At 48.1% G+C, this 288,358-nt stretch overlaps 2 protein-coding genes and 1 long non-coding RNA gene across 5 annotated transcripts; 1 reads left to right on the top strand and 2 right to left on the bottom strand.

Annotated features, from left to right (window-relative positions):
- Positions 1-13,023: 13,023 nt before the first annotated feature.
- Positions 13,024-38,685, bottom strand: LOC140415823 (fatty acid-binding protein, brain-like). 2 transcript variants are annotated; one of them, XM_072501086.1, is made up of 4 exons: positions 38,581-38,685; positions 37,372-37,544; positions 16,608-16,709; positions 13,024-16,010 (listed from the first exon to the last, which is right to left on the bottom strand). In XM_072501086.1, the coding sequence occupies exons 1-4, from the start codon at positions 38,648-38,650 to the stop codon at positions 15,954-15,956; spliced, it is 402 nt and encodes a 133-aa protein (XP_072357187.1). In that variant the 5' UTR covers positions 38,651-38,685; the 3' UTR covers positions 13,024-15,953. The 2 variants fall into 2 exon arrangements, with proteins under 2 accessions (XP_072357187.1, XP_072357188.1); XM_072501087.1 differs by lacking the exon at positions 38,581-38,685 and adding an exon at positions 38,379-38,499.
- On the top strand, positions 38,179-42,714 carry LOC140415865 (uncharacterized). Of its 2 annotated transcripts, none has more exons than XR_011944770.1 (3): positions 38,179-38,287; positions 40,749-40,824; positions 42,363-42,714. It is a non-coding gene; the product is annotated as an uncharacterized lncRNA (long non-coding RNA). The 2 variants fall into 2 exon arrangements; XR_011944769.1 differs by having other exon boundaries at positions 38,187-38,287; positions 40,674-40,824.
- Positions 42,715-73,332: 30,618 nt separating this feature from the next.
- On the bottom strand, positions 73,333-282,848 carry LOC140415849 (cAMP-dependent protein kinase inhibitor alpha-like). Its single transcript, XM_072501088.1, has 4 exons — positions 282,594-282,848; positions 210,095-210,197; positions 81,489-81,656; positions 73,333-79,198 (listed from the first exon to the last, which is right to left on the bottom strand). The coding sequence occupies exons 3-4, from the start codon at positions 81,631-81,633 to the stop codon at positions 79,116-79,118; spliced, it is 228 nt and encodes a 75-aa protein (XP_072357189.1). The 5' UTR covers positions 81,634-81,656; positions 210,095-210,197; positions 282,594-282,848; the 3' UTR covers positions 73,333-79,115.
- Positions 282,849-288,358: the final 5,510 nt, after the last annotated feature.

The raw sequence follows: 288,358 nt of genomic DNA, 5'->3' as shown, positions 1-288,358 counted from the left end.
CGTCTCAGACGATCAGAAGCAGTGCCTCCTCCAGGCCTGGGTGAGCCATCGAATCTCTGTTCAACTCGAGGAAGCTTCCACCTACGCAGACGCGCTCGCGATGTTGAATCGCCTATATCTAAGGCCAGTGAACGAGGTGTACGCGCGGCATGTCCTCACTACGCGCCGCCAACGCCCCGGGGAATCGCTGGAGGATTACCTACGCGACCTCAAAATCCTTGCGCGAAGTTGCAACTACCAGGCCGTTACGGCCACTCAACATATGGACCTCGCAGTCCGGGACGCCTACGTGGCTACGTGAGACAGCGCCTACTCAAGAAGGGTGCCCTAGACCTGGAAGAGACAGTAAAGCTAGCCTCCTCCCTAGAAGTAGCGTTCCAAAGCCTCAACGCGTTCCCGTCTGATCACGCGATCCCCTCGTGGACACCCGACCAAAGAGTACCCCAGGCCTGGGCCGCACGGCTGCCCGCCCAACACGGGGGGCTACCCTGCTATTTCTGCAGCCAGCAAGAGCACCCCAGGCAGCGCTGCCCAGCCGGAATGCGAACTGCAGCGACTGCGGAAAAAAAGGACATTTTGCTAATGTTTGCCTGGCCATGTCCAAACCCTCAAAATCGCAGGCCTGACCCTCAGACTCACAGGCCCGCTGATCCCGCAGTGTAGCAGCTGGCCTGCCGGCTCCGCCCCCGGATGCGTTATCGGCCTCGTGCTGTCCGTGGGGGCAGCCATCTGCAAGCCCGCACAACATGTGCGACTCACGTGGGCCGCCAACTTGGCCATCCTCGCCCACGCGGCCCGCCACGTGCAACTTGTGGGGGCCGCCATCTTGGATGCCATCTTCCTTGCCGCCCGACAGGTGCGACCGACGGGGACAGCCATCTTGGGACCACCCCAGCACCTCCGACCACACCGGCTACCAGCAACTCAGCGTGGTCACCCCGGACCAGTCGTGACCCAAACACTTCCGGGGCTCCATGATGACCGTCCGGGTAAATGGACACGAAACACCTTGCCTGTTCGACTCCGGGAGCATGGAGAGCTTTATTCACCCAGACATGATAGTGCTCCCAATCTTCCCGGCACAACAAACCATCTCCCTCGCTTCTGGGTCGCACTCAGTGCAGATCCGGGGGTGCACTACCGCAACCCTAGCAATACAGGGCGCCGAGTATGCCGATTTTAAGCTATATGTACTCCCTGACCTCTGCGCTCCTCTCCTGTTGGGACTGGATTTCCAGTGTAACCGCAAAAGCCTGACCCTGAAATTCGGCGGGCCCCTAACCCCACTCACCATATGTAGCCTCGCGACACTAAAAGTCGACCCTCCCCCACTTTTCGCAAACCTCATCGCCGACTGTAAGCCAGTCACCACCAGAAGCAGGCAGTCAAGCATTCAGGAAAGGACTTTTGTCAGGTCTGAGGTCCAACGACTCTTGCGGGAGGGGATCATTGAGGCCAGCAACAGCCACTGGAGAGGTCAGGTGGTGGTCGTCAGGACCGGGGAAAAGAACCGGATGGTTGTAGATTGCAGCTAAACCATAAACCAGTACACGCACCTTGATGCGTACCCCCTTCCCCGGATCGCAGACATGGTTAACCAGATCGCGCACTACCGGGTGTTCTCCATGGTGGATCTGAAGTCTGCGTACCACCAGCTCCCAATCCGCCCGGGGGACTGCCACTACACGGCTTTTGAGGCAGACGGCCGCCTCTTCCACTTCCTCCGGGTCCCCTTCGGCATCACAAACAGGATCTCGGTCTTTCAAAGAACCATGGGCCGAATGGTGGACCAGTACGGGCTGCGGGCCACGTTTCCGTACTTGGACAACGTTACCATCTGCGGCCATGATCAGCAGGACCACGATGCAAACCTCCATGGATTTCTCCAAACCGCCCAAATCCTTAACCTCACTTACAAGGAGAAATGCGTTTTCCGCACAACCAGGCTAGCCATCCTCGGCTACGGCGTGGAAAACGGGGTTCTAGGACTCGACTCTGACCGTATGCGCCCCCTCCTGAAACTTCCCCTTCCCCACTACCCCAAGGCCCTGAAAAGGTGCCTCGGGTTCTTTTCCTATTACGCCCAGTGGGTCCCCAACTATGCGGACAAAGCCCGCCCACTAATCAAGGCCACCACCTTCCCACTGGCGGCCGAGGCCCGCTAAGCCTTCAGCTGCATCAAGGCGGACATCGCCAAAGCCGCAATGCGCATGGTGGACGAGTCCGTCCCCTTCCAGGTGGAGAGCGACGCATCAGAGGTCGCCCTCGCCGCTACCCTCAATCAGGCAGGCAGGCCAGTAGCATTTTTTTCACGCACCCTCATCGCCTCTGAAATTCGACACTCCTCGGTCGAAAAAGAAGCCCAAGCCATCATGGAAGCCGTGCGGCATTGGAGGCACTACCTCGCTGGTAGGAGGTTTACCCTCGTCACCGACCAACGCTCGGTAGCCATCATGTTCGATAATATGCAGCGGGGCAAAATCAAGAACGATAAGATCTTGAGGTGGAAGATCGAACTCTCCACCTATAATTACAAAATAGTATATCGTCCTGGGAAGCTCAACGAGCCCCCAGATGCCCTGTCCCGCGGCACATGCACCAGTACGCAAGAGGACCGACTCCGGGCTATCCACGCTGACCTCTGCCACCCAAGGGTCACCCGGCGTCTCCACTACATCAAGGCCCGCAACCTGCCCTACTCCGCTGAGGAGGTCAGAGCCATGACCAGGGACTGCCCCATCTGCGCGGAGTGCAAGCCGCACTTCTATCTTCCGGATTAGGCCCACCTGGTAAAGGCATCCCGGCCCTTTGAGCGCCTCAGTATCAATTTCAAAGCGCCCCTCCCCTCCACCAACTGCAATACATATTTCCTCAACGTCATTGATGAATTCTCCCGCTTCCCCTTTGCAATCCCCTGCCCCGACATGACCGCCGCCACCGTCATTAAAGCCATACATAGTGTCTTCACCCTGTTTGGTTTCCCCACGTATGTTCACAGTGACCGGGGCTCGTCGTTCATGAGCGCCGAACTGCGTCAATACCTGCTCAGTAAAGGCATCGCCTCGAGCAGGACTACCAGTTATAACCCCCGGGGAAACGGGCAGGTGGAGAGGGAGAATGCGACGGTCTGGAAGACCGTCCTCCTGACCCTACGGTCTAGGAATCTCCCAGTTTCCCACTGGCAGGAGGTCCTCCCCGACGCGCTCCACTCCATTAGGTCCCTACTTTGCACGGCCACAAACGAGACCCCTCATGACCGCCTGTTTGTTTTCCCCAGGAAATGCACCTCCGGGGCCTCGCTTCCATCCTGGCTGAAGACACCGGGGCCCGTCCTACTCTGCAAACATGTCAGGAGCCATAAGTCCGACCCCCTGGTTGAGAGGGTCCAGCTCCTACACACCAACCCCCAGTACGCAGACATAGAACACCCCGACGGCCGACAGGATACGTTTTCCCTCCGGGACCTAGCACCCGCAGGCTCCACTACCACCGCCACCCCAACTTACCCCACCCAACCTACGCTGACCAGCACCCCCACCCCTACATGGTACCTGCACCCCCTCCCTCTTCACCGACCCACAGGAACGAAGCTCCGGAAGACACGTTCCCGGAGTCCACGTCTGTACCCACGCCTGCACGGATGAGTTCGACACCCGGGCCAGCTGCGATACCAGAGCTCCGGCGATCACAACGCACGATCCGGGCGCCGGACAGGCTGAACTTGTGAACCCTTCATCCCCGCCGGACTTCATTTTTTAACAGGGGGTGAATGTGGTGAATATATTGCATTAACCAATCACCATGTATGGAACTGTATCACGCTGTTGCCCATGAGGGCTCCACCTATGGACCATTGTAAGGTATTACCTGTGATGTATCATGTTGGTGCCTTTGTGGGCTCCGCCCCTGGCTCCTCCCCTTGAAGGGAGGTATAAAGAGCAGTAGCCCTGTAGGCGGCTCCCAGTAGCAGAGCAGTCGCAGGCAGGCACTGTTCTAGCTGATTAAAGCCACAGTTTACTTCTACTCCTTGTTTTATGTGAATTGATGGTCGCATCAGCCCCTTAACTCACACTTTACCTTTTCCAACTGCAGGAAGTCGCACAGGTCACCCAACCAAGCCGCTACCTCTGGTGGCGACTCTGACCGCCACTCCAGTAAAATTTGTCGTCGTGGAATCTGAGAGGCGAAGGCCACGACATCGGCCTTCCTCCTCTCCATGAGCTCCGGCTTCTCTGAAACCCAAATATTACCACTCTAGGTTCCGGGACCATCTCCTCCCCCGCTATCCAGGCTAGGACCGTGAATACTCCCGCTTAGAAATTTTCAATTTTTCGCAACCCCAAAATATGAGCACGTGATCTGCTCTCCCCTGCCCACATCTCTCACACTCATCTGCTACCCCCTGAAAGAACCTACTTATTTTCACCAGAGTATATGCACCCTGTGCACTACCTTAAACTGTATTAGGCTCATCTTTGCACAAGAGGAGGTCCCGTTTACCCTGCGCAGTACCTCACTCCATACTCCCCAATTGATCTCCCCTCCCAACTCCGCTTCCCATTTCTCCTTGATCTTCACCACTTGTTCGCCTCCCTGCTCCCCAGACACTTGTATATATCCCCAATTCTTCCCTCCCCTGCCACATCCAGAAGCACCAGTCACTCCAGCAGGGTGTATCCCGACAACCTAGGGAACCTCCTCCAGACCTTTTGCGCAAAGTCCCTAACCTGCAGATACGTGAACTCACTCCTCCTCGGCAGCTCTACCATCTCCCTTAGCTCCTCCAGACTGGCGAACCCTTCCTCCAAATACAGATCGCTCACCTTGAAACACCACTTCCCTCCACCTCGATCCATAGCATACACTATCCATTCCCCCAGCTCAAACCCATGTTTCTTGCACAACAGCATTAACACCGACATCCCTTCCACCCTAAAATGCCTCCTCAACTGATTCCATATCTTCACCGTGGACTGCACCACCGGGCTCCCTGAATACCTACTCGGAGCCATTGGCAATGCTGCCGTCACCATAGTCCTCAAACTAGACCCCTTACAAGATTCCTCCTTCATCCTAACCCAGTCCTTCCCACCATCGCCGCCCAATAATAATGAAGCAGGTTCGGCAACGCCAACCCACCGGCTGCTGGCTGTTGTGAGTTAATCAACAACCGTGAATTAAAAATCCACCCAGGATATTTATAAAAATGATATAAAAACATTACCTTAAACACTGACTCCCAACACTTGCTGATTCCTCAAATTCCTGATAACTGTGAAATATTCCCGTAACAGCCTCCCCGAACAGGCGCCGGAATGTGGCGACTAGGGGCTTCTCACAGTAACTTCATTTGAAGCCTACTTGTGACAATAAGCCATTTTCATTTCATTTCATTCATATGTTGTTTTTCTTCCTGTAAGAGAATCCTGACATTCAATGCCTGGAAAAACAGACTTCTCTGTGAATTTATTTATCACTGATATGCTTTTGTTTAATATGTTTAATATGAACTTACCTCCAAAGAAAATGACTGAATAAAAAAAACTTTAGGCTCCAAACATTTCATTTTGATCTGATTTCCACAATATTTTCAATTCATCCTTTTAACCATAAAACGGATGCAGTTCTGAGCTTCATCCCATTTCTGAAAAGTTATATTGAAAAAACAAACGTGGATGGAGCAGCAAGGTCCAAATTTCCGTACGGACTTAACTTGAATGAACTTTCTGAACAACATTGTCAATATTCTTAATATACACAAATTGAAAGCAATTAACGGCCTTAATTGATAGGAACACGCTCTTACATCTGAGAGTTGGCATATCAATAGTTGAGCGTTTAACTTCAGACCATTCGCAAGACTGGGATCAAGCCAGAACTTACTTTATTTCAAAAGCAGTTGTAGCCAGGGAGTGATTTATCGTAACCAATCTTACTGGTCTAGCTCAGTAGGAAGAACAAGAGGGGTCAGCAATGGGTCAGATCATCGACATTTTAAAAAGTGGATAAACTCTCCAGTAAATTATTTATTAAAATGGAGGAGGACTTTGACCATTGATGGTAATCTTCAATTACATGTACAGCTCTAAGTGACAGAATGGGTAAAGAAAGCATATCAGTGATGAATAAATTCACAGAGAAGTCTGTTTTTCCAGGCATTGAATGTCAGGATTTAAGTTTTGATTTACAATTGTAGTTCATTGTTAAGTTTTAGGTTCATGATATGCTACACTGGGGGAGCTTTTTACTTTTTGGTGTGACATGTATTATTAGCTGGATAGTAGTCAGAGTTAATGCTAAACTTCCCATTAGCGTCCTCCCCATTGACAGTTCTCCAGCTGGGAAAGCAGGGACTTTGTAAGTTTGTTTGTCACTTTTAAAGCACCTTCAAGGGACAGTGTGTTTTGCAATGATGTAGAGTGATAACAATGCTCGGGAGCAGCAGGAAACAAGACAGCAAGTTGTATCAAATTTGCTGACAGTGTAGGGGCTCCTGGACGAGGTGAATAGCAAGAATAACAAGAAGGAAATCCTCTTCCCCTTCAAGGGGTGGCAGTTTCCCAGACAAGTATTTCCAAAGTAATGGATGTTTACAAATCCTCCAAGAATTGTTTCTGGGATCTTTCTGCTGGCCAGGACATCACCCGGATTGCCAGGATAAGAATTTCCTTCATACTTTAGTTGCACTTTCCACATTTTCTTTCATTTTGGGCGGCACGGTAAAATAGTGATTGGCACTGTTGCTTCACAGCTCCAGGGTCTCAGGTTCAATTCCCGGCTTGGGTCACTGTGTGTGTGGATTCTGCACGTTCTCCCTGTGTCTGCATGGGTTTCCTCCGGGTGCTCCAGTTTCCTCCCACAAGTCCCGAAAGACATGTTGTTAGGTAAATCGGACATTCTGAATTCTCCCTCCGTGTACCTGAATAGGTGCCGGAATGTGGTGGCGAGGGGCTTTTCACAGTAACTTCATTGCAGTGTTAATATAAGCCTACTTGTGACAGTAAAGAGTACTAATTATTAATTATATATATGTGGCAATCAGACCAAAACAAATGTTTCCCCAATCGTGAATGTACTCCATGAGTTAGGTGTCACACTGCTTCAGTTGGCATTAGACACATATTAACAGATCTCGGGCTGGATTCTCCGTTCTGGAGACTAAGTGTTGACGCCGTCATGAAAAGTGTGGAGCTTCACGGCAGCGAAATCGCGCCACAGCTGCAGCTATTCAACTGCTCCCAAGGGGCTAGCACAGGCATCACGAGGAACGCCACACTCTGGGACTGGAATGGCGGCCGATTCGCCGGTTCCATGAATGCTGCACAGCTGTGGCTGGACTTAAGAGATTCTCCCCCTCCCACACACAAGCGTTACAGCCAAGATGGCCGCAAAGAGAGCAGCGCTGTGCTTCCGTGACGTGGAACTGGAGACCCGCATTGACTCAGTGGAGGAAAGGAGGCTGGTGCTGTACCCCGGCCCGGGAGGGAGGTCCTCAGGTGCCACCGTTCGCCGTGCCGAGGCGGAGGTGGGAGCCGCCGTCGGCGAGGTGGCCTGGACTGGAGACCAGTGCAGAAAAAAACTGCAAAACCTCCTCAGGGCGGCCAGGGCGAGTACCCAGCGCTATGCCCTTGGCACCAAGCACCCTAGACCCCACACACGTGACCAGGAACCGGCTGGACCCCCACCTTCCTACATGCCAGCACCCATGCCAGTCGCAATGGCCAGTTGCCCTGGCCACTGATGCCATCAACTACCCAACCCCATGTCTGCATGCGCCGGACTGTCTAAGACTGCCGTTTGTGTTTGCCCTCCCCCCCCAGGACAAGGCCACGCACAACCGCCTGGAGCGGGAGAAGACCGGAAGGGGACCACTAGACCTGCGGCTCCTAACCATGGCAGAGCAGAGGGCACAGGCCGTGGTCTGCGGCCCGGAGGTGAGGGAGGTCGCCGAGGCGGAAGTCGGCGGCGTACAAAGAAGTGAGATCCCCTGCCTGGTCGCGGTTCCTCACAACAAATGAGTGCCCACCCCAACCCCCCTCACCCCATACTCCAACCCCTATCACCCCACACCCCAGCACCCCACACCTCAGCCCTCAACACATCACGACTCAGTCCGGCTGTCTAATCATACATGCCGGTGACAGTGTCGGACATGGGTCAGCGGTTGCCTGGCCTGAGGCATTCTGTGCAGGCGGGGGCTGAGGCCCAGGACAGGGCTGCCCTCTCACAGGCAACCATGTGCCGGAGCCAGCTGTAGATTGCAGCAATGCTCCTCAGTGTGGCCCAGTCACAGGTGGCCATTGCTGAGAGCGTCGGCGGCAATGCCCAGGTGCAGGCCGACGTGGCGCAGAGACAGAAGGAGGTGATCGAGTCCCAGAAATAGGTGGCCCATTCACTGGCCGATGTGGCCCACACTCTGAGGGACGTGGCCCACACCATGAGTGACACAGCCCACTCACTGGCTGCTGTGGCACAGACCCTCAGGGTCGTGGCACAGTTGCAAAGTGATGTTTTGCGGTCCCAGATGGAGATGGGCCACTACCTTGCTCCATGGCCGCTAAAGTTCAGACCCTTGTCGACACCAGAGAGGGCCTCCAAGATTGGCAGCGCCAAGTGGCGGGGGAGCCTCGGGGGATGGCTCTGCTCGCACCCACGTCCCATGGTGAAGCCCAGGGGCCATCGGGCATCCCGATGGAGGAGGAGGTGCTGGGGCCCGTGCCGGTGACTCCTGCAGGAGAGGTGTCAGAACACCGCAGCACCTCGGACTCCCCCTCCCCCCCCCCCCCCACCCCGGTGCATCTGGTGGGCATCAGGAAGAACAGGGTGGCACCACGCCACCCAAGGAGCAGCCGAGCCCATGCAGGCCGGGCCACCACAGGAAATGTGCACCAACGGGGACTCTCGACGCAGGGCAGGAGTCACAGCGGTCCGCCTCCACTCCTGCTGTGCAATCTGGGGAACCACAAAGATGTAGTGGTAGGGCCTGTAAGGCAAGAAAGTTAGACACCAGTTAAGTTGGCATGGGTCCAAGGCACACTTAGATATAGGGGCTAGGGCACAGACTCTATATATTTGTTCAAAAGAAACACATGTTCCCACCATTAAAACCAGCCTCTGTGCTCTGTCTGATGGGTGTGGAGTGGTCAGTGATGGCCAATGGGAGTGAGGGGTGGTTGACGAGTGAGGCCCAGTGGGTGGACCGTGTAGCCACTTCCCCCAACCATCCCCATCACCCCTTCCCCAGCTATTCGACAGGACCGTGTGATGGGACTGGCCAGGTCGCATGCAGGGATCACCCAAGTGGAAGGTGCTACTGTGGGCATGAGTCAGACATTGTCTAATGATGTGGAGCATGGAGCACATCGCAGAGCGGACTGTCATCATCATCCATCCCATGGACCAGACCCGCTGTCACTGCCAACCCAATTTCCCCATGCTCATAGGGCCACAGGTATATATAACAGAGGGGTGTGCATGCGGGTGTTTTGGTGGTGTGGGAGGTGTCATGTGAGAGTATCTTTAAGAAATGGGTGTTTAAGAAAGGTACCTTGAAGAAATGTTTGGCTGCTCATGTTACTGCACTGATGTCAGCTCATGTTACTGCAGTGATGTCAGAGTGTGGGTGGAGCTGAGCTCTGGTTCTGCTTTTTAGTTTCACTTTGAGAAAAGCTTGGGTGTGTCTGCCTTTTTGGTTTTGTATTTGAGTGTGTTGCAGCTGAAGTCAGCCAAAACAGCTGTACTGTTGATCTCTCTGCCATGAAGGACGATCTCTTGATCATTTGGTGAATTCAGAAATTTAAATGTTTTCAGTATTGAATGTAAGCCCTGATGTGCTTCTGTTTAAACGTTGTTAAGTCTTTTGGATGTTAAAGGGACAGCTTAAAGGATTACTTAGTGTTGTATACTTTGGGGGTTATCTTTGAATTAATGGTTGCTAAGATATTCACTGTTTGTTTTAAAAAGGTTAACTTGAGTTCATAGAATAAACATTGTTTTGTTTTAAAAAATACTTTTCCATTTCTGCTGTACCACACCTCTATAGTGGGCCGTGTGCTCCCCATACCACAATCTATTAAAAGTTGTGGATCAGGTGAACTCCATGATACTTTTGGGTTCTCTAAACTCTGACCCATAACAGAGATGAGGGTGTTCGATGGTGTGGGAGGTGAGGGTGTTCGATTGTGTTGGAGGTGAAGGGGTGTGATATGGTGGTGTCCGTGCCCCTGGCCAGCGAACCCCCTCCCCCCCCCTAGTCTGTGAAACGTGACTCAATGAGTGTGTCCTGTGCGGGTTGGCTCTGGCGATGGCATTGCGTGCCTGGCCAGCCCTCATGTCCCGCACATTGTCCCCCCTCCCCCTCATCTTCCTTGTCTGACGAGGCCTGCACTTCCTCCTCATCCTCCTCCAGCACATCGCCCCTGTGCTGGGCTATATTGTGGAGGATGCAGCAGACCACCACGATGCGGGCAACCTTCCTTGCCTCGTACTGGAGGGCCTCTCCAGAGCGGTCCAGGCACCTGAAGCGCATTTTCAGGACCCCGAAGCACCTCTTGACAACACCCCTGGTCGCACACTGGGCATCATCGTAACAGTTCTTTGCGTCGGTCTGTGGCCTCCGTATAGGCGTCATCAGCCACGACCGCAACGGGTAACCCTAACCCCTGTCGCCCAGCAACCAGCCCCGCAGCCGGGAGTTGGGGGAGGGGGGCCTCGAACATGCCGGACATCACAGATTGTGCTAACATGAGCGAGTCATGCACACTGCCCGGGAATCGGGCGCAGATGTGCAGGATCCTCAACTGGTGGTCACAGATCACCTGAATGTTCATGGACTGGTACCCCTTCCTGTTGGTGAAGGGTGGCAGTAGGGTGACATGCACCCAATCGATGACCCCCTGCACCCGGGGCATCCCAGCGATGGCAGCGAACCCCACTGCCTGGGCATCCTGATGGTCACAGTTCACAGGGTACTGGATGTACCGATCCACCTGGGCATACAGGGCGTCCGTGACGATGCGGATGCACCTGTGCACCGATGTCTGGAAGATGCCGGACAGGTCCCCACTCGGCAACTGGAAAGACCCCGTCGCGTAAAAGTTCAACCCGACTGTCACCATGCAGATGTGTCTCACTGTCTCCCTGCTCATCTGCAGCCTCCTCTTGCATGCCCAGTCGGGAAGGTCCTCAAAGGACATGCGGTCATGGTAGACACGTGACCTCATCCGGCACCTCCTTGGCACCACCTCCTCCTCCTTGGCCTGTTGGGCGGTCGGCCCTCCAGCCTGAGCGGCTGTCACCTGCCCCTCTGCCGCCCGCTCCTCTGCTGCAGCCTCCGCCTCCTCTCTGAGCCGCTCCCGCTCACGCTGCCACAGGGCTGCATGCAGGGCAGAGACCATCACCACGGCGGCCAACATCGCAGGTTGATGACCGAATGCCGTAATTATCTGCAGGGGGTGGAAGAAAAACATGTAATCATGGCGCATACACCCGTGTCCAAACAGGAACCATGGGCTGAACGGTGGCCCCTGGTAACCACCCACAACCACGCATGCTCCCCAACCCGAGCCCCCGTCCTGGCGCCCGTTCCTGCTGCAAAGGGGCACCGTTAAATGGCACTGCCCTCACCGGGGGCTGCCGTCAGTGAGGCCTGGATAGTCCCCGGTGGGTGTCGCCAGTTGGGTGAGGTGGTCGGGGCGTTTCCTCTGCAGGCACCCAGGGGCCGGGGTGGGTGACCGCCGTAATGGCACTCGGTGCCTGGGCACCGATCTTGTCCTGTCGGGGGCTCCCGGCCTTTCCCCCCGCCTTTCCGCCCCCCTCCCCCTCCCTGGCAGGGCCCTCCCCCCGCAGGAAGCACAGCCAGTGTCCGATCCGGGAGCACACAGTTCCAACATGCCACTTCCTACCTCCTCTCTCAGCCAGCAGGCCAGGTTCACGATTTTTTATTCCACGTTAGAAACACGCCATCTGGAATTCGGCCGATCTGAGGCACAGAATCGCTGAGGCCCCAGAGAATAGGTCGTCACAATGAATAATGAGATGAATACTGTATTTCCGGGCTGGGCGCCACGATTCTGCCATTTTTGGGTGTCCGGAGAATGCCGATTCGGCGGTGTCTAGACAGCGGCCTGCAAGGCAGCCATCTAGCTGCGCAGCCCACTGACCACCCACTGTGGCTCGTGGTTCTTCAGAGTACCACCAGCCGTATTGGTACCCCTACCCTACTCCCGCACATCAGCCCACACTCTCCACCCCTCTACTCCCGCACCCCAGCCCCCACTCTCCACCCCACCACTCCTGCACCCCAGCCCCCACCCCACTACTCCTGCACCCGTCCCCACTCTCCACCCCAGCCCTCACTCTCCACCCCACTATTCACGCACCCAGCCCCCACCAATCCCGCACCCCAACCCCCAGCCCACCACTTGTGCATCCCAGTCCCTACTCTCCACCCAGCCCCGACTCTGCCCCACCACTCCCGCATCCCAGTCCCACCCCGGCCCCCACTCTCCACCCATTACTCCCGCACCCAAATCCCCACCCCAGCCCCCACTCTCCACCTCATCATTCATGCACCCCAGCCCCCACCCCATCATTCATGCACCCCAGCCCCCACCCCATCATTAATGCACCCCAGCCCCCCTCGTCACCCCATCATTCATGCACCCCAGCCCCCACCCCACCACTCCCGCACTCCAGCCCCCACTCTCCACCCCACCACTCCCGCACCCCAGCCCCGTTTAGATCGATACCCCAGACCAAGCATAGAAGATCTATGTGCCAAACTGGCAGGTGATCAAACCTTCACCAAACTAGATAGGAGCCATGCCTACTTCCAGTTAGAACTAGGTGACTCATCCAGGAAGTATGTGACGATTAACACCCATAAGGATTTATACGAATATACACTCTGCTGTTCAGTCTCATCAGCATGTGCCATTTTTCAACATGTAATGGAGAACATTCTCAAGGGCTACTTCAGGAGGCAGTATACTTAGAGGACTTAATAATTACAAGGACCATGTATACATAGAAGAGGTTTTGAGACAATTTATTGATGCAAGTGTCTGTCTCAAACAAGAAAAATGTGTTCCATGTAGGCAAAGTGACCTGCCTCAGGTACTGAGTCAATAAAAGAGGCCTACACCGCAGGGAAAATAAAACTAAGGCCACCAAAGAGGCACCAACTCCGCAAAATACGACAGAATTAATATCTTTTCTAGGCCTCGTAAACTATGAGAAATGTGCCCCAAGCTTGGCCACTTTATTGTTACCCTTGCATGTACTGTTAAATAGAACACCAAAAGTGGCTGTGGCAGGGCCGCAGAATGACACCTTCGCGAAGGTGAAGCAGCAATTACTAGCATCAAACATCCTGGCTCATTCCGACCCCACGAGAGAACTGGTATTAACATGTGATGAAACCCAATATGGAGTAGGAGCAGTACTTTCCAATTGATGAGACGATGACAGAGAGAAACCTATAGCATATGCATCCAGAACCTTGGCTGATGTGGAAAGACGCTATTTTCAGATCGAAAAGGAAGAATTGATTGTTATTTTGGGGTGAAGAAATTCCATCCATGTCTACGGCTGACATTTCACAACAGTGAAGACTATAAACCCTTGCTGGGCCTTTTCAAAGCGGATAAAGTGATTCCCCCTATCGCCCTGCTAGGATCCAATGTTGGGCATTATTGTGAGCAGCCTATGAATACTCTCTCGAGCACCGCCCATGAATACACATTGGCAACACAGATGCAAGGTCACCTCCCGCTGTCCACAAGCTCAGCCCCTCGCTGCCAGTTTTGGAAGTTATGACCTTGAAACTCCTGGGTACCTTGCCAGTATTCGCGAAGCAGAGTCAAGTGTGGACCTGTAAGGACCCCACACTGGCAAAATCGCACCATACGATCCTCAGTGGTGGAATCTGAACACACCCCACAGATGACATGAAGTCCTTTCTCACTAAATGACTAGAGCTGAGTATAGAAGATAGCATCTTCCTGTGGGGAGTGTCTCCCGTCCAGGTCAGTGCCCAATCCTGATGGAATTACACACATCTGAACTGCACCGTAAAATTCATCGTCTAATGGCCTGGCAATTCAAACATTCAAAACTGGAATGAAGAAACAGCCTGCTGGTTCCCTGGATATGAAATTGGCCACTTCATCTTCGATTATAGAATCACACCACACTATATGGGAGTCGCACCAGGGGAATTGTTAATGGGACAACGGCTACGCACCAGGCTCAACCTACTACTTCCCAACTTTGGAGGGGGGGGGGGGGGGGGGGGGGGGCGGAGTTTGAGTCAAAGCAGAAGACCCAACAAAACAATTATGACACTCGAAGACCTGAAAGGACCTCAGGATATGAACTGCCATCTCTGTGCAGAACTTTGGAGATGGTTCCCTATGGATCCAAGGAGTCATGCTGGAAAAGACTGGCCCGGTTTCTTACAAAGTCAAAGGAAAGACCATGAACAAATACCTAGACCACCTAAAAAGCAGGGAATCCACTCCAGCAAAGGCAATTTCAGCAGAGACACGTCCTTGATGCCCGTTGCAACTACCTCTGACTCAGCCTATGGGAAACCCAAGAGTTGTTCCCCTTGACGATGAAGATGCAGAGTCCAAAATGAAGACTGTGGAGATTGATCTACTACTGGGGGTCAGCACCGAAGTCTGTGACCCTTCGGCACTCAACAAGGAAGTGACAATCTCCAGTCCGCTTCACGCCACTAACCGCACCCCGCCCAGATCCGCCTCCATCTGTTCCCGACTCGAGAATGTGTGTCAAGCGACAAAAGGGGCCTCATTGCCAATGAGTGAGGGGGATGATTTGGATTTGAAGGTGGGGGGGGGGGGGGGGGGAAGAGGACCAAGTGGGTTCGCTGACTTTTGAAAAAAATTTCGAGTACCCAATTCATTTTTTCCAGTAAAGGGACAATTTATTGTGGCCAATCCACCTACGCTGCACATCTTTGTGTTGTGGGGGCTAAACCCACAGAAACACAGGGAGAATGTGCAAACCCCACACGGACAGTGACCAAGAGCCGTTATCGAATCTGGAACCTCGGCGCTGTGAGGCAGCAGTGCTAACCACTGTGTGGGTTTCCTCTGGGTGCTCTGGTTTCCTCCCACAGATCAAAGATGTGCAGGTTAGCTGGATTAGCCATGTGAAATTGCCCCTTGGTATCCAAAGATGTGTAGGTTAGGTTCACGGGTTAATGGGATAGGGCAGGTGGGGGGGGGGGGGTTGAGTAGGATGCTGTTATGCATTCAGCCTCATCGTAAGCCTACTGAGTATACACATGGATATTTTAGTCCCATTTTAAAAAATTTATTCAGCACACTTCATGGACTAGGTGGAAATGAAACCCCATCACAGTCAGCCTACAATTGGACTGCAATTTTAAGCATCTTACTTCAAAGGATTTGCTGGAGAAGGTCCTGGGAAAGTAGTATTAATGGTTCTGGGGCTTAAGAATACATTTTACTCATTTTAGGGATGAGGGTATCACTAGTTGAGCCAGCATTATTGTCAATCCCTAATTGCTTTTGAACTGAGTGTAGTTCAGGGGGCATTTTAAGAGTCAACCACACAAATACATTAGAGTCGCATGTAGGCCAGATCAGGTAAGGATGGCAGGTTTCCCTCTCTAAAGGACATTAGTAAATAAATTGGGAGAATACAGGACACAGTGTATAGACTCTGTTAGTGGGAATGTTCAGCTAAATGGCCTGATGTAATTTCATTTTTCATGCCACCAAAACCCGTGATGAAAGTTGCAGTCATGAAAAACAATTTCAGGCTTATCTCATAATTCATAATAAACGATAGTTGGTGCAGTATTTGGACACATATTTTAAGGCAGTCATTTCTTTTTCATGTAAAGTTGTTACACAAGGAGATGTGTCAAATAACATGAGACTCTGAAGAAAGGAACTTCCTCATTTACTTTCCCTCTCGTATGAACGAACAGAGACCACATCATTTAAGACAAGAGTCTAGAAAAGAAAAACAATATGACCTGTCAGAAAACAATAATCGGTGAATTGAGTGTGCACATCAGCTTAAATGCAAAGTTAGATAAAGCGCATTTCTCTCAGCTCAGAAGGAATTCTTGCAAATGAGTTTTGCATGTCAATTCAGTTAAGAGGGCATGAACCAGCAAAACAAAACTGGCCTGAATGGGCTGCAAATTGATAATCCTAATAGAGACAAACCGGATGGATAATGTGGAAATGTTTTATATTTGTGCACTAGGAACTAGATTAACATTTCAGGAACACTGAAATTTAGTAAGGGATGCTTTATTCTAACCGGTCTATACCTGGAGTGCATCATACTAACATCGGGTTCTGCTTCCCAGTGTTCACTTTGATGAGCACAGAATTCATTAAGTGCAAGGTTGTAGTTCAGAGGTTGTTGTTAAAACACATCACTGGGACTGAAAAGAAGGGGCTTCACCCATGGAATTAGGGGCGCTTAGCCCCACCAATCATTCTTGAAATTCATGTCCCAGCTTCATCACGACAGTGAATATAAACCTAATGTAGTAAGTTGCTATTTAAATGCAAAACTTTCTCTTTTCTTAAACGTACCAATATGAGTTTGTCATCCTTGATTTCTCGGGTAAGTGTTGTTTGCTTTCCATCCCACTTCTGAATCTGGACCAATTTTTCACCTTCCAATGATATAACTGTCTGGAACAACAACAGTCAGCATATTATTATTCTGCAGTTGATAAATGGAGGTTTGGTCCTCCACACACCAGAAAGGTTCGCCAACCTCAGTGTCTTAATATTTAAAACTTCAGAATTCTTACCTAATTCAGGACCTAATTCTTACTCACATACAAGTACACTCAAAACTGCACACACAGTAGTTGTGACAGGAATAACTTTTACCTTTATTTACTCAGGTTCTTTCTTTGATCAATAATCAGGCTAGTTTATCGCACAAGTATTTTTAAACAAATGTTCATTGTGATCTAAATTAAATTGAAAAGCAATGACCCCATTCTAATCAAACCGCTTTATCAAGGTATTGCCATGATTTCTGGATTTTTTGCTAAATATTCTCAGTTCAGCAAATCATAAGTTGACCTTGGCTACCCCATGATCAGAGACAAGGGCCGGATTCACCGCCCCGCCATGCCACATTTCTGCCCTGACCAGCCGGCGGACATCTCTGTTACGGCAGCCGGTCAATGGGGTTGCCCATTGTGGGGCAGCCCCACGCTGTCAGGAAACCCCCGGGTGCCGGCATAACGGAGAATCATGCCGGCGGAGAATCCCCGCCAAGGTGGTAAATTTCCCCTTTCTGTATCTACTCTAAGGGTAGAATTTTACGTTGTCAGGGTGGGCCACCTGACCCGGCAGCACAGGAAATCACAGAAGAATACATTAGGCGTGCATCCTGATGCCGCTGCACACTTACAATATTTCGGTCAGCAGGTGTGAGCATGAATCGGATGTGTCCTGACGACAATTAGGAAGTTCATTTCGAGGGTTTAAAGTGTAATTGACCAGAATATTATGTTGCTCGTGCGATTTTTAGGTCAGTGCACAGACAACACGGGCAGGAGGACAAACGGTTTTTGCCATTTGTCATCCAAGGGCAAGATAAAAGGGGGCTGGAGCAATGGCAGGCTTCGTTTGTAGGAGGTATTGAGAGTTTGGTGAGGGTTTAGTTTGGAGTATTGTGAACATTTTGACTGTTTTCTTTGGAGATTTGTGCACCAAGTCTGGAGTTTTCAGGACATCTGACATTTGCAACCCTTTGGCATGGATCAGCCCCATTAGCTTCTCTTCTTATGGTCTTGTCTGCTCAGCAATGATCACGTCCTCCTCCGAGGAAGACAGGGAACAAAGAGAGAGGAGGCTAATTGGGTGCAGACATCACCTCAGAAGACAGGCACTATCACAGGTGCTCTGGGCCAGGAGGAAAGGCAAGGAAGACGTCCCCGCAGAAGATGCCACTATCCAGCTGCCAGTGTGCAGCAGGGCTGCCAGTCTTTTCCAACAGAAATCAGTACACCAGATACCATGGGCGGGATTCTCCCCTACCCGGCGGGGCAGGGGGTCCCGGCGACACCACTCCGGCGTCGGGCCACCCCAAAGGTGCGGAATCCTCCGCACCTTCAGGGGCTAGGCCCGCCCCCAAAGTGGTTTGCGCCCCGCCGGCCGGCGGGAAAGGGGCTTGGCATCACGCCAACCGGCGCCGAAGGGCCTCCGCTGGCCGGCGCGAGTTGGTGCATGTGCGGGAGCGCCAGCGCGTGCTGGCGTCATCCCTGCGCATGCGCAGAGGGCTTAGTTTCCGCACTGGGAATGGCGGACCGGTACAGCCTCCGGTGCAGAAGAGTGCCCCCACGGCACAGACCCGCCCGCGGATTGGTGGGCCCCGATCGCGAGCCAGGCCACCATGGGGGCACCTCCCGGGGCCAGATCCCCCCGCGCCCCCCCAAGAACCCTCCCCGCCCGCGCCGCCAGATCCCGCCAGTAATGGACCTACTCCAATTTACACCGGCGGGACTGGCAAAGGACGGGCGGGACTTCGGCCCATCGTGGGCCAGAGAATTCGGGCAGCCCCGGCGCCCATTGAGTCGCTCCAGACCCCGCCATTCTCCGAGGCATGCGGCGCGACTCACGCCGGGCCGATTTTTGGGGGGCTGGAGAATTAGGACGGCGGGGGCGCTATTCACGACGACCCCCGGCGATTCTCCGACCCGGCGGGGGGTCTTGATTTCACAAATCTAAAACACGAATGGAAAATGCAAATCTAACGCTATTACATAGATGTACATTATCATGAGTGGGTGTTTTCAAATTAGGTTTCAAACATTCAGTAAATCTAATAATGAAAAATTCTATAATACTGCACAGAGAACAATGCAGCATGGTTTAAATTGCCCATTTACGTGTTTTTAAATGATTAAGGATGGATTCCTGATTCCCAGAGAGCACAATGGGACCAACGGCTACCTCCCGAATAACTATCAAACATTTTAAAATTGCATTACTTCACACCATACAATTTTGAATGCTGCAGGCCTTCGATGATGTAGATAGTCTACACGTGTGATTGTGCAGTCAACCCTCAACGTGATTTTTAAAATCCCAATAAAGGGATGTACTGGCACCTTGATGCGGGACCCCGCAAAGGATCACATGCATGCTCTGTATAGGGTGCGGGGGGGGGGAATGAGAGCGCGGGGCCCTCCGCCTTCCAGTAGCAGCTGTCGCCAAGGAAACCAGTTGCTACAGCGAACACTGAACAGCGAACCGTCCAGGGAGGAATGCGTTCATTTGTCAAGTAGCTCCTCTTTCCGTCCTGTCCCCCCGACAAAGCCAGCCAGCCCGTCTCCAATGCTGCAGGGGCTCCAACTTTCAAGCGAAGTCGTCACATCCATATGCCAGATGATTGGGATGGAGGTAGCCTTCGCTTGTTTGAGTGGTCACCCAATGCCCATGGCTCTCAAGGTCACTGATGCACTTAACTTTTATGCCTCCAGATCTTTCCAGGGGTCAATGGGTGATCTTTGCAGAGTCTCCCAGTCAGCTGCATACAACTATGTTAAGCAGGTGATTGACTGTTCGGGTGTGTGAGAACATTCATACATTTCAGGACAGATCATGTTCGCCAGGCTGAGCAGGCCAGAAGTTCTGCTGTAACTGCAGGGTTCCCCCACATCCTGGGTGCCATTGATTGCACCCAGGTGGCCATCAAGGCATCAGCCAGCCAGCTGGGAACCTGTCAATAAGAGGTTTCACTCCATTAATTTGCAAATCGTGTGACCACATGACCTGGATTCTACAGGTCTTTGCAAGGTATCCTCTCACCTCCCACAATGCCAAGGCTGTTCACAGATAATAATATAATCTTTAGTATCACAAGTAGGCTTATATAAACACTGCAATGAAGTTACTGTGAAAAGCCTCTAGTCGCCAAATTCCGGCACCTGTTCGGGTACACAGAGGGAGAATTCAGAATGTCCAATTCACCTAAAAGCACATCTTTTGGGACTTGTAGGAGGAAACCGGAGCACCCGGAGGAAACCCACGCAGACACAGGGAGAATGTGCAGATTCCACATAGACAATGACCCAAGCCGGGAATCGAACTTGGGCGCTGTGAAGCAATAGTGCTGTAGCCATCTGGGATGGCCACTTCCAACTAGGTACAGAGAAACTCGCAAAGCCTGGCGGGTACAATGGACAAGCCAAGACTCAAGCAGGCTCAGAGCCTGAAATGCATATTCGTAAGCAAGAAGTCCAGACGGTATTGAAACTCTGTCCAATTAGCATTTTAATGGGGCCGATTAACATTTGATGGCCCATCTTCACCAAAACAAAGGACTGGTACGCAAGCAACCAGGACAGTCCCAGAGATTTCGGCACCACCCCCTGTTCAAGGGAAACGCAAACAATGGGGACAGTGACCGCTTGGGACACGCCCACTTATTGGCTAAGGAATTGAACAGAGTGATCAGGGATCACCCAATTAGTAAGGCCCAAATCGAAGGACCGCCCAAAAGAGCACGCCCCCCCCCCCCCCCCCCAGAGTATAAGAAGAAGAGTTTGCCATATATTCACTCTCTCTTGGTCCTGGTACCCCGGTCAAGGCTATCGCCAAATGTAGCAACACCAGAAGCAAGTACAAGTTCAACGCTTGCTACCAGATGGATGAACCTAGCTGCGCAGCAGTTACTCCTTCGAACCCGAGAGATCCAGAATTGAACAACGGCCACTGTTTTCTGACCTAAGCCGGGTGCCCGAAGTTAAGTACAGGTTGTCTTAGTCGATAGATGTAGTTAACTAGTAGTGTTTATGTTGCATGATTAATTGTCTGTAAATAAAGTACTCTTGACCTTGAACTAACTAACTGGTGTTTGGCTCTTTGATCGATAGCCGGTTGAAACTTGTGGTGGTATCATTTGATACCTGGCGACTCTAAGCATTAGAACATAGATAACATAGAAAGAAGGGCAAATTCACTGATTGCCATAATTGGAACAGAGCCACAGAAAAGACAAGTAAAAGAAAGCACAACAGTGCTAACCAATGTTCTACCCTTGAAAAGCTAGCTGATGACGCCTCTCAGACACCCAAGCTCAGAGGAAAAAGATACAATCGTTGCCATCCACGGTAGTAGTGGTTAGCACTATTGCTTCATAGCACTAGGGTCCCAGGTTCGATTCCTGGCTTGGATCACTGTCTGTATGGAGTCTACACATTCTCCCTGTGTCTGTGTGGGATTCCTCCAGGTGCTCCGGTTTCCTCCCACAGGTCCAGAAGACATGCCATTAGATAATTTAGACATTCTGAATTCTCCGTCAGTGTACACGAACAGGTGTAGAGTGTGGCGACTATGGGATTTTCACAGTAAATTCATTGCAGTGTTAATGTAAGCCTACTTGTGACAATAATAAAGGATGACTGATGGTGGAGAGGATAATAAGTCTGATAGAAATTAGGTTCCGATGCCAGACCGCTTCAAAGGTGCCCTGTAATATCTGCCACAGCGAGTGTCACTAATAAATGTTGTCTGCTGTGCTCTGCAGAATCTTGCTCTCTCTAGGAGGGAACAACTGGACCAGAAGGACACAGCCTCAAATGAGGAATCCAATGAAGACTCAGATGCAGAGACCGGGCAGGCAGATGGCGAGGGCGAAGTGGCTGAAATGTGGAACCTTCAGGGAGGCAGGGATACCAAGGAGGTCATTGATTCAGTGTTCTTTCAGCTAAGTTGCCAATGCTTGCCTTTCGTCGGAGACGCCTTCCCAAACGTCTTACGCATTTCACAGTAACTTCATTGCAGTGTTAATATAAACCTACTTGTGACAATAGTAAAGGTTACTATTACTTTCATGCCACAAGCCCAATGTGGTGCCCTGTTGGCAAAGGTGACCTTGACACTCATCCTCTGGCTGGCGGGGCTGGAGTAGGCTCTGCTGAGAGCGACATGGCTGAGCACTCTTCAGTCACCATGGACTCTTGAAGATGGCACAGTAATTGGCACAGAGGCAGAGGAGATGCTGCCCTAGCCCTGGGTGTTGCGAGAAGAGCTCACAGACGAAAGGCAGCTCCACTGTGAGGTATGTCTGGACCTCCCTGTTCACCATTGATGTATGGGTACCCATCGGAGAGACTGGGTGCTGCACCCTTCTACCACACTGCCAAGCCCTCACACAGGCTATTGCCTACGAGATGGTTTGGCGATCCAACCCCAAAGCCAAGAACCTCCTTCTGTCCCTGGAGCTGCCTCTCCATGGGGAGTCGCCACTCTCTCAGTGGATGAGGCTATGCGCTTGTATTTCAGGGGCAACACAGTGTTCATGCTCCACAAGGACCCCTCCATGACAGAGACAATGGCATCGCAGACCCTCAGGAATCTCTGCCAGATCGCTCTGCGAACTCCGCTGGTCAGCCAGTATTTGACGCCTGATTGACAACTCCAGAGACTCATCCTGCCTCCACCACTGTTCACATGAGCATAATGTGCCTTCACTGCCATGCACTACCAACTGAGCTGACGCGCTATTGCCGACCAATGTGTCATTATCTGCACTGGTGCTTGATGCTTAGAGAGGATGATTTGTGGAAGCATCTGCCATTGGTGCTTGCTCCTGTGGCAATGGAGAGTCAGCGCTTCCTGGTTCACTCTGGTGTATGGCTCATCTGGAAGATGAAAACAATCGGTCAGTACTGAGTCAATATCCATGATATGAGGCACAGTGTGAGTGATAGCAATGGCATCACAGTGGCTAAGCGATTGGTGCATCACTGAAGTCCTTATGAGGAATAAGACGCTCATACATTATTTTATCTCTCCACCTGTCCCGCTTCAGCCCACGGGCACTTAGGGAGGCCGGCTTCTCTGCAACTGTGGACATTCCTCTTCGCTCACACTCGAGTTCCACAGCTCTCAGCTCATGGCTGATGAGGATTGCCAAGTTATCCGTCCCACCACTAGTGGCAGATGTTGTTCTGGCTACCTTTCTCCTCTAAGGAAGTGCAAATCTCCATTCAGTACTCAACACTCCACTTGCAGCATCATATCCCCTACTCCACTTGACCCTCGCGAGGTATGTGGACAGACTTTCGGCTTTGTGCACCTTACCCCTTGATGGATCCAGGGTTTCAGATCTTCGCTCCAGCCTTAACATGCGCGGGCAATGGTGTGTTCTGGGACTCCTTGAATCTCTACACTGGTCAATGTCAACTCAGAACTCACCCTTGTTGAGCACAGACGATCACTGAACCTTTTGTGGCACTGTATCCAAGTGCGCTGGATTAGGTCATATCCGCTAACCTCAACTGCCACCTCTACCCAGGCCTTATTGGTTAAGTGGGGTGGACTCCTCCTTCCTAATTGCTCTTGTGCAGGTCCACAAAACAGGGCTGGAACGTCATGCACACACATCGCATGCATGATTCCCACCTATAAAATCCTTTTATAACATAAAAAAAAATTGAGTACTTTTGTGAGGGCCATGAAGAATCCAGCACGAGTTTTAAGGATACAAAGTAATAGCATTTATTTTCAATAATATATATATATATATATATAACAGCAGCAACTTCCCTTGCTGCACACTCCTTCCTGCTGTTTCCAAACTGGCCAGCTTTATTTATACATGGAGTTTACTAATGGTTTCTCCACCCCCCTCATTGGGGAAGCTCATACTCCCACAGGATTGTGGGATTGTCATTAGTCCCCAGCCAATGGTAAGTAGGCACGTTATAACATCCCTCCCCCCCAAAGTCCAAGGAACCCACCGAAGACCCTGGCGAAGGAGGGCGTCGGACTCGTTTTGCCGCAGGCCGGACACCATTTGCGTGCGGCGCTGGATCAGGCGGCGTGTAACGAGACGGAGACCGGCGCTTCCGTGATGAACGGCGCAACGGTTGTACATCCACGGCCCGTGGACCCGAGGATTCCCCCTCTGATGCATCCAGTGTCTCCATCTCGGAGTCAGAGTCTGCTGCCTCCGTCATGTCAGCGTCTCTATCTCCATTCGGTTCTGTAACGACCAGCGCAGGCTTCGAGTGAGGCACCAGTGGAAGATTGTGAGGGCTACCTTCCCTTGTCTCTGGTCTCTGCGGCTGTAAAAATGAACTCCGTGGGCGGGGAATCTTTTGAGAGGATAGTCTTCTGGACCGAACGTGGTCTACATGTTTGCGCTGGAGACGACCCTGGGCTTGCACCTGGTAAGATATAGGGCCCGTTTGGCGAAAGATTACACCAGGAACCCACTGGGCACCACCAGCAAAATTCCGAACAAACACTGGGTCACCGGGTGCAAACTGCCGAATCGGCCGATGCCGAGAAAATCCCTGTCCCTGCCGTTCTTGTGTGCGGCGTACTTTTGCGCCAATGTCCGGGAAAACAATACTAAGGCGGGTGCGAAGTCTCCGGCCCATTAGGAGTTCTGTGGGAGCTACTACCCCAGTCACCGCATGGGGGGGGTGGTACTATATGTAAACAAAAAGCGAGCCAGTCTCGTGTCCATTGATCCGGAAGACTGCTTCTTTAGGTCTCTTTTGAATGTCTGCACTGCGCGCTCTGCCAACCCATTTGAAGCCGGGTGGTAAGGGTCAGTGCGGATATGGCGTATGCCGTTCATCTTCGTGAACCTCGCAAACTCCTCACTCGTGAATGGAGTGCCGTTATCCGTGACCGGCACCTCGGGGAGGTCATGCGTACTAAATGACAAACGCATCTTTTCAATTGTTGCGCAGGACGTTGTCCCCTGCATCTTATGCACCTCTAGCCATTTAGACTGGGCGTCAATTAATAGAAGGAACATGGATCCTTGAAAAGGGCCTGCGAAATCTGCATGCAAGCATGCCCAAGGCCATTCCCAGTGATGTAGGGGCGCGGCCAGCGGAAGCTTCTGATGCTCCTGGCAAATGGAGCAGTTTTGGGCCACCTTCTCAATGTCGGTGTCGAGGCCTGGCCACCAGACATAACTCCAGACCAACATTTTCATTTTGGTCACGCCTGGATGCCCATTGTGCAAGTCTGTTAGTATCAGCTCCTGGCCTTTTTCCGGGACAATCACACGCGTTCCCCACAAGAGGATGACGTCTTCCACGCTGAATTCTGACAGCTTGGAGGAAAATGCCCGCAACTCGCCTGGGAGCTGTCTATGCTGCCCACCATACAGGACTATGTGCCGAACCTTTGACAGGACTGGCTCCGTCTGGGTCCACTCACGGATCTGTGATGCCATGACAGGCAAGGTGTCCATAAAATTTAGGGTTGCAACCACCTCACCGGTCGTGGGGGTCGACATGGGGCCGGTCGATAAAGGCAATCGGCTCAGTGCGTCGGCATTTGCTATCTGCGTACCTGGTTTGTGCTCCAGAGAATACTCGTATGCAGCAAGCAACAAAGCCCAGCGCTGGATCCGTGCGGAAGCAATGGGCGGTATTGGCTTATCCTCTCTGAAAAGTCCTAGCAGAGGCTTATGATCAGTCACGATAGTGAAATGGCGGCCGTACACGTACTGGTGGAAGCGTTTCACCGCAAAAACCACTGCCAGGCCCTCCTTCTCGATCTGCGCGTACTTTTTCTCCGCTGCAGGCAATGTGCAGGAGGCAAAAGCTATCGGTCGCTCGGCCCCGTTCTCCATCTTGTGGGACAGGACGGCCCCAATACCATACGGGGATGCATCACATGTGACGAGCAAAGGCATTCAGGATCATAGTGGGTTAGTAACCCAGACGACGACAATTGTTGCTTTACCCGCCGGAAAGCGGTTTCTTGCGGCTGACCCCAAACCCAGATGTGATTTTTCTTTAGTAGAAGGTGCAAAGGGGCCAGCGTAGTTGCCAGATTGGGGAGGAACTTCCCGTAATAGTTTACGAGACCGAGAAAAGAACAAAGATGCAAAGTGTCAGTCGGGGCGGGGCCTGTTGAATTTCACGCACCTTCTCTGTGACGGGGTGCAAACCTTCGCGGTCCACCCGATAACCTAGGTTGACTACTTCCTTTGCCTGAAATACGCACTTTGTGCGACGTAAACGGACTCCAGCCTCCGAAAGGCGTCGAAGGACAGCCTCCAGATTTTCCAAATGTTCCTGCTCCGACATCCCTCTAATCAAAACGTCATCTAAGTAGACAGCAACACGTGGTAAACCTCTCAAAATGCCCTCCATAACATGTTGAAAAATTGCGCAGGCAGAGGATACTCCAAAGGGCAACCATATATATTCATACAGGCCCCGGTGTGTATTAATCGTTACATATGGTCGGGAGGCAGGGTCCAGCTCCAACTGCAGGTAGGCGTGACTCATATCTAATTTTGTGAATGAGAGTCCACCTGCAAGCTTCGCGTAGTGATCCTCTATGCGAGGCATTGGATATCGGTCTAGTCGGGAAGCCGTATTCACTGTAAGTTTATAGTCGCCACACAAGCGAACTGTGGCATCTGGCTTCATTACAGGTACAATTGGTGCTGCCCAGTCAGCAAAACGGACGGGCCTGATAATACCCAAACTCTCCAAACGAGTGAGTTCCCCTTCTACCTTCTCGAACAAGGCGTAAGGCACCGGGCACGCCCGGAAATAGCACGGCATGGCTCCTGGTTCGACTTGGATACGGGCTACGGCCCCTTTTATTTTCCCCAAACCAGGCTGGAATACATCTGGGTATCGTCCTAGCACCTCAGTCAACCCTTCAGAAACTGTTTGGAGGATGTGCTGCCATTGCAACCGCAAATGGCACAACCAGTCCCGACCCAACAGGCTGGGCCCATGGCCGCGCACCACGATAAGTGGGAAACGCCCCTCCTGGCGTCCATAAACAACAGGGGTCATTGTAGTTCCTGCAATGTCCAGTGGTTCCCCCGTGTAGGTGGCCAACCTGGCCTGTGAGTCGGTTAATGTAAGGGTCTGTATACCCTGCTTGATGCGGTCGAATGTCCTCTGGGCGATCACGGAGACCGCTGCGCCAGTGTCCAACTCCATCTCAAGCGGGTGGCCATTGACCCGAACTGTCACCTTAATGGGGGCCACATGGGGAGCTGCCACACAATGCAACTGCAGGCAGTTGTCCTCCGTCTCTACGTCCTCAGGAGTAGCCGCCGCAGGTTCATCCACATGGAAGGTACGGCCCTTGAGCTGGTCCCAGTTATGGCCCCTGGGCTGGTCCCAGTTTCGGTCGGAACGACGGCGCCTCTGGCGCCCCCAGGACCGCCATCCGCGACGGCGCCGGCGCCTACAAGTCTGACATGGACATGGCTCCTCATCCATTGGTTCTGGAGAAGGCTCCCTTCGGGGAGGAATGTCCGCGGCCACTGGCGTCGGTCCGGACGTTGCCTCGCCCAAGGTACCGCAGGAGTGCGGGGAGACGTTTTCGGACGGAAGGGGTTGCGCCCCAAGGCATGTACTTCCATTCCCTGTAGCTCCTGCACTCCTCGTCCTGCGCTCTCTCGGGACAATACTATTTGAATGGCCTGTTGAAAAGTCAATGTTGGCTCAACTAACAACTTTCTCTGGGTGGCCGCATTGTTAATACTGCAAGCCAAACGGTCGCGTAACATTTCTGACAAGGTCTCACCATAGTCACAGTACTCCGCAATCCTGCATAGCCTGGATAAAAAATCGGCAAGGGATTCTCCAGGGGTCCTCTCAGCGGTATTAAACCGGTAACGCTGGACTATCGTGGATGGGGTTGGGTTAAAATGTTGCCCCACTATATTCACAAGTTCATCAAACGTTTTGGTGTCCGGCGCAGCTGGGTACGTAAGGCTCATAATCACCCCAAACGTATGCGGGCCACAGGCGGTGAGCAATATGACCACCTGGCGCTCGTTTTCGGTGATATTGTTTGCCCGGAAATAGTGACGCATCCGTTGTTTGTACTGGTTCCAGCGCAGCATCAAAAACATCCAAACGTCCGTACAGAGGCATGGTATAATAGAAAACAACTTCCAACCTGTATCCAACAAAAATCCAGGGAGGTGGCTTCAACGGTGTAGACAGCAATTCACTTTAACCTTCGTCGCCAGTTTTGTGAGGGCCATGAAGAATCCAGCATGAGTTTTAAGGATACAAAGTAATAGCATTTATTTACAACAACATATATGTATATATATATATGTAACAGCAGCAACTTCCCTTGCTGCACTCCTTCCTGCTGTTTCCAAACTGGCCAGCTTTATTTATACATGGCGTTTACTAATGGTTTCTCTGTCCCCCTCATTGGGGAAGCTCATACTCCCACAGGATTGTGGGATTGTCATTAGTCCCCAGCCAATGGTAAGTAGGCAGGTTATAACAAGTACCCAATTATTTGTTTCCAATTAAGGGGCAATTTTAGTGTGGCCCATTCACTTAACCTGCACATCTTTGGGCTGTGGGGGTGAAACCCACGTAGACACGGGGAGAACATGCAAACTCCACACAGACAGTGACCCGGGGCCGGGATCGAACGCGGGTCCTCAGCGCCGTAGGCAGCAATGCTAACCCCTGCGCCACCATGCCATCCCCTTTTATAATTTTATACATCTCTATTAGATCAGCTCCTCAGCCAAACCTTTCAAGCACAGAAAGATCCATGCTGTTCATCCTTTTCTGAAAGGTACGTCACAGTATTGATATCATACTTATAAGTCTTTTTTGCACCCCTGGAATGCCTCTATATGCAATTTTAAATACGGAGTCCAGAATTATTCGCAGCTCTCCAACTGTGTCCCAACTAAGGTTTGATACAAATTTAGCATAACTTGCTTTTTTTTCAACTTCATCCCTATGTAACTAAACTCTAGTGCTTGATTTGCTCTTTCTTATGTACTTGGGAACCTGAGTCACAATTTTCAGTATTTTGTGTATTAGTACTCCAAGATGCCTTTGTCCCTCTACTCCATTTAATTATTTTATTTTCAAAGTAATATATGTTCCCCTTATTTTTCTTACCAAAATGTAGCACCTTTTACTTACCTCTGATGTAATTTGTCAGTTGTATTCCATTCTGCAAGTTTATTAATGTCTTCTTGTAAATTGTGCAGTCCTCCTCAGTGTGGGACTCTGCTTACCATTTTCTGCCACTGCGAACACCCTTTTATCCCTACTATCTACCTTCTGTCTTGCAGCCAGCTAGTTGCTAAGCTAAGTTGCTACTTGTTTCCTGATTTTGTGCGCTCTGGGCTTATTTGAGTGTATTGTTTGGATCTTTATGGAAATTTCGATATATTACATGTACTGTATTGCCCATGTCTTTCTCTGTTACTATAACAGGTTAAAAATAGAATTTTGAAAAATGTCTTAATTTAAGGCTTGTTAGTAATGGCATAATTTAATTTGTGTGTGTACGAAACAGCACATGTGCACAGACGTGTATCAGTGGTCATCTTGCGTTGGTAAGAAAAACAGTCTTTAAAATACACTGCACTCCCAACCTGCAGTATGGATGCCAGCTTTCAATTGGCTCCACAGCAACTAGTATGGCAATCTCAAGTCATGCCCCTGACTGTTTTGAATAGTCATTCCACAATGTGCAGGTGAGGCAGCCGAGCAGCAAAACAACTCAGAAAACTACTGCTTTAAAAAGTCAAACCAGACTATTGTATTTTTTCCAATATAAAAATATTTGAGCACATTAGCATAAAATAGAGCTTTTATAAGACTTCCAAGCTGCTGAAATAAATTACATAGAATAAATTAAAGTGAAATATGGAAATTGTGTCCCACTAATCCAGTGTTCTTCAAACTTTTTTCCGGGGACCCATTTTTACCAACCGGCCAACCTTCGGGACCCAACCCGGCCGACCTTCGCGACCCACGCCGGCCGACCTTCGCGACCCACGGCGGCCGACCTGTGCAACCCACCATTTTCTCTTACCTTGTTTACTGCTGACAAAAATGGAGGAAATGGTTTTGGGTCCTTTTGGCACTCGCACACGCTCCTCCAATGGAACCTGTTGGATGAAGGTGAAGCCTTCCGGTGTCGGAAAGTATGGAGTTTCCATCTGTCCAAAGTTCTGCATTGTTTTCCTGTTAAATTTTATCAAATAAAACCCCCCCGAACTTGTAAAAAAATAAAAAATAAAACGAATAAAATAAATGAAAAAAATAAAAATTAAATGATTAAATAAATGAATAAAACCCCCCCGAACTTGTAAAACAAAAAGTTGCGACCGTTTAAAAAAAAAAGCGGCCGCACTGCGCATGCGTGCCCGGTCATCGCCGTGCATGCGCAAAACTATGCGCATGCGTGCCAAAGATCTGGCACGCATGCGCAGTGCGGCTGAATTTTTTTTACATGTTTGTGCTCATTTTGAAGGCCGCTTGCCGCCGGCGTTATTAACAGCCGGCTGCTGCGACCCTCCCGACACCCGCCCGCGGATCGCGCCCCCGAGTTTGACAATGCCTGCACTAGTCCATGCATTCGTCATTTCACAAAAGATCATGTTGCATGTCATAGGTCCAGATGAATCAAATGCGTCTTAATTATTTGTGTATCAAGCAAAATAATACAAAATTTTTATTCTTTCATGGGATGTGGACATCGCTGGATAGGTCAGCATTTGTATTGCCCATCTCTAATTGCCCTTGAGAAGGTAATGGTGAGCTGCCTTCTTGAACTGCTGCAGTCCACATGGTATAGGTCAGTGTTTCTCAAACGTTTTTTCCCGGGACCCACTTTTGCCAACCAGCTGACCTTCACGACCCATGCTGGCCGACCTTGTTTCATAATTCTATCACCAACCTACCACGATGCAAGATATGTATCGCTATACTACCCCACTATGTACAGGACCGATGAATAAAGAAAACACGACAGTAGCAAGAAGGGGAAAGAGGTCTCGGGGGAGTTGGAGTTAAGGGGCTAATTCAAATGTGGGCACAAACTGTAACTGATGTGTACAGATTTGTTTATGTTTATTTTTATTGTGCAAAAAAACTCTAATAAAAACATTCTCAAAAAAAAGCTCTCACACACACAAGCTGGGCAATAACTGTCTCTTATGCTCCTATTCCACTGACCCCAGTGTTGGAACCAGTGCATGAATTCCATACAATGGCCAGATTTCAATCTGCAAATCAGCTCAAAAGAGACTACGAAAATAAAAATGATGACAAAAATTTATCATGCAAGTGGATAGAAATAACTACATCTAAATTTCTTAACTCGAAGCTGATTTCCTGTTGAATTTCTGTACATTTGGTTTTTGGAGATGTGGTGAGTGAGATCGGTTTTATAATCTGGAGAAATGTGTGTGTACACAAGGGAAGGCAATTATATCAACCGTTTCAGAATACTTTGGTAACCAACATGACTCACTGGTAACCGGCAGGACTGTCCCAAAAATGACACTGAAACCACTGGCATTTACAGAATCAACATTTGGTTCCACAGGTTATCTCCCAAAAATAGTTAGATGGAGCTTTGAGGGATCAGATCCAGCATCCTTGTTCCAAAACAGAGTCTGGCTTCATTTTGCATCTACATTAACCGTCTTCTGTTTGCTCATGCGATCTTGTTGACTCCGGGAGTCTAATATTCCAATTCCACGTCCTGACACACATGCTTGTGACTTTGACCTCTCATTGCTATTGGGAGTTGGGCTGTTCTCCTGTGATCGATATTCATCTGTATGATCTTCTGGAATATCATAGAACCTTTCCCCATCATTATCTGTTGTAGAGTCTGGGCCATGCTCTTCAGTTGTGCTATGCTTAATGTTAGCTGCCTCTGGCATAAAGTGACAGTTTAGTTCTTTCACTAACACTTGCTTGAACTTCTGATTCTTCCAGCGTCCCATTGGCTAACTCTACCTGATGCTGCAGAACTTTGTCAGGTGTTTCACAGGCAACATGCTGCACAGTCTGGAGGCCCATCTGCCCCTTGCTTTAGCGGTGCCAGGAAACTAACCTCCTCTGGTACATGCTGAATTGATTCTTCATCGCGACTGTCATCTTCTGAACTCAGCATGTGAAAGATCAGTAATTGCTTCAACGCATGAAGGTTTGTTGGTGCAACCTCTGCTCGGGAATAAGGAAGTGATGTGACTGAAGATTGACCCTGGCTTGAACAGTGCAGCTCAGGCCATTTTCAATAAATATGGCAGGAGCGGCCATTGGGCGCTTCTAACATGATCGGGACCAACACGGGAAGGTTGCGACTGATTGCTCCGCAACCCTTCGACACCCGCTCGCAACCCACCCGGGATGCGACTCGCACTTTGAAAAACCCTGGTATAGGTACACCCACAGTGCTGCTGGGGAGGGAGTGCTGAGATTTTGACCCAGCGAGTGAAGAAATTATGATATATTTCCAAGTCAGGATGGTGTGTGGCTTGGATGGGAACTTGCAGATGCTGGCGGTGTTTTCCATACATCCTCTGCCCGTGTCTTTCTAAGTGGTCGAGGTTGTGGGTTTGGAAGGTGCTTTTGAAGGAGCCTTGGTGAGTTGCTGCAGTGCAGCTTGCAGATGTGAATTGGTGGTAGAGGGAGTGAATGTTGAAGGTGGTGGATGGAGGCCGATGAGCAGGCTGCTTTATCCTTGATGGTGTCAAGCTTTTTGAATGTTGTTGGAGCTTCAATTATCCAGGCGAGCAGAGGGTATTCCATCCCATTCCTGACTTAGTTTTGTAGATAGTGGACAGGCTCTGGCGATTCAGGGGGTAGTTACTCTGCAGGTTTTCCAGGTTCTGACATGCTCTTGTAACAACAATGTTTATAGGGCTGATCCAGTTCAGTATCTGGTCAATGGCAACCGCCAGGATTTTGGTCGTGTTTATTACCTGGTACTTGTGTTATTTGCCAGTTGTCAACCAAGCCTGAATGTTCAAAGAACAAAGAAAAGTACAGCACATAGATAAGTCCCCTGGGCCGGATGGGATTTATCCTAGGATTCTCTGGGAAGCTAGGGAGGAGATTGCTGAGCCTTTGATCTTTAAGTCATCTTTGTCTACAGGAATTGTGCCAGAAGACTGGAGGATAGCAAATATTGTCCCCTTGTTCAAGAAGGGGAGTAGAGACAACCCAGGTAACTATAGACCAGTGAGCCTTACTTCTGTTGTGGGCAAAATCTTGGAAAGGTTTATAAGAGATAGGATGTATAATCATCTGGAAAGGAATAATTTGATTAGAGATAGTCAACATGGTTTTGTGAAGGGTAGGTCGTGCCTCACAAACCTTATTGAGTTCTTTGAGAGGGTGACCAAACAGGTGGATGAGGGTAAAGCAGTTGATGTGGTGTATATGGATTTCAGTAAAGCGTTTGATAAGGTTCCCCATGATAGGCTACTGCAGAAAATACGGAGGCATGGGATTCAGGGTGATTTAGTAGTTTGGATCAGAAATTGGCTAACTGGAAGAAGACAAAGGGTGGTGGTTGATGGGAAATGTTCAGACTGGAGTCCAGTTACTAGTGGTGTACCACAAGGATCTGTTTTGGGGCCACTGCTGTTTGTCATTTTTATAAATGACCTGGAGGAGGGCGTAGAAGGATGGGTGAGTAAATTTGTAGATGACACTAAAGTCGGTGGAGTTGTGGACAGTGCGGAAGGATGTTACAAGTTACAGAGGGACATAGATAAGCTGCAGCGCTGGGCTGAGAGGTGTCAAATGGAGTTTAATGCAGAAAAGTGTGAGAAAAGTGCAACTGTATTTGGAGTATTGCGTGCAATTCTGGTCGCCGCATAATAGGAAGGATGTGGAAGCATTGGAAAGGGTGCAGAGGAGATTTACCAGAATGTTGTCTGGTATGGAGGGAAGATCTTATGAGGAAAGGCTGAGGGACTTGAGGCTGTTTTCGTTAGAGAGAAGGTTAAGAGGTGACTTAATTGAGGCATACAAGATGATCAGAGGATTGGATAGGGTGGACAGTGAGAGCCTTTTTCCTCGGATGGTGATGTCTAGCTCGAGGGGACATAGCTTTAAATTGAGGGGAGATAGATATAAGACAGATGTCAGAGGTAGGTTCTTTACTCAGAGAGTAGTAAGGGCGTGGAATGCCCTGCCTGCAAAAGTAGTGGACTTGCCAACATTAAGGGCATTCAAATGGTCATGGGATAGATATATGGACTATAAGGGAATAGTGTGGATGGGCTTTAGAGTGGTTTCACAGGTCGGTGCAACATCGAGGGCCGAAGGGCCTGTACTGCGCTGTAATGTTCTATGAACAGGACCTTCGGCCCTCCAAGCCTGCGCCAACAATGCTGCCCATCTAAACTAAAATCTTCTACACTTCCGCGGTCCGTATCCCTCTATTCCCATCCAATTCATGTATTTGTCAAGGTGCCCCTTAAACGTCACTATCGCCCCTGCTTCCACCACCTCATCCGGTAGCAAGTTCCAGGCACCCACTATCCTCTGTGTAAAAAACTTGCCTCTTACATCTCCTCTAATCTTTGCCCCTCGCACCTTAAAGCTATGCCCCCCTAGTAATTGACCCCTCCACCCTGGGAAAAAGTCTCTGCCCATCTACTCTGTCTATGCCCCTCATAATTTTGTATACCTCTATCAGGTCGCCCCTCAACCTCCGTCGTTCCAATGAGAACAAACAGAGTTTATTCAACCTCTCCAAATAGCTTATGCCCTCCATACCAGGCAACATCCTGGTAAATCTCTTCTGCACCCTCGCTTAAGCCTCCACATCCTTCTGGTAGTGTGGCGACCAGAATTGAACACTACACTCCAAGTGTGGCCTAACTAAGGTTCTATACAGCTGCAACATGACTTGCCAATTTTTATACTCAATGCCCCGGCCAATGAAGGCAAGCATGCCATATGCCTTCTTGACTACCTTCTCCACCTGTGTTGCCCCTTTCAGTGACCTGTGGACCTGTACACCTAGATCTCTCTGACTGTCAATACTCTTGAGGGTTCTACCATTCACTGTATATTCCCTACCTGCATTAGACCTTCCAAAATGCATTACCTCACATTTGTCCGGATTAAACTCCATCTGCCATCTCTCCGCCCAAGTCTCCAAACGATCTAAATCCTGCTGTATCCTCTGACAGTCCTCATCGCGATCCGCAATTCCACCAACACCTTTGTGTCGTCCGCATACTTACTAATCAGACCAGTTACAATTTCCTCCAAATCATTTATATATACTACGAACAGCAAAGGTCCCAGCATTGATCCCTGCGGAACACCACTAGTCACAGCCCTCCAATGAGAAAAGCACCCTTCCATTGCTACTCTCTGCCTTCTATGACCTAGCCAGTTGCTCGTGTTTTCATGTGTATGGGCACAAACTGCTTCAGTATCTGAGGAGTCACAAATGCTGCTGAACATTGTGCAATTATCAGCGAACATCCCCACTTCTGACCTTATATTGGAGGGAAGATCAATGATGAATTAGCTGAAGGCGGCTGGGCCTAGGGCACTAAATTTGAGGAGCTACTGCAGTGATGCCCTAGAGCTGAGATGATTGACCTCCAACAGCCACAACCATCTTCCTTCTGAGCTTCGTATAACTCCAAACAGTGGTTTGCCCGGATTCCCAAAGAGCTCCTAGATATCACGCTTGGTTAAATGCTGCCTTGATGTCAAAGGCAGTTACTCTCACTTCACCTTGAGTTCAGCTCCTTTGTTCATGTTTGGATTAAGGCTGTAATGAGATCAGGCGCTGCGTGGCCCAAACTGAGAATCAGTGATCAGGTTATTGCTGTGTATTGATAGCATTGTTGATTACCCCTTCCATATCTTGCTGATAATTGAGAGCAGACTGGTTAGGAGGTCATTGGTTGGGTTGATCTGTCCTGCTTTTTTTGGACGGGACATAGCTAGGCAATTTTCCCCATTGCTGGGTTGATGCCAGCATTGTAGCTGTACTGGTGCAGCTTGGCTATGGGCACAACTAGCTCTCGAGCACAAGTCTTCACTACTGTTGCTGGAATATTGTCAGCGTTTGCAGTATACAGTACCATCAGTCGTTTCTTGATGTCATGTGGAGTGAATTGAATTGGCTGAAAACTGGCAGACCTCAGGAGGCAGAGATAGAATCAAATGGTTGAATCTCTCCATCAGTCGTTTCTTGATGTCATGTGGAGTGAATTGAATTGGCTGAAAACTGGCAGACCTCAGGAGGCAGAGATAGAATCAAATGGTTGAATCTCTCCAGTGTAGGAGGCCATTCGGCCCATTTGAGTCTGCACCAACCCTTTGAAAGAGCACTCCCATCATTGAGGATGGGGCGATTCATGAAGCCTATTCCTGTTAGTTGTTTAAGTGTCCACAACCATTCACAACTGAATGTGGCAGCAGAGCTTAGATCTGATCGGTTAGCAGTGGGATCGCTTAGCTCTCTATTGCATGCCACTTTCGCTGTTTGGCATGGAAGTAGGACTGTGTTATAGCTTCATGAGGTTGACACCTCATTTTTAAATATGCCTGTTATTCCTGGTATGCCTTCCTGTACTCTTCATTGAACCCAGTGTCAATCCTCTGGTTCGTTGGTAATGGTAGAGTGGAGCATTTACTAGGTATACAAGTCGTATACAAATCTGCTACTACAGATGGCACACAGTGACTCATGGATGCCCAATTTTGCGATGCTAGATTTTCTATCCCATTTAGTATGGTGATAGTGCCACACAACACAATGGGAGGGTATCCTCAGTGTGATGATGGGACTTCATCTCCACAAGGACTGTGCGGTGGTTATGCCTACCAATATGATCATTAACAGATGCATCTGCGGTTTGGGAGGTCAAGGTCGGGTATGTTTTTTTCTCTTGTTGGATCCCTCACGACTTGCCACAGACACAGTCAAGTAGCTATGTCCTTTAGGACTCGGCAGTTCAGTCAGGCTTGGCTAGTCTGTGGGACAGCTCCCCAATTTTGGGACAAGGCCCCTGATGTTAGTAACGAGAATTATGCAAGGTCGGGAGGGCTTGGTTTGCTATCGTCGTTTCCAGTGCCCGGTTCGATGCCAGGTGACCGTCCTGTTTCATTCCTTATGTAGCAGTTTAATACAACTGAGTGACTTGCTAGGCCATTTAATAGACAACCACATTGCCGTGAGTCTGGAATCACATGTAGGCCAGACCAGGTAAGGATAGCAGATGAACCAGATGGGTTTTTACGACAATTGACAATGTTTTCATGGTCACTATTACTGAGACAAGCTTTTTAATTCCATATTCATTACCTGAATTTAAATTTCGCCGTGGTGGTGTCCGCCTGGGCCTCTAGTCCGGTGACATTACCATTATGCCACTGCCTTCCTCCCCAAATGTGCCAAGATTACAACTAAATATTTTACTTTCATGAACTTGATTGAACTACAGCAAGTTTTAAAAAATCTTTGGAAGTGCATAATGTTCATTTTTTGGGCATGAAATGGTACAAGGCGACGGATGGGGAGTAAACAGCATACTCTCCATGGCAAATCTTACCTTGCAGTCTCTATTGTCGGAGGTATGCTCATTGAATGGTTTGTCAAGTTGGAAGATAATTTCTGTGTTTCTGTAGGTGCTCTTGGTTTGTAGAATAACATTATCACCATCTAACTTGATGATTGTGTTGGGTTTAGTGACATTGCCGACTTGTCGGGTTGCGAAGTCCACTCCTGAGGTCAGGAAGCAGATATGCCAATAAATATAGCAATAATGCAACTGGTGCGAAACAGCACTGATAATCCTAAATAAACAGGTATCATAAATATGTGAGAGATTCAAATGCACCACACTATGGGAAAACCATAAGCCATATATGTATGTATCATTTACATAAATATAGCTATAAATAAATAATTGCTGTTAATCAGAAGCTCACAGATAAGTGTTGAGGGCTGAAGCAAGTCCTTATATGCCCTTAAGAAGGGGAGGCCTAAACTGGAGAACCAAATATTGAGGCCTATAAACATAGCAATGATTACATAAATAAACACTTTAACGTGTACTACAATTGGCACTGGACTCAGTGTACATCCTGTACACCCTCTGAATAAAGCTAATACTTCAAAAACTAACCAGTATGTAGCTACTAATGATAGGACATCAGTAAAATAATCATCATTGATCAATTAGCACTAATGGCAGCAGAAATGTTATTTTAAAACGCAAAATATTCACCATGCTATGCAAATGTTACTGGAGAATGTGAATTAAAAGAATGTGTAAAACCTGACACACTTATTATTACCGAGAATGATGGTTATTGATGTTATTGCTGGGCAACAAGGAGGCGAACGGTCTCCCCTCCCCCACTGGAGGCGGCAAACACCAGAGCCGTTGGAGCCGCGCGAGCCACTTACTGGTGGCCGGTCGATGATAACTCCCGTGACAGAGCGAGAGGCATGGCTTAGCTGAGGTAAAACCTGCCATGAATTATTCATTTGTTACTCATGGGTCGTTTTATTTTACATTAGAATAGTTATTTTGGATTGCAGTTTGGGTTTTACCTTTCTGTGATGCAATATTCTTGTTTCTTTTATTTTTGTCCATCTAATCTTTGTTATTCGTGGAATTCGTTTACACATGGTCTGGAGCGTCTAATCTGCTGCATTTTGACCAAGCATGTAATTTATTCCAGTTTGCTTCGTTGCAGTTTCGTCCTCCCTCCCCCCCCCCCCGTAATCTGTTTGATTTTCTGCCGCCACTCACCCAGCTCCCTCATATAATTGTCGTAATTCTGAGTGTCCACCAGCCTCCAGTTGCCCACAAACGGATCCATGATCCCACATCAGAAAATGAGGGGCGGGGTCTGCCTCCTTACTGGAAGAGATTGAAAGAGGGGTGGTCCCCACCATCTACTCAATCAACCAATCATTCTTCCCAAACGCTCATGCCCACCATACGCCATTCTATTTCCCCCACCCCTTGCTTTAACCGTCCGACCCCTTTCCTTAAGCCCTCTTCTGCCGCTCCTCCTCCTTTCAGTACCCTCCTATTCCTCCCCCAACATCTCCCCACACTTTTCCTCCTTCCCCATCCCGTCGTCCCTTTCCTCCCTTCAAGAGCATAGACACAAACAGAATAGATAAATCATCCTTTTAAACTGTGAAGTGCCATCCAGGAAAAGGATCCGAGCTTTGCTGTAAAATAAAACCCATAAGTGATATTAATTGTCAATTACAAATCTTTCTCAGGAAGTGGTGCTTAAACCAATCTTCCTCCAACCTTCCTCACTTTGGCTTTTTTTTAAAGTTAAAAATGATCCTTCATTTTATTGTAATAGAAGTGTGTGAGGTTGCATTACAGATGCTGGTCTAATAGGCAGAAAACCCTGTGGTGAAACCACTGTTGCATTGTGCTGCCACATATTACGTGTTGTACAGTATTGCCACTATATTACATGTTGTACGGTTTTGGCTCTGCCCGTGGCTCCTCCCCCTAGGGTTTGGGTATATAAGCTGTGACCTCTCACACTGCCTCATTCTGGGGCACGCTGCCAGCTCTGTTGTAAGTCAATTAAAGCCACAGTTAATTCACTCTGCGTTCTCTGACTTAATTGATGGCATATCAGACCCAAAACCTCAGGGTTTTCTGTCTAGTAGAAGATCAAATCAGAAACCGCCATATGAATCATTTGGATCATTTAAACTAATGAAAAGAACATGAGATTTTCTGCTAATTGAATACTTTTTGCTCCTAAATATCACACATTTGAGCAACAATGCTATTGCCACTTATAAGTAAAAGTGTAGGTCTTGTTTCTGGGAATTGTGTTAAAATTTATCCAAGCTGATCGAATTTTATGGCCCTGTTGTGGTACAGGGGCATAAAATGTGGCGAGCCATTTATGTCCTTTGACTTTGATGGACCATAAAATCCCACCGTCTTAAAATTCTGCCCTATCTTTGTTTTATGTGAAATGAGTTTAATTGTCTTAAATTAATGACTGCTCATAAAACAGAACTTGCTATAATTTAATAATTATGTATAATTATAATTGCAAGAGAGACCAAAAGAAACTAGTTTGAAAAAAACATTGATGTATCAAGATTTGTCCTTCTGAGGTTAGTGCGAAGTGTTCCCTGCTGTGTGAGAAATTAAATATTTCTCCTAAGATTGAACCTAATGAGGCTGAATATATTAATATGTAAATGTTCAAAAATGATGGGCATGAAAAAGAAACATCTCTTTGTCCCTCAGGCTACATTATCCGGTATTGATACAGATAACAAATCTGCTGAGAAATGGAGTGTAAATAACAATGATAGTGGGTGTAACTGTCTATGAATTGAAGATAACAGCCCCTCATATGGCATGTAATGTAAGAATTATGCTAGATTTTACTGGATGCACTAATTTTAGTTACACAATTGTGATTGAACTGTAATCAGTGTAATATATTTGATTGGAATATCTACACCAGGCATTGTCAAAATCAGGGGCGCGGGTGGGCCGCGGGAGAGTGTCGGGAGGGTTGCGGAGCCGTCCGTCGCTGGGCTCCCGATCGCGCAAATCCACATGCAACAGCCGGCTCTTAATAACGCCGGCTGCAAGCAGCCTTCATAACAGCCGCTAACATATTTTAAAAAGCAGCCGCACTGCGCCGGTAAACTGGCACGCATGAGCAGTGCGGCCATTTTTTAAACGGTCGCAGCTTTTTTTTACAAGTTCGGGGGGGGGGTTTATTCATTTATTTATTTTATTCATTTATTTTATAAATTTTTTTTTCATTTATTTTATTCATTAAAAATGTTTTTTTTAAAATAAGTTCGGGGGGCGTGTTATTTGATAAAACTATACAGGAAAAAAATGCAGAACTTTGGACAGATGGAGACTCCATACTTGTGACACCGGAAGGCTTCACCTTCATCCAACAGGTTCCATTGGAGGAGCGTATACGAGGGCCAAAGGGACTCAGAACCATTTCCTCCATTTTTGTCAGTAGCAAACAAGGTAAGAGAAAATGCTGGGTCATGCAGGTCAGCCGGCGTAGGCTGCAAAGGTCGGCTGGCGTGGGTCGCAAAGGTCGGTCGCTGTGGGCCGCGAAGGTCGGCCGGCGTGGGTCGCGAAGGTCGGCCGCGTTGGGTCCCGAAGGTTGGCCGGTTGGTAAAAATGGGCCCCGGAAAAAAAGTTTGAAAAATACTGATGTATACTAATGAACTATTTAGCTAGAAATACATTTAGGCTGGTTTTTGTGCCCAAAATCATTGACATGCACCTTTTATACAAAGATGGTGAGATGATGTTGCAATATTTCAGAACATAATTGAAAGCAAACTTAATGACATGTAGCTTCTCCAACAAATAGTAGAGTTAACCAATGCATTAAAATAATCTTCAATTGATCAATTTTAAAATTTAATTATATGAACTATATTAGCCTGCCAAAGCAAATGTAATTGTCTCCAGCATTATATAATAATCTAGAAATCTTTTTTTAAAAATCCAGTAATGTTCAGAATCAGCACAGTAGCACAGTGGGTAGCACTGTTGCTTCACAGCGCTAGGATCCCAGGTTCGATTCCCGGCTTGGGTCACTGTCTGTGCGGTGTGTGCACGTTCTCCCCTTGTCTGCGTGGGTTTCCTCCAGATGCTCCGGTTTCCTCCCACAAGTCCCGAAAGACGCGCTGTTATGTGAATTGGACATTCTGAATTCGCCCTCAGTGTACGCAAACAGCACTGGAATGTGCCGACTAGGGGCTTTTCACAATAACTTCATTGCAGTGTTAATGTAAGCCTACTTGTGACAATAAAAATTATTAATTATTAATCCCCTATTAACTTCATGGCAATGGACATTCAAGAGCCTACCATGAATCAAGAAAGATGTAACACACATTTTTCATTGAGGGTAGCACAGACATGCTCTAAGTAGGCAGATGATAATTTGGGGAGTTTTTTGTCAGAGTATTTTGTCAAGTAATCTTCAACTCTGAATTCTATATATGGAATTTGAGTTATTTGTTTGCTCTGTTCACTTTCCCTTAGAGTTATGAAACATTAGACTAACCGCCCAATAGCAAATTCGAGTTAATTGCCAACCAGGATACCTCTGACAATTTCCACATCTTGCTATCCACCCCTGCCTTTTTGAAATCTCCCTACCTTTGCCATCTGCCCGATGAGAGTGGTGGGTCTGTGGAATTCATTGCCACAGAGGGCGGTGGAGGCCGGGACGTTGAGTGTCTTTAAGACAGAAGTTGATAAATTCTTGATTTCTCGAGGAATTAAGGGCTATGGAGAGAGAGCGGGTAAATGGAGTTGAAATCAGCCAATCTTGAATGGTGGAGTGGACTCGATGGGCCGAATGGCCTTACTTCCGCTCCTATGTCTTATGGTATAAACTGTCCTCAAATCTCTCACAGAAACTCTGGCTTCGAGTCCCACCTCATGACTCGATGGCTAAAAAAGGTGTGTTCATTTTCTGGAATGTAACTTTTATTTTAAAAACAGTCTGCTGATTTTTAACAACACTTGTTTGATTTTTGTAGGAACTATCTGGCCAGATTTTCCCGCACCTCCCGTGGAGGGTTTTCCACAAAGGTGGTGACTCGCCATTGGTCACCAGCAGGCTCTTCCAGTTCCGCCGAAGTTCACGGCTTTTTGCATGACTTGCCCGTCCTGCAGCCGGGGAACCCGCGGTATGGTCAACTTCAGCACGACCGGAAAATCCTGTCGACGGGAAGGGATGGAAAATCCCACCCTCTATTTGTATAATTTACAGAATTAAATGCAAGATCCTAAATATTTTTATTTCTACTTAATACTGATTGTATGCTGATTGGTCAGTGCTATATTGATTCATTTTTGATTCATTTCCTCCAATAAATCTTTGAAAATTCACTTCTTGGTGAAGTTTGAGTTAATTAAGGGTAGCCAGCATAGATTTGTTAAAAATAGGTCATGCTACACTAATCTGTAATAGCCTGCACTGGGCCTACAAGGTGGGAATTATCTTTGAGGGCTATACACCTCTGAATTCCCGGAGGCGGACTAGGAGATGAAGCAGTTCCTCGACGACTGGGCATGCCAGTCATGGGGTAAGAAAAGAGACCAGACCTGGAAGCACCACCAGAACTGACAGAAGTCATAGAGAGTATCACCTCCATGCAGACGGGGAATGCGCAGGGATTCCCGGCGGACGTCTACAAAAAATTTGCTTTAGCACTGGCACCACACCTGCAGAAGATATTCACAGACTCACTAGTAAGGGGCACCCTGACAACAACCATGGCCCAAGCCTCAATATCACTGATAACCAAAAAAGACAAAGACCCGATGGAGTGCAGATCCTCCAGGCCCATCTCATTCCCTAACACGGTCGCAAGGATCCTGGCGAAGGCCCTGGCAAGACGGCTGGAGAGCTGCATGGCAGAGGTAGTCGCGGAGGACCAGACGGGCTTTGTCAAGGGTAGGCAGCTAACATCGAACATCAGGCACCTGCTGAACATGATAGTGACCTCCTCTGGGGAGAGAACACCAGAAGTGATCATCTCCCTGGACGCAGAAAAGGCCTTCAACAGGGTCAAATGGAAGTACCTCATAGAGGTATTAGAATGGTTTGAGCCAGGCAGCATGGGAACACAGTGGTTAGCACTGTTGCTTCACACTCCAGGGTCCCAGGTTCGATTCCCGGCTTCGGTCACTGTCTGTGTGGAGCCTGCACTTTCTCCCCATGTCTGTGTGGGTTTCCTCCGGGTACTCCGGTTTCCTCCCACAAGTCCCAAAAGACGTGCTGTTAGGTGAATTGGACATTCTGAATTCTCCCTCCGTGTACTCGAACTGGCGCCGGAATGTGGCAACTAGGGGCTTTTCACGGTAACTTCATTGCAGTGTTTTTTTCAATTTAGAGTACCCAATTCATTTTTTCCAATTGAGGTGCAATTTAGCGTGGCCGATATGGCCAAACCACCTAACCTGCACATATTTGGGTTGTGGGGCGAAACACACGCAAACACGGGGAGAATGTGAAACTCCACATGAACAGTAACCTTGAGCCGGCGTCTGTGTGGAGCCTGCAGGCTCTCCCCAAGTCTGCGTAGGTTTCCTCTGGGTGCTCCGGTTTCCTCCCACAAGTCCCGAAAGACGTGCTGTTAGGTGAATTAGACATTCTGAATTCTCCCTCCGTGTACTGGAACAGGTGCCGGAATGTGGCGACCAGGGGCTTTTCACGGTAACTTCATTGCAGTGGTTTTTTTTTAAGAGTATGTGGCCAATCTATCTAACCTGCACATCTTTGGGTTGTGGGGGCGAAACCCACGCAAACACGGGGAGAATGTGCAAACTCCACATGAACAGTGACCCTGAACCGGGATCGAACCTGGGACATCGGCGCTATGAGGTGGCAGTGCTAACCACTGCGCCACCGTGCTGCCCGACTTCATTGTAGTGTTAATGTAAGCCTACTTGTGACAACAAAGATTTTTAAAGGATTCACCTCCTTCGTGAAACTGCTATACAGTGCTTCCATGGCCAGCTTCTGGACAAACACCAGCTTTAGATATTTCAAGCTGCACAGAGGCACAAGACAGGGGTGCCCACTGTCCCCAGTATTGTTTCCTTTGGCAATCACCCTCAGAGCGGTGAAGGGGTGGAGAGGTATCCAAAGGGGAGGACAGAGAGCAGTAAAGTCTCAGTCTATGCAGATGGCCTGTTCCTGTGCATCTCAAACCCTTGGACCAACACGGAAGGGATAATGAAACTCCTAAAGGAGTTCTGAGCCTTCTCAGTCTACAAGCTTACCCTGAGTAAGAGCGAGATCTTCCATGTGAACCCACAGGGGTGAGGAGCAGAGCTCGAGGTACTGCTTTTTAAATTGGCCCAGACCAAACTCTATTACCTGGGGATCCAAATAGCCCACGACTGGACATGGATCCATAAATGGAATCTGACAAGTTAAAAAGGACCTACAGAGATGGGGCTCACTCCCACTCTCCTCAGGGAGGGTACAGATGATCAAAATGAATGTGCTGCCCAGGTTCCTCTTCCTGTTCAGATCCCTTCCCATCTACATCCCCAAAGCCTTCAACATAGTTGACAATCTAATTTTGGTGTTTGTGTGTGTGTGTGTGTGTGTGGGGGGGGGGGGGGGGCTGAGGATCCAAAAGAAGGTCCTGCAAAGGACTAGAAATACGGGAGATCTGGCCCTTCTGAACCTACAGTTCCACCACTGGGCAGCCACCGCAGAAAGAGTACGGGGATGTGTGAAGGAACCAGGAGCAAAGTGGGTAAGGATGGAGGAGAGTTCCTGTGCAGGGATGTCCCTCCCAGCTCTAGTCACAACCGCACTCCCATCCTCCATCCTCCATCCCCCCCCCCAACCCGTTCCAAATACTCGAGGAGCCCGGTGGTAGTAGTCACTCTCCGAACGTGGTACCAAATGAGGCAACACTTCGGCCTAATTGAAATGTTCACCATGGCCCCCCCATCTGCAACAACCACAGGTTCACTACTGCAATAATGGACGCACCTTTAAAAAGTGGATACAGGATGAGGGGACTCTGACGGTTAGGGACATGTACACGGACAATAGAGTGGTGACCCTGGGGGAACTCATGGAGAGGTTCCAGCTTCCAAGAAGGAACGACCTGAGATACATTCAAGTCAAAAACTTCCCCCGCAAAGAAACAATGACGTACCCCCAGACACCAGAACACTCACTAGTAGTAAGACTGCTGAATGCGGGCGACCTAGGGGAGGAGAACTATGGGGACATTTATGGGCAACTGCAAGAGGAGGTATTCTCCCCCTGGACCAGACAAGGAAAAAATGGGAGGAGGAACTAGGCATAGAGATAGGGAAGGACTCTGTTTCGAAGAACTGCACAGGGCAAACTTCACCTCCACGAGCGCAGAGGTGAGCCTAACGCAGCTAAAGGTGGTGAGCACGGCTAACCAGAACTCTAATGAGCAGGTTCTTCCTGGAGGTGGAGGACAAATGTGAACTGTGCCAGATGAGGCTCGGCCAACTACACCCGCATGTTCTGGGCTTGCTCCAGACTCATCGGGTATTGGACCTCCTTCTTTGAGGCAATGTCCAGGTTTGCGGAAGTGAGGGTGGAGCCCTGCCCAAAAGTGATGGTCTCTGGGGTATCAGATTAGCCAGAGTTTTTCATGGGGAAGGGGGCCAACATCTTAGCCTTTGCCTCCTTGATCACCCGCCGGAAAATCCTGCCCAGCTGGCGATCGGCAGCAGCACCCAAGGCTGTAGACGGGTTGTCCGGCCTGGTGGAATTTCTCAGGCTGAAGAAAATAAAATTTGCCATCCACGGATCGGAAGAAGGCTTCCATAGGATGTGGAAGCCGATCACCAACTTGTTTCAAGACCTGACCGTAGCCGGCAACCAGTAGAGGGGGTGGGGTGGGGGGATGGTGGTGGGGTGAAAGCAAACAAGAAGGAACGCGAGATACAAGCAGCAGGGGCAAAGCTGCAAGGGACTGGTCCAATGACGAGCTCAAGCCCTAATCAAATTGTATACAAATGCCTGTATATAAGTGTCTCGGCCATATTGGGGAATGGAAAATCTGTATGCCAGTTAAAGGGGAATTACGGCCACAGTTGTTGTTATGAAGATGTTCGCTTGTAAATATACGTGTTGGTTTTGCATGTTATTTTTCTGATAATATGTATAATTTATAATTTGTTGGATATAAAATATGAAAACTCAATAAAAAAACATTTTTAAAAGCAACATTTATTTAAATGCTTGCTTTGCATCCTCCTGCTGGCCTGGGGCGGGTAGCATGCTGAGGCCAGCGGCGGGGGATCAGAGTGGAGCAAAACCCCATTTTTCCCTCACCGCTCCATTCTCCGACCATTCGGGAATCCAGATCGCTGCAGTATTGAATGGAGAATCCCGGCCCTTATCTGAATATCTGACTCCTGTCTGGCTGATGACAGCTTGCTTGCTCTCAACGACCAAGATGAATCACGGTAATACAGTGGGTAAAAGTTAACCTCTCCTGATCCTACGGCATTGTACCCTTGAAGACCACAGTGTCACCGGAGGCAGAAACTGATTGGAAGGGTGGGGCCGGCAGCCGCATCTCAAAAAGGCATAGGGAGAATGAATGAACTCTGTGCCACCAGCCTAGTACATTTTGGCAGACATTATAATTCCCATCGAGATATAGGCATGGCTGATGTTCACTCACTGTGAAGAAACACGACCAATATCCTGGGAAGGTTGAAATGAAAATCGTTTGTCACAAGTAGGCTTCAAATGAAGTTACTGTGAAAAGCCCCTAGTCGCCACATTCTGGCGCCTGTTCGGGGAGGCTAGTACAGGAATTGAACCGTGCTGCTGGCCTGCCTTGGTCTGCTTTAAAAGCCAGCTCTCTAGCCCTGTGCTAAACCAGCCCCATAGCAAAGCACAGGGAAGAAGCCCTGGACTGGGAACCCTGCCTTTACCTTGTTCAAGAATCAAGTTTTCACTTCAGACTGAAAAGAATACAGCTCCTCACAACAAGAAGCCATAGAACTTGTGAAATTACTGGGAGCTCATTTAGAGAAGTGAATATCATGTTCAAGTGATTAATACCACTGCCCATACTGTGCAACTACAACTCCTTAACCTTCCTTACCCTGCCGCTATGTCTTAGTGTATCTCCAATATCCACAGGAGGTGGAGGCAGCCTGCTGACTGCTCAGCCGTGTTGTCTGTGATGACCTTGGTGGGTGTCCTTTGGAGGGCCGAGACGTGGGGTGCTTCGGCCTGCACTCGGGGTCCTGTTATGTGGCAGTACCAGCCTCCTTGACCTGTGGAGCTGGAGCTGAAGTCACAGTAAGAGGGGATTCGGATGGGTAGGACCAGAGGTGTGCATCAGCTGATCCTCCTATATATGGGTGCCCGCCGCCCCTGGCTGCCTCCATGAGGGGGAGGGGCAGCTGGAGTGAGCTTGAGAAACCCCACCCTCCCCCGGCATTGACACTGATGGATGCCAGCAAGTACCTCAGCCATCCGTGCAACTCCTGCAGCTGTGCAGGACTGACGTCTTGGATCAACGACTCTCTGGCTGCCGCCATCCCAGCAGTGTTGACCTCGTTGCATTTATCTGCCAGCACTATCACCTCAGTTTGAAGGTGGACAGACTCCTCCATCAAGTCTTGCAATCTGAGGAGTGCAGTATACGAGCAGCAGGGGCCTTCCCTTTGGAACTCCAGAAACTGGAGTTACTGAGTCCAGAGGCTCGTCATCAGAAAAACCCCAGGCATCGTTTCAGGGCCTTGGGGCAGTGGGGGAGGAGGAGTTCCAGGAGGGGACGCATGCGGTCGGGGTCGGGCCCAGAGGACTCCATTTTCCACGACATAGCCAAGGATGGCTAAGCGGTTGGTGCGGAACACGCATTTCTCCTAATTGTATGTGAGATTAAGGAGTTTGGTGGTCTGGAGGAATTTTTGGAGGTTTGCGTCGTGGTCCTGCTGATCATGGCCGCAGATGATGACATTATCTAGGTACAGGAAGGTGGCCTGCAGTCCGTACCGGTCAACCATTCGGTCCATCTCTCGCTGGAAGACCGAGGCCCCATTAGTGACACCGAAAGGAACCCTGAGGAAGTGATAGAGGCGGTCATCTGCTTCAAACGCAGTGTATTGGCGGTCCTCCAGGCGGACGGGGAGCTGGTGGTAGGCGTACTTCAGGTCCACTGTGGAAAAGACTCGATACTGCGCAATCTGATTGACCATGTCAGATATGCGTGGGAGGGGGTATGCGTCGAGCTGCGTGTACCGATTTTTGGTCTGACTGTAGTCAATGATCATCCTGTGCTTCTCCCCAATCATCACTAGTTGAGCTCTCCAAGGGCTGTTGCTGGCCTCAATGATCCCCTCCCGCAGAAGCCGTTGGACCTCCGACCTGATGAAGGTCCTGCCCTGGGCACTGTACCGTCTCTCCTAGTGGCGACAGGTTTGCAATCCGGGGTGAGGTTCGCAAACAGGGAAGGTGGATCGACCTTAAGGGTCGTGAGGTCGCATACGGTGAGCGGGGGTAGGGGTCCGTCAAATTTTAAGGTTAGGCTTTGGAGATGGCACTGAAAGTCCAGGCCGAGTAACAGGGCAGCGCAGAGATGGGGGAGGACACAGAGCCGGAAGTTGCTGAACTCTACGCCCTGGACGACGAGGGTCGCGATGCAGTACCTCCGGATTTCCACGGAATGGGATCCAAAGGCCAGGGAGATTTTCTGGGTGACGGGGTGTACCGGGAGGGAGCAGCGCCTTACCGTAGTGGGGTGGATGAAGCTCTCTGTGCTCCCGGAGTAAGAAGGCAGGTCGTCTCGTGCCCATCGATCTTCACCGTCGTCGTCGCGGTCGCGGGGTTGCGGGGCCGTGTCTGATCCAGGGGCATCGAGGCGAGCTGCGGAAGATGCTGGAGGTCCCGGGCTGGTCAGCGGTGGTGGAGGTAGCGGCAGGCGATGAACGGCCAGACCAGCAGAGGTCCTGATATGCCGTCCAAAATGGCACCAAAGATGGCGGCGCCCACGGGGCGCACATGGCGGGCGACATCAAAGAAGGCGGCGCCACGGGCCGCACGAGGCTTGCGTGAAGAAGATGCCGGCGCCCAAGGGCCGCAAGTGGCTTGCGAAGGGGAAAATGGCGGCGCCCGTGGGGTATGTAGGAACGCCAGGCCTGGAAACAGCGTCAACCGACCGGGCCTGGCAAACAGAAACAAAGTGTCCCTTCTTCCCACAGCCTTTGCAGGTTGCGCTCCGCACCAGGCAGCACTGCCTGGGGTGTTTGTTTTGCCTGCAAAAATAGCACTTGGGCCCCCCAGAGTTGGCTGGCTGCCGCACAGTGCAGGCTTGTGGTGGGCTGGAGTCGGCAGCTGGTGGGGCCCACGATGCCCACAAGAGTGCCGCGCAATCGGGGGCGTAGGACTGGACGTTACGGGAGATTATCGAGCTGCCTAGTTCCCACAAGATCAAGCGTACCCCATTCCAGTAGCCGCTGGCGGACGTACGCAGACTTCATGCCTGCAACGTAAGCGTCTCGAATTAAAAGTTCGGTGTGCTGGACTGCCGAAACTGCCTGGCAGTCACAGTTCCTACCTAGGATGTGCAGGGCACACCAGAAATCATCCAGAGACTCCCCGGGGAGTTGCTGTCTTGTGGCCAGGAGGTGCCTGGCATATACTTGATTGACTGGTCAAACGTAATGTCCCTTCAGGAGCTCCATCGCTTCAGAGTAAGTGGGCACTTCCCGGATGAGAGGAAAAATGTCAGGGCTCACCCGTGAATAGAGGACTTGGAGCTTCTGCGAGTCCGAGGGTTCCTCAGCGGATGTTCGGAGGTAGCTTTCGAAGCATGCTAGCCAGTGGTCAAAGGCGGACGTAGCGTTGGCTGCTTGAGGACTCAGCTGCAGGCGATCATAAGAACATAAGAACTAGGAGCAGGATTAGGCCATCTGGCCCCTCGAGCCTGCTCCACCATTCAATGAGATCATTGCTGATCTTTTGTGGACTCAGCTCCACTTTCCGGCCCGAACACCATAACCCTTAATCCCTTTATTCTTCAAAAAACTATCTATCTTTATCTTAAAAACATTTAATGAGGGGGCCTCTACTGCTTCACTGGGCAAGGAATTCCATAGATTCACAACCCTTCGGGTGAAGAAGTTCCTCCTAAACTCAGTCCTAAATCTACTTCCCCTTATTTTGAGGCTATGCCCCCTAGTTCTGCTTTCACGCCAGTGGAAACAACCTGCCCGCATCTATCCTATCTACTCCCTTCATAATTTTATATGTTTCTATAAAATCCCCCCTCATCCTTCTAAATTCCAACGAGTACAGTCCCAGTCTACTCAACCTCTCCTCGTAATCCAACCCCTTCAGCTCTGGGAGTAACCTAGTGAATCTCCTCTGCACACCCTCCAGTGCCAGTACATCCTTTCTCAAGTAAGGAGACCAAAACTGAACACAATACTCCAGGTGTGGCCTCACTAACACCTTATATAATTGCAGCATAACCTTCCTAGTATTAAACTCCATCCCTCTAGCAATGAATGACAAAAGTCCATTTGCCTTCTTAATCACCTGTTACACCTATAAACCAACGTTTTGCGACTCATGCACTAGCACACCCAGGTCTCTCTGCACAGCAGCATGTTTTAATATTTTATATTTAATAATCCCTTTTGCTGTTATTCCTACCAAAATGGATAATCTCACATTTGTCAACATTGTATTCCATCTGCCAGACCCTAGCCCATTCACTTAGCCTATCCAAATCCCTCTGCAGACTTCCAGTATCCTCTGCACTTTTTGCTTTACCACTTCTCTTAGTGACATCTGCAAACTTGGACACATTGCCCTTGGTCCCCAACTCCAAATCATCTATGTAAATTGTGAACAGTTGTGGGCCCAACACTGATCCCTGAGGGACACCACTAGCTACTGATTGCCAGCCAGAGAAACACCCATTAATCCCCACTCTTTGCTTTCTATTAATTAACCAATCCTCTATCCATGCTACTACTTTCCCCTTAATGCCATGCATCTTTATCTTATGCAGTAACCTTTTGTGTGGCACCTTGTCAAAGGCTTTCTGGAAATCCAGATATACCACATCCATTGGCTCCCCGTTATCTACCGCACTGTTAATGTCCTCAAAAAATTCCACTAAATTAGTTAGGCACGACCTGCCCTTTATGAACCCATGCTGCGTCTGCCCAATGGGACAATTTCCATCCAGATGCCTCGCTATTTCTTCCTTGATGATAGATTCCAACATCTTCCCTACTACCGAAGTTAAGCTCACTGGCCTATAATTACCCGCTTTCTGCCTACCTCCTTTTTTAAACAGTGGTGTCACGTTTGCTAATTTCCAATCCGCCGGGACCATCCCAGAGTCTAGTGAATTTTGGTAAATTATCACTAGTGCATTTGCAATTTCCCTAGCCATCTCTTTTAGCACTCTGGGATGCATTCCATCAGGTCCAGGAGACTTGTCTACCTTTAGCCCCATTAGCTTGCCCATCACTACCTCCTTGGTGATAACAATCCTCTCAAGGTCCTCACCTGTCATAGACTCATTTCCATCAGTCACTGGCATGTTATTTGTGTCTTCCACTGTGAAGACTGACCCAAAAAACCTGTTCAGTTCCTCAGCCATTTCCTCATCTCCCATTATTAAATCTCCCCTCTCATCCTCTAAAGGACCACATTTACCTTAGCCACTCTTTTTTGTTTTATGTATTTGTAGAAACTTTTACTATCAGTTTTTATTTTCTGAGCAAGTTTACTCTCATAATCTATCTTACTCTTCTTTATAGCTTTTTTAGTAGCTTTCTGTTGCCCCCTAAAGATTTCCCTGTCCTCTAATCTCCCACTGATCTTTGCTACTTTGTATGTTTTTTCCTTCAATTTGATACTCTCCCTTATTTCCTTAGATATCCACGGTCGATTTTCCCTCTTTTTACCGTCCTTCCTTTTTGTTGGTATAAACCTTTGCTGAGCACTGTGAAAAATCACTTGGAAGGTTCTCCACTGGTCCTCAACTGTTTCACCATAAAGTCTTTGCTCCCAGTCTACCTTAGCTAGTTCTTCTCTCATCCCATTGTAATCTCTTTGGTTAAGCACAAAACACTAGTGCTTGATTTTACCTTCTCACCCTCCATCTGTATTTTAAATTCCACCATATTGTGATCGCTCCTTCCGAGAGGATCCCTAACTATGAGATCCTGAATCAATCCTGTCTCATTACACAGGACCAGATCTAGGACCGCTTGTTCCCTCGTAGGTTCCATTACATACTGTTCTAGGAAACTATCGCGGATACATTCTATAAACTCCTCCTCAAGGCTGCCTTGACCGACCTGGTTAAACCAATCGACATGTAGATTAAAATCCCCCATGATAACTGCTGTACCATTTCTACATGCATCAGTTATTTCTTTGTTTATTGCCTGTCCCACCATAATGTTACTATTTGGTGGCCTATAGACTACTCCTATCAGTGACTCTTTCGCCTTACTATTCCTGATTTCCACCCAAATGGATTCAACCTTATCCTCCATAGCACCGATGTCATCCCTTACTGTTGCCCGGATGTGATCCTTAAATAACAGAGCTACACCACCTGCCTTACCATCCACTCTGTCCTTCCGAATAGTTTGATATCCTCGGATATTTAACTCTGAGTCGTGTCCATCCTTTAACCATGTTTCAGTAATGGCCACTAAATCATAGTCATTCACGATGATTTGCGCCATCAACTCATTTACCTTATTCCGAATACTACGAGCATTCAGGTAAAGTACACTTATGTTGGCTTTTTTACCTCTGTTCTGAATCTTAACACCTCGATCAGTAACCTCTCCTAAGTTATATTTCCTCTTAACCTTTCTCCTAATTTTCCTTGTCGTTGAACCCATATCTTCATGTAACAACCTGCCGCGTCGCTTACCATTAATGTTTTCACTTCCCGTTTTATTCCTTTTAGTATTCCTGGCCCTATTCACTGAGCTCCCCTCAGTCACTGTACCTTGTACTGTCGTCCTTTTTGTTTTTTGACTATGGCTTCTCTGCCTTACACTTTCCCCCTTACTGCCTTTTTGTTTCTGTCCCTGTTTTACTACCTTCCAACTTCCTGCATCGGTTCCCATCCCCCTGCCACATTAGTTTAAACTCTCCCCAACAGCTCTAGCAAATACCCCTAGGACATCGGTTCCAGTCCTGCCCAGGTGCAGACCGTCCGGTTTGTACTAGTCCCACCTCCCCCAGAACCGGTTCCAATGTCCCAAGAATTTGAATCCCTTCCTCTTGCACCATCTCTCGACCCACGCATTCATCCTATCTATCCTGACATTCCTACTCTGACTAGCTTGTGGCACTGGTAGCAATCCTGAGATTACTACCTTTGAGGCCCTACTTTTTAGTTTAACTCCTAACTCCCTAAATTCAGTTTGTAGGACCTCGTCCCGTTTTTTACCTATATCGTTGGTGCACCTATGTGCACCACGACAGCTGGCTGTTCACCCTCCCCCCCCAGAATGTCCTGCAACCGCTCCGAGACATCCTTGACCCTTGCACCAGGGAGACAACATACCATCCTGGAGTCTCGATTGCGTCCGCAGAACCGCCTGTCTATTCCCCTTACAATTGAGTCCCCTATCACTATAGCCCTGCCATTCTTCTTCCTGCCCAGCTGAGCAGCAGAGCCAGCCATGGTGCCATGAACCTGGCTGCTGCTGCCTTCCCCTGGTGAGCCATCTCCCTCAACAGTATCCAAAGCGGTATATCTGTTTTGCAGGGAGATGACCACAGAGGACACCTGCACTGCCTTCCTACTCTTGTTCTGTCTTTTAGTCACCCATTTTCTATCTCCCTCAGTACCTTTCACCTGCGGTGTGACCAACTCGCTAAACGTGCTATCCACGACGTCCTCAGCATCGCGGATGCTCCAAAGTGAGTCCATCCGCAGCTCCAGAGCCGTCAAGCGGTCGAACAGGAGCTGCAACTGGACACACCTCTTGCACGTGAAGGAGCCAGGGACAGTGGACGTGTCCCTGAGCTCCTACATCGCACACGAGGAGCATGACACGGGTCGGAGATCTCCTGCCATGTCTTAAACCTTCAGTTAACTTCAACAATTACAATTTACCCCAAAATATTAAATAAATAAACAACAAAGAAAAACAATTATCAATATACCAATGAAAAGAAAACAGAAACACTACTTCCCAGTCACTGACCTCGAGCCTTCCTCTTGATCTTCACAGCGGTTGTTTTTTTTTGGTTAGAGGAGGGGGTAGGGAGGGAAACACTGAAGAAGTATTTTGGGTTTAAATGTCACTTGACAACAGCTCATCCACAAACTACCTTCAAATTAGGGTGACCACGACAGAGGTATGCAAATTTCCCTTGCAACACCAATCAGCAGCTCAGGTCTACTGCCCTCTGCTGGATCAGGCTTGATGCGGAGATCTATCGTTTAAAAAAACCTTTGCTCAATAAATTGATGCACTATCAATTACCACAAAGACGAGAGTAGTGGAATAATCGAGGCTTTATTGAGCATAGATGGTGTGCCTTCTGTAGCTGGAACCAGAATGGCTGCAGCACCGGCGAGCACACACATTTATACGCCGCCTATTGGGTGGAGCCAGCAGGCAGGGATTTAACCATGTACTTCTACTATACGGGCAGTGCCGTAATACATGTAATACAACAAGTGGTGACTACCACAAATTTAAAAAGAATCTGCTGGTTCAGCGCGCTGACGTCAGGAGGAGACTGTGCTGGGTTCTGCGTATGTGCACTGATGAGCGGGCACGCATGCATATTGGTCCCGCAATTTTTTAGCTGGTTGCGTCATTATTTTAAAAGCCGCTCACAGCCGGCATTGTTAAAAGCTTGCTGTTGCGTGTGAATTCCCGTGATCGGAAACGCCACAATGGATGGCTCCACGACCCTCCCGATAACCACCCGCTGCAGTCTGAGCAGCTCTCAGAGTTACTGCTTGGCTCCGGGGGGGGTGGTCTTCGGTTGTGGCACTGGTTTGCAGCGGAGGACGCCAGAGAGACCCGCCATCTCCAGGTCCTGTAAGATACAAGACAAGACGCATGATTAGACCATGGGCTGGGAGTGAGTGCGGGTGGTGGGGGGTGAAGGTGAGGGTTGTGTGGGGGTGAGGGTGATGTGGGGTGGTTGACACACGTGCCACGGGGAACCGCAACTCAGCAGAATCTCACTTCCTTGCCCACGGCTGAACTCCACCCCGATGACCTCTCTTTCCTCCAGGCCGCTGACCATGTCCAGAGCTCTCTGCTGTGCCAGGGTGAGATGTCGCAGATCCAGCGGTCCCCCTCTTGTCTTCTCATGCTCCCGGCGGTTATGGGTGGCCTTCTCTTGGGCGTGGGGGAGGGGGCTGTAAACAAAAACATCAGTATTAGACAGTCTGTTGCATGCAGCCCAGGGGGTGCATAGCTGTTGGCCTCGGTGGCCAGGGCACCCGGCCATGGTGGCTGATATTGGCGCCGGCATGTGGTGCAGTTTGGGGGGGGTGGTAGGGTTACGGCTGTGTTGGACAGGGATTAGTGCTGCAGTTTTTTGGGGCACTGCTGTCCAATCCAGACCGCATTACCCATGGCGCTGACCACCTGTGCTACCTGCATCCAGGCACGGCAAATAGCAGCGGCTGGCATCCTCCTTCCCGGGCCAGGCTACAGTGTAATCCACCGCTCCTCCACTGCATCCAGTAGGTTCTCCAGCTCGGCATCTGTGAAGCGTGGGGCTATGCGTCTTGCTGCCACCTTGTTGGCCTGCCAGCACTCACTGGCCTTCTCCCCATATTCATATATTACACCCTTTGCCTGCCTGAACTGCCGAACCGCTATGCCTGTGGACAGAAAGCCAAACCGTGCCTGTAATTCCTTTCCCCTCGCCAGAGGTTCTGGAGTGGGATCCTCCACAGATTTCCCAACTCCAGGATTTCCTCTACCAGCCGCTGCTGCTCCTCTCTTGCCTCCCTGTCCACCTGAGCCTTAAATGAGATGATCTCACCCTTTACCACCGCCTTCAGCGCCTCCCAGACCACTGATGGCAAAACCTCCCCATTCCTAATGAACCCCACATAGTCTTAAATCACCTTTCCCATCTTTACACAAAAATTCAGGTCTGCATGCAGCCCCATGTCGAACCTGCACACTGGCCTCCGTGCCGGCTCCTTCTCCAGGACCACATCCACCAAATGCGGAGCATTATCCAAAATAACAATCGGTGAGTATTCTGCTTTTCTCACGCTTGACAACAATGACTTCCCCATAATAAGGAAGTCGATCCTGGATGACACATTATGCACAAGCGAAAAGAAGGAATACTCTCTACCCCGTGGATGCAGAAACCGCCACAGATCCGTTCCCCTCCCCTCTCATCTTCATAAATGCAACCACTGCCATCTCCCCCCCGAGGGGGTCAGGGAGCGGTGCTTAGACCTATCCACCTTTGGATTCAGCACTGTGTTCTAAATCCCCACCCAGAATTAACTGATGCATATCGAATGGGGGTCACTATGCGAGCAGGCAGGCTCGTTAACGGTGTTGCTGTGGGGAGATGGTCCGTGGAGGGTGTGGTGGAGGAGGGTGGGGAAGATTAGTGTTTTGTTTCTTTGTTTTTGTGGGAGTTGGGGAGGGGGGGATGCTGACATGGGCGGAGTTGGTGTGGCACTGTCGGTTGAGTGGAGATGGCAGCGGACATCTTGGAGAGGCCCAGAAGGTGGGCGAGGCGTGGATCTGGGGAATTAGTTAAAGAGGAGCTATGGCTGATCAGGGTGGGGGGATACCCCCCCGATGTGGTTGATTACGGGGAACGTTCAGGGGTTAATGGGCTGATTAAGAGGTCTCAGATTTTCGCTCATTTGAGGGGTTTGAAGGCGGACGTCATGTTTCTTCAGGAGACACATTTGAAGGTGGGGACCAGACGAGGTTGAGGAAAGGCTGGGTGGGACAGTATTCCATTCGGGGTTGGATATGAGAATGAGGAGGGTGGCAGTGTTGATCAATAAAATGGTGGCTTTTGAGGTGGAAAGTAGAATGACAGATCCTGGGGATAGATTTGTGATGGCAGGTGGTAGGCTGCAGGGAGCATCCATGGTGCTGGTGAATGTATATGCCCCAAATTGGGATGATGTGGAGTTTTTGAGGCGGGTGTTGTCAAAGATTCTAGATCTGGACACAAACCTGAGGGTGTCGACTTTGGCAAAGGAGCTGTTGGGGTTTATGGAGCCGATGGGAGGGGTCGACCTGTGGCGGTTTGAGAGGCCGACAGTGAAGGAACTTTCGTACTTCTCACACGTCCACCGGGTGTACTCCTGGATTGATTTCTTTGGCCTAGACATGGGGCTGCTGACAATTTGGTTGAAACAGAGTATTCGACGACCGGGTATCTGACCACACGCTGCATTGGATGGATTTGTGGGTGGCAAAGGGGAGACCCCAACGGCCGCAGTGGAGGTTGAATGTGGGGTTATTAGTGGATAAGGAGGTTTACGAGAAGATATGGGTGACTGACTAGCTGGAATTTTATGGAGCAGAATAAGATGGGGGAGGTTTCTGCCTCCACATCTTGGGAGGCGCTGAAGCGGTGGTATGCGGGGGGGGGGGGGGGGGGAGCGGGGGGTGTTTATCTCGATCCAGTTGCACAAGGAAGGAGAGAGTGCAATGGACTTGGAAGTTGAGGTTAGTGGAGGCCATTCTGAGGGTTGACCGGAGGTATTCGGTGGCACCTGAGGAGGCATTGTTGTAGAAGAGACAGAAGCTCCAGATGGAGTTTGGGCTTATGTCCACAGGAAAGGCGGTGGGGCATCTGGGCTAGGCCAGGGTGGAATATATGAGTATGAGGAGAAAGCAAGCGGGATGCTTGCGCATCAGTTGAGGAGGCAGTCGCAGTGAAGGAATTTGGGAGAATGAGAGATGGAGGGGATACGGTGGTAACGGAGCCAGAGGAGGTGAATGGGGTGTTTGAAACTTTCTACCAGAAATTGCATAGCTCGGAGCCTCTGGTGGCGGATGAGAGTATGAGGTGGCTTTTGGATGGGCTTGAGTTTCCGAGGGTGACGGAGGCGAAGGTGCAGGGATTGGGGGCTCCGATACAGCCCCGGGTCGGGATGGGTTCCCAGCAGTGTTCTATAAGAAGTTTGGGTTGGAGTTGGGGCCCCTGTTAGTCGAGATGTATTTACATTGTGTACCATGTGATGCCTTGTTATGTATTTTCTTTTTCGTTTATTTTCATGTACTAAATGATCTGTTTGAGCTGCTTGCAGAAAGTATTTTTCACTACCTCGGGACATGTGTCAATAAACAAATCCGATCCAATCTTTTATCAAAGATTTATACATTTTTTTAATAGAATAGAACTTACAGTGCAGAAAGAGGCCATTCGGCCCATCAAGTCTGCACGGTCCTTGGAAAGAACACCCTACCTAAGTCCATACCTCTACCCTATCCCTTCACCTCCGCCCTATCCCCGTAACCCCACCTAACCATTTTTTTGGACACTAAGGGCAATTTAGCGTAGCCAATCCACCTAACTTGGACATCTTGGGACTGTGGGAGGAAACCGGAGCACCCGGAGGAAACCCACGCAGACACGGGGTTCATTAGAACTTTCACCTTTGACAGCATGATTAGTGGAGAAAGACAGAGAAGATTTGATAAGAGTATTCAAAATCATGAAGGACAAAATAGACAAGGAGAAACTGTTCCCATTTGTGAAAGGATCGAGAACAAGGGAGTACAAAGCTAAAGTTATTTGCAAAAGAAGCAAAAGCAATATAAGTCACTGAGTGTCTTTAAGTCAGAGATAGATCGGTTCTTGATTAATAAGGGAATCAGAGGTTATGAGAAGAAGGCAGGAAAGTGGGGATGAGAAACATATCAGTCATGATTGAATGGCGGAGCTGATGTGATGGACCGAATTACCTAATTCTCTCTTGTCTTATGGAGCCTGCTCCGCCATTCATTATGATCATGGCTGATCATCCAACTCAATAGCTTAATCCCACTTTCCCCCCATATCCTTTGATCCTCTTCGCCCTAAGTGCTATATCTAATTGCTTCTTGAAAACGACTTCCTGTGGTAACGAATTCCACAGAACGCGAGGACCAAGCAGGCTCACCTATCGCATTAAAGGTAAGCGGAAATGGTGGGTCACGAACGTTGGCCGGTTGATAAAAGTGGGTCCTGGGAAAATAAAGTTTGAAAAATACTGATCTAGAATGTACTGCGCAAGTGTGGTGGAGGCAGGTTCAATCGAGGCTTTCAAAAGGGAACAAGACTGTTATTTTAAAAGGAACAATGTGCAGGAGTATAGGGAGAAGGCAAAAGAATGAATGAATGCTGCTAAGTAAATTGCTAATTTGGACATGTTGGGCCAAACACCCCCCCCCTCTCACTGCCCATCTGGCAAAGTTGAAAGTCCTGTTGTTTGGCAATTGAAGCAACTAAAGGCAAAACTGTCAATGTTCACTCTCATTATTTCTCTGAAACTGACAGTAACCTGCACTGCACAGTTAAATGTAGAAATCTAGACGTTGCTGCTAGTGACTCTGAGTACCATAAGTTTCTATGATTCTACACTTCCCCCATTGAGTGCCCTGTTCTCCCAGCAGATTGTAATAGAACCCGGAATGTGGCGACTAGGGGCTTTTCACAGTATCTTCATTTAAAGCCTACTTGTGCCAATAAGCAATTTTCATTTTGTTTTAAAAACAGAAATCATTTGTGATAAAAAAATATTTTCACACCATTAATCTTCTGTAAAATTCCTTGAAAAAGTTATTTAAGTTTAATAGTATACCAAGTTCATATTTACTGCTTAGAAACTCCCTTGGCCCTGAAAAACAAAATAATTGTGCATTGTCAAATCTCTCCATTATGATTTTAAGTGAAAGATATTTCAGCTTTATTCCAATCCATGTGCTAGTCACATTTAGTTTGCTCAAATTTACTTGAAAATGAGGATTATCACTTGATTTGCGAATATTTTATTATTGACTCCTTAGCCTCGTCCGCAAACCCCTGCTAGAACCCCTTCAGTTTCGGACATGTCCAAAACATGTGGACATGATTCGCAGGCCTCCCCGCGCACAGCCCACACCTGTCCATTCCCTCAAAGAACCTACTCATCCTAGCCACCATCATATGCGCCCTGTGGACTACTTTAAACTGAGCCATCCACACGATGAGGACGCATTCACCCTCCACAGCTCCTCCTCCCTCTTCCGTTTAATGTCTGGATTACGAGGAGAGGTTGAGTAGACTGGGACTGTACTCGTTGGAATGTAGAAGGATGAGGGGGGATCTTATAGAAACATATAAAATTATGAAGGGAATACATAGGATAGATGCGGGCAGGTTGTTTCCACGGGCGGGTGAAAGCAGAACTAGGGGGCATAGCCTCAAAATAAGGGGAAGTAGATTTAGGACTGAGTTTAGGAGGAACTTCTTCACCCAAAGGGTTGTGAATCTATGGACTTCCTTGCCCAGTGAAGCAGTAGAGGCTCCTTCATTAAAAGTTTTTTAAGATAAAGATAGATAGTTTTTTGAAGACTAAAGGGATTAAGGGTTATGGTGTTTGGGCCGGAAAGTGGAGCTGAGTCCACAGAAGATCAGCAATGATCTTATTGAATGGCGGAGCAGGCTCAAGGGGCCAGATGGCCTACTCCTGCTCCTAGTTCTTATGTTCTTATGTCTCCCATCGGGGGTCCCTCCCCTACCTCCTCCCTCGACAACACCTTTACTTGCAGTCCCAAGCCACCGGGAAAATAAGGCACCTCACAAAGTCCCGGACCTGCAAGTACCTAAAACCATTCCTCCTGGGCAGCTCATATTCCTCCTCCCAGGTCCTCTAATTTTGCAAAGCTGCTGCCTATGAACAAGTCCCCGAATCACTCAATCCTCATCTGCCACCACCCCTGAAACCTTGCATCCAGCCCCCCCGATGCAAACCTATGATTATCACAGATCGGTGCCCATACCGAGGCACTCTCCAGTCTCAAGTACTGCCTCCACATCATCAAGGTGGACACCACCACTGGGCTTGCGGAGTATCTGGTCAACGAGAATGGTAGAAACGCTGTCAACAATGCCCTTCAGTTCGTTCGCCTACAAAACGCCGCCTCCATCCGCCCTCATACCGACTCCTCCCCGACAACCTATTTCCTCACCATAAGCCATATTAGCCGCCCAGTAATAATTCATTATACTCGGCAACACCAAACCACCGCACCCCCCACTGCTCCAAAAACCCTCTTGACCAGCGGGGTCTTCCCTGCCCATACAAACTTTGAGATCAACGCTTTAACCTTCTTAAAGAATGTTTTCTGAACAAAGATCGGGAGGTTCTGAAATATGAACAGGAACGTTGGCAGCACCGTCATATTCACTGTCTGCACCCGTCCCACCAATGACTGGCAGCACGTCCAACCTCATAAAATCCCCCTTCATCTGCTCTACCCACCAAGTCAAATTTAACTTATGTAACTGCACCCAATCCCCCGTCACCTGGATGCCCAAGTACCTGAAACTCGCCTCCACCACCTTAAATGGCAGCTCCCTTAACTTCCTCTCCTGGCCTCACTATTTCCCATGTTCAGCCTGTACCCGGAGAACCAACTGAATTCCTCCAAAATCCTCATAAACCTGCCAATGCCCACAAGGGGTCCGAAATATATCAACAGGCCGTCCACGTACAACAAAATCCTGTGCTTGTCTCCCCTCTGCACAATCCCTTTCCAATCTATCAACGCTCTAAGCACCATAGCTAATGTCTCTATAGCCAAGGCAAAATCAACAGGGTGAGCGGGCACCCCTGCCTTGTCCCACGGTGCAACCCGAAATATCCCAAGCTCACCTAATCCGTTGATACACTTGCAACTGGTGCCTCGTACAGCAACCAAACCAGACCCAGTCCACAAACTCCTACCCAGCACCTCCCACAGATATCCCCACTCCACCCAGTCGAAAGCCTTTTCCGCGTCCATCGCCACTGCCTGCCCCTTCGGGGGCATCAGAATTACGTTAAGCAACCTCCTTGCATTTGCCGACAACTGTCTCCCTTTCACAAATCCCGTTTGATCCTCACCTATCGCCCCTGGGACACAGTCCTCAATTCGCAAAGCCAACACCTTCGCTAACACTTAGCATCCACATTCAGCAACGATATCGGACGGTATGATCCACACTGCTCCAGATCCTCACCTTTTGTCGGTATCAGGACAATGGATGCCTGCAATAGTGAAAGGGTGAGTTCTCCCTTGTCCTTAGCCTCGTTATATGCCCTCACCAGCATGGTGCCTTTATAAAACTCCACTGGGAACCCATCTGGGCATGGGGCCTTCCCTGCCTGCATCGCCCCCATGCTCTCCATCATCTCCCTCAATCAAATAGGAGCCCCCAAACCTTACACCAACTCCTCGTCCACCCTGGGAAGCTCCATCCAGGAACCGCTGCATTCCCCCCCCCCCCCCCCCCCGGGCCAGGGGCTCAGACTCACACAACCTCCTGTAAAATTCTTCAAACACCCCATTCACCTCTTGCTCCCCTCCCCTCCACCCCCGGGTCCAGCACCACCCTTCTTGTCCCATCCTTCACTCTATCAATCTTCCGCACTGCCTCCTGTCTCTTACTTTAGTGGGCCTTCCCCCCATACTCATATATTGCCCCCCTGACCCTCCACAACTGTCCTACTGCCTTCTCCGTGGACAGTAATCCAAACTCCATCTGGAGCCTCGCCCTCACCAACCCTGTCTCCTGCCCTCCCACCAAGTACCTCCTGTCCACCCTCAAAATCTCTTCCACCAGCCTTGCCATCTCTGCAGGTTCCGCCTTCTCCCGATGTGCCCAAATCGAAATAAACTCTCCCCATACCACCACCTTGAGTGCCTCCCTCAACATGGCGGCCGTTGACCCCCCTCCCCCCTGTCGTTCAACTCCACATACGCTTGAATGGCAGCCCTCGCCCGCTTACCCACCTCCTCAGTTAGCAAACGCACATCCAGCCTCCACTGCAGGCGCTACCCCCTCAGTTGACTCGCAAATCCACCCAGTGTGGTGCCTGGTCTGAGACCACGATCGCCGAATACTCCGGGTCGACCACTCCCGCCAAAATTGCCTTGTCCACCACAAAAAAGTCAATCCACGAGTACACCCTGTGCACATGGGAAAAAAAAGAAAGTTCCTTTGCCCTCGGCCTCCCAAACCTCCACGTGTCCAACTCCCCACCCCTTAAACCCCTTCAGCTCATTTGCCACCGCCAACACCTTCCCCGACCTTGGGCTCGACCAGTCCAAACTTGGCTCAATGACAGTGTTAACCCCCCCCCCCCCCCCGCAATGATCAACTGGTACGAGTCCTGGTCAGGAATCTTCCCCAGCACTCGGCTCATAAACTCCACATCATCCCAGTTTAGGGCAACCCCGGCCCGTGTCACGCGATCCTCCAGGCCCACCCTCGGATGTCCACCGTCATCACTCCCTTTCCAGCTGCGCCATACCAGCCACACCCTTGTCAGCACCCCGCTCCACAAACAAAACAACACTCCATCCCCCTCCCCTGCACCAACCACTATCCACCCCCCGCTGTGCTCCCGTTAACTAGCCCGCCCAGCTAGCACGGCCGCCCCTGCCCAAAGCCTCCAAACCTCCTACCCCCCCCCCCCCCACCCCCCATCCGCACACCCTCAAGAAACAAAAAAACAGAAAAAGATGCACTCACACTTGGTAGTCCCCAAGCATCCCACCACCAAACCCAACAAAACATTTCAAAGGAGAAAAAGCTCTCGAAAAATAACCAAAAGAAAGCGCCTCCTCAAAAGTTCTACGTCCTCCTCCTGCCAGTCCATTGTCCCTCAGAAATTCCATTACCTCCTCTGGCGTACCAAAATAATATTCTCGATTCTGGAAAGTCACCCAGAAGCGAGCTGGGTACAGCACTCCAAACATCGCTCCCTTCTTGAAGAGGACAGCCTTGAACCGGTTAAACCCGGCTCTCCTCTTCGCCAGTTCTGCGCCCAGATCTCGGTACACCCGCAATTCGTTCCCCTCCCAGATGCACTTCCTCATCTGCCTCACCCACCGAAGAATCTTCTTTGTACAAGAAGTGGCGCAACCACAGCACCATCGCCCTCAGTGGATCGCCCACCTGTGGCTTCATCAGTGCTCTGTGCACACAGTAGGCCTCCAGAGGCCCTCTTCCCCCATCAGCCTTTCCAGCATTTGGCCACATACATGCCGTCCTCTGCTCCTTCGATGCCTTTGGGCATTCACACGATCCGCAAGTTTTGCCTGCTGGAGAGGTTCTCTAGATCCTCCACCTTCTCCTTCAATTGGGTCTCCCGCATCACCTCCACCTCAGCCATCAACAAGGTGACCTGTTCCTCGCGCTCCCCCGCCTCCTCCATTTTCTGGATCACTTGGCCCTGGGACTCCAATCTCTGCTCCACGCAGTCAATCCCTGCTTTGAGCAACTCTACATTTTGGTGAGGTCCTCCAGGACTTTGCTTCTCTGCTGGTTGAACTTCTCATTTAAGAAGTCTACCAGCTGCTCTGTTGACCACTGGGCAGGCAGACCAGGACATTTGCCCTTCGCCATCTAAACCTGTGGCGCACAAAGACTCTCCTGCTCCACCAGCTCCCTCCAGCTCGACCCACTCCTAGTTCATGGATCCATCCACCAGCCACACCAGAGGAGTTACACTTTATAAATACTCCTGCACCTCTTTCCATCCAAAATTACACCCCTCAGACGGGGAAAGGACTGAAAAATTCCACCTTTAAGGGGAGCAACCAGATGTGCGACCATCCACTCCATGGGCGTGATTCTCCAAAATGGAGACTAAGTGTTCACGCCGTCGTGAACGCCGTCGCATTTCACGACGGCACGAAACAGGCATGGGGACAACCAATTCTGGCCCCCACAGGGGGCAGCAACCAGGGGTGAACAGCGGCGGTGGGACTCTGCCATTTCTGCGCGGCCACTCGGCCCATGTGGGGCAGAGAATCGGCGGCGCGGCCCGCGACCGGCGCTGCCCCAAATGCACCGGCACAAATGGCGCCGATTCTCCGCACTTCGGAGAATCGCGCGCCCGGCGTCGGGGCGGCATGGCGCGGTTGCGGCGATTCTCCGGCCAGGCGTGGCGCTCAGAAAATAGCGCCCCATGGCCGGCATCGGAACAGTTCAAATTCACTTATTATAGTGATACACCATCAATAATAGATGACGAGTGATAAACGTAACTGAGGCTTTAATACACTAAACAGCAAGCCTCCTCCTGCCTCTGGAACAGAACTGGGTCCGGAGGCGGAAACCTGCCACTGTTAGACAGAAGCCCCAAAGGGAGGAGCCACAGGCGGAGCCAACCTGGACAAGCCCAGGCATGTACAACACAGCAGTGAATATAATACAATGAACACAATAACGTGGTTTACCACATTCACCCCGTTTAAAAAAAGCACGGTGGGGGTGAAGTGGTGTTAAAGGTCAAGTCTGTCGGGGGTCTTGATCTTCCGCTGTGACCGCCTCAGTCCGGGCTGTGGTGTTGGCGCCAGCATCGAGGCCTGGGCGTCCGGGAGCGTGTTGTTATCTTCTTCACCCAGATGTTGAGTCGGCGAAGGGTTGCGGTGTATGGGCAGGGGTGGTGGTGCTGGTCCTCGGTGGGCCTGCGGGAGTCAGTTCGTGAGGGAGGTGGGGGGGGGGGGGGGCGGAGACTGTATATGGTGGGGTGTGGTGGTGATTGTCACCAGGGAGCTTGCAGGAGCCAAATCCCGAAGGGAGACCGTGTCCTGCCACCCGTCCTGGTGTGTCACGTAGGCATACTGGGGGGTTCGCATGGAGCAGCAGGACCTCCTCGACGAGGGGGTCGGTTTATTGGCTCCTCGCATGCTTGCGGAGAAGAACGGGCCCCGGAACTGTCAGCCAGGACGGAAGCGAGACCCCGGAGGTTGATTTCCTGGGGAAGGCAAACATACGCTCAAGAGGAGTCTGGTTAGTAGCTGACCGGATGGAGTGGAGCGCATCGGGGAGGACCTCCTGCCAGTGGGAGACTGGGAGACTTTTCAACCATAGGGCCAGGAGGACGGCCTTCCAGACCGTCGTGTTCTCCCTCTCCACCTGTCCGTTTCCCCGGGGGTTAGAGCTGGTCGTCCTGCTGGAGGCGATGCCTTTGCTGAGTAGGAACTGACGCAACTTATCGCTCATAAAGGAGGAGCCCCGATCACTGTGGATATAGGCGGGGAACCCGAACAGGGTGGAAAGACTGTGTAGGGCATGGATAATGGAGGCAGAGGTCATGTCAGAACAGGGGATGGCGAAGGGGAATCTGGAGTACTCATCAATGATATTGAGGAAGTACATGTTACGGTCAGTGGAGGGGAGGGGCCCTTTGAAGTCCATGCTGAGGCGCTCAAAAGGGCGGGAGCCTTTACCAGATGTGCTCTGTCTGGCCGTTATAAGTGCGATTTGCACTCCGTGCAGACCTGGCAGTCCCTGGTCACAGACCTGACCTCCTCGATGGAGTAGGGCAGGTTGCGAGCCTTGATAAAGTGGAAAAAGCGGGTGACCCCCGGGTGACAGAGGTCGTTGTGGAGGGCCCCGAGTCGGTCTACTTGTGCGCTGGCACATGTACCGCGGGAGAGGGCATCTGGGGGCTCATTGAGCTTCCCGGCCGATACAAGTTGTCATAGAGTTAGGTGGAGAGCTCGATCCTCCACCTCAGGATCTTGTCGTTCTTGATCTTGCCCCGCTGTGTATTGTTAAATATGAAGGCAACCGACCGTTGGTCAGTGAGGAGAGTGAATCGCCTGCCGGCCAGGTAATGTCTCCAATGTCTCACAGCTTCTACTTGGCTTGGGCCTCTTTTTCGACAGAGGAGTGTCGAATTTCAGAGGCATGGAGGGTACGGGAGAAGGAAGCCACGGGCCTGCCCGCCTGGTTGAGTGTAGCGGCCAGAGCAAAGTCCGACGCATCTCTCTCCACTTGGAAAGGGATGGACTCGTCCACAGCGTGCATTGGCGATGTCTGCTTTGATGCGATCGAAGGCCAGTCGGGCCTCAAGTCGTCAGGGGAAACGTGGTGGACTTGATCAGTGGGCGGGCCTTATCCGCGTAGTTGGGGACCCACTGGGCATAGTAAGAGAAAAACCCCAGACATCTCTTCAGGGCCTTGGGGCAGTGGGGAAGGGGGAGTTCCAGGAGGGGGCGCATGCGGTCGGGGTCGGGCCCTCGGACTCCGTGTTCCACGACGTAGCCGAGGATGGCCAGGCGGGTTGTGCGAAAGACGCATTTCTCTCTATTATAAGTGAGGTTCAGGAGTTTCGCGGTGTGGAGGAAGCGCCGGAGGTTCTTGTCATGGTCCTGGTCACGGCCGCAGATGGTGACGTTATCTAGGTTCGGGAACGTGGCCCGCAGCCCGTACTTGTCAACCATTCGGTCCATTTCCCTTTGGAAGACCGAGACCCGGTTGGTGACGCCGAAGGGAACCCTGAGGAAGTGATAGAGGCAGCCGTCTGCCTCAAAGGCAGTGTATTGGCGGTCCTCCGGGCGGATGGGGAGCTGGTGGCAAGCAGACTTTAAGTCGACTGTAGTGAAGACTCGATACAGCGCAATCGGATTGACCATGTCAGATATGCGGGGGAGGGGGTACGCATCGAGCTGATGTACCGGTAGATGATCTGGTTATAATTGATGACCATCCGGTGCTTCTCCCCAGTCTTGACGACCACCACTTGGGCTCTCCAGGGCTGTTACTAGCCTCAATGATCCCCTCTCGCAGGAGACCTCTAACCTGATGAAGGCCCTGTCCTGAGCACTGTAGCGTCTGCTTCTGGTAGCGACGGGCTTACAGTCCGGGGTGAGGTTTTCAAAGAGGGAGGATGGGGCGACCTTAAGGGTCACGAGGCTACAGACGGTGAGGGGGGGCAGGGGTCCGTTGAACTTTAGGGTAAGGCTCTGGAGGTGGCACTGGAAGTCGAGCCCCAGTAATAGGGCAGCGCAGCGATGGGGGAGGGCATAGAGCCTAAAGTTGGTGTACTCTACGCCTTGCACAGTAAGGGTCACGACACAGTACCCCCAGATCTCCCCTGCATGGGATCCGGAAGCCAGGGGGAATTTCTGGGTCGCGGGTAGGATGGGGAGGGAGCAGCTCCTTACCGTATCTGGGTGTATGAAGCTGTCGTGCTCCCGGAGTTGATAAGGCTGTTGATCCGGACGGTCATTGTAGACTTCGCGAGGTGGTGCAGCCGGGACTGGTCCAGTATGACGGAGGCGGGTGTCGGAAGATGGTCGGCGGTAGCGGCGGCCAGCGTACGGACGGGCGAGCTGGGTTCCCGGGAGGCAGCGGAGGGGTCCCAAGATTGCGGCCCCCATGAATCGCACATGGCGGGCGGTCGGAGGTGTAGGCCCTCATGTTGTGGGAGGCCACCTCCAGTGAGTTGGAGAGCTGGATTGTCTCTGGGAGGCAGAGTGTCTCCCCTTCTAATAAACGCTGGCGGATATAATTTTGAGTGTATGCCCTGATCAGCAGCTCCGCGTGCTGGGTAGCCGATATCGCCCGGCAGTCACAGTTTTGACAGAGAATGCGCAAGGCGCACAGGAATTCCGCGAGTGATTCCCCAGGGCGTTGGCGTCTCGTGGTGAGAAGGTGCCTAGCATATACCTGGTTAACGGATTTCCCATAATGTCCTCTTAGCAGCGTTATTGCCTCTGCGTACGAGGGGGTGTCCCTGATGAGGTTAAAGACTCTTGGGCTCACCCATGCGTGGAGAACCTGCTTCTTCTGGAGGTCCGTGAAGTCTTTGTTGAAAGATGCGAGGTAGGCCTCGAAGCAGCTTAGCCAGTGTTCAAAAGTCTCTGTAGCGTCAGCTGCTTGTGGGTCCAGGTGCACGCGATCAGGCTTGAGTGAGGAGGTCATCTTGAGTGAAGAGTCCATCTTTAGAAGTTTAGTGTATTAAATTGATACACCATCAATAATAGACGACGAGTGATAAACGTAACTGAGGCTTTAATACACTAAACAGCAAGCCTCCTTCCTCTGGAACCGAACTGGGTCCGGAGGCGGAGACCTGCCACTGTTATACAGAAGCCCCGAGGGGAGGAGCCACAGGGGGGGACAGTCTGGACAAGCCCAGGCACGTACAACACAGCACAATGAACACAATAACGTGGTTTACCACATATAGCTTGCAGAATTTCCAGCAACTTATTTTTGCCTGATCATGCCCCTTATCCTGCCCTAATGGCCCAGCAAAATTAGCAAGAAAATAACTATCATAAATGTAGCACACAAATCCCATATTTACAGAAAAGGTCAAATTGATTAATTGCAGGGCTATAAATACACAGGTATCAGTGAGACCAGCAAAGGTTTTTTAAATTTTAGAAAACAAATCTCTTTCTCAGCAATGGGTTGCATCACAAGTAGATGAGGTATGGTGGCACAGTGGTTAGCACTGCTGCCTCAGAGTGTCGGGGACCCGGGTTCGATTCCCACCTTGGGTGACTGTGTGGAGTTTGCACTTTCTCCCCATGTCTGCGTGGGTTTCCTCCGGATGGGTTTCCCACAGTCCAAAGATGTGCAGGTTAGATTGATTGGACATGCTAAATTGCCCCTCAGGGTGAGGTTACAAGGTGGGGGACGGGGCCTAGGTAGGGTGGTCTTTCAAAGGGTTGGTGCAGACGCGATGGGCTGAATGGCCCGTTTCTGTACCGTAGGGATTCCATATTTTGAGAGTCAGAAATAACTAAAGGAGTAATTAACTATGGTCTTCTGTTATTAGAATAGCATCTAATTGATACATTTTGTTAAATCAGTACTTTTGTGTGCCAAAGTAAACTCAAGACACATGTGCACCAGATATTACTTTCCAAAAAACTAAGCTAGAGTCACAGACAGACTCTCGGCGGTTGTGGCAAGGACTAAACAACATAACGGGCTACAAAGCAAAGCCAAACAGTATCTCTGGCAGCAGCGCACCCCTCCCCGATGAACTCAATGCATTCTATGCTCGGTTCGAGCAGGTAATCAACAATCCGCCGGCGAGTGCCCCAGCAGCCCATAATTCACCCATACCCACCATCACAGCTTCCAAAGTCAGATTGGCCTTCCTGAAAGTGAACCCTCGGAAGGCCACGGGCCCAGACGGGATCCCTGGTCGTGCACTCAGAGCCTGCGCGGAACAGCCGGCAGAGGTATTCACGGACATCTTTAACCTGTCCCTACGCCACTCCGAGGTCCCCACCTGCTTCAAGAAGACCACCATCATACCGGTACCAAAGAACCAGGCAACGTGCCTCAATGACTACCGACCAGTGGCCCTGACTTCAGTCGTAATGAAGAGGTTGATCATGAAGCGCATCACCTCCATACTCCCAGAATGCCTTGATCCACTGCAATTCGCATACCGCTGCAACCGGTCCACATCAGACACCATTTCCCTAGCCCTACATTCATCCCTAGAGCATCTCGAAAACAAGGACTCCTACATTAGACTCCTATTTATTGACTACAGCTCGGCCTTCAACACCATAATCCCAGCCAAGCTCATATCAAAGCTCCAAAACCTAGGACATGGCTCCCCACTCTGCAACTGGATCCTCGATTTTCTGACCAACAGACCACAATCAGTAAGAATGAACAACACATCCTCCACAATAGTCCTCAATACCGGGCCCCGCAAGGCTGCGTACTTAGCCCCCTACTCTACTCCCTGTACACACACGACTGCGTGGCAAAACTTGGTTCCAACTCCATCTACAAGTTTGCTGACGATACGACCATAGTGGTCCGGATCTCGAATAACGATGAGTCCGAATACAGGAGGGAGATAGAGAACCTAGTGGAGTGGTGTAGCGACAACAATCTCTCCCTCAATGCCAGCAAAACTAAAGAGCTGGTAATTGACTTCAGGAAGCAAAGTACTGTACACACCCGTTAGCATCAACGGGGCCGAGGTGGAGATGGTTAGCAGTTTCAAATTCCTAGGGGTGCACATCTCCAAAAATCTGTCCTGGTCCACCCACGTCGACGCTACCACCAAGAAAGCACAATAGCGCCTATACTTCCTCAGGAAATTCGGCATGTCCACATTGACTCTTACCAGCTTTTACAGATGCACCATAGAAAGCATCCTATCAGGCTGCATCACAGCCTGGTATGACAACTGCTCGGCCCAGGACCGCAAGAAACTTCAGAGAGTCGTGAACACCGCCCAGTCCATCACATGAACCTGCCTCCCATCCATTGACTCCATCTACACCTCCCGCTGCCTGGGGAAAGCGGGCAGTATAATCGAAGATCCCTCCCACCCGGCTTACTCACTCTTCCAACTTCTTCCATCGGGCAGGAGATACAGAAGTCTGAGAACACGCACGAACAGACTCAAAAACAGCTTCTTCCCCACTGTTACCAGACTCCTAAATGACCCTCTTATGGACTGACTTCATTAACACTACACCCTGTATGCTTCATCCGATGCCAGTGCTTATGTAGTTACATTGTATATGTTGTGTTGCCCTATTATGTATTTTCTTTTATTCCCTTTTCTTCTCATGTACTTAATGATCTGTTGAGCTGCTCGCAGAAAAATACTTTTCGCTGTACCTCGGTACACGTGACAATAAACAAATCCAATCCAATCCAAAAGTAAACTAATTTAAAAAAAAAATAGATTTAGATTACCCAATTATTTTTTTTTCAATTAAGCGACAATTTAGCATGGCCAATCCACCTACCCTGCACATCTTTAGGTTGTGGGGGTGAAAGCCACGCAGACACGGGGAGAATATGCAAACTCCACACGGACAGTGACCCAAGGCCGGGATTCAAACCCCGGTCCTCAGCGCTGTAGTCCCAGTGCTAACCACTGTGCCACCCGTAAACTAATTTTTATAGGAAGTTCCATTCACTTAGCAAACTGCACCAATACTTTATATTGCTTCCCCTTCCCATCCCATTACAAATAACTCTTAATTATAATCCGGAGATACATTTTATAAAACAACAACCATTCACAATTTGTGTAAATAAAAAACATATTAAAAGTCAACTAAAAAGATAAATTACAAATTAACTGCATACACATTGTTGCCAAGATTTTAAAAATGTGTATTAGGAACAAGTACTATAAATCGATTCGAATTAATCAATCCAAGTAGTCAGCAATCATTTCACCAGCAGAGGTCACCATCTACCGTAAGAAATACAGCTTGGTTTTCATAGAAAAGAGATGATGAATTCTGAAGCACATTCAAACAAGTCGATCAGCAAGTGTTGCAGTTGATGTTTCTCAAAGGCAACTTGGGGTGGGGGTGGAGTGTCATGGATACCCTTAATGGCTTTCCCAGTTGCCATTGGTCTCCAAAGACTAACCCGATTTTGTCTGAAAGATTGAGCAGGCAAGTTGATTTACATATTGCACCAAATATAGACTTTGCATGCCATTGTGCATGTGGAGTCAAAATCAAGCATACACTTCAGTGACAAAGTTAGTGAGAGGATGTGCAGAACTGCAGACATAATTCTGTCTCTATTCTAAGGCATACAATCTGTTGTTTTTATATTTGCATTGTAAATCCCTATGCTCACTTTTTTAGTGAAACTGTCCAAGTAATCTTATCATACTGTAATTATTCCCTCAAACCAATAGTGGTGCAAGAGTCAAGTGAGCTGGTTGGAGGTGGAGGAAGAACTTAGGGGAGATCCCATTTACACCCGTGGCTACATTCAAAAATCCAAGAGAGCACTAGGGTACTTCCTCCTCTCACTGGCTGTGTTACGGTTGGAGGCAATACTGAGAGGATGTATTTTGTTACGAATAGAAGGATTAATTTAGAAGAGCCCTGATTTCTCCACTTTCTACCTGTCCATAAATCAGGTTTATTTTTAATTTCCCCCTTTTATAAGTGCTGCGGTGTTTTCCTCAACCCTCGGGTTTTGGAGGAACCCAAATCTCTGTTAATAACACTACAGCAAATTCGAGATAAGGTAAAAACAGAGGGTTGGTTTATTTTACAGACACTCAAAATGTGGGAAGGGGTTTTGCAATATTCGCCCCTTTTTGCATTCAAACAATAAAAGAGGGAAGAAAAAGGATTTGGGACAACGGCCACTATAAAAAGTTATTATTTCATGTGAGTCCAGAATGTCAATGTCCATTGAAGGTTCTTTCGGTGACCATGTCTGGCAGAATTCCTGGTCTTGGTCGTAGGAACGCGGTTGAAAGTTGAGTACATTGAAGATGCACCAAAGTATTCTTGTTTCCTGGAAATTAATTCACTCTAGGTTAAATATATGGTTCTTTCTGGAGATTAGGCTTTGAGAAAGCCAGAGGTCGAAGTCAGGCTGCTAGAATTCAAAAGCTGTGTAATTGAAGAAATTCAAACAGTTCGTTTTGGTCATGTGACAGGTTTGTTTTGGGCTGAGCTATTCCGCTAACATGGCCCCTTGTTAAAACACTTTTGAGCAGGAAACTGCAGAACCATGAGCACAACATTGGAGATGAGTCACAAATAACTTTGCCTTTGGCCATTGCTGGCTGATGCAGACGTCTCATCTACTATCCTTTGTGTTGGCTTGGGTGGAACGTTTATACAATGCAAGGAGTGTTACATTCCAGGTGTGTTAGCCTTTGTCCATTTTTAAACTGCTCAGAAACCTCCAAAACTACCATCATGTGGTTGGCGGCAGCCATTTTGTCAGTCCAGCCATTTGTGCATACTTTAATAATCTGGAGGTTCCTCTCCAAATCACTGTCCACCCGGACTTAGAAATATATCGCCGTTCCTTTACTGTCGCTGGGGCAACACCCTAGAACTCCCTCCCTGACAGCACAGTGGATGTACCTACACTACAGCAGCACGGTAGCACAAGTGATTAGCACTGTGGCTTCACAGCGCCAGGGTCCCAGGTTCGATTCCCCGCTGGGTCACTGTCTGTGCGGAGTTTGCACGTTCTCCCCGTGTCCGCGTGGGTTTCCTCCGGGTGCTCCGGTTTCCTCCCACAGTCCAAAGACGTGCAGGTTAGGTGGATTGGCCATGATAAATTACCCGTAGTGTCCATAAGGGTTGGGAGGGGTTATTGGGTTGCGGGGATAAGGTGGAAGTGAGGGATTAATGTGGGTCGGTGCAGACTCGATGGGCCGAATGGCCTCCTTCTGCACTGTATGTTCTATGTAATACAAGGATTGCAGCGGTTCAAGAAGGCAACACCACCACCTTCTGAAGGGCAACTAGGGATGGCCGATAAATACTGGCCGAAGCAGCGGCACTCACATCCCGTTAAAGAATAAAATAAATAAAATAATTTTGTAAAGTAGCCAGGATGATATAGACATATATAATATATATATTGTATATATACACACATTTGCTTTCTTTCATGATTTTGGATTACAAAGATTTTCGGATGAAAAGTTCCTCCAGTTTCACTCAGTGTACAATAGAGCCTGCAAGGTGACTCAGTAAAATGCAGAAGAGTATCAGTGCAATTGTATCAAGAATGCAAGAATTCAGTCACGTAGATAGACGAGAGAAGCTTAGATTGCTGTCTGCAGGCACAGAAGGATAAGAGGAGATTTGAAAGAAGTGTTCAAAATGGTTAAGATAAACTGTTTCCTTTAGTAGAAGGGTCAGAAACCATAGGTCACAGATTTAAGGCGAAAGGCAGAGGAATCATTGGTGTCAACGACTTCATTTTTTAAATGCAGCCCGTTGTGTTATGAAATGCTCTGCCTGAAAGGGTGGAAGGAGTAACTTTCAAAGTGCAACTCGATTCAAACGAAAAGGGAACAGGGCTATGAAGAGGGAGTTAGATAGTGGCACTAATTGGATACCTCTTTTAGAGACCTGGCATAGGTCAAATAGGTCAGCAATTTCTGTGCTGTTATCCTTTTATGATTTAATGCTATTACCCTGAAATACTAATTCCCAGCAATGAAGTGTAATGATGAGGGGTGATTACCTGCCCTTGCTCTATGCTGGACACTTATGAAGCAGCGCAAAGACTCGGGTGCCTGTCTCTTTTCAGAAAACAGCCCTCACCGTGAGATTGGGAGAGATTGAATGCAGGGCAGACTGCCAGGCAGAGGAGCAATTCAGTTCTTTCTTTTTAATCATTCATGGGCTTTGGGAATTGCTGGTTAGGCCAGCATTTATTACCCATCCCTAATTGCCCTGTGGTGAGCTGCCTTGAACTGCTGCAATCCTGGTGTAGGTACATCCACAATGCTGTTTGGGAGGGAGCTCCAGGATTTTGAATGAACGTTATATTTCCAAGTCAGGATGGCGAGTGGCTTAGAGGGGAAATTTCAGTTGTTTGTGTTCCAATGTGTCTGCTGCCCTTTAAACAAAGGATGGCAAGGATATTTATATATATATTTTAAATTTTTTTATATTATTGAAAATGTCATATGTATGTTTTATTGATTACATCCATATTGGGGTATATTTTCATCTTCACTACCTCGGCAGTAATCCGGCAGCGGGTACTATCCATCCAATTTTAATTTACTTATATCAGTGAAATTTCTGTGAAGGCCACATAATGCACTCCACCCATTTACCGCTCCGACATCAAATTCCAGAGACTGAAATTAGTCTTTTATAAAATAATACACAAGAGAATCAGTAAAGTATGTTAAATTATTTTCAAATGATGAACCAGAATTAATGTTCAGCTCTAATACTCCAACTATACGTAGAGAGAAAGATGGAAATACAAGAGGAGTAATGACACAAAATAAACTTCCTGGGTGCCTCAAATGTCCTCTGAAATCACGATGGAGTTATTACTTAATCACCCCCATTTACATTACTTTTGGATTTCTGTCCACAACGTCTGTCAATCTCCACCTATCTCTGCCACCCTATCCAGCCCCACCGCTCCATCCCTCGTCCCTGCCCCACAATAGTATAAATCTGAACTCATTTCCAGTTCTCTCCAAACTTGACAAAGTCATCCAGACTTGAAACATTAGTTCCCTTCTCTCTCCAGAGATGCTATCAGACCTGCTGTTATTTATATTCATTGAAATTTGTGCTCCAATGCCTAGAACAAGGTAGAGATGACAGGCTTCAACAAATAAAAATGCATGTCACTCCACTCCATTCCAATGTAAAGTTTTGCTGATTTGACCATATAGCCATCATACTTTAAAATACATTCCAGTTGGTAAAGGACATATTATATCTTCCAAATTGGCTTCGTAGGCATTCTCTGATTTTGGTTCCAACATCAGTTAACTGCTTTTCTATTCTAATACCTACAGGAAGTAAGTAGGATGAACATAAATACAAGTTAAATGCTTTGCAACATAGAAGTAGACCAATGTAAACATTCCAGTATTACATTAATCCACCATATGATTAAAGATAAGGAGACTATTAAAAAGATGGGCATCTTGTTTCATCCATGATTTAAATATCACCCAGCCCTAAAGTCTCACCACTGCAGTAGTGAATTGTTCAAGCTTGGGGGAGCCTACCGTTCCTTGCTGCTTTTACCATGACAAGATCTCGGCTAGAGTTGACTAACCAAACAATTAATACTTTTTTCTCCTGTAACATAAATTGTTGTGATAATTTGAAATTTGGCATTTTTGCGTTTGTCCTGATGAATGCAAGATAAAAAGTTTGGGCAACGTCTTTCTTTTCAGAAATATTAAAGAATGTCGGCCTTATTTGGGGTGCAATTGGTTAGCAATGCCCCTCGCTACTGCCAAGTCTGTGAAACTGAAATAAGTGTTGAGGTTTATTAATTGAAGGAAGTTCCAGCATGTTTTAAACTCATGAATGTACCCCTTAGTTCAGTATAACTTGGTCCAAGTATGCCACACCCACATTCTTTGGCAATTTAACCATTCACACTCATTCACTCACTTCTTGAGACAAATTTACAGAGCCTAGGTACACTTTTTACAACATACCACAGTACACCGATCAGGTATCATATGAAGTTATATGCAATTTCATGATTCATATACAATTTGTACAATATATATTCATCATTCATACACATTTCAGATACGAGACAGATGATTAAAGCACCGACAGTACTTAACACAGGTTGTTCTACTCTAAACTATCAGCTCCCTGTTATTATTATAGGCACAAACCTAGCCAATTAACAACGTACAAGAGTTGACACTGAAAGTGCACTGGCTACACAGTATGATTTATCTTCTACTTAGTGTGTTTATAGTTCGCTTCTCAGCCAAACCCATTCTTATAGGATCTTACAAGAGTTCACAATTAAATCCCTAATGCACAGGAGTTTCAACCTATTTTGGGAGGGGTTACTCCTCTCGGTATAAACATCAAAACAAGAGCATTTTAAAACTGGATATATTTGAGAGAGAAGAGGTCAAAATCCCTACTGTAATGCCCCCAGAACCTTTAGATACACCTAACTGGGATATTTTCCATGAAATCCAATTATTGCGAACCTATGCGTGTATACCACAATACTTCAACATGTACAGCTGAATATCATGACATCACTTCACATTCCAACATGCTTTCCAAGAGGAAAGAATGATCTGGAAATGGCAGAAAGCTAACCCAGTCAGCTGAGTTTCAGCTCATTTTAGTGACAATGCCACCCACAATTTTAAAGTAATTCCTAGCCAGATTCAGAGCTGTGAAAAGCGGAGTTATGAAGCTTAACTAAAGTTCCCATGGCCAATTTTATTCTCAGGGCAGTATACATATATGCAACTTAGAAAAACAAACTTAACTCTCACTTCAACACAATTCATTCTTTTAGTTTGGAAATTGAGCCTATTTTGATGTATTTCACGCCTAAAAAATAAACATAGCTCATGTGTTTAAATTATTTTATGATCCATCTCACTTCTTTTGATCATAAATTTCACTGCCAACATTTTCCACAACGTTGGTAGCTCTAAGATTTATTATACCCTCAAATACTGAGCTGAAAGATATTTTTAATTATTGACAGAGGGAAGTAGAACTGATTAAACAATAGGGTGGTGTGATACCACAAACGACAGGCAATGTGGGGGAGGGGGGGCTGTTTAAACTGCAGTATTTAGCTAACGAGCAACAAAATAATACGGAAATGGGTTATAATCAAGCAGTAGTTTCAACCCCAGATAGTGTTAGAAGCATTTTATACAGTTAGCACAATTTTGCCTCAATGAAATTGTTGCTCCAATATTGAATGCCTCAAATGTTTCAAGATAAATAAAGCATAGGCATACAAAATGGACCATTTTAAAGATCAAGGCAAAATGTTAACCAAGTCAGATGTGGTCTTCAAAATATGTTCATGGCTTAAAGTCAGTAAATTCATAAATTGGATTTAGTGATTTTAAAACAGGTTGCTACCCAAATAACCAATGCTTCCGTTTTGTATAATCTGTCAATGCAACGAAGATAAAGGTTTACATTGAGGGAGAAAAGAATTGCACCAGAGCATCAAAGAAACTGTTCACTGTCAAATAATTGTGAATCCATCTTTCTCATCTTCCAGGGCTTAATCCAGGTGATAGTTCTTTAAACAGCAGGCTTGAAGATTAACCTCTGAATTTCATTTCCATTGTAAGGTTTTCCAGGTTTCCTTTCCGAGTCGTAATGTTGATCTATTTTATGTAGTTCATTAAATTTTCTCCACACCCTGCCTTCCCTTTGACTCACCAGATTCAGAGATGAACTTGACACAGTCAAGGAATCCTGAAGTTTTTCAGGTCATTTGATTTAAAGCTTTATTGACACAGTTTTTAGTATAAATGTTCTTCCTTGACACATTATGATGCATCTTTCAGTTCTGGACTCTCTGTTGGTTCAGGTGATATCTCTGTTGATGGTGTCTGAGTTCCTTCTGCTCCTTCTTTATTCAAAACAAAACAAGAAGAAAAATTAATAGTACTTTTCAGAGTCTACTAACTGAAATTTAGACCTTAAGAATTAACTCATTTATTGTCGATCCCTTCTAGAACAGACTCAGTGACAACATAGATGTTAAAAGCTATCATTACTTTATTTCCGTGATTGTTTCACATTCTTAGTTGGCACGATGGCATCAAGGGTCAAACATATTCAATCACATAAATTTTATGGGCATGAGATATTCACAAACATTTCTAAGCTGTGAACTACAGCACTTCTACATTTTTAGCCTCTTATTTCTCAGTCTGTAACTTTTGTGATGCCTTGTAACATTTTCAAAAGACATTGCCACTTCAATTTTCATCATTCTCGTCATTCTTTTCTTCAGGTACAGACTTACTAGTTCAATTGTACAGGCACCAGGTGCTGATCAGTACCTCATCAAGAAATTCTAGGTTATGTGAGCCTCAACATTGTGTGTTATCTGGCTATTCATTACCTTATAGATCTTTAATTTATCCAAATGTAAACAAATGTTAACCCTTGCAGCAAACATTACTGGACAGTGACGAGGAACAGCAACCCTGGTTGACATCTTCCTCAGCCTAGGAGTGTAGCTCAAGTCAGGCTTGTTGAACTCAATACTATTTGCCATTATTAACTGACCCATCATGAAAGCTGCCTTATAATTCAAGCAAAGAAAACAAATATAGACTATAAAAAGGCCAACTGGAAAAATGTGAATCTGTATGGGCTGGCTTATCAAGTGCCTATACTACTGACTTGAAGAACAAATCTCTCTCTGAACTGTGACATTTATGAAAACAAAATAAGAATCAAGGATATTCATTTCTAATGAAGTGACATTTGTAATGAAATATCAGATATAAAAGTGGATTGATTTTTAAAATCGGCCGGCGAATCCCTGTTCACGACCTAACCATGCGAGATGCCGCTTTTGCGATGCTCTGCCCCCTCCAAAGCAACGAACTCTGAGAGTACGCCACGTGCCGTATTGACAGCCTCAGGACATTGCCTGAGGCCCATTCCCCCGATGCTCCGCCCCCGACTAGCTGAGTTCCCGACACCTCGGTCGTGTGTGGTCTCATCCAGCGGGAAATCGGCATAGCGGCTGCGGGCTCAGTCGAGTGCCACCACAGTCGAGGGATTGCCGGGGCGCACGAGCCGGCCAAAGGGGGAGCACTATTTTGCAGGCCGGGTCAGTGAACAGTCGGTGCCATGTTGCAACGGCCACTGCCGTGAGCACGCGCGGCCACGGACCCGGCAATTTTCCGGGCCGTATTGGCAACTACAGCCGGGTGCTCTAAGCTACCTTGATGCTAGCCCCAGCCAAACAGAGGATCGGTGGCCATTTTACGCCATTTTTTCTGTCTTAAAACGCCGCCGTTCCCACGCCGGCGTGGGTACATGGCCTCAAAAGCGGAGAATCCAGCCCATGATCAGGAAAGGCCACTGAAGCAAACAAAGGGGGTCAGAAACAATTAGGGATCAACGGATATGATGAAAACTTGGATAATCTTAAAGTCAGGCAAATTGACTTTTGCTGTTCATTTATCGATCACCATCATCTTGCATGAAAGCAACATGTTTAAAATTGTGAATCTGCATTTAAGCCATTTTGTACTGCGGTAGCCATTTTGTACTGCGGTAAACATTTTGTACTACGGTAACAAAAACCTGAGGTTGTCTGATAAATTGATCTCAACTAGGGACAGTTGTTTAGAGAATGCAATTGAAGGAGGGTAAAAATTCACCAAGATACTCAATTTAGTGACCCCTGCAGGAATCTATTGAGGACAGAAGTTTATAATACTACCTTAATTCATTTGTGAAGAATAGGTAGCTCATCAGAAGGCACCGACTGTCCATGAAACTATACACTGCAAATTTCAGTACTATCAGGAGAGACGGGGGGGGGGGGGGGGGGGGGGGGGGGGAATTAGAATACTGTAAAAGTTATAACACCATCTTCAAATCGCTTAGGTGCACTGTAGCTAAAGATGAGATGTTGAAGAACAAACATCTTATTTTTAAAAATAGGAAATTAATGTCTTAGAAAAAAAATTTCACACTAGCAAACTTAGTTTGCTGCTCTTTGCTCATTTGAATTAGGAACTTTTGCTTTTCATTTGGAAATAAATACCACAATAACAAAAGGTAATACACAAAAAAATCTTGAACATATGTAGAATAGCAACTGTCTGTGCCTATAGTTACTCAAATTCCTCTCAAAAGGCACACACAATGACTGGACACAAAACAGATCATACCTGCATTAATAGAAAGTTCTGCCAGTTTCATGGGAAGTTCTGATGGACTGACTCCCGCAGGCGAACCTAGGATATCAGGCAACGCATTCCTTCGTCCCGTCCGTCCTGATGTAGCGAAGTCCAGCACAGGCTCCACTTCAGTCATTGTACCAATTTGGTTTTTAGCACCTGAAAATACATGGCAAAAAAATGAGGAAGTCAACAACTTGCACTTATTTAAGGTCTTCAACATCATAAAGCATTCCAAAACATAGAAGCAAAAATAACCAAAAACTGAGATGTAATTGTAGAAATATTAAAAATAAATCAAAGAAATAAGTTTTTAGAAGGCTTTTGAAGTTGGGAAAAGGATTAGTCAAATGGAAGGGATTATTGCCGAAGACTCTGCCGTTGTGGTGGAACAGAGGGAAGGAAGATACAAAAGGAGACCAGAATCAGAGGAGGTGGAGGCACACACTACACTGAAACAAAATTGAATCACAAATCTAAGCCTAGTGCTGTTCGACAGCCACAGGATATTAGATGCACCATCTGTTCAACAAGTACAATGGATTCACATTAAATCCACAGTCCCAATATTAGCAACAGTAAAACTGGATTCAACCACAATCTGGAATCTCACAGCCTGCATACCCCTCACTCTGCTATCATTAGGTCAGGAGATCAATTCTTGTTCAATGAGTAGACAACAGCATACCAGGGCTAGTTCTAGGCATATGTAACAATGAGGTACCAACCTCATGAATCTGCAACACAGAAGATGACATGCATTCTAAAAAGTGAAAGCAACATGTTAAAGACAGAACTAAGTGACCCCACAAAGGATCAATTCAAAGCTTTACATGCTTCATCCAGACATGAATGGATGACATAACTAACCGGAGGAGGTGGCGCCATAAGTATCCCCATCCTCAATGATGGTGGAGCCACCACGCGAGTACAAAGGACCAGGCTGAAGCACATAAATACGCCGATTGGTGATCGATCTCGGCCCCTTCCCGAGGTTTCCAGTGTCACAGGTGCAGGTCCTCAATCTGTGATAAAGAAACTGCAGAAGGCCCTGGCAACATCCTGTATTGATGATGTGTGCTACAAAAAGGGGCATAAAACCTCCCCAGCAGTGACTTTAAAGGTGGGGCATTTAATCAGGCCGAAATAGGAAGGTGGCAGGGTCCCCATCCTGCACCCTCTGCCCGAATAAGTTCAGGGTGAGAAGGCTGATGGATGCCTTCCCAACTGGTTGCTAATTGAAGCCTTAAGTTCAAAATGAATGGTACTGATTATATTACAATAGAAAATTAGAGCATTTTACTTTTTACTGATATTAAAAAGAATCTTAACAGGTTATAAATTACAAACTAAAAGATCCCATTTAAAGACAGCTTGGACCACTTCCATAGTTTATTTCAGTCTAGTTACAGCTTGGAGTAAGAAACCCATGAAAATTATGTCCGTCTTTTTCTTCCTTTTTAAATTCTTTTTCCAATTAAGGGGCAATTTAGCATGGTCAATCGTGCACATATTTGGGTTGTGGGGGTGAGGCCCACTCAGACACAGGGAGAATGTGCAAACTCCACACGGAGGGTGACCCGGGGCCGGGATCAAACTAGGGTCCTCGGTGCTGTGAGGCAGCAGCGCTAACAACTGGGCCACCGTGCAGTCTTAATTATATCTATCTTTAGTCCAGATTTTGAACATCTGAATTACACTGTAGTCTGGCACTATCAGAGTATAAGGTAATTAATATAAGCTATTTATCATCGATGGCTGTTAATCGTTTAGAGTGCTAAGTTTAAAGGCAGCCTTTGGTCATCATGACTGATAGCTGGACTTATGAAAATAATCAATCGTACAATTTGCTGGTTACAATGTAAAACAGCAACATCCATGTCAATAAGAATATGTCTCATCTTTAATCTGCTTCAGTGGATTCTTCCCGTAACAGCCTCCCCGAACAGGCGCCGGAATGTGGCGACTAGGGGCTTTTCACAGTAACTTCATTTGAAGCCTACTTGTGACAATAAGCGATTTTCATTTCATTTCATTTCATTTCAACACTCTGCCAGCATTTGTTAAACCTAGATATGATGCCTCCAATTTTACAGGCATATATCATCAAAGAATCATAAAATTCCTGCACTGCAGGAGGATATTCGGCCCATTGAGTCTGCCCCAACCCTCCAAAAGAGCACCCTACCTAGGCCCACTCCCCCACCCTATCCCCGTAACCCCACCCAGCGTTTGGAAAGTAAGGGGTAATTTATCATGGCCAATCCAGCTACATTCAACCTGCACATATTTGGACTGTGGGAGGAAACCAGAGGCACCTGGAGGAAACCCAGTAGCCCACAGTTGGAATCGAACCCAGATCCCTGATGCTGTAAGGCAGCAATGCTAACCACTGTGCCCATCATTCAGCTGAAAAGATTAATTTTTAAAAAAAAGTATATTTATTGAAATTTTTCATTTAGGAGTAAAACTCAAAAGTTTAAAAATAATATATCCCCAAGAATGGGAAGAAGAAAATAGCTTAATACACAAGAGTACAGGATGGAACAAGAGAACAAAATCACAATCAGCTTTATACAATCATTAAATAGGATTATATATCCCGATAGTCCCACCAGAGATTGACGGATAAGCAGGATAAAGTCATAAAACATGACAAAACGGTCCCCATCCACAGAGGCTCACAATCACCATTAAAACACACGATGGCTCTCCTGCGCCACGGTCAGGTGTGTACCAACGCTAATCCCCCTCAACTCTGGCAGCACCAAAGGCACTACAGACCCATCAAGGCTGACCCATTGGCACTCATATGGAAGCCAAGAGGGAATTCATCCCAATAAAAGAAAAGAAACACACAAAACCCTAGTGCCAAGGGGGTTACATACATGTCACACAACTAAGCCCCAGTCCAGGCCCTAGGCAGAACCAAAATCATTCCATACAAATGTAAAGAAAGGACTGGCAGCAACATGGAAGGAACCCAGTTCTTCCCAAGGTAAATAAATCTACCCAGGCCAAAGGATAAAGACATGGATTCTTAAATTCGATAACAAAGAAAGAAAATAAATAATACGAAAAAGAAACCCAAACTAGATTAGCTCAATCTTGGGGGGGGGGGTACTATCCTCAATCTAAGTGAAGGCTGCAATTGCCCAACCATCCACTCCCACCCCCACCCTGGCCCCACTCATCCTCCCCAATAGCAAAAAAGAGTAACACTGCACAAATAACATTCCTCATAATTGACCCAATTTGACTTTGCTAGATCAGGATACAGGCCACCATGCTAATTTTTCACACTCCCCTGCAGGAGAAGGGACAACAAAAATTCAGCAACATGATCAACAGGAAGCAACGATAACTCACAAAGAAAAGTACAGCACAGGAACAGGCCCTTCGGCCCTCCAAGTTGCCCGTCGAAACTAAAATCTTCTACACTTCCAGAGACCGTATCCCTCTATTCCCATCCTATTCATGTATTTGTCAAGATGCCCCTTAAACATCACTATCGTCTCTGCTTCCACCACCACCTCCGGTAGAGAGTTCCAGGCATCCACTACCCTCTGTGTAAAAAAACCTTGTACATCTCCACTAAACCTTGCCCCTCGCACCTTAAACCTATGCCCCCTAGTAATTGACCCCTCTACCCTGGGAAAAAGTCTCTGACCATCCACTTTGTTTATGCCCCTCATAATTTTGTAGACCTCCATCAGGTCACCCCTCATGCCCTCCATACCAGGCAACATCCTGGTAAATCTCTTCTGCACCCTCTCCAAAGCCTCCACATCCTTCTGGTAGTGTGGCGACCAGAATTGAACACTATACTCCAAGTGTGGCCTAACTAAGGTTCTATACAGCTGCAACATGACTTGCCAATTCTTATACTCAATGCCCCGGCCAATGAAGGCAAGCATGCCGTATGCCTTCTTGACTACCTTCTCCACCTGTGTTGCCCCTTTCAGTGACCTATGGACCTGTACACCTAGATCTCTCTGACTGTCAATACTCGAGGGTTCTACCATTCACTGTATATTCCCTACCTGTATTAGACCTTCCAAAATGCATTACGTCACATTTGTCCGGATTAAACTCCATCTGCCATCTCTCCGCCCAAGTCTCCAAACGATCTAAATCCTGCTGTATGATCTGACAGCCCTCATCGCGATCCGCAATTCCAACAACCTTTGTGTCGTCCGCAAACTTCCTAATCAGACCAGTTACAATTTCCTCCAAATCATTTATATACGAACCTCCCGCTTCTTGCTGGGGACGAGGCTCAGGGACCTCACCCAGCCCCCCTCTCCCAAACCAGACAGATGGGCGACATACCCTGCAACAGGATTTTGACAACACGAAGGTGGGCCATCACCTGGGAAAGTGCTCTTTCGATAATAAGAAACTTCTCGTGCACCTCCACCACTCTCATAAAATACTCAATAATTCTTCAAAGTGAGCTTTAATGACATGCACCACAAAGCCAAGAACCTCAGCCTAGACATCGTCAATGGTGTCATCACCCAGGCACGAGCCCGATCAGCAGAAACTGCACCACAGCAAGTTAGGCCCTACCCTGGCCCAGTCCAACAGCCACGAGCAATTGAGGATTTAAACATTTTATCTTGGCTCTTCCTCACAGAAACACCAGTCAGGAACTTCCAAGAGACCCAGCACATGCCATGGAATCCAGAAAAAGACGAATTATGGAGTCGGCACCAGGATAAAATGACGGATTAAAGGATGGGCAAAGCCAGTGCTCACAGAAACGCTATCGCTCACATGGTCACATCACATGGGACCCCCCCTTTTAAATTTTTACAGTGTCAATGTACAGGCTCTCCACGAATATGCATCCCATTTTCTCATATGAACATGAAAATTGAAAAAAAACGATCTTTTAAATGAGTCTGCCTTCAGGTGGGCATAAAGTTTCACATAACATGTGAAAATTAGAAGAGTTCTCCCAGTGTCCTGCCAAGGCTTAACCCTCAATGAAGTCCAGAAATATAGATAATTTTGTCATTTATCTCATTGTGGGACCTTGCTGTGTGAAAATAATTGTAGTATTTGCCCATGTTACAAGTGATTCAACTTCCAAGTACATAAATGCTATGAAGTGCTTTGGGACATGCCAAGAATGTGAAAAGGTGCAATATTTAATTTAAACTCACCACAAGCAAGTGTCGCTAACAAAGTATAAAAATTGCAACTGCTTTAAATCTTGAAATTGTATTTCCTCAGCCAATGCAAGACATTTAGAATTTGTATCACAATTAGATTACACCAATGGCTGTTTAATTATTCATTCTGAAACATAATGAAAATGAATAACGCTGCATACAAGTTTCCCATTTTGAATTATCCAGTTCCATGCACCACCCACATCATCCAGTAATGATTACATATCTTCCAAAAATTTACCCTTTGAGCTGAATTAATTTCAAACTCAATCAAGTTGGGTTTCCCAAAATTGAAATGTTTAAAACAGATCAAGTCATTACATCCAGCAGATAGAATATGGTCAGATCTTTCAAGATGTTGCTAATGATACTTGTAGCAAAGTGCTATGTCATGTCATGCAGTAAATATTTATTAATTTGCTCACATAGATCTATGTTGACCTTGTGTATTTCAAATCAGGAAATTTAGTTGTCCTTTGGAGTCCATGTAATCTAATTGCTGGATATGCAGAAGTCAATTAAAAGGTTATCTGCTGTTGTAGAAAAGTTCACTGATGAGCAATTGCAACCTTAGTTAGATTTAAAAGGAAAAGGCCAGGCAGATCCCAGTGCTCCTTTGCAGGAGGACAATATATACATGTTTTATGGCAATACATACACATGTACATTTTTGGTCCATGTCAGATGTTCTGAATTAATTTCTGGCTATCTGTCAACATTTATTTGTGATTTTTTGGTTGTCATGGTAACTGTGGCAACCTACACCACAGAATGTAACCCTTGTATAAATAACGTGCTTTGTGGGTTAATGTGTGGATTGCATTTGTTACTTTGCTGATTTCATGTGCACATGTCACCACAATTCAGAAAATAACAGGAACCAGCTTGGAATCCTACACCACCTTTGCACTCCCATCCGTGGTGTTTTCCTGTATCTTCCCACATCCGTCCAGAGCCACAGCCTTGTTTTCAGCCAGCTGACTATGATGTGTCTGATCGAGTGAATTGATACTGGAAGCTGCCTCATTAGATGTCATTTAACAGGAGCATTAGAAGTGTGCAAGAGCTGTGGCAGGCATGTGTTCCGGAACAATGAAAGGTGGGATTTTTCTAAGATACAGGAACACAAATCTATGACTCAAAATATTCCCATTAGCAACTGAAAATATATGGGCAGCACAATGGCACAGTTTTTAGCACTGCTGCCTCACGGTGCCGAAGACCTGGGTTCAAACCCAGCTCTGGGTTACTGTCTGTGTGGAGTTTGCGCATTCTCCCCATGACTGTGTGGGTCTCACCCCCACAACCCAAAGATGTGCAGGGTAGGTGGATTGTCCACGCTAAATTGCCCCTTAATTGGAAAGTAACTGAAGTAACTGAAAATGCAAGTTTAATTAACTTGAATTTGCAACTTGGAATACGCTATAGTCAATGTAAATATCATATTAATATTGCAACTATCATAGAATTTTTTTTCCCCAAACAGTGCAGGAAGCTATTCGGCCCATCGTGTTTGCACCGGCCATTGGATAGAGCACCCTACCTAAGCCCACACCTCAACCCTATCCCCACAACCCAGCAACCCCAACCAACCTTTCATTTGGACTCTAAGGGCAATTTAGCATGGCCAATCCACCTAACCTGCACATCTTTGGACTGTAGGAGGAAACCGGAGCACCCGGAGGAAACCCACGCAGATACGGGAGTGATGCACGATCAATGACCACTAAAGCGAGGTTGTAGTCCAACTGTAGGCTTTAATAAGCTAAATGTTTCCCCCAGCAGCTCACGTACAGAATGAAGGCTGCTGGGGCGGCACTGGTTCTTATACCCCGCCTAGCAGGGCGGAGCTATCATACATTCTAACCAATAGAAAGCATACAGTTTCCACCAATGGTGCTTTAGCCTATCAGGTACCGTAATACCTATAATACCACAGGGAGAAAGTGCAAACTCCGCACAGACAGTGACCCAAGCCGGGAATGAAACTTGGGACCCTGGAGCGGTGAAGCAACTGTGCTAACCGCTGTGCTATCGTGCCCCCCTATGCATCCCAAACTTTGATTTAAGTCAAGAGAGCAAAATTTCAAGTCTCTTCAGGTACCAAAGCCAAGCGGGCATTGGCGACCATGGAGCTCCATGTTAATCTTGCTCTGTTGGTGATGCATTCGTCCACCTTGCTTGATTCTTTCAAAAAAGCTTATTCTGTGATGATAAAAGAGATAGGTTGACAATCTTTCACATCATGACTATATATTAGGTGTCCAAAAAATTCTAACTGTCTTTTCCTGTTCTTGGCCACGGAGTTATTTTAGCCTCAGATTTTACCAGCACCTCTTCATTGGTAATGTGACCTGTCCAAGATATCTTCACTATTCGCCTCAAAAACCACAACTCTGCAGCTTCAAATCTTCTCTACATTGCTTCACTGAACGTCTCAACACTCAATTCTGTATGTCAAAATTGGTGTGATGCAGCACACTGAGATTTTCAGATTTGTTTTCATTACTAATTTTGAGTCGATCATCATCCATTTCATTTTTTGAAATGCATCATTGGCCATCCCTCTCTTATTTCTTAGTCTCACATTCTGTGCTATGTCAACATACATTAGGTAACAAAAGGTGTCTGCCTGTTTGATCGTTCCATTCTTCAGTGATCTGACATTCTGGCATGATTTTCTTTTTGAACACTACTAGACATCTATTTTCTTACAATTTATGCTCAGCGTGTTCTTCTCACTTTCACTCAGCAATCAGAAGTATCTTGGTGTGCGTGTTATATTATCTTGGTGTGCGTGTTATATTATCTTGGTGTGCGTGTTATAATATCTTGGTGTGCGTGTTATATTATCTTGGTGTGCGTGTTATATTATTTTGGTGTGCGTGTTATATTATTACGATTGTAACCTCCAACTAATAATCCAGCAGGGTTTTAAATTACTCAAGGAATATTTTCACTGGACAAACAGAATAAATCTGGGAGGAAAACATACCTCTGTCTGACCCCCTCTTTTAACCTTCACATTGTCCATTGGCAAGAGTGGCTCAGTAGCACCACTAATGGCCACTGCCATGTCCTAAAGGATATAGCTGCTACACTGGATCTGTGATAGGGGGTGAGGGAACCAAGAAGGAAAACTATACTTGATCTCATTAACTACCTGTCACAGATGCATCTGTCCATGACAGTATCAGTGGAAGTGATCACCGCACTGACTTGTGGAGACAAAGTCCCATCTTCATATTGAGGAAACCCTCCATCGTGTTGTGTGGCACTACCACTGTGCTAAATGTGATAGACTCTGAACAGATCTAGCAACTCAAGACTGGGTGGTGCTGTGAGGCATCAGCAGCAGCAGAATTCTATACAACCACAATCTGTAACCTCATGGCCTGGCATATCCCCCACTCTACCATTACCACCAAGCCAATGCATCAACCCTGGTTCAAAGAAGTGTGTGGGAGAGCATGCCAGGAGCAACAACAGACATACCTAAAAATGAGGTGTCAATATATGAAGCAACAACATAGTATAATTCGTAATGCTGCAAAATAATAATAGTTTTGGGATTCACAAAAAACTTCTTTATACTATTCGTGATGCAACTGTCTGCCTAATAGAAGTATTGTTGTTGCCATGGGTGGTATACAATGTCATTCATTATTTGATGCCAAGATGTGGGAGAGATAGCCAAAGTGGAATGAAGGGGAACATCTTTCATTTTTCCGTTCATAGATTTCTGCATGATAAAATTGACAGAACGGTGACCAATCATAGGAACAAGCTCAAATCAATCCTCGTCAGTGCACAAACTCCATGATCCAATGTCATCTGAGTCACAATCAATAGAGGAATTATTTTTACATCATTTCTGCAAAATGGGGCTCAGCTACACACAAGATTGGAAAATGTATGCCAACTATAGCTCAATTAAATGAAAATGCCCAATCATTAATTATGTTCTAATTCAGTAAAGCCTTGATGTTCCCAGAAGAACTTTGACAGAGGCTTTGTTTTGGTTATCAAATCAGTCATTAGAAATTGACACCCACACACATGATTTAAAACCAAAGGCTGGGAGGGGAGTTATTTGAGTCAGTACATTGGATAAATCAGCAACTTGGGACCAAAAAGCGATTCACGGTTGGCCTTTTGAAAATGCATGTAAATTGCAAACTTTGAACAGCAATCTCAATATATTTTGACAGCTTTTTAAGCTAGCCCAGCAAGATGAGGAAAATATTGTAAACCATCCCTGGGGTAAACAGCTCTTGTTTCCAATATCAAAATATTCAGTAAAAAGGCTACAAATCACAAGATTTGAATGCATTACTGTTTGCCTCTATTTCTTATATATATATAAAGCATGGTAGCACAAGTGGATAGCACTGTGGCTTCACAGCGCCAGGGTCCCAGATTCGATTCCCCACTGGGTCAGTCTGCACGTTCTCCCCGTGTATGCGTGTGTTTCCTCCGGGTGCTCCGGTTTCCTCCCACAGTCCAAAGACGTGCAGGTTAGGTGAATTGGCCTTGATAAATTGCCCTTAGTGACCAAAAAGGTTAGGAGAGGTTATTGGGTTGCGGGGATAGTGTGGAAGTGTGTCGGTGCAGACTCGATGGGCCGAATGGCCTCCTTCTGTGTATATATAATATAGATTCACCACCTTAAAAATGCAGTTTAAAGCAGATAGTCACCAGTGCAGAAACAGATGAACAAAGCTACTGTCACAGATAATGAACAAATACTTAAGGGATAATTTTATGAGCTTGTATGATGGCTTTGGGTGTAGTCTACGGGTAATGCAAAATGAAAATCCAGGCACATATTGCCCCCAGTTTTACCAAACATTTAAATGGATAGTTGGCAAATTGTGAACAGCAAATACCAAAATTTTGAACATGTCTGATAGAAAATTAGGCTTGCAACACTCTAAATTGTGGCATTTAACCTACTGCTTCATTCCCACCGTCATTATATCATCATTGGGCGACTGAAGAACCCATCTGACTGGCAGTAGGTGATTTTAATGTGCAAATCAGAATCCTATGTTATCCAAGATAATGCCCACCAACCTTTAGGTATCAGCGCCAAAGTTGGTCTACACATCAGCTGCGAGAAGACCTAGACAAAAATGACTAATGGCAACAATCACCATCGGGCAACATAACATCAAGAGTGTCAACCACTTCCTCAACATATCTGTCTGGACTGTACGCAGAACAATACTTTTCACTGTACCTTGGTACACGTGACAATAAAACAAATCCAATCAGACACAAATCAGCAAAGCAATATCAGGATCTTCCAACAGCTGCACACGGTCTGGACATCCAACACCATTAACACAGCCATAAAGCTGTGATTAAACATGTCCACAGTAGTACTAACTGCAATCTGCCAGCAAGTCATAAATGAGGACAGCAAAGGTGTCATAAGTTGGATGTCTTTCATCAGTGTTGCCTATGTATAATCCTGGGCAACACGTGGAGAAGTATCATGACAGACAGATGATAGATGACAGAGACTGGCAGGACACATTTCTTGTCCTGGATGTACCGGCAGTGAAATGTACACCTCCAGATGGAAAAAGATGGAGCCAGCCAAAGATGATCTTGCGAAGTACATTTAAGGAGCGGTATGCCACCTGGGCTGGAACAAAATAAATTGCGATGGACTGGCACAGTCTTGTTACCCATTGTGCCACACAGGAGCAGAGGAACTTAGTTTAGGTCACTTCCTGCTCACCCAAAAGTTTATGGCCAAAACTATTGTATTTGTTTTCCCCCACCTCCATTATGTTTTACATGGATAAACACTAAATTTTGTCTTGGGGAGCAAAAAGCTAAGGAGTATTGAACATTTGAACATTTCATTGGTGGAATAGGAAAATGGATTGAATGTGAACAGAGATGTATGCTCAACATGTTGTTTTTAATGTAAGAAGCTTAGGTTAACAAATCCCATGAAGTGCAGAGCCCAACAAAGTTTTAATGCGAAGCACCAGTAAATCATGAGAAATAGACAAAAAAACCCAGAACATTTTTCACAGCTGGGGGTAAAAATAAACGCTGGGAATATATGGCAGATCCATCAGTGTCTGGAAGCTGAAAGATAGATCCAGCTTTTCAATTTAGAACCTGGTCAGCTCTTATAACGGAAGTCTCCTATCAGTCTAAAAGACGCTGATAGTTTTGCTGCATAAAGCAAGAAGTAGTGTTTGGTGACACCCAGCTTGAGCTTCGAAAACCTGATCGCAGAAGACGCCTGGTGATTCACTTATATTCATTATAATTTAGATGTCATTTGGTAAAAAAAATCTCAAAGTGAAAAAACAGTGGATCAAAACAAAATTTAGAATCTAAATAATGGCACTATTAAATAATGGCTATATTAAAAAGACATTAGATTAACACGTGACATGGTATCCACAAGACAACACCAGTTCATGGTTTTGCTCTTGAAAAGAGAGTTCAATAAAAAAACAATGACATATTCTCTACAGTCTGATGCAGAATTTAATATTTGTATTGAATTTGATCTAAGTTGGGTGTACAATTCATTATGTGTTTCTGTGCTACATAAAAAAGGACACAGTCAACATGCTGTCAGTTTAAACATAAGGTGGTTATTATTTACTGGTCCGAGAAAGATACTGGGGATGTAGTAAATCTGAAATAAAAACAGAAAACACCGGAGCTAATCCGGAGGTCAGGCAGAATATGTGAAGAAACAGACTTAGATCTATGACCTTCTGATGAAAAGGTAATAGACCTGAAATATTAACGGAAAGGTTTCTAAATGTCATTTGTGATGGGTTTTGATGGGAGATTCTCTCTGACTCCCACCGCTATCAAAACACCAATCACTGTTTTGGGGCCCTGGGGAGTTTCTCTCCGGTCAAGCCCACACTTGGAATTATTTTCATCACTGGGAAGTATGTTATTCTCCAAGTCTGAATAAAGACTGTAGACTTCCAGTTCACACAAATACTTTATTCAATGGGTTCATTCTGTTTCCAGAGCTTAACTAAATATAATACAGTCAAGAGGTATGCCCAGTGAAGCTAAGGTAAACTGCCTATGTTGAGCTGTCTCTGTCTGCTGCTGCTCACTAGCCCTGTGCTTCTGAAAGAGGTGGATCCTCCCTTGGGCTGGACCCTTTATACCCGTCTCTGATGCTGCCCTCTAGTGATAGTGTGGCTGTTACATCTGTCTGTAGTCCCTGGTGTATGTACAGATGTACAGATCACTACACCCCCCCCCATTTATTGGACATATTTTCTAGACTGGCCTCAAGAAAACTGTACATAACAAGTGGTGAGACTATGCAAATCTGCACACTGTGAAAATGATAAAAGTAATACAAAAACAATTAACTGTGTTGTGAGTCCATCGTGAGAAATGACCATATTAGTCTTGTGCATGTGTTGAAGTATCGTTACAAATCTAGCCGGTCGGGTGCCTTACAGCTTCTGCTGGAGCGTCTTAATGGTGGTAGTAGGGATGATGGTTTGATGTCATCAAGAGTACTATCTGGCATTGTGTGGCGAGGAATGTCCGGTGGACAAATGGACTCGGTCAAGTCCAGTGTGGGAAATACTGGCGTTGTAGGCCGAATCTCTAATAGATCCCGGCAGTTAAGGCGAAAAAGTACTCCCGCAGACGACTTGACAATGTAGGACCGCGGTGCCTCCTGCCTGATCACCGTGGCTGACTCAGACCATCCGCCTTCTGGGTCCCTGACTCTGATGGTGTCACCTATTGTCAGTGGCTTGAGTGGGATTGCATGTTGATCATAGTATAGTTTTTGTTTGGAGCATAGTGCCTGCATGTCGTCGAGAACCGGTGCGCTGCCGAGGTCTCGGAATTGCTTTGCCGGTAGGGTTGTCCGGGTGTCTCTGCCGAAGAGCATTTGCACTGGCGACAGTCCTGAGCTCAATGGGGTTGCTCGGTACGATAACAGGGCTAGGTTGATGTCGGAACGTGACTCGGCTGCTTTGCTGATGAGTTGTTTTAATGATGTGGACACATTTTCCCATGTTCCATTTGATTGCGGGTAGCGATTCTATGTCGCACCGTTGTCTGATCTCGACTTTTTCCTGTGTTTGTGGTATTGATTCTGTATGTCATAGTTCATGAAAGCTGTTTTGATTGTTTGTTCTGGAGCAGATGTGAATTCGTGAGATTCTTTATCATGCCATGGCATGTTTGTAGTCTTGTCATTGTTTCGCAGTGTGCTGTGGCATTGTCCTTCACGTGCAGAGTTGTACAATGTTGTACAGGTTGTTGTTTCATTGTTGTTGTTTCTGTCTTTGTTGTTTTCGTTGTCGTTCTTGTTGTTGTTTCTGTCGTTTGTCTTGGTTGTTTTTGTTGGCGTTCTTGTTGTTGTCGTTCTTGTTGTTCTTTTTGTCGCGCTTGTTGATTCTGTTTTAGTTGTTTTCGCTTTTATTCTTGTTCTTTTTCTTGTCATGCTTGTTGTTTCTGGGATGCTTCTGGTTGCTTTTGTCGTTCTTGTTGCGCTGCATGTTGTTTTTGTTGTTGCTGTTGTTGTTCTTGTTTCTGCTGTGCTTCTTGCGGTTTTTGTTGTTCTTGTTGCGCTCAATGAGTGTGCCATGTGGATGATTTGAGCCATTGTCACAGTTATTGGTGTCAGTGTCCTTTGTGGTATCTGCTACATTGAGCGTTTCTTCTTGAGAATTGTGAGAATGATCTGATGTTGCATTGATGTTGGTGACATCAGTCATTTGTGGTGGATTCGATTCCTCTTCTTTGCTTACTTGGTACTCCTCTTCCAGAGTCATTTCTGGTTCACTTGAATAATCATTGATTTCTTGGTGCTCCTCTTTTGGAGTAATTTCAGGTTCATTTGAATCATTTGTGATCTTTGTGATCTTTGTGATCCTTTTCTGGAGTCAAAATCTTCACAATTTCATTTTGTTATGGGTTGTGGTGCTCCTTTTCTGGATCAAAATCTTCAGGATTTCTATTGACGTGGTCTCTCTGGACTCTTGGTGCTCCTCTTCTGGAGTCAAAATCTTCAAGATTTCAATTGACATGGCCTCTCTGGACTCATGGGTAGCCGTCCTCTGATTATTGAGTGCTTCTGTGCAGATGAGCTGAGATAGGTCAGTCTCGCTGTGATCCTGCACATCCTGTATGGGAATTGTGATTTCTTTGTTGTCTCACATACAGTGGGTAGACATTCAGTGTCTTCTTCTGGTGGCTCAAATAAGCTTGATAGATCTTCATGGTCTTGTACATGCATGGCGTTCGCTATGGAGTATTTGCTTGCTTCCATTTTTGAGTCTGTCACCGAGCTGTCTGTGGAGGCTTGCGTCACTCTTTGTGGAGTCCTTCTTCGCTCTCTCTGTGGAGTCTGTCATCGCGCTCTCTGTGGAGTCTGTCATCGCTCTCTCTGTGGAGTAGTGAAGTGTTCTCGCTGTAGAGTCGATCTATGCTCTCTCAACGGAGTCGTTCTGTGCTCTCTCAACGGAGTCGTCTTCGTCTTGGGTATTGCTGTCATCCAGTGTACTGACGATCTGCCATGGCACCATGGTATTGGATTCATCTACCATGAGAAGAGTCGTATTGAGCTTTTCAACTGTGTTGCTGATGCTGTGATCAGGATCTCTGAATAACTCAGCCATGTCTGAGCAGTATTGTGTGTATTGTTTGTTGGACAAATCATCGCTTTTTGTTTCGGAGTTGTGATCGTTCTCTTCATGTTCAATGCACAAATCATCTTCTTGTGTGGAGGCTGGGACCCTTCGTGGTGCGTGGACGTCTGTTTCTTGGCGTCAGGCCGCAGCATAATCCTGCACTCACAATTCGGGATGTCATATATGCTGGGCTGAAGATTCCCCATTCTGAAGAACTCATCGTCGGGGTCTTCACGGTACAACACCTCTAGTTGCGGTTCGGATTTGGTACTGGGGTAGCCATCTCCCAAGATGAAATCTTCGTCTGAGTCGTAGTCTACAAGGACCATATCATCTTCTAGGGCGGTGCTAACTGCTTGTTCAGAGTGTTGTGAAAGTTATTTTCAACAGCTGGTGTAAGTTCGGGCATTGTTCTGTCTTTTGAGGCAAGAAAATTGGGTTTTGCAGCTTTAAATTACTTTTTGTTCATTTTTGTGCATTTCCCTTTTAAGTGGGCGTGGTCTTGGTCCTCTGACGTCATGACGCTCATGACACCATGCATAGGACTTGATTGCCCATGCACCCACCGAGTTTCCTATAACGTGCCCTCTTTTTGCAACTGAGCATGTGCGGCTCCTTTCTCAAGATGGCTGCCGCTCAGAACCTCCGTCTTTCTCCGATTCAACCCTGCCTCCGCCATTTTTACCGATTTTGTTTTCTAAATGATGATTCTGGGTTTGTAGAGACTCAAAGTACTGATTTTGTTTTTGTTCATAAGCAAGGCATTTTTGTATCGCAATTTCTAGAGTTAGATGCTTATTTTGTGAAAGTTCTTCCCTCCAATTTTTATTAGATAGTCCCAAAATTAATTGCTGCATTATCGCAGTGTCTGAAATCAGCATAATCACAGACTTGTGGTATTAACTTGAGATTTGTAATAAAATCAGCGATGGGCCCTCCGTTTCTCTGACAAGAGTTAAATCTTTCCAGCATCTCACTGGACTGACTGTTACAGGGTTCAGCAAATTCTTTTGAGTATAACGTCTACTTTGATGTTGTCCTCACCTTCTAAGTAATTAAAGCAATTATAGATTTCTCTAGCTTCATGTCCTCCTGTTGAGAGTAGTAGGGCTATTTTCGTTGCGTCAAAGGCAGTGCTTAAATCATTAGCTGTGATAAATATTTGGAACAGCTGTCCAAACATTTTCCAGTTATAACTTAAATTACTGGTTGTTTCCAGCTGCCATGGAGTTCCAACAAGTTCCATCGAATCAGTTAGTCGTCGAGGATCCATTTGCTGCGAAGTCTTCCAAAGTCGAATATCCGGTTTAAGTTTTTCTTCTCTTGCTGGTGTCTAACTAGCTCTCTGAAATCACTCCTGGTATCATATGTTATTCTCCAAGTCTGAATAAAGATTGTAGACTTCCAGTTAACACAAATACGTCATTCAATGGGTGTGTTCTGTTTCCAGAGCTTAACTAAATATAATACATTCAAGAGGTATGACCAGTGAAGCTAAGGTAAGCTGCCTATGCTGAGCTGTCTTGGTCTGCTGCTGCTGCTCACTAGCCCTGTGCTTCTGAAAGAGGCAGATCCTGCCTTGGACTGGACCCTTTATACCCGACTCTGATGCTGCCCTCGAGTGATGCTGTGGCTGTTACATCTGTCTGTCGTCCCTGGTGTACGTGCAGATGTATGTACAAATGTACAGATGACGACAGGAAGCTGAATTCGCTGGCCAGACCAGCTCCTCAGAGATCGGGCCACCATTTTGAAAGGGTGTCGCGATCTCTAAGTGGGCTAGTTTGTCCCCCACACCCATGGGCAATGTCACCCCCCACATGCATGGGCATTACCCCACACCCCTCCCCCAAGTGATGACGCCCCGCTATGGGGTCACTGAGGGCTGCCCTTTTCAGGGCTTACCACAAACCCTTTCGAGCATCCCCCCCTCCCCCCCCCCCCCCACTCTCCCTTCCAGGACTCCCACCATTCAACTCCCAACCTTCCAGAGGCCCTTCATACCCACCCTGCACCCCCACATCCTTCATAATCTCCCTCCCTCCTCCTTTCATGGGCATGGCCCTCCTCGGGCCCTGATCCTTGGCAGTGCCACCCTGGCAGTGTTCCTATTGGCCAGGGCAGCAGTGCCAAGGTGCCTGCATTCCAGGGTGCCACTCTGCCCTGACCACCCGATTGTCTGGGAGGCCCCATGGGTGCAATTCCACCTGGTCCGTGTTTGTGTGGACCAGTACTGAACGGCGCCTGGCTGAGGTCTCCGAGGAGGCTGTTAGATGCCGGGAGCCTGATAGATCCTGTGTAATCACGCCTAAGTAGGTTTAAAACCCACTGAGGCTTTGTCTCGCGCATTGTGGGCGGGAGTTTGATCATGACACCTCGCGGGATGAGACTTACTGGCTGTCGGGAAGACCGCGCGAGGCCTCTCCTACCAGCCTTGTCGCACTCCCGTTTGGGCATAACACAGCCAGTACATCATGCCCTCTGTCTCTTCACCTACACTGCCAGATCTACTGAGAATTCATTCCAACATTTTCTGTTTTTAATTATGCACTGGTGTTGATGTATTCTTTTCTTTAAAATGTGTTTAAATCGCAACAATTGAGGAGCTCTTACTTTCTGTCCAGACATAATTAGAAACCTGCAGAATGGGAGTCCTGCTGGGAAGTCAGCATAACCAAAGGTTTTTAGTCAATGTTTGACATTACAATTAATGAAAACACAATTCTTTGACCCTTAAAAAGTCTCTGTGAAACCATGTTGAAGGAAAGATCATTGGATTATTAAATGGTGCATGCAAGAAAGAAATTCAAGGTTAACTCCTGCAGTGTTGTCTGAAAGGAAGGAAGGAGCAGAAAATAGCATTCTGGCTTGGAGAACTACTTGTATTGGCCTTTGGCATACCAGTGCACAGTTTCCCAGAATGTGTTTGAATGATTTTGCTTCCCCACAGAAAGTGTTCCAAGTCTTGGCTTTGCTGACAGATTGTGCGCTCAACTGAGGCAAAGCAGATCAAACAAAAATGTCCAATCTGCATGTTTTCAAACCCCAAGCTTCCAATCATCTAAGTAAGCACCAATTTTTGATATTTCTTGTTTTCTCTTTTCAACCATGACATTGTCCTATACTTTAGGTTTAGACCCTTCATCCACATTACAGAATTTAAAAATGAAGATAGGATCACTGGAGGATGTATCAATTGCAGTTAGCGTAGCTTACTTGCCAGCAACTAGCTCAGAGACTATAATTAGCATAGGCCTGAGAGCAAGAGGGTTGCTCAAGATTCTTGGTTAAAATATGCATGCTATGAGGAAAATTCAAACCAAAACATAGAACAAGAGAAAAACAGGAACTCATGATTTAAAGACTGGAAATAGCTGATGCAAATTTTTAAGTGATAAAAGACTTGAATACCAGAAAACAATTACTAATTGCAAGTTCAGATTAGGAGGGGCATGCAAGAGCGGTGTAATAAACAATCACCCAAGAAGCGTTATCAAGTATATAGTATAAATGGTTTAAAAACTGCCAAATAGAAGACATTTAAATAATTGAAGAGATATTGATAGTTCCAAGATTAATCTAAAATAAATGGCAATTTTGGACTGAATAGCCTTTGCTACTCCTTAAAGAATTATTGTTTTTAAGCAAGCAGCGTGTTCTGAAACACCAAAGATAGCATGAAAACTAATAATTTTTCCAAATCATGTCTTCAAAGATTTCCAACAGTATGAAAAGGAAACAACTTGGACATGAGCAGAAAAGTAGCTCGCTGGGGCACAGCATGGCCGATGAAAGCATGGAGACCTCGCTCCAGGGATCTACCCAGCTCGCCATGCCTCACGCGATCCAACGTGATAGAACATACAGTGCAGAAGGAAGCCATTCAGCCCATCGAGTCTGCACCAAGCCACTTAAGCCCTCACTTCCACCCTATCCCCGTAACCCAACAACCCCATCTGACCTTTTTGGACACTAAGGGCAATTTAGCGTGGCCAATCCACCTAATCTGCACGTCTTTGGACTGTGGGAGGAAACCGGAGCACCAGGAGGAAACCCACGCAGACACAGGGAGAACGTGCAGACTCCACACAGACAGTGACCCAGCGGGGCATCGAACCTGGGACCCTGGCGCTGTGAAGCCACAGTGCTATCCACTTGTGCTAATGTGCTGGCCATCTCGTGAGGCGTTGCGACGTCGGCATCGTTTTTTTGGCAAAGCTGCATATTAGAGCCAGACAATTAGCTTCACTCTATGCGCAGATTCCCACGGTACCCCAGACTTTGGGATTCATCCCCTTCGCCTCGGATACCTCGGGTGAGTGCCATTCAGCACTGGTGCCCAAAAACGAGGACCAGACGGTACAGCACTCGTGGAGGTCTCCCAGGAGATCGGAGGCCACAGCTGCATGCCCTTTGGGCTGGGCGGTGCCTTGGCACTGCTGGTACCACCTGGGTACCCCTGTAGTGCTGCCTAGATGCTAGTCTGGCATGCCGGTGCCTAGGTGTCACTTCCAGTTGGCATGAGCACTGCCATGGTGCCAAGTTGGAATTTTTTTGCACACGCGCAATCGAGCCGGTGGTGCCCGGCATGGGTGGTTTTGGGGGGGGGGGGGCAAAGAAGGGATCGTTTTGGGGGCCTCCCGAGATCAGGATTCAATTTTCTCTCTACACTGGAGAGTTCTGGCGAGCTGAGCTCCCCACTGTACCCAATGTGGTGTGTGGCCTTGGCCGCGCGTTCCCCGTTCTGGCCCCTTGAGTCCATTGAATAGCCATGTGTTTCTTGGCACTACAAGTGCCGTGAAACACCCAGCTAAATGCGCGCTTGGGGATTTTGTTTCCTTTTGGGAGAAAAACGTCCAAAATCCTTTCTTAAAATAAAACATATTTCCTCTTGAAATCTTCTTGTTTTTGGAGTGCCAAATCGGTAAAAAAGTAATTTCCTCATGAATGAAACAAACCTGAAGTTCACCATTGTTTTCAGCATTTGGATTCCCAAGGTCACTAATGCAATACAGGTGTTTCTGGACCCAATTTTCAGCCAGAAACATTTTGCATTTATAAAGCATCTTCTACGTAGAAAGACACTTCAAAGGCAAACAATAAAACTGAAGGTGCAATTTTACGGCCATGTTGCGCTTGAGCGAGAGCACCTTGTGGCTATTAGATTGCGTGGAAAAGGCCAAAATCGGGAACCACGTCTGGCAGTTTGCAAGCTCACCAGCCCCGCTCCCGTTCGCGAAATCAGGATCCTACTGTGGATTGGCGAGAAACCAATAATCACCACTAAGCCAATCTCCATGCAATTAATGGGAACAACTCCCTTTCTAATGACCTCCCATAATCTAAGCACTTCCCCAGCAAGTGATCGCACGGGCACTGATTAGTCTTTTCAAAAACATGATGTTGGTGGAATGGCTGCCGTGGGGATCCGAGGACCTGAGTAGCCATCTCCACTCCCGGACAATGAGCCTAGGGGTACAGGGGTTGGTGCCTAGGCTGGCAGGAGGGCGGGGGGGTCTCAGCGCCCACGCATCCACCATGCCACCCCATGGATCATGTGTATGTGCACCGGGGAGGGGACCAGTGCCCGGTAACGTTATGTGCAGGTGTTTGGGGTACAGCTGTGACCAGAGGCGCTTGCTGCGGCTGGGTGTGTATGGGCAGGGTGTACCGTTTGGCAGGGGATGTGGGGGAGGAGTCGATAATGGGGGATTGGAGGGTCCCGGGATGGAAGACACTGCTGGTTGTCAGTCTCCTCCAAACAAGTTTCAAATTGAAATATGGAGTTGGCGCAACAAGATCCAACCCAAATTTCACCCATCCAGATAACATCCCTCCTCCCCAGTGGCGTGGCTGGGACATTTTGGTATCATTGGTCCTTAAGTGAAGGGAAAAGAAACTCTTGGGTGACACGTCACCTCAAATCCTTGAATGTACTATTCACTACTATTGCACATTACATGTTTTTAGTATCAACTCCACAAAAGGCCAGCCGGATCTTCCGGTTCCACTGTGGCGAGTTCCCTGGCAGCACGGGCAGCAAGCAATGCCATGTCAGCAGCCAATGGTGAGCCGCCTCTGCCACTGAAAAACCCGGCACAGGATGTTCGGAAAATCGTGGCCAGAGTATTGACAGCACTAGGAAAGCCTCTTGAAGGGCCCAACTCTGATCAAGCAGGAACCATTCATCTTCTTCCCATGAAACATCAAACAGGAGGCGGTTAGGTCTGGTGAGGCAAGCACATCTCTATACCACATAATGTATCAATTCATCATGTTTTCAGATGGGCAATATTGCTTTTAACTCCATTTTTGAAAGACTGTATGATTTAAGTATTTTTTCTTCTGGAGTTCTAGTATTTCTAACTGGGCTGGTGCTACATGAATCTTAAAGCACTCTGGTCTGCAATGAAATTAGCAATTCATTATTTTCCTCACATACTTAATGCCTCCACCACCTTAATTACTTATTTGAGAATTTATAGTTTTCCAATTTTCTCTTTCATTCCTATTAGTTTTTTTCCATCTCCGTTAGGTCACTAAAGAGCAAGTATAATGCAAATTCAATTAAAATTGAAGATGATTTGAAACCTCAATGACAAACATGCTGATATTTCTCAAAATTATGATGTTTTCTAGATTGTTAATTGCAACAACTATAGATTGGCACATAATTGTGGACTGAATTTCCTGTTCTTGCATAGCAGTTAGAGGAATAAGCAGTCATGTTATTATAATGATAATACCTTCAGTTTACTTACTGTACAAAATATAAGGCACCAAGGGATTTCGTAAACACATTGTGGGTTTATTTATTAAGACTAGGCACAAGAGAACAGTAATACATGGGTATAAAGTTTCAACACAAAGGCTGTGTTTGTGTTCTCTGCTCAGCAAAAGTGAAACAAAGACTGGATCACATGACAGGTTTCCCTGATGTCCCTTCAAGGCATAATTACAGCATAAGCAACCATTACTCAAAGCTTACTTCAACTTCTGGGGCGGGATGCTCCGCCCCGCCGCGCCACATTTCTGCCTCACCACATCGGTGGGATGCTCCGGAAAGGATTCACAGCCCACAAGAGTCTTTGTCATACCTCAATTTGTTATTTAAACATTGTTATTGGTCCCACCACATTCATGAATAATGGTACTTAAAAGTTGGACTGATAACTCTCAACACTTTTTCCGCCATTTAATATACAAGAAAACTACAAATGCATGGCAGTATCTGACCAAAGGAAAACTATGTAACTTTTGCCTTTAGGATCTTGAAGTGATTTCGTAAATATCCAAGAGTTCAAAATTTCCACAATGCACTAACAAGTTAACACCATTTGTAAATTGTTCCAAAGCATGGGCTATGGCTTTGGAATCAACATTGGTTAGCACTGCAGCCTCAGCACCAGGGACAAGGGTTCAATTCCAGCCTTGGGCGACTGTTTACACATTCTCCAAGCGTTTGCGTGGGTTTCCTCCTGGGGCTCCGGTTTCCTCTCCTAGTCCAAACAAGTGCAAGTTAGGTGGATTGGCCATGATAAATTACCTTTGGTGTCTCGGGATGTATAGATTAGGTGGGGTTACGGGGATAGGGTGGGAGAAGTAGGCCTGGGTACAGTGCTCTTTCAGAGGGTCAGTGCAGACGTGATGGACTGAATGGCCTCCTCCTGCACGGTCAGGATTCTATCTAAGCATTAATTCTGAGATATCCAATTTAAAGTGGTCATGGAGCAATGCATTGTCCTTACTATGTCATTTGTTGCAACAAATAAAACAGGGTTGTTTTGATTTGCATGTTTCAGATTGAATACAAATCTTGCCATAAGGCTACGTTTCGTATCTCCCTTTACTTGGAGTAGCAGGGATCAAAATGATAGTCATCATGAGCAAGCATATTTCCCAACAATGAAATCTGAGAAGTATCAAGACACCCATGCCACAGCTTTAAGTAATTTGTGATTAGGACTGGAGTCGGTCAGATGCAAACAAACAAGCAAAACAGTCTCAGGAATGAGATAACATTTAGCCAGCCAATCACATTCTCGTGTTGCGATAAGCATAGAAAGAATCAGAGTCATATCCAAATAGAACATAGAACAGTGCAGCACAGAACAGGCCTGTATCACACTCTCATCCTCAAAAACATAGCCCCTCTCCTAGGTGAACACTGAAGAAAAGTATTCATTCAACGCCTCTCCTATCTCTTCAACTCCATGCACAAGTTCCCACTACTGTCGTTGACCGGCCCTAACCTCACCCTGGTCATTTTTTTATTTCTCACATAAGAATAAAAAGCCTTGGGGTTTTCCTTGATCCGACCCACCAAGGACTTCTCATCCCCCCTCCAACTCTCCCAAGCCCTTTTTTTTTAAGCTAATTCCTTGCTACCTTGTAACCCTCAAGCGACCCAACTGAACCTTGTTTTCACATCCTTACATATGCTTCCTTTTTCCTCTTGACAAGACATTCAACCTCTGTTGTGAACCACGGTTCCCTCACACAGCCCTTTCCTCCCTGCCTGACAGGGACATACCTATCAAGGACACGCAGGGCGGGATTCTCCGACCCCCCCACTGGGTCGGAGAATCACCAGGGGGGTCGGCGTGAATCCCGCCCCCGCCGAATTCTCCGGCACCGAAAATTCCAGCCCCCGCCAGCCCCCCACCCCCCCCCCACCCCCCGCCGGTTCTCCGGCCCACGATGGGCCGAAGTCCCGCTGCTGTCATGCCAGTCCCGCCAGCGTGAATCAAACCACCTACCTTACTGGCGGCGCGGGCGGGCTCCGGGGTCGCGGGACGATCTGGCCCCAGGGGGTGCCCGCGAGCGGGGCCCACCGATCCGCGGGCGGGCCTGTGCCAGGGGGGCACTCTTTTCCTTCCACCTCAGCCAGAGCATACGCGGACTTCCGCCAACCGGCGAGGCCCCGACTGGCGTGGCGCCAAAGGCCTTTCCCACCAGCTGGCGGCACGCCAACCACTCACCGGTGCGTTGCTAGTCCCTCAAGGTGAGGGCTTGGCCCCTAAAGGTACAGAGAAATCCGCACCTTTGGGGCGGCCCGACGCTGGAGTGGTTCACGCCACTCCATCCCGCCAGGACCCCCCGCCCCGCTGGGTAGGTGAGAATCCCGCCCGCAGTATTTGTTCCTTGAACAAGCTCCACTTTTCATTTGTGCCTTTCCCTGACAGTTTCTGTTCTCATCTTATGCTCCCTAATTCTTGCCTAATCGCATCATAATTACTCCTCCCCCAATTATAAACCTTGTCCTGCCATATGGCCCTATCCCTCTCCATTGCAATAGTGAAAGACACCAAATTGTGGTCACTATCTCCAAAGTGCTCCCCCACAAACAAATCTAACACTTCGCCGGTTCATTACCCAGTACCAAATCCAGTGTGGCCCCACCTCTTGTCGACCGACCCACATATCGTGCCAGGAAATTCTCAGGGGACCAGGGAAGGGGGATAGACGAGCTTTCACTGAAGTGAGGGGAAAGGAGTTTTCAGTACTTAGGGATCCAGGCGGCCAGGAGCTGGGGGACCCTACACAAGTTCAACTTGACGAGGCTGGTGGAGCAGATGGAGGAGGAGTTTAAAAGGTGGGATATGCTGCCACTCTCCCTGGTGGGTAGGGTACAGTCGGTGAAGATGACGGTGCTCCCGAGGTTCCTTTTTATATTCCAGTGCCTCCCCATCCTGATCCCAAGGCCTTTTTTTAAGCGGGTCAGTAGGAGCATCATGGGATTCGTGTGGGCGAGAAAGATCCCGAGGGTGAGAATGGTGTTTCTGGAACGGAGTAGGGACAGAGGAGGGTTAGCGTTACCTAATCTGTGTGGGTATTACTGGGCTGCCAATGTGGCGATGATACGCAAGCGGGTAATGGAGGGGGAGGGGGCGACCAATGTGGCAATGATATGCAAGTGGATAATGGAGGGGGAGGGGGCGGTGTGCAAGAGGCTGGAGATGGCGTCCTGTGTGGGCACGAGTCTGGGACGCTGGTGACAGCACCGCTGCCGCTCCCGCTGACTAGGTACGCCACGAGTCCGGTGGTGGCGGCGACTTTGAAAATTTGGGGGCCGTGGAGACGCCACAGGGGTAAGGTAGAAGCTTCGGATTGGTCCCCGATCCGGGAGAATCAGCGGTTCGTCCCGGGGAGAATGGATAGCGGGTTCCTGAACTGACACAGGGCAGGAATTAGAAGGATGGGGGACCTGTTTTTAAGATGGGACATTTGCGAGCCTTGGGGCATGTGAGGAAAAATTTGGGCTTCCCCCCCGGAAATGCCTTCAGGTACATGCAGGCAAGGGCGTTTGTAAGACGGCATGTGAGGTAGTTCCCGCTGCTTCCAGCACTCAGGATCCAGCATAGGGTGCTCTCGGGGGTGTGGGTTGGAGGGGGCAGGGTCTCGGCGATCTACCAGGAGATGCAGGAGGAAGAGGAGGAGGAGACCTTGGTGGAGGAGCTAAAGGGTAAATGGGAAGAGGAGCTTGGGGAGGAGATAGACGAGGGTACGTGGGCGGACGCCCTGGGTAGGGTTAATTCTTCCTCCTCTTGCGCCAGGCTTAGCCTGATACAATTTAAGGCTCTTCACAGAACGCATATGACAGGGGCAAGGCTGAGCAGGTTCCTTGGGGTGGAAGACAGGTGTGGGAGGTGCTTGGGGAGCCCAGCAAATCACACCTACATGTTCCGGGCATGTCCGGCGTTGGATGGGTTCTGGAGGGGTTTTGAGAGGACGGTGTCCAAGGTGGTGAACACCCAGGTTAAGCCGAGCTGGGAGTTAGCATATTTGGGGTATCGGACGAGCCGGGAGTGCAGGAAGCGAAAGAGGCCGGTATTCTGGCTTTTGCGTCCCTGGTAGCCCGGCGGAGGATTCTGCTACAGTGGAAGGATGCGAGGCCCCCGAGTGTGGAAGCCTGGATCAGCGACATGGCAGGATTCATTAAAATTGGAGGGGGTAAAATTTGCCTTGAGAGGGTCTGTGCAAGGGTTCTTCAGGCGGTGGCAACCGTTCCTAGACTTTATAGCGGAGCGTTAGGAGCTGGTCAGCAGCAACCCGAGGGGGGGGGGGGGGGGGGGGGGTGTTGTGTACTTTGTGTTTTCTACGGTGTTTATTATTGCTTAATGGGGGGTTTGCATATTGGGGGAATTTGTGAGGTAGTTTTAAGATGTTTATTTAAGTGTTCTTTGTTTTTCTTTTTTCTGTGGGGGGGGGGGGGTTATTTGTTGAAAATATGTAAAAATTTGAATAAAAATATTTCTTAAAAAAAAACAACTGCCCCGTCTGAACTGTTCGGCCTATAGAGGTTCCAATCAATATTTGGAAAGTTAAAGTCACCCATGACAACTACCCGGAGACCTCCACACCTATCCATAATCTGCTTTGCAATTTCTTCCTCCACATCTCTATTACTATTTGGGGGCCTATAGAAAACTCCTAACAACGTGACGGATCCTTTCCTATTTCTAACTTCAGTACTCTGAACACTGGCTTCTGAACTACAGCTCGTTTTCCCATCCCCCTGACAAATTAGTTTAAACCCCTCCCCCCCCCCCTCCCCGAAGAGCCGCAGCAAATTTTCCTCCCAGGATATTGGTGCCCCTCTGGTTCAGGTGCAAACCGTCCTGTTTGTACAGGTCCCACCTTCCCCAAAATGTGCTCCAATTATCCACGTAAATGAAACCCTCCCTCCTACACCATCCCTGCAGCCACGTGTTTATCTGCACTCTCTCCCTGTTCCTCACCTCACTAGCACATGGCACCGGCAACAAACCAGAGATGACAACATGGGTTTGTCCTGGCTCGCAGCTTCCACCCTAGCTCCCTAAATTCCTGTTTTAAATCCCCGTCCCTACTCTTACCCATGTCGTTGGTACTGATGTGTACCACGACTTGTGACTGTTCTCCCTCCCCCTTCAGGATTCTGAAAACACGGTCCGAGACGTCACGGACCCTGGCACCCGGGAGGCAACATACCACCCGTGAGTCTCTTTCGTTGCCACAGAACCGTCTATCTGTCCCTCTAACTATTGAGTCCCCAATAACTATTGCTCTCCTGCTCTCTCCCCTTCCCTTTTGAGCCACAGGGACGGATTCAGTGCTGGAGATCCGGTCACCGTGGCTTACCCCTGGTAAGTCCCCCCCCCCCCCCCCCCCCCCACCCACCAGTATCCAAAGCAGTATACTTGTTTCTAAGGGGAACGACCACAGGGGATCCCTGTACTGACTGCTTCCTCCCAGCCCCTCTCACCATCACCCATCTATCTTCATTCTTCGGAGTAACTACATCCCTGAAGCTACTATCTATGACCACCTCTGCCTCCCGAATGATCCGAAGTTCATCCAGCTTGAGCTCCAGTTCCCTAGCGCGGTTTCTGAGGAGCTGGAGAGGGGTGCACTTCCCACAGGTGAAATCAGCAGGGACACTGACGGCGTCCCTCACCTCAAACATTCTGCAGGAGGAACATTGCACTGCCTTCCCCCCTAGATGACTTGCGGTAAAAACAAGAAAAAGAAAGAGCTTACCTGATATTTACTCACCCCCTCAGGCTAGAGGAGGTGGTAGGGTGGGGGATACTAGTGTAGTGTTTCGAGTTTAGCAACTTCCCAACTTAAATACAGGTAAAAATAAAACACAAAACCATCAACCACTGCGTCTCCAGGCTGTCTCTCCTCTCGCGTTGTTTTCACTCTCCAAATGTCAAATAGATGGAAAATACAGAGAGGGAACTGTACGAGGGATACCAAGATTCCTCACAGCAGTGGCTTGTGACCCAGAACATCCTTTGGCACACAACCAAATTAATTTTTGTATTAAATAGCATTATATAAAATAGTCAAGTGGAAAAGAGATTCAGTCATTAAATGAGGGCATGTGGTGTGTACAGAAAGTGACCAATGTGGACAAAAGTAATAGGAGGTAAAATATAAATTGTGCTCCTGGTTAAAATAGTTATACTTATTTAACTTTCAAATTAATTTACCCTTATAGTTTCAATCAAGAAAGCACCAAAATAAACATAATACAACAACAAATTACTCAAAAATAAAATTAAAATGCAGCAAATTCAAATTAGGTTGCTCTGATACTTTGTCACTTACCAAAGCTGATTTTTCAGTTCACTTGTATGATAAAGTGGTGTCTCTGATTTAAGCAGTCATTAGACTTGATCTGCAGCAAGTAATTTATCAGACTAATTGGAGACATTTATGAGATTAATTTCAGACATCTGCATTATTCCAAGCTGCACTTCATCATCTTTAACACACAAAGTGCAACTTGTGCAAGATTGATTCGAACTTATTTTAAAAAAATATATATATTTTATTCAAGATTTTTTGGCCAAACATAACAATACGTAGTGTTTCTTTTACACAACAATCAAGCAATATAAATAACAGTGGCCAGTTTTAAGCAAATAAATAAATAATATATAAACAATAACAAAAACAAAACTAAATGGCAACTGCCTAGTCCAAAATAAATACTCTCCAAAAATACAATCCAACAATCCAATATACAATTACCTACAACAAATACCTATACATATACAATAACATCCCTGAGTCCATCCGATTCCTCCCCCCCCCCCCCCTTCCCGCTGTTGTCTACTTCTTTTCCATTCCCTCTATCTTTCTGTGAGGTAATCGACGAACGGTTGCCACCGCCTGGTGAACCCCTGAGCCGAACCCCTTAACACGAACTTAATCCGTTCTAACTTTATAAACCCTGCCATGTCGTTTATCCAGGTCTCCACACCCGGGGGTTTGGCTTCCTTCCACATTAACAATATCCTGCGCCGGGCTACTAGGGACGCAAAGGCCAAAACATCAGCCACTCTCGCCTCCTGCACTCCCGGCTCTTCTGCAACCCCAAATATAGCCAACCCCCAGCTTGGTTCGACCCGGACCCCCAACACCTTCGAAAGCACCATCCCCACCCAGAACCCCTGTAGTACCGGGCATGACCAGAACATGTGGGTGTGATTCGCTGGGCCTCTCGAGCATCTCGCACACCCATCCTCTACCCCCAAAAATTTATTAAGCCGTGCTCCAGTCATATGCGCCCTGTGTAACACCTTAAATTGTATCAGGCTTAGCCTGGCACACGAGGACGATGAGTTTACCCTACGAAGGGCATCAGCCCACAGCCCCTCCTCAATCTCCTCCCCCAGTTCTTCTTCCCATTTCCCCTTCAGCTCCTCTGCCATGATCTCCCCCTCGTCCCTCATTTCCCTGTATATGTCCGACACCTTACCCTCCCCCACCCATGTCTCTGAGATCACTCTATCCTGCACCTCCTGTGTCGGGAGCTGCGGGAATTCCCTCACCTGTTGCCTCGCAAAAGCCCTCAATTGCATGTACCGAAATGCATTCCCTTGGGGCAACTCATATTTTTCCGTCAGCGCTCCCAGACTCGCAAACGTCCCATCTACAAACAGATCTCTCAGTTGTACTACCCCAGCTCTTTGCCATGCTCCAAATCCCCCATCCATTCTCCCCGGAACGAACCTATGATTGTTTCTTATCGGGGACCGCACCGATGCTCCCGTCCTTCCCCTATGCCGTCTCCACTGCCCTCAAATTTTCAATGTAGCCACCACCACCGGGCTTGTGGTGTATTTCTTTGGTGAGAACGGCAACGGCGCCGTCACCATTGCTTGTAGGCTAGTCCCCCTGCAGGACGCCCTCTCCAATCTCTTCCACGCCGCTCCCTCCCCTTCTCCCATCCACTTACACACCATTAAAACATTGGCGGCCCAGTAGTACTCACTCAGGCTCGGTAGTGCCAGCCCCCCCCCCCCCGTCCCTACTACGCTGCAAAAATCCCCCTCTCGGGGTCTTCCCAGCCCACACAAAACTCATAATACTCTTCTCGATTCTTTCGAAAAAAGCCTTTGTGATCACCACCGGGAGGCACTGAAACACAAAAAGGAATCTCGGGAGGACCACCATTTTAACCGCCTGCACCCTACCTGCCAATGACAAGGACACCATGTCCCATCTCTTAAAGTTCTCCTCCATCTGTTCCACCAACCGCGTTAAATTAAGCCTGTGTAATGTACCCCAATTCTTGGCTATCTGGATCCCCAAGTACCGGAAGTCCCTTGTTACCTTCCTCAACGGTAAATCCTCTATCTCTCTGCTCTGCTCCCCTGGATGCACCACAAACAACTCACTTTTCCCCATGTTCAGTTTATACCCTGAAAAATCCCCAAACTCCCCAAGTATCCTCATTATCTCTGGCATCCCCTCCGCCGGATCCGCCACATATAGCAACAAATCATCCGCGTACAGAGATACCCGGTGTTCTTCTCCCCCCGAGTACTCCCCTCCACTTCCTGGAACCCCTCAATGCTATGGCCAGGGGTTCAATCGCCAGTGCAAACAATAACGGGGACAGAGGACATCCCTGCCTCGTTCCTCGATGGAGCCGAAAATAGTCAGACCCTCGTCCATTCGTGACCACGCTCGCCATCGGGGCCCTATACAGCAACTGTACCCACCTGATATACCCATCCCCAAAGCCAAATCTCCTCAGCACCTTCCACAAATAATCCCACTCCACTCAATCAAATGCTTTCTCGGCATCCATCGCCACCACTATCTCCGCTTCCCCCTCTGGTGGGGGCATCATCATCACCCCTAGCAGCCTCCATATATTTGTATTCAGCTGTCTCCCGTTCACAAACCCAGTTTGGTCCTCATGAACCACCCCCGGGACACAATCCTCTATCCTCATTGCCATTACCTTGGCCAGAATCTTAGCGTCTACATTCAGGAGGGAAATGGGCCTGTAGGACCCGCATTGCAGCGGGTCTTTTTTCTTCTTTAGGAGGAGCGATATCGTTGCCTCTGACATAGTCGGGGGCAGCTGTCCCCTTTCCCTCGCCTCATTAAAGGTTCTCATCAGTAGCGGGGCCAGCAAGTCCATATATTTCCTATAGAATTCAACTGGGAATCCGTCCGGTCCCGGGGCCTTCCCCGCCTGCATGCTCCCAATCCCTTTCACTACTTCCTCCGTCTCAATCTGTGCTCCCAGTCCCACCCTCTCCTGCTCCTCCACCTTAGGAAATTCCAGCTGATCCAGAAAGCACATCATTCTCTCCTTCCCATCCGGGGGCTGAGCTTCATATAATCTTTCGTAAAATGCCTTGAACACTCCATTCACTCTCTCCGCTCCCCGCTCCATCTCTCCCTCCTCATCTCTCACCCCCCTATCTCCCTCGCTGCTCCCCTTTTCCTCAGTTGGTGGGCCAGCAACCTGCTTGCCTTCACCTCGTATTTGTACTGTACACCCTGTGCCTTCCTCCATTGTGCCTCTGCATTACCCGTAGTCAACAAGTCAAATTCTACATGTAGCCTTTGCCTTTCCCTGTACAGTCCCTCCTCCGGTGCCTCCGCATATTGTCTGTCCACCCTCAGAAGTTCTTTCAACAACCGCTCCCTTTCCCTACCCTCCTGCTTTCCTTTATGTGCCCTAATAGATATCAGCTCCCCTCTAACCACTGCCTTCAGCGCCTCCCAGACCACTCACACCTGTACATCCCCATTATCATTGAGTTCCAAGTACCTTTCAATACACCCCCTCACCCTTAAACACCCCCCCTCATCTGCCAATAATCCCATGTCCATTCTCCATGGTGGACGCTGTTGTTTTTCTTCCCCTATCTCCAGGTCCACCCAATGTGGAGCATGATCCGAAATGGCTATAGCCGTGTACTCTGTCCCCGTCACCTTTGGGATCAGTGCCCTTCCCAAAACAAAAAAATCTATTCGTGAATAAACTTTGTGGACATAGGAGAAAAACGAAAACTCCTTACTCCTAGGTCTACTAAATCTCCAGCGGTCTACTCCTCCCATCTGCTCCATAAAGTCCTTAAGCACCCTAGCTGCAGCCAGCCTCCTTTCGGTCCTGGACCTCAATCTGTCCAGCCCTGGGTCCAGCACCGTATTAAAATCTCCACCCATTACCAACTTCCCCACTTCTAGGTCCGGGATTCGTCCTAACATACGCCTCATAGAATTGGCATCATCCCAGTTCGGGGCATACACGTTCACTAATACCACCGCCTCCCCTTGCAATTTGCCACTCACCATCAAGTATATGCCCCCACTATCCGCCACTATAGTCTTTGCCTCAAACATTACCCGCTTCCCCACTAGTATGGCCACCCCCCTGTTTTTTGCGTCTAGCCCCGAATGAAACACCTGCCCCACCCATCCTTTGCGTAGTCTGACCTGATCTATCAGCTTCAGATGCGTCTCCTGAAGCATAACCACATCTGCCTTAAGTTTCTTTAGGTGTGCGAGTACCCGTGCCCTCTTAATCGGCCCGTTTAGCCCTCTCACATTCCACGTGATCAACCGGGTTGGAGGGGCTCTTTACCCCTACCCCCCCCCCCGACGACTAGCCATCTCCTTTTTCAATCCAGCTCCTCACCCGGTTCCCGCATCGCCGTATCTCCCCCAAGCGGCGCCCCCCCCCGCCCCGGCCACCCCCCCCCCCCCCCCCATACCAGCTCCCCCTTCTCCCCAGCAGCAGCAACCCAGTTAACACCCCCCCCCCACCCCCGCTAGATCCCAAACTAGCGTAATTGCACCCCCCCATGTTGCTCCCAGAAGTTAGCAAACTCTGGTCGACCTCGGCTCACCCTGTGTGAGGCCCCCTCCTTCCTGCTTCCCTGTTCCCGCCGTGATTACCATAGCGCAGGAACAAAGCCCGCGCTTCCCTTTTGGCCCCGCCCCAATGGCCGGCGCCCTCAGCTCCTCATCCTCCCTCCCCCCCTCCCCCACGACATGGGGAAAAGAGAAAAGTTACAGGGTCGCAGGATTAACAACTTGGGCAGTCATCTCTTCCCCCTTTTTCCCCCCCTTCATCCCACATATTCACCCCCCCCACTTTGTCCCAAACGTTCTTTTTCTGGCCCGCTCACTCAAGTTTCTCCTCGACAATAAATGTCCACGCCTCATCTGCCGTTTCGAAGTAATGGTGCTTCCCTTGATGTGTGACCCACAGTCTTGCCGGTTGCAGCATTCCAAATTTAATCTTCCTTTTGTGCAGCACCGCCTTGGCCCGATTAAAGCTTGCCCTCCTTCTCGCCACCTCCGCACTCCAATCTTGATATACGCGGATCACCGCGTTCTCCCACCTACTGCTCCGAGTTTTCTTTGCCCATCTGAGGACCATCTCTCTGTCCTTATATCGGAGAAATCTCACCACTATGGCTCGAGGAATTTCTCCAGCCCTCGGTCTTCGCGCCATAACTCGATAGGCTCCCTCCACCTCCAGCGGACCCGTCGAGGCCTCCGATCCCATTAACGAGTGCAGCATCGTGCTCACATATGCCCCGACGTCCGCCCCTTCTACACCTTCGGGAAGCCCAAGATTCCTTAAATTCTTCCTCCTCGCATTATTCTCCAGCACCTCCAGCCTTTCCTCACACCTTTTGTGTTGTGCCTCGTGCATCTCCGTTTTCACCACCAAGCCCTGTATGTCGTCCTCATTCTCAGCAGCCTTTGCCTTCACGACCCAAAGCTCCTGTTCCTGGGTCTTTTGCTCCTCCTTTAGCCCCTCAATCGCTTGTAATATCGGGGCCAACAGCTCCTTCTTCATCTCCTTTTTGAGTTCTTCCACGCAGCGCCGCAGGAACTCGTTGGTCAGGGCCCCATATTAAACTGCCTCCTTCCGACGCCATCTTGCTTTGTGCTTGCCTTCCTTGCCGCTGCTCTAGAGGATCCACCGCAATCCGGCCACTTTCCTCTCTTTTTTCCATCCGTGTCCAGGGGGGATTCCCTTCTGGAATACAGCAGTGTTTTTTGCCGTTAAAATTGCCGTTGGGGCTCCTATCAAGAGCCCAAAAAGTCTGTTCCACTGGGAGCTGCCGAAACGTGCGACTTAGCTGGTCATCGCCGCACCCGGAAGTCTCGATTCGAACTTATTTTTACAGTCATCCTGTCATCAACTGCTGTTCGTTCTGAAAATATATACACTAAAATATGGGGCGGGATTCTCCGCTCCCGGGACTAAGTGCCCGCGCCGTCGTGAACGCCGTCACGTTTCACGACGGCGTGAACAGGGCCCGAGCACGACCTATTACAGGGGGCCAGCACGGCGTTGGAACAGTTCACGCCGCTCCAGCCTCCTTACCGCCGCGCCAACCCGCACATGCGCAGTTGGGGACAGCTCAATCCTGCGCCTGCGCAGTTGGGCCGTGCCATCCTGCGCATGCGCGGGGAACCTTACGCGCGCCGGCCCCTCACCAACATGGCGCCGGGGTTCTGGGGCCAGCTGCGGAAGGAGGTAGGCCGGGGGGGGGGGGGGGGGGAAAGAAAGGAGAGGCTGGCCCGCTGGGCCCCGATTGCGGGCCAGACCCCATCGGAGGCCCTCCCGGTGAAGGAGCCCCCCCCCCCCCCCCCCCGAGCATTCCCGCACAGTTCCCGCCGGCAGCGACCAGGGATGAACGGCACCGGCGGGACTGTCATTTTTTTCGCCGGCCGCTCGGCCCATGCGGGCCGGAGAATCGCCGCTCGCCGTTTGCGGCGATTCTCCGAGCGGCCTGGCGCGATTATCGCGGCGCTGGTTTCGGTGGGGTGGGAGAATTGCGTGTGGGTGTCGGGGCGGCATGGCGCGACTCGAGCGGCGCCCCGTTGATCCTCCCACCCGGCGTGGGGGGGGGGGGGCGGGGAGATTACCGCCCATGAACTTTCCACATTTATGTATAGTATTTTGTACATTGAGTGTTTGCTTACTGATTGGAATGTAGCCTAATTACAGTAAAAGCTGGTGCAAAATTAAATTACCAATTATCAAACTGTGGGAGACAAGCTCAAACCTTCCCGAAGGCCAAAACTCATGCAGGGGCTTTGGCTAAATTGTGTGACTTTCAATCAGTCTCAGTTGGATTTTTTGAGGAGGAAGAGAAAATTAACAAAGCTTAATTAATGTTCATGACTCAAGTAGGAGTTGCTGGTGGACTCCGTGGAGATGCGTGCAGGCTAGGCTTCTATCACAAACAATGGCAAAAACATCATACGTTATTCAAATAAATGGAATATCTCAGCACCCTGTACAATTGAGCATCAACTGATACTATGAGGAACACAAAAGCCAAAAGGTTGCGACATCAAATTTAAGGACAGCAAATCTAGAGACCCTTTGGATGGCTTTGCCTATAAGCACACATCCCAATGCTCTTCTGGTTTGCTGGTCTGTGTCCCAAACACCACAGCATGGGAACATAGCAAAATCCATGTGACTTTTGATGTGTTAAGTAAGTTGGTTCAACGTTGACTGCAACTGGATGCAGTGAAACTAGAAACAGGCTTCTGACACAGGAGATGGTCCAACACTGTTTTATTGAACTTCCTGATTGTTGTACATAGTCTGCTGTGAGTTGACACTCTATCAATCTAACTGATAACCTCCCACTGGCTTGACCAGACTAACTCTCTACCTCATGGTGATAGTGCTCACTGGCTTGTGCACTCTTACTATCTCAGTAGCGGTGTCCTGGAGAGAGAGGGAGAGTCTTAATGCCCTGTGCTTTATAGTGGTGGTGCCCTGTCTGGTGATTGGTTGTTGTGTCGTGTGTGTTCATTGGTTATCCTGTGTGTCAATCACTGCCTGTCTGCATCTCATTATATACATGAGTGGATATTATGACAATTTTATTCTCAGCTCTTGCTATTTTGTTAACATTTCAGAGTTGTGACAGAAATTCTTTATGTGTAGCCCACAGAGTAGGTAGGTTCTGCTTCGCATTGAAATTAGAGCAATTTTTATACCCATTCCATCCTGTGGATTCAAAGAAATATACAGCAACGGGTAGATGCCTAGCTTCAGTACACATCAGTCAGTTAGCATTTTGATCAAGTAATGGTCACTTGAAATAGTTAACACTTTACAATATTTCATCAATATCCTGGGGTTACTGTTAACCAGAATCTCAACTGGACCAGTCACAAATAGTGATGAGAAATTCTTCAATGAGTAACTCAATTCCTGACTCCCAAAGGATGTCAACAATTTCAAATTCACTCAAGAATTTCAAAACCATCTAGAACAAAAGCAAACAAATTGACCTGCACCCCTATCTGCAACTGACACACACTGGCTCAAACGGTTTTCATTAGAACGACGGAGGTGGAGGGGTGACCTGATAGAGGTCTACAAGATTAGGAGGGGCATGGATAAAGTGGATAGGCAGGCACTCTTTCCCAGGGTGGGGCGGTCAGTCACCAGGGAGCATAGATTTAAGGTCCATGGGGCAAAGTTTAGAGGAAATGTGCGAGGCAGGTTTTTATTTACACAGAGGGTGGCGAGTGCCCAGAACGAGTTGCCAGGGGAGATGGTGTTCGCAGGTACATTAACGGCGTTCAAAAGGCATCTCGACAAATACATGGATATTTTGGGTATAGAGGGATACAGCAAAAGTGCTGAGGGTTTTGGCCAAGGGTGGCTTCACAGCACCACAATTCCCGGCTTGGGTCACTGTCTGTGCGGAGACTGCAAGTTCTCCCCGTGTCTGCGTGGGTTTCCTCCCGATGCTCCGGTTTCCTCCCACGAGTCCCGAAAGACTTGCTATTAGGTGAATTGGACATTCTGAATACTCCCTCTGTGTACCCGAACAGGTGGTGGAGTGTGGCGACTAGGGGATTTTCACAGTAATTTCATTGCAGTGTTAATGTAAGCCTACTTGTGACATAATAAAGATTATCATAACCGGTACAGGCTTGGATGGCTGAAGGGCTGTTCCTGTGCTGTATTTTTCTTTGATAGAAAACATGTACAAGCTGCACTGCAGTAACTCAGATTCCTTTGACAGCATCTTTTCAACCCTTGATATCTACTATCACAAGAGCAAGGTTAGGACTTCCGGTGGTGGCATGTAGGTGGAAATCACACGTTGGGTGGCTCCTGCTAGAGGTTTGGTCCCAGGGGTGGTTTTTGGGAGAGCAGGTACAGGAAAACATAAGGGAGGAGGAGATTGTCGAGAACCAGAAAAAAGCCATTGGGAAGAAAGGGACAAGCGAAGGCTCACCATTGAGCGAGCGGGTCAGCCAGACAGCAGAAAAGATGGTGGCGGTTGGGTCGCTGGGTGGAGGTTGGGTCACTGGGTGGGGCCACGTCCTTCATAGTGGAGAAGATGACCAAGGTGATGGTCGGGGTGTTTGAAAAGCAGTTTGCCAAGTGCATACAGGTGATGAGGAAAGAAATTATGGCAGTTATGAAGCTATGGGTGGAGGAGACAATAGCCCTGGTGAAGGCAGCAGGGTCGAAGACATCAGCCGAGGTGCAGGAGCAAGGAGAGAAGTTGAAGGCGGTGGAAGAAGCTCTGTCGTAGCAGAGCAACCAGTTCACCTCGATGGGTGAGGAACTGCAGAGGATGGTGGAGGCCAACACTGGACTGAGAGCCAAGTTGGAGGACCTGGAGAATTAGGTCTAGGTGGCAGAGCTTAAGAATTGTGGGTCTACCCGAGGAGGTGGATGGGCCAAGACCGACTGAGTACTTCACTAAGATGTTGGTGGAGTTGCTGGGCGAGGGGTGGGGTAGAACCCTGCCGGTATGAACTAGTCAGGGCTCATCGGTCGCTGAGGCCCAAACCGAAGACAAATGAGCCACCACAAAGGGCAGTAAAGATTTGCTTTCACAGGTATCACTTGAGAAGGTCATGAGTTGGGTGCATGAGGTGCAGTGGGCAGGAGCTGGGTATACGTGTATACCAGGACTTAACAATGGAGCTGGCAAGAAGGCAGGCGGCTTTCAGTCGGGTGAAGACTGCACTCTACACTAATAGCGTGACCAAAAATTCAAAGGATTTCTACTTTGAGGCGGCGGAGGCTTTCATGAAGGCTGAAGGACTGGGGCTAAAATGAGAAATGGGGTTTGGTACTGGGCTAAGTGGGGGGAGGGGGTGGGTGAATTGTTATATATAGTTTTGTTTCTTATTAATGGTTTATGGATTTAAGTTACTAGAGTTGGGATTTTCCGTGATGGCGATTTCCTGGGGCGCGGTATTTTGCACCGGGTTTGATGGTTTTTATTTTATGGTTATTTTTCAGGGACTGGGCAGGAGCCTCTACACTAGCAAGCATAGTTGGCTAGTGAATGGGATTGTGGTTGTAGGGAGGGGCCACGGTCATTGGAGCCTGCTCGACGAGGTTCCGATGGACCTGGAAGGTGGGGCATGGAATCGATACTGGGAGAAGTCTTTTCAAGAGGAATTGGATGGGGGGGGAAATCGATGACAACAAAGGGACAAGGCAGGCGAGGTCCAGTGGGCAGGGCCCGGAGTTATGATGATCGCGGATAGGAGGGGCGGAGAGGGGGGTTGAGACCCGCCCGGTAAGAATAGCAATATGAAAAGTGAGGGGTCTGGGGCAACTGGTGAAAAGGTCAAGAGTGTTTGTGCACCTAAAAAGCTTAAAGGCCGATGTAACAATGTTGCAGGAGACCTACCTGAGGGTGAAGGACAAGGTGAGGCTCAGAAAGGGTTGGGTGAGTCAGGTATTCCACTCGGGGTTTGATAGTAGGGCTCAGGGGTGTAGCCACCTAATTTGGCCAGCTCCCGATTTAAAATGGCGAACGGCAAAGGCTGATGGGAAAGTCAGCCAACATAGACAGAAACCAGCAGGTGCAGGTTTGCTGTGTATTTAACTCTGCAAAAGGCCAGACAACATCAATACCAGCGACCATCAGCATAACAATGTAGCAGCCATCTGCATACTGATGAGCAATCCCCGGGAACAATAAGTAACATTTTGGACACACAAAGCAAAGCCAGACTCCCCGGCGCCAGCAGGAGCCAACACAAAGGAGGTGAACGAACACCTCAAGACCGCCCATCGATCAGGGAACCGCTCCAGTATTGGAGAAATCAAACCAAGCGATTGGAACAAAGTCCAATCACTTGGGACCAGGTACAGGGTCCGCCCCGAAAGGTTGAAAGCCCCTGGGGACTATAAGAGTTAAGCCCCAAGTTCAAATCGCTCTCTCTCTCTTCGTCCTGCCCGGGTCATCCAGCAACGCGACCCAAACTTGACCGTGACCGGTGCAGTGAACACCGAAAGAACTAAGCCTTAATTCAACGCTCGCTACAAGATAGGCGCTCCTAGCTACCAATCTGTACCAACTTCGAATCCCGCAGACTCAGAACCCAAACGAAAAGCCATTTGTTCCCCTGACCTGGTGGGCCAGTCCGAAGTTAAGTATAGGCCTGTTAGTTGTAGAAGTAGCTTAGACGTAGAATTTGTGCATGAGTAGCGATTACGGTATATAATAAATGTGCTTTGATTTGAATCTTACTAATCGGTGTATTGAGTTATTGATCATTACTTGGACTTGAACCTCGTGGCGGTATCATAAAGATACCTGGCAACTCGAGAGCAAAGGTAATAAAACAGAGCAATTGAACCAACCGGAAAGTTAGCAACAGGGGGTAGTGGTGTTGGTGGGCAAGAGGGTGAGATTCCAGTTGGGGAAGTGATTCCAGTTGGGGAAGGTGATAGCAGACCAGGGGGGTAGATATGCGATTGTAACAGGGGCATTAGAGGAGAGGTTGGTGGCACAGGTGAGTGTATATGGCCCCAGCAGGGTTGGCGAAGAGGGTGCTGGGAGCCATCCCGGACTTGGACACACGAGCGAATAGTAGCAAGGGATTGGAATATCATACAAGAGCCGAGGACGGACACGTCGCAGCCGAGCTGATTTCCCAATCGGGAGGGGACAAGGCGCTGACCGGGCTTATAAGAGAGATGGGAGGGGTGGACCCATGGAGGTTTTTGCATCCGAGGGAGCAGGAGTATTCATTTTTTCCCCGGTGCACAAAGTGTATCCGGGGATTGATGACTGAGTAGTAGGAGAGGTGTTAGTGGCTGGAGTCAAGGGATCAGAGTATTCTGCGATAGCGATCTTGGACCATGCGCCACATTGGGTGGATGTGGTCTTGGAGAGGGGGGTAGCCCAGAGGCTGGCACGGAGAATGGATGCGGGTTGTTGGGGGACCAAAGTTTCTGCATTAAGATCGGGAAGTTGACTGAGGAGTATGTGGGATTTAATCATACAGGGAAATGTTGCAGGCAGTGGTGTGGGAGGCTCTGAAGGCAGTAGTGAGGGGAGAGGTAATCTCGTTTAAGGCCAAGTTAGACAAATAGGCGAGGTAGAAGTGCCAAAAGTTGATAGAGGAGATGTTGGAGGTGGACAGGAGGTACGCGGGAGATGCAGATCCGATCCTTTTAGGCAAGAGGAAGGAGCTTCAAGCCAAGTTTGACCGGTTGTCTTCGGGGAAGGCGGTGCGCCAACTGAGGCGGGCGAGAGGAGCAGTCATAAATATGGGGAGAAGGCTGGCCAGCTCCGGAGAGAGGCGGCAGCGAGCGAGATAGTTTAGATGCGGGATAGGAAGGGGAAATTGGTAGGGACTCCGGAGCAGATCAATAACATTTTTGAAGAGTTTTATGAGAACCTGCATAGGTCAGAGCCACTCTCCTCGCGAGTTCCTGGACGGGTTGGAGTACCCAAGGTTGGGGGAGGAGGATAGGGCAGGGTTGGAGGGGCCGGTGAGGGAATAAGAGGTAAAGGAGGCAATCAGGAGGATGCAATTGGGGAAGACAGGGCCAGATGGGTTCCCAGTGGAGTATTACAAGAAGTTTCAAGATAAGTTGGCGCCGCTGATGGTGGGGATGTTTGAGGAGGCAATGCCACAAACAATGGGACAGGCTTCGATTTCCCTACTGTTCAAAAAAAAGACAAGGACCTGACAGGGTGTGGATCATATAGGCCCATATCCTTGTTGAAGTGGATGCCAAGATATTGGCAAAGGTGCTGGCGGCAAGGCTGGCAGGGTGCCTCCCGAAGGTGATAGGAGAAGATCAGATAGGGTTTGTGAAAGGAGGGTTAGAAGGTTGCTAAATGTGATCCTGACGCTAGCCGAGGGTCTGCAGTGGATCCCCTGTTACTGTGGATGTAAGCGGGGAAGCCGAACAGCGCAAAGTTTGTGTTGAGGGCTTTGATGACGGTGGCAGACGTCATATTGGGGCATGGGATGGCGAAGGGGAATCTGGAGTATTCATCGACCACACTGAGGTAATACGTGTTACGGTCGGTGGAGGGGTGGGGCCCTTTGAAATCCACGCTGAGGCGTTCAAAGGGGCGGGAGGCCTTCACCAGGCGCGTGCGGTCCGGCTGGAAGTGCGGTTTGCACTCCGCACAGACCTGGCAGTCCCTGATGATTGCCCTGACTTCCTCGAGATGGTACAACCGTGTGACTCCCGGGTGACAAAGGTTTTCGTGCACGGTCCGGAGTTCGGCCACCTGTGCGCTGGCACAAGTACCTCGGGATAGGGCATCTGGGGGCTCGTTGAGCTTGCCGACGCGATACAAAATCTCTTAGCTGTAGGTGGAGAGCTCGATCCTCCACCTCAAGATTTTATCATTTTTGATCTTACGCCGCTGTGTGTTATTGAACATTAAGGGTACCGACCGTTGGTCAGTGAGGAAAGTGAATCTCCTACCAGCCAGATAATGCCTCCAATGCCGCACAGCTTCAACGATGGCTTGGGCCTCTTTTTCGACAGAGGAGTTCCGAATTTCGGAGGCATGAAGGGTGTGGGAAAAGAATGGCATGGGCCTGCCTGCCTGATTGAGCGTGGCGGCTAGGGCGACGTCTGATGTGTCGCTCTCCACTTGAAAGGGCAGCGTCTCGTCTACCGCATGCATCGCGGCCTTGGCGATATCGGCTCTAATACGGTTGAAGGCATGTTGAGCCTCGGCCGTCAGGGGGAAAAGGGTGGACTGGATGAGTGGGCGGGCCTTGTCTGCGTAGTTTGGTACATACTGGGCATAGTATGAAAAGAACCCCAGGCAGCGTTTGAGGGCCTTGGGGCAGTGGAGAAGGGGGGGGGCTCCATGAGGGGGCGCATGCGGTCGGGATCGGGCCCCAGAACTCCGTTCTGGACCACATAGCCGAGGATGGCTAAGCGGTTCGTGCTGAATACGCACTTCTCCTTGTTAAGGTGAGGTTTAGGAGAGTGGCGGTGTGGAGAAATTTGGCAAGGTTGGCATCGTGATCCTGCTGATCGTGGCCGCAGATGGTGAAATTGTCTAGGTACAGGAAGGTGGCCCGCAACCCGTACTGGTCGACCATTCGGCCCATCTCCCTTTGGAAGACCGAGACCCTGTTGGTGACGCCGAAGGGAACCCTGAGAAAATGGTAGAGGCGGCCATCTGTCTCGAAGGCAGCGTATGGGCGGTCCGCCTTACGGATGGGGAGCTGGTGGTAGGCGGATTTCAGGTCTACAGTTGAGAAGACCCGGTATGTGTAATCTGATTAACCATATCAAATATGCGTGGGAGGGGGTACGCGTCGAGCTGCGTGTACCTATTGATGGTCTGACTGTAGTCCACGACCATTCTGTGTTTCTCCCCAGTTTTCACCACTACCACTTGCGCTCTCCAGGGGCTGTTGCTGGCCTCGATGATGACTCCCCAAAGCAGCCGCTGGACCTCGGACCTGATGAAGGTCCTGTCCTGGGTGCTGTACCGTCTGCTCCTGGTGGCGACAGGTTTGCAATCCGGGGTTAGATTTGCGAATAGGGAAGGTGGGTCGATCTTTAGGGTCACGAGGCCGCACACAGTAGGGGCCCACCGAATTTCAAGATTAGGCTCTGGAGGTTGCACTGGAAGTCCAGTCCCAGTAGTAGGGCAGTGCAGATGTTGGGGAGGATTGTAACAGGGGCATTAGAGGAGAGGTTGGTGGCACAGGTGAGTGTATATTGGCCCCAGCAGGGTTGGCGAAGAGGGTGCTGGGAGCCATCCCGGACTTGGACACACGAGCGAATAGTGTCCAATTCTACGCCCTGGACCGTGAGTGTGATCGTACAGTACCCCCGGATTGCACCGAGTGGGATCCGGAGGCCAGGGAGATTCTTTGATTGGCGGGGTGTACCGCAAGAGAGCAGCGCCTTACCGTATGTGGATGGATGAAGCTTTTGGTGCTCCCGGAGTCCAGCAGGCAAGAGGTCTCGTGTCCATCGATCTTCACGCTTGTCGAGGCGGTGGCTAGATTGTGCGGGCGAGACTAGTCGATCGTGACCGAAGCGAGTCGTTGCTGGCCATCGCTGGTGTCGAACGATGGGGTTCCGGGGGGGGGGCGCGCGTGTCCTGGAACAATGGTGGTGCCCATGTGCCGTGAGGAAGACAAGATGGCGGCGCCTGATGATCTTGGGTTGGACAAGATGGCGGCGCCCACGGGCCGCACGTGGCTGAGGGTTGAAAAAGATGGCGACACCCATGGGTCGCACGTGGTCCGAGAAGGGGAAAATGGCGGCGCCCACATGGCCGCAGGCGTGGTTCGGGGAGGTGAAGATGGCGCCGGCTAATTGTCCGTACGCGAGGGGGGTCAGGGCAATAGCGGCGACTGGGGCGGGTCTGGCACACCGCAGCGAAGTGCCCCTTCTTGCCGCAGGCCTTGCAAAGGGCGTGTGCGGGCCGGGCAAGCGTTGGCGGGGGTGTTTCTATTGCTCGCAGAAGTAATCATCGGGGGCCCCCGGAGTTGGCTGGGCTGGCACGTGGCACAGGCTTATTGACTGGGTGAGGCCCCCGGTGTGGCGGCCGTCTGCGGAGGTCCACAATGTGTAGGAGGGGTGGGCCACGCGGCTGGGGGTGTAGGCCTGAATATTGCGCGAGGCGACAGTCATCGATAACGCCAGTTTTTTGTTGCTGCGAGGCCGAGCTTGGTACCCTCTAAAAACTCGCTGGCATAGAGGTCTGACCCTATCCCCATAACAAAGGCGTCCCGCATGAAGAGGTTAGAATGCTCCATGGCCATGACGGCCTGACAGTCAAAGTCTCTGACCATAGGAATTAAAGCACGGCAGAAATCATCTACAGTCTCACCAGGGAGTTGACTGCGAGTAGAGAGTACGTGTCTGGCGAAGAGCGTGTTCGTCTGTTGGGCGTAATTCTCTTTCTGTAGCGCCATGGCTTTGTCGTAGTTCGGCGCGTCCTGGATAAGAGGAAAGACGTTGGAGCTCAGCCGCGAGTAGAGTATCTGGATCTTCTGAGCTTCCGGGATTGGGGTCTTGTGCAGACCTGATGTAAGCTTCGAAACAAGCTAGCCAGTGTTGAAAGTCCTTTTTGGCGTCGCTTGATTACGGATCCAGCTGCAGGCGATCCGGCTTGATGCGGAGGTCCATCTTTTGAAAATCTTAGAGTAATAAATTGATGCACGATCAATGGCACAGAGACGAGAGTTGAATACAACTGAGGCTTTATTACTCTGAGATGTGTGGCCTCCTACGGCAGCTGGCGAAATGGCTGCTGTATAGGGAGCACACATATTTATACTCCGCCTACTGGGCGGAGCCAGCAGGCAGGGACTACACCCGTACCTGTGGTACAGGCCTTACCACACATCTCCTAATATGTACAACAGTGGTGATTACCACAAAAACATAGCCTCATTATTGGAGAATCCAGCCCCGGGTATCCTTGTATACAGATGATTCACTGCTGTATATCAGAGCCAAGCAGGTCGGTGAGGAATATATTGGGGCTGCTCCAAAGATTTGGGTCGTTCTCAGGGTATAAATTAAATTTAGAGAAAAGCAAGTACTTTATGGTGTTCCAGCCAGGAGTAGTTGGTGGGGCTGCCATTTCGTAGGACAGCAATCCACTTCAGGTATTTGGGGGTGCAGGTGGCGCAGGACTGAGGGCTCCGCAGGTATAAATTTTACTAGCTTGGTGGAGAGGGTGAAGGCCGACTTGGCAAGGTGAGGCAATCTCCCTCTGTCGTTGGTGGGCCAGGTGCAGGCAGTTAAAATGAATGTGCTAACTACCATAATTTTCTTTTTGTTTCAGTGCTTGTCGGTCTTTTTACCCAAGTCATTTTTTAAGAATGTGAACAAGGTGGTCACCTTGTTAATTGAGGGGGGCAGCCTTGGGTTAGGAAGGTGGTCCTGCAGAAAGGGCGACAGGCAGGTGGGATGGGGCCTTCCAAATAGAACAAGGAACAAAGCAAATTACATCACAGAATAGATCCTTTGGCCCTCCAAGCCTACGCCAACCATGCTGCCTGACTGAACTAAACCCCCTTCCCTTCCGGGGACCACATCCCTCTATTCCCATCCCATTCATGTATTTGTTAAGAAGCCCCTTAAAAGTCACTATCGTATCTGCTTCCACTACCTCCTCCGGCAGCGAGTTCCAGGCTCCATTCGCCGTGTGTAAAAAAACCTGCCTCGTACATCTCCTTTAAAACCTTGCCCTTGCACCTTAAACCTATGCCCCCGAGTAATTGACTCTATATTACTGGGCAGCGAATACTGAGAAGGTGCAGGGCTGAGGTGGGGTGTCTTGGTGGATCAAGATGGAGGAAGGCTCCTGCAGGGGATCGGTGTTGAGGGCGCTGGCAACAGCACCGCTCCCGATGACTCCAAGCAAGAACTCTGGGAGCCCATTGGTGGTGGCAACGTTGATGACAGTTGATGGCAGTTAAGACAGCAGTTTAAGTTGGGGTCTGGGTCAGGCGGGATGTCGATTAGGGGGAATCACAGGTTTGAGCCGGGAAGGCTGGATGGGAGGTTTCAGAGATGGGAGGAGAGGGGGATTAAATTAATAAAAGTTTTGCTCCTGGGGGATGGTTTGTGAGATAGGAGGAGCTGAGGGAGAAGTACGGATTGGCGCAAGAGGAAGGGTTTAGGTACCTGCAAGTCTGAGACTTTGTAAGGAAGGAGTTTCCGAGCTTCCCGATAGCCCCGCCCCCCTCGCTGTTGGAGGTGGTATTGTTGGCAGGGGGGTAGGAGAAAGGGGGTGAAGTTGGCGATTTATGGGAATATTTTGGAAGAGGACGAGGTGTCCACAGAAGGGATTAAGGCCAAGTGTGAAGAAGAGTTGGAGGACGTAATGGAATTAGGTTTGTAGTGTGAGGTTCTACGAAGGGCAAAAGCCTCAATCTCATGCGCGAGGTTGAGGCTGGTACAATTAAAGATTGTGTATAGGGCGCACCTCAAAAAGGAGAGGATGAGCCGGTTCTTTGAGGGGGTGGAGGATGTCTGTGAGCGGTGTGGGAAGGGCCCCCGCAAACCATGTACATATGTTTTGGTCCTGCCGAAGCCAGAGAGGTATTGGAGGGAGGTTTTTGACATCATCTTGGGGTGTTACATGTGGACTTAGAGCCGGGTCCCCTAGAGACCATTTTCGGGGTGTCGGACCGGCCTGAGCTGCAGGCAGGTGTGGGGCAGATGTTTTAGCCTTCACCTTGCTGATTGCTCGGAGGCAGGTTCTGCTGAGGTGGAGGTCAGCTTCTCCACCCTATGCCCCGGGGTGTGGTGGGGAGAAACCTGCTGGAATTCTTGACCCTGGATAAGGCGAAATTTGAGCTGGCGTGTGGGGGGTGGGGGGGGGGAAAGAGAGCGAAGGAGGGGTTCTACAATTCATGGGGTTTGTTTATCATGCACTTTTGGGAACTTGTTGCCATTTGAACACTTGGGGGGGGGGGGGGGGGGGGGGGGGGGGGGGGGTTGTTTTTTTCTGTTCATTTTAAATTATTTTTATAATTTGCAAGCCGATGTTTCGGACTGTATATTGACGGGCCATTTTTGCGGTTGTTTTTGTTTTCTTTTGTTGTTTGTATGATGAAAATGTGGTGAATAAAAATATTTTTAAAAAAGCAAGAGCAAGGCTATAGGCCAAGTGTTTGTAAGTAGGATTAGGTGGGCAGGTTAGGGCCTTTCATGCGTTGGTGGAAACTCGATGGGCCAAAGTGCCTCTTTTGCACTGTAGTATTCTGTGATTCTGTTAGTAGACATATGGGAACACCATCACCTGCAAGTTTCCCTCCTTGCCACATACCACCCAGACTTGAAATTATATCACCATCCATTCAGCATCGCTACTCTAAAATCCTGGAACTCCCTCCCCAACAGCGCTGTAAATGTACTACATCACATGGACTTCAATGGTTCAAGGCAGCACCTCACCACTGCCTTAAGAGGGTAAATAGAGATTGCCAATAAATGTTGACCTTGCCAGCAAAGTTCACATCTCATGAACAAACAAAGACTCCTCCCCCTAGCACAAGAACCTATCCTCTTTAGAGGGAGGTGTATTCATGACTTTAGTGGAGAGACTGATGTTTCAAAGACATTGGCTACTTACAGTTGAAGAACAAAGACTCGAAATAAAAAACTCAAATGAAATTAAAAAGTACTTGTTACTAGCTTCAGTGTTATTCACTCTTTGCACTGTAGTATAAATACTGGCACATGAAAGTTCAGTTCTATATCACTTGTATTTTATAGTAAGAATTTGTGTTCTCCAAGTATATTGTAAAACCACCATTCTGGGGATGGTAAATTAAATGCATGTATCAAAATGGGTTACAGCAAATAAACACCCCGGGAAACACTTCCCAACAATCAACTATACAGTCTGCACAGATTTTCCCCTTTTTCACCCTCTTTCCCCCCCCCCCCCCCCCCCCCCCCCCTCCTCCCAAGACGACCACCTCCTCAAACACGGTCACAAACATCCCCACCTTTTCTCAAACCCCGCCCCCCTGCTGAGCCCATTAACTCATACTTTATCTTCTCTAACCGCAGGAAGTCGTACAGGTCACCCATCCAAGCCGCTACCCCTGGTGACGATGCCGACTGCCACTCCAGCAAAATCCGCCGCCGTGCAACCAGAGAGGCGAAGGCCACGACATCGGCCTTCCTCCTCTCCATGAACTCTGGCTTCTCACCAAACACCAAATATCACCACCAAAAGGGTCAGAGTCCACCTCCTCCTCCACTACCCTGGCTGAGACCACGAACACTCCCGCCCAAAAACTGCGTGTGATTCACTGGCCCCAGCCCACACCTCTCACACTCGTCTGCTACCACCTCAAAGAACCCGCTCATTTGTTCATTCTCACCCAAGTCTTATGCACCCTGTGCACCACCTTAAACTGTATCCCGTTTACCCTACACAGTGCTTCACTCCATACTTCCCAATTGATCTTCCCTCCCAACTCCGCTTCTCATTTTTCCTTGATCTTCACCACCCGCTCACCTCCCTGCTCCCCCAGCCACTTGTACATATCCCCAATTCTTCCTTCCCCTTCCACATCCCCAATTCTTCCCTCCCCTTCCACATCCGGAAGCAGCAGTTGCTCCAGCAGGGTGTATCCCAGCAACCTACGGAACCCCCTCCAGACCTCTCGTACAAAGTCCCTATCCTGCAGATACCTGAACTCACACCCCGTTGGCATTTCTACCCTCGCTCCCTTAGCTCCTCGAGACTGGCGAACCCTTCCACCAAATACAAATCCCTCACCTTGACCAGCCCCACTGCCCTCCAACTCCTGTATACAATATTGTATACCCTGTTTTCTGTTTGAACTTTCAGTCAATACTTTATTTTTTTTTAAACCACAATAAGTTACAAAGGTTGCCTGCCGGAGGATCACCTGACTTCCTGCGAATTGAAAAACTATCCTGACTCGAGGAAACTAAAGGATCTTTCCAGACTGAAGTTGACTTAATGACTTATCCTGAAACAATTCAAAAGAGTAGTTTCAATGCGTCATTCAGATCTATGGTGTTGACAGTCTCAAATTCCCAAGATGTAAAAATCATCACACAGGATGTGTTGTTAATCTAGCCACCCACCTTATTTAGAAATGGACTCTGAACTTATTACAGTATATGATTTAAATGGATAGAGATTACCATACTCAGCAGTAGAGAGAGATACGGATGTCCTGGTATATGAATCACAAAAAGTTAGTTTGCAGGTACAGTAGGCGATTAGGAAAGCAAACTGAAGGTTGGCATTTATGGAAGAGAATAGATTATAAAAGTATGGAAGTTTTACTAAAGCTGTACAGAGGAAAGTGCAAGCTGGGGTTTGCACAGACTCGTGGATCAGCCTTGAGTTGGCTCATTTCCCACTCCTGGAAAAAGGTGAGCAGCAACCAGGTAATAGGGTCATCTTGAAAGCATTAATCAAAGAATGGATTCAATTCTGTGAAATACACAAGACATTAGAGGCCAATAAAAGAGTACATGAGACTGATATAAAAAATATCAGAGGCATCTGGTACTGGATTGGGAACAGACCAGCAGAAAACTAGACAAGTCTAGTACGAAATCGGAGAAATGGCAATCCCACGTTGGCCTCCCATTTTACCTTAGAAATTGAGCCAATCTAAGCCTCTGCTGCCCATATCCTTCACTCATTACCCTCTTTGCTCCCTGACCTACATCGACTCCCAGTCCAGCAATGTCTTGATTTTAAACAACTAATGCTTATAGAAAACATAATAAAATGTCCCAAGATGTTTCACAGAGGCATAATGTAGCAAAACTGGGCATTGGATCGCATATGGCAATCCTAGAGCAGCTGACCAAAAAGGAAAAAGCTTTAAGGAGCATTTTAAAGGAAGATAGAGAGACAGAGGGTTGGAAAGGTTTGGGAAAGGAATTACAGAGGTTAGAGCTTAGATTGATGAAAGCATGCCATCAATGAAGGATCAATTAAGATCAGGGTGCTGAAGGGACTAAAATTAGATATCACTGTTGGGGAGCTGAAGGACATTACAGAGCTAGGGAGGGGTGAAATCATGGGAGATTTGAAAACAGGGGTGTGAATTTTGAAAGCAATGCATTAGTTCACCTGGAGCTGCATTTTTCATTTTAAAATTCATCCATGGCTTTGTCCCTCCTCATCCCTCTGAAATCTCAGCACTCTTCCAATCCTAGTCTCTTGTGCATCCAATTCTCAAATCCCCCCCACCCCCTCGGAAATCACAGCACTCCTTCAATCCTAGTCTCTTGTGCATCCAATTCTCAAATCCCCCCCCACCCCCACCATTGGTAGTTGTGCCATTAGCTGCCAAGTCCCAAATTCTTGAATTTCCTCTACACTTTTAAGGAGTGTTTTAAAACTTACTGCTTTGACCAAGCTTTTCATCACCTGTTGCAACCAAGGTGCCTTTTTCTGCCACTGAATGTTGTATTATGGGTCCTTTGCATGTCTCAATAAGGAAAGCTTCAGACTTGCAAATTTAAACATGAATCTTTATTGCTAGTTGTTATTTATAGTTCCAAGTTATGGTCATGCCTGGTGCTACTACTGCCATGCTTATTTTGAGAGAACAGTCTCGAGCAACACCTCGTCTATTACCATGTGACTCTAATGCATCATACTTTGGGTAGTTCTAGACTTCAGTCCCACATTAACCCTTGCTCTGCCGAGCACCTTTAACTTAGCATACAGGCACACACACACCACATCACGTCTCCAAATATCTCATGTGATGAAATGTAAAATTTTGCACCCCTTGAAGCACCATGGGATGTTCTTTGTGTTAAAGACAATATATAAATACAAGTTGTTGTTGTTTACACCTTATATTGCGCTGCGGAAAATGTTATTCAAATAAGTTTTTTTAAATTATGCATTCAGTTACAGCAATGAAATACATATTCTGACCCTAAAGTTACACAGTGGTCACCACTGTTGCTTCACAGTGCCAGGGACCCGGATTCAATTCCTGGCTTGGGTCACTATCTATGTGGAGTCTGCATGTTCTCCCAGTGTCTGCTTGGGATTCCTCCGGTTACTTGGGTTTCCTCCCACAACTCCCGAAAGAGGTGCTCGTTAGGCATTCTGAATTCTCCCTCAGGTGTACTGAACAGGTGCTGTAGTATGGCGACTAGGGGCTTTTCACAGTAATTTCATTGCAGTGTTAATGTAAGCCTACTTGTGACACTAATAAATATTATTACGTTTCGCTTGTTTTTTGAAATTATATTTGTCTTGCTTTTTGCATCAATAACCAGTCTTCAAAACATATACAGTGACATAATCTTGTTCCCAGACAATACTCCTTCTTCTCCTCAACATCATGTATAGTTGCCTTACTGCTATACCTTGCATTAACTCGGACTTTGAATAACCCCAGATTGCTGGTGAACAAAACTCAGGCCATAATTATTTAAGGCGTGTTCTTGTGATCTGAAACACAAAGACGATAATTGTTGCCTTTACTGTCCAATAAAAGCAAAGTTAATCATTTGCCAGTATATTCTGATTGGCCCAATCAAAATCTAAATTTCATAAACCAAGCCAGACTGACAAAACAATGGCTTCAGTGATACAAAATCAAAATGACTCCTTCCAAGCTGCTGCTGGTCTAGATTGCTTTTATACAAAATGTAAAGTGTCTCGACACTCCTTGTAATTCTAGTGCTGAATTGTAGCAGTTGCGGCGATAGTATTCTTCAAGCTGGGAATGGTGTGAATTGACTTTGCCAAATACGTCTTCCAGCAAATGCTTTTTGCTGGTTCAACAGATGAATGAACTTATCAAATTGAGAAGAATATCCTAATTCTGGTTGCTAGTAGAAGGGATGTCAGGCTTTTTAAAGGAAACGTATTCTTATTATTCCATGAGTCCACTGTTCTTGAAAGTACCCAACACCTTCTCATTTCCCACTGAACAATAAGCCAGTTCAGTCTTCGTAAATATTTAGGCATCTGGAGTGTGTCAACGTTGTCATGCGAGAGTGCCTTTAAGAACTGGATGTTTAAGCAATGCACCTTTAAGAAAACAGTGATGTCATAGAGTGGGTGGAGCTCAGCTCAGTTCAGCTATTTTGCAGGATTTTCGTTTCAGTTTAAAAAGGAGTGGGCGTGTGTCTGTGTGTGTCCAGAGAGCTGCAAGAAGAAAGCAAGGCGCTGGAGCTGAAATAAACCAAGCTAATATATCTCTGCCATTCTACAGAAAAAAAAAAAATATATCCTTTCACCTGATGTGATTTTGTTTATTGGTGTCAAGTCTCTTGGAAGTTTGAAGGAACATTTTAAGGAATTATTTACTGTTGCAATATTTTTTGAGTTATCTTTGAAGTAAGGGGTGTTGAGAGAACCAATGTTTATTTAAGATGTTAAGTTGAGTTCATGGAATAAACAGTGTTTTGTGTTTAAAAACCCACGTGTCCATAATTGTAATCCCACACCTAGGGAAAAAGCCGTGTGCTAGGAAAAGCAACAGATCCATTAAAGGGAGAGGTTGGTTGAACTCCATGATACATTTTGGGGTTCTGAAAACACCTCGCCTGTAACAACATCAAAGTGTAAGCAACCCTCAAAATGCACTAATCATATTGAGACTTCAAGATGAGTCCAATGCAACTTTCTCATTCCTTCCAGGATAATAAAAATTGAAGTTACGGATGGCTGAGTAACTGAACAAAGAGCAACATTGGATAAATTAAGTGGGGAAACAAATGCTCAATGTCCATTGTTCTTTACTGGTACACTGAATGTGCACTGTTAGATTCAGGATCGAACCTGGGTCCTCTGCGCCATGAGGCAGCAGTGCTAACCACTGTGACACCCTGGTATAAAATTGAAACTATCCTTAAATAATATCTTTTTGCATAAATCTTGCAAGGCAGTACATTGGAGGTCCAGTCCAATTCACCAGATGCGGGACGATCATGCACTGGGCTCATCTTGACGGTTTCAACTGGTGTCCCTTAACAAGTCTATGTATCATTGCAGCAACATAATCAGAATGAAATATCGAACATGCAAATTGATTTTTGAATATGAGAATGCCACGCTTCACTAATTCCTGATGCACTCTGCTCAATTCTGTTTCAGATCTTTTGTAAAGAGGATTTAAACGCATACAGCTGGTGCAACAGTACACATCTGCATGCCCAACTCCTAGAAACTTAACTCAATAGAGCTTATCAAATGTAATGCATTAATTTTTTTAGATGCTAATCATCCTGTGAGGTTGGAAACATATGCATAAAGTAAAATACTCAACAGTTTCATCTGTTCTCCAGGAATATATGTCAAAATCTGAAATTGATACCCTACTGCTAACATACTAATATAATTAGCACCTCAAGTTGGAACAGGTCTGACACAAAGGGTTAAGGTGCACTAAGGCTTCTTTGACTGTGTTGTGTTGGGTGTTCCGCTATACAGACGAAACAACACGGTTGCAGATGGTACAACTCTGTTTTATTACGATCAATAACAACATCTGTCAACTTATGATTGTGGTTCGTTCTTTACCCTTTAATCTGTGGACCCAGCCCTTACACTATCTTAGCGAGGCACCCAGCACGTGGTGTATGGCTGAGTGGCTTGCTGTGAGCTCTGTGCCCTGAGCTGTCTCCTGCTGGAATGAGCGGGAACTGTGGTGTTCCCCGTTTTATAGTGCGTGTGTTTTCATAGAATTTACAGTGCAGAAGGAGACCATTTGGCCCATCGAGTCTGCACCGGCTCTTGGAAAGAGCACCTTACCCAAGCCCACACCTCCACCCTATCCCCACAACCTAGTAACCTCACCCAACACTAAGGGCAATTTTGGACACTAAGGGCAATTTATCATGGCCAATCCACCTAACCTGCATATCTTTGGACTGTGGGAGGAAACCGGAGCACCCGGAGGAAACCCACGCGCACACGGGGAGAACGTGCAGACTCCGCACAGACAGTGACCCAAGCCAGGAATCGAACCTGGGACCCTGAAGCTGTGAAGCAATTATGCTAACCACTATGCTACCGTGCTGCCCAATAGATACATAATGGACTAATTAGATAGCTAATTCAAAGAACTGTCCTGGACGTGATTGGCCCTGCAATTTTGTCTCTTCAGCTGTTTATCCATTTCCCTTTTTTAAAATAAATTTAGAGTACCCAATTCATTTTTTCCAATTAAGGGGCAATTTAGCGTGTTCAATCCACCTACCTTGCACATCTTTGGGCTGTGGGGGCGAAACCCACGCAAACACGGGAGAATGTGCAAACTCCACACGGATAGTGACCCAGAGCCGGGATTGAACCTGGGACCTTGGCGCCATGAGACTGCAGTGCTACCACTGCGCCACCTTGTTGCCCTAATGCCTAGTGTGCTCTTGCTTGTGATTGGCTGTGATGTTGCGTGTGTGTTGATTGGTCCGTTGATCTGTCCATCAGTGTGTATGTGTGTTTGCAACATGATGTTTATCTGAATATCATGACATCCCCCCCTTTTTTTTTTACAAGAATATGTGCCTATGTGGTAATAAATATAGATGTGTACTGAGTGCAGCTGAATATGTGTGCGCAATATCTACAACATGTACATGAGGCTAAACTATATCCTTAGGAAGGTGTCAGGTGCAACATAGCAACGAGGTTGTACCATAAACAAAACAAGTGTAATCATCAAACATCAAAAACGAACTCCTGTAACGACAAAAAAAGAGGCACATATTAACATTGGACTCACTAAAGTGTTATGCCACAATGTTCAAACAGGCTCATAAGTCCAGCCTAGCAGGAACGAGCGGGGAGCCACGCGTCGGAGAACTTCGGCAGTTGCCGACCAACCACCCTCCAGTAGGTGGATGCAGACGTCGTCTCCAGGCGCCAAGTCAGGAAGATCAGTTGCCCGAGTGTTATGTGCCACCTTCTGCTGAGCACGCTGCTGTCGCATCCTTTGCAGTACTGGAGCATAGTCGGGTGTAGGAACAAGAATGGATGGCACAGTGGTTCTGAGGGCGCAACCCATCAACAGCTGGGCTGATGAGAGGCCAGTGGATAGTGGGGCCGAGCGATGGGCCAGCAGGACTAAGCAGAAATCCGATCCGGCATCAGCAGGCTTGCAGAGGAGCCACTTGACGATATGGACGCCCTTTTCCGCCTAGCCATTTGACTGGGGATGCAGAGGGCTGGACGTACGTGTGTGAAGCCATACGAAGCGGCAAAAGAAGACCATTCTTGGCTCGCAAAACAGGGCCCATTGTCTGACATGACGGGAAGCGGAATGCCATGGCGAGCGAAGGTTTCCTTGCATGCTCTGATTGCAGCTGATGTCAAATCTTGCAGGCATATGACCTCCGGATAATTTGAAAAATAGTCAATTACGATGACGTAGTCCCTGCCGAGCGCATGAAAAAGGTCCACACCCACCTTCGCCCAGGGGGACGTTACCAACTGATGGGGCTGAAGCGTCTCAGGGGGTTGTGCCTGCTGAAACCTTTGGCAGGTGGAGCAGTTGAGCACCATGTTGGCAATGTCATCGCTGATGCCCGGCCAGTATACTGCTTCTCGGGCCCTCCGCCTGCACTTCTCAACCCCGAGATGGCCTTTGTGTAATTGTTCGAGGACCAGCCTGTGCATGCTGTGTGGAAACATAACCCGGTCCAACTTTAGGAGGACACTGTCAATGACGGCCAAGTTGTCCCGGACATTGTAGAATTGTGGGCACTGTCCTTTGAGCCACCCTCCCGTCATGTGGCGCATCACACGTTGCAGAAGGGGGTCAGCCGCAGTCTCCCGGCGAATACGGGCCAGACTCGAATCATTAACTGGCAGATTGGCTGATGTGAAAGCCACATGCGCTTCGACCTGACATACGAACCCCTCCAAATCGGGCGGTGTACTCACTGCTCTGGACAGGGCATCCGCGATGATGAGGTCCTTTCCTGGGGTGTAGACCAGTTGGAAGTCGTACCTCCGGAGCTTGAGCAGAATGCGCTGGAGGCGAGGGGTCATCTCATTCAGGTCCTTTTGTATCATGCTGACCAGGGGGCGATGGTCGGTTTCCACGGTAAACTGAGGGAGACCATACACATAGTCGTGGAACTTATCAATGCCGGTTAACAAACCCAGGCACTCCTTCTCGATCTGCGCATAGCGCTGTTCTGTGGGGGTCATGGCCCACGAGGCATAGGCGACCGGGGCCCATGATGCAGTGTCGTCCCGTTGCAGGAGTATCGCCCCAATGCCGGACTGGCTGGCAGCAGTCGAGATCTTCGTATCTCGAGAGGTGTCGAAGAACGCCAATACCGGGGCTGTGGTGAGCTTAATCTTGAGCTCCTCCCATTCCTTCTGGTGTGCGGGCAGCCACTGGAACTCCGTGATCTTCTTGACCAGGTGGCGAAGAGCCGTTGTGTGGGAGGCAAGGTTGGGAATGAACTTCCCCAGGAAGTTGACCATCCCGAGAAATCGTAGCACTGCCTTCTTGTCTGCCGGCTGCGGCATGGCTGTAATAGCTGTCACTTTGTCTGCATCCGGACGCACCCCTGACCGGGATATGTGGTCCCCCAGAAACTTTAGCTCAGTTTGGCCAAAAGAACACTTGACTCGGTTGAGGCGCAGGCCGTGTTCTCGTATCTGAGCAAAGACACGCTGGAGACGACTGATGTGCTCCTGTGGTGTGGTGGACCAGATGATGACGTCATCAACATAGACACGCACCCCTTCGATGCCCTCCATCATCTGTTCCATGATTCTATGAAATACCTCGGATGCCGAGATGATGCCAAACGGCATTCTATTGTAGCAGTACCTGCCAAAGGGAGTGTTGAAGGTGCACAGCTTCCTGCTGAACTGATCCAGTTGAATCTGCCAAAAACCCTTTGAGGCTTCCAAGCTTTGAAAAAATTTTAGCCCGGGCCATTTCGCTCGTGATCTCTTTCTGTTTAGGTATGGGGTAGTGTTCCCTCATGATGTTGTTGTTCAGGTCTTGCGGGTCGATGCAGATCCTATGTTCGCCAGAGGGCTTTTTAACGCACACCATGGAGCTGACCCATGGCGTGGGCTCCATGACCCGGGAAAGCACTCCTTGGTCCTGGAGATCCTGCAGCTGCTGCTTGAGGCGGTCTTTGAGTGGTGCTGGGACTCTACGAGATGCATGAATGACCGGGGTGGCGTCCGGTTTGAGCCGTATTCTGTAAGTGTAGGGCAGTGTGCCCATGCCCTCGAAAGCCTCCTGGTTGTGGGCGAGGAGCGAGTGGAGCTGTGCCCTAAATTCTGCATCCGGGAAGTCGGACGTGCCTTCTCGAGACAGAGTGTGTACCCGCTGAACGAGGTGGAGAACCTTGCACGCCTGTGCGCCTAGCAGGGAGTTCTTTGATGATCCAACTATCTCAAAGGACAGTGTGGCTGTGTATGCATTGTGTGTGACCTCGAGCTGGCAGGATCCCATGGCCGGGATAACATTTTCGCTGTAATCGACCATCTGACAGCGGGATGGCCGAATTGGTGGTCTGACCTTCAAGGCGTAGAAGGCTGACCATGCTATGAAATTGAAAACAGCGCGGGAGCTGAGTGAGCCGGGACACTGAAAACAGCGCGGTAGACTTAAAAAGCGCAGGTGCTGCGAGTCAGAGCGGAGATTTTAAAAGATCGCGGCCCAGTTTCGGGAGCCGTTCGGAGGAGGAGGAGCAGTCTGTCAGGGAGAGAACCTGAGAACATCTAAGACACTCAGAAGGTAAGAAGGTAAGTAAGTGATTTTTACTCATTTTTACTTTTATACCTTTTTCAAATTGTGTGTGTCGGGGGGAAACTGAAGTGACATCACAGAAAAGCTGTGACCTGAGTGGCTGGTTGGGAATCTACACTAAATTTAAAAAATTAAGCATTGGTAACTAATTAAACATAATTACTTAATTATAATTTAGAGGGGTATCTAAGCCAGAGATCGGAGAGTACTATATTTAGCTTTCGCATTTATATTAGAAATATAGCGCTAGGAAACAGATAGTTAACAGTAACTTTGAAAAAATTTAAAAAAGATATAAAACTTTTTTTAAAAAAACTTTTAATTTTAATTAATTGACGCAATGTCAGTTAGAGGGGTGCAGTGCTCTGACTGTGAGGTGTGGCAGGTCCGGGAGGCTTCCAGCGCCCGGATGGCTTCATCTGCAGAAAATGCACCCAACTGGAGCTCCTCACAGACCGCATGGTTCGGTTGGAGCAGCAATTGGATGCACTTAGGAGCATGCAGGTGGCGGAAAGCGTCATAGATCGCAGTTATATAAATGTGGTCACACCCAAGGTGCAGGCAGAGAAATGGGTGACCACCAGAAAGGGCAGGCAGTCAGTGCAGGAATCCCCTGTGGTTGTCCCCCTCTCGAACAGGTATACCCCTTTGGATACTGTCGGGGGGGATAGCCTATCAGGGGAAAACAGCAGCAGCCAGAGCAGTGGCACCACGGCTGGCTCTGATGTTCAGAAGGGAGGGTCAAAGCGCAGAAGAGCAATAGTAATAGGGGGCTCTATAGTCAGGAGCACAGATAGGTGCTTCTGTGGACGTGAAAGAGACTCCAGGATGGTATGTTGCCTCCCTGGTGCCAGGGTCAAGGATGTCTCCGAACGGGTAGAGGGCATCCTGAAGGGGGAGGGCAAACAGACAGAGGTCGTTGTACATATTTGTACTAACGACATAGGCAGGAAGGGGCATGAGGTCCTGCAGCAGGAGTTCAGGGAGCTAGGCAGAAAGTTAAAAGACAGGACCTCTAGGGTTGTAATCTCGGGATTACTCCCTGTGCCACGTGCCAGTGAGGCTAGAAATAGGAAAATAGAGCAGCTAAACACGTGGCTAAACAGCTGGTGTAGGAGGGAACGTTTCCGTTATCTGGACCACTGGGAGCTTCCAGGGCAGGTGTGACCTATAAAAGAAGGACGAGTTGCATCTAAACCGGAGAGGCATAAATATCCTGGCCGCGAGGTTCGCTCGTGTCACACGGGAGGGTTTAAACTAGTATGGCAGGGGGGTGGGGACGGGAGCAATAGGTCAGAAGGTGAGAGCATTGAGGGAGAACTAGGGAATAGGGACAGTGGGGCTCGGAGGCAGAGCAGGCAGGGAGAAGTTGCTGAACACAGCGGGTCTGGTGGCCTGAAGTGCATATGTTTTAATGCAAGAAGTATTACGGGTAAGGCAGATGAACTTAAGAGCTTGGATTAGTACTTGGAACTATGATGTTGTTGCCATTACAGAGACCTGGTTGAGGGAAGGGCAGGATTGGCAGCTAAACGTTCCAGGATTTAGATGTTTCAGGTGGGATAGAGGGGGATGTAAAAGGGGAGGTGGAGTTGCGCTAGGGAGAATTAGCTGGTTAGGGAGAATATCACAGCTGTACTGCGGGAGGACACCTCAGAGGGCAGTGAGGCTATATGGGTAGAGATCAGGAATAAGAAGGGTGCAGTCACAATGTTGGGGGTTTACTACAGGCCTCCCAACAGCCAGCGGGAGATAGAGGAGCAGATAGGTAGACAGATTTTGGAAAAGAGTAAAAACAACAGGGTTGTGGTGATGGGAGACTTTAACTTCCCCATTATTGACTGGGACTCACTTAGTGCCAGGGGCTTAGACGGGGCGGAGTTTGTAAGGAGCATCCAGGAGGGCTTCTTAAAACAATATGTAGACAGTCCAACTAGGGAAGGGGCGGAACTGGACCTGGTATTGGGGAATGAGACCGGCCAGGTGGTAGATGTTTCAGTAGGGGAGCATTTCGGTAACAGTGACCACAATTCAGTAAGTTTTAAAGTACTGGTGGACAAGGATAAGAGTGGTCCTAGGATGAATGTGCTAAATTGGGGGAAGGCTAATTATAACAATATTAGGCGGGAACTGAAGAACATAGATTGGGGGCGGATGTTTGAGGGCAAATCAACATCTGACATGTGGGAGGCTTTCAAGTGTCAGTTGAAAGGAATTCAGGACCGGCGTGTTCCTGTGAGGAAGAAGGATAAATACGGCAATTTTCGGGAACCTTGGATAACGAGAGATATTGTAGGCCTCGTCAAAAAGAAAAAGGAGGCATTTGTCAGGGCTAAAAGGCTGGGAACAGACGGAGCCTGCGTGGAATATAAGGAAAGTAGGAAGGAACTTAAGCAAGGAGTCAGGAGGGCTAGAAGGGGTCACGAAAAGTCATTGGCAAATAGGGTTAAGGAAAATCCCAAGGCTTTTTACACGTACATAAAAAGCAAGAGGGTAGCCAGGGAAAGGGTTGGCCCACTGAAGGATAGGCAAGGGAATCTATGTGTGGAGCCAGAGGAAATGGGCGAGGTACTAAATGAATACTTTGCATTAGTATTCACCAAAGAGAAGAAATTGGTAGATGTTGAGTCTGGAGAAGGGTGTGTAGATAGCCTGGGTCACATTGAGATCCAAAAAGACGAGGTGTTGGGTGTCTTAAAAAATATTAAGGTAGATAAGTCCCCAGGGCCTGATGGGATCTACCCCAGAATACTGAAGGAGGCTGGAGAGGAAATTGCTGAGGCCTTGACTGAAATCTTTGGATCCTCACTGTCTTCAGAGGATGTCCCGGAGGACTGGAGAATAGCCAATGTTGTTCCTCTGTTTAAGAAGGGTAGCAAGGATAATCCAAGGAACTACAGGCCGGTGGGCCTTACTTCAGTGGTAGGGAAATTACTGGAGAGAATTCTTTGAGACAGGATCTACTCCCATTTGGAAGCAAATGGACGTATTAGTGAGAGGCAGCATGGTTTTGTGAAGGGGAGGTCGTGTCTCACTAACTTGATAGAGTTTTTCGAGGAGGTCACTAAGATGATTGATGCAGGTAGGGCAGTGGATGTTGTCTATATGGACTTCAGTAAGGCCTTTGACAAGGTCCCTCATGGTAGACTAGTACAAAAGGTGAAGTCACACGGGATCAGGGGTGAGCTGGCAAGGTGGATACAGAACTGGCTAGGTCATAGAAGGCAGAGAGTAGCAATGGAAGGATGCTTTTCTAATTGGAGGGCTGTGACCAGTGGTGTTCCACAGGGATCAGTGCTGGGACCTTTGCTGTTTGTATATATAAATGATTTGGAGGAAAATGTAACTGGTCTGATTAGTAAGTTTGCAGACGACACATAGGTTGGTGGAATTGCGTATAGCGATGAGGACTGTCAGAGGATACAGCAGGATTTAGATTGTTTGGAAACTTGGGCGGAGAGATGGCAGATGGAGTTTAATCCGGACAAATGCGAGGTAATGCATTTTGGAAGGTCAAATGCAGGTAGGGAATATAGAGTGAATGGTAGAACCCTCAAGAGTATTGAAAGTCAAAGAGATCTAGGAGTACAGGTCCACAGGTCACTGAAAGGGGCAACACAGGTGGAGAAGGTAGTCAAGAACGCTATTCACTGGCATCGGCTGGTGGGTCCTGCTTGAGGACATCCGGTTCCTGTCAATGACCGTGACGGGCAGAGAGCGAGCGAGCGAGGCGGGCAGAGGGCGAGCGAAACGGGCAGAGAGCGAGCGAGCGAGACGGGCAGAGAGCGAGCGAGCGAGACGGGCAGAGAGCGAGCGAGCGAGACGGGCAGAGAGCGAGCGAGCGAGACGGGCAGAGAGCGAGCGAGCGAGACGGGCAGAGAGCGAGCGAGCGAGACGGGCAGAGAGCGAGCGAGCGAGACGGGCAGAGAGCGAGCGAGCGAGACGGGCAGAGAGCGAGCGAGCGAGACGGGCAGAGAGCGAGCGAGACAGGCGCAGAGAGCGAGCGAGACAGGCGCAGAGAGCGAGCGAGACAGGCGCAGAGAGCGAGCGAGACAGGCGCAGAGAGCGAGCGAGACAGGCGCAGAGAGCGAGCGAGACAGGCGCAGAGAGCGAGCGAGACAGGCGCAGAGAGCGAGCGAGACAGGCGCAGAGAGCGAGCGAGACAGGCGCAGGGAGCGAGCGAGACAGGCGCAGGGAGCGAGCGAGACAGGCGCAGGGAGCGAGCGAGACAGGCGCAGGGAGCGAGCGAGACAGGCGCAGGGAGCGAGCGAGACAGGCGCAGGGAGCGAGCGAGACAGGCGCAGGGAGCGAGCGAGACAGGCGCAGGGAGCGAGCGAGACAGGCGCAGGGAGCGAGCGAGACAGGCGCAGGGAGCGAGCGAGACGGGCAGAGAGCGAGCGAGACGGGCAGAGAGCGAGCGAGACGGGCAGAGAGCGAGCGAGACGGGCAGAGAGCGAGCGAGCGAGACGGGCAGAGAGCGAGCGAGCGAGACGGGCAGAGAGCGAGCGAGACAGGCAGAGAGCGAGCGAGACAGGCAGAGAGCGAGCGAGACAGGCAGAGAGCGAGCGATACAGGCAGAGAGCGTGCGAGACAGGCGCAGAGAGCGTGCGAGACAGGCGCAGAGAGCGTGCGAGACAGGCGCAGAGAGCGTGCGAGACAGGCGCAGAGAGCGAGCGAGACAGGCGCAGGGAGCGAGCGAGACAGGCGCAGAGAGCGAGCGAGACAGGCGCAGGGAGCGAGCGAGACAGGCGCAGGGAGCGAGCGAGACAGGCGCAGGGAGCGAGCGAGACGGGCAGAGAGCGAGCGAGACGGGCAGAGAGCGAGCGAGACGGGCAGAGAGCGAGCGAGACGGGCAGAGAGCGAGCGAGCGAGACGGGCAGAGAGCGAGCGAGCGAGACGGGCAGAGAGCGAGCGAGCGAGACGGGCAGAGAGCGAGCGAGACAGGCAGAGAGCGAGCGAGACAGGCAGAGAGCGAGCGAGACAGGCAGAGAGCGAGCGATACAGGCAGAGAGCGTGCGAGACAGGCGCAGAGAGCGTGCGAGACAGGCGCAGAGAGCGTGCGAGACAGGCGCAGAGAGCGTGCGAGACAGGCGCAGAGAGCGAGCGAGACAGGCGCAGGGAGCGAGCGAGACAGGCGCAGAGAGCGAGCGAGACAGGCGCAGGGAGCGAGCGAGACAGGCGCAGGGAGCGAGCGAGACAGGCGCAGGGAGCGAGCGAGACAGGCGCAGGGAGCGAGCGAGACAGGCGCAGGGAGCGAGCGAGACAGGCGCAGGGAGCGAGCGAGACAGGCGCAGGGAGCGAGCGAGACAGGCGCAGGGAGCGAGCGAGACAGGCGCAGGGAGCGAGCGAGACAGGCGCAGGGAGCGAGCGAGACGGGCAGAGAGCGAGCGGGACGGGCAGAGAGCGAGCGAGACGGGCAGAGAGCGAGCGAGACGGGCAGAGAGCGAGCGAGCGAGACGGGCAGAGAGCGAGCGAGCGAGACGGGCAGAGAGCGAGCGAGCGAGACGGGCAGAGAGCGAGCGAGACAGGCAGAGAGCGAGCGAGACAGGCAGAGAGCGAGCGAGACAGGCAGAGAGCGAGCGATACAGGCAGAGAGCGTGCGAGACAGGCGCAGAGAGCGTGCGAGACAGGCGCAGAGAGCGTGCGAGACAGGCGCAGAGAGCGTGCGAGACAGGCGCAGAGAGCGAGCGAGACAGGCGCAGAGAGCGAGCGAGACAGGCGCAGAGAGCGAGCGAGACAGGCGCAGAGAGCGAGCGAGACAGGCGCAGGGAGCGAGCGAGACAGGCGCAGGGTGCGAGCGAGACAGGCGCAGGGTGCGAGCGAGACAGGCGCAGGGTGCGAGCGAGACAGGCGCAGGGAGCGAGCGAGACAGGCGCAGGGAGCGAGCGAGACAGGCGCAGGGAGCGAGCGAGACAGGCGCAGGGAGCGAGCGAGACAGGCAGAGAGCGAGCGAGACAGGCAGAGAGCGAGCGAGACAGGCAGAGAGCGAGCGAGACAGGCAGAGAGCGAGCGAGACAGGCAGAGAGCGAGCGAGACAGGCAGAGAGCGAGCGAGACAGGCAGAGAGCGAGCGAGACAGGCAGAGAGTGAGCAAGACAGGCAGAGAGTGAGCGAGACAGGCAGAGAGCGAGCGAGACAGGCAGAGAGCGAGCGAGACAGGCAGAGAGCGAGCAAGGGGGGGAACGCGCGCAGATACCACAGGGACGTGCACAGTCACCACAGGGACACAAGAGAGATGCAAAAGTTTGGCAGGGGACTGCTGTCTTTCCTCCTGTGTCACACGCTGATACACACACCAGATGACACTGACCAGGTTTTGCAGCTGGCTTTTATCCCAGTCGTTTTATATTCCTGGTAGGCAAAAATCCACAAACATTGCTCACAGGATATCATTCCTGCCGAGGTGATAGTCACTCCCACTATCTCCCCAGGAGACGGCGATTAGTTTCTGTATTACTTTTGTGCGTTTGAGGTGTCCTCCTCTGGAAACAGTGTGATTTCTTGTTTCTCACTTGGTGTCACTTCAGCAATTCAGCTATTGACTGAATTACATCTTAAGCCATCTTTGACTTGTGTGTCCATTTTTAAAACCACAGGTCTTATTTAAAAGTTCAATATGTCTATACATAGTTTGGGGTATTCCTCCATCATCATGACCACTTTCCTGCCGCTGGATTATCTGTCACAGTTTTCTAGCAAGGAACTCAGTACTAGGTATCAAGGTGGCCAACTGTTTTTTTCAAGGCATTGTCCCTTATTTTGATTGTTTGTCTTGTGTCCTTTTAAGAGATGCCCTTTGTCCCGAATTACTAGGACAGATTGTAGGAGACTTAGCCTTTTTTATTGCGAGCGTGCACAATGTGGCCATAGGCTACCAGGGAAAGTCATAGTCACTGGCAATGCGTCTCTCTCTCTCTCTCTCGCTCTACCACCCCCCCCCCCCACCCCCCCCCACCACCACCCTCCGCTTTTATGGTCACTAGCATCCACCCCCTCACCTGGCCCCACAGTTGAAGTTTGAAGTGTGCCATATTTTATTTAAAAAGAATTGGTCACCCTATGGCACCAGAGAACCACATCTGACATCTGCAGTTGAATTCAGTGATGTCAAATCACAGTTACGAGAACTATTTTGCACAGCCAAACAATAATAGGGGTTTAAATAGAAAAGTTGCAAACGTTAGCCTGGTCCAGTATTCAGAAGTGACTTTCCCCAGTATGTGTACACCAGCCCTGAAGAGTTTTGTCTCGAGTATTAACCCACATTCCTTGCAAATTTCTTGCAAGACGTGCTTGTTAGGTGAATTGGGGCATTCTGAATTCTCCCTCGGTGTACCCAAAGAGGCGCCGGAATGTGGTGACGAGGGGATTTTCACAGTAACGTCATTGCAGTGTTAATATAAGCCTACTCGTGACAATAAAAGATTATTATATTGATCAACCTGATGTACATTTTCAGGCTTTGGGTCTATTGGCATTGCTTGCAGGATAAGTTTCATGACAAAGGCTCTTTCTTCCTCTCACTGCACTCTGTTCTGCAAGTCGCTTGCATCGCTCTCCAATTAAATGAAATGAAATGAAAATCGCTTATTGTCACAAGTAGGCTTCAAATGAAGTTACTGTGAAAAGCCCCTAGTCGCCACATTCCGGCGCCTGTTCGGGGAGGCTGGTACAGGAATTGAACCGTGCTGCTGGCCTGCCTTGGCCTGCTTTCAAAGCCAGCGATTTAGCAAATGTTATTTGTGAGGAAGATGTTAAGCGGCTTTAAGGTGATTTAGACAAGTTGAGTGACTGGGCAAATGCATGGCTAATGCAGTATAACATGGATAAATGTGAAGTCGTGCACTTCAGACCGAGAAACTGAATGGTGATTATTTAAATGGTGATAGATTGGGAAATGTTGATCCCAAGGAGACCTGGATGTCCTTATAACCAGTCACTGAAAGCAAGCATGTTGGAATAGCAAGCAGTTAAGAGGCCTTCATAGAATCCCTACAGTACAGGAGGCCATTCAGCCCATCGAATCTGCATCAACCATTCGAAGCGCACGCTCCCTAGACGCACAACCCGCCCTATCCCCGTAACACCACCGAACCTTTGGACACTAATGGACAATTTAGAATAACCGACCCACCTAATCTGCACATCTTTGGACCTTGGGAGGAAACCGGAGTACCTGGAGGAAACGTATGCAAGCACGGGGAAAACGTGTGGACTTCACAAAGTCAGCCAAGTTCAGATCCAACCTGGTTCCCTGGCGCTGCAAGACATCAGTGCTAACTACTGTGCCACCCCATACAAAAAGGATGAGTACATGAGCAAGGATGTCTTACTGCAGCTGGCGAGACAACACCAGTAGTGTGTACAGCTTTGGTCTCCTTACCCAAGAAAGGATATATCTGCAATAGGGGTAGTGTAGCAAAAGGTTCACCAGACTGATTCCTGGATTGGCTGATTGTCGTACAAGGAGGGATTGGGCTAACTGGCCTGTATTCACTGGAATTTAGAAGGATGAGAAGGGATCTCATTGCAACAATTAAAATTGTGACAGGGCTGGACAAACTAGATGCAGGGATGTTGTTTCCTCTGGCTGCGTGGGAGTGGGGCGTGTGTGTGTGTGTGTGGGGGGGGGGGGGTCTAGAACAAAGGGTCTCAGGATACAGGGTAGGCAATTTAAGACTGAGATGAGGAGTGTGATGAACCTCTGTAATTCTTGACCACAGAAAGCCTTTGAGGTCAGGTCACTGAATATATTTAAGAAGGAAATAGATACATTTCTAGACTTGTCAAGGGGTATGGTGAGAGCGCGGGAGTATGATGTTGAGATAGAGGACCAGCCAGGATGACAGAGCAGGCTCGAAGGGCCAAATAGCCTACTCCTCCTATTGTCTATGTTTTATGTTTCTATGTACCTGGCTCTCTGTAGAACATTTTCTTTCTCTGCCCCTCTATTATTCCTTTCCCTCTCCTGCCGTTTCTCTTCTTCTCAAAGTAGTTTTTTTCTTTACGGCTTATCTTCAATCCTCTGTTTCCTCGAACTGTGAAAGATCCCGGTACAGACTTGGATTAGGATATAAATGATGGGGGAAAGAGATGAAAATGAGGAGCAGTAATTGGATGGGACTTAATGAGATAAGATGGAGTGACTATTAATAGGGAGAATTAATTTAGGATGGTCTTGTTGAGAGCAAGGAAATACAGCCGGACAGCAAGAATCTTTGGTTGGTTGGCTAGCTGGGGGTGCGGGGTTGGAAAGTAGGGGGATAGGGGGGAATAGGGTTAAAACCTAGGACCATACAACAATTGCACAGTATTTGATATCGCCCTGGATTTCTCTCTTCCAGCTGCCTAGTGGAACAACAAATAGGAACAGGCCACCTACCCATTATGTCAGGTACCTGCTTATTTTGGCATCATTATAAATTAATGCACTTGCTCGAAAGTGGGCAGGCATGTTTAAGTAAGATAGAAATAACATCGAGCCATTATACATCCCATCTTATTGCTGATGCAAATCACACCTACACAAAAGTTGGTGGCCAGTGTTGCTCGGCTGGAGCAAAGGATTCAGTGACTTATCAAAGAATGCATAGAAAATCTATTTCTTAGCCAAAAACAATAATTTATCTTTTTTTTCCTTATTGCTTTATGATCTGCTTTCCTAATTCTCAAGGTTACCATTGGGAATTGTCCTTTACCCTTTTTAAGGAACAAGAGGAGGAAGAGCAACAAAGGCAAATAAAATTGGGGTTTCAAGCTCCACTTTGGGACGTGACCACATTAGGCTGATACTTCAAAACAGTACACGAGTGGGTGCCACACAGTTGGGGATACAGTTTGTTGGAGATGTTAAACCAAGCTCTATTCAGAAGAAGTAAGAAATCCCATGGTAGCCATCAAGAAGCAGATGAGCTTCTAAGTGACCTTTATTTGTATTGCTGGATGTTAGAAATAAGGTACAGATGTAAGTGGGTTTAATTTATAATAATAATAATAATAATAATAATCTTTATTGTCACAAGTAGGCTTACATTAACACTGCAATGAAGTTACTGTGAAAATCCCCGAATCATCATACTCCGGCGCCTATTCGGGTACACTGAGGGAGAATTCAGAATGTCCAATTCACCCAACAAGCACGTCTTTTGGAATTTGTGGGAGGAAACCGGAGCAGTTGTGTAGGAGAGGATATAATTCTTGCTTGATTCATGTTAGGCAAAGGTGTTTGCATGCATGGGGTCTTTTGGTTTCAGTCCAAACCGTGTTTCTATTGTGCTGAGAGTTTACAAAGGGAAAAGTAAACACAAACTTGGAGAAAGGTGAGCTGTTGCTTAGCAACCAAGGGCCACCTTCAAGAAATAATATTTTTGAGTGTGAACTGAACTCAAAGGCAGTTGGAGCAAGGAGGCTAGAGAGTAAATAGTTCTCAACTCTGCTAGAAGCAGGGAAGCCATGCCATGGAGTAATGGACCAGAAAAAAGGCCCAGAGAAACTAAAGGACCATTAGCTCTAGAAACTAGAGAATGAAGATAAGTTTCCAGGAAGATTGAAATACAGAAGAACAAAGGGGACTGCAATGGAACAGGGTGCTGTTTCTTGAAGTTCAAGTCAAACCTGGGAAGAGCAGAGCTGATGAGGTTGGCTAGAGAAAAGCAACATAACCGAAGCAATCGGAATATTTGTTGTCCTTATTTCCAGTCTTTGAAACAATATTAATTTGCTGGGGATGGAGTACCTGAGAGTTTGTGTAGAAATTTGGATGCATGTGGCAATTCAAGACAAAGGAATACTGAAAGGAGACTTGGAAAACTTGGAGGATGATCCTTGCTAAAACAACTGAAAGAAATCATGGTTTTAAAGGATAGCTGTAAAACTTGGAACTGGTCTTTGCTAAAACAACTGAGGGAAAGCGTTGTTTGAAAGAAGATTTTAATTTAAAATGTGTATTTTTGAGAGGGGTGTTTGAAAACACACGTGTGACAATCATCGGTGGAGAATTTTAGGAGAAATTTTAGAACATCGATTGAATGGCATCTGCCACTGGGAGTGTTAGCTGACCACAGCTTGTTGGATTACAGGGACGATGTGTTAATTGAGAACATTATAGCACAAAATATATCATTTAATCGGTGTTATCCTTATGTGCATCTGTGAAGATAAGGGGGGGATGCGAAGGGGTATTGTATTATCGTCAAACTTTTCATAGTTAAATAAATATAATAAATATGTTTTCTTGTTGGCAAAGCTAATTGGCAATACTGTGACTGTTCTTTCACGTTTTCTAAAAATGTTAGTCATTTGAGCCAGGGTTCCATTCTGGGACCTTCCCGTCCAGTAGCATCACCAACTGGGATCGTAACCTAGCTGATTTGAGGCATTCTGGAAAGACTTTGATATGGCTTCTACAAAAAAAAACGTATATGACCCTTTTCGCATGACACTAAATGCAACAGGCATTTCATTCCTTTAGAAAAAGGTACTGGGGAAAGCTCAGAGGAATGTGACAATATTAATAACTCTTTAGATCACTAGGAAGGGGTGATGGGCCAAATGACTTCCTTCAGTGTTGGTAAATTTAACAATTCTGTAATTCGAGCAAGCTGCCATTTCCTATCCTCAAACAGAGGGGGCAGAATTCTCATCAGTCAGGACTCTCTGTTTTGTCGGCAGCCCGGTGGTATCCTGATGGCGTGGGGCTGCCCACAATGGGAAACCCCATTGACCAGCCGGCGAAACGGACATCAGCAGGATCATGTATAGCAGACCAGATATTCTGTCCTCTAGGGTGGGTATAAAAGATCCCAAACAGATTTCTGGTGCGGCGGGACGGAGAAACCGGCCTAGAAGCTTCAAAACTGGTGTTATGTCCGCATGGACCATGACTATTGGGCTGACTCTAGGAATTTTGACAGGGTCAGCACTGAGGCAGTTGGGTGGGAAGAAATCCCTACCACACTACCTGGTCACATTTGTACCAACGATAGAACTGAAAAGATAAACGTAGTTGAAGTCACAAGACATTAACTGAACTGGATAGATCGGCAGGCAGACAAAGGGCAGAAATAGGACACAAACAAAGATGGAAGGATTTAATCAGCTTGAATCTAGTCCACTTAGAATCCATGTGGCACACTTTAAAGATCTGTTTGGAGAATCCTTAAAACATTAACTCTCATAATTCTGTCTGAAGCTGCAAGACGTATCTACTTCGATTGAGGAAGCACCCGAGCAGTTTGTTTTAAAAACAAAGAAAAAAATTAAAGCACAACTTTGCCCCAGACTCAGATTACCTACACTATGGAACGGAAAATAACAATTTAAAAAAGATGCAATATTATTTTTAAACAAGGATAAAAATCATCGCGATCAACAGCACTAAATATTGGCTGCATGCAGTAGCATTTGAAACTGCAGCACCCATTCACTAGAAAGTAGTTTTACTAAAACCATTCCACTTTCAGAACATCATTGCTCTCCCAACATACATTTATAAACTTGAGGACGCCGTCAGGGAAAATGCATTTAACATCGGACTTGAAAAAACAGCAGCTCTCTACAGTTTATTTACTTCCTCCTAAAATATACAGTTCAAGCATGGCGTCGGTTTTTGAAATGGCAGCCAAAATGGTTGCCAGATCAAATGGAAGAAACAGCCAGCTTTTAGGGTCAGATCGTAGTCTAATAATTGTTCAAAAGATGAATTCCCACTTGAAATATTCTGAAGCACTTAAAGATGCAAATGTAATTAGGACACTTGGTGTTCATTTCATCAAACCCACAGTACTGCTGCTATTATCTCATATAGACACCTGCCAATATCAGCAGGATCATGTAAAGCAGACCAGATACTCTGTCCTCTAGAGTGGGTATAAAAGATCCCATGATACCTGAAGAGCTAGGGAGCTCTCCACAGTTTCTTAATCAACATTTACCCATGAAATATCATCACAAGGTAGCAGATTATCTAGTTACTTATTGCTGTTTGTGACATGTACATGCTGCCATGTACCATATTGTAATAGTGGCTGTACTTCAAGTGCATTTAGATGTTCTGGGGTAATGCAAGGCGATACATAAATGAAAGTCCTTACTTTGGCAGATGGTGACAGCAACCTGGAAACAGGTCACCTACTTGTCCACAAAAAGAAAATGAAATAAACATTAGCAATTTGTGCCAGAAAATTACTTTTGTTAATACTATCAGAGTTAATCGATACATAGATCAAAGTAATTTTCCAAAGCACCCAATTGACTGAATTTAAATTGGTTGGGTCACATTATATGCCTGCAAAGCATATTGGGACATGGACATTTTACTTTAAAAATGCAAAATCAAAGATGGACACTGTACCCACACAAAACGGATACCAGAAAGTCAGGTGATTTTTTTCTGAGGTTTCCATACATATATATGGATATATCTCTGTGAAGGAACTTAAAATGTAAATGGCTTTTCCAGGTGCTGATTGATTACCTTTCACCATTTCAATAAAAGAGATTTAAGGATCTGTACAAAATTCCAGCTTGGGCTGATAAATGACGAGCAGCATATATGCCAAACAAGTGCTGGGCAATGACGATCAAACAAGAGAGTGTCTCCCCTGGACATTCATCATTCCATCGCTGAATCTCCCACCATCAACATCCTGAGGGTGACCATTGACCAGAAATTAAACTGGACCAGCCATATAAATAATGTGGCTACAAGAGAACAGTTCCCAGGCTAAGGATTTCTGCAGCGAGTAACTCTCCTCCTGAATCCCCAAAGCCTGTCCACCTCTGCTAGGCACTAGCCAGGCATGTGATGCAATAGTCTACCCTTGCCTGGATGAGTGCAGCCCCAACAAAACTCAGAAAGGTTTACATTACCAAGGGAAAAGCTGCCTATATGATTGGCACCACTCCACCATCTTAAACATTCACTCCCTCCATCACCAACACACAAAGCATACACCATCTACAAAATGCACTGCAGCCACTCACCATGGCTCCTTTGACAACACCTAACAAACCTATGACCTCTATCAAGGACAAGGGCAGCAGACATATGGGACCATCACCACCTCCATGTTTTCCTTCAAGCCACACATCATCCTGACTTGGAACTATATCACCATTCCTTCACTGTCACTGTATCAAAATCCTGCAACTCTATTCCGAACAACACTGCGAGTGTATCTATATCACATGGACTGTAGCAGTTCAAGACCATGGCTCACCACCACCTTTCCAAGGGAAATTAGGAGTGGGCAATTAATGTTGGCCTAGCCAACGGTGCTCACATCCCTTCAGAATAATTGAAAGAACAAAAAATGACAATGGCTGCTAGACATGCTGGCCCCGTGAAGATTAAGTTAGTCAGTCAGGATGATTATAATTGGAATTTTGATGGAATATCAACAGTCCCTCAACATTCAAGGACCATTTGAAAAGACAAGTTATCTCAGGCAGTGAAGAGGGCCAATTCATTTTACCTGCAAGATTATAGATAGAGGAGCTCAGCAACAATATTTTCTGAAACAGCCAGAAACATCTGATCTCCATATGTCTTCAAGGAACAAAGAAGGAAACCTTCAGGTCTATAACATTTTCAACCACTTTAAGGATTGGAAAATAATGACCTATTTATTTTTTACCCTTTTAATAACCCAAGTGTATATTACATCTTTGAAAATCTCGTTTCTGGGGTATATGTCTGGAAAGTGGGTGTTTGTGGCACTTACATTTCAGGTGTATTTATCCTTCTTTTACAGTGCTCAAGGGGTTTAAACAATCCTCCTCTAAAAATATCTCTTGTCTCAGTCAGTCAAGAGATTAGAAAAGGGGAGGAAATTATCCCACATCTCTCTCCACATGTAACAAATAGCAGAAAAGCATAATTTAAATGTAAACTGTTGCATACGAGAGTCAAAACTATATTTCAAAGTGAAAACGGGAGGGATTGGTTCTTAGTAACAGACTATGGTGTAGTGTCACAACCACAAAACAGCCTACAACCGGATGCTATAAACATAAAGCTTAGTTAAGATTTGTCCTAGAAGTAGGTGGCTACATCCAACTACCAAGACTTCTTGACTGTTGAGTATAATTTTTGAGTTTCCAAGTTAACTGCATCAAAACGTTGCGGCGTTCCGTGAAGTTATATCGTCACTCGAGTAAGAACGTCACTCAAATGTGGAACAGTCACAAATTAAGCGTTCTGATGAAGAGTCATATTAGACTAGAAATGTTAACTCTGTTTCTCTTTCCACAGAGGCTGCCAGACCTGCTGAGTTTTATATTTGTATTGCAAATTAAACTGGTCCTTTCCTCCTTCCCTGGAACATCCCTTGGGATAATCCTGCATGATATCAAAAGGCAGAGAGAGAATCACATACCTGATGCCCCCCCCCGAAAAAGTGTCTTATTCAAGCATGAACCTTGATTAACACAAGCAATTTTGCTTAAATCATTTTCACTCAATCATCTTTTGATATCACTATTTGTTTTCTAACCATGTTTGCTCAATGACAAATTTTCATTCCGGTGACCAGCACAATAAAGCAGTCATTGGTCGTTATTCACAAAGCTTTTCTTATAAAGCATTTATACCCGAGATAAGTGAGTTTCCTGACAGAATAATGATGAATGAATGAGGAAGTTCCAAATAAAGAACAAAAAAAAAACAGCCAACACAGCCACTCTTTCCTCATATACAAAACCTCTAAACCACTTTGCTCAGAGAAATGAGGACGTCAACACAAAATTATTTAAATTACAGGGGGGGGGGGGGCGATTCTCCGAGCCCAGCGCCGGGCCGGAGAATCGCCGCAACTGCGCCGCGACGCTGCCGCGCAATTTTCCGAGGTGCGGAGAATCGGCGCCATTTGCGCCGGCGCGATTGGCCTGGCTGGCACCAGCCGCGGGCCGCCGATTCTCCGGCCCGGATGGGCCGAGCGGATATGACAGTCCCACCGGCGCCGTTCAACCCTAGTCGCTGCCGGCGGGAACTCTACTCGAACGGTCGGGGGGCGGCCTGTGTGTGTGTCGGGGAGGGGGGGCTCCGATGGGATCTGGCCCACAATCGGGGCCCACCAATCGGCGGGCTGGCCTCTCCACCCCCTCCCCTGGCCTACTTCCCTGCGCGGCCGGCCCCTGAACACCGACGCCATGTTGAGTCGGGGCCGGCGCGCTAAAGAAGTCCCCCGTGCGTGCACAGGTTAGCACGGCCCATTTGCCGCCAGGAAATGAGGCTGGAATGGCGTGAACCCCTGTGGGGGACAGAATAGGTCGCACCCGGGCCCGCTTCGCACCGTCGTGAAACGCGACGGCATTCACGGGCGAACACTTGGGCTCCATTTGGGAGAATCGCCCCCAGGATTCTTGGTTAAATAGGCTGCACGGCAGCACAGTGGTTAGCACTGTTGCTTCACAGCACCAGAGACCCGGGTTCGATTCCCAGCTTGGGCCACTGTCTGTGCGGAGTCTGCATGCTCTCCCCATGTCTGCGTGGGTATCCGGGTACCGGTTTCGTCCCACAAGTCCCGAAACGTGCTTGTTAGGTGAATTGGACATTTTAAATTCTCCCTCAGTGTATCCGAACAGGTGCCGTAGTGTGGCGACTGGGGAATTTTCACAGTAACTTCATTTCAGTGTTAATGTAAGCCTACTTGTGACACTAATAAAGTTTATTATTATTCTTGCAGATATCCTTCCACCGATAAACACACAAGTAATCGGGTGAAATGTAATAAAAAAGGTCAAATGAAATGCCAATGAAGTTCATTAATCCAACTCAAACAAATAAAACATTGCAAAGATCCCAGAGCTGTCTACCACATTGCCACCAAATCACAGGTTGCAAGGCATGGCTCACAGAATTTAATTAAACATCACATTTTTTTTTATTCTTTCACAGAATGTGGGGATCACTGCCAAGGCCAGGATTTATTACCCATTCCTAATTGGGCTTGAGAAAGTGGTGGTGAGCCAACTTCTTGAACTGTTGAGGTCCATGTGGTGTAGGTGCACCCACAGTGCTGTTCAGAAGCTCTAAGCAGTGGAGATGGATTTTCAGTTTCCAGGAGGTTCCAAAGGGTCAGAAACAAGTAAATCTCAAAATAGAGACACATGGAGGGATATCAGTAGTGTTATGATCAGGAGTGGCACGGTGGTGCAATGGTAAGCACTGCTGCCTCATGGCGCCGAGGGTCCGGGTTCAATCCTGGCTCACTGTCCGTGTGGAGTTTGCACATTCTCCCCGTGTCTGCGTGGGTCTCACCCCCACAACCCAAAGATGTGCAGAGTAGGTGGATTGGCCACGCTAAATTGCCCCATAATTGAAAAAAAAGAGTATTGGGTACTTTAAAATTTTTAAAAGGTGTGATCACCTTTGAGCTGAAAACAATTGCTATCACTGTAGGTCAGTGGTCAAGTGACATAGCAGAATCAAACTTATTAACTGCTATTGCATTAGAGTTGAATAAGAGTATGAAAATTAGTAAAGAAAACGTACTGGAGAAATTAATGTGACTAAAATCCAACAAATTCCTGGCTTACATCTTGAGGTTCTAAAATCAGCAGCTGCAGAGATAGAGGATGTGTGGCTGCGATCTTTCAAAATGCCTTAGATTCTGGATGGTCCCAGTTTATTGTGAAAGGTAGCAAATTTAACATTTACATTCAATGAATGAAGGAAAGAGATAGAGAGAAAACAGGAGACTATAGGCCAGTTTTCTGACATTAGTTGTTGGGAAAGTATTGAAATACACTATTAAAGAAATGGTAACAGTGCACTTGGAAATATCACGATTAGGCAATCAACATGATTTACATGCAAGGGAAATCATATTGGACAAATCAACACAGACTATTTTGAGGATATAGCAAGTAGGATAAATTAGAGGCAAAATTGATAGATGCAGTATATTTTCATTTTTCAAAGGGAGTTGATAAGATGCCATATCCACGGTTACTGCACAACATAAGGGCTCATGGTGTTGGCATAATATTAGTATGGATAGAGGATTGACTAAAGGACAGAAAATAGGTAATTTTCAGATTGATATGTTGTTACTAGTGGGGTGCCACAAAGATCAGCGTTCAGGCCTCAACTATATAAATTATTTTGCTGGGATTTTCCATCCTAGTTCATGGCAGGCATTATGGTGGGTGGGAGAGGAAATACGAGAAGGCCAAAAATCAATCTCACATTGTCGTAAGTTTCTGATTACCCTTTCCACCCATCAATGGCGGGCCGCATTTACAACTGCAACACGTCGGGAAAGTCATTTTAATGCATTTGCATCTCATTATACACCCTGCTCACCAGAATCATTTCCCCATGCAGGATCATCAGGATGAGCATGCAATTAAAATAATGTGTTTCACAATAGTGCATAAATGATCTGTACGTCGCTCCTCACTTGGATTAGTTTGCCTAACTTGCATCGTGCAGAATTTACAAGAATCAGTATCAGGCTTCGCAGGCAGCACACTTCACGTTCAGGGCTATTTACCAAACCAGCAGTAAGGCAGGGGTGGCTTCTCGTGGCCTGCAGGGCTAGGTCTGCACTGGGAAGTGCCTGGCCAAAGCAATGTCATAGCAGTCAATCTATTGGAGGCGACCTTGATATGTACCTGCTCTGGCCATCATTTCAGGTGAGAACTCTGATGCAGGAACCAAGCCCCTGAACCTTAGCTGACAAGTCATTGGCAGAAAGAGGACCTTTGAAGACTCATGCCAATACTTTTCTATTTCTCACCGATACTGCAGAGAGGAGACCATCAGGAAGATGGAGGCTAGATTTATCTCTGCCTGCATTACTGCTTACAAACAGGAGAGGAAGAGAAGATCACGCCAAAGGATCCAGGATTGCCAACAGGAGGAACAATACCTTGAAGACCAAGGGCCAGGAAGGCCTCTTCCAGATTTTATCATAGAATTTACAGTGCAGAAGGAGGCCATTCGGCCCATCGAGTCTGCACCGGCTCTTGGAAAGAGCACCCTACCCAAGGTCAACACCTCCACCCCATCCCCATAACCCAGTAACTCCACCCAACACTATGGGCAATTTTGGACACGAAGGGCAATTTATCATGGCCAATCCACCTAGCCTGCACATCTTTGGATTGTGGGAGGAAACCAGAACACCCGGAGGAAACCCACGCACACACGGGGAGGATGTGCAGACTCCGCACCGACAGTGACCCAAGCCGGAATCGAACCTGGGACCCTGGAGCTGTGAAGCAATTGTGCTATCCACAATGCTACTGTGCATTGCAGGATATGAAGGTCGCCTCCAATAGATGCAGGATATGAAGCTCGTGGAGACGTCATGCATAGATGGCTCAAAAAACCTAACATCCTGTCTGCAGCTGGGCAACAACTGGTGTTGCTGATGACTGCATGTCCAGGGTTCTAGTTACTCACATTTGCCATATTCTGCAGGAATTGATGCTACAGTGAGGGCATCCATTGCTGATGGCTGTGAAAGTAACAGCCGCTCTGAACTTTTACCTTGTGGCTCCTTCTAGGGCTCCACTGGGGACCTCTGGAAGTAACCATGCACAAATGCATTTTGAGGTAACAGACACCCTTTTTGCCAAGGCCCACAATTATGTCATTGTCAACAGAGATCAAGTAAGCCAAAAGGTGGTGGTGAGCTGACTGCATGGCTGGAAAATAACATTAATTATTGTCACAAGTAGGCTTACATTTACACTGCAATGAAGTTACTGTGAAATCAGAGGTCAAACGCCCAAAATCTGTTTTGTTTACTGTGCATGCATAATTGAGGTGGTGTAAGTGCAAAAACCACACCATTGCCACTGGCTCGAAACATTATATTTTTCATACCTGCTCTTGCACTTGATGCCATATGGGGAAAATCCCACCCTATATCAATGACTTGGATGAGGGGACTGAATGTAATGCATCCAAATTTGCAAAGCTAATTTTGTGGAGGACACAAAGAGGCTGCAAATGGACATAATCAGGTTAAGTGAATGGACAAAAGATTGGCAGATGGCATGAATATATCGCCGTTTCTTCACTGCCAATAGATCAAAATTCTGGAACTACCTCCCCAACAGCTTTGTAGGTGTGCCTACACCACATGGACTGCAACAGTTCAAGCAGGCAGCTCACCACCACCTTCTCAAGTACAGTTAGGAATGGGAAATAAATGCTGGCCTTGCCAGCAATGTCCATATCCCACGCACAAATGTTAAAAAGCTAAGTCTGGGAAATGGGGGGGGGGGTCATTCAATTCAGTAGTAGGATAGAAAAACAGATTGATTTTACTATTGATGTGTTGGTGTTCAGAGGGATTTGGGTGTTCTTGTCCACAAAACACACTTGTAGATACAGGAAGCTGAGGAAGGTAAATTGCATGTTGGCCTTTATTGCAAGGGGCTATGCACAAGACTAAGGAAGGCATGCTACAATGGTATGGGCTTTGACGACACCAAATAATAATCTTTATTAGTGTCACAAATAGGTTTACATTAACACTGCAATGATGTTACTGTGAAAATCCCCTCGTCGCCATACTGCGGTGACTCTTTGTGTACACCGAGGGAGAATTCAGAATGTCCAATTCACCTAACAAGCACATCTTTCATGAGTTGTGGGAGGAAACCGGAGCACCCAGAGGAAACCCATGCAGATACAGGGGGAACGTGCAGACTCCACACAGACAGTGACCCAAGTCGGGAATCGAAACCAGGTCCGCAGCGCTGTGAAGCAACAGTGCTAACCACTGTGCTACCATAATGAAGTACTGTGTACGGTTTCAGTTTCCATACTCAAGCAAGGAAGTAGTTGTGTTAGGGAGAGTGCACTGAACATTGAGTAGAATCATTCCCGAGATGAAAGGATTATCTGAAGATGAGTGATTGAGCGGAATTGGTCTACTCTCTAGAGAATGAAAGGTGGTCGTATTGAAACATACAAGATTCTGAAAGGGTTTGCCTGGCTACAAGCAGCGATGTTGCTCCCCCAGCTGAAACGTCTAGAAATGGGGTCATGGATGTCCAAATTTATTTTCCATTCAGAGGGCTGTGAATCTTTGGAACTCTGTAATGCAGCTGTGGATCTTGCTCATTCAAGATTAAGATCATTAGATTTTTGGTCAAAAAGGGAACAAGGATATGGGGACAGGGTCGAAGCAAGTTCAACCATGATCTTATTGAATTGTGCACTCAAGGGTCTGTATGATCTATGCCTATTTCTTATGTTGCACCTATACTCATCCAGGCAACTGAAGAGAAACAGCTTCTATTTGATTCACCCAAGCGCATTTGGTCAAGTGTTCAAAATTGTATAGTGCAGACCCAAGGTGATAACGATTTTCAATAAATTAATTATTTGCAGCATGCAGCTTTAGCTTGTTTGGGCTGGCCTTCAAAGTTTATTGCTTTTATTCCAATATGATTAAAAAGGAAGCCAGCCTTGTGGAAATTGCTTTTGTGGCACAATGTTATTTTGTTACTGACTTGGCCATTGATCGCTCACTGATGTTTAACTGCAACAGGTTAGATCTTTGCAAGGTTTGAAAACAACTGACCACCATGGTCTTGCACCTTTAGGCAACTAATAATCCCCTCTACTAACACGATCACCATTTGTTAACAAATGCTGTTCCTTAAAATGGCTTTTTATTGCAAGACTGAACAATCTTGAAGCACTGAGCAGATTGCTCCAAGTATCATTTGTGTTCGAACAAGCTGAATGCAAAATACCCATGTACCCTTGCTGTAATTTTCTTTTAAAAAGTGGTTTTCACAGTTCTCACAATCCATGGGTCACATCAACGCAAACCGAAATGCCCCAATGAAAGTGAATAGACTTGGGCTGCAAAAGGGCTTGTGTAATGGATTAAATATTGGCATCGTACCTCTGGCATCTGTATTTAAATCCATTTAGATTAATTGATGGGATAGTACTGGTTCCATTTTTTGCCTGATGGGAGTCTTTTGTGAAATGACGTGGGCAGTCCCAATTCAGTTTCACAACACAAAACAGGTTCTGATTTGATGGAAACATGCACAGTATTAACCGCTGGAGTAGGAGTGCTCGTGACTGGCAAGAGGAACATTGTTGAGGCAAAGCTGAAATGTATTTATTGGTTGCATTTTTAATGCAGAGACTGGGAATCTGAAATTTAATGCTTCCCTTACCTTACTTCAAGCACCAACCTCACCTTAAAAAAAGAGAAAATAGGTGTCTGACTGCTGCAAAAACAGATCTTTTAAAACGTGGATCGTGACTTATGGCTACAAGTACAGGAATCATTTTTACTTTTCAAACGCTTGCTGCTCTTTCTTTCAACAGGACTCAATATGAATCAACTGCACAAATATTATTGGAATTAAGTGTTCAAAAAGTTTTTGAGATGTGGTGTTAAAGAGGAAGTGCACATTTCTAAATTGCCACATAGTCCTACATGCTCTACAGAGGGCCACGAGTTCTTCAGCATGCGCTGTTACTCAATAATGCTTTCAAACCATTTGGAACTCAGATGGCAGCATGAGTGGAGACTGCACAGCTAATTGTTTCAAGCAAAATAGGTGGAGACTGCCCAGCATTTGCTTTACATGGTGCCACAGTGCCAAATCTGTTGCAATTGTTTTTTTTATCTTAACCATTTCAATCTAGGTGTATTGGTAACATTGTCCTTCATAATGTTGACCTGATCCAATCCCTTAGAAAATTTTTGGATGACAGAGCAGGTTACCCAAGCAAATTCAGAAGTTTTCCATAAAATCAGTGCACACTAGTTAATTTCAAGTCCTCCCAATGCTTTAGTTATTAAATATACTGAAAAATTGAAATTATTTGACAGTGGGTTATTCGAGTACACTCATCAGATCATCAAGTCTCCAACACTATTTTTGGGGGTTATTCGGGAGGCACAACAGAAATTCATCCCAAGGAGAAGGAAACATGCCAAGAGGAGGACGAGGCATCCATGGCTGGTGAGGGAAGTCAATGACAGCATAAAAGCAAAAGAAAAAGCATACAAAGTGGCAAGATTTAGTGGGAAGCCAGAGAATTGGGAGACCTTCAAAAGCGAGCAGAGGACAACTAAAAAAACAATAATGGGGAGGAGATAAAATATGAGAGCAAGCTAGCTAGTAATATAAAAGAAGATAGGAAGAGTTTTCTTCAATGTATAAACGGTAAGAGAGACGCAAAAATAGGCATTGGACCACTGTATAATTTGACTGCAGAGGTAGTAATAGGAAACAAAGAAATGGCAGAGGAACTGAATAGTTACTTTACATCGGTCTTCATGGTGAAAGACACCAGTGGGATGCCAGAGCTCTAGGAGAATCAGGGGGCAGAGGTGAGGTGATCTGGAACAAGGAACTGAAGGCACTGTTGCTAAGTTTTGCAGATGATACAAAGGTTTGTAGAGAGACAGGTAGTATTGAGGAAGCAGGGGGGCTGCAGAAGGACTTCACAGGCTCGGAGAGTGGGCAAAGAAGTAGCAGATGGAATACAATGTGGAAAAGTGTGAGGTTATGCACTTTGGAAGGAGAAATGGAGGCATAGACTATTTTCTAAATGGGGAGATGCTTGGGAAATCAGAAGCACAAAGGGACTTGGGAGTCCTTGTTCACGATTCTCGTTAACGTGCAGGTTCAGTCGGCTGTTAGGAAGACAGATGCAATGTTAGTATTCATGTCGAGAGGGCTAGAATACAAGAGGAGGGATGTACTTCTGAGGCTGTATAAGGCTCTGGTCAGACCCCATTTGGAGCATTGTGAGCGGTTTTGGGCCCTGTATCTAAGGAATTATGTGCTGGCCTTGGAAAAGATCCAGAGGAGGTTCACGAGAATGATCCCTGGAATGAACAGCTTGTCCTATGTTTTATAGTTTGCATTTTTGCAGTAATATTAAAACTTAGGTTAAAATGCTTACAGACAGTACGTCAGCTAGAGGTGTGATTAAAAGTGAGGTAATCCGTGATTTTATCAGGGAAGTGTTTGTTAATAGATATTAAAAGCCATTTTATCTGTTTGCAGGTAGAGAGCTATTATAATGTTGCAACAGCTTGAGCCTGGCTAAACAAATCAAGGCACATCTTGTAACAAGAGACAAAAAATGCGGCGTGTTTCGAGTACAGATAGTGGAGCTAATGGGAGGAGTCAGGTACCTGAAAAAATGAGTTATTTCCAGGGCTCTAAGTCGAGAAGGTTTTCAGCTTGGTCCTAAAAAGGTTTCTCTCTTCAAGGACTCTGCACCAAGATAAGCAAGTGAAACTCGGCTATTAACTTTATACGCAAGTAGCATTTGAAATAGATGGGTTGCTTAATTGGAATAAAGGGGCAGATTTCAGGAAGCCAGTTAAGATGTTGTGATGTGCTTAATTTGGTAATTTGAAGTTTATTTTTTAAACATACAAACTGTCTATTGGTCATGTTTATTGCACCTGTGGTGCAGTAACATTTCCTCAGTTCTAACCAAATGCAAATAGTTGGTCTCTCACCAAAATTGGGGTTCTGGACCAGACCCATAAAACCATGCATTTTGATATCATTAATGGGATTCCTGCTTTATTATTCCCCCACATTAGTATTTTCCCCCTCACATCAGTAGGGTTTACTATAGCTTTTGAAAAACGGGGACCTGGCAAATAGCCCCTGCTTGGTGTGCACAGGGAAGTACAACTCCCAGTGGGCAAAGGGTCATGACCAGGCAGTACCCCATAGGGGGAAGCGCCAGGGAGGCCGAGCCTCAATTGGGGCGATCCATTGGTAGGTGGGGTGCCTGATCTCTGGAAGGTCGAGGTTTCTTGTGGGATGCCCCAGCCATTGTGAGTGATGTCGTGGGACACCTGCTTACAGAATAATTTTTTTAAAATGTTTTTAAGGTTCAAAAGAAATTCTACACACTTTGTTAATCAATGTGCCGCCCTTTTTAAAAATAAAAATACAATACATGTACCAAGATCCTGCTCTTGCAGCAGTCAATAATGGTAACTACAATATCCACAACTCTCTGTATTTCAAAAGTACTCATCCATTTATTGGCTAGACTGAACATACCCCAAGGCAGCATACATTCTGGGTCTGTTGCAGCACTGTCCTTTGTTCAAATTTGTCGTCTGCCTGGCCGAGATCATGAATCAACCACAAACTTTGCAAAATTCCGGTTTATAATTTGCATAGCAGTTTGAAACAAATTGATCTTCTACTCAATTACACACGAGGTAGGTTAATAAGATTCAGTGAAGATATCTTGGACATGTGCCTGGAGGTTTGATCACATGGCATCTGATTACATATACCTGAAAGCCAAAGGAGAGGCTGCAATGATGACCCACAATGGATACTCAGTGCCCTACCACTCAAACCAATCCATCACGCGCGAGGGCACGAGCCAGCTCTGGGATGTCAATGGGAGGATTGACACCACATCAGGAAGGCACCAGGCCAGTTTCAAATTTTTCTTCCACCTTGTTCACAGTGCCTGGGAAATCAATCCTTAGTTCCAAATGGCTTCCCATCCATCCAGGAAGATTGGCAGCGAAATGCAGGGATATAATGGGTGGTTGGACACTACAATGAAAATTATTGAGCATTTGCAATGAATATTGCCTATCAAGCACTTTATTTATAGCATTAAAATCTAGTGGTCACCGAAAGGTCAGGCAGTAAATCAAGTTCACAGCAAGTAATTAACAAGGCTCTGCACTGATGGTTCTTATTTGATAGTAACATGGTTATTCCTAATGCCCAATTTCTCTGAAAGAGGATAGCTGAAGAGATCCATCTCCTGACACAGAGGTGTCAGCCATGGCTCACCTGGTAGCACACAAGCGGTGTGATGGCACCTGTGGACATCCTAGATGACTATAGTCATGATATTGAAACATACATCATAACACATACATAATGATAGACAGACCAACAGACCAATTAGCACACATAACACGACAGCCAACCACAGACAAGAGCAGACACAGTATAAGACAAGAAACACAACATTTCCTGGGCAGTCCATCTGGAGACAACACAGGGCCAGGACCTCATAGCAAGACACTCACAGTCACAACGTGCTGAGTACCAAGTCGGATGTATAAATAGTTAGATGGAATAAAACTGCGTTGTACCAATCGCAACCGTGTTGGTTCATCTGTACCTCAGAGCACCCAACACCTCATGATACCAGGAGTGAATCGATACCTACCGGCAAATCTGCCATCCTGAGCCATGGACACCCACAACAAACCGCAGCCGCTGGGAACCTGGGCACAAATTGGAAGCTCTTCAAGCAGCGCTTCGAACTCTTCATGCAAGCCAATGAAAAACAGGGCGCCTCGGACGAAACAAAGATTGCCATGCTCCTCACTAACGCAGGTCAGCACGCCATCGATGTATACAACGCCTTGCTGTTCGCGGAAGGCAAGAACAAAGCTAAGTATGACACGGTCCTCCTCAAGCTCGACAAGCACTTCAACGTTGAGGTCAACGAAAGCTTTGAGAGGTATGTCTTTCAGCAGCGCCTGCAAGGTAAGGATGAGCTCTTTCAATCCTTCCTGACGCACCTCCGCATACTCGCGCAGTCCTGCGGTTACGACACCACCTCAGACTCCATGATCCGGGACCAGATCATTTTTGGCATTGCCTCCAGTGGCCTATGCCAGCAGCTTCTTAAAATTAAAGGCTTGACCTTAGCATCTGCAGTTGAAGCCGGTGTCCTGCATGAGAATGCAACTAGCCGATATGCCCAATTTCAGGCGACCGAATCGGCACGGAGGGGGTCCCATGCGATCGAATCGGCAAGCCAGGCCACCCACGAGGCTGAACGCGTCCAAGCAATCGAGTTTCTCCCGGCCCGTGGCCCAGACTAGGGCGGCCGTTTCGCGTGCTTTTTAAGGCCTCCCGCGTTTGTGCGCGGCAAAACCTACGGCAACACTGAGGGACGTGCTGCGCAGGCGCGCCCGACGCAAGACCGAACTGCGCATGCGCAGTGGCGTAACGAACGCCATGACGCCATGACGTGCGGCAACTGTGGAGCTGCGCATTTAAAAGGGCAATGTCCTGCAAAAACCCGACAATGCCTACGCTGCCTACTGTTGAGCTTCTCAACCTGTTGAACTTCCACATCTCAGACAACCTCGCAGGAACGTGCGGACCATTCAGCCTCCACATCACGACATCCAAACCGACGACACAGATGACCAAGACGCCTTCCGGGTTGCGGTCATTGATGCGAACCGGGTCAACACCATCAATCCGGGCGATGAATGGAGTGCCACCCTAACGGTCAACCGATCGCCGATCACCTTCCGCCTGGACACTGGCGCCTCCGCCAACCTCATAGCATGGTCAGCCTTCTACGCCATAAAGGTCAGACCACCAATCCAGCCATCACCGGTGCAAGATGGTCGACTACAATGGGAACGTTATCCCGGCCATGGGATCCTGCCAGCTCCAAGTGACACACAACACACACACGGCCACACTCTCGTTCGAGATAGTTGGCTCATCGAAGGACTCCTGCTGGGCGCACAGGCATGCAAGGCTCTCCACCTTGTGCAACAAATTCTCTCTCTCTCTACAGACGGCACGCCTGACTTCCCGGATGCAGAGTTCTACGCACAGCTCCAATCGCTCCTCGCCCACAACCAGGAGGCATTCGAAGGCATGGGAACACTGTCATACACCTACCGAATTCACCTCAAACCGGACGCCATCCCAGTCGTTCACGCACCTCGCAGGGTTCCTGCGCCACTCAAAGACCGCCTCAAGCAGCAGCTGCAGGATCTCCAGGACCAAGGGGTCCTATCCAGGGTCATGGAGCCCACGCCATGGGTCAGCTCCATGGTGTGTGTCAAGAAGCCCTCTGGCGAGCTCCGAATCTGTATTGACCCCAAAGACCTCAATAATAATATTATGAGGGAACAAAGACCGCCTCAAGCAGCAGCTGCAAGATCTCCAGGATAAAGGGGTCCTATCCAGGGTCATGGAGCCCACGCCATGGGTCAGCTCCATGGTGTGTGTCAAGAAGCCCTCTGGCGAGCTCCGAATCTGTATTGACCCCAAAGACCTCAATAATAATATTATGAGGGAACATTATCCCATACCCAAATGGGAGGAGATCACCAGTGAAATGGCCCAGGCGAAGATATTCACGAACCTGGATGCTTCTAAAGGATTTTGGCAGATCCAACTGGACCCATCCAGCTGAAAGCTATGTACCTTCAACACCCCTTTCGGCAGGTTCTGCTGCAACCGGATGCCATTTGGCATCATCTCGGCATCCGAGGTCTTCCATAGAATCATGGAGCAGATGATGGAAGGCATCGAAGGGGTGCGCGTATATGTGGACGATGTCATCATCTGGTCCACCACACCGCAGGAGCACATATATCGTCTCCAACGCGTTTTTGCCCGCATACGGGAAAACGGCCTGCGCCTCAACCGAGCCAAGTGCTCCTTTGGCCAGACCGAGTTGAAGTTCCTGGAGGACCATATCTCCCGGTCAGGGGTCCGTCCGGATGCAGACAAGGTGAGCGCCATCACAGCCATGCCACAGCCAGCCGACAAGAAGGCTGTCCTACGCTTCCTTGGCATGGTCAACTTCCTGGGGAAGTTCATTCTCAACCTTGCCTCCCACACGACGACTCTGCGCCACCTCGTCAGAAAATCCACAGAGTTCCAGTGGCAACACACACACCAGCTGGAATGGGAGGAGCTCAAACGCAAACTCACTACGGCACCAGTGTTGGCGTTTTTTGACACGTCTCGTGCCACCAAAATCTCAACTGATACCAGCCAATCCGGCATTGGAGCAGTGCTCCTGCAGAGGGATGACACGGCATCATGGGCCCCAGTGGCCTATGCATCGCGGGCCATGACCCCCACAGAGCAGCGCTACGCGCAAATCGAAAAAGAATGCCTGGGCTTGCTAACCGGTTTAGACAAGTTCCACGATTACGTCTATGGTCTTCCACGGTTCACGGTCGAAACTGACCACCGCCCCCTGGTCAGCATAATAAACAAGGACCTGAACGAGATGACCCCTCGCCTCCAGCTCATCCTACTTAAACTCAGGAGGTACGACTTCCAACTGGTCCACACTCCAGGGAAGGATCTCATTGTGGCGGATGCCCTATCCAGAGCAGTGAGCACGCCGCCAGTTGCGGAGGGGTTCGTATGTCAGGTCGAGGCACAGGTGGCTTTCACATCGGCCAATCTGCCAGCTACTGATGCACGTCTGTCCCACATTCGCCATGAGACTGTGGCTGACCCCCTTCTACAACGTGTGATGCGCCACATGACGGAAGGGTGGCTCAAGGGACAGTGCCCATAATTCTACAATGTACGAGACGACCTAGCCATCATTGATGGTGTCCTTCTAAAGCTGGACCGGATTGTGATTCCGCACAGCATGCGCCAGCTGGTTCTCGACCAACTACATGAAGGCCACTTGGGGGTCGAGAAGTGCAGACGGAGGGCTCGAGGGGCGGTATACTGGCCGGGCATCAGTGACGATATTGCCAACATGGTGCTCAACTGTACAACCTGCCAAAGGTTTCAGCCGGCGCAACCTCCTGAGACGCTTCTGCCCCATGAGCTGGTGACGTCCCCCTGGGCGAAGGTGGGTGTCGACCTATTTCACGCGCTCGGCATGGACTATGTCATCATAGTTGACTACTTCTCAAACTACCCAGAAGTCATACGCCTGAACGATTTGACGTTGTCTGCTATCATCAGGGCCTGCAAAGACACCTTTGCTCGCCACGGCATTCCGATGACTGTCATGTCGGACAATGGGCCCTGTTTTGCCAGCCATGAATGGTCGTCCTTTGCTGCGTCGTATGGCTTCACACACGTGACGTCCAGCCCTCTGCATCCCCAGTCCAATGGAAAGGCGGAGAAGGGCGTTCACATTGCCAAGCGGCTCCTCTGCAAGGCGGCTGCTGCCGGGTCGGACTTCTACCTCGCCCTGCTGGCCTATCGCTTGGCCCCACTAGCCACTGGTCTCTCACCAGCACAGCTGCTGATGGGTCGCGCCCTCAGAACCACTGTGCCTTCCATCCTGGCACCAACAATAGACCATGCTTCGGTACTGCATAGGATGCAACTGCAGCGCGATCGCCAGAAGAGATCGTACGACATACGGGCAACTGATCTTCCCTCCCTGGCCCCTGGAGACAACGTCCCCATCCACCTACCAGACGGTGGCTGGTCAGCACCTGCCGAAGTTCTCCGACGCGTGGATCCCCGCTCGTTCCTGGTACACATGCCGGATGGATACGTGCGTAGGCGCAATCGCCGAGCCCTTCGCTTACTTCCACGCTCGCAACGGGACCCTACACAGACGCGGTGTCCTCCACTGGTTCCTGATAGCGACTTCGTGGAGCTGCCATATACCATGCCCCTTCTGTCGCCGCCCTTGGCCAGGCTCGCACCTCAGCCGGTGGTTCTCGACCCACCCTTGAGGCGGTCAACCCGAATTCGTCGCCCACCTACTAGACTGGACTTATGAGACTGTTCACACATCAAACTTTTGCAACCACTGTTTTATAACATGTCACTGTTTTATCATTACAGGCCTCGTTTGATCGTTCCAAATTTCCACGTTGTTCTTCTTTTGTTATGGTACAACCTCGTTAGCATGTCACACCTGACATCACCCCTTGTATATAGTTAAGCCCCATGTACATGATGTAAACATTACGCGCACACACACACACCTTTAGCTGCACTCAGGACACATTTATATTTATAACCACGTAGGCACATAATCTTGTAAAAAAAAGGGGGGGATGTCACGATATTCAAACATACATCATAACACATACATAATGATAGACAGACCAACGGACCAATTAGCACACATAACACGACAGCCAATCACAGACAAGAGCAGACACAGTATAAGACAAGAAACACGACACTTCCTGGACAGTCCATCTGGAGACAGCACAGGGCCAGGACCTCATAGCAAGACACTCACACAGTCACAATGTGCAGAGTACCAAGTCTGATGTATAAATAGTTAGAGGGAATAAAACTGCGTTGTACCAATCGCAACCGTGTTGGTTCGTCTGTACCTCAGAGCACCCAACACCTCAACTATCACAAAGGTAAACCATCTCTTCTCCCCCTGCCTGCAACAGATGTTCTTGTGTTAATGAAAAACAATGTGAGCTGAAGTTCCATTTAAGATGCCAAAAAAAAACCCATATGTCTTATGGTACGTTTATTGTAATCATGACGACAATTCTTCAATTTTGTCCCGTTAGCTCAGATGTTGACTATTTCTAATGTGAAATTCATATCCCCTCTCCCCAACCGATGTCTCATAATGGTATCACTTCATGCTCTGGCATCCAGTCTCTGCATAGTCCAGTTACACAAGCTATCTTATACCTCTCATAATTAAGGAATGATATTCAGGACTGATTTGAGTTAGGAGTACAAATTAGTCATCCACTCTAGTTGCTTCCTCTTGGTTTAAAATTTAACTCATACCTGTTAATGTTGGAATTGTGTTGCAATATAGAATATGCTTTTAAGAGCAGCTGTCCCCAATTGGGGCTTTATTACAAGAGTATAACAAATGCTCACAGTGGGTATTTTGGGACGGGGGGGGGGGGGGGGGGGGGTGAAATAGTCTGTGTATTTACAGTCTTGGAAATAAACCTATCTGAAAATACAGGCTGGCTTCAGACACATTCTTTTCTCAAGCATACAAGTTGTGGCATTAACATGGTGGCAAAGGATGAACATTGAGCTCTGGTGATTAATTGTTAAATAAGAGGTCTTCTGAAGGAAAAAAAACATACTATTCCTGGCAGCCTCAAGTACAGAATGGCAGAACACAAGAGGCAAAATTGTAAGCTTTGACTGTCTACCAGCTGTTTTGGAGTCTGATCCATATCAGCAACGGAAAAATAAGGTGGATATGTGAACAATGATTACCTCTTTATCCTGGAAGAAGCACAGTACAACTTTTGCCTCGTTATCACCAGAAAAAAATATGATTAGTAGTGAAGTATTTCAAAAATGAATGTGTAAAACATGGATACATAGAGGGATTAGCTCATCCAGTACAATTTTTGGATAAATTCTACAAAAACGTTGAGTTGCTGGAAGCATGCACGGCATGGTCAACGTTTGATAGTTCCATGAAGACGCAACGCTCAGTCCATGGAAGTACATTATGAATCAGAGACTGACAAAGTTTAACCTTGAAATCCCAGAGTCTGTATTGGCTTTCAAGTTACTGGACTGTGCATATATTTCTCATGTCAATACACTTTTGAGTTTAACGGAGTCCTATTTAATGGCAAAGACTCTTGTTGGACCAAATGCCTATTGCCCTAAAAAGCTTTTTGGAAAGCACTCATTCTCAGTTGCTTTCCCATCAATAACATACAACTCTGCTATAAAGAGGGCAGCACGGTGGCACAGTGGTTATCATTGCTGCCTCATGCCGCTGAGGTCCCAGGTTCGATCCCGGCTCTGGGTCACTTTTCTGCACATTTTCCCAGTGTTTGCGTGGGTTTCGCCCCCACAAAGCAAAGATGTGTAGGGTAGGTGGATTGGCCACGCTAAATTGCCCCTTAATTGGAAAAAATGAATTGGGTACTCTAAATTCTTTTTTAAACTCTGCTATAAAGCTGCATAGGATGGAGATCTCCAAGATTGCCCAAAGTTTGAGATTGCCAAAATATTAAAAAAACGATTTCAGTACAAAGACACGGTTATTGATATGTGCTTTGTGGGCACTTTTAGACAATTTGAGATTCAAGACAAAAAGCAGGTCTGGGACAGTGACCGTAGGTGCACGAACCAGAGAAACGCGGAGGGAATAGTTAATCAGTGTGAATCAAAATATCATTACACAGTCAACTGCCCTCTGTGAAAGAACTGTGTTTTTGAAGTAATGGACGGAACACATAATTCAGATGCTGACACTGATGAACGTAACTGCCATGAAGAAATCATTTTGGTCACAAGGACCACTAATAGATGACAAAGCACCTTATGCTTCATACCGGCATGTTTTGTGGGGCAGAGCAAGGAGGACAAGGTACAATAAATGACGGGTTAAATACAGATAGAAAATTTGATTGTGATGAACATGGAGCTATTTTGTTCCAAGATAAGTTGCCCTAAATGGGTTCCACAGTATCCTACCGTCCAGAAGGATCGGATAACCAAATTGACGCAACAATCATGGGATGGGCAGAAAATCCTACCAGGAATATTTAAGAATTGGCTGAATGTCCAGGATGATGGACAAGCAGCGAAAAGCCATGGACTGGGTGAACAGATTGGAGAATAAGAAAGCAAAGCCCAAAGTTACAGCAATATGTTGTGATGAACAGTGGGTGAGGACATGTTCATGTATGGGCAGGTAAGGCCTCAGATAGGGTATGTGGGTCCTGATGAATCCCAGGTGAGGACAGGTTCATCTACAGTGGATAGGGTCTCAGGCAGGTTCTATAGGAGATCTAGAAGTAGGCACCTGGAAAGACTGCCACAGGCAAGCAGCCTGGGAAATAGTGGAGTGGTGAATGCTGAACCATGATGATATTGAAAGAGCAGAAGTTTTTGGGGTGGCTAATAAGTTAGGGGATAAAGATACAGGAAGAGTGGGATCGATGGAAGGAGTTTGGTAGTTTTAGGGGTCCCAAGTGGAGATCAGCCAGCATTATCACGAAATGTTATGGCCAGACGATTATTTTAAACCAGCAATCGTGTTTGGAGAATGTTAGCCCCACCAGTCAGGCAGTCTAGGCCCTCCGAAAGAAACAGATGGTTTCAGGGATGGGAGGGAACAGCTGCAAAGTCTGATTTAGACAGTTGGATTCACTGGGCATATAAACAAAGCTGAATGCAAGTCTTTTATGTTCTTGGACGGAGTACGAGAATGCAACATTCCAAGGTCCAGGACATATTACAGGCGAACAAAAAATTAAAAAATGGAGAAATGTAGACTGAAATTTCCACCTTGAGGTGAGCCTAGAATACAAAATTGATTATGTTCAGTGACGCCGCTGATGCAAATCTTTGGGTTTTCAAGAGTAGCAGGTTTCATAGTATTTCTCATAGGAGGAACAAGAAATTGCAAAGCTCCAATGGGTTTATGCAAGCCATCAGTTATCAGATTGTTTCAACAATAGGTTCACTTGTAGTAAAATAAAACGAGGGTATTAGAAGGACAAAGATGAGAGTTTTGAAAATGAGATTTCTTTCTGTGTATTTACTCTGCAGTCTTGGAAATAAACCTGTCTGAAGGTGCAGGCTGGCTTCAAACTCATTCTTTCCTCAAACATACAAGTAGTGGAATTAACAATACTAATCTGAGAATGTATTTCTTACCAGTCACCAATCTGACATTTGGAAATGATCAGGTTCGTACCAAGTATGAAGCACCAGGAATTAAGTGCAGGCAAAACAAAGAATATGATGATCTGACTGATGTGTTGGGTGCTCTGGATCCGTGGAACACATACAGGCCACCAACACTTAAAATAGTGCAACACTATTTTATTAAGTTAGAAACTGTCAGAACATACTTTCACTGTGGGTTAACACAATGTTAGATTAAACTAAAGACCTATGCCTGTCCGAACCAGTCTATGCACTCAGCACATGGTGAGGATCTGTGCTGTAAGCTCTGTCCTTGTAGGAGGCTGCATCCCGAATGAGCGGGAACTCTGATGCCCCCTGTCTTTATAGTGAGTGTGCTCTAATTGGTGATTGGCTGCGGTATTGTGTGTAGATTGGTCTTGCTGTGTGTCCATCAGTGTGTGTGTATCTGCACCATGGTATACTGGTGTATATCATGACATCCTCCCTTTTATAAAAGAATGTTTGTGTGGGGCAATAAATAATGTATGGCGAGAATGTTCCTAACTACGTGTGGGGTGTGAAGACATATTTACAGGACTGCGTACATGAGAACTAAGCTATTTACATGGGAAGGTGCCTGGTGCAGAGAAGCAGTATGCAACAAGAGTAACGAGATCAACACTATATACAAACCAGGGAAGTCCGCAAAGTTCATAAATTAAGTCTCTGAGGTGGGCGACGAATTCTGGTTGACCGCCTCAAGGGTGGGTCGACAGCCGCCATTTCAGGAGCGGGTTGGACTGCGTCAGAGTCAGGGGGAGGCAGAGTGACAGGGAGCTCGGCATAGTCCGTGGCAGGGTCAGCAGGAGGGCGAGGCGACAGTGGAGGATCACGTGGCGAGCGTGGAACAAGACGAAGGGCGCGTCGATTGCGGCGCAGGGTAGAGCCATCCAGTAAACGAACCAGGTACGAGCGGGGCACACCTGCTGAAGGACAACAGAGGTTGCAGACCAGCCCCCATCTGGAAGATGGACGCGGACGTTGTCATCTGGAGCCAGAGCAGGGAGATCAGCTGCACGGGAGTCATAAGCCGCCTTGTGCTGTGCACGAGACAACTGCATCCGGCGAAGGACCAGAACGTGGTTGAGGTCTGGGACATGGATGGACGGCACCGTTGTCCTCGGGGTACGACCCAACTGGGCTGGCGACAGGCCAGTGGACAGCTGGGCGGAGCGATAGGCCAGCAAGGCAAGGTGGAAATCAGACCCAGCATCGGCAGCCTTGCAGAGGAGCTGTTTGACTATATGTACTCCCTTCTCCGCTTTGCCGTTGGATTGGGGGTACAGGGGACTGGATGTCACATGGGCAAAATTGTGCCGCCTGGCAAAGTTGGACCATTCCTGGCTGGCGAAGCAGGGGCCATTGTCCGACATAACCGTGAGCGGGATGCCGTGTCGAGCAAATGTTTCTTTACATGCACGAATGACTGCAGACGAGGTGATGTCGTGTAACCGTATCACCTCTGGGTAATTCAAAAAGTAGTCCACGATCAGGACATAGTCTCTCCCCAGCGCGTGGAACAGGTCGATGCCCACCTTGGTCCAAGGTGACGTGACCAACTCATGGGGCTGCCGGGTCTCACGTGGTTGGGCCGGCTGGAAGAGCTGACAAATGGGGCAGTTGAGCACTGTGTTGGCGATGTCTTCATTAATGCCGGGCCAGTACACTGCCCCTCGGTCCCATCGGCGGCACTTTTCCATGCCAAGGTGGCCTTCGTGTAGTTGTTCCAGGACAAGTTGGCGCATGCTATGTGGGATGACAATGCGGTCCAGTGTTAGAAGAACCCCGTCTACTACCACCAGATCATCTCTGACATTATAGAATTGAGGGCATTGGCCCTTGAGCCACCCGTCCGTTAGGTGGCGCATAACACGCTGTAGCAAGGGGTCAGCCGCCATCTCGCGGCGAATTTGGTTCAGGCGTTCATCCGTGGCAGGTAGATTGGAGGCCGCGAATGCTACATAGGCGTCAACCTGGCAGACAAATCCCGCTGGGTCACGTGGAGTGCTGACTGCCCTGGAGAGAGCGTCAGCAATGAGGAGGTCTTTGCCTGGGGTGTATACCAGCTGGAAGTCATATCGCCGGAGCTTGAGAAGAATACGCTGGAGGCGGGCGATGGTCGGTCTCGACGGTGAATTGAGGAAGTCCGTAGACATAATCGTGAAACTTAACCACACCGGTCAGAAGGCCCAGGTACTCCTTTTCTTGGGAATTGGATAATGCTCCCTCATGATATTGCGATTTAGATCCTTGGGATCAATGCAAATTCTCAATTCGCCGGAGGGCTTTTTTACACATACCATGGAACTGACCCAGTCGGTCGGTTCCGTGACTTTGGAAATCACTCCTTGGTTCTGGAGGTCCTGCAGCTACTGCTTGAGGCAGTCCTTAAGGGGTGCTGGGACCCTGCGAGGTGCGTGCACCACAGGCGTGGCATTCGGTTTTAATAAAATCTTGTAGGTGTACAGGAGCATGCCCATGCCCTCGAAGACTTTGCGGTACTGGTTGATAATGGCGTCGAGCTGCGCCCTGAAGTCGGTGTCCTGAAAGGCAGACGCGTCAGCAGGAGAGAGAGAGAGAGAGAGAGAGAGAGAGAGAGAGAGAGTGAACTCTCTGAACTAGGTTCAACAGCTTGCATGCATGCGCGCCAAGCAGGGAGGCTTTCGAGGAGCCCACGATTTCAAAGGGAAGGATGGCTTTGCGTGACTTGTGCGGCACTTCGAGCTGACACGAGCCGCTGGCAGCAATGGCATTGCCATCATAATTTAATAGCTGGCAGGCTGATGGGAGGATGGCTGGTTTGACACGAAGGCTTTGGAGATCAGACCTCGCAATGAGATTGGCGTAGGCACAAGTGTCCAGGCGGAATCGTATTTGGGACCGATTGACCATAAAAGGGTGGCACACCACTCATCGTCTGGATCGATGCTGTATACCGATAGAGGCTGGAGTCTTTGCTTCGGAGATACCCTGTGTTTTGTACCGATACCAATTCGAAAAGCTGCCTTCGGGTCCTCGGTGTCAATATCGGGTAGTAGGTCCGCATTGGACTCGGTGACCGTGGGTTGAATGGCCCAGACATCCCTGCGAGGCTGGCCGGAGTGATACGAATTGGCAGGCCGGACTGATCTGCATAAAGCAGCATAGTGGCCAAGTTTGCCACATCTCAGGCAGTGTCGGGATTTGGCAGGGCATTGCCGCTTTAAGTGGGTGGAGCCACAGCTGCCGCACGTTGTAGCGTCAGTACGTTCGCTGCGCCACCGCGCATGCACGGTGCGGTCGTACGTGGTGCGCGCCTGCGCAGTACGTTCGTCGACGTCCCCTCGTTCGGTGCGCACAAGCACGGGAGTCCGCGAAAAGCTCGCAAAATGGCCACCCTCATCCAGGCCGAGGCCCTGGAGTTGCTCGATTGCTTGGACCCGTTCTGCCCCGTGGGGACCTTACCGCGCCGTTTCAGCCGCTTGGATGTGGGAATACAGACTAGTGGTGTTTTCATGTAGCACGCAGGTCTCGATGGCGGTCGCTAGGGTGAGCTGCTTTACCTCGAGGAGCTGCTGGCGTAGGGGGTCCGACTGAACACCGAAAACGATCTGGTCGCGTATCATGGAGTCGGAGGTGGGCCCGTAATTACAGGACTGCGCAAGGATGCGGAGGTGGGTGAGAAAGGACTGGAAAGGTTCATCCTTACCCTGCAAACGCTATTGGAATACATAGCGCTCTAAACTTTCATTCACCTCGATGCCGCAGTGACTGTCAAACTTAAGGATGACCGTCTTGAATTTTGATTTATCGTCATCATCAGAAAAGGTGAGATAATTGAAAATGTGGATGGCATGTTCCCCGACCGTGGATAGGAAGAGACCGATCTTCTTGGTGTCCGAGGCATCTTCCCGGTCTGTGGCTTCCAGGTAGAGCTGGTAGCGTTGTTTGAATATCTTCCAGTTGGCCCCCAGGTTACCGGTGATGCGGAGCGGCGGCGGTGGGCGGACGCTGTCCATTTTGCAGGATGACTGTATACTGGTGGAAGGCAGATCACTTGCAGATAGGTCTAAGAAGTTCTAATATCCCTCAACTCCTGGTACCATGATGTGTTGGGTGCTCTGGATCCGTGGAACTCATACAGGCCACCAACACTTAATAAAATAGTGTTGCACTATTTTATTAAGTTAGAAACTGTTGAACATACTTTCACTGTGGGTTAACACAATGTTAGATTAAACTAAAGACCTATGCCTGTCCGAACCAGTCTATGCACTCAGCACATGGTGAGGATCTGTGCTGTAAGCTGTGTCCTTGTAGGAGGTTGCATCCCGAATGAGCGGGAACTCTGATGCCCCCTGTCTTTATAGTGAGTGTGCTCTAACTGGTGATTGGCTGCGGTGTTGTGAGTGTTGATTGGTCTTGCTGTGTGCCCAGTGTGTGTGTATCTGCACCATGATATACTGGTGTATATTATGACACTGACAGGGTACAATCGCCATGGCTATTTACTGACTGAATATTAACTGCCATTGGCAAGTAAGACATTTTTCCCCCCTCAATGGCCCAAGTGTAGAGCAGTGAGTGGTTTCTCTAAGAAGGGTAGAAGTCCTAAAGTGCTGTTAGCTGGTCTCATTTGGGGTGTGAAAAGTGAGGACAAGATTCTTAGCTCTGATGCCCTCTGGAATTGAATAACCTGCTGGCACAAACTGCCAACTCTCAAGCATGACCAGTTGCTCAAATGTACCAGAACAAACTGGCACCTGGATTGGAGGAAGTTAGCGGCTTCAGGCTTGCAGCTGGAGGAACATAAGAAAACCTGCTGAGGTCACTTTTTAAATTAGCACTGTTGGGGACGGACTCGGTTTACAGAAACCACTGTACTTTCCTTTCCAACCTAACCTGCACTTTAGTTTTAGTCCCAATTACCCACCCATTGTTTCCTGTATTAAAACAGTAACATGTCAAAAAAGTACTTCAATGGCTATTAAGGTGCTTTGAGATGTTCGATAGTCATGAAAAGCACTATATAAATGCAAGTCTTTTTTCTTTATATCTCACGTTGCTATCGTTTTTTTCTTTGGGGGGGGGGGGGGGGTGACATTGGATCTTATTGTAGCACCTTTTTAAAAGTTACTTTCAATTTCTGCAGTCACTGGTTAACTGAATTGCAAATTACTACCCAAAGTTGGAAACAGTGCCTGAAATTATTTGATAAGTAACCAAACAAGCTCCAATCTGTAATTAATTTGTACAAGTTCACTTCAGTAAAAATTAAAGACTTTTGCCCAAATCAGTCAATAAAATGCCACATAGCAGTTGGCAACTACACCGGAGGAACAGCCAGCTCTTCCAGAGGGTATTTACTCTAGCAGTTGACAATTCACTGCTATTTGCTTTATGCAGCAGGGAAATTTGCTAAAATTGTAACCAAATAGAAAACTGCGTTCTACTTTGATTGGGACTATTGCAGCCAGATATAGAGCTGCATGTTAATATATTTATAAAATATATTCATGGGATGTAGGCATCGCTGGCTAGGCCAGCATTAATTGCCGTCAAGAAGGTGGTGGTGAGCTGCCTTCTTGAACCACTGCAATCCATGTAGTGTAGGTACACCCACACAGTGCTATTAGGGAGGGACTTCCCCAGGATTTTTGATAGTGCCGTTGAATATGGCCATTGAATATGATGGAGTGATAATTAGATTTTCTCTTGTTGGAGATAGTCATCGCCTGTCACTTGTGGGCCCAAATGTTACTCGTCAGCCCAAGCCTGGATATTGTCCAGGTCTTGCCACTTTTGGCATGCACTGCTTTAGCATCAGAGAGTCGCAAATGGTGCTAAACATCTTGTAATCATCAGCAAATAGCCCCACTTCTGACCTTATGTTAGAAGGAAAGTAATTGATGAAGCTGTTGAAGATGGTTGAGCCTAGGACGCTACCCTGAGGAATTTCTGCAATGATGTCGTGGAAAAGAGATAGTTGGCCTCCAACAATCCTGTGTGCTAGGTATGGCTCCAACCAGCACAGAGTTTCTCCAGCTCCCCACCCCCCACCAGTTCCCATTGACTTCAGTTTTGCTAAGGCTTCTTGATGCTATACTCAGTCATGACACACTCATCTCAGTCATTCAACTCTTTTATCCGTGAGGTCAAGATTTGGGTGATCCTGAGGAGTGTCAGTGAGCAGGTTGAATGCTGCTTGATAGCATCGTTCATAACCCCCCTCCATCAGTTTACTGATGATCGAGAGCAGACTGATGGAGCGGTAATTGGCCGGATTGGATTTCTCCTGCTTTTTGTGTTCAAGTCCTACCTGGAAATTATTCACATTGACAGGTAGATGCCAGAAGCTATACTGGAACAGCTGGGCTAGGGGTGCATAGTTCCTTATAATATTGATTGCATTATAAGAGGGTCATAAACTCCTTGCTAAGAGACCCTGGGTGCTATTTAACAGAAAAGTTTCCAAGTGTCATTTGTGGTGGGTTTTGCTGGGAGTTTCCCCACTGGCTCTGCCGGCGGGTTCCCCATTGCTATCCAACGACAGGTCATTTTTTTGGGTCCTGGGAGTTTCTCACCGGTTTAGTCCACACTTAGAAATTTTTACGGAGAATCATGCCCCAAGATGCTAGCGAGCAGGAATTGTCGTGTGTTTCCCGGAGCCCGGCCCAGAGAGGCCGGTAACATTATTAAACGTTAGTTGGTCCACTTAACGAAGCCTCACGGGCTTCTTGCCCCGGATGCCAGTTTGTCAGCTGATTCGCCAGGACCGCGCTCACAAGCCCCCCGCTAAATAACGCCGAGGATACCCCCAAGATTTGGGGATGCTGACCTGGGGAGGCTCCTGGATGTGGTGGATGGCAGGAGGGGTGACCTGTTTCCCGGAGGGTGAGCCACAAGGAAGCCAGTGCCACCTGGGATGAGGTGGCAGCAGAAGTCAGCTCGGGCAGTGTGACCAGGAGGACTGGCCTCCAGTGTCGGAAGCAGGTCAACGACCGACACCGGGCAGCATATCGGAGTAGACACCCCACTTCCAAAAGGAACATCCTCCCAGGCAACCCCGGATCTTCCCTTCACCCCCATCCCCCTTCAGCATTTCCTCCACCCCTTCAACCCTGCCTTAAACCCCCCCCACAACTGTGAACCACGTGTGTGGCTAACGATGCCCTCTCTGTCTCCTCAGGAAAAGCTCTCCCATAATCAGCGGGAGAGGGCCCAGACTGGCGGTGGGGTGCCGGACTTGAGAATCCTCCCCTTCGAGTAGCCCCTACTGGTCTTGGAGGTGACTGGCATGGCCGAGGACAGGACAGTCACCCACGCGGAGGCTGGCGGACACCGCAAGGGGTGAGGAACCACCGGGTTCCACGAGGAAGACCTGTCAAATGTGACTGGTGACTGCCTTACTGACTGACTCATCCCTCCCACTGACCACATGTCCATTCTCCCGCAGGTCCACCAGCCGACGGCGAAGGCCCATCTCCAGGCAGCCCCCTCTCCTAACTCCAAGGAGAACACCTCGGAGGATAGCTCAGAGGATGCACTGTTATAATCGCGACCTAGCTGTTATCCCCACCCTCCACCAGTGTAGATGCACACACCTTGGTGGGAAATGTTAGTGATCAGGCTTCTGGGGCACAATCTGGTGAGCACCACACTGCTGATGATGCACATCTGGTGGAAGCAGGAACGCCCAGGCGAGACAGTAGTCAGAGGTCTGTTGGATCCCAGGATCCAGCTGGGTCCCAGCCTATTACAATGCCTCTGGATCAGGGTTACCCAGAGCTGATGAAGAAGATAGGGATTGGCCAGGACATTCAGTGGGAGATGTCAGCATCACTCCAGCAGATCCATAGGCTACAGGCGCATGAGATGGCGCCGGCAATGAGTGGCACAGAGGCCAACATTGCTAGGGTGGCGACTACATTGGAGTGCCTGGCGCATGACGTCAGCACTATTTGTGAAGGTGTCCAAGGCGGCATGCAGTCGGTGACGGCCATGGCTAAGAGTCTCAGGAGTATGTCGGCCTCGCCCAATACTAAGCCGACCTTGATGAGGTTCCGCGGGACATGTCTGGCTCTCAGATGGATATGGGCAAGGCACTGCGGAGCTTGCCCAGTCACTGAGGAGCATCGCCGAGGATGTCGACACGATAGTGCGGACCATGAGGAACCGCCAGGACCGGCAGAGTCAGATGATGTAGGGGCAGCCAGGGCTTGAACCAGCTTCCCCTCCATCATAAGGTGAACCCCAGGGCCCTATGGACACCGACCAGGGGGAGGGGATGCTGAGTGCCAACCCGGACCCGTCCCATGTGGCGGCGACGGTTGCCACCAGCTCTCGCAAGTTTCACCCTGATTAGGCCGCATCTCGGGGTCAGCACATGGGACCGGGTGGCACGGCTGTGCACGCTGTCGATAAGTGAGCCGGGGCCCTCCTGCCCCAAAGCCCCCAGAGGATACCCGCCGGGGCATCAAAGGCCACAGGACGAGGTAAGCAGCTGGCTGCCTCCACCTCAAATGCGCATCCTAGGGAGCCACGTAAATGTAGTGGTAGAGCTAGGAGGGCAAAGCACATCGAGGATCATTGAGGGAGTGGGGACAGGATAGGTAGTCGGTGAGGGGGGTGGGGGGGGACCTATATGACCAATAAACACTCTGGTGCACAACCAGTTGGAAGCCTCTGCTACTTTCTTCCGCAATGCATCACTGCATGCAGGTGATGGGTGTGAGCGAGCACTCAGCAGACAGGCAGGAGTCAGACTTTGGCATAGATTGAGGAGCACCAGAGCTCAGCTCTTTGCGGGTTATCACACCCCTGCCCTCGACAGTGACCCACTGACAGTGCCGACACAGTCCCAACACCCCGGAGCGATGTGCCACATGCCCTGGGAGTGTGGGAATGGGTGGATAAGGTTGCGACGATGGATCAGGCCACGTCCTAAGTGAAACGTGAGAGTACGAGGGCCTCTCTGGTCCTCCGGGCTTGCCGCCCTCGCCACTGCCACTTGTCCTGCAGCCTCCGGCTGGGTCTCCGGTTCCTCCGTGCCCTCGACCTCCAGCCCATACTGGTCCAGAGCCATCTCATTATCCTCGTCCCCTTCTCCCTACTCCTCGGAGGTGGCCACATATTGCTCGTCAGCAACCTCCGGCACATCGCCCCGCTGCTGTGTGAGGTTGTGGAGTACACAGCAGACCACAACAAAGCAGGTGACCCTCCGGGCGGTGTACTGGAGTGCACCACTGGAGCGGTCAAGGGATCGGATCCGCACCTTGAGGAGTAGGATGCACCACTCAATGACAGCCTGGGTGGCTGCATGGACCTCATTCCAGTGGGTCTCCGCTTCGGTCTCCAGCCTCTGTACTGGCATCATTAGCCAGGTCCTCAGCGGATATTCTTCCTCCCCCCCCCCCCCCCCCAAAAGAGCCAACCGACCATCCTGGGGTGGTCCTCAAAGAGGGCAGGGATGATCGATTACCCTAGGATGCAGCTGTCATGCACACTCCCCAGGAAGCTTGCATTATCTTCATCTGTTGGCCGCAGATGAGCTGGATGGTGAGGGAATGGAACCCCTTTCGTGTTAACATAGGGCATCCCCAGATGGCCCGGTGAGCGCAGGGTGACATGCGTAACATGTATGACCCCTTGGTTCTGGGGCATCCCGGCAATGCGGAGAAGCCTGCTGCCTGGGTATCCTGTTGGGCCTGGTCCATGTCAAAGTGGGTGTAGTCTTCCGCTTGGGCATACAGGCCATTCATGACCTGCCAGAAGTACCTGTGGGCTGTGGCCTGTGAGATACCACAGGTCCCCACTCGAGCTTTGGAATGAGCCCATGGCATAAACGTCCAGGCTGCAGTGACCTGGACCTGGACAGCCACCGGAAGTGGTGTCCTCCTCCTCTTCCACGTGGTGCCACGTCCGGGAGGACGTGGCACAGATGCCACACTGTTTCCTTGTTGAAACGGAGCCTTCTGTGGCACACGCTGTCAAGTCATCTGTTCAACATGGGCTGCCGCTTCGAGCAGCTGCAGACGTTGCTCCTGCCACCTTCTCTGGTGACTGGCCACATCGCGTAGCACCAGCACCACTGGGGCAAACTCTGCATCCAACATCCATTCCAGAGCGTTAAATATTAGTAAAGAATTGGGGGAGGATATTAGACTGACAAACAGCGGTGGCTCCCATGCCGGACCCTCCATTCCCTCACTGCATCTTGGTCTGTTTGGGAAGCCAGGTAATGACTTCCACATGCTACATGGTCCACTTGGGTTGTGTGAAGTGCTCACTTACCACTATTGCAATTCCCTAGAGGCTATAGCCTTCAGCTGCCTAGCCCAAGGCCTCAGCAGTCGGTGTGGGTTATGGGTGGCCGGTGGGGCAGACGGGCAGGGACAAAGGCTGCCCTGGGAATGGGTACAAACAATCCAGGGGTTGGCACGATGGTGAAGTGAGCGGTTGACCCCCCGGTTGCACTCTGTGCCCCCCCCCCCACCCATCCTCCCATGGCAGCCCACCCCTGCGAAGGGTCTATCCACCCCAACCGAGGATCTCCTATGCCCCACCGAGAACGTGGGCAGCAAGCCCAGCACCCCCGGGTTCTTTGCCCGTGAGCAAAGGTGGCTACCCACCTCCTCGGCTCCCCACAGATGCCCTTCCGCCAGGTTGGCGATTTTAAAAAGGAGTACTAATCGGCACCAGCGTGAGCACTTGCTGGGGAGGCTGCTGAATGACGGAGGCCGTTGGATAAGGGGTGGCGCTCATTAATCATATGCAAGTGGTGATAACTGGTTTCTTGCCACGCCAGGACGGGACTCCGATTTTGCCTACCGGAGCAGGCCGGATGCATCGCAAACTGCCGCCTGGCGCAGCTCTCGTTTTTTGCCTCTCCCCGCTATTCACCGGCCTCATTACGCTCGAGCGCAAGTGTAACGAGGCCGGGTGATCGCGCCCTTTGAATGTTTTTCATTACTGGGGAGCTGAACTCCGATCGGGCTGCCATTGTGAAAGGTTGCCCTGATCTCCAAGTGAGCTAGTGGGTCCCAAAGCCCATAGGCAATGCCACCTCCCCCCGCCCCCACGCACGGGCATTACCCCCCTTCCCGCAAGTTAGAATACCCTGCCATGGGGTCCCTAGTGTGGAGGGGGGGGGGGGGGCTCTTCAGGTCGCACCCCCTTCCAGGACCCCAACTGTAACCCCCCTATCTCCCAGAGCCTTTCTTGCACATGGCCCTCAGGCCCTGTCCCTTGGCAATGCCACCCTGGCACACTTGCACTGCCACCATGGCATTGTTCCTGCCAGCTTGGTAGTGGCACCTGGGCAACTTGGCATTGTCTGCACTATCCCTGGACATCCAGGGCCTCCAAAGGCCACCACCCCCCCCCCCCCCCCCCAGGTGCTGTTCCGTCTGGTCCGTGTTTGCGTGAACCAGTATTGAACGGCGCCCAGCCTCCCAGGGGAGGCCGGTAGATCCAGTGAGGCTGGCAGATACTGGGTAAGCTTACCCATTTAGTTTTAAAGCCTATTTAGTTGCGCATCGTTCGGTCACGCTGATTTTGGATGGATTTCTGATTCTGACGCCTCATGAGGTGGGTTGCCCGCAGGAGGCCTCTCCCAGGATCTACAGGCTGTGCCGCGCTCTCACTCGAATGCAGTGCGGCCGGTAGATCACACCCCTTGTTGGCTTTGCCTCAAAATAATTTAAAGGGCAAAGCCCTCCAAGTAAATGTACTATCTGGTACGACACAAAGTTATTGACCATGAAACGTTTTGAGTTAGCTGCTAGAATACTGAAACTGGTGACTATATTCTCATTCTTTCATGGGATGTGGATATCATCAGTGCTTCATTTTTGCACATGTTTGATGGAATGTGCAGTCCATATGGTGTTGGTTTACCCATATTGTTGTCGAACCCGAGATGGCCCTTTCAGAGAATAGCAATCAACATACTGGGGGCTTGGAATCACATATAAGCCAGGTGAATAAGGACAGCAGATTTCCTTCCCTGAGGGATACAAAGTTTCACTGTTTCACTACAACAATTCAGGAGTTTCTTTGACAATTCAGCAGTTTCATGGTTACCATTACTGTCCAAGATGCTTTTAATATCAAAGTTAATTCATTTGCTGACCTTGTATTCCTTCACCTTCTGTAGGAGAGATTTGAACTTTTATCTCCCGATCATGAGCCAAGACCTCTGGATTATTGGTCCAGCAACATAATTAGCATGTTACTTACTATACCTTCAACGATGGGAAGAGGCAGGGTGGAGAAACTATCGTTTCTCATCTTGGTCAGTGGGCACAGCATGGACATTGCTCAAGAACTGGTGGTTTGGGTTGAGCTTTGATGCTCTCCAGGGTGAAAAATCTAACGTAACTCACTCTTGTGGCTGAGTGAAATTCAGTACTTTTATGATAGGATAAAATTAGGGAGGGGATTTTCAAATTTTTTTTTTTTTTTGCAGAATTAATTATTAGGCTACATAGTCAGCTTATGCACTGTACTCAAAACCTTTGTCCTGAATTTTACCACTGAGCAGATGAAAACACCCAAGACAGAACAGTTTAGTGCCATACATGGGATACCGATGACACTGTACTGGAGGATGTTCCCAACAGTTAATATGGGGAGTTCCTGAAAAATTCATTTTAAGGATGTTGATATCGCTGGCTAGACCAGCAGTTATTGGCCATCATATTTTCAGAGGAAAACATTTCTCACCACTGTGTCTTTATACCATTTTATTAAGTGACTCTACTCCTTGAAAGGGCTGGTTTAGCACAGTGGGCTAAACAGCTGGCTTGGAATGCAGAACAAGGCAGCAGCGCGGGTTCAATTCCCGTACCGGCCTCCCCGAACAGACGCCGGAATGTGGCGACTAGGGGCTTTTCACAGTAACTCCATTGAAGCCTACTTGTGACAATAAGCCATTATTATTAAATAAATTTCTTGCAAGGTATGGAAATTTATTGATATTTTTGTAAATAAGTAGCAGGTAAGGAAGCATCAGAGACGGTTCAGGTGAAATACAATTTTCCAATTTCAATTTAAATGATGCATTTGTCATGAGAATTCAGATGTGTGGAAAGACAAACTAATCAGCAAAGGCTAAAAAAAGAAATCTGCCATGAGAACGGACAGGGAACTGAAATGGTGAGAACAGCAACCTGTAGGATACTGGGTCATTGTCTGCACATTTGTCTTCTGCATCTGTGGCAGAAAACAGCAAGGAGAGAATCTCACGAGACACTTTCAGAGAGGGAAGCAAAAAAGGAAGTGACAGTTGGAACAGGACACTTGAACTGCTATGAAAGCTGTGAAATTGATATTTGTATACCAGTATGTACAAAAGTCAAGAACGAATTCGACCTCAACTCAATAACACAAGTTCAGAGAACTGGCATTCTATTGCCAAAGTTTATTCTTCCAAGTGCCCAGTTATTCTTCCAACACCACCTTCTCCCATTTAGCTTCTATCAACAATGAAGATTTTTCAGAGAGGTACCCATACTCCATAATATCACACACCTGAAATTCTACCACAGATTCTACAGGAAAAAAACATGATTGGCCGAGGATGAATTTTAGATTGGCCGAGGATGAATTTTAGATTGGCCGAGGATGAATTTTAGATAATCAGAATTCGATTCTCTTTGACATCAAAGGGCAAATTCAATCCATCAATCTAAAATCAGATTTCACAAATGGCAACTCAACAGCCACAACGTAGTATATAGTTTAAAAGCTTCACCAAAAAGAGACGGCATGGCATTAAATGAGCATTACGGAATTAAGATTAGTGCTTAACTGCAGGATAAACACCAGCATGGTCCAGCTATGTCAAATGGCACATTTTCGAACTGTTAACTCTTTGGGTGCGATTTTACTAGATGGGAACAATGTCCAATAGCGAACACGTTTCGCTGCATGTTACACGGCGCTTGCAACGCCAAGAAACAAGGCTAGAAAATGATACACGCGTTTGATAAAAGGGCCTCATTGGGGAACGCTCGGCCGAAGCTTTGTACACGGAGGAGCTCCACTCGCCAGAACTCCTCAGTGTAGCGAGATCGGGGCATCATTATTAAATGGCATCCCAATCGAGACCCCCAACTCCCCCCAAAGCAAAATGGGAGGGTTCCTGCATCCCCTCCCAACACCCAGGGGTGCCCTGCCCTCATTAGGTGGTGTGGGGGGGGGGGGGGGGGGGGCTCGATGACACCCTTAGGGTTAGTTGGAGCATTGGAGGGGTCAGAGGGTTTTGTTGAGGGACCTCTTCCGGCACTGATGAGCAGAGCTCCTCAGTGCAGCCTCGGTGGGGTGTTCCCCACTGAGGCCCCAAAATGAAACAGAGTTCCATTAGATAGCAGGGTCTTTCTCTGCACTGCCAGCACCAGGAAACACCCAGCTAAATGCGCTCTTCACGGGACTCTTGTTTCATTTTGTTAAATCATGCCCTTAACTTGAGAATCAGGTTGAGTCGCTATTAAAGCAGATTAATCAGCATGGCATTGTTCTTTATAATAGGGGAACAAAACAAAAAAGGTTTATCTTTTCTTTAGGTTGAGATTTTGCCTCTGCTGTGCCACAATTATAATAATATACTAATGAAGAGGTCTTTAGCTTGCCCCTAAATGTTCAATATTGGCTTTAAAATTTTGATGTAAGTGCCATCAATCATATCAATGGGTATTGGTTCTCAGAACTGAGCAGCTGACATTTGAACAGTCTGATTAATGATAATGAAGGAGGATAAAGAAGGATAATGAAGACGAGCAAGGAGGGGACATGAGAAGTATTTGGCAGGTAGGATCAAGGAAAGCCCAAAAGCTTTCTATAGGTATATCAGGAATAAAAGAATGACTAGGGTAAGAGTAGGGCCAGTCAAGGACAGGGATGGGAAATTGTGTGTGGAGTCTGAAGAGATAGGCGAGATACTAAATGAATATTTTTCGTCAGTATTCACTCAGGAAAAAGATAATGTTGTGGAGGAGAATGCTGAGCTCCAGGTAAATAGATTAGATGGCATTGAGGTACGTAGGGAAGAGGTGTTGGCAATTCTGGACAGGCTGAAAATAGATAAGTCCCTGGGGCCTGATGGGATTTATCCTAGGATTCTCTGGGAAGCCAGGGAAGAGATTGCTGAGCCTTTGGCTTTGATTTTTATGTCATCATTGGCTACAGGAATAGTGCCAGAGGACTGGAGGATAGCAAATGTGGTCCCTTTGTTCAAGAAGGGGAGTAGAGACAACCCCGGCAACTATAGACCGGTGAGCCTCACGTCTGTAGTGGGTAAAGTCTTGGAGGGGATTATAAGAGACAAGATTTATAAACATCTAGATAGGAATAATATGATTGGGGATAGTCAGCATGGCTTTGTGAAGGGTAGGTCATGCCTCACAAACCTTATCGAGTTCTTTGAGAAGGTGACTGAACAGGTAGACGAGGGTAGAGCAGTTGATGTGGTGTATATGGATTTCAGTAAAGCGTTTGATAAGGTTCCCCACGGTAGGCTATTGCAGAAAATACGGAGGCTGGGGATTGAGGGCGATTTAGAGATGTGGATCAGAAATTGGCTAGCTGAAAGAAGACAGTGGTGGTTGATGGGAAATGTTCAGAATGGAGTTCAGTTACAAGTGGCGTACCACAAGGATCTGTTCTGGGGCCGTTGCGGTTTGTCATTTTTATAAATAACCTAGAGGAGGGCGCAGAAGGGTGGGTGAGTAAATTTGCAACGACACTAAAGTTGGTGGTGTTGTCGACAGTGCGGAAGGATGTAGCAGGTTACAGAGGGATATAGATAAGCTGCAGAGCTGGACTGAGAGGTGGCAAATGGAGTTTAATGTAGAGAAGTGTGAGGTGATTCACTTTGGAAGGAATAACAGGAATGCGGAATATTTGGCTAATGGTAAAATTCTTGGAAGTGTGCATGAGCAGAGGGATCTCGGTGTCCATGTACATAGATCCCTGAAAGTTGCCACCCAGGTTGATAGGGTTGTGAAGAAGGCCTATGGTGTGTTGGCCTTTATTGGTAGAGGGATTGAGTTCCGGAGTCATGAGGTCATGTTGCAGCTGTACAAAACTCTGGTACGGCCGCATTTGGAGTATTGCGTACAGTTCTGGTCACCTCATTATAGGAAGGACGTAGAAGCTTTGGAACGGGTGCAGAGGAGATTTACCAGGATGTTGCCTGGTATGGAGGGAAAATCTTATGAGGAAAGGCTGATGGACTTGAGGTTGTTTTCGTTAGAGTGAAGAAGGTTAAGAGGAGACTTAATAGAGGCATACAAAATGATCAGAGGGTTAGATAGGGTGGACAGTGAGAGCCTTCTCCCGTGGATGGATATGGCTAGCACGAGGGGACATAGCCTTAAACTGAGGGGTAATAGATATAGGACAGAGGTCAGAGGTAGGTTCTTTACGCAAAGAGTGGCGAGGCCGTGGAATGCCCTACCTGCAATAGTAGTGAACTCGCAAACATAGAGGGCATTTAAAAGTTTATTGGATAAGCATATGGATGATAATGGCACAGTGTAGGTTAGATGGCTTTTGTTTTTTGACTTCCCATGTCGGTGCAACATCGTGGGCCGAAGGGCCTGTACTGCGCTGTATCGTTCTATGTTCTATGTTCTCCCCATTTACACACATGTACCACAAGCGATACGGAAAGAATAATACAGCAATATGTGACGTCAACCCAAGAGGTTCATGAGAGTAAGTTCCTCCCTAATGAAATTTTCTGGGCATTTTCTAACCTTTAGGTACTCAACAGCACAAAACAAAAAAATCTTACAGGAAGTGGGTTGACAAGCTAGTAATAAAACTTTGCAACATCAATTCAAATATAGCTGCTGGGGCGAAATGGGACAAAAATGCTCAGACATAGTTTTGGTGCAAGGGTATGTCACATTTCAGTAAAATATTCGGATTTCTGCCCCTTTCAAGAACAAAATCACCATGGCCATTTTCCAGCATAGACTGCCACATGCCACACATCAGATATAATTCTGTTCATTAAGACCATAAGCCACATAAAGCAATTCATTTCTAATCAACTTAATTCATTCTGTGCAACGAAAAAAAAAGGACACCAAGAAAATTTTTAGATTGAGAACAAAATTGTAAAAGCAGATAGGAGTGTGATAATAGAATTTTATAAGGAATTCACAACGGACATGGCACCACATCAGTTGGTAGCATTTAATGAAGCACTGAAGGGAGAGTTGCCAGAGACGATGACGCAGGCAGTAATCACACTAATCCCCAAACAAGGGAAGGATCCGGTGGAATGTGGATCATATAGACCCACATCACTATTGAACATGGATGTGAAAGTATTGGCTAAGTTGTTGGCGAGGAGGATGTAGGACTGCACCCCGGAGGTGGTTGCAGAAGATCAGGCAGGCTTCGTGAAGGGCAGGCAGCTCGCGAGTAATATAAGACGGCTGTTGAATGTGATAATTAATCAGTCAGGAAATCTGGTACTGGAAGTGGTGGTGTCCATGGACGCGGGGAAGACATTTGATCGGGTGGAGTGGCGGTACTTGTTCGAAGTTTTGGGAAGGTTTGGGTTTGGGCCGAGATTTGTGGCATGGGTGTTGTTCCTGTATGTGGCACCAAGGGCAAAGGTGAGGACAAATGATATGAGCTCACAAAGCTTTGACTTACGCAAGGTACGAGGCAGGGGTGCCCGCTGTCGCCGTTGCTGTTTGCAATGGCCATAGAGCAGTTGACGATGGCTCTCAGGGGGTCGGTGGAGTGGTGGGTGATTATCAGGGGACAGAGGGAACATCGGGTGTCGCTCTATGCAGATGACCTCTTGCTGTGTGTTTCGGATCTGGTGGAGTATGGGAAGGATTATGGGCCTGCTGGGAGGTTTGGAGGGTTCTCGGGATACAAACTGAATGTAGGGAAAAGCGAGGTATTCCCGGTGAATGAGCTGGGACAGCAGGCTAATTTAGGGGGGCTGCCATTAACAGTAGTGAGTGATAGGTTTAGGTATTTGGGGATTCAGATAGCGAGGGAACAAATGGGGCTCCATAAGTGGAACTTAACGAAGCTAGTGGAGGAGGCCCGGGAGGATCTTAGGAGGTGGGATACACTGCACTTAACATTGGCGGGGAGGGTCCAAGTGGTGAAAATGAATATTCTGCCGACGTTCTTGTTTATCTTTCAGGCTCTCCCGATCTTTAAGTCAAAGGCTTTTTTTCGGAGAGTGGACATGATAATTTCAGACATTGTATGGTTGGGGGGGGGGGAAGCTGCCAGGTGTGGGGAGGATCCTGCTACAGAGGCAGAGGCAGTAGGGGGGGTTGGCATTGCCGAACTTGCTTCATTATTATTGGGCAGCAAATGTGGACAAGGTGCAGCGGTGGTGGGAGGAGATGGGGTAGAGTGGGTTAGGATGGAGGAAGAATCTTGTTAGGGGTCTACTTTGAGGACTATGGTGAAGGCAGCCAATGGCTCCGAGTAGGTATTCAGGGAGTCAAGTGGTTCAGTCCACGGTGAAGATATGGAATCAGCCAAGGAGGCATTTTAGGATGGAAGGGATGTCGGTGCTAACGCCACTGTGTGGGAATCATGGGTTTGAGCCGGGGGGGGGGGTTTGGATAGTGTATACAGGAGGTGGAGAGAAGTGGGGCTCGTCAAGTTGAGGGATTTGTATTTGGAGGAAAGGTTCACCAGTCTAGAGGAGCTAAGGGAGAGAGGGTAGAGCTGCCGAGGGGGAGCGAGTTCAGGTATCTGCAGGTTCGAGACGCATCGTGAAAGGTCTGGAGGGGGTTCCCTAGGTTGCCGGGATACACACTGCTGGAGCGACTGCTGCTTCTGGATGTGGAAGGGGAGGGAAGAATTGGGGACTTTTACGAGTGGCTGGGGGAGCAGGGAGGTGAGCAGGTGTTGAAGATCAAGGAGAAACGGGAAGCGGAGTTGGGAGTGGAGATCAATTGGGGAATATGGAGTGAGGCATTGCGAAGGGTAAACAGGACTTCTTCCTGTGCAAGGATGAGCGTGATACAGTTTAAGGTGGTGCACAGGATGCATATGACTCGGGCGAGAATGAATGGCTTCTTTCATAGGGTAGCTGATGAGTGTGAAAGGTGAGGGTGGGGGCCAGCGAATCACACGCACATGTTTTGGAGTTACGAAAAATTGGGAAGATCCTGAGCGGGAGTGTTCACAGTCTTAGCCAGGGTAGTGGAGGAAGAGGTGGACCCGGACCCTTTGGTGGTGATATTTGGGGTTTCAGAGAAGCCGGAGCTCATGGAGAGGAGGAAGGCCAATGTTGTGGCCTTCGCCTCTCTGATTGCACGGCGGCAAATTTTGCTGGAGTGGCGGTTGGCATAGTCACCGGGGGTAGCGGCTTGGTTGAGTGACCTGTACAACTTCCTGCGGTTGGAGAAGATAAAGTATGAGTTAAGGGGCCCAGCAGGGGGGTTTGAGAAAAGGTGGGGGATGTTTGTGACCTTGTTTGAGGAGCTGTTCACCAGAGGGGGTGGGGGGGGGGGGGGGGGGTGAAAAAGGGGAAAAATCCATACAGACTATATAGTCGATTGTTGGGAAGTATGTTTCCCGGGGTGTTTATTTGCTGTAACCTGCTTTGATACATGTTTGTACTAAAATACATTTTTTTTTTTTAAAAAGGAGTGTGATGATAGGATACAAAGCACACCTGCTGTGAAATTAGGCTTCAAAAGAACAAATTAAGAAAGTATGTTAAGTAATATATGGTCAAACTACCAATATTCCTACAAAAGCACCATTGCAGAGAGCACACTGGAATTCATACAAAAAAACAAAAAGAAATTCAGTGTGGTTATTACACAGAAAATGAACAGTTAATCTGGCAAATGTTCTACTTTTCCCCCATCAATTTCTATTTTCCAATCATTCCAATGGGATACCCTTTCTACTTACCAATTATTAATGGCAAGGTAGCAATTCTAATCTTTGCTTTTCCTGGGTATAGGTAATGTATACCTTTAGCCTTATCAATTGAAAACGGTGTTAAATAAAGTTGGTTTCTTTCAGCACCCACCCAGGAGCCTTTCCATGCATCTGAGCTGGTTGTGAACTCAGTAACGAAAGATAAAAAGCTAGGATCTAAGCCAATGCAAAAGACTCCTTGAGATTCCAAGACAACAGTGCAGCCAAGGTCGATGAATTCTAAAAATACTGCACTTTCAAGTGTAGTGGATACATTGCAAAATAAATACTTGGCTGCTGAGTTGCAAAGAAGCAAATTTTATTTCAAATAGAATTTAATAAAACCCACCTTTGCTGCTCAAATTCTGATAGGATGTTGGTTCGGCATAATTTAGTTTGTCAGAATGCAAATTAAAAGTTTAGCTGCTGGTTTTCCACTTGGGAGGTAATGCTTAATGTCTACAATTACCGAATGCCAAATCTAAATTAATAGCAATAAAACCCCAAGTACATTCAATGGCCAAATTCATTTTAAGCCGAGCACAAACCCATGTATAATTCCACAAAATGTTGACAAACCAAAATATCACATCCACTTTATTCTCGGCCCTCAATTAACTGCACCAAGTATCTCAGATTTTTACCTGTTTAAGTCCTAACACATGAATGAGAAAGTCAAATAACCCAACCAAACTCCCCTCACTCATACCCAAACTACTTACACTTTTGATTTCTTTTTAATATTCCTAATGCATTTTCCTCCATTACCCACTAGTATTGGAGGTGCACATTAGGACGTTGACGTATTCAAAGCAGTTTCAGCAAGTAATTAACCTTAAGTGTGCAATCCGCGAAGCTCAGATACCAGGACACTTGAGGTTTCAAGCCAAAATCCGAATAGTTTTTAGGCACTGCAGAGCAGAGGAAAATGGCCAGGGATATAGTTGAAGTTAGAATACAATTTCATTTGTGTAAAATTATCCAGTCTACTGGAATAGAGATTTGGTGATATACAGTCAATTTCCAGAAGTATCCCCTGCGGTCGTATTTTGTAGAACAGTCTCTCGGTAAAAAAAAGACTATTCAGAAATAGTACTTTGCATCACTGCATGTCACTTCTGTTTCACAACAGTACAGTATAATACTGTGAAATCTGTGAAATGAGAGAAGTGCCTATTTGCAAGTTCACCATGTTCTAAGGAGCTTAAACACCACCTAGAATTTAAATAGTTGACGATCTCTCTCTCAACTGATAACACTATAATTTTATGACACTTAATATATGTGATCATAGGAAGCAAGACTATAATTTACTTCAGCATCAAGTATTTTTAAACAAGATTATTAACATGTACAGTTATGCACTATAATCCACTTTATTCTTCCATCTCCAATTCTACTTTCCTTGCATCAGTAGAACAGTGCCAGACAGGAGAAAACAAGAGCGTGGGTTGCTCACAGCTCCTTGGTTGCAGTCAATACCACTTCTATGATCAACCCACACTCAATACATTTGGAATTGATATACTTTCTAGTTTCTGTTCCCTCCTAGCCCCCGCCCCCTCCAAGCTAGTACAAACTGCCATTGTACACTAGCCCATTTAGTGGGGCAACCAAGAAGTGACGTGCAGGTGGATTGGAGGGACCTGGTCATTTTCTTAAGCAGCAACTATCTCAATTGCATGCTGTCACCTGTGCCATCTATTGCAGCAGTGCCCTTTCTGAAAATAGCTGCACAGCTTGGATAACTATCGTATTGTTATAGATTTTCAGCCCAAGAGGTTGTCCATTGACCCATGTTTTGTGCCAACTCCCCGGTCTTTTAAAAAAATTATTTCATGGGATGCGAGAGTCACTGGCAAGACCTGCATTTGTTGCCCACCCTTAATTGCCCTTGAATTGTGTGGCTTGCTAGGCTTTTTCAGAAGACTGTTGAGAGTCAACCACATTTCTATGGATCTGCCATTTTGCTATTAAACAACAGGAAAAAATCCCTTCGAAATATCCTCCGAATATTGAGCAAATTTTATATCCTCTGAATCATCTCTGCTTTAACAAGAAGAACACAAGTTCCTTTAGTTATGTATCCTTACCTTCATCTTGCCAACTCTCTTTTGCTCCTCTACATTGTATTTTAGAAATGATGCAAAAGCCATGGTCAATATTCAACCTGAAATTGTTCTCGTTTCCTTCTATCTTATTATTTTATCCTTTCCCACACTGAGTGCCAATCCCTCTTCGTTGAGACAAATAGAATATTTTGATATCCTGCATCCAACAACTCAGGAGCTTCAAGCTCAACAGCAATTTAACAGCAGAGCTGTAATTATCTCCCTCTTTGTGCACTGTGCCCACTAAAATATAGCTGCAATCCAGTGTACATCCAAGTCTCAAACTGCATGAATTTTTTAAAATGTTAGCACTGGGTCCACACTCTTCTGTCTCTCTCTAAAAAGCCAACCTCCACCCACTTATCAAAATTCAAACATGCCAACATACAAAGTAGGAGAAGTAGGCCATCCAGCCCCTCAAGCCCGCTCTGCCATTCAATAAGATCATGGCTGATCTTGTGTTTCGAGTTTCACATTCCCATCTTCCCAATCACCTTTGATTCTCTTGCCTAACAAGAATCTATCTATCTCCACCTTAAAGATATTCAATTACCTCTCCTCCACCACATTCTGAGGCAGGGAGTTCCAAAATCACACACCTGCAAGAATATATCCTCACTTCTGTCCTAAAAGGGTGACTCCCAATTTTAAACCTGGTTCTGGACTTCAGGAAACATCCTCTCTATGTCCTCCTTGTTGAGGCCGACCTTATATACTTCATTCAAGTCACCCCTCTCTTCTAAACTCCTGCAGAAACAAGACCAGTCTATCCAAAGTATCCTTTTAAGACAACCCACTCAGTCCAGGTGTTACTCTAATAAACCTTCTCTGAACTGTCTCAAACACATTCTTCCTGAAATAAAGAGACCAAAACTGCACGCAATACTCAAGATATGGTCTCACCAATGTAAACAGAAAGCATTTCAATATGAGTCAAAGCTTCACACAGCATAGTTTCCAGTGATATTTTTAAAACAGTATGCAGTCTGGCGTTCGGAAAGAATTGAAAGTCAGGTTTAACATTTGTCACAGCAACTGCAAAGTTAAGTACCCTCTTTGCTGTATAATGACAAGATTTATGACAGCAGTCATGTTTTAAGTATAGAGGTTGGTTGAAGTTACTACAGAGAACACCAACATTTCCAGACATTAGAGATAGCTTTCTGTGGTGAAAGCTTTCTGTGGTGAAAGCAATAGCACAAATCGCAGCTGTAAACTAATCTTCAAAAATCCGAAATCAAAACAAGTGGAGACAAATTAATGCATTTCACATGGTTTGGGTTTTGGTAGGTAGCCCCTCCTTTAAGAGGGGGGGGGGGGGAAATCACACTGTGCTCTGTTTTGCAACTTATGAATACATTGTGAAATGGTGCGATTAGTAAGTGACGGAAGTCAGATTTTCGTTGTGTCTTGCTGTGGAGTTCCCCATGTCACTAAGTACAAGGAGAAACAAAGCTGCTCGTTCATCAAATTCCACCACAAAAACGAAGTAAATTAATAAATCACATGATTTCAATCAGTTCAATGGAAGCAAGCATTATGCCAGGTTTCTTGGTTTCTGGCATTTTGCATATCCATTGATAATTAAACTAATGGAGAAATCTGGCCTAAACAGTCAACCGGGTGTCCACACAGTATGAAACCATTTGAACAAAACAAACTTCAAAAAGTCTTCTAAAAAATGTATTAAAAATATTGATTCATATTCAAGAATTCATCATTCCAAGACCCTTGGCAAACTGTTCAAAAACAGAATCCATCCATCATAGAACATACAGTGAAGGAGGCCATTCAGCCCATCGAGTCTGCACCGACCCACTTAAGCCCTCACTTCCACCATATCCCCGTAACCCAATAACCCCATCTAACCTTTTTGGTCACTAAGGGCAATTTAGCATGGCCAATCCACCTAACCTGCACGTCTTTGGACTGTGGGAGGAAACCAGAGTACCCGGAGGAAACCCACGCAGACACGGGGAGAACGTGCAGACTCCGCACAGACGTTGACCCAGCGGAGAATCGAATATGGGACCCTGGCGCTGTGAAGCTACAGTGCTAGCCACTTGTGCTACCATCCTTGACTGTAAAGATTTTAGCTTGAAGTGTACAGGAGTGTCAACTTGCCTTTTCTGTAACCTATATTTATTTTGAAAATATCATAGAAAGCCGAAGCTTAAGAAGGTTATTTCTTTCAAACACAACATTCAATTTTGCATTCAGACATCAGATGTCAACATTTTCAAAATATTTTCTCAGTGCATCTCAATGCTGACTAGAGTATAATAAACCTCCTCTGCTGTTCAACATTTTCATTTATTTTCAATAGGGGCAGCACGGTAGCCTTGTGGATAGCACAATTGCTTCACAGCTCCAGGGTCCCAGGTTCGATTCCAGCTTGGGTCACTGTCTGTGCGGAGTCTGCACATCCTCCCCGTGTGTGCGTGGGTTTCCTCCGGGTGCTCCGGTTTCCTCCCACAGTCCAAAGATGTGCAGGTTAGGTGGATTGGCCATGATAAATTGCCCTTAGTGTCCAAAATTGCCCTTAGTGTTGGGTGGGTTTACTGGGTTATGGGGATGGGGTGGCGGTGTTGACCTTGGGTAGGGTGCTCTTTCCAAGAGCCGGTGCAGACTCGATGGGCCGAATGGCCTCCTTCTGCACTGTAAATTCTATGAAACTCCAGACCAATCCCAGAGTACTTCACTGCGATGCACACCTCATGCTCACAGAAAACTATGCTTCAAGTCATTTTGTTTTACTCTCAAAAAAGTATTATAAAAGGACGACTTTCATTGCCTTTGCTATATGCCAAACTAAGCACTGCTGTTCAACATCCAATAATGTTTATTTGGAAAATGCTTTAGACTGTGGCATTAGGTATCCTATTAATGTGCGGTACAAAGTTCACCATGGCCGCTACTATATTCCATGCTTCAAAGATAGAAGTAGTTTGGGAAAAATAACAGGATAGACAGATGGTTAAATTTTCAAGTGATAATCATATTTCAAATTCATCTGTCTTTGATCGGAGAGTTTTATTTTAACTATAATAGAGTCAAAAGGCAAAGATATAGGTGACTTAAAGTGTGAGCGACAGCCCTCTCTCTACTTCACCACCTTGCCTGATCAGGACGATGGACTTCGGTGAGCTTTCTTCCCCTATCCCATAAACAATCACAATACATTGACCTTTCCCCACTATACTTTCTTACCCGACATTCTCGTAAGTGTTGAGATCTAGACTGATCAAACTACTTTTTCCTCATTCTTCTAGGATGTCAGAGTTGTAGAACCTCAACTCCCTCAATGCCTTTCTCCTACAATCTTTTAAGAATTTAAAATTCATGGTTCAGCATTACCCAACATTGACTTCCTGATCTACTTTGTTTTGTTTTATCATGGTGGTGTTCTAGACTAGACAAATTCATCTAGGTTTCTTCGTAAAAATGTATACACAACCAGAGAAATGCTCATAATGCAAGTAGAGTTTCACCAGCAAGTCTGAATACAAGTGTTCATCATAACCATAGTTTTGTCTTTTCCATGAACCTAAATGTTGCAATCTAGAGTTGTTGCCTTGTTGAAATAATGTTTTCTAGAAATGTGGGTTTGGCTTCAATTCAAGAATGATCAGGGAGCAGTTAGGAATTTGATGAAGAGCACTTGGGAGAAATGTTCTAGTTATTGAAACTATTGCACAGCATACGCATGATGTAGTTACTTCATGTAAACTACTATGTTACATTAATTCTAATCTACATTGTGAATTATTTCCAAACTGTCACACCTGACATTTATCGGGCAGCAAGGTGGTGGAGTGGTTAGCACTGCTGCTTCACGCTGCCGAGGTCCCAGGTTCAGTCGTGGCCCTGGGTCATTGTCTGTGGAGTTTGCACATTCTCCCTGTGTTTGTGTGGGTTTCACCCCCACAACCCAAAGATGTGCAGGGTAGGTGAATTGGCCACACTAAATTGCCCCTTAATTGGAAAAAATGAATTGGGTACTCTAAATTAAAAAAAAAAACTGATATTTATATCGTACCCTTCATGCAATTACATTTTCCTGGGGCATTATAAAACAAAATATATCAAGATACATAAAATGATATCAGGGCAGATAACCAAAAAACTTGAGTCAAAGAAGAGATTTAACCAGTAGCTGCATAGGAGGAGAAAAGAAGATATACTGAGGGGTTTAGAAAGGGAATTCCAAAGTTCAGGGTCCAAGTTGCTGGACCCTGCCATAACAATGGTGGAGCGATTTGAAAAAACAGGATAATCATCAGGAAACCAGAATTAAAAAGCAGATATCTGAGCTTTGTGGGACTGGAGACAATTTCAAAGAAAGGGCTGCATGAGGCTATGGAAGGATTTGAAAATGAAGATGAGAATTTTGAGATGTTTGAACAGGATTCGGTGTGTTAGGACACGAACAGTACAGTTTTGAGAACATCAAGCACACAGATGGCAGAATGGCAAGGCAAGGCGCGGATTGGAATAGTCAAGTTTACACGGTAACAAAGGCACGGACGAGGATTTCAGCAGTAGCTGAACCAATGGAAATGGACCATCTGATGTGGTCAGAGACATGATCTTGGGACCAAATTAGACACCAAAGCTGTGACTAACTTGGATCAGCCTCAGACTGTTGCCGCAAGAGGGAATCAGCAGACAGACAGCAGAGTTTGTGATGAGAAACAACAGTCTTCCCAACATTTAATTGCAGCAAATTATTGCTCATTCAGTACTGGATGCCAGCCAAATCACCTGGCAATTTAGAGATAAAGTAGGATTGAGAGAGGTGGTTGCAAGGTAGGACCAGCTGCTACAGTGTACATATGGAAAATGACGTTTTTTCAAACAATGTCACCAAAGGGCAGCATATAGATGAGAAGAGGAACAGGACCCAACATAGATCCTTCAGGGACACTAAAGGTTGTGTGGACGCACAAAATGCCTCTTGCAGAGTAAGGAGGAATTTACATTTAACAAACTTCAGACATCGCATTGTGCCTTACAGCTAATTAAGTACTTTTTGTAATGCAGCCACTTTTGGTTGTACAACGGTGGTGTTTCAGCTAAGCAGACTTCAGATGTCAGAAAGAGTTAGGAGACATTGACAATAAGGAAGGATCCCAAATATCACTTGGAAATCATTTTGTTTTAAATGTATATTTAAAGAAGTCTGGTCACACTCCAATTCACGGCTATTGAAACACAAAACAACTTTTCACAAAAGGCCAGTTATTTCTTTCTAATTTTCCCTGACCTTAAAAGAACAGCCACAAAATTACAACCAGCTGCCAACCTACAGAGCAATCAACATATAAATCAAACTCACAATTTGCCCATTTACAACAATTAGATCCTGTGACCTTAAAGATATCCAACATATATGCTGCAAGCTATAGTGTTCCCTCCTTTATCACAAGTGTCCAATTTACCATGAAGAAATCCAATGTGAATCTGTCAGTTCACTATTATTTTAGTATATTCAAAAGAAAATTATATTTGATTTTTAAGACAATTTTCTTCTCTTCTCACTCGTATTTATCATCCATCCGGAAATAGAAATTACAGCAGAAAAAGGAGAAATTGAATACAAATTGAAGTAACAAAGAAACAATTGTACACATTCAATATACTCAATGTCACTGTTGGAAAATTCCCAAATTCTAGCCTTCCAAGGGAGGAAATTGAAATAACTGGGTCTGATGTTGCATTTTAGACCTGCAACTACCCACTAATTTTTATTAACTGCACTAAGCAGGGTGTTAGCCTTGGTTACTTATGCTGCTGTTTTTGTGAAGTTCTCTTTGTAAGGCCTGCATATATATTGACACTCTAGATCCTAGGATACCTCAAAATTGCCTTTTAATCCTCAAATGAAATTAAGTGAACTGCTATGACCAAGAGTTGTGTTCATTACAGTTTGTGCTAATGCCAAATGTGATTAAGGTTGTAACAATTATCCAATGAGCAAAGACATTTCAGCCTGACTGATTGGCAATGAGCTATTTTAGGTGTTGATTTCTTCAAATTATGAATGATTAAGGAAGGCAGCAATACAGTCACCTCCTACATTCAGGAGAGAAAACCTTCTGGTGAAGTAATATCTGTGGGAACGATTTTGAATAATTTCCCTGGCCAATGCCGTGAAAAAACACTACGGGGGCGATTCTCCAATATGGAGCCCAAGCGTTCGCGCTGTCATGAACGCCGTCGCGTTTCATGACGGCGCAAACCGGGCCCGGGGACGACCGATCCTGGTCCCTATAGGGCGTCAGTGTTCAGGGGCCGGCCACACCAGAATGTAGGCCCGGGGGGGGGGGGGGGGGGGGCAAGGAGGCCGTCCCGCCGATCGGTGGGCCCTGATCACGGGCCAGACTCCATCGGAGGCCCCCCCCCCCCCCCCCCCCGGTGAAGGAGACCCCTCCCCCCCACAGGCCGCTCCCCGACCGTTCGCGCAGAGTTCCCGCCGGCAGCGACCAGGGGTGAACGGCGCCAGCGGGACTCTGTCGTATAGGCGCAGTCGCTCGGCCCATCCAGGCCGGAGAATCAGCGGCCCCACCGATTCCAGCGGCCCGCGGCAGGTACCGCGCCAGCGCAAATGGCAGCGATTCTCCGGCCCAGCGCGTGGCTCGGCGAATTGCCCCCTACATTTCTACAAATCCATTACTCACCAGGTTTTAAATTGTCAATGTAACATTTTCAGTTCTATTCTGAGAATTAAAGGAACACCTTCTAAGTCTTGCCCACTCTATTGTGCTGTCTAAATCAGTGATGAGGATGAAAAATGGAAGCAAGAGCAAACATGCATTAGGGACTCATTGAAAAATGCCTACATTTGTCCAATACGACACATCATAAAAACAATCCATGCTCTTTTTGGGATGCTTAATGTCGAACTTATCGGGCGGGATTTACTGGCTGTTCACAGCAGCGGGAAATCCCAGTCCCACGCTAGCGGACGGGTTTCCCAGCGATGAGGGGTGCTAATCCTGTTGACAACAGCGGGACCGGTAGTTCCCGCTGGCAGGCTGCCTCTGCTGCCAAAAACACACAGCTGGTGGGAAGAAAATCATTTATCATAGAATTTACAATTTACAGTGCAGAAGGAGGCCATTTAGCCCATCGGGTATGCCCTTGGAAAGAGCACCCTACTTAAGCCCACGTCTCTACTCTAACCCCATATCCCCATCTAACCTTTTGGACACTAAGGGGCAATTTATCATCAGTGGGGTGCAGGGCTCACTCATACCTGACAGTGTGTCGCCCCTCACCCCCTCTGGGGACTCCCAGAATCTGGCACATCATAACTGAAGGTTCTTTTGTTTTTCTGCCTCCGTAGATAGTTCAGGCTGTGTCCTATTGACCCCCTCCACCAACACCCCGAATCCCTCTCTCCCCACCACACACCCTTCCTTTCCCTTCTGTTGGTACAGAAGCGAGGGTATCGGATCTCTCCAGCACAAGGTTTAGTGCTTGTACCGTTTGTTTTTTGTACAACTGCGTTGTGAACGGTTTTAATAATCAGAGAATAATAATAATAATCTTTTATTGTCACAAGTATGAAGTTACTGCGAAAAGCCCCTAGTCACCACATTCCAGCACCTGTTCAGGTAAGCTGGTATGGGAATTGAACCCGCGCTGCTGGCCTTGTTCTGCATTACAAACCAGCTGTGTAGCCCACAGAGCTAAATCAGCCCATCCTACACCCCTTCCCTGTACGTTGGTACTGAGGGAAGGGTACCTGTTTCTCCAACACAAAATTAGTGTTTGTACTGTTTGGCCTTGTATATATTTTTTACTGTTTTAATAAAAGGATATGGCCAATCCACCTAACCTGCACATCTTTGGACGGTGGGAGAAAACCAGAGCACCCGGAGGAAACCCACGCAGACACAGGGAGAAAGCGTAAACTCCACATAGACAGTCACCCGAGGTCAGAATTGAACCCGGGTCCCTGGAGCTGAGGCAGCAACGCCAACCATTGTGCCACCCCTGATTTCTAGATATATAATTATGCTATGCGGTATAGGCAGACTAAAGCACTATTCCTTTCATATTTGTCTCCCCTTTTTAAAATGGGTAATAATACTTGGAGAAGTAATGGTCCTTTTTAATGTTTCTATTCACCTTTGTGGTACAATCTTCTGGACAGCATGAAACCTCTTGTACACTTAGTTGCCATTCTTCACCTAACTGCGTGTTATTCAGCATGAGAACCATTATTGCTCATCCTATTCCTGTTCATACCAATGTTAATTGAATAGCAATCAGGTGCAATTACTTTGATTTTCCCCTATCCTAAGCCAGGGAGGAATTGAATCAATTTGCAGCATCACTAAGGCCATTGTCTGAAAGTTAAGTATAGACCAGAAAACAAACCTAATATTTTTGTGCACCTACCCCATCAAATCCCTTGATAGGATTGAATGCATCAATTAGAACTGAATGCATCAATTAGAACAGTGTTTTTCAAACTCCCCACTCCCCCCACCCCCAAGACTTCTACCAGCCGTCCAAACTTTATGACCCACCATTTTCACTTACCTTTAACGCGACAGGTGAGCCTGCTTGGTCCTCACAATCTCACTTGCTTTGTCATTCAATATTACATTTCTGCTAAAGGCTTCAGCTGATGATTTGGGTTCTCGCTGCATCCTTTGTAAAAAATCAAGTGGCTTGTCCTCTAACTCGCCATGCTTGGACATCAGTTGCCTTTGAAATGTTTAGGGTTTTAAACTTTATTTTCCAGTACTTCCCAGCATATAACACACATGGGCTTTGCATCAGCACAATTAACGAAGCCATACCTCAAGAAATCAGCTTTGTACTGCTTTGTTCCCAATTTCAGTTTCTTCTTAATGGGTTGTTCACCAGAGGCCCTAGAGCTCCGTCTTCAGTTCACACTAGCATTGCTTTGTTCTGCTGTGGACTATCCTGAGCTGCTCACGCCAGCATGGTTTCATCTTGCCATAGGCTCTCCTGAGCAGCTCTCCAGCAAATTCAGTTGTGAGATTCTGGCCTGTTTGTGTTTCTGGCCCTCTCTTCCTCATTACAAAATTACCATCTTCAGTTCTTCACAGTCCTGTTGTTTTCTGGCAGCTACAAAATTGAGGATATCTCCTCCATGATTTCACACCGAAGCACAAATGTTAGGGCACATGACGTCAGTGTACGTGCCGGGCACGTGACCTGCTCTCTGCCGCCACTTCTGACTCCATTGTTCATGTTTGAAGGCTGGTTGCAGCCAGCATTCTTAAAAACCGATCGCGACTTAGGCACTTCTCCTACGATCTGGAACACCACGACCGTTTGTCCCGTGATTCTCCTGACATCTGCCCACGGGTCACGACCTGCAGTTTGAAAACCCCCCAAATTAGATCACCCTCAATTGAGCCTCAAATTAAGCCCTAGTTTTTGTTGAATCTCAACCATAGAACAATTTGCATGGGCTTGATCACCTGCAATGGAAAAGGACGACAATTTAAATCACCTTATCAAAGCAATGTCAAGCTTGTGATTGAATTGTCAAATCTGAAGGGTGCATTTGTTTTGGTTGTACAAATATTCATTGGAGCTTTTGAACTGTAGCCAAGACAGCTATTTAGCACCTGGTTGCACACATGACCCCAGGAACATAAACTGCAAAAATTTGCCAAGTGTTGCTTGATAGCTGGTTGTTTCTAAAAATATACTCATTTAGAAGCAACACAATCATCCCTGCACACAAACACACGGAGATAATCCTTATGGCTGTAAAGATAGCCAGATGTCATGTCATTTCAGAAAACACTCTGGGAGATGGGGGGAGATGCTGCAGCGATTTACAATGCCAAAGCACACGAGCAGTACAATCACCTTGGTAACAACAGAAAAGTGAACATAAAGCCAAAACGTTTCTAATCCAATGTATTTCAATATTACCCGCTCATTTTCACAAACATAATAAATCCACCTATTTATTCTGCTGTTAGACCCAGCCCAAAGGATGCTTGGGTTTGTGGAGAGCAATTCAAATCCAACCGTTGAAAATTACAGGAGTAGAAATTGGACCTGATTGGGTGCAAGACTACCCAATTGAGGACCATCATCCACAGCGCACCCCCCCCTCCCCCTCCCACCCCCACACACAAAGAAACCTGATAAAAAAGGTTCAAAATTGGATTGGATCAATTTTTAGATATCCCTGGCAGCCACCGAAAATAACGTACCATTTTAGAGCCCACTGACTAAAATGGACCTGCAATAAGCAAAGTAGGAGTCAAGCATGGTTACACCCAATTATTCAGAATACGGCAAGAGGGCTGCTGCAGTCCCCTCATCTCCAGAGGACTGCTTCCAGTGACATCCTTTCTTACAGAGATGGAGGAATTTGTCCCAACTTGTCTGTGCCAGTATTTATGCTCCATGCGATCGGAGTTTCAAATCAACATAACGGCATGATGCCGGTGGAGATATGGGCAGCACGGTAGCATAGTGGCTAGCAGAGTTGCTGCATAGCTCCAGGGACACAGGTTCGATTCCCGACTTGGGTCACTGTTTGTGCGGAGTCTGCACGTTCTCCCTGTGTCTGCGTGGGTTTCCTCCGGGTGCTACGTTTTCCTCCCACAGTCCAAAAATGTGCAGGTTAGGTGGATTGGCCATGCTGAATTGTCCTTAGTGTTAAAAAAGGTTGGGTGGAAGTGTGGGCTTGGGTAGGGTGCCCTTTTCAAAGGGCGGGTGCAGACTCGATGGGCCGAATGGCCTCCTTCTGCACTGTGAATTCTACGATTCTATGATTCAATGACAGGTGCCAGCACTTTGCTCCAGTTCACATCCAATTTGGGTCAGGCTTAGGGCCTCCAAGTTCAGGCATGTTTTGCAGCTGAATTTCAAACCCAAATTGGATTGGATTTGTTCATTGTCATGTGCACCGAGGCACAGTGAAAAGTATTGTTCTGCGTACATTCCAGACAGATCATTCCATACATGAAACAAAACATAGGGCATACATAGACATTGGCGTCGGGTGAAGCATATAGGAGTGTAGTGCTACTCAGTAGAGAAGAGGTGTGGAGAGATCAGATCAGTCCACAAGAGGGTCAGTTAAGAATCTGGTAACAGTGGGAAAGAAGCCGTTTTTGAATCGGTTAGTGCGTGTTCTTAAGACTTTTGTATCTCCTACCCGAAGGAGGAAGTTGGAAGAGTGAATAACCCGGTTGGGAGGGGTCTTTGATTATGCTGCCCACTTTCCCAAGCGAATGGTGTAAACAGAGTCAATGGATGGGAGGCAGGAAACATGCATCCATCATATTGCCACTATTGTTTCTTCAAGGAAAATTCAAACTATTTCACCCAACAACTCAAATCAGTTGCCCTTTGCTGTAATGTACATCTTCATCATTGTATAGCCCCAAACAGGTCAGCAACTGCTCAGCACACCCAAGGCACTTTTAGCTTGACTGCATTAAATGTCATCTGTCATTTTCTTGGCATCTTACATACTTTAATTAAAATTAGTGAAGAGTAGTAAAGTTACTTTTGTAACATTTAAAGCAAGTCATATTGTGACCCATATTCTATTAGATTTTGATCGAAGATTCCCTGTACGACATTTCTGCCCCAGCCAAAAGGGAGGGGCTTGCAAACTTTGCCTTTCCCCACTGTCAGGGTCAGGTGCTATGAAGTGCATGGGAGTCATTTCTCTTCATCCTGAGAGGTTACATCAATTAGGAAAGATTGAACAGGTTGGGGCTTTCTTTTCTAGAAGAAATAGGCAGGCCAAAGGGTGACCCAATAGAGGTCATTAGATATTTTTTTAGTCAACTAAACTTATGACTTCGGGTCCTCATATCCCCTTGCAATGCACATGTACAACATGCAATGCAAATGTACAACATTTCCACTGATGTTAAAAAGTAAACTTGGAGCAATAAATACAAGGGGCGGGATTCTGTGATCCTGAGGCCAAGTGTTGACGCCGTCAAAAACGCCGTTTCGTTTCTCGATGGCGCCAACACGGCCTCAGGATCAGCAATTCTGGCCCCTATAGGGGGCCAGCATGGTACTGGAGCGGTTCAGCCCACTCCAGCTGCTAATCGCGGCATCAACTGGGAGCCGCGGGTTCCAGGCATGCAGAGTGGCCCCAGCGCCAACGCGCGCATGCGCAGTGGCTCCCTTCAACTCACCGACCCCGCGCAACATGGCGCAGGGCTACAGGGGCCGGCACGGATGAAAGGAGGCCCCCAGCCAGAGAGGCCGGCCAACCGATCGGTGGGCCCCGATCGCAGGCCAGGCCACATCAGAGGCCCCCCCCGGATCGGACCCCCCCCATTACCCCCCACAGGCCGCCCCTCCGACCCTTCCATGCCGAGTTCCCGCCGGCTGAGAGCAGGTGCGGACGGCGCCGGCGGGACTCAGCTTTTTTACGACGGCCACTCAGCCCATCCCGGGCCGAGAATTGGTGGGGGGGACCAGCACCGCGCCAACCACGCCAGCACCAATGGCGCTGATTCTCCACTCTGCGGAGAATCGTGTGCCGGCATCGGGGCGGTGTGGTGCGATTTGCGGCAGTAGCAGGGATTCTCCGGCCCAGCCCCCGGGCTGAGAGAATCCCGCCCAGGATATGTGGGGCGGGATTCTCCATTCCCACGGCAGAGTGTCCACACCGTCATAAACGCCGTCGCGTTTTACGACGGCGTGAACGGGCCGCTCCCATGACTAATTCTGGCACCTCCAGGGGGCCAGCACGGCGCTGGAGCGGTTCGCGCTGCACCAGCTGCAGATCCCGGCGCGAACTGTGCGCCGCGGGATCCGCGCATGCGCAGTTGCACCGGCGCCAACGAGGACATGCGCAATGGCACCGGCGCCAACATGCGCAGTGGCCTCCTTCAACGCACCGGCCCCGACGCAACATGACGCAGGACTACAGCGGCCGACACGTAGGAAAGGAGGCCCCCAGCCACAGAGGCCGGCCCGCCGATCGGTGGGCCCCGATCGAGGGCCAGGCCACATCGGAGGCCCCCCCAGGGTCGGACCCCCCTCTCCCCTCCAAAGGCCGCCACCCGACCCTTACACGTTGACTCCCGCCGGCCCAGAACAGGATAGAACGGCGCCAGCGGGACTCTGCTCTTTTCTTACAGCTGCTCGGCCCAGAGAATGGGTGGGCCGGTGAATCGGTGGGCCGGCTGCATCGTGCGGCCCGCGACCGGCGCCGCGCCAACCACACCGTCGGGGCAGCGTGGCGAATTAGTGTAGCCCGCCAGCGATTCTCCGACCCGGCCTGCAGTCGGAGAATCCCGCCCCACTAATTAGATAGCGAGTTCAGGAAAAACGACTTTAACCAGAGTGGTTCAAATGGTGAACTTGCTGCCTCAAGAATAGTTGAAAAGTATAGGTGCGTTAAGGGAAGCTAGATAAAGACAACGGAGAATGGAATAGAGGGTTATGCTGATGGACTGAATGAAATGGAGAAGAAAACTTGGATGGAGCGTAAACACTGGCATATACAAATTGGGGCAAATCCTATGTAAATATTTAATATTCCTCCATCTCTAAGAAACTAAGTCAATTAAAACATTGTGTGGAGAAATCAGGAGGTTAGGATCTGTTTCCTACCACTGTGGGCACAGCATTGCCAACAACAACTGGTCCAAACAATACTTCATAGTAACAACATAAATGGGGAGTGGCGGGAAAAAGGGGGCAGGAATTTATTGTTGTGGTTACCATGGAACATATTTAGAATGTTAATGCACTCTTCATCCAGAGAAATACTTCCCCCATAATGATTTTGGAAATTTGGCCTAATGAAGGACTAACAAAAGCAAGCAATTGAAGAATGATAAAAATACTTAATTTACAATCTAACACTGATGCATCTCAAAAGGGAAGATTTGAAAACTCTCAAGCACTGCATTACACAGCAGTAAGGAAATAAAAAAAACACTTGGAAAGCAGATTAATGATTAACAACACTGGGAAGGTTGTGCATGTGCATAGAGGGGTTAGGAGGACTGGAGAGCATAAATTTAAATTTATAAAAAAATAATTTAGCACAGGTCGCAGGACTTTAAAAATTTTTTTAACGGAATAGAAAAATGGCTGTTCAAATAATTTTCTGGTACACAAGATGATGGAGGCATTCAGCAAGTTCAAAATGCATTTTGATGCTATCCTGGGAGATTAGAGTTGATTTTATACTGCCCTTAAAGCGCAAGCTTCCATAACATAGGCATTGCGAAACCATAACCTTGATATCAAGTGTCCTGACTCACGCCAAGCCCTATTCACACATCACCCTGGGCTCACTGACCCATCAGCTTCCAGTTAGACAACACCTCTATTTTAAAATTCTCATCCTTATTTTCAAATGCCATCTCTGTAATCTCATCCAACCCTACAACCCTCCAAGATATATGCATCCTTCAAATTCTGACTCTTCAGCATTCCGGAATTTAATTTCTCCACCATTGGTGGAGATGCCTTCAAACACAGACGACAGTGGGATAGTGATTTTGTTGCTGGACTCACAATTCAGGAATGCTCAGTAATTCTGTACAAACCCGAGTTCAAATCTCCCCATGGCAGATGGTGAAATTTGAATTCAGTAAATATCTGGGGCTGGATTCTCCGTCCCGCCACGCCACATGTCTATTTCACCCCGCCGGCGGATGCTCTGTTAGACCGGCTGGTCAATGGGGTTTCCCATTGTGGGGCAGCCCCACGCCGTCGTGAAACCCATGGGATGTCAGCAAAACGGAACATCCAGCCGGCCGATAATCCAGCCCCTGGACATGTCTTCAGTTGCCTTGGCCCCAAGTTGTGGACCTTGTATTCTTCAAGACATCTTAAAATCTACCTATTTGACACAACTTTTCACTATCTACCCAACTATCACATATGACTTGGGTGTAAAAAGGTTTGATCTGGCTCCTATTAAGTGTCAAATACAAGTTGATGTTATTAAAAGGCTACTGTTTGAACAGTCTCAGCTTAATTGCCCATTCAGTGAAACTAAAAATGTAATAGTATTAGTTTTTGTCTCTTCATCCTCCTCTTCCTTTGCTCCAAATGTATCTTTGCGGATTCCTCCGTGCAGCCTACCTTCTCACAGAATCACGATTCAGCACTCTCCAAAATGACTCTGTCCCAATCTGTTATGCTCCAAGATTAGACCCTTTCCATCTTTATATTGACTGCTCCCAATCTGTGAAAGATGTTGGAAAGAAAGATTGTTAGTGGAACATAGAAGTGACTCCACATTTTCTTCTTGTTCAGTTCTGCTCCATTCACTAAATTGTTACCCCTTGCCAAGTACCATTTTCTAGTCACCATGAGCATTCTAATGCCTCACTGTCAGTGTCCTATCTGTTGATTCCCTTATTTCCCCTTTCTTATTTTGGCCATTATCACTTTTAATCCATGGATGCCTAAATATTTTTTAAGTCAAGCAACAGAGAAAATGAGGAATTCAAGAAGTTGCAACGTAGCATTTGATGCTAGTGTTCGAACAGGAGAACGCAAAGACTTTGTGGCACCAGAGAGATGTGCTGAGATTCGGTTTGATTGGTTGGCTGGTGGCCAATGAATAGGACAAAATGCTGCATTCTGCCCAGTAACAGATGGTGATTGGGTCCTGCTTGAGTGGCCTGATTTTCGGAGAGCCGGGGAGGTTCAGTTTGAATCCTGGACACTCCAGGGAAAGGACCTACTATCTCTCTTGTTTTTGTTCTCCATAAAAGCTGCTGTCTGAATGAATCTACAATGAAAACCATTACAGACTGGAAAGCAGAAATTTCAAACTGAGAGCTTGGTTTGGAGGAAAGTGTGCTAGAAGCAACCATCTAAAACAAAGACTCGCATCTTTTACTTATTATTTTCACCCGTGTTGATTTGTCTTGCGTGTCTATGTATAGTGGGTGGGGGGTATTGGGGGGGGGGGGTGGGGGGAAGTTAAAGTGGGGGATTAGGAATTAGGTGACAGTTAACCAATTGTATTTGCTGCATATCTCATTATAGTTCCTGCTATTAATAAAAACTAATTGTGTTTAAACTTACAAACCTGGTGAATGTAAGCATTGGGCAGCCAAGGGCCAAACACGGGTATTTTTCTAAGAATTATTTGTTAATTCAATTGTGTCGCAACTCCAGGTCAGGGGGGGGGGGGGCTGGAATTGACCCAAACCAGCCCAGGGTGTTGTTACAGTATTTTTACTTTGTGTGTGAGCAGAGGTCAGAATTTTCAGGCAGTTCTCAAGTGTGCAACGAAAGTACAGACATTATTTCGAGATTTTTCTTTTATAAAGTGCGCAACAATTGTATGAAAAATCCACATAGGTTTACTGCTGCACTGATACCATGCTGTGATAACAGCACATCTATAGTCTCAAGTGATGGGCATATTGGCTCTTGCATCAATTGTGAAATGATCAAGACAAATCTGTAAATTTATAAAGGATACTACAGTCAAATCTCTGCAGCAGCTAGTTGTTGGCTTGTGATTGTGTTAATCTGCAAATCCCCACCAGATTTGCACACTGCTTCAAGTAATATAACTGCAATTTACAGGGATGCAGCAGATCTGAATTTTAAAATGTTTGCATTGCACATATCCAGTCGGATCAAAATGGCAACCATTAAGGAATACATTTCAGCCCCGATGATGGGGATGTGGTGGCACAATGGTATTGTCATTGGACTAGTAATCCCAAGACCCAGGGAAATGCTCTAGGAACCTGGATTTGAATCCCACAATAGCAGATGGTGGAATTTGAATTCAATACTAAAAATTGTCAATCGGCATAAATTCACTCATCTGCCGTCCTTGCCTGGTCTGGCCTACATGCAACTCCAGAACCACAGAAATGCGGTTGACTGAAATGGCCTAAGCAGTCCACTCAGGGCAATTAGGGCGGTAATAAATGCTGACCCAGCCAGTGACGCCCACATCCCATTAATTATTTTTTCTTTTGAAATTAACTCCTTGAACTATTCTGAAGAATTAGAAGAGGCTACCAAAAAACAATCCCAAATGCTACAGTATGGATTAATGTGCAGTGCCATTACAAAGTTCCTAACAAATATTTTTCCCATCAGTGATTTCTTCAAATAATAATGTCATTTTCAAAATCTCATTCCCATTTTGCTCCTTTGATCTTCTTGTGAATCTCACTCTTGGTTTGTTCCTTTCGTTGATTTCAATCCTCATTTTTGAGCTATTATTATCACTATTTCTGTTTGTCTCTCTCGGTCTTTCTGGTTTCTGTATTTCTTGATCTGGCTTCATCTCAATCTTCGGTCTTTCAATAGGTCCCAGGTTCGATTCCTGGTTTGGGTCACTGTCCGGGTGGAGTCTGCACGTTCTCTCTTGTATCTGCGTGGGTTTCCTCCAGGTGCTCCAGTTTCCTCCCACAAGTCCTGTTAAGTGAATTGGACATTCTGAATTCTCCCTGTGTACGCGAGCAGGCGGCGGAATGTGACGGCTAGGGGCTTTTCACAGTAACTTCATTGCAGTGCCAATATAATCCGACTTGTGACAAGAGATTTTTTTTTTTTTTTTTTAAACCTTTCCTGGTATATACCTTTTCCTCTGTGTACCTGCACTCTTTTTATTTCCTGGTATAAATTAATCCCTTCCTGATTACAGTTGCCCGATAGGGTCTTGTCATGTAAGTGCTAATTAGCAGATTGACCATGGCTTTGGTTATGGGTAATAGAGGACCTATGATGGCTGGTGGAGCAGCTAGAGAGCAATGGTGAACATGGAACATTAAAGAACATTTTAAAAGAGGAATGGAGGCAGAAACTGGACTATGATGTAATAATACCCTCAGGATCTGATAAAACACAAACTCACGATGCAGGAACATGGTGGAAAATGAAACATATGGTGACACTAAATCTAATAACTGAGATCGACAGAGATGCCAGCAAAGAGGACAGTAAAGTAATAAAAAAAAATCTAGAGCGCTTTAGGTCAGTTGTCCCAAATTGCATTGACTGTTGTAATTATTATGCATTATATTCAGTTGTATTTATATTTCTCACCTTATCTTTGTGAATGCACTTTATTATATCACTATTTAAAAAGGACCAAGGCAGCAGTTGTCTCTCATTCAGAAGCTCATGTTTCCTACAGTACAGTGCCTATACTTCCAAAGTGTAAAGTGCTTTGGAACATCCAGAGGTTGTGAAAGATGCTACATAAATACACATCTTTCCAGCTGTTGGAGTACTGGTGTGTTCTGAGCTTGGAACCAAGTGAGGCCAAGCACAGAAGACAGGTGACGCCACGAGGACAACAACACCAGGCAGATGCTCTTAATCGCTCCTCCTAGGGTTGGCTCATACTCAGCTGCTGTAGTCATCACAAATAATTGATTTCCATAGTTTCTTTTCAAGGTCGGTTATGAAAAATAAACACAGCAGCTCAGTGGTTGGAGCCGAGTTCTCTCCATTCCCCTCCTTGCAACCCAGCGATTTGACATTCTAAGTCCCAGAGCACTTGCAGGAGGTCGTAAAGCCAGAGTATTCAAGGTCAGCGTGGTGAGAGCGGAAGTTCAACACTTGGGAGTTGATAGTGGGAGGGAAGGATTGAGCAGAAGGTCACAGCTGGAAGTAACTTGCTGTCAAGAATGCGCAAGCTGCATTCCTTTACTTTAAGTTCATGCCAGGTGAATTGAGCAAAGTGCTGAATTTAACATTTTTAATGAGAACAAAACAATTCTTTATTGAGCAGGAGTTCAGAGAGGGCAAGACCCACAGCCGAGGAGGATACCTGAAGCCCTGACAGATGACACTGCGATGGCAGGAGTGCTGGAAAGAGATGAAGAATTAGGAGTAATCACCATTACCGGAACAACATAGAATCAGTGAGTACCCAGGATTGCATGGTTCCCACGGATAAATTAGATCACTGGAAGGCAAAGTGGATTGAACAGTGTGCTGGATGACAAGAATACAAGTTAAATAATAGATGTTGTTTTAAGCTTTGGCTATGAGGGATTTATATATGTAGTTCCAAGAAAATGACAAAATAAGTTGTTTTAGATCACTGTACAAGTAGGGTAGAAGGTGCCGGACTTTGTGCTCAACTCAAAAAAATGACGTTTTTCTGAACACTACCTACATAAGATGGTCAGACGTTGGATTAATGCCATCAGTACTCAAATGAAGCAAATGTTGGAGAAAACTAGTTGAACTGGATGTTTCCTATAATTTCATTCTCAAAATAGAGTTTTTAAAAATACACCCCGTTAACGTTTTATGCATTAGGGGCAGGATTCTGTGATCCTGAGGCTAAGTGTTGACGCCGTGGGAAACACCGTCGCGTTTCTCGACGGCGTCAACATGACCCCAGGATCAGCAATTCCGGCCCCTACAGGAGGCCAGCATGGCACTGGAGCGGTTCACGCCGCTCCAGCTGCTGATCCCGGCACCAACTGTGCGCCGCGGGATCCGCGCATGCGCAGTGGCTTCCTTCAATGCATTGGCCCCGACGCAACATGGCGCAGGGTTACAGGGGCCAGTGCGGAAGAAAGGAGGCCCCCAGCCAGAGAGGCCGGTCCACAGGCTGCCCCCCGACCCTTCCACGCCGCGTTCCCGTGTGGACGGCGCCAGCGGGACTCTGCTTTTTGACGTCGGCCGCTCGGCCCATCCAGGGTCAAGAATCTGCAGGCCGGCCGCGAAGATCAGCCCCCGACCGGCACCGTGCCGACCACGCCAGCGCCAATGGCGCCGATTCTCCACTCTGTGTCCTACCCCACCTCTTAACAATTCCTCTCCGCTTATTTGAAGTCCTCAGAACAATTGCTAATGGTTCAAACGCCAATGTGAACAAGAGGGGAGACATAGGACACCCCTGCCTCGTCACCCAATGCAGTCGTAACAACCGCAAAACTCATGGTGTCGGTACGCATGCTAGCGAAAAGAGCCTCGCACAGCAACCACCCCCATGACACAAACCCAGGGCCCAGCCCAAACCTCTCCCAACATCGCAAAGAGGTACCTCCACTCAAACCTATCGAACGCTTTTCTGCACCCAGCGACATGATTATTTCCAGTTCCGGCCCAGCTGCTGGGGTGAAAACCACAACTTGGGGTCCTTCACAAATCCCATCTGGTCAGGACACAGCTCCAAGATCTTGGTCAAAAGCTTCACGTCTACATCGAGCAGTGAAATTAATGCTATGAACCACATTTTGTAGGATTCTTATTATTTTTCAGGTGAAGGAGATTGATTTAGCATCTCCGGGAGAGAACCCTGCTGCCGTGAACCATTAAACATCCCCATCAAGAACGGAACCAAATCGATTTGCAAACTTCTTCTAAAATTCTATTGTGAACCCCTCCGACCCCAGTATCGCCCCGTCTGTATCTTTCCCAAGGCTGTTTGAACCTCCCTCAATCCTAGCAGCTCCTCCAGTTTTCCCCAGCCTACCACAATCCACCCTCCCCTCCCCAAAAACCCGGCTCCCTCATCTGCATAATCTCCTTAGCAGCCTCTATCACCTTAACTGGTGTGCCAAGAAACAGCTGGCCTTCTCCCGATACTCCTTCACCAGGCCCTTCAAATACCTCAGCTTGTGCACTGCCCTGTCCATAGACAGCAAGTTAAACTGCGTTTGCAGCTTTTTCCTGTGCGCCAATAGTTCTGGAGTCGAGTCGCTCGCAAAGCCAACATCTGCTCCCAGGATCTCATCCACCAACTTCTGTCGTTCCTTCTTGGCCTCCCCATCCATTTGTGCCTTGTACAATAATAATAACTAATCACGGTCATGATATTCAAACATACATCATAACACATACATAATGATAGACAGACCAATTAGCACACATAACACGACAGCCAATCACAGACAAGAGCAGACACAGTATAAGACAAGAAACACGACACCTCCTGGCCAGTGCATCTGGAGACAGCACAGGGTCAGGACCTCATTAGCAAGACACTCACACAGTCACAACGTGCTGAGTACCAAGTCAGATGTGTAAATAGTTAGTTGGAATAAAACTGCGTTGTACCAATCGCAACCGTGTTGGTTTGTCTGTACCTCAGAGCACCCAACACCTCAATCACTGCATTCAACACCTCCTACAGAGTAGAGGGGGAAAGACTGTCACGTTCTCATTAAACTCCACTTTTTCCTTCATGGCTCTAGAGACCTACCCGCAGAACCCCAATATGTGATAAAAACCCTACATCCAACCTCCATCCCATGCGCTGCATCCGGCCTGCCTCCAACATCAGATCTACCAAATGCGAAGCTTGATCTGAAATAACCACTACAGAATATTCCGCCTTTTTCGCCATGGGGAGGAGAGTCCTACCCATGACAAAGAAATCTATCCCCGAGTGCACCGGGGAGAAAAGAAATGAGAACTCCTCACCCACAGGGTGCATAAACCGCCACAGGTCTGTACCTCCTCGCTCTTCGATGAATGCAGCTAACACCCTCGCCATCCCCGAAGGAGCCAGCGGCTTTGGCCTGGAGCGATACAGCTTCAGGTCCAGCACACAGTTGTATTCCGACCCCCAAAAATCATTTGGTGCATGTCTAAATCCGGTATTGTGGCAAGAAACTGCCTTATAAGATTTACATTGTCCCAATTGACCCAACCCCTCCCCGATCAGCCAGAACATCTCCCGCCTGAAAATGGACGAATAGAAAAGTTACAGCACAGACGGGGGCCATTCGGCCCGTCTTGTCCATGCCAGCCCGAGGACACCCAGATACCCTTTCTAATCCCACCTTCCAGGACCTGGTCCATAGCTCTGCAGTTTGCAGCACTTAAGGTGCAGGTCCACATACTTTTAAAAAAGAGTTTAGGGTCTCTGCCTCCACCACCAACTCCGGCAGCGAATTCCACCCACCCACTACCCTCTGCATTTAAAAATTATTCCTCATATCCCCTTTAAATCTTGTGCCACTGATCGTGAATTTATGTCCTCTGGTTCTAGAATTCTCCACCAAGTGAAACAATTTTATCCTGTCCACTATCTCTTCCCCTCATAATTTAGTACACCTCACTCAAGTCAGCCCTCAGCCTTATTTGTTCTCAGGAAAATAACCCCAATCTATCAAATCTCTCCTCGTAGCTACACTTTTCTAGCCCTGGCAACATTTTTGTAAACCTGCTCTGCACTTTCTCCCGAGCAATTACATCCTTCCTGTAATGTCTTTGCAAAAATAGGCTGTCTGCCCATCAAAGCTTTAATACAAAACCTGGCACACCCAGACCTTCAGCAGCCTAGTCTGGTCCTGCACCTGCAAGTGAGTCTCCTGCAAGAACATCACATCGGCCCCCAAACCCAAACTCTTACCCAAATTTTCATCGCCCCCGCCCCCCCCCTCAGGCCCTGCACTTTCCTGGTGAGTAACCCTTGTTGGGGGTCTCTCACCCCCGAGTCAGCCATTACCACTGTAATAGATCATCCCTTCCTTACAAATTCCTGGGTCCCAGACCCACCCAAGATGGTTACTAGCCTCACCCCAAGGATGAGACAAAGAAAATCCCCTTGTCACTCTTAGCGCTCCCCTTCGACCCCACACCCCTCCAGTATCCTCTCCCCTCCACCCCCGAACCACCCGCAGGCTTGCAGACTCACCTGCCACCTTAGCTAACCCCAGCCTCCCCCAGGCAGAGGCCTTCATTAGAGAGCCCCTTCTCTCTAATGAAAGGCTCTGCCTGCTCCAGTGTATCAAAGAAATGATCTTTCAAGTCCCTTGTCACACCGGGTACACCACCCAGAACTGCACTCCTTTGCTGTAGAAATTTGCCTTGTTGAAGACCGCACACCTCTTTGTCAGCTTAGTCCCACTGTCCTGATAGATGCGTACTACTCTGGAAAGTGGATAATCACCACCTGCAGTGGCTCATTCGGCCGTGGCTTCTGCTGGAGTGCCCGCTGGGCTTTATCCAACTCCAGAGTGAAAATCTTCTCCCACTCCCCAGCCGAGAGAACATCTCAGAGAAGTACTCAGTTGACCTCAAGCCCTCCGCTCCCTACGGCAGCCCCCCCATCCTTAGGTTCAGCCACCTCAACCTGTTCTCCAGATCTTCCACATTTGCCCTCAGGCCCTTGTTACTCTCCGCCATGAGCATCAACTCCGCTTTCACCGAGGCAAACCACCCCTCATGCTGCGACAAGGCCTCCTCCCTGCACTTCAGTGTCTCGCCTTGCTCTTTCACAGCCTTCAAGGTCTTACCCAGCTTCTCTCTAACTGGGCCCAATGCTTCCTCGATGGGGCTTTGAAGGCGTCCTTTATCTTTTTACCCTGCTGCTCAAACTGCCTGTCCATCTGCTTCCCAAATGTTTCCAGTTCGTGCACAATCACCATAGTTAGCGTGTCCATTGTAATGGGCGCGGCAGCCTCTGCCATCTTCTCTCCTTCAGACTCTCTTGCCAAGCTATCAGCCTGGGCTTTTTGTGTTGAAACTTTCAACATAAACTCCATCGAGTAAAATGTTCCCAGATCACCTAACTGGGTTTGGACACAAACATTCCCCCAAAATCGGGCAAAAGGAATTAAAAAACAAAGACCCTGTCGGGAGCCACCTTTCGTGCAACTTGCTCTCACATGACGTCACCGGAAGTTCCTCAACAATACGATAGCCAAGCACAGCAATTACCTTCACAATCTCGACAGAACAGTTCCTCCCATGAAAGGCGTTTTTCATTCTGGCTGTCGAACTGTGCAAAGTGCAGTGATGATCTCCTCGTAGAATTCTATACTTATACTCCATATGCAGATCCCTTCAAATATCTTTGGGTATCATCTGCTTAAGTACATGCAGCTGGCAGTATAAGGGTATATCATAACAAAACGTACATCTGGCTGGAGGCTTCCTTCGGTTGTCAACTTCGGAGGTTTCATTACATGACCTTCACCCTCTAATTTCCCACTCCTCGTGTTGACCTTCTGACCATGAATGCTTTACTCCCACCCACAAGTGCTCCAAATCACTGGGGAGAAAGTTGGCCTGGGATGGAGTGGTGAAAACTCGATCCCGATCAGTGGTGGTGCATCCAGCATATCCATCCTTGCAATATACACCTTTCCCATGCCAACTAGAACACAAACATCCTCTAATTAGCCCATTGATGATGCTTGGCTATTAACCTTTCTTTGACTACACATCCTCTTTTTTTTGTTACCCCACAAATTTTTCTCCCATCTTGGATGGAGATCTACCTTCAATTCACAGAGACTCCCGGGGCAATCCTAGAGGGTTGTAATCCTAACATTACATTGATCCTATCCCTTCTTCAAAATCTGCAAATACAACAGGATGCCCAGGGGGGTAACCACATTGATAGCGTATTTAAATAGTCCAAGAGAAAAAGGCATAGCTAGAGGTTGGAGTATAGTTTAAAAGAAGCCGACTATAATGTTGCTTCTTGGCAAAGCAGCCAACAAGCAAAATAGCAATGCAATTGGTAGAAAAATACACACAGCAGCAAATACAAAGGAACCAGGTTACATGAAGAGACGTGGCTCCCAACACGGAGAGTCAAGTTTCTTTAACATCCATTTCACATGGGTTGTGTATCTGGAGTACGTCTCAGGTGTTCCAACTGTACTATGGGGCCAGGCCTAACTTACATATTTCTCAGGATGTTACTGAGTCTTCAAGAACTAAGATGATTCATCTCCAGAGCACGACTGTTCAAGAGGTTTTTTTTTTCCACTTGTTATAAAAATGCTTGTCATAGAAAACAGGGTGTATGACTGACAGTTAAGAATCATCCTATTTGCTTTCCAATTGAAATGGGAAAATGTGTGTTGTCCTGTGAATGGACAAGTTGGCAACCAATGGCAGGAGAGTGGATGGGACAGTTGGGAGGCAGGTGGTCACACAATGACATCTTGACAACCCTATGCTACAAGCACCTGTGGGTTTAGCAGTGCTGCCTCACAGCGCCAGGGATCTGGGTTTGATTCCAGCCTTGGGTGACTGTGTGGATTTTGCACGTTCTCTCAGTGTCTGGGTGGGTTTCCTCCCACAGTCCAAAGATGTGTAGGTTAGATGGACTTGCCATGCTTACTTGCCCCTCAAGTGTCCCAAAATCTGCAGGCTGGTTGGAGTTATGGGGATAGGGTGGGTGAGTGGGCCTAGCTATCATGCTCCTTAGGCATATATATATAGAAATATTATCTATAAAATACATGAGTATTTGTGCATGAAGATTCAAGAAGCAAACTTGAATTTAAATGGACTGACTTCAGGGTGAGAGCAGGAGCTAAAAGAGGAAATCCAGAGATGGTGATCCAGAAAATACAGTTGCGAGAAATCACGTAATTATTTAATCCTGGCACTTGCTCCTACTGCTTAGTAAGACAGATCAAAGAGCCAACACTATAAAATGCCAGTACACTCATTCTTGGAGTTGTTTGCAAGATATATATCTAACAAACCCTGTGTTAAATCATAAATGTATTTACCGAGAGAGGCAAGAAACAGATTTCTGAACATTACAGAATAAGCAATTTTTATGTTCTCATTCCCCCACCCCCAACCCCCGCAGTCGATGGATTCCGATAATAATAGAACTAAAGTGAACAGCAGGTCAATGGACATCTTAGAGAAAAGAGAATTTAACATTTCAGTAATATATCAGGCTCGATTTAACCACGGCGGCACGCCTGGCGCAGATCTGGATGAGACGGTTAAATAAGAGGAGATTGAGATCCAGACCGAGTGTAAATCAGTTTGCCATCTAACCGGCCAGCTCCCGATGGCGAATTCTGGATCTCACCCAAATATGGAGGGCATATCATTGACCCCAATTAGCACCAAGTTCCATTTCATTAGCGAGATTAAAGTCGAATGTAACAGCCTCCCGGGAATTAATCGACTCTCCAGCAAGAAATCACGCAGGCGTCGTTTAGTACTCCTTTTTTAAAAATATGAAGCTGGTGCAATGGCAGCTGAGGGAAACAGAGGAGGTGAGTAGCCATTTCCAGCATGTAGCTCTCGGGCACTGCTGTTGCCCCAATGCCTTGGGAGTGGGGAGAGGAGACCGGGTGCTTGGTCAGGGAGCCAATGCGTTCCAGGTTGGGGGTGGGGGGGGTTCTCATCCGTGAGGTCTTCAAGCCACCTTTCAATGTGTGGATATCCATAACAGAGGCAACTGCAGCTACTGTCTATCCTACCAAACATTTCCAGGACAGAGCCCTGTTCTTGGTTCTATGCTGAAGGTCACTTTAACTCCTTTTGACTGTGAGAAGCAAGAAGACTGATGCACGACAATGTTTCAAATGAGCCACTTGCTAACGCCATTGAAGAAATGCTGTCACAGATTGCTGGCGTGGGGAGTGCTGCATGGAACGGGCACGTCACCACAGGTTAAACATGCTGGAAGTCAATGATGATGAACGGCACCTTGAGCGCTAGTGGAATATGTGGATGTCAGGATTTTATTCCGGTGAAATTTGGGAGGATCTGCACAGCTGCGCCTTCTGGACGGAGAATGGCACTGATACGTGGAACAAGTCACATATTGATGGACAGATCATTTCTATGACAAAGTTCTGGGCATGATAACACAGTCACATGCTTATCCTCTGTTTCTGTTGAGGAACCTGCCGAGGGGTGATACTGTGGGTTTGCTTTTCTTGTGAAAAAGAGACGATATAGCTTTGTATTTTGTACCAAAATGGAACAGTGATGTTTCCTTGTTGATTAGTGGTTAGCATGTTATGTGGAACGTTGGAGAAAGGAAAAGGAGGAAGGAGAGAAGACCTGCTGCTTGGGATGGAGACGGGAGAAGGGAAGCTCTTACTCTCTTCTGGCTTGCTTTGGGCCAGAGCACGTCTCCACTGCTGAGAGAGCGAGCGAGGCAAGTCTAGTCTGCAGGTGAGTCCCTGGGCCTGGGCTTGAGCCTGGGCCAGCTTAATACTGACTGCACATCAGCAACACCTGCAGCCTACAGCAGAGGGAGGAAGGAAGGGGGAGACTGGGACTCTTTAGCTGCCTGATCAGCTGCAAGGGCCTAGAGTCTGAAGCATGGAGGCCTCGCAGCGGGCTACAGGAGGCTGTTGCAACATCTAGCCAGATAAGAAGAATGGTGGGAGGTTGGTGAACTTGGTTACTCCCATCCATCGGTTGTGCCGAGACAGGCCTGGAACACGTATTTGTAAGCTGGGACCCTCCTGGGCTGAAGATGATGTTGTGTCGTGTCCTTCCAGCCACCGATTGAGTAAGAGGGAGGCTGATGCATTAGTAGGACAGTGTGATAAGGTGTAACTGGGACATAGAAAACGCCGTGGACTGTTTAGTTGGGCCGCTCATAACTGCACCGAAGACCTTTTGAAGACCAACCCCGCCTCTCCATCAATTCAGGGGTACCGCCCATCCTTTTGTATCCTACCCTCCTATATCTCCCTCCCATCTGTGTCTCGCTCTCGCCCCCAGATGATGGGTGGAGGCATGGGGAAGGGGGAAGAGAGTACTACTAACACTTCGCTCTCCTCCTCCCTATCATTCCATTACCCATACCACACAGGGGTGGGTGCAGCACTGTCCAAGTAAATGGCAACTCCATCTTCGCCATTAGCCCTCTAGGGCCACCTATGCGGGCGAGGTGGCTTCCAAGGCCCCCACTGCTCCGTGGGCCCGTCACCTTCTCGATTGCTCCACCCACCCTACCATGATCACTGTAGCATGCAATGGCATGCATCGTCACCCCTCAACCATTGTCGTAACCTCACAAAGCTGTATTTTTCCTGATGGCCGAGCAGGCGGTCCATCCCACCTTGGGAAAGGGGCTCATGGTGGGTGGAACCTACCTGGCGGTGGACACATTGGTGGCCATCGCAGAGGGAGTAATACTCCCAAATGTCCTGCCTTTCATCTCTGTGGAGCACCACCTCCCCCCACACCTCCATGCACTCGAACTTCCCTGACAGGACAACTACTCCTCTGCAACAGGAGGCCAGGCGGGAGGCTAATGACACCTCGGCTACCAGAAGGGAGAGCATTCACAGGGCCGGAAAGGGCCAAACAGGTATGCATCGCCAAGACCCCCAAGCCTGAAAACCAGATGCCTTTGACCACCAGCTCCGTTACCCCAAGTCGCCCTACAAAATCCCAGGCCCATTGATGTCTCAGCCCCTGGTGATGTGCGTAACATCGTCTTAGCACCAGGCCCCAATGGTGACAGCTGCAGAATGCACGACTTCATGCCGGTGGTAGTCTTACACAAGCCACGTCTCCGTCAGCAGACAGTCGAGGGAAGGGGGGGGGGGTGGGGGTAATGCCGGGGAGTCACCAGAGTTGGGGGGGGGCCCCTTGTGCAAGCAATCCCCTGAAAGACACGCCACTTCTTTCAGTGGGGGGTGAGAAAAACACCACCATTCCACCCCCACCCCACCCCGTGAGGGAGAGACACCACCACCACCACCCCACCCCCACCGTGCAATTTTGATCCACCTGATGCAATTTTGCACCCGTGGCTTTCATTTTTATAACGCCAGGTGGGATGGCTGACCCTACATCACTGGGTGGCGGTGGCAAGGAGGGCCTCCCCTCTCCATCCCAACACTCGGCGTAGCACCTCACTTCCGGAACTTTTTAATGGAGATTTTCGTAACCTGGTGTCAGAGCGAGGATCTGAGCCACCACCTACCTCTCGCCCAATACCCCAAGAGGAGCCCGAGGGAAACCCGTCTGTCATTCTCCCAGGGGTGGGATCGAGGCAGATTTGGGGCTAGTTGCTGGGTCTGGGCCGTCCGTCAAAATATGGCGGAGGACCTAGACAGCAACTGATCGGAGGACAGCGGCCCATGGTGGGCACAGGGGAGGAGTTGGAGTCAACCTGCAGTAAGGAAGTGGATGCCCTCGTGCCCTACATTGAGTCGGCATTCACCTCCTGGGGAACGCAAGGATTTTCTTCAACCAAACCGCGGTCGTTGAGACAGAATGCAACTAACTCTTGACTGCTGGGTGGACTCTGTGCTTCACGTGCTTCTGCCAAAGGGAAACTAAAAATAAACCGGAACAAGTGGCGCCAGCTTAATGGCTACCTTGCCGCTTCAGCAAGTCTGACACTTCTTAGCACTATCGACGCGGGCGAGTGCATCATCCTTACGGGGGGGGGGGGGGGGGGGGCCTGGAGTTAACCACACCTTCAGGACATGGGACGGCCTTGATGGCCAGTGCAGTTAAGTAACCTGGTCGGGTCCCTTGACTTGGTAGCCATCTACCAAACTCTCCATCGAGACTCCAGTGGTTCATTTTTGTGAGGTCTGGAGTTGGGGCATTCAGATTCAACAATCTCTATATTTAAAGGGCGTACCAGCCCTGTGTTCCAACCCTTCAACGATACCTCTACGTTGGGCCTCCCCCACAATGTTGTGCCCTGGCAATGTATTTCTTCTGCCAGGTGCGCACCCTGAACTATGATATGTTCATAGGCCTGAGGGGACTTAGGGGACTTAGTTACTCCCTGCGGGCACTGCCTATCTTTTACCAGGCAGGACTTTCCCAAAGATTGGAACATGATCGCCTCACGTTGCAGCTTTCCCCCATCAGGAGTAGTGACTTGTCGTCAGGGAGCCGCTACTCGGGGATCCACACCCCACCAGCACTATTTAGAGTGGCTGGAGGAATGGACAGCTGTGGTTGCCGCAGTGACCAGGGTCGGTGGTAGCGGAGTAGGCTGGTGACATCCCGCGAATTGGCACATCAAGTGGCAGCTGGTGTCCAGCTCGCAGCCGATGCCATCCGTGACCTCAAAACAGATGTGCTCAGACATAACAGCACTCGCAGTCTCACGTTGTGGTGGACTCCCGTCTGAGCGATACCCTGCTCGGACAGAATTCCACATTGGCCCCAAGCCCCGTAACCTTCTGCTGCTACTGCACAACTTCCACCTGCTTGTCCTTCTCCCGGACACACCTTGGCAAGCCTGGTTGCCGTTCGGTGGCAGAGATCCCCATTGGTGGTCCTGATATGAAGGAATCCTTCCTCTCAATCTGGGGTGAAGGGTGTTGCAAGCAGCAGTGCCATGCAGCCATCCTTGCCACCGGTTCACAGACTCCCAGATGCCTGCCTTTTGTGGAGTCCATGAACCATGTCTAGTTACATGTTTTAGGCTGCACCGCTTTTACATTTTAATCAATTTTTTTAAATTAAAGTTTTGTTTGAACTTCAGCCCCAAGCTCAATATCGACAGGGACGCAGTGAGAAGAGGGGTGGGGAAGGAGGAGGAGAACCTCCTCGTAAACCTGCTCCCGGGGCTGGAGAAACTTTCCATTAACAGGTCCGGGCAGCGGGCGATCGACTGGGTCATTCAGCCCGACTGTCTGCCCCATTTGTGCAGCTTCATTTGCAGCCAGGTGTCCCTGGGCCCTTAATTTAATAGAATCACAGAATCCCTACAGTGCTGAAGGAGGCCCATCAAGTCTGCACCAACCCTCGCCCTATCTAGGGCCCAATCTGCGGTAGCATAGTGTTTAGCACTATGCCTCCACAGCACCAGGGGCCCTGTATCTGCGTGGGTTTCCTCCAGGTGCTCCGGTTTCCTCCCACAAGCCCCGAAAGATGTGCTATTAGGTCATTTGGACATTCGGAGTTCTCCCTCTGTGTATCCGAACAGGCACCAGAATGTGGCGACTAATAATAATAATAACAATAATCACATTGTCACAAGTAGGCTTCAATGAAAAGGGGATTTTCGCAGTAACTTCATTGCAGTGTTGATGCAAGCCTACTTGTTACAATAAAGATTATTATCCCCCAGCCTATCCCTGTAACACCACCTAGGGTCAATTTATCATGGCCAATCCACCTAAACTTGCACATCTTTGGACAGAGGGGAAACCGGAGCACCCGGAGGAAACCTAGGCAGACACAGGGAGAACGTGCAAATTCCACATAGACAGTCACCCAAGGTCGGAATCAAAACCGGGTCCCTGGCGCAGTGCGGCAGCAGTGCTAACCACTGTGGGAATTTGTTTACCTTTGTTTAATTGGTTGGACTTCAAACAGCTCAAGTGCATTCTTCCGGGTAAAAGTGCCATGTTGCAGATGATGATTATTGCATCGCATTTCAATCCTGAAGGATCAGCACCATAGAGGCAGCAGCCAACAATCTAATGAGATCATAATAATCTAATAACAACCCATGAGATCACGGATGTCCTGTATGACCTGGTAGCTGACTATATTAACTTTGTGGAGGATCATTCGGCTCCCGGCGGGGGAAAGAGAGCAGTCACGAGTAGAAGAGCCCCTGAAGGGGGAACACAGTTGCGTCCCGTTCCCCGTGAAGAACTTGCGCCTAAGAGCACAAACATGGCCGACTGGGCCCCCGCACAGCAAGAGAGGGCGGAAGACGAGGAGTGACCCGGACTTTGAAACAGAGCAAAGTCGGAGACCTGAGCTCGCAGGAGCAGAGCGAGTGACAAAGACAAAGAGAGAGCCCCCCGGGAGAATGAGAAAAGGCCACAAGGGACCGGAACGGTAAGCTGCGGCCCGGTGGAGGATAGGTGTGCGAGAGGAGCCGGGGCCGGAGACCAGGAAGCGGCCGGAGAGAGTCGCGTGCCCGCCCCCGTAGAACGTGGGCGCCGAGGAGAAACAGCACAGGAGCGGGGACCGTGAAGCAGCGCAGGAGCGGGGCCCGAGAAGCAGCACAGGAGCGGGGACCGTGAAGCAGCACAGGAGCGGGGACCGTGAAGCAGCACAGGAGCGGGGACCGAGAAGCAGCACAGGAGCGGGGACCGAGAAGCAGCACAGGAGCGGGGACCGAGAAGCAGCACAGGAGCGGGGACCGAGAAGCAGCACAGGAGCGGGGACCGAGAAGCAGCACAGGAGCGGGGCCCGAGAAGCAGCACAGGAGCGGGGCCCGAGAAGCAGCACAGGAGCGGGGACCGTGAAGCAGCACATGAGCGGGGACCGAGAAGCAGCGCAGGAGCGGGGCCCGAGAAGCAGCACAGGAGCGGGGACCGTGAAGCAGCGCAGGAGCGGGGACCGTGAAGCAGCGCAGGAGCGGGGACCGTGAAGCAGCACAGGAGCGGGGACCGTGAAGCAGCACATGAGCGGGGACCGAGAAGCAGCGCAGGAGCGGGGCCCGAGAAGCAGCACAGGAGCGGGGACCGTGAAGCAGCGCAGGAGCGGGGACCGTGAAGCAGCGCAGGAGCGGGGACCGTGAAGCAGCGCAGGAGCGGGGACCGAGAAGCAGCACAGGAGCGGGGACCGTGAAGCAGCACAGGAGCGGGGACCGAGAAGCAGCACAGGAGCGGGGACCATGAAGCAGCACAGGAGCGGGGACCGAGAAGCAGCACAGGAGCGGGGACCGAGAGGCAGCACAGGAGCGGGGCCCGAGAAGCAGCACAGGAGCGGGGACCATGAAGCAGCACAGGAGTGGGGACCGTGAAGCAGCGCAGGAGCGGGGACCGTGAAGCAGCGCAGGAGCGGGGACCGAGAAGCAGCACAGGAGCGGGGACCGAGAAGCAGCACAGGAGCGGGGACCGAGAAGCAGCGCAGGAGCGGGGACCGAGAAGCAGCGCAGGAGCGGGGACCGAGAAGCAGCGCAGGAGCGGGGACCGAGAAGCAGCGCAGGAGCGGGGACCGAGAAGCAGCGCAGGAGCGGGGACCGAGAAGCAGCGCAGGAGCGGGGACCGAGAAGCAGCACCGGAGCGGGGACCGAGAAGCAGCACCGGAGCGGGGACCGAGAAGCAGCACCGGAGCGGGGACCGAGAAGCAGCACCGGAGCGGGGCCCGAGAAGCAGCGCAGGAGCGGGGCCCGAGAAGCAGCGCAGGAGCGGGGCCCGAGAAGCAGCGCAGGAGCGGGGCCCGAGAAGCAGCGCAGGAGCGGGGCCCGAGAAGCAGCGCAGGAGCGGGGCCCGAGAAGCAGCGCAGGAGCGGGGACCGAGAAGCAGCGCAGGAGCGGGGACCGAGAAGCAGCACAGGAGCGGGGACCGAGAAGCAGCACAGGAGCGGGGACCGAGAAGCAGCACAGGAGCGGGGACCGAGAAGCAGCACCGGAGCGGGGACCGAGAAGCAGCACCGGAGCGGGGACCGAGAAGCAGCACCGGAGCGGGGACCGAGAAGCAGCACCGGAGCGGGGACCGAGAAGCAGCACAGGAGCGGGGACAGAGAGGCAGCACAGGAGCGGGGCCCGAGAAGCAGCACAGGAGCGGGGACCATGAAGCAGCACAGGAGCGGGGACCGAGAAGCAGCGCAGGAGCGGGGCCCGAGAAGCAGCGCAGGAGCGGGGCCCGAGAAGCAGCGCAGGAGCGGGGCCCGAGAAGCAGCGCAGGAGCGGGGCCCGAGAAGCAGCGCAGGAGCGATGCCCGAGAAGCAGCGCAGGAGCGGGGACCGAGAAGCAGCGCAGGAGCGGGGACCGAGAAGCAGCGCAGGAGCGGGGACCGAGAAGCAGCGCAGGAGCGGGGACCGAGAAGCAGCGCAGGAGCGGGGACCGAGAAGCAGCGCAGGAGCGGGGACCGAGAAGCAGCGCAGGAGCGGGGACCGAGAAGCAGCGCAGGAGCGGGGACCGAGAAGCAGCGCAGGAGCGGGGACCGAGAAGCAGCGCAGGAGCGGGGACCGAGAAGCAGCGCAGGAGCGGGGACCGAGAAGCAGCGCAGGAGCGGGGACCGAGAAGCAGCGCAGGAGCGGGGACCGAGAAGCAGCGCAGGAGCGGGGACCGTGAAGCAGCGCAGGAGCGGGGACCGTGAAGCAGCTCAGGAGCACCCCCGCGCGCGCATGTGCGCGCGTCAGCATGGCGCGGGGCAGGAGGAGCAGTGGCCCAATCCAAAGCAGGGACCGAGCCAGCAACGAGGCGGCAACCACCACGAGGCAGGCAGCAGAACAAAGGGGGACTCCCAGCCCGACAAGAAGCCTTTCTCTCTCTCTGGTCCCAGGGTGAGCGTGGAGGAGAAAAAGAAAACAAGAATTTCCTCGTTTTGGGGGAAACTTAGAAAAGAAAACTATTAAAGGGACAGAAAATTCCCTCTTTCCACGTTTCTCAAAAAAGAAAACCAAACTTTCCTGAAAAGAGTCTTTTTAGAAAGGAGATGGGAGGGGAAAGAGGAAAATAAAAGGGGGGGGTAACGGGAAAAAAGGGAGGGGTGAAAAGGGGGGGGGGAAAAAGGGGAGGGGGGAAAGAAAAGGGGGGAAAAAAGCCAGAAGGGAGCCAAAGCAGAGGGAGAAAGGGCACCAAAAGCAAATGGGGCAATGCACGAGCCCATCGGCGCACGAAGCGGCGGAATGGAAGCCTCGCCACAACAAAAAGAACTGGACAGACAGGAGCATTTTCCCCCTGGGCCAGAGTGGAACTGGAAGTCAGCCTTTGCCGAGACGCTGAGGGAACACCAGCAGGAAAGCAAGGCAGGGACCAAAGCAATGGCCAAGGCCCTGGCCGAGGTGCAGCTCGCCCTGGGGAGAGCAGAGAAGAAACTGGAAGCCCAAGAGGAGAAACTGGAAACCCAAAAGGCGAACATCAAAGAGCGACCGGATCACAGCCCTGGTGAAAGAGGTGGCGAGACTGGGCACAGCGCAGGGGAGCCTGAAGGGCAGAGTGGATGAGCAGGAAAACCGCTCAAGAAGACAAAATGTCAGGATAGTGGGCCTACCAGAGGGGATCAAGGTTAGAAACCACACGGCATACATGGCCGAGATGCTGGGCAACTCAGTGGGGAGAGAAACTTTCCCCAACCCACCAGAAATGGACAGAGCACACCAGTTGCTGCGCCCGAAGCCCAGGGCAGGGGAACGCCCAAGGACAGTTATAGCTAAACTGCACCAGTACCAAGACAGGGAAACAATCCTGCGCTGGGCCATGCAAAACAGAACCTGCAAATGGGAAGGACAATTCATTAGAGTTTACAAGGACATTGGGGCAGACCTCACCAGGAGATGGGCCGAATTCAATAGAGCAAAAGCAGCTCTTCACAAGAACAATGTGCGCTTTGGTATGCTGCACCCAGCGAAACTCTGGGTCACATACCAAGAGAGAGAGCCTTTCTTTACAGCCCCCGCCGACGCAAACAAGTTTATCGAGGATCACGAGCTGAAAAACCAACAGCGAGGGTAGAAATACGGGGCCCCTGGCAAGGGGCAACAACACAGCAACAGGAGGGGGGGGGGGGGGGTTGAGGCAACAGCAGGCCCCCCCGCCCCCACCCCCACCATGGCGAGCGCACCCTGAACAAAAACCAAACCGCTACCCAACGAACCGCCACAGGTGGGAAACCAGGCCCCAGCATGAGGGAGGGCACGAGAGTAGCGGAGAAGGGAGAGCAAACGGGGGGAGCGCAGAGTAGGGCGGGGGAAGAGCAGGCAGAAAAACACAGACTGCGCGGGGGAGAAGCGAGACAGTAACTCCCTAGAAGGGGGTTACTGCACCAGCAAGAAAGGTAGCACCAGGGACATGCAAAAAAGCAGGGCCGCAGCGTGCTCCCAACAGGGGGGGACAGCGCCAGGCGGGGGGGGGGGGGGGCACTCAACAGAGGCGGGAGAGCAAACGGGGATAGGAGCAGGGGAAAGAGGGACAAAGTAGGGATATACGGGAGAGGGGGAGAAAGGGGGAGGAAAGGGAGAGACTTGTGGGGGGGGGGGGGGGGGGGCACCGGGGCGGAGGGACAAACAAGGCTAAAAAAGGAACAGCATTAGGGCTACAGAGTGCCACAACCAAGGGCTCGGAACAAGGAATCGCTACAAGCATCCACCCAGTACGGCCTCTGGGCGAAGGGAGACCCCAGAGTGCAGGGGACTACCCGCATGGAGGCCGCACAGCGGGTGACCATGCCGGGAGTCCCCTGGACGGAGGGAAACCCCGGAGCGCAGGGGCCGACCGCATGGAGAGAGCAGTGACAGCGGCCATCCTGGACGGCCCCCTAACAAGAGGGAACCCCGGAGGGCAGGGGCATGTCCACCAGGTAAGTATGGTTAATCCCACAGGAGTGAGGGGACAGAAGCCCCCCACAAGGATAGTCACCTGGAACGCAAGGGGACTCAACCGCCCAGTGAAAAGATCCAGAGTCCTCAACCACCTAAGAAACATGAAGGCAGACATACTCTTCCTTCAAGAGACGCACCTGAGAGAGCAGGACCGACTGCGGGTAAGAAAGGGCTGGGTGGGACAGACCTACCATTCCTGTTACGGGATGAGGGCCAGGGGGGGTGGCAATACTGACCAGCAAATGGACGATGTTTAGGGCGACAAAGACGGTTAAGGACCCATGGCGACAGTACGTCATGGTTAGCGGGACACTGGATGGGGCACCGGTAGTACTAGTTAATGTGTACGCGCCCAACTGGGACGACACGAGCTTCATCAAGAAGACCATGGCAGAGATCCCTGACATAGCGATGCACCGGCTAATCATGGTGGGGGGGTTGGGAGGGGGGGGGGTCTTCAACTGAGTACAGGACCCAACGACCGACTGATCAAACTACAAGACGGGGGAAACCTCAAACATGGCAAGGGAACTCGGTCACTTTGTGGAACAGATGGGAGCGGTGGACCCCTGGAGGTTCACCCACGCAGGGGAGAAGGAGTTTTCCTTCTTCTCCCCAGTACACAACTGATACACGATCAATGACCACTAAAGCGAGGTTGTAGTCCAACTGAAAGCTTTAATAAGCTAGATGTTTCCCCCAGCAGCTCAGGTACAGACTGGGGCGGCACGGGTTCTTATACCCCACCTATCAGGGCGGAGCTATCATACACTCTAACCAATAGGCGGCACCCATCCCTCCAACGTGGCGTCCGTGGAACAAGATGGCGGTGCCCGGGGTCCGCACGTGGCCCTGGGACATGGAGGTGGCGGCGACCGCTGCCCGCACGGGGCCCGTGGAGACGTCTGTGGTTGCGGTCCGCACTCACTGCTGGAGACCGCGGCCACCGCTCGGGCCCGGCATACCCCCACGAAATGGCCCTTTTTGCCACATCCCTTGCAGGTGGATGCGCGGGCCGGGCAGCGCTGGCGGGGGTGATTGGCCTGCCTGCAAAAGTAGCAGCGAGGCCCCCCGGGGTTGGCAGGACGCCTTGCAGCGTAGGCCTGTGGGGGAATGGGGGAAGTCTCGGGGTCGGCCGCGGAGGGGTTCCACGCTGCCCAGGGGGCTGCCACGCGGTCGGGAACGTAAGCACGGGCGTTCCTGGAGGCCACGTCCAGGGAGCCTGCAAGGGCCCGTGCCTCCTTGAGACCCAGGGTGTCCTTTTCTAACAAGCGCTGGCGGATTTGTGACAATAGCATACCTGCCACGAAAGCCGAAATCGTCCCGGATCAAGAGTTCCGTGTGTTCGCTCGCCGAAACTTGCTGGCAGCCGCAGCTTCTGCCCAACACCAGGAGTGCACGGTAGAATTCCTCCAGCGATTCCCCAGGAGCCTTGTTGCAAGCAGGTGCCGGGCGTAGACCTGGTTTACCGGGCGAATATAGTGTCCTTTTAGCAGCTCTATTGCTGCATCAAAGTCTTCCGCTTCCTCGATGAGGGTGTAAATCTCCGGGCTCACCCTTGAGTGCAGGACGTGCAGTTTCTGCTCTCCCTTGGCGGCGTTTTCGGCCGTCTCGAGATACCCTTTAAAGCACGCCAGCCAGTGCTTAAAGATTGCCGTTGAGTTCGCCGCGTAGGGGCTGAGTTGCATACACTCCGGCTTGATTCGGAGCTCCATCCTTTCTTCTTAAAAAATCTAGCTTATTAAATTGATGCACGATCAGTGACCACTAAAGCGAGGTTGTAGTCCAATTGAAGGCTTTAATAAGCTAGATGTTTCCCCCAGCAGCTCAGGTCCAGAATGGGGGCTGCTGGGGCGGCACGGGTTCTTATACCCCACCTATCAGGACAGAGCTATCATACACTCGAACCAATAGAAAGCAGACAGTTTCCACCAATGGTGCTTTAGCCTATCAGGTACCGTAATACCTATAATACCACAACAATGTATACACCAGAATTGACTTCTTTGTGGTGGGGTAAACGGTGCTTCCGGGGATAGACAAAGTGGAATACTCCGCAATTGTGATATCAGACCACGCTCCACACTACATGGACGTGAGGCTGGAGACGGGCAGGGTCCAACCCCCCCACATGGAGGTTGGACGTTGCCCTACTAGCTGACAAGGCCTTCATCGAAAAGATATCATGGGCCATAGCAGAGTACACGGAGAACAATCAGAACGGGGAGGTCTCACTCTCCACGTTTTGGGAAGCGCTGAAGGCCATACTGCGAGGGAAAATCATCGCTTTCAAAGCGCGAAGAGATAGGGAGCAAAGGGTGGCTAGGCAGCAGCTGGTCGACTCCATACTGGAGGTAGACCGTAAATACTCCGAGGCCCCAACCATAGAGCTCGTGGCGGAAAGGAAAGAGTTCCAAAGGAACTTTGACCTGCTCTCCACCAGGAAAGCAGTGCTTCAACTCTGCCAAGCACGTGGGACCCTATACGAACACGGAGACAAAGCCAGCCGCCTGCTGGCACACCAGCTGAGAAAGCGGGCAGCAACCAGAGAAATTGCACAAATCAGGGATACTAGAAACACATTAGAAGCAGAGCCAGAAAAGATTAACAAAGCCTTCAGGAGCTTTTACCAAGGGCTGTACACCTCAGAGCCCCCAATGGGGGAGGCCGGGATGAAACAGTTCCTTGATGGACTGGACATACCAGTCGTGGGGGAGGGCAGAAAATGGGGCCTTAAAGCACCACTAGCACTGGGAGCGATCATGGACAGCATTAGCTCCATGCAGGCAGGGAAGGCGCCAGGACCCGACGGATTCCCAGCGGACGTCTACAAAAAATTTGCAACGCACTGGCCCCGCACCTGGGGGAGATATTCACAGACTCGCTGGCTAAGGGCACACTGCCACCCATGCTAGCACAGGCCTCAATCTCACTGTTACCTAAGAAAGATAAAGACCCAACGGAATGTGGGTCATACAGACCCATCTCACTGCTGAACGCAGATGCCAAAATACTGGCCAAAATCCTAGCCAAAAGGTGTGGCCACCTAAATTGGCCAACTCCCGATTTAAAATGGCGAATGGCAAAGGCTGATGGGAAAGTCAGCCAACAAGACAGAAACCCGCAGCTGCAGGTTTGCTGTGTATTTACCTCTGCAAAGGCCAGACAACATCGATACCAGCGACCATCAGCATAACAATGTAGCAGCCATCTGCATACTGATGAGCAATCCCCGGGAACAATAAGTAACATTTTGGACACACACAGCAAAGCCAGTCTCCTCGGCGCCAGCAGGAGCCAACACAAAGGAGGTGAGCGAGCACCTCAAGGCCGCCCATCGATCAGGGAACCGCTCCAGTATTGGAAAAAAATCGAACCAAGCGATTGGGACAAAGTCCAATCACCTGGGACCAGGTACAGGGTCCGCCCCGAAAGGCGGGAAGCCTCTGGGGACTATAAGAGTTGAGCCCCAAGTTCAAATCGCTCTCTCTTCTTCCTGCCCGGGCCACCCAGCAACACGAACCAACATTGACCATGACCAGTGCAGTGATCGTCGACTGACGCAAGTCTTAATTCAATGCTCGCTACGAGATAGGCACTCCTAGCTACCAATCCGTACCAACTTCGAATCCCGCAGACTCAGAACCCGAACAAAAGGCCATTTGTTCCCCTGACCTGGTGGGCCAGTCCGAAGTTAAGTTTAGGCCTGTTAGATATAGAAGTAGCTTTGATGTAGAATTTGTGCATGAGTAGCGATTACTGTGTATAATAAATGTGCTTTGATTTAAATCTTACTAATCGGTGTATTGGGTTATTGATCATTACTCAGACTTGAACCTCGTGGCGATATAAAGATACCTGGCGACTCGAGAGCAAAGGTAATAAAACAGAGCAATTGAACCAAGGAGAAAATCAGCAACAAAGGCTAGAAGACTGCATGCCAGAGGTGGTCGCAGAGGACCAGACGGGCTTTGTCAAAGGTAGACAGCTTACCTCCAATATCAGGCGCCTGCTGAACGTGATAATGACCCCCTCCAGGGAGAGAACACCGGAGGTGATTGTCTCCCTAGACGCAGAAAAGGCCTAAGACAGAATCGAATGGAAATACTTCATAGAGGTACTGGTGGTTCGGGCTTGGAACAGGGTTCACCTCCTGGGTAAAAGTCCTATACAACGCTCCCATGGCGAGCGTACGGACAAACAACACCAACTCCCGATACTTCCAGCTGCACAGGGGCACCAGACAAGGATGCCCACTGTCCCCGCTGCTGTTCGCCCTAGCGATCGAGCCACTAGCAATCGCGCTCAGAGCAGCAAAAAGCTGGAGGGGGATCCTAAGGGGCAGCAGAGAGCACAGAGTCTCACTCTATGCAGATGACCTGCTCCTCTACATTTCGGACCCACAAAGCAGCATGGATGGAATCATTCTTTCCTCCCCCCCCCCATTACGAACGTCATGATTAGTTTGTCTAATGCTTTGAAAAAGGCCTTTCATCGAGCTCCTGAAAGAGTTCGGCGCCTTCCCAGGCTACAAACTCAACATGAGCAAAAGCGAAATCTTCCCGGTACGCCCACAAGTAGGTGGGGCAGCACTAACGGGACTGCCGTTTAAACAAGCCCGACACAAATTCCACAACCTGGGGATCCAAATAGCCCATAACTGGAAAGGAATCCACAAATGGAACAGCACCTGTCTGACGGAGGAAGTAAAAAAGGACCTGCAAATATGGAACACACTCCCACTCTCCCTCGCGGGGAGAGTCCAGACGATCAAAATGAACGTACTGCCCAGGTACCTCTTCCTATTCAGATCCATCCCGATCTACATCCCCAAGGCCTTTTTCAAAGCATTAGACAAACTAATCATGCCGTTCGTATGGGGGGGGGGGGGTTCAAGGAGCCAGAGACCGAGTGGGTGCGCGCGGAGGAGGCCTCCTGTAAGGGGACCTCCCTCCGAAGGCCCTCGCCATGGCGGCACTCCCATCCCCACCCAAAAAACACTCCAGCAGCCCGGTGGTGATAGCCACCCTCCAGTCCTGGAACCAACTACAGCAGCAATTTGGCCTGACCAAAATGTCGGACAAAGCTCCCATCTGCAACAACCATAGGTTCACACCAGCACTGACTGACGCCACCTTCAAAAGGTGGGGTCAGGACGGAGGGACACTGACAGTCAGGGACCTATACACCGACGGCAGGGTCGCAACACTGGACGAACTGACAGAGAAATTCCAGCTAGCGAGGGGGATCGAGCTAAGGTACGTGCAACTCAAAAACTTCCTACGAAAGGAGACATGGACTTACCCACAACTGCCACAACAGACATTACTGGAAGAGTTACTGGACGCAAGCATATTAGAGAAAGGAAACTGTAGCGACATGTATGACCGACTGGTAGAAGAGGCCGACACCGTACTGGACGCAACAAGAATGAAATGGGAGGAGGACCTGGGGATTGAAATAGGGTGGGGACTCTGGAGCGAAGCACTGCAAAGGTGGTACATAGAGCTCACTTAATAAGAACCTGTATGAGTCAGTTATTCGCGGAGGATAGATGTGAACGGTGCCAAGGAGGCCCGGTCAACCACGCCCACATGTTCTGGTCTTGCCCCAGACTGGTGGAGTACTGGACTGCCTTCTTCGAGGCAATGTCCAAAGTGGTAGGGGTGAAGGTGGAGCCATGCCCGAAAGTGGTGGTGTTCAGGGTTTCAGACCAGCAGGATCTATTCCTGGGGAGGAGGGCAGACGCCCTTGCCTTTGCCTCCCTGATCGCCCGCCGTAGAATCCTGTTCGGCTGGCGGTCAGCAGCACCACCCAAAGCTGCAGACTGGCTGTCCGACCTCTCAGAGTCTCTCCAAATGGAGAAAATCAAATTCGCCATCCGAGGGTCAGACGGCGACTTCCACAGAATGTGGGAGCCATTTACCTAATTGTTCCGGGACCTGTTTGTGGCCAACAAACAAGCAGAAGAATAGCCAGGTAGCCGGGAACCAGGGGAAAGCAGCCAAAGCATGAGAGGGAGAGATAGACCAACCACCGGGGGGGGGGGGGGGGGGCGAAACAGCGGTGAAATCCTTCTGGGAGAAGCAAGGGGCAACAACGGCACCAGACCCATTCGAGGAGTGCCCACCGGACATCAGGGACTGCCCTTCATTAACAAGATGATGTTCCACTCCCTGAAATGTTCAACTCGTGTGTGACCATCACCTCAGGATTATGTACATGTTTGTGCACGCTTCCCAGGGAGACGCCCATGACAGTCACATCTTGGGACAATCAGAGCCTCGGCTTCTTTGAGGACCACCCCAGGATGATGGGCCTGTGTCGGCACAGACAATGGGTCAAGATAAAAGGCAGGAAAATGATGATCACTCACTGCGAGGTAAGCTCTGGTGCTCCTCAGTTATGCCAAAGTCTGACTCCTGTCTTTCTGCTGACAGTGCACTCACACCCATCCTCTGAACGGGGGTCTGCATCGGGGGGCATTTGATCTTGGGTGCTGACACGCCCGCTGTGAAGATTAATGCGACAGAGGAACTGGAGACCGCCATATTCGCCCTGATCCAGGCCCTGGTTGGCCTCCAGAACTTCCTCTTCCCTGATGGTGCCCATAAGGCCCTGGAGGTCTCCATGGGATGGAGAGGCAGCTGGACGGAGCTCCAGAAGCCTCTACATTAACCGGCTCTGCTGGTCCTGGCGCTTCCCCATCACCTGGCTGTTGATGCCCTCGGCGATGTTCCTCTGTGACTCGGCCACGCTCTAGAGTGCCTCAGAAATATCCATCTGCATCTGGGACCTGTCCCTCAGCGACTGGGACATGCTCTGGGGCGCCTCCGCAATGTCTACCCACTGTGACATGTCCCTCATCGATGTGGACATGATTTCAAGGCCCTCTGCCATGGTCGACACTGACTGAGCCATGCCTTGCACACCATTCAAGACGCTGACGTCATGCTGCCGACCTTCCACTGCGGCCGCAACCCTAGCAGTGTTGGTCTTGGTATCACGCATTGTCAGCATCATCTCCTCTGGAACCTCTCCATTCGGCTATGCACCCACCTAGGAGTCACTGATATCCCCTCCTGAATCTCTCAGCTGTGCGCTTGCATCCACATTAGCTCTGGGATAACCATGTCCAGAGGCTCGGCATCTGACTGGAACTCGGCAGGGTCCTGGGACCCAGCAGATTCGACTGCTGACTCACTTGGATGTTTGTGCCCCAGAAGCCTGGCTACTAATGTCACCCATCTCCCCTGCTAATGTTGCCCACCGAGGTGTGTCTCTGCGCTGGTGGAAGATGGGGGTGATAGCTGTGACACCTCGCTGGTGGGCTCCTTGGAGCCCTCCTCTGAGGTGGTACCTTGGGTTGCCGGCGACTCTGCATGACCCGGCCTCATCAGATGGATATCCTGCAAGAGAATGAAGATGTGGTCAGTGAGAGGGAAAGATCATTTTGGACGACACAAACTCACTTGAGACAGTCATCTGGGTGGAGGGCAAGTGGATCCTCAACTGTTGGTGACTGCTCTCTCCAAGGCCAACCCTATAATCTCCAGGGCCCGTTCCTCACTCGAGGATCCTGATGTCTGAAACTCTGCTGCCCGTCTTGGCTCTTTGGCACCTATTATGGGCGAACCTCTCCTGCGGGGCAAAGAGAGCCGCATGCTGAATGTATCAGGAGAGGGGGTGGAGGGGTCTACGGCAGGTGGCATGTGTGGGCACCATGACTGGACATGAAGGGGTTGTGCTGATGGGTGCCTGGGGTACAGAGGAACAAGCATTGAGACTAGTTATGGGGAGGGGGCGAGGTGTCAGCCAGTGATGGGTGTGTGTGTGTGTGTGTGTGTGTGGGGGGGGGGGGGGGGGGGGGGGGGGGTGGAATTGATGCCAGGAGCGAGGTGGTAACTTACCCTTGCAGCTCAGTGGAAATCGTTGGTCTTTTTCCGACACTGAGCGGCACGGTAGCACAGTGGTTAACACTGTTGCTTCACAGCTCCAGGGTCCCAGGTTTGATTCCTGGCTCAGCTTAGTGTGTGTGTGTGTGTGTGTGTGAGAAGTCTGCACATTCTCCCAGTGTCTGCATGGGTTTTTCCCGAAAGACGCGCTGTTCGGTAATTTGGTCATTCTGAATTCTCCCTCTGTGTACCCGAACAGGCGCCGGAATGTGACGACTAGGGGCTTTTCACAGTAACTTCATTGCAATGTTAATGTAAGCCTGCTTGTGACAATAAAGATTATTACATTGTAGGGCAGTCCTCCTGGTCATGCTGCCACCGCCAAGGCAGTATGGCAGCCCTGCCGCTGGCCCTCCGGCCCCTTTGAGGGAGACAGAACGTCCCGTCTCACATCCACTGCATCCAGAAGCCTGGCCAGGTCAGCATTGCCAAAGCGAGGAGCAGACATGCGTGCTGCTATGCTTGCGTGTTGACTGGGAATGAGTGGTGTGAGAGCATTTAAAAGCAGTTCCCTTGAGTTAGCAGTGAGTACTGAAGCAAGGGTCTGGCAAATCAGACAGAGAGACAGCCAGTAATGGCGAGAAACTCATGGGGGCTCATTTCCGGCACTAAGTGTCAATAAGTATAGGCCGCAGTCTCCCCAACGTGGCAGTCGGGAAACACTCCGCCAATCGCATCCAAAATTACACTTGGAACATTTTCCATTAAATTGTGTCCATCCTTCCCAAAATTCATATCCAACATTTTGAGTTCTTGTTTTGAATGTCAACCACTTATTGGTACAAGAAACAGTTATGTATCAGAACGATTTCTTTCACAGATTCAACACCACAAAATGTTACCTCTGTTTCTCTCTGCACAGTTGTTAGACGATTAGCTGCTGTTGTATAAAAAGAGCCAACGGTTCTGCTCCTTTTCCACAAACACCTTTAATTTACTTCAACAGACTCTGCACAAAACTCTAACATCACATCACCTGACACAAAGGCCACCTGAACACCTTTACATATCAGTGTCAATTGAAATGAAATGAACTGAAAATCGCTTATTGTCACAAGTAGGCTTCAAATGAAGTTACTGTGAAAAGCCCCTAGTCGCCACATTCCGGCGTCTGTTCGGGGAGGCTGGTATGGGAATTGAACCGTGCTGCTGGCCTGCCTTGGTCTGCTTTAAAAGCCAGCTATTCAGCCCAATGTGCTAAACCAGCCCCTGAATTATTGGATACTTAACATAAAGACGACAACTAATTGGAATGTCTCTTAACCCATTACTTAACAGTCTCCCCTTCCTTGGAGAAAAAAATAATTAGGTGAAAACAAAATGAGAAGAAACTCAAAAACACACATGCAATTTCCCCCCTTCTTTTATTTTTCATTTTTGGAAGAAACAAAAAGTCACAGAAACAATATCCAAATGTTTCTATGAACTCGCCCCTCTTTGTAAAACAGTCTGACAATTGATAGCTACTGTCAACCCATTTAATTTTTGCTATTTCCCCTCTGTCCAACATCTGCTTCAAACGTGCGATGTCTATCCTTCACCTTTTTTCATTTACACTTTTTGTAGAGTGCACATTTTCCCACAGAGATTTATTGTCAATGTGACATTCAATAGGTATATTACCCAAATCCCCTAATCTCAAAATTTCTGTCAATATCGGAGATATTAAAAGGCCATATCCACCGCCTCTACAAGGCTTAACGTCTCAGCAGCCAAAGTGCTTTTGACCACTCTCCTTATTTTCTTTGTTTCCCACACAAGAGGGCAACATTTACCATTGTTCCCCAAGAAGAAAATTGTAAAACCTCCTGTGCTGGAAACCCCATCACATAAGTTTGCATAGAACGCATCACTATAAACTATGAGTTTCAAGTGCCTACGGTCACCTAAAACCGGGAACCTCAAAACATACTCCTGCATTTTTAGTTTGACCAACGCTTTATTTGCTCTTATTAGGTCTTCCACTTTGGGATCATTCATTTTTGTACTCAACTCTGACATCAAAGAGGAGCTGGGGGAAGAGATTGAGGAGGGGCTGTGGGCAGATGCCCCAAGTAGGGTAAATTCCTCGTCCTCGTGTGCCAGGCTTAGCCTGATTCAATTTAAGGTTCTACACAGAGCGCATATGACGGGAGCAAGACTGAGCAGGTTTTTTGGGGTGGAGGACAGGTGTGGGAGGTGCTCGGGAAGCTCGGCGAACCACACTCACATGTTCTGGTCGTGTCCGGCACTGCATGAGTTCTGGGAAAGTGTGGCAAGAGTGATCTCAAAAGGTGGTGGGGGTCCGGGTCAAACCAAGCTGGGGGTTGGCTATATTTGGGGTTGCAGAAGAACCGGGAGTGCAGGAGGCGAAAGAGGCCGATGTCTTGGCCTTTGCGTCCCTAGTAGCCCGGCGAAGGATTCTACTTATGTGGAAAGAAGCGAAGCCCCCGGGCGTGGAGGCCTGGATAAACAACATGGCAGGGTTCATAAGACTGGAACGAATAAAATATGCGTTAAGAGGATCGGCTCAGGGGTTCACCAGGCGGTGGCAACCGTTCCTTGACTATCTCGCGGAACGATAATGGAAAAACAGAAAAGACAGCAGCAGCAACCCAGGGGGAGGGGGGGGAGGGAGGATTATTCCGTGTTCTTGTTTTTTTTTCTTAGTTAGTTGTTGATATTGGCTTTTTGTTCATTTCTTTTTCCATCTGTTGTTAGTTTAATATATTATTTAAATAACGTTTAATGTATATTCCTTTATTAAGTTGTAAAAACGGAAAATCTTTGTTTGAAAAACTTCAATAAAATATATATTTTTTAAAAATCTCTGACATCAAAACTCACGTCCGGTCTAGTCGATCTACCTAAGCAATTCAGTTGCCCAATTAAACTTCGCAGTTGCTCTTTTTCCATCTTTTAAACCATTAAATCTTTTTGTGAAACCCAGCCACGGCTAATTGCTATTGGGCTGATGCTCTCCAAATAAGATTGCTGACGCAAAGTTGCCCCTAACTTAGTCTGTCCGATTTCCAGTCCAATATATTTAAATGCATCGGAAGCCTGACTTCCAACCCTGAATTCTTTCCTCAAACCAGAGATTACAATAGCTTCGAAATCACTAGTTCCACCCCACAAAAAATCATCGACATGCATCATAAAGATGCCAGAAAGATTTCCTTTATAGTGCCAGTAAAACATTGCCGGATCTGTTTTCAACTGGCAACAGCCTAACTTTACTTTAACAAAACTGACCTTACGGAAAAATGCCAGACTCTAGATGCATCATTTAATCCATATACACATTTGTTCAACTTCCAAAGTACCCCTTCTGTGTTAGCTGCCTCTTTAGGAGGACGGAGAAAAAGGTCTCTCTGGAGCGGATGCCCCTGCAAGAAGGCAGCTTTTATACCTATAGATTTGCATTCCCATGCCTTTGTGGCTAATAGAGCGAAGGTGATCTTTAAAATAACCTTTCCTGCTTTAAGTGAATCTACCCTTAAATCCTGATCTTAAGTTTTCTTCAAATCCCCTCGCCACAAGCCTGGCCTTTGCCTTACAAGTTCCATCCAGAAGAACCTTTTCCATGCAAATCCATCTGTGGGATAGAGTTCTTTGTCCCCTAACCGGTACTTCCGTGTATACCCCAAATTCACTCCAACAATGCAGTTCTTGCTGTTTGGCATCTTTGATAACTTTTTCATCTAACTTATTGGAAGCCACCAAAATCTCACGTGCATGTGGGCTTCTACTCCTATTAGTATTTGTAGTCTTACTCATGTTCCGAGATCTTGATAAACTATGTCCCCTCTCCCGCCTGGTATCTTGTTCTGTACTGCTACTGCTTGATCTTTCCCTTCTGCTATGGGATGTCCTTTCAATAGTTCTCGACCTTTTCCTGCGGACCTGTTCACTATCCGATGTACTATCTGAACTGGCACTGCGTTTCTGTGCCCTCCATTTTTTGAACTTCGTGTTCACAATCCATTGTGTTCACAATCCATTGTCTTAACTCCCTCCCCTGAATGCTGTACATTCAACCAATGTTTATACTTTCCAGTGGCCTTCCCTGCTCTACTAATAACAGTTGCATCCTGCCATTGACTAGACCCTTCAGGCAAGTATGTCAGTATGTCACTTTTGTACCAACCTTTGGCAGTTGTCCATTTTGGAAAAATGACCTGTTCTTAATCATCAGAAGTGTTGTGTTCCTCTACTGAAACTGGTCCTCATAGTTCTGTAACACGTGTGTACCAGATTACCTTGGTTCCTCGTCATATCTGTCTGCTCTGTCTAAATTTGAAAATTTGTAATCTGTACCCATTATCCTTGATGAATTTGATTGACCTAACAGTTTGATTGCCATGTTGCAAAATAATTGTTTTGCCATCTATGCCTATGGTCTTCCCTGGGCCTTTCCATTCATTAGAATTGTCTCTTTTATAGCATACTATGCCTCCTTGCTGAAAAACGGTATTTGATGGCAGTACATTATGCCTCAAAAGCTCTGCGAATTCTTTCAGAGACTTCTGCTTCCAAAAAAGCTTTTCTACTGCTATGTAATGCAATTAAATGCTCAGCAAAGGCAGAGCTAATTCTAGTCCCTTGCCAAGCTGGAAGCTGGTCATCCAAAATGGATGGAATTTTAGGATTTCTACCAAAAATAATTGATAGGGACTATAGTCCCCAACCATTCTTTGCATGTATCGCCCATGCTAAAGCTGAATTTAGCTTGCAGTTTGCTCTATCTGCCAAAATTTTCCAGAACATGTCATCGATGACCGCATGGTTTCTTTCACACACACCTTTACTAAATGGGCTTTCTGCAGCCATATTCAGAACTGTGATATTCATGTTTTCACACATATCCCTAAACTCATCATTAGCAAATTCTCCCCCACTGTCCGTAAGGTATTTTGCCGGTGGGCCCATTCCTGTCCCTATCCGTTTTTCCACTATTTGATCCAGAATTACTCTCTTTTCTTTACTTCGTACAATCGTTGATTGACTAAATCTGGTTGCTAAATCTACAAAATGCAAAATAAATATATTATTGGCTTTATCCCAGATCTTAAGGTCCATGGCCACAATGTCGTTAAAATCCCTAGCCATAGGTAGGGTTACTATCGGTCATGCTGGTGTCCTTCTGTACTTCCTACAAACTTCACAGCGATTACTAACCTGTTCTATTAGCTTAGTATAGTCTTCATCCCTTACCTTTGCATCCTTTAATAAATTTTTCAGCCTCCGAGGAAAGGGATGCGCAAATTGCTTATGCAGTTTTAATACAACAAGCTTTTTCATCAGCTCTAGTCCCATTTTCAACTGCCATTAACACATCCTTAACAACTGTACTTGAATATGGACTGGTCCATATTTAAGAACTCAGCGACCAACTTAAATGAGTATGCCACCACCGTCACAGACTTCATCAGCAAATGTGTGCGACTGCGTGCCAAAGAAAGCAGTACGTGCGTTCCCCAACCGGAAACCATGGCTCAATCGCGAGATTGACTCCCTACCGAAGGACAGATCTGAGGCATTCAAGGCAGACGACCCTGACCTATACAAGAAATCCAGGTAAGACCTCCGCAAAGCCATCCAGAATGCCAAGAGAGAATATCAAACCAAGCTAGAGTCACAGACAGACTCTCGGCGGTTGTGACAAGGACTAAACAACATAACGGGCTACAAAGCGAAGCCGAACAGTATCTCTGGCAGCAGCGCACCACTCCCCGATGAACTCAATGCATTCTATGCTCGGTTCAAGCAGGTAACCAACAATCCGCTGGCGAGTGCCCCAGCAGCCCATAATTCACCCATACCCACCATCACAGCTTCCGAAGTCAGATTGGCCTTCCTGAAAGTGAACCCTCGGAAGGCGACGGGCCCAGACGGGATCCCTGGTCGTGCACTCAGAGCCTGCGCGGACCAGCTGGCAGAGGTATTCACGGACATCTTTAACCTGTCCCTACTCCACTCCAAGGTCCCCACCTGCTTCAAGAAGACCACCATCATACCAGTACCAAAGAAGAACCAGGCAACGTGCCTCAATGACTACCGACCAGTGGTCCTGACTTCAGTCGTAATGAAGTGCTTCGAGAGGTTGATCATGAAGCGCATCACCTCCATACTCCCAGAACGCCTTGGTCCACTGCAATTCGCATACCGCTGCAACCGGTCCACATCAGACACCATTTCCCTGGCCCTACACTCATCCCTAGAGCATCTCAAAAACAAGGACTCCTACATTAGACTCCTATTTATTGACTACAGCTCCACCTTCAACACCATAATCCCAGCCAAGCTCATATCAAAGCTCCAGAACCTAGGACGTGGCTCCCCACGCTGCAACTGGATCCTCGATTTTCTTCTTTTTTTAAAAATATATTTTATTGAAAATTTTTTCCCAAACAACAGTTTTCCCCTTCTTACAAAACAAAGGTAACAATACAGAAATTTTTAACAATACAGAAATTTTTAACAATACACAAATAACAAAACCCCATTATCTCACTCCCCCCTCCCTCCCCCTCCCCCCTGGGTTGCTGCTGCTGGTCATCTGTCTTCCCTCTAACGTTCCCCTAGGTAGTCGAGAAATGGCTGCCACCGCTTGGTGAACCCTTGAGCCGATCCTCTCAGGGCAAACTTTATCTGCTCCAATTTAATGAACCCCGCCATATCATTTACCCAGGCCTCCAGTCCGGGGGGGTTTCGCCTCTTTCCACATGAGTAGGATCCTGCGCCGGGCTACTAGGGATGCAAAGGCCACAACGTCGGCCTCTTTCGCCTCCTGCACTCCCGGCTCATCCGCAACCCCAAATAGAGCTAACCCCCAGCCTGGTTTGACCCGGGCCTTCACCACCTTCGAAATTACTCCCGTCACTCCCTTCCAATACCCTTCAAGTGCCGGGCACGCCCAAAACATATGTGCGTGGTTTGCCGGGCTCCCGCCACACCTCCCACATTTGTCCTCCACTCCAAAGAACCTGCTCAATCTTGCTCCCGTTATGTGTGCTCTATGTAGCACCTTAAATTGAATCAGGCTAGGCCTGGCGCATGAGGAAGAGGAGTTTACCCTGCTTAGGGCATCAGCCCACATACCCTCCTCTATCTCCTCCTCTAGTTCTTCTTCCCACTTTCCTTTTAGTTCGCCCACCGATTCCTCCCCCTCTTCCCTCATCTCTCGGTAAATCTCTGACACCTTGCCCTCTCCGACCCACACCCCTGAAAGCACTCTGTCCTGTATCCCCTGAGTCGGGAGCAACGGAAATTCCCTCACCTGTTGTCTAGTAAACGCCCTCACCTGCATATAATCTCAAGAAATTTCCCCGGGGCAACTTATACTTTTCCTCCAATGCTCCCAAGCTCACAAAAGTCCCATCTATAAATAAATCTCCCACCCTCCTAATTCCCAACTGGTACCAGCTCTGAAATCCTCCATCCATTCTTCCTGGGGCGAACCTATGGTTGTTCCTGATTGGGGACCCCACCAGGGCTCCCCGCACCCCTCTCTGTCGCCTCCACTGTCCCCAGATATTCAAAGTTGCCGCCACCACCGGGTAAGTGGTAAACTTTTTAGGTGAGAACGGTAGCGGCGCCGTCACCAGTTCCTCTAAACTCGTTCCTTTACAGGACTTTCTCTCCAGTCTTTTCCACGCCGCTCCCTCACCCTCCATCATCCATTTACGTATCATTGTCACATTGGCGGCCCAATAGTAATCGCCCAAATTCGGTAGTGCCAATCGTCCTCTGTCCCTACTATGCTGAAGGAACCCCCTCCTTACTCTCGGAACTTTCCCTGCCCACATGAAGTTCGTGATGCTCCTGTCTATTTTATTAAAAAAAGGTCTTGGTGATTAGTATAGGGAGACATTGAAATACAAATAAGAACCTCGGGAGGACCATCAGATCCTCGATTTTTTGACCAACAGACCACAATCAGTAAGAATGAACAACAACACCTCCTCCACAATAGTCCTCAACACCGGCGCCCCGCAAGGCTGCGTACTTAGCCCCCTACTCTACTCCCTGTACACGCACGACTGCGTGGCAAAACTTGGTTCCAACTCCATCTACAAGTTTGCTGACGATACGACCATAGTGGGCCGGTTCTCGAATAACAATGAGTCAGAATACAGGAGGGAGATAGAGAACCTAGTGGAGTGGTGTAGCGACAACAATCTCTCCCTCAATGCCAGCAAAACTAAAGAGCTGGTAATTGACTTCAGGAAGCAAAGTACTGTACACACCCCTGTCAGCATCAACGGGGCCGAGGTGGAGATGGTTAGCAGTTTCAAATTCCTCGGGGTGCACATCTCCAAAAATCTGTCCTGGTCGACCCACGTCGACGCTACCACCAAGAAAGCACAACAGCGCCTATACTTCCTCAGGAAACTAAGGAAATTCGGCATGTCCATATTGACTCTTACCAACTTTTACAGATGCACCATAGAAAGCATCCCATCAGGCTGCATCACAGCCTGGTATGGCAACTGCTCGGCCCAAGACCACAAGAAACCTCAGAGTCGTGAACACCGCCCAGTCCATCACACAAACCTGCCTCCCATCCATTGACTCCATCTACGATGTTACGATTTTCAGCATTCAAGGAGTCCAGGTAACATTTTAACCAGTCAATTCCACACACAGTCAATGTGCAGCCACTGTCCAATACAGCACAATTGAAGGATTCTGCAACCAACACCCTCATTACCGGCATAAAACTGCTAGTTAATATGACTATGCCTTCTTTCTGGTCACTAACTTTTTCCTCTTCTGACCCTTCCATGTCATGTGTCGCTTCAAACACTCTCTTATAACCTGTTGGACATTTGAAATCATAATGGTATTGAGAGTCACATCAAAAACATTGCTTTGTCATGCCCTGTGCATTTCTGGGGTTCATCGTCCTATTGTAGGTTCTAACTGGGTTTCTGTCTTCATAATTTCCGGGTCCCAATCTCCTTCTATAGTCTTGGAACCGGTTCGTAGCCATACACTACTAACAGGATGGCAAAATTGTATCTTCCATATTCTGCTTTATTGCAGGCTGACCAACTTGGGTCACCAGAGCCATCGGAATCAAATGTTTCCCCAGAAACTTCTTTAAAGCTTCTGTCATCTGATCGAATAAGGTATCCTGATCCACAAACTGAACTCCTGTCAAAACCAGGAGCCTACCCATGTTGCTCACTCTAGCAGAGTCAAGTAATTTAAAGGGCAACACAGACTGTGGAAATTCGAGGTTGTGTTTCTGCAGCCTTTTATAGTCTGCCAAATTCCATTATGTAGTCTTCAATGGAGAAATCTTCTATTTTCCGGAATCTATCAAAATCCGACCATGCTTCATACGCACTTAACAAGTCATCTTTCTTATAAATCTGCTCCATATAACGTAATAGAGTCTGTAGACCTTCTCCTGAGTCTAACTCTTCCAATTCCAGCTCAGAAAACACTTGCTCTGGATCTTACTGTCATAAGGTAGAGAAAGAGCCAATGACATACCTTGCTTTCTCTTTCCCAAGGAAGCTACCTTAGTCCACATAACTACTGCACTTCTCCATTGGTCGTACGATCCCCTGTCAGAAAATAAGGGGGGCTAGTCATACACACCCATCTTTATCCTAGGTTCAGCCAAATATCTTCGTTTTTGTTTCTTCTCACTCACTCCTTGGTTTGGTCTGGAAAAGTTGCATCTTTCAACCCTTCACATTTGCACAGCAACCATCCTCTGCTACCATTTGTGAGAAGCTTAGGTGCTGTTGTATAAAGAGTCAAAGGTTCTGCTCCTTTTCCACAAACACCTTTAATTTACTTCTACAGACTCTGCACAAAACTCTAACATCATATCTCCTGACACAAAGGCCACCTGAAGCCCCTTTACATATCAGTGTCAATTATTGGATACTTAACATAAAGGAGACAACTAATTGGAATGTCTCTTAACCCATTACTTAACAACAGTTGCTGTCAGACCTGCTGAATATTTCCAGCATTTCCCATTTTTATTTCAGATTTCCAACATCCATAGTTTTTTGCCTGCCCCACTTATTGAACTTTTTTGGAAAACTATTTGAATTCGTCCTGGACGGCTGTCAGGGAACCATCTCACATAAATACATGAGAGTCCTTGATAGCTCAAGAGTTTATCCAGTGAGTAACCTCAGCAACCAAAGGGGAAATGCTGGAAAATATCAGGTCTGGCGGCATCTGTAGGGAGAGAAAAGAGCTAACGTTTCAAGTCCAAATGCCCTTTTGTCAAAGCAAAAAGGCTTAAAAAGTGGGAAATATTTATACTGTGGCGCGAGAGAATGGAAGATGAGTCATAGCCACGGAAGCCAAGGGAACAGAGTGTTAATGGCAACCCCCAGAGAGAACAAAAGGTGTGAAAGGCCAAACAGCAGAGAAACTAAAATCAGAGGGTAAGCTGTGACTGGGAGCAGCGAATGCAATAGATCAAATTGACAAGAGGTGCAAGTGAAACGCTGCTTAACCTGGAATGAGTGTTTTGGGCCTGGGATGTTAAGCATGGAAGAGGTAAAGAGGCAGGTGTTACGCCTTCTGCGAATGCATGGGAAGGTACCATGGGTGATGGGTGAGATGTTGGGTATTGTGGAGGAGTGGACTAGATTATCTTGGAGGGAACGGTCTCTGCGGAATGCTGACAGAGGGAGTGAAGGGAAGATGTGTTTAGTGGTGGCATCACGCTAGAGTTGGTGAAAATGGCAGAAGATTATTCTTTGCATACGGAAGCTGGTGGGGTGAAATGCGAGAACGAGGGGGACTCCATCCTTGTTCTGGGAGGGAGGGGAGGGGGCGAGTGTAGTGGCGGGGGAGATGGACCACACACTATTGAGGGCCCTGTCAACAACTGTAGGTGGGAAATCACGTTGAGGAAGGAGGAATCGCTTCAGATTCCAGCATCCACAGTAATTTGCTTTTATCCAGTGAGTAACCTCAGCACACAATGAGAAGAACCCTCACGTTTTTTTGAGGACATTACCAGTGCAGTAGATAATGGGGAGCCAATGGATGTGGTATATCTGGATTTCCAGCAAGCCTTTGACAAGGTGCCACACAAAAGGTTGCTGCATAAGATAAAGATGCATGGCATTAGGGGGAAAGTAGTAGCATGGATAGAGGATTGGTTAATTAATAGAAAGCAAAGAGTGGGGATTAATGGGTGTTTCTCTGGTTGGCAATCAGTAGCTAGTGGTGTCCCTCAGGGATCAGTGCTAGGCCCACAACTGTTCACAATTTACATAGATGATTTGGAGTTGGGGACCAAGGGCAATATGTCCAAATTTGCAGACGACACTAAGAGAAGTGGTAAAGCAAAAAGTGCAGAGGATACTGGAAGTCTGCAGAGGGATTTGGATAGGCTAAGTGAGTGGGCTAGGATCTGGCAGATGGAATATAATGTTGAAAAATGTGAGGTTATCCATTTTGGTAGGAATAACAGCAAGAGAGATTATTTAAATGATAAAATATTAAAACATGCTGCTGTGCAGAGACCTGGGTTTGCTCGTGCATGAGTCGCAAAAAGTTGGTTTGGTTTACAGGTGATTAAGGCGGCAAATGGAATTTTGTCCTTCATTGCTAGAGGGATGGAGTTTAAGACCAGGGAGGTTATGCTGCAATTGTATAAGGTGTTAGTGAGGCCACACCTGGAGTATTGTGTTCAGTTTTGGTCTCCTTACTTGAGAAAGGACGTACAGGCACTGGAGGGTGTGCAGAGGAGATTCACTAGGTTAATCCCAGAGCTGAAGGGGTTGGATTACGAGGAGAGGTTGAGTAGACTGGGACTGTACTCGTTGGAATTTAGAAGGATGAGGGGGGGATCTTATAGAAACATATCAAATTATGAAGGGAATAGATAGGATAGATGTGGGCAGGATAGATGTGGGCAGGTTGTTTCCACTGGCGGGTGAAAGCAGAACTAGGGGGCATAGCCTCAAAATAAGGGGAAGTAGATTTAGGACTGAGTTTAGAAGTAACTTCTTCACCCAAAGGGTTGTGAATCTATGGTATTCCTTGCCCAGTGAAGCAGTAGAGGCTCCTTCATTAAATGTTTTTAAGATAAAGATAGATAGTTTTTTGAAGAATAAAGAGATTAAAGGTTATGGTGTTCAGGCCGGAAAGTGGAGCTGAGTCCACAAAAGATCAGCCATGATCTCATTGAATGGTGGAGCAGGCTCGAGGGGCCAGATGGTCTACTCCTACTCCTCTAGTTCTTATGTTAGCCAATCACAATCCAGGTATTAGGTGAAATGCAAATTGATATCAGTGCCGGAGGGGAAAGGGAATCAAAAGGAGCAAATAATAGTTTGTTAACACAAAATCTTTGCAAACAAATGTTGACTGATAGCCTATGGAGCAGCATCCGTTCAGCTGGATATCTTGTTGGTAAGAAATCAATTGGGTAAGAAATAAATTGAATCTCTGGTTTCCAATTGGTGATTGTCGAGTAAGGGAAGGAAATTATGGATTCACATTGTTGCTAAAAGGATGCAGGGAAGAGGGGAAATCATGTTAACCGACATGGATCAAGTTTCTCTGCAACACCTAATGGCACTGTGTGGACCCAAAGGTTTCAGTGGCAGTGGATGGCTGCAGTGTTTTGCCATTTATGGAGGATTGATTTGTAATAAAACCTAGTAATTAAGTTGAGATTGTGGTATTTCTCCTGCAGTGTCTGAGTTTCAGCTGACTACCGCCATTGTTTGAGGGCAGGGGAGGCACGTGGTAACGTCATCCCAATTCGACAGCATCGGGCTAATGACAGCAGACAGTTATTGTTGCAAGGATGGTGCTCTCGGGAGATGGAGTTCACAGCAACACCAATAAGTCAACATTCACTCAGCTCGGACATATTTACACAGCCAGACACAACTATTGGTGCCATCAGGAGGGCTTGATCCTGTCTCAGCTTTCATTAGTACTGGTTAGTCTATTCTAGGCACAGGCATTAAAAATTAACATGATTATTAAGGCTTATCGGAAGTTAATTTCTCAACAGTAGGAACTGGATCTCGTAAAATCATTATTGTCTGCAACTTCCTGTTGAAAACAAATGCAATCTTTCCAACAAGTTATTTTTGGCATACAAGGACAGAGTTCCAAAAGAAAATACAGCTACAATAACAAAACAGAAAATTAAAGGTCAATCTGAGCATGGACCTAGAGGCAATGTTAAAAATAAATGAAGTATTGGACCCCCTGGGGGCGATTGGAGGGATTATGGGGATATTGTAGGAATCCGCCCGGTTCTCGGGTTACAAATTGAATGTGGGTAAGTGTGAGGTCTTTGCAATCCAGGCAAGGAGGCAGAAGAGATTGGGGGAGATGTCGTTCAAGGTGGTGGGAAAGAGCGTTCCGTCTTTAGGTATCCAGGTGACGCAGGAGTGAGAGCAGCTGCATAAACTGAATGTGGGTCGGTAGATCAGATGAGCGGGGACTTTCGGAGGTGGGATGCACTCCCGTTGTCATTGACGGGGCAGGTTCAGAGTAAAGTGACATTCCTCCCGAGGCTTTTGTTTGTTTTTCAGAGCCTCACAATTTTTATTCCCAAGGCGTTCGTCAAAAAAGTGAATGCAGAGATCTCAGGATTTGTTTGGGCAGGTAAAGCCCCGCGGATGACAAAGGTGCTGCTGGAGAGGGGGCGTGGGGGGGACTGGCTCTTACGAATGTCATTAACTACTACTGGGCGGCGAATATTGCAATGGTCAGGAAGTGGGTAGTGGGGGAAGGATCGGTGTGGGAGCGGCTGGAGGCAGCCACATATAGTTTGGGGCATTGTTAACGGCACCTCTGCCGTTCTCGCCAGCTCGGTACTCCACAAGCCCGGTAGTAGTGGCAGCCCTGAGGGTGTGGGGACCAATCTTTGATGAACGAACCAGGGAGGCTGGATGAGGGGAGGGGGGTTTCGGAGGTGGCAATGGGTAGGGATCGAGAGATTTGGGGATCTCTTTATTGATGAGGGTTTCCCGAGCCTGGAGGAGGAGGAGTTGGAGTTGCCAGGGAGGAATGGGTTCCAGTATCTGCAGGTGAAGGATTTTGTGCAGAGGCAGATTTCAACCTTCCCGCACCTGCCTCCCCAGGGGCTACAGGATAAAGTGGTGTCTAGAACAGGAGTAGGAGAGGGGAAGAGATCTAGAAGGAGCTGATGAAGTGGGAGGGATCCCCGATAGAGGAGGTGAAGAGAAAGTGGGAAAAAAAGAGCTGGATGGGGAGTTGGAGGCCGGGTTATGGGAGGTGGCCCCGAGAAGAGTTAATGCATCTTCGTCGTGCGCCAGGCGGGTGGTCTATAGGACACACATGACTGTGGCCCGGATGAGCAGGTTCTTTGAGGGGGTGGGGGATAGGTGCGGGCACTGTGCAGGGGGTCCTGCGATCTGTCCATATGTTTTGGGGATGTCCGAGGCAGAGGGGTTTCTGGCATGGATTTGCTAACTTCATGTCAGATGTCTTACAAGTGAGGGTGGTGCCGAGTCCAGAGGTGGTGATCTTTGGTGTATCAGAAGACCCGGGAGCTGAGGGCGTGAGAGAGGCCGATATCCTGGTGTTTGCCTCCCTGGTGGCCCAGAGACGGATCTTACTAGGATGGAGGGACTCGGAATCCCCAAAGTCGGGGGTATGGGTTAGCAACATGGCGGGATTTCTCATACTCGAGAAAATTAAATTTGCCTCAAGGCTTCGTTGCAGGGGTTTGCTCGGATATGACAGCCTTTCGTCAACTTTTTTGAGAAAAATTAAGCTGTCAGCAGGGATGGGGAGGAAAGGGGGTGGCACTGTTTGTGTAAGCCATGTTGGCTGGGGTGTGTGCTCGGGAGATTTGTTGGTTATATTCTTGTGTTTTTGCTTTTGTTGACATTTGATGTTGAAAATTGTTAAAATTATAACTGCCTCAATAAAATATTTTCTTAAAAAAAATGATTAAGAATTTTCATGGTTGACATTCCTGGACCAAAATCCCTCCAGAAAATAAAATCCTTGCACCTTTGCTGTTTTAGGCATTTAAAAACATAAATATCTACTGCAAACCGCTATAATAATAATAATAATAATAATAATAATAATAATAATAATAGTATATTGTCACAAGTAGGCTTCAATGAAGTTGCTGTGAAAAGCCCCTAGTCGCCACATTCTGGTGCCTGTTCGGGGAGGCCAGCACGGGAATTGACCCCGCGCTGCTGGCCTTGTTCTGTATTACAAGCCAGCTGTTTAGCCCACTGTGCTAAATCAGCCACTTCTGGCCTTATTTCTTGGGCTGTATGTGTGCAACACTGAGAATTCCTGTTGCTCAAGTTGCATTAAAGCTGCATTTTTGCCTAATAGCCTCAAGTTGACAATTTTCCTAGGGTTGTGCCAGTGTTTTTATTGACGCCCGTTTGAGGGTGGTACATATGCTGATTGAAATGCAGTTTAGTCTTGGAAAGTGACGAGAACATTATGTGAATATGTCACGTGTCCATATTACACATGGGTAAGCAAGTAAGACTTAACACAATTGGAGTGGGGCTTCTAGAGTGGAGGTTTCAGGCAAAAAGCAATGCACTGAGGGATGAAAGACTATCACAATCCCAGAAAACATTGTGATAAAATATAGACCAGCTCCTGAAGATAATGACAGGGCAAATTAGGTAGAAAGAAGGTCCTATACTCATGCTGACATTCTTTTAAAAATTCTCTCTGGAATTGTATGTGTCCATTTCTGTTGGCACACTAGTGGGAGGCATGTGCCCATGTTGGTTTCAAGATTTTTGCTAAAGTACAATAAGGGTAAACGTTTTTTTTTTTAAATTAGGAAGTAATAGATTGAACAAGGTGAAGCAATAGACAGCAGCAAGGTCAAAACAAGTGGCCATGTTCAAAATTATTTAATTTTTTGACTCGCGTGTCTGAAGCATACAGCTCTCCATATGGCTGGTGGACTGATATATCAGACCATGACTGCAGTGTAGCAGTAAATGTGGCACCCTGGGTGTACATTTGCATAACAATTAGTTCCTAACTCTCAATGTGACAAGTGATGAACAAACTTGCATTTAACAGTGCCTTTGATGACAACTCAACTTCCTAAAGTTATTCACAACCAAATTGATGTAGCTGCAAATGTAGGCACTGTTGTGATGTAGGAACAAAGTTACAAAGGAAGTGAAAAATTAGGCAATACCAAATTGGCTTTTCAATGTCTGCAGATTATTAGAAAGGAATGGTGGCACAGTGGCTAGCACTGCTGCCTCACAGCACCAGGAACCCGGTTAAATTCCAACCTTGGGTCATTGTCTCTGTGGAGTTTGTATGTTCTCCCCGTGTCTGCATGGGTTTCCTCTGGGTGGTCTGGTTTCTTTCCACAGTCGAAAGATGTGCGGGTCAGGTCAATTGGCCATGCTAAATTGCTCTTTCGTGTCCAGGGGTGTGCAGGTTAGGTTATGGGGTTACACGGATAGGGCAGTGAGGATGGATGAATGGACCTAGGTAGGGTGCTCTTTCAAAGTATTGGTGCAGACTCGATGGGCCGAATAGCCTCCTATTGCACTGTAGGAATTCTATCATTCTAATAGCTTCGGAGAGGCAAAACACTAGAGGGAAAAATGAAATGGAGCAGTGCAGTGAATCTCAATTTCACAATGGATGTGCAGTCTATTCAAACAAGTTGCTAGAAATGTAAGGAGCTGGGATAGAAACTATCAACAGATGGTCAGATACTGTCAAATGTGGAGTTATGGTTAAGAAAAGAAAAGGAGCAAACAGAATGACAGTCATGAATTCCATGTTGTTTGTCTTTCAAATGAAAAATAGATTCCAAGAGCAAGTAATACATCATTCTAATCAATTGCTTCAATACGAATGAGACTAACCAACAAATGGTTGTCAGGTACAAAAAGAGAAAATCCAAACAAATTAAATTATATGGGTTTTTTTTTTATAAATGGAGCAGAGGCCATATTTGCCAAATCATGAGCTATTTTAGAATCCCCATGCTGGTTGTGCAGTGTATATGAAATGTACCAAAAGGAATAAGTAACAAAAAAACAATAATTGCTTCAAAGTTATTATTGTTGTTGTTCTTGGTTTGTTCGTGATCTGGAATTGCAGATACTTTTGGGGGCAAGGTAGTGAGTAAACGCTACCTTTTATTGAACATTATACTTATTATGTACAATACAGGCCTAACACAAGATGCAACATAGAACTCTCTTTCCACGCTCTATTGTAATGTAAACATAGGTCACCAATGATTTTGATTATTTGTACATCTTTAACATTAACCCTTTATCCAACACATCACATACTTAGTCAAAGAAAATAGAATGAAAGCAATTGTCTATCCCCTTTAGAAGGGGATTTCCAGGGTCATGATCCAAAGGAACGGCAATATATTAAGTTGGTCATTTTCAAAGTCGGGGCTCATGACCGGCGGGTGGGTCGTGGGCGGAATGCGGAACCATCCATTGCGGAAACTGATGCACAACGCCCCCAGCAGCTCATCAGTGTGCGCGCCCAGAGCTCAGAGAGAAACACCACCTCCTCCTGACGTCAGCGCGCTGACTCAGGAGAAGACTTTTTAAAAATTCAATGTAGTCTTCCTGCATGAAGCGACGGCAGGGATCAGGTCACGCACCCCAAACACGTGCTCTGGGCGCAATTGCAATTCCTCCATTAGTAAGGAATGAAGGTAAATTGATAACAAGGAGTGATATAGGATCAGAAGACATAGAATCTCTGTAGGTAGAGTTGAGGAATCGCAAAGGTACAAAGACCCTGATGGGAGTTATGTACAGGCCCCCTAGCAGTAGTCAGGATGTGGGGCAGAAAATAAATCAGGAAGCATGTAAAAAAGGCAATGTCACAATAATCATGGGGAACTTCAATGTGCAGGTGGACTGGGAAAATCAGGTTGGTAGTGGATCCCAAGAAAAGGAATCTGTGCAATGTTGAAGAGATTTTTTTTGGAGCAGGTTGTGGTAGAGCCCACTAGGGAACAGACAATTCTGGATTTGGTGATGTGTAATGAGGCAGACTTGATTAGGGATCTGAAGGTGAAGGAACCCTTAGGGAGCAGTGACCACAATATGATAGAATTTACCCTGCAGTTTGAGGGGGAGAAGCTGGAATCAGATGCAACAGTATTACAATTAAATAAGGGTAACTACAAAGACATGAGGGAGGAGCTGGCCAGAGTTGATTGGAAAAGAAGCCTAGCAGGGAAGACAGTGTAACAGCAATTGCAGGAGTTTTCGGGGCACAGCAGAAATTAATCCCAAGGAGGAGGAAACATGCAGAGGACAAGGCATCCATGGTTGACAAGGAAAGTTAAGTACAGCATAAAAGCAAAAGAAAAAGCATACAAAGTGGCAAAGATTAGTGGGAAGCCTTTAAAAGTGAGCAGAGGATAACTAAAAAAGCAATAAGGGGAGAGAAGATGAAGAATGAATGCAAGCTAGCTAGTAATATAAAAGAAGATAGGATTAGTTTTTTTCAATATATAAAAGGCAAGAGAGGCAAAAATAGACATTGGGCCACTGGAAAATGTGGCTGGAGAAGTAATAATAGGGGAAGAAAAATAGCAGATGAACTGAATAGTTACTTTGCTTCAGTCTTCACGGTGGAAGACACCAGTGGGATGCCAGAGCTCCAGGAGAATCATGGGGCAGAGGTGAGTGCAGTGGCCATCACCAAGGAGAAGTTTCTGGGGAAACTGAAAGGTCTGAGGGTGGATAAGTCACCTGGACCAAATGGATTATACCCCAGGGTTCTAAAAGAGATAGCTGAGGAGATTGTGGAGGCATTAATGGTGATCTTTCAGGAATCACTGGAGGCAGGAAGTGTCCCAGAGGACTGGAAAGTGCTAATGTAATACAAGGGAGGGAGGCAGAAGACGGGAAATTAGTCTGACTTTCGTCACTGGTAAGATTTTAGAGTCAGTTATTAAAGATGAGATCGTGGAGGACTTGGCAGTGCATGATAAAATAGGATCGAGTCAGCACGACTTTGTCAAAGGGAGGTCAGGTCTGACAAATCTACGACAGCACGGATGCACAGTGGTTAGCACTACTGCCTCACAGCGACGAGGTCCCAGGTTCGATCCCGTCTCTGGGTCACTGTTCGTGTGGGGTTTGCACATTTTCCCCATGTTTGCGTGGGTTTTGCCCCCACAACCCAAAAAGATGTGCAGGGTAGGTGGATTGGCCAAGCTAATTTGCCCCCTAATTGAAAACAAAATATGAATTGGGTATTCTAAATTTATGAAAAAAAATATCCTGGCATGGATAGATGATTGGCTGACTGGCAGAGAGTGGGGATAAAGGGGTCTTTTTCAGGATGGCAGCTGGTGACTAGTGGTGTACCTCAGGGGCCAGTGGTTCAGGGGTTGGTGCTGGGACCACAACTTCACAATATACACTAATGATCTGGAAGAAGGAACTGAAGGCACTGTTGCTAAGTTTGCAGATGATACAAGATCTGTAGAAGGACAGGTTGTATTGAGGAAGCAAGGGGGCTGCGGAAGGACTTGACAGGCTAGGAGAGTGTTGGAGATAGTCATTGCTTGGCACTTGTATGGTGCAAATGTTACTTGGTACTGATCAGCTCAGTCGAGTGTTGTGCAGGACTTGCTTCATATGGTCATGGACTGCTTCATTATCAGAGGAGATGTGAATGGTGCTGAATATTAATCATCAATGAACATCTCCCCTTCTGCTTAATGATGGAAGGAAAATCCATTATGAAGCAGCTGAGGATGGTTGGGCCTAGGACTCTACCCGGAGGAATCCCTGCAGCAATGTCTCAGGACTGAGCTGATTAATCTCCAACAACGACACATTTCCTTTTGTGTTAGGTTATGACCCTTGACCAGTACCAAGATTTGGTTAGGAATAGTGGGCGGAATTCTCCCCCCCACGCCGGGTGGGAGAATCGCCGGGGCGCCGCGCGAGTCCCGCCACGCAGCCCCCCCCCCCCCCCCCCCCCCCCACGCCCCAGGGGGAGACTCAAAAGGGGTCTGGCCCGCGATCAGAACCCACTGATCGGCGGGCCGGCCTCTCTGAAGGAGGACCTCCTTTCCTCTGCCACCTCGCAAGATCCATCCGAAATTGTCTTGCGGGGCGGCCGTGGGGAGGACGGCAACCGCGCATGCGCAGGTTGGCGCCGGTCAACCTGCGCATGTGCGGATGACGATCGCGTCATTTACGCGGCGGCAAGGCCCGGCGAGTTAAATGACATGGCGCCGCTCCTAGCCCCCCAGGGACGGGAGAATAGGGGGCTGGGAGCAGCCTCCAACGCCGGAGTGAAACGCTCCGGTTTTCACTCCGGCGTCGGGACTTAGTCTCCCGATGGGAGAATTGCGGCCCGTGTTCTGTTTAAATAGACACAGTTTGAGATTTAAGACACTTGCTCAGTGAATAAAGCCACAAAACCCCATGGGTTTTGAACAAACAAAAATTTTGACCATATAAAATCCGACAGACATTCAGGGTAAGTATGTGGTACATGTGAATTAACAAGCAAACCGTGGTCAAACACCTCACAATAGGTGGCAGATTCAACCATGACAGAGTCCATGGATTTCTCAATAATCCATCCAGCTGTCAATAAACAGTCAACCAAACTCACTCTTTCACGAGGAATTCCAGTCTTCACCTTGAAGATCTAACCTGGGACTTCCGGTTGCGGCGATGCGGAGCTAAGCCGCACATTTCGGCAGCTCCCGCAATCACGGACTTTTGGGCTCTCCAGAGGAGCCCCAACGGAAATTTTTTGATTGAATCCCTTACATTGTATGGCAGGGATTAGCAGTGGAGCGTCGGAGAAAGAGGCTTTGGAGCAGCGGCAAAAACGAGGGGGTAAAAACAAGATGGCGGAGGGCGGAGATCGAGCAGCATGGGGGCCGGACCAGCAGGAATTCCTCAGGCGCTGTGTGGAGGAGCTTAAAAAGGATGTGCTGGCACCAATGCTGTTGGCGATCGAGGGGCTGAAGGAGACCCAGAAGGCCCAGGTGGTGGAGCTCCGTGAGGTGAGGGATAAAACTAATGAGAACGAGGACGAGATCCTGGGCCTGGCGGTAAAGATGGAGGCGCACGAGGCGGTGCACAGGAGGTGGGCCGAGAGACTAGAGGTCCTGGAGAACAGGTCGAGGAGGAAGAATCTCCGGATTCTGGGTCTCCCCGAAGGAGTGGAGGGAGCTGATGCCGGGGTATACGTGAGCACGATGCTCCATTCGCTGATGGGTGCGGAGGTCTCTCGGAGCCCCCTGGAGCTGGAAGGAGCACACCGGGTCCTGGCGAGGAGACCCAGGACTGATGAGCCGCAAAGGGCGATAGTGGCGAGGTTCCATTGCTTCGCGGACAAAGAAAGTGTCCTGAGATGGGCCTAGAAGGTGCGGAGCAGTAGATGGGAAAATGCGGTGATCCGAGTCTACCAGGACTGGAGTGCGGAGGTGGCAAAGAGAGCGGGCTTCAACCGGGCCAAGGCGGTGCTGCACAAAAAAAGGGACAGGTTCGGCATGCTGCAGCCTGCGCGACTGTGGGTCACTTATCAGGACCGACACCATTATTTTGAAACGCCACAAGAGGCTTGGACCTTTATCCAAATGGAAAAATTGGACTCGATCTGAGGGGCTGTGGTTGTGGGGGGATGTTGACTGTATACGGGGTTGTAAATATGGGTAAAGAATGTTTCATGGGTGGGATGATGGATGGGGATGTGGGAAGAGTTCTTGTTTAAAAAAAAAAAAATTCTGTTGACGAGATAGTGGGAAATGTGGGCGTCGGTACTGGAGGGAGGGGAGACTCGGGGATGGGGGAACTGGGATAAGGCCGCAACAGGAGCTGCGCCACAGGGGGCGGGGCTGGCTCAGGAAAGCGCGGGCTTTTTCCCACGCTAGGGGGGGGGGGGGGGTGGAGGAAGGTAAGGAGGAGGAGAGACCCCCACACGGGGAGATCAACGGGAAGGCGGGGGAAACCGGGGTCAGCAGAAGTCAGCTGACTCACGGAAGTAGTATGGGGGGAGCAAAAGAGCCAGATGCGGATCTAACGGGGAGGGGGGGGACAATAGGGTTGCTGCTGCACTGGCCGAGGGGGAACTGAAAATGGAAGACGTGGTCGGGGCAGGGGTTCCCCGTCTGGGGGACTGGAGGGTGCGGGAGGCGTGGGCACGGGACTGGCCTAAGATAGGAGATGGCTTGTCGGCGGGGTTGGTAGGAGGAGGGGGGGGGGGGGGGGTAGCCCCCCCAATCCGGCTGATCACGTGGAATGTGAGAGGCCTAAACGGGCCGGTTAAGAGGGCCCGAGTGTTCGCGCACCTAAAGGGACTGAAGGCAGACGTGGTCATGCTTCAGGAGACACATCTGAAGGTGGCAGATCAGGTCAGGTTAAGGAAGGGATGGGTAGGACAGGTGTTCCATTCGGGGCTGGATGCGAAGAATAGAGGGGTGGCAATACTGGTGGGGAAGCGGGTGTCGTTTGAGGCCAAGAACGTAGTAGCGGACAATGGAGGCCGATACGTGATGGTGAGCGGTAGGTTGCAGGGGACCGAGGTGGTACTGGTAAATGTATACACCCCGAACTGGGACGATGCTGAATTCATGAAACGGATATTGGGGCGTATTCCAAACTTGGAGATAGGGAGCTTGATGATGGGTGGGGATTTCAACACGGTGTTGGACCCAGCATTAGATCGTTCCAGATCTAGGACGGGGAAGAGGCGGCGGCGGCGGCCAAGGTGCTCAGGGGGTTTATGGATCAGATGGGGGGAGTAGATCCGTAGAGATTTGCCAGGCCTTTGGCCAGAGAATTTTCTTTTTTCTCCCACATACATAAGGCCTACTCCCGGATAGATTTTTTTTGTTTTGGGCAGGGCATTGATCCCGAAAGTGGAGGGAACGGAGTATTCGGCCATAGCCATTTCAGACCACGCTCCGCACTGGGTGGAGCTAGAGCTGGGGGAGGAGAGGGACCAACGCCCAATGTGGCAGTTGGGTGTGGGACTGCTGGCAGACGAGGAAGTGTGTGGGAGGGTGCGGGGGTGTATCGAAAGGTACCTGGAGGCCAGTATGGGAGGCGCTGAAGGCGGTGGTCAGGGGAGAGTTAATCTCAATCAGGGCTCATAGGATGAAGAGAGAGGGCAGGGAAAGGGAGAGGTTAGTGGAGGAGATTTTAAGGGTGGGCAGGAGATATGCAGAGGCTCCTGATGGGGGACTACTCAGGGAGAGATGAAGTCTCCAGACGGAGTTCGACCTGTTGACCACAGGGAAGGCAGAGGAAGGCACAGGGGGCGATATACAAATATGGGGAGAAGGCGAGTCGGATGCTGGCACATCAGCTCTGTAAGAGGATGGCAGCGAGGGAAATAGGTGGAGTCAAGGATGGCAGGGGAACTACGGTGCGAAGTGCGGTGAAAGTGAATGAGGCATTTAAGGCCTTTTACGAGGAGCTGTATAGGTCCCAGCCCCCAGGGGGAAAAGAGGGGATGCGACGATTCTTGGACCAACTGGGGTTCCCGAGGGTGGAGGAGCAGGAGGTTTGGGGGTGCCCATTGGGGTGGAGGAGCTGGTTAAAGGACTGGGGAGCATGCAGGCAAGGAAGGCCCCGGGGCCAGATGGGTTCCCGGTGGAGTTTTATAGGAAGTATGTAGACCTGTTAGCCCCGTTGCTGGTAAGGACCTTCAATGAAGCAAGGAAGAGGGGGACCCTGCCCCCGACAATGTCGGAGGCGACGATCTCTTTGATCTTGAAGCGGGATAAAGACCCACTGCAATGCGGGTCGTATAGACCAATCTCACTCCTCAACGTAGATGCTAAGTTGCTGGCAAAAATGTTGGCTACGAGGATTGAGGACTGTGTCCCGGGGGTGATTCACGAGGACCAGACGGGATTCGTAAAGGGTAGGCTGCTAAATACCAATGTGTGAAGGCTCCTAAATGTGATAATGGCGCCATCGGTGGAGGGAGAGGCGGAGATTGTGGCAGCCATGGACGCGGAGAAGGCCTTTGACCGAGTAGAGTGGGAGTATCTCTGGGAAGAGTTGAGGAGGTTTGGGTTCGGGGGAGGGTTTATTAGTTGGGTTAAGCTCCTGTGCAGAGCCCCGGTGTGTGTGGTCACGAACCGGCGGAGGTCAGAGTATTTCCGGCTGTACCGAGGGACGAGGTAGGGGTGCCCCCGGTCCCCTCTGCTGTTTGCATTAGCAATTGAACCTTTGGCCATGGCGTTAAGGGAGTCGGGGAAATGGAAGGGGGTGGTCCGAGGGGGAGAGGAACATCAAGTGTCGCTGTACGCAGATGACTTGTTGCTGTCTGTGGCGGGGATGGTGGAGGTCATGCAGATCCTAAGGGAGTTTGGAGACTTCTCGGGCTATAAGCTCAATGTGGGAAAGAGTGAGCTCTTCGTGGTGCAGCCGGGGGATCAGGGAAAAGGGATCGACGACCTACCGTTGAGGAGGGCGGAAAGGAGCTTTCGATACTTGGGGATTCAGGTAGCTAGGAGCTGGGGGGCACTGCACAAACTTAATTTGACGCGGCTGGTGGAACAGATGGAGGAGTACTTTAAAAGGTGGGACATGTTGCCACTCTCGTGGGCGGTAAGGGTACAGTCGATTAAAATGGTTGTTCTCCCTTGGTTTCTTTTTGTATTCCAATGCCTCCCAATTGTGATTACCATGGCCTTTACCTTAAGAGGGTAAGCAGGAGCATTATGGGATTTGTGTGGGCGAGCAAGACCCCGAGGGTAAGGAGGGGGGTTCCTGGAGCGTAGCAGAGATAGAGGAGGGTTGGCGTTGCCGAATCTGGGTGGCTACTACTGGGCAGCCAATGTGGCGATGATCCGCAAGTGAGTGATGGAGGGAGAGGCGTGGAAGAGGTTGGAGATGGCGTCCTGCAAAGGAACGAACCTGGGGGCGCTGGTGACGGCACCACTGCCGCTCTCGCCGACAAGGTACACCACGAGCCCGGTGGTGGCGGCAACGTTAAAGATCTGGGGACAGTGGAGGCGACATAGGGGAGCGATGGGAGCCTCGGTGTGGTCCCCGATCAGGGATAACCATCAGTTTGTCCCAGGAAGGATGGATGGAGGGTTTCAGAGCTGGCATCGGGCAGGGATTAGAAGAATGGGGGACCTGTTCATCGACAGGACGTTTGCGAGCTTAGGGGCGCTGGAGGAGAAATTTGGACTACCCCCGGGAAATGCCTTCAGGTACATGCAAGTGAGGGCGTTTGTGAGGCGACAGGTGAGGGAATTTCCGTTGCGCCCGGCACAGGGGATTCAAGACGGTGATTTCGGGTGTATGGTTCGGAGAGGGCAAGGAGTCGGCGATATACCAGGAGATGAAAGAGGGGGAGAATTTGGTAGAGGAGCTGAAAGGTAAATGGGAAGAGGAGCTAGGGGAGGAGATTGAGGAGGAGGGGCTGTGGGCTGATGACCTAAATAGGGTTAATTCCTCTTCCTCGCTTAGCCTGATACAGTTTAAGGTAGTTCACAGAGCGCATATGACAGGTGCGAGGCTGAGTAGGTTCTTTGGGGTGGAGGACAGATGTGAGAGGTGCTCAGGAAGTCCGGCGAACCATGTCCATATGTTTTGGTCATGCCCGGCACTGGAAGGGTTCTGGAGGGGAGTTGCGGGAACAGTATCTAAGGTGGTGAAAGTCCGGGTCAAGCCAAGCTAGGGGCTAGCACTATTTGGAGTAGTGGACGAGCCAGCAGTGCAGGAGGCGAAAGAGGCCGGCATTCTGGCCTTTGCGTCCCTAGTAGCCCGGCGAAGGATCTTGTTAATGTGGATGGAGGCGAAGCGTGGCGGCCTGGATAAATGGTATGGCAGGGTTTATCAAGTTGGAGAGGATAACGTTTGCCTTGAGGCGGTCTGCGCAGGGGTTCTACAGGCGGTGGCAACCGTTCCTAGACTATCTCGCGGAGAGTTAGATGAAGGTTGGACAGCAGCAGCAGCAACCCGGGGGGGGAGGGGGGGGGGGGGGGGGGGGAACCATCTTTCTTGGAAAATCTTGTTAAAAATTCTTAATAAACATTTTTTTTTTTTTTTTTTTAAAAAGAAAATCTAACCTGGGGACTTTCTCAAGGCCTTTCCAACTTGGATGGTATCAATGACAACCCACCTCACAGGGTTTTGATTTCATCTCCCCCGGTTCCATTCCCCTGGATTCACAAGTTTAACCAAAACACTAACTCAGCATAATTTTGGATCTTCAGCTGCGGCAAGCAGAACACCACTGCTCCAAAATGGGTACCTTTGCCCCAACATCTGCTTTCTTTGATCTTCAAGGCTTCTCCTCCAACACACTTCTTCACTTACTCCTGGCAGTCCTTTTCCTATTTGGAGCCTTTTTCCTCAGCTCTCTCATTTTAACTGAACTGGGACATTTTCCTTTTCCTGTCCCTTTCTGGGATTTTTCTTTGCATGGGACACTTACCGGCAATGACGTGCCACTCCTATCATTCGACCTAGGTTTTTGTACCTTTCTTTTGTCTCTCTTTATGCACATCAGAAAATAAGTCCCCGAGGAGAAATTTCCTGTTGTGAAATCACCACACTGCCCACTGCAAAACGCAACTTACAGCCTTCCACAATGTGCATCTCTTTCTACATGTGAGAAATTAGAAATTGGCAGAGTCCCAATTTGGGACTGTTAACGGTCCAACCAGAGCTAAATTTTACGGTTCATTCACAGTAACTTTATTGCAGTGTTAATGCAAGCCTACGTGTGACACGAATATAGATTATGATTGTTCAAAACCCGTGGGATTTTGTGGCTTTATTCACTGAGCAACCATCTCCCAATACAGGTGGATAATAGAAATCCCAAAAAGGACTTTCACCCACTCCCAATCCCCACTAAATTGGTCATTTTTGTTGATTTATCACTGCCATGTTTTACTTTCAATTATATCTACCGATTGGTAACAATATTTTAAAAGCTCAACTATTGGAAGATAAGAAAGCAAAATGCTCAAGCAGGATATATGACCCTAAAGCCGATTCCTTCCATGGTCCAAGCACAATGTTAATCATCCCCCATGTGTCAGTCGAGGCTCTCGCCTCCGAGCCAGGTTGTGGATACAAGTCCTATTCCAATCAAGGATGATGCACCAGTGCATTACCAAGGTGATGCTACACTAAGTGTCATCTTTTGGATGAAGCATTAAATTGAGACCCGGTCTGAGCATTCTGGTGGGCATAACGGATCCCTTGATAGGGAGCATAGGGAAGTTACTGCTGTGCCCAGAACAATACATAGTCCTCAATCAACACCACAAAGCAGGTTTTCTGGTCATCATCACACTGCTATTTGTGGGAGCTTGCTGTGCACAAATTGCCTGCCATCCTATATTACAACAGCAACTACACTTCAAAAGTACTTCCTTTGCTGTAAAGTGTTTTCAGATGTTCGGTGGTCGTGAATATAACTGCTATCAATCCATTTAACCTCCAGGTCCCTATTTTTATTTAAATATTTGAGGCCAGTAGAAAAACGTTCACTGAAGTGCTTCAGGGAAGGGAACTTGCCATCATTACCAGACTCCCAGTCACACACTACGTGGTCAGTGCCTTTGTAATGTCAGAGATACTAAAAGAACAAATAACAAATCTTGGGAACCAACTAGAAGCTGTGTATTCATCAGCTGATCTTTAATATTCCATGGCTTTGCGCTTTCAATTGGCTATCCATGCTTATGAGTTGCCTCCATAGGCCTCGAGTAATAGCAGTAGGATGAAGTTAGACAAGTGAAAGAGACAGTCTATAACCTCCATTTCAACATCATGCTCCCAGTATTCCAACTTAAACAAAGAATCCCAAAGCCTGCTTTTGTCAACATAAAAGCAGCATGGGTATGAAATTCAGCCATTTCGACTTGCATTGCCTTGTTAGCAATCAGATTATAGGCAACCATTCCAAATCTAAAATGTTGTAACTGTCACCTCTGCTCTCCTTTCTAAGGAGGTTGAGTATCACAACAAAATGGTTAGAAGACCAGCTTTCAAATTCAGCAAAATACTGACAGTTTCACAATACAAATGGAACAGCAGATGGCTGTATCATTTTCATTGGCACTGTCTCAAACTCAAACCCAAGGTGTGCGCTACACTTAACAACTATCATGAGCAAAGCAAGTCCAACAGCAAGTTATTACAGCAAATGTCACTGAAAGCATATTCCAAATGGAAACCATAGCATTTGGGGATTTTGTTTTGGGGGGGGTTTGCTGCTCGTTAATGTTTCTTTTATTAAAATAAATTTAGAGAACCCAATTTGTTTTTCCCCCAGTTAAGGAGCAATTTAGCGTGGCCAATCCACCTACCTGCACATTTTTGGGTTGTGGGGGCAAGACCCACGCAGACACGGGGAGAATGTGCAAATTCCACACGGACAGTGACCCAGGGTCAGAATGGAACCCGGGCCCTCGGTATAAGACAACAGTGCTAACCATTGTGTCACCCTAATGTTTCTGAATACAAGATTAATCTTTTTAATATCTAGTGGAATAATTAATAAACATTTCAGCTGGCACAGTCCCACTGTAAACTCAACAATATTTCTCTGGCGCATGAAAACAGATCATGAGCCAATGAGACCAACCAAAGGGTAGTTTTAAGTTATTGTGAACTGTTAAAAATAGAGGAACGAAACAAAAACTATTAGACAGTTACATAACCGGCTAGCCCCTCGGTGACATCATCCAAAAGCACATCAGTCTCCACATCTACATTGATAACACCGAGCTCCACTTAACCACTACCTCCCTCGATCCCTACACTTGTTTCGGCCTATCGAGTCTGCACCAATCCTCTGAAAAAGAGCAGCCCACCTAGCCCCACTCCCCTGCCCTATTCCCGTAACCCCACCTAACCTGCACATCCCTGGACACCAAGAGGCAATTTTATCATGGCCAATCCACCTAACCTGCACATCATTGGACTGTAGGAGGAATCCAGAGGACCCGGAGAAAACACACACAGACACAGGGAGAAAGTGCAAAAGTGCAAACTCCACACAGTGCAAAAGTGCAAACTCCACACAGTCACCCAAGGCCGGAATTTAACCCGGGTCCCTGGTGCTGTGTGGCAGCAGTGCTAACTACAGTGCCACCCCAGCTCTGGAATTGCATCTCTAAACTTCTCTAGAAAAAGTAAGAGCGTGTTGGAGAATAGCAGGCTTATGGAACGGGTAACTATCAATGAGGTGAGTGTTGGCCTATTCCCTACCTATTTTCACATCTGACCTCGGAATCTTGAAGCTGTGGCCAAAATTGAAACCTTCCATTCCCTGATTGAAACATCCCACACCACTTTAAATGCAAAAATTCATTAAACAAATGTAATTTAAAAAGGCCTTAATCCAATTTTAGTTCAATTACAATATTTCTTTGAGTGCACTTCGAAGTTGCAACAGCAGAGAATTAAATTGTTTTACAATGCAATGAGAAAGTTGCTGTGATACTAATGCAGTTATCCCAAGACCATTGAGGATTTAATGTATGAATTAAAGGTGCAGTCAGTTATTACATTGCAGTTGACGCTAAATAAAACTAATCCTTTTGTTTGAACTCGTTCTGTGCTTAATACAGACTTTTCCATTATTTCTGGTACAAAGTTTCTCTGCAATGCCAGTTAATAGAGTGCAGGGACAGGATTACTCAAGGAATATTCCAGAAGGAGGCCCAAAGGTCACTCATTTTATTCTGTAAATGCATATTTTCTCATAGCTTTAGAAATGTTCCTTTTATGAAATTATTGTTAGTTTTCTGCAGCACTAAAGGGGCATATTTGCCATAATTGTAATGCCCAAACTTGGTTCTTTTTGTAATCTTCATGTCCTTTTTGTGAATTTTGAAATTCAACATGGTACAGTATGTGTTGAAGAAAGTCATACTTTCCATTTCAGGCACCAAACACACACTCCAGAACAAAGAACAATACAGTACAGGACCAGGCACTTCGGCCCATTCAGATTTCTTATTTAGACCAACTACTTATTGCCCAAACGATCTATATCCCTCCATTTCCCGCCTATTCATGTATTTATTGGGATACATCTTAAACGTTGCTATCGTGCCAGCCTCCACCACCTCCACTGGCAACGTGTTCTCGGCACCCACCACCCTCTGCGTGAACAGCTTTCCCCGCACATCACCCCAAAACATTCCCCCTCTCACCTTGAACCTGTGTCCCCTTGGAACTGAGTCTTCTGACTATTCACCCTGTCTATACATCTCTGAATTTTGTAGATCTACATCAGGTCTCCCCTCAGCCTCCGTCTTTCGAACAAAGACAATCCACGTATATTCAACCTCTCCTCATAGCTACCACCCCCAGACCAGACAACATCCTGGTAAACCTTTCTGCACTCTCTCCAAAGCATCCATGTCCTTTTGGTAATGTGGTGACCAGAACTGCACGCAATATTCCAATATGGCCTAACTAAAGCTTTATACAACTGTCGGATGACTCTTGTACTCAATGCCTCAGTCAATGAAGTCAAGCATGCCGTATGCCTTCTTGTATATCTTATCCACCTGCATTGCCACTTTCATGGAACTATGGACCTGAACACCCAGATCCCTCTGCATGTCAATGCTCCTAAGGGTTCTGCCATTTACTGCATAATTCACACCTGAATTTGATCTTCCAAAATGCATCACCTCGCATTTGTCTGGATTGAACTCCATCTGCCATTTCTCTGCCCATCTCTCCAATCTATCTATATTCTGCTGTATTCTCTGACAGTCCCCTTCATTATCTGAAACTCCACCTATCTTAGTGTCATCTGCAAACTTCCTAATTGGGCCATCTACATTTTCCTCCAGATCATTTGTGTATAGTACAAACAAGTGGTTCCAGCACTGAACCCTGTGGAACACCACTAGTTACAGATCTCCATTCTGGAAAAACTCCCTTCCACTGTTACTATGTCTCCTGTTGCCAAGCCAGTTCTTTATCCATCCAGCTAGCACACCCCAAATCCCATGCAACTTTACCTTGTGTACCAGTCTGCCATGAAGGACCTTGTCAAACACCTTACTAAAGTCCATATAGATAACATCCACAGCCTTTCCCTCATCAATTAATTTTGTCACCTCCTCAAAAAACTATCAAGTTGGTAAGACATGACCTTCCCCGCACACAACCATGTTGCCTATCACTAACCGGTCCATTCACTTCCAAACGTGAATAAATCCTGTCCCTCAGTTTCTTCTCCAACAGCTTCCCCACCACCTACATCTGGCTCACCAACCTATAATTACCTGGATTATCCCTGCTTCCCTTATTAAACAAAGGGACAACATTGGCCATTCTCCAGTTCTCTGGAACCTTGCCTGTAGTCAAAGATGATGCAAAGGCCCCAGCTATTTCCTCTCTACTCTACAGTAACCTGCGATGTATCCCATCAGGCCCAGGGGACTTGTCTACCTTAATACGTTTCAAAATATCCAACACTTACTCCTTCATTATGCTGACATACACACCCAGCATTCACACACCCATTCCTAACCTCAACATCCTCGTGTCTCCTTGGTGAATACCGATGCAAAGTACTCATTCGGGACCTCCCCAACTTCCTCGGACTCCACGCATAACTTAAGACCTTGGGATTTTCTTTGGCCCTGCTTGCCAATGACATTTCCTGGACTCTTTTAGCCCTCCTAACTCCCTGTTTCAGTTTGTTCCTACTTTCCCTACATTCTTCATTGGCTTTGTCTGTTTTTAGTTGCCGAGATCTTCTGTATGCTTGTTTTTTTTTTTGAATAGTCTCTCAATTTCCAGGGTTATCCATGGTTCCCTAATCCTGCCAATTTTGTCCTATTTTTGCAGGGACATGCCTGTCCTGCATGCTAATCTACTTCTCTTTAAAAAAACTCTCACATATTAAATGTGGATTTACCCTCAAACAGCTGCTCCCAATCCATATTCTCCAGCACTTGCTGAATTCTGTTGTCATTCGCTTTCCTGCCCAATTTTGCACCCTCACTGGAGCACCATTCTTGTCCTTATCATGAGTATTCAAAATGTGCAGAATTATGATCCCTATTCCAAAAATGTTCCCCTACTGAAACCTTGGTCATCTGGCCGAATCATTCCCCAATACAAGGTCAGTGAGGCCCCCTCCCTAGTTGGACTATCTGCATACTGTTTCAAAAAGCCCTCTTGGGCACACCTAACAAATTGGTCTCCATCCAAATCTTTGGCACTAAGGGAGTCCCAGTGGGGGAAATTTAAAATCACCCTCCACAACAACACAGAATCGGTCTACATATCTGTTCCTCTGTATTCCACTAGCTGTTAGGAGGCCTATAGTATAACCCCAACATTGTGATTGACCCTTCCTATTCGTGAGCTCTACACTGCAAGATCCCTCCAAGATAGCCTTCATCATCACAGCTGTGATATGTTCCCTAACCCGTAAAGCTTAGTTAGATAAGGCACACATTCCCCTCTCTGCAATGATGTACTTCATCAAACCACAATTTATCCAAACCACTAATGTATCCGTGAGACAATTTCAATTTCCCCAAAACCCTGGCCTCTCTTTATGAGATTATCACTTTGGTACCAAAATAATGGTTGGTTTGTGCTCCTGGCCAAAATCAGTTTCATACAGGTCATTTCTAGTCAGTGGTGTTTGGGGTGGGTGGCAGATAGCCAAGTTGATTAGGTAGCTACGGGGTGGATCAGATTGAAGCAATGTCACAGGGTTCGATAGTTCAATCCCTGTCCTGGCTGAGGTAGACTTGAGGCCCGCCTCCTCACCCTACCTGTAGCAAACTGTACTGTGACTGACACAGCAAATAATTGCCAAGGACCTCCCTTCAGGCACAGAACAAGAATTCTGTCAACCCAGGCTGGAGGTGACCCACACTGCAGCAGTTACAGTTCATCATCTGTGCTACTCCACACCCAATCCTTAATTGTTTGATACATTAACATCCAGTCTATTAGACTTCACAACGGATTCATTCTTCATTGTAGTCTGCAGACTCGCAGGATCTCCCATCTGATGAGGCTGGGCCATCCAGAGTTGTACACCTCACCCCCACCCTCTCCCTCTCTCCCCTCCCCTCTCCTCTCCTCTCTCCCCCTCTCCTCCCCTCCCTCTCTCCCCTCCCCTCTCCCTCTCTTCCCCCCTCCCCTCTCTCCCTCCCTCCCCTCTCCTCCCTCTCTCTCCCCTCCCCTCCCCTCCCTCCCTCTCCCTCTCCCCTCCCCTCCCCTTCCCTTCCAGAGAACAACCGAGACTCCACAATAGTCAATGCGTCACAGCTAATCACTCGCACCTTCTATGAATGCAGATACACACATCTCGATGGGCGACATTAGTGGACAGGCGTCTGGGGCAAAATACACAGTTGCTGATGTACATCAGGTGGAGGCAAGAACACCCAAGGGAAACAGCAGTTAGGAGGTCTGCTGGATCCCAGGAAGCAGCTGGGCCCCAGCTAGATGCCAAGCCTCAGGACAAGGTTATCCGAAAGGACAGGACACAGCTGTGACATTCAGGAGAGGTGTCAGTGGCATTCCAGCGACTAAGGCCAATTCTAGACCCAAAGGCTGCAGGCACAGGAGATGATTCCGAAAATGCGGCAGCGATGCCAACACTGCTAGGGTGGGGACCACAGTGGAAAGCCCGGAGCATGACATCCGCATTGAGTGGTGGTGTCCAATGCATTGCTCAGTCTGTGACGACCATGGCTGAGGGCGTTGACATCATGATCCAGTCAGAGGAACATGTCCTAGACACAGGTGGACATTGTTCAGGCACCGCAGAGCATGGGTGTCAGCACCATAGTGCTGACAATGGGGATTTTCCAGGACTTGCAGTGCCAGATGTTCAGATGCCTCTGGAGCTCAGTCCAGCTGCTCCTCCGTTCCATGGATTCCCCCAGGGCCCTACAGGCACAGTCAGGGAAGAGGAAGCACTAGAGGCCAACACGGCATGCACCTCAAGGACAGCGGATAGAACAGGGTGGCCTGACGATGCCAGTGACACCATTAAGATGGACAGGGCCCCCCCGGCTCCAGGGCCTCCAATGAACGTCAAAGGCCTTTGCCAAGGGCAAATGCCAGAGGGCGCGGAAAGCAGCAGGCTGCCTCCACCACGGATGTGCATCTTGAGGACACACCTAGACGTAGCACTGGACCACAAAAGATCAAGATGAGTGAGGAGCACTGAATGGGTCACTATCTGGAGCTAGGAGGAATGGAAGTCTGTCACAGTAAAATGTTCACTTTTTAAAAAAATAAATATTTTATTGAGGTATATTATAACAACATATTAACATTATACATGAAACTATAAACATAGTGCAAAAGCCGTCTCCCTCCCCACCCCCTTCTGCTGACGGTTAATTTTCCACGAACAAGTCGGCGAATGGTTGCCACCTCCGGGCGAACCCTAACAGTGATCCTCTCAAGGCGAACTTGAATTTCTCCAAACAGAGAAAGGTAGCCATGTCAGTTAGCCAGGTCTCCGACTTCGGGGGCTTTGAGTCCCTCCAAGCTAATAGTATCCGTCTCCAGGCTACCAGGAAAGCAAAGGCCAGAACGTCTGCCTCCTTCTCCTCCTGGATTCCCGGGTCTTCCGACACCCCAAAAATCACCACCTCTGGACTCAGTGCCACCCTTGTTTTTAACACCGTGAACATGACATCTGCAAACCCCTGCCAAAATCCCCCAAGCTTCGGACATGCCCAGAACATGTGAAAATGTTCACTATTAAAACATATAACACCAGATACATATGAAGCCTCTGTCATGTTCATCTTTATAGTGGGCGTGCCTGTATCCCCACCCCCTGTTGCCCTCCAGTCCACCCACCTCCCCAGGCACAGTAGTCCAAGATCAAATGCCCCGATGCAGACCCCGTTCAGAGGTTGGGTGTGAGCGTGCTGTCAGCAGAAAGACAGAAGTCAGACTTGCAAAAACGGCGGAGCACCAGAGGTTTCCTCACAGCAGGTTACCCTCGCTACTGCCCGTCCTCCGGCTCATCCTCCAGCCACTCCTGGAACACTTCTTCTAGCTCCTTAGACAAGGCCGCTTGTCCCTCCTCCTCCAGCATGTTGCCACGCTGCTGTGGCAGATTGTGGAGCACACCGTATACCACCATAAATCGGGAGAGTCTCTGGGGGGTGTGCTTGCAGGGCACCACCAAAGCAGAACAGGCAGCGGAACCGCATTTTCAGAAGGCCGAAGCACCTCTCAATGACAGCTCAGGTGGCAGCATGGGCGTCATTGTAACGGGTCTCTGACTCGGTCTCAGGCCTCCATACCTGCATCGTCAGACTTGACCTTAGCGGGTAACCCTTGTCCCGCATGAGCCTACCAGTGTCGTGGGGTGTTCCTCAAAGAAATAGGGATCTCCAGGTGCCGTAAGATGTAGTGGTCAGGAACGCATCCTGGGTTGCATTCACACATGTGCACAATTTGGGAGGTGGTGGTTGCACATGATCTGAACATTCAGGGAGTGGATCCCCTTCCTGTTAATACAGGGCACTCTGTATTAACAGATGGCCCTGTGCTCACAGGGTGACATGCATGCCATCAATCGCCCCCTGAATGCGGTAATGGTAGTAAATCCTGCAGCTTGGGCACTTTGGTGGGCCTGGTTCAGCTGGAAGGTGATATAGTCGGAAACACAGGCATACAGAGCATTCATGATCTTATTAAATGGTGGGGCACGCTCAAGGGGCCAAATAACCTATTCCTGATCCTTGTTCATATGTTTTGTTGAATGCAATATATAAATGTTCTACTGATAGATGTAGTGATACAAAGCTAAGCCTCAAATTTGCTGTATATTTTAACAGAGCCAACATGATACAAACTGGCCGGCCAGCAGTCTGCAGAAAACCAGAAAAAAAAACACTACTTTTAGCCATATCAGAGTATCATTGTATCAGTTACTTGCAAGGTCATCTTGACAATACTGAAATATGCCCTCTATCTTTGAAGCAAGTAAGATTTTCCAAATGCTTGAAGACATTGCCTTTGTAAAACTTCCTTACTATAAAAGTCACCTCTTGAACAAGCTTCATAAATTCAATTTACCTCTGGGATTTAGATAGGTTTCAAGTACACATCGATTGATACCCAAGAATGCACTTCAAAAGGGCAAATTTTGACGCGCCTTGCAATTTTCTGGGGCGGGTCACTGTAGAATCAGAATCAGACCATACGTAGCAATTGAGCCCTTTGTGTCTGCTCCTGCACTAACACCCCACTCCGTGCTGTTTCTTCCACCACAACCCTGTTTTAAAGGATATACAATGAGCAGGCTTGGAACCAAGTAATGTCTCTGCCAATTAGACTGTTGGAGTTTTTAAATAGCTACCAGAAAAGCTGTACTTGACAGTGACATAATGCCAATACTGCAAGGTATTATGATGCCAGACCAGACCCCAACAGTGGCTAGGATACTGTTGAACGAATGATTAGTTCAAGGAGTGATTGCATGAAAAAGTAAGGTTTTCGTATTTCTAAATCAAAGCTTTATGAACATGTTATTAAACTTTTAACTTCATACCCAAAAAGAACAGCTTACAATGACCAACAGCTATAAAATTTCCCACCAACAAGAAACATACAGCTCTTAATCCAGCTTCAAATTAGCAGGGCATAGAGTTAATACCTGTAGTACAGAACAGATTCTGGCACTGGTCGGAACCCTTTGCTCTGGCTGAATTTCTTCAAATAACTGCTCCAACTAGATTGTGTTTCAACCTCTTCCTTGTCTTCAGACAAGACGGCTATGCTTTAAAATATTACGCTTTTAAAACAAAAACTATCCTATTGGAAAGAATTGTGGACTCGAGTCAGGCAGATCACAACTCAGCTCCTCTCTCTCTCAAAACTTCTCCAAACTCACTGCCTCCCTGCCTTTGAGCTCCACCCAGCAATGACCTCATCTCCCCAAGCTGCAACATCATCTCTGCAGGCTGCTCCTATCGCCAGGGACTTCCCCAGTCAAACCACTGCAGTAGCCCAGACTGATAAACACATTCCTTCATCAATTTCATCTTCTGGCTGCTGAAAACACCCAGACTCTGCAAACAAAATTATATATATTTTTTAAAAGATGACAACTACAGTCAAACACACACTAACTCAGGCTTTTAACCCTAAAATTTCCCACTTCATATTTAACCAAGTTTTCCTAAAATCTTCCAAGCGTCACAATGGCAATTGGTTAGAAAATTTACCAAAGAAAAATCAATACTACACAATTGGAATTTATCTGTATTTGCTTTGGCAATTGATGCGCTGTGGTTTCAATTGGGAAAGGGTTAAATACCTGGGAGCCTATTTTCAATTATGTTGTTGAAAGAAGATATCTTTTGAGAAGGGTTTTATTGTCATGGAAAAGACATTTATACCTTTTTCAAACTGTTCAGCTGTTAGTCCTGGTCATGCGTCGCGGTCATGCGTCGCCACCAAGCCAACAGATGAGGGGATTGGCACACAGATGATTAATTTAATCCATTTTCAAAGGTCTTTCTTTCATCAATCCTGTACTGCTGATCCTGAAGAAAGCGAATGGAGTTTTATTTTTAAATATGCCTAGTTAGTTTGATCTCATGAAAGAAAGACTTACAATTATCTTGTATCTTCCATGGCCCGAGGATATCCTAAAATGCTTTACAATCAACTAAGTACATTAGAGGTACAGTCGCTTTGTAATACAGGAAGTAATATATCATGAAAATGCAGGATCGAGAAAAGACTTGCATTTATGTAGCACTTTTCAGGACCACAAATGTCTCAAAGTGCTTTACAGCCATGATGCACTTTTGAAGTGCGGTCACAGTTATAATGTAGGAAACATGGCAGCCGATTGTACCTTGCAAACTCCCACAAACAATGTGATGATAACAAGATCATCTTTATTTCTTATGATGTTGATTGAAAGATAAATATTGGCCTGGAAATAATTCCTCTTTTCTTCTTCGGAACATGGAGCTGGATTTTCCAGCCACCCCCGTGGCGTATTTTCTGGAGGCGGCCCGCCATTGGCTGGTGGCAGGGTATTCTGGACCTGTCAATGTCTATGGGGTTTTGCAGGCCCTGCACCCATCGCTACAGGGGAATGGGAGTGGTGAATTATACTAATTAATAATGGCAACATCAACCACCACACCACCCTGCATCCCACACACCTCCTCCCATCATCCCAAGCCAAGAATAAGAAAATGGATATCAGCCATGGTCAAGTCACACAATGTCATCCACATACAGAAACTGCTGTATAAACATTGGCGGAGGAGATACACCTTTGTAACAGCATTCCATAAACTTGGGGTAGAGATAGAAAGGAAGAAATAGTGGTCTAGAACTTGCTGGAGCAGGGCACCTCACTATGCACCCCATTTGTTAGATTTTTGTTTTCTTACTCTCAGCTCAAAGCATTATTGAAGCAAAAGTGCAAGCTGATCACAGCAAGGTCAATGGAGCATGCGGGAACTTACTGGATGACAGGACAAACAGTTTGTCTCCTTAATCATTTTTTTAAAGAAAGAAAGAAACAGAATAAAAAGGGTGGATTAGAATCAGGCAAAAGAAATACAGATTAGATAGAGACAGAAAAGTAGTCAGAAAAGCAGAAGAAAGAAAAGTTCATTTCAGACTCCACACTTTAAATTTTTCACTTTCTGGGATGAAGAGGATTACTCGCATTACAGATTCACAAATTTCATTGTTAAATATGTCCTATGTTTTGAAGACGAGCCTTACTTTCTGCAGCTTATCCAGTTTGATTTAACAATGCAAAAGCAGCAATTATTTTCACATTAATGAAACAATAGCACCCTCATGTTTTTGCGACATTAACAGCAAAGTGGCAATTTCTGACAATTTACAACTCCTGGCATATCTCTTTGTTGCCACAAATTGCTGTGTTATTCGCAAACTAATGTGCATTAAACTCATTTACCTTCCCAGCAGTTCAATTGGAATTTGTGTGAACCGTGCCCACACTGCCGTTACTTTGCCGTAACTGCTGTGTAAATGCCTTTTGTGCAGGTCAATGGGCTTTTCACTGTAGTTCTGACAAAGTAACACCAGTAGAATTGGGAAGGCTCCAATCAATTTTCTGGCCCATGAACCGATGCAATCTAAATCATTCATGTCGATTTAGGTGGTTGTTTCTGACCGGCGCAGACGTAATGGGCCGAAGGACCTTTTCTGTTCTGTAGATCTCTATGACTATGACTTTCCTCCTGGTTGGGTAAAGAGCAGCAACAGCAGAGGTCTAGGACTTGAACACCTGTCCATCCTCTCCTGAGAGGAAGACACAGGGTGATCTTCAACTGAAGAAACATAATTGGAGCAAATGGATGGTGAAGAAGCGAAAGAAGATGGAATATGTAAAATAAATAAATTCAAATGGCATTCCACATTTCAATTTATTCAGAACCAAAATAGATTAGATTTGGTACCTTGAGTTTGCTGTCAAATTAGCAGTGGAGCTCTCAAAAGGATAGGGATTTAATCTGTGGGTCAGGAGATATTAACTTTTTCCTTTGTATGCTTTACACAAGATACTTTTTTATGTTAACATTTCTCAGCTAAGGATGATTATTACTATCAAATAAGTGAAATATTCACTTTCTGAACTTAACATTCCAATGTCACTTTTTGTCATCCAAAGAGTATTAAAGTATTATTAAAGTATGTACTCTGAAAAACTTACATCTGTCCCACCAGACTATAATTATCATCATTTGAAAGGGATTAACTAATGCATTTTGACACGTACCCAGTTACATAATGGAACATTAATAGTAATGACTTCCATCCACTAAACCGCACTCACAGTCTTAATCAACATGGCAGCCTCTATAATTATCAGTGCCAGTGCCATTTCTTCTCCAGAGGCGCAGCATGAACTACCTCCTTGTAGGCTTTCAGCAGCTGTAGCACTTCCTCTCAAGCCATTTATGCCACAAAAGTGCTTTTAATAGCAGTACACTATTAGCATGAAGTTCCATTCTAATGGTTCATTGGATATAAAAAGGGGCAGTTCTCTGCAATAATACTTGCACAGGAAATCCAATTCAATTCAAATTGTGTTGATGCAATTATCTTCCTGGATGACATCCAGGAAGAAGAGTTACAACTAAAAGGTGTATTCAGCAAAATCACAGGTAGATAACAGGTAAAGCTGAAGATCACTCAAGTGACTTTTCAGCAAAACTCTCCTTCCCGACTGTGGTTCATAATTCTTTATTTCTCTCTGTTTACGGAATACATTTGCAGAGATTGGCGTTCAATTTTTCCTTCTATTGTCATACATGATAGGCTACTACTCCCACCCCTGCACAATTTCACTACCAATGAACATTGTCAAAAACAGCTGGAAAGGAAATAGATGAAAATTATCTGAATGGATTCTGGCTGTGAAGCTATAAATAGAGCAAGCTGGATGAACTAAATAGCGTTTTATTTAATATACAGTACAAAAGCACTCAGCAATTGTGATGGGAATAGAACACCTACCCAAAAATCTTGTCAGTGTTTTCTTCCCTGAAGTCATTGAGGTAGTAATATGTTTTGGACGATAATGAGAATAGGGTCTTCATCATATTGCCCACTCGTTATATATACGACTCAATGCTCAGCTCCAGTGATAAATGACACTCATTATTAGGTGGGACATTTAACAGACACCCGTGTGATACCCGGCAGACTTATTTCTAACCCATTAACTCATTATTCAAGTAGTCTGTTAAACACCCTTCCACTGTCATGCCCACAAGTGGCTATTCATTATTCAGGAGAACATTTAGCCAGTGCCAATGGACTCGCAAAAGATGAGGACGGAGGCGAGAGGGTGTAGTCATCACCATTACTTGCATGCTTGCAATTCCAACAATCGAAGGTCATCGGGGACAATTTTACCACCTCCATCAATGAGGTGTACTGGTGCAGCACAGACCAAGAATCAAAACTGGGACTTTTCTCAACTGAGCCATCTGGGCATCAACTATGGCCTAGCCTTCATTGGAAATTCCTTGACCATTGGCAAATTGGTGGTCACCAAAGCTAAACTCATCACAGGCCCACAATTTCCCTAATCCAGGGACATAAAGAACACACTGTTCTCCCGATTATAATATAATCCGGGACTTGTGGGAGGAAACCCACACAGACATGGGGAGAACGTACAGACTCCGCACAGACAGTGACCCAAGCAGTGAATCGAACCTGGGATCCTGGCGCTGTGAAGCAACAGTGCTAACCACTGTTCTACCATGCCGTCCGCACTGCCCGAGATTACTATCCTTCTGTTTCTTTCCAATAGCAGAGAAGAGCTGAACACCGAGTTTCATCACCAAGAGCAAGCTGAAGCCAAACGTCAACAGAAAAAAGGAGTTTGTGGCAACCCGGGAAGCCCACCGATCCACTTATCCAACCATCATCTGCACCGCCTGTGACAGAGACAATAGGTTGCATATTGGACTCCTATGTGGAAGTAAGTCATCCTTAACTCAGAGGGGCTGCCTACAAAGGGAAGTAACACCAGACGGCAGTTATCTCAAGGAGGAAAGTGTCCAACTTACGAATCACTCTCCTGCTTGCTACATATTTCTGTTTGTGACTTCGACTACCCTTAACAAGTGAAAGCAAATATTTTAGAAAAGAAATGTGATAATACAAATGCCCAATTTTCCCTTCCATAGTGGATATGTTCCATTCCAACCTGGATATGTTAAATCTAAGAAGTTAAACTCCCAATAGTACTACAATGAAGTTTGCAGGAGGAACTAATTGTATTGGGTTTATTTACACATGTATATATATGCTCTGAAAAAAGATAGTCTTGTCCTCCATACAGGAGAGATTTTTTTGAAAAAAGCTCCCATAAAATGGGACCAGAATTCAAACCAATAATGGGCTTTACTTACCAAATAGGTTTCAAACAACATTAACATTGCCCCTCGCCTGAGATATGGTAACCCTCAGGTGAAATCACCACTAGTCAGCTCCCTCTCCAGCAATAGGGAGAGCAGCCTATGGTCATCTGGGGCTGTGGTGACTTTTACATCCCTTACAAATATGAAATACTTTCAGAATGTTTGAAAGGCAACATGGTTTCAAATCTAGGCTACCACTCCAGTGCAGTGCTGGCGGGAGTGCTGTACTGTCAGAGGTAATCTTTCAGATGAGACATTAAACCAAAGCAACAGTTGCCCCCTTAGGTGGTGGAAAGACCTGGGGCACCATTATTTTTTTTTTTAAAGCAGGGAGGTTATCCCTAGTGTCCTGACCAATATTTATACTCTAACCAACATGACTAAAATAGATTAGATGGTCATTATCGCATTTCTCTTGCAGGGGCTTGCTGCGAGTTTCCGATAACAGGAACTGAACTTCTGTAAAGTACCTAATTGCCTGAAAAGCCCCTGGGACGTCCTTGGGTGATGAAAGACTCTCTATAAAATGCAAGTCTTTATTTGAAACATGGTACAATGGGTCATTCCATTATTGCTGTTACAAAATAGTCTTTCAGTTCATTGCACTCATCTCTACAAACTGTTTTGTAAAAAGGCTTGCATTTAATCACGACTTTCAATGCTCTTCACATATAATTATTTTGAAGTACCCCAACTATTAAAAGTAAACACAGCACGAGTCGGTATAATGTTGATATAAACGCAGGAACAGGCTGCAACATTACAGAGCTCCATACTGCCCCAATACAAGTCTGCTTCAGGAGAATATCTACTACGGCAGGCCCACAACTCCAAACTGTGTTTTCATCCAAATGGGAAAATCTGATTCTGGCTCTTCCAGGAAATCAGACTGCCAAGAAATTCCCAATGAATGCTGGCCTTTCCAGCGACACACGCATCTGAAGAACGATTTTTTTTAAATTCCCCAGCCGATATTGTTGAGTCTCCAGAAACAGCTGGAAATGTGAATGAGCCAATATTTACAGAGTTTCAGTATGAACACTGGCGAGGCCAACAGAATAACTCTGTAATCGCAACTGAACCAAGTGGCGTCAACAGTGGGATGGGTTCATTCCCACACTTTAAAAAAAAAACCTTATTAAAATAATTAACCAACTAAATTAGTTATAAATAGAACAGGCTATTACAAAATTACGAATTAAAATACATTTTAAAATCTAATTGCTCCGACCAGACAACTTCGTCCAAGATCTTAAAAGACCCTTGAAGCCAATGCAAAATATATACTGACGTGGAATATTTTTCCACCACTTCACACAGCAACTTCCAGGTCCAATTTAAATCCCGTGATTTACAATGCATGTGATTACCATGCAGTCACTGAGGGAAACTCAAATATTAGTTGGAGCTATCATAGCACAGATTTTTTTTTTGGGGGGGGGTACGATTTAAAAAAAAACTTGTCTCAAAACCATTTAAAAATCCCCACGCCTACATTTCTAAAAATGACTTCCAAAGCAATTACTCTGTTTAAGCACCAGTTGGCCCACTGATATGTAATTGCAATCCGTTGACTCGCTCCCTTGCTTCGAAATTAATCCGAGCAAGGAGCCGCTGTCCTGGATTGGGGCGGGGGAAAAAACCTGACACCAATTCGACTGAACTAAGGCGGTTGTGTGACTGGCGAAAGAGGGAATCGTGGCAGAGGGGAAATGTCCTCCTTTATACCGGGGAGGGAAGCGGGGGGGGGGGGATCAGAGAGCTTCCTAAATCTGACACTGGTCAGCCAGAATACAATTCATGCAAGTTCAGCACCCAGTATTTTTTTTTAATGATAAAGTATTGCGTCGCTTACCCGAGTGATGAAAATGAAACAGCAGAGGAAAATGCAATCTTTCTGAGCTGGATGGGGAATTGGGTTCAAGTCAAGGCAGGAATTCCCTTGTAATTCACACATCCAAACCGCGTCATTCTGTGCAAGGTTTCACCAGTGACACAATGTATCGGGTACCAAGACAGCGACTTCAGCGCCACCACTGGGGGGGGGGGGGGGGAGGAGGCGCGGTCACTGCGGAGGAAATTCATCAGAATCTAAGCCAGCGTCCAGCTGCGGTCAGCGCCCGCCCACGCTTGCACCCGACTGCCAATCGCACCGCCCCCTAAAAAGAAATGCCCCGTGCCCGGTTTTCGATGTGTATCTCTGTGGCCACCCCTCCTGTCTGGGACTGGTGGCGCGCTCCACAACAATGCCCCCCCCCCCCCTGTATTTGCATTCTAGCAGCGCTGCCAACTACAATACATGGAGCAAATGCAGATTTAGATGAACGGGAATTTGGGATGACACCACCAGACAGGCGCACACAGTTCAAATCCTCACACACGCCTACCATCGTTCAATGTCCGTCCAAAAAAAAAAGCTAAAGCTGCACTGTTCGGAACCATTGTTTTCTTGTCTTGAATGTGTCGAACTGTGAGATTCAGTGGAGACCTTGGATTTCCGGCACGGTTGCTGTCTCCAGATCTCGGGGGCAATTCCTGTAGGTTTTCCCTCTAGGGCTGCAGATGACAACTAAGTATTAGAAACCCCATGGAGAAAAAGATGAAGCCTAATTTTTAAACTTTACAAATTGTGACTGTTTTTGGGACTCCCTCCTCCGCCATATTTTGTGGTATGGGGGTTGATGGCTTGACCAGCATTTGTTGCCCTTGAGAAGTGGTGGTGAGCTGCCTTTAACCGCTGCAGTACCTGTGGTACAGATAGGTGCACCACAGTGCTGTTAGGGAGGGAGTTCCAGGATTTTGACCCAACAACAGGGAGTGAATGGATGGAGACTAGCAGGTTGTGGTGTTCCCATGTGTCTGCTGCCCTTGTCCTTCAACATGGTAGAGGTCGTGGTTTTGGAAGGTGCTGTTGAAGCAACCTTTGTGAATTCTGCAGTGCATCTTCTGGATGGTACACTGTGTCATGTGAGAGTACCTTTAAGAAATGGGTGCTTAAGAAATGTACCTTTAAGAAATGGGTGTTTATCAGTGATGTCAAAGTGTGGATGGAGCTGGGCTGTCTGTCAGCTTTTTACTTTCGTTTTAGGCTGTTTGCTGCAGGGTGTGTTTTAGTTTCATTTTCAGTGTTGGAGCTGAAGCCAGACACAGCAGCTGTACTGTTGTTCTCTCTGTCATGAAAGACTATCTCTTGATCATTTGGTGAATTCAGAATTATAAATGTTTTCAGTAGTGACTTTAACCAGATGTGCTTTTGTTAAAGGTTTTGTTTTTAAGTCGTGTGGATGTTAAAAGGAAAGCTTAAAGGATTACTTAGTGTTGTAGAGTTTGTGGGTTGTATTTGAATTAATGGTTACTAAGATGTTCACTGTATGTTTTAAAAAGGTTAACTTGAGTTCATAGAGTAAACATTGTTTTGCTTTAAAAAATACTTTTCTATTTCTGCTGTACCACATCCGTAGAGTGGGCCGTGTGCTCCCCATACCACAATCTATTAAAAGTTGTGGGTCAGGTGAACGCCATGATACATTTTGGGGTTCTCTAAACCCTGGCCCATAACAACTGCCACTTTGCATCAGTGGTGGAGGGCACACCAGTCAAGTGGGTTACTTTGCCCTGGATGGTGTTGAGCTTCCTGAGTGTTGTTGGAGCTGCATTCATTCAGGCAAATGGAGAGAATTCCATAACTCTTAACTTGAGCATTGCAAATGCTGGACAGGATTTTGGGAATGGGAAGGCGAATTACTTGCTGCATAATTCCCTGCCTCTGAACTGCTATTGTAGGCAGTATTTATACAGCTAGTCCAGTTCAGTTTCTGGTCAATGGTTGTCCAGGTCTTGCTGCATATGGCAACAAACTGTATCAGTGTCTGAGGAGCCGCAAATGGTACTGAGCATTGTGCAATAATTAGTCACCACCCCACTTTTGACCTTATGATGTAGAGCAGCTCATTGATGAACCAGCTGACGATGGTTGGGCCGATGACACTACCCTAAGTAACTCCTGCTGTGATATCCTGGGACCAAGATGATTAACTTCCGACAATCAGAACCATCTTCCATTGTAGTAGGTATGACTCGAACCATTGGGGAACTTCCACCTAGTTCCCATTAACTCCAGTTTTGCTAGGGCTCCTTGATGCCACACTTGGTCAAATATGGCCTTGATGTTTGAAGGGCAGTCACTCTCACTGTTTCATCAATGTTTAGACTAATGCTGTAGTGGGGATCATAGAATCCCTGCAGTGCAGAAGGAGGCCATTTGGTCCAATGAGTCTGCACTGATCCTTCAAATGAGCACTCTAACCATGCCCAGTCCCCCCAGACCCCTGCACACTCCTGGACACTAATTTAGCACGACCAATCCACCAAACGAGCAAATCTTTGTCCTGTGGGAGGAAAACGGAGCACCTGGAGGAAACTCATGCAGACACGGGGAGAACATACAAACTCCACACAGTCACCCAAGGCTGGAATTGAACCAGGATTCCTGGCACTGTGAGGAAAGCAGTGTTAACCACTGTGCCAAGTGGCAGCTCCCAGGAGCTGAGTGGCCCTGGTGAAACCCAAACTGAGAGTCAGTGAGAAGGCGGGAGGTCAAGGTGCCCCGCCCTCTATCGCCTAGCCACTGATTGATCCCAGCAATGTCTATTGTTATGGAGTGCAGGACTGAGTGCAAATCTAACAGCATCTGCTGGACCTCTCCACCCTTCCCATGGTCCATTAAGGGTCCAGAGGAGGTTCACAAGAATGATCCCTGGAATGAAGAACTTGTCGTATGAGGAACGGTTGAGGACTCTGGGTCTGTACTCGTTGGAATTTAGAAGGATGAGGGGGGATCCTATTGAAACTTACCTGTGTATGGTGAGCCTATCCTCAGAGAGGGCTGAGATTGGAGTTTGTGTAGCATGATAAAAAGGATGGTGGTGATGTGAAGGCATCCATGAGGCAATCTAATGATATGTGTGTTCTCCACCCCCTACTCCCCTAATCCTCACCCAATGTTGTGTGACATAGATCTCTGAAGAATGTAACCCTTTGATTACATAATGCCATGATGAGAATGTGAGAGTCATAGATGTTTAGATGTTTACAGCATGAAAACAGGCCCTTTGGCCCAGCTTGTCCATGCCGCCCATATCCCTCTATACCCACCCTGCCCATGTAACTGTTTAACTTTTTTAAAGGAAAAAATTGTACCCATCTCTACCACTGCCTCTGGCAGCTCGTTCCAGATGCTCACCACCCTATGTGTGAAAAAAGTTTCCCTCGGTCTCTTTTGTATCTCACCCCTCTCACCTTAAACCTATGCCCTCTAGTTCTAAACTCCTCCAGCTTTGGGAAAAGATATTGACTATCTACCTTATCTATGCCCCTCATTATTTCATAGACCTCTATAAGATCACCCCTAAGCCTCCTACGCTCCAGGGAATAAAGTCCAGCCTCTCCTTATAAATCAGACCATCAAGTCCTGGTAGCATCCTCATAAATCTCTTCTACACTCTTTCTAGTTTAACAATATCTTTCTTATAATAGGGTGACCAGGACTGAACACAGTATTCCCTGTATTCCACCGAGACATGGCTTACTCTGGCCACACCAGACTGCGCCATCCAACCAAAAGGCTTCTCGATCCACCGGATGGACCGCATGATGGCCTCAGGTAAGTCGAAGGGCGGGGGTATTTGCCTCCTTATCGACACCTCCTTGTGCTCAGACGTGGTGTCCCTAGCATGCCACTGCTCCCCAGACCTAGAATACCTGACTGGGAAGTGTCGCCCTTTCTACCTTCCATGTGAATTCACCTGTGTACCCATCACAGCAGTCTACATCCCACCCCAGGCGGAAGTGAAGAAAGCACTTGACGAACTTCACTCCACCACCAACAACCAAGAAAGCAATCACCCCGAAGCCCTGACAATCGTGGCTGGAGATTTCAACCAGGCCAACCTCAGGAAGGTTCTACCGAAACTCCATCAACATATCTCCTGCCCCACCAGAGGTGCAAACACCTTGGACCACTGCTACACGAGCATCAGAGGTGCCTACCGCTCCATTCCCCAACCACACTTTGGCAAATCCGACCACAAGTTGATACTCCTACTTCCGGCTTACAAACAGCAACTCAAGCGTGCTGAACCAGTCTAGAAAACGTGCAATGCTGGTCCGAGGCATCAGAGGACACTCTCTGCTATTGCTTGGAGACTGTGGACTGGCTCATATTCAAAGCTGCGGCAGCTAACCTGTACGAGTACGCAACCACCGTCACAGACATCATCAGTAAGTGTGTCGAGGACTGTGTACCAAAGAAGACAATACGGGTATTCCCCAATCGGAAACCCTGGCTCAGCCAAAAGGTCCACTCCCTGCTAAAGTCCCGGACAGAGGCGTTCAGGTCTGATGACCCTGACCTATATAAAAAAACGGCATACGACGTACGGAAAGCCATCAGGGACGCCAAAAGACAATACCGGATCAAACTAGAGTCCCAGGCCACGGACACAAACCCAAGACGTCCATGGCAGGGCTTACATGAGATCACAGGCTATAAAGCAAGGCCAGGCCGCATCTCTGGGGCTGGAGCATCCTTCCCCGCTGAACGGAACAAGTTCTATGCCCGCTTTGAACAATCAGCCAATACATCAGTGCCACCCTCCACAGCAGCCTTGGACACACCAAAACCCCAGCCTCGGAGGTAAGAACTGCCTTCTTGAAAGTAAATCCGCGGAAAGCGGCAGGCCCCGACGGAGTCCCTGGGCGAGCAGTCAGAGCCTGCGCTGACCAGCTGGCGAGTGTACTCGTAGATATCTTCAACACCTCACTTCTCCGCTCCGAGGTCCCTACCTGCGTCAAGAAGACCACCATAATACCAGTACCAAAGAAGATCAAGGTAGCGTGCCTCAATGACTACCGTACCGTGGCCCTGATGTTTGTTACCATGAAATGCTTTGAGTGGCTAGTCATGAGGCGGATCAACGCCAGCCTCCCAGATGGCCTCAATCCATTGCAGTTCGCCTACCGCGGCAACCAATCCACAGCAGGTGCTATCTCTCTGGCCCTACAGTCAACTCTCGGACATCTCGACAACAAGGACAGCTATGTCAGACTGCTGTTCATAGACTACAGCTCTGCCTTCAACACCATTATCCCAACAAGACTAATAACCAAACTCTGCAACCTTGGACTTGACCACTCCCTGTGCAGCTGAATCCTTGACTTCCTCACCAACAGACCGCAATCTGTCGGGAGAGGTAACACCTCCTCCACAATAGTCCTCAACACCGGAGCCCCGCAAGGATGTGTGCTCAATCCTCTACTGTACTCTCTGTACACACACGACTGTGTGACGACATTCAACTCCAATTCGATCTATAAGTTTGCAGATGATACGAATGTGGTGGGTCGTATCTCAAACAATGACAAATTAGACTACAGAAGGGAGATAGATCACTTGGTTTCATGGTGTCCCGAAAAACAACCTCGCTCTAAATGCTGGAAAGACCAAGGAATTGATCATCGACTTCAAGAAGCGTAGCACGACACCCCCCCCGCCCCCCCCCCCCCCCCGGCCCCCAACCACCACCACCCACACCCACACCCGTCTACATCAATGGCCCCGAA

Source organism: Scyliorhinus torazame, chromosome 1, assembly GCF_047496885.1.
Source record: "Scyliorhinus torazame isolate Kashiwa2021f chromosome 1, sScyTor2.1, whole genome shotgun sequence".
Lineage (NCBI taxonomy): Eukaryota > Metazoa > Chordata > Chondrichthyes > Carcharhiniformes > Scyliorhinidae > Scyliorhinus > Scyliorhinus torazame.
This window is presented reverse-complemented; position numbering and strand designations above follow the sequence as displayed.

Excerpts from the sequence above, each read along its gene's own strand:
- LOC140415849 (XM_072501088.1), bottom strand. The coding sequence starts at position 81,633 with ATGACTGAAGTGGAGCCTGTGCTGGACTTCGCTACATCAGGACGGACG. Across the intron at positions 79,199-81,488 it reads AGAACTTTCTATTAATGCAG|AAGGAGCAGAAGGAACTCAG; the intron begins GTATGATCTGTT and ends TTTTGAATAAAG.
- LOC140415823 (XM_072501086.1), bottom strand. The coding sequence starts at position 38,650 with ATGGATCCGTTTGTGGGCAACTGGAGGCTGGTGGACACTCAGAATTAC. Across the intron at positions 37,545-38,580 it reads CAATTATATGAGGGAGCTGG|GAGTGGACTTCGCAACCCGA; the intron begins GTGAGTGGCGGC and ends TCCTGACCTCAG. Across the intron at positions 16,011-16,607 it reads AGGATGACAAACTCATATTG|ACTCTTGTCTTAAATGATGT; the intron begins GTACGTTTAAGA and ends TTTCTTTTCTAG.